At 47.4% G+C, this 279,730-nt stretch overlaps 13 protein-coding genes and 1 long non-coding RNA gene across 26 annotated transcripts in view; 6 read left to right on the forward strand and 8 right to left on the reverse strand.

Moving 5' to 3' along the window:
* Positions 1-1,926: 1,926 nt before the first annotated feature.
* Positions 1,927-3,377, reverse strand: ISCA2 (iron-sulfur cluster assembly 2). Of its 2 annotated transcripts, none has more exons than XM_030452548.1 (4): positions 3,244-3,377; positions 2,894-3,062; positions 2,654-2,784; positions 1,927-2,469 (listed from the first exon to the last, which is right to left on the reverse strand). In XM_030452548.1, the coding sequence occupies exons 1-4, from the start codon at positions 3,300-3,302 to the stop codon at positions 2,295-2,297; spliced, it is 534 nt and encodes a 177-aa protein (XP_030308408.1). In that variant the 5' UTR covers positions 3,303-3,377; the 3' UTR covers positions 1,927-2,294. The 2 variants fall into 2 exon arrangements, with proteins under 2 accessions (XP_030308408.1, XP_030308409.1); XM_030452549.1 differs by having other exon boundaries at positions 2,654-2,769; positions 3,244-3,368.
* Positions 3,378-7,695: 4,318 nt separating this feature from the next.
* NPC2 (NPC intracellular cholesterol transporter 2) lies at positions 7,696-9,194 on the forward strand. Its single transcript, XM_008505211.2, has 4 exons — positions 7,696-7,853; positions 7,937-8,044; positions 8,265-8,437; positions 9,058-9,194. The coding sequence occupies exons 1-4, from the start codon at positions 7,769-7,771 to the stop codon at positions 9,142-9,144; spliced, it is 453 nt and encodes a 150-aa protein (XP_008503433.2). The 5' UTR covers positions 7,696-7,768; the 3' UTR covers positions 9,145-9,194.
* A 1,223-nt stretch (positions 9,195-10,417) lies between these two features.
* On the reverse strand, positions 10,418-82,871 carry LTBP2 (latent transforming growth factor beta binding protein 2). 2 transcript variants are annotated; one of them, XM_030451587.1, is made up of 35 exons: positions 82,344-82,871; positions 75,060-75,130; positions 69,216-69,459; positions 49,670-49,851; positions 48,200-48,370; positions 46,392-46,592; positions 45,756-46,024; positions 44,124-44,226; positions 35,349-35,423; positions 31,400-31,522; positions 30,741-30,905; positions 29,695-29,925; positions 29,100-29,122; positions 27,856-27,895; positions 27,354-27,446; positions 26,136-26,261; positions 25,825-25,953; positions 25,323-25,442; positions 24,290-24,409; positions 23,973-24,095; positions 23,666-23,791; positions 21,092-21,214; positions 20,665-20,790; positions 20,446-20,568; positions 20,088-20,219; positions 18,836-18,961; positions 17,903-18,046; positions 17,437-17,628; positions 17,234-17,314; positions 16,500-16,628; positions 16,145-16,285; positions 15,745-15,912; positions 14,950-15,225; positions 14,573-14,722; positions 10,418-11,317 (listed from the first exon to the last, which is right to left on the reverse strand). In XM_030451587.1, exons 1-35 carry the CDS (start codon positions 82,787-82,789, stop codon positions 11,151-11,153), a joined length of 5,259 nt encoding a protein of 1,752 aa, XP_030307447.1. In that variant the 5' UTR covers positions 82,790-82,871; the 3' UTR covers positions 10,418-11,150. The 2 variants fall into 2 exon arrangements, with proteins under 2 accessions (XP_030307447.1, XP_030307446.1); XM_030451586.1 differs by having other exon boundaries at positions 27,354-27,449.
* Positions 82,663-87,681, forward strand: LOC115598420. The gene is made up of 3 exons (XR_003987632.1): positions 82,663-82,754; positions 86,806-87,405; positions 87,511-87,681. It is a non-coding gene; the product is annotated as an uncharacterized LOC115598420 (long non-coding RNA).
* Positions 87,682-104,811: 17,130 nt separating this feature from the next.
* On the reverse strand, positions 104,812-130,058 carry AREL1 (apoptosis resistant E3 ubiquitin protein ligase 1). 7 transcript variants are annotated; one of them, XM_030451590.1, is made up of 20 exons: positions 129,936-130,058; positions 125,439-125,698; positions 124,258-124,317; positions 123,399-123,625; positions 121,531-121,768; positions 120,401-120,570; positions 120,142-120,322; positions 119,188-119,435; positions 116,048-116,125; positions 114,978-115,119; positions 114,451-114,572; positions 112,634-112,709; positions 112,150-112,259; positions 111,513-111,692; positions 111,237-111,362; positions 109,707-109,836; positions 109,562-109,620; positions 109,282-109,371; positions 108,133-108,308; positions 104,812-107,966 (listed from the first exon to the last, which is right to left on the reverse strand). In XM_030451590.1, the coding sequence occupies exons 3-20, from the start codon at positions 124,271-124,273 to the stop codon at positions 107,864-107,866; spliced, it is 2,472 nt and encodes an 823-aa protein (XP_030307450.1). In that variant the 5' UTR covers positions 124,274-124,317; positions 125,439-125,698; positions 129,936-130,058; the 3' UTR covers positions 104,812-107,863. The 7 variants fall into 7 exon arrangements, with proteins under 7 accessions (XP_030307450.1, XP_030307452.1, XP_030307451.1 ...); XM_030451592.1 differs by lacking the exon at positions 129,936-130,058 and adding an exon at positions 129,640-129,693; XM_030451591.1 differs by lacking the exon at positions 129,936-130,058 and adding an exon at positions 129,102-129,181.
* Positions 130,059-130,064: 6 nt separating this feature from the next.
* Positions 130,065-138,794, forward strand: FCF1 (FCF1 rRNA-processing protein). The gene is made up of 8 exons (XM_030451597.1): positions 130,065-130,121; positions 130,202-130,269; positions 131,205-131,276; positions 131,550-131,698; positions 132,126-132,198; positions 133,068-133,155; positions 133,570-133,664; positions 134,877-138,794. Exons 1-8 carry the CDS (start codon positions 130,119-130,121, stop codon positions 134,923-134,925), a joined length of 597 nt encoding a protein of 198 aa, XP_030307457.1. The 5' UTR covers positions 130,065-130,118; the 3' UTR covers positions 134,926-138,794.
* A 965-nt stretch (positions 138,795-139,759) lies between these two features.
* YLPM1 (YLP motif containing 1) lies at positions 139,760-178,906 on the forward strand. The gene is made up of 21 exons (XM_030451886.1): positions 139,760-140,791; positions 144,097-144,336; positions 145,758-145,952; positions 147,322-148,037; positions 152,625-154,988; positions 156,879-156,984; positions 158,830-159,307; positions 160,447-160,539; positions 160,947-161,121; positions 161,270-161,415; positions 162,839-163,026; positions 163,655-163,717; positions 164,005-164,124; positions 164,411-164,587; positions 164,804-164,887; positions 165,153-165,236; positions 166,697-166,783; positions 169,775-169,826; positions 174,931-175,061; positions 177,960-178,139; positions 178,501-178,906. Exons 1-20 carry the CDS (start codon positions 139,769-139,771, stop codon positions 178,104-178,106), a joined length of 6,669 nt encoding a protein of 2,222 aa, XP_030307746.1. The 5' UTR covers positions 139,760-139,768; the 3' UTR covers positions 178,107-178,139; positions 178,501-178,906.
* Positions 178,907-196,863: 17,957 nt separating this feature from the next.
* On the reverse strand, positions 196,864-202,591 carry PROX2 (prospero homeobox 2). Its single transcript, XM_030451887.1, has 5 exons — positions 202,280-202,591; positions 198,556-200,169; positions 197,891-197,998; positions 197,267-197,461; positions 196,864-197,157 (listed from the first exon to the last, which is right to left on the reverse strand). Exons 2-5 carry the CDS (start codon positions 200,104-200,106, stop codon positions 196,972-196,974), a joined length of 2,040 nt encoding a protein of 679 aa, XP_030307747.1. The 5' UTR covers positions 200,107-200,169; positions 202,280-202,591; the 3' UTR covers positions 196,864-196,971.
* A 1,665-nt stretch (positions 202,592-204,256) lies between these two features.
* On the forward strand, positions 204,257-221,901 carry DLST (dihydrolipoamide S-succinyltransferase). Its single transcript, XM_008505209.2, has 15 exons — positions 204,257-204,387; positions 209,002-209,035; positions 210,314-210,362; positions 211,413-211,468; positions 211,821-211,895; positions 212,276-212,331; positions 213,024-213,135; positions 213,594-213,752; positions 214,051-214,136; positions 214,831-214,928; positions 216,786-216,916; positions 217,485-217,558; positions 218,419-218,502; positions 219,042-219,209; positions 219,692-221,901. The coding sequence occupies exons 1-15, from the start codon at positions 204,319-204,321 to the stop codon at positions 219,824-219,826; spliced, it is 1,386 nt and encodes a 461-aa protein (XP_008503431.1). The 5' UTR covers positions 204,257-204,318; the 3' UTR covers positions 219,827-221,901.
* Positions 221,902-222,995: 1,094 nt separating this feature from the next.
* On the reverse strand, positions 222,996-230,127 carry RPS6KL1 (ribosomal protein S6 kinase like 1). The gene is made up of 10 exons (XM_030452487.1): positions 229,890-230,127; positions 229,463-229,587; positions 228,543-228,635; positions 227,810-227,857; positions 226,939-227,071; positions 225,282-226,211; positions 224,393-224,482; positions 224,173-224,255; positions 223,789-223,884; positions 222,996-223,686 (listed from the first exon to the last, which is right to left on the reverse strand). The coding sequence occupies exons 1-10, from the start codon at positions 230,125-230,127 to the stop codon at positions 223,576-223,578; spliced, it is 1,947 nt and encodes a 648-aa protein (XP_030308347.1). The 3' UTR covers positions 222,996-223,575.
* Positions 230,128-232,284: 2,157 nt separating this feature from the next.
* Positions 232,285-240,734, reverse strand: PGF (placental growth factor). Of its 2 annotated transcripts, none has more exons than XM_030452692.1 (7): positions 240,626-240,734; positions 240,415-240,454; positions 239,533-239,729; positions 238,058-238,134; positions 236,321-236,350; positions 236,168-236,230; positions 232,285-235,223 (listed from the first exon to the last, which is right to left on the reverse strand). In XM_030452692.1, the coding sequence occupies exons 1-7, from the start codon at positions 240,689-240,691 to the stop codon at positions 235,205-235,207; spliced, it is 492 nt and encodes a 163-aa protein (XP_030308552.1). In that variant the 5' UTR covers positions 240,692-240,734; the 3' UTR covers positions 232,285-235,204. The 2 variants fall into 2 exon arrangements, with proteins under 2 accessions (XP_030308552.1, XP_030308551.1); XM_030452691.1 differs by having other exon boundaries at positions 232,285-235,405.
* Positions 240,735-250,558: 9,824 nt separating this feature from the next.
* EIF2B2 (eukaryotic translation initiation factor 2B subunit beta) lies at positions 250,559-256,521 on the forward strand. The gene is made up of 8 exons (XM_030451633.1): positions 250,559-250,769; positions 251,109-251,229; positions 251,760-251,908; positions 252,555-252,718; positions 252,995-253,090; positions 253,947-254,084; positions 254,735-254,801; positions 256,044-256,521. The coding sequence occupies exons 1-8, from the start codon at positions 250,607-250,609 to the stop codon at positions 256,199-256,201; spliced, it is 1,056 nt and encodes a 351-aa protein (XP_030307493.1). The 5' UTR covers positions 250,559-250,606; the 3' UTR covers positions 256,202-256,521.
* On the reverse strand, positions 253,438-278,626 carry MLH3 (mutL homolog 3). Of its 4 annotated transcripts, none has more exons than XR_003987633.1 (14): positions 278,554-278,626; positions 274,273-277,640; positions 270,194-270,292; positions 269,436-269,506; positions 268,333-268,437; positions 266,262-266,334; positions 265,560-265,631; positions 264,428-264,536; positions 261,491-261,650; positions 260,299-260,322; positions 260,023-260,104; positions 258,574-258,725; positions 257,640-257,943; positions 253,438-253,522 (listed from the first exon to the last, which is right to left on the reverse strand). XR_003987633.1 is itself a non-coding variant. In XM_030451631.1 (13 exons), exons 2-13 carry the CDS (start codon positions 277,565-277,567, stop codon positions 257,872-257,874), a joined length of 4,314 nt encoding a protein of 1,437 aa, XP_030307491.1. In that variant the 5' UTR covers positions 277,568-277,640; positions 278,554-278,626; the 3' UTR covers positions 257,544-257,871. The 4 variants fall into 4 exon arrangements, 1 of the variants encoding a protein (XP_030307491.1); XR_003987634.1 differs by having other exon boundaries at positions 253,444-253,522; positions 257,657-257,943; XM_030451631.1 differs by lacking the exon at positions 253,438-253,522 and having other exon boundaries at positions 257,544-257,943.
* A 265-nt stretch (positions 278,627-278,891) lies between these two features.
* ACYP1 (acylphosphatase 1) overlaps positions 278,892-279,730 on the reverse strand; it is a 972-nt gene continuing 133 nt past the window's right edge. Inside the window, exons 1-2 of the mRNA XM_008505207.2 lie at positions 279,693-279,730; positions 278,892-279,546 (exon numbers count right to left, since the gene is read on the reverse strand). The exon at positions 279,693-279,730 is cut by the window's right edge and continues 133 nt beyond it. Coding sequence (XP_008503429.1) covers positions 279,331-279,546; positions 279,693-279,730 — 254 coding nt within the window. The 3' untranslated portion in view covers positions 278,892-279,330. The remainder of the gene's footprint in view (positions 279,547-279,692) is intronic.

The raw sequence follows: 279,730 nt of genomic DNA on the forward strand, positions 1-279,730 counted from the left end.
AGCCCTTTGCACCCACTCCTTCGTTAGAGCTGGAAGGCGAGTAGCTTTGGTCAGCAGGTTATAGCCACCCCCAGCAACCAGGACAAGGAGGCCAAGAGCAATGTGCTGTACAGCTGGAATCTCTCTAGCTTAAATCAGTTTTTCTGATCTAGAGACCACACTGCTGCAAAACCAGATTAACTCAGCTCCAGTCTCCTTCCGTAACAGGCAGCTGCAAAGAAACTTTTGCTCTTGCCTAGGTCCTGCACCGAGCAGATTCGTACTCACCCTAGAGCAAAATCGAAATAGCCTGTAGACATCCAGAACAGCGACTCTCAAGGAGTAAGGGGTCCACCTAGTGCAGCCAGGCAGTACTGCCAGGGCCGCAAGCAGGAGAGGGATGAACACCTGGTTAACTGCTGGTTTGCTACCTCCACAGCACTACTGCTGCATTTCTATTTCCCATAAAAGATCCCAAGAGAATTGACCAAGGTCAGACTGTGTGAAATGGATCAAGAACGGATCTGTACTTGCTGGCTGAGAACCCAATTCCTTCCATCAACTTTCCCAGTTATCCCAGCCAAGAGAAAATGAATTTATCTGATGTCTTCCACTTATAGAAACTTAACTTTTCAAAAGCAGTTCTGGCAGATATCACATTCAAGAACTGTGAGCACGAATGTAGGGCCAAAATATCATGCAGGGTTTTAGGTAAGTCTTAATCAAAGCCTGTTAACCTCTCTTACAAAATGGGACTGTGCTACATCCAGCTCCCTCTGACAGCAACATAACTAGGTAGGACAGAACTGCAAGAAAAGGAAATTTTCTAATTTCTTATTTTCTAAGTTTCTAAATCTTCTAAACCAGAAGAGCTGCTGTTCCAAATCACATCCATATCCCCCATGTCACAAAGAGCAGATTGCCTGGGAGCTCCTGTAACAGGTACAGATGAATCTCGAACTATCTAGCTATCAACTCTGAGCACTAGAAATCAACAGGCAAGCAGATCTGTATGTTTGTGCTGCTAGTTAGATTGAAAAGGCATGCTGGAAGCTTAACAGCAAAAATGCTCGTCGCAGAAAATCTTAAAAAGCTCATGGTTTGCTATAAGCTGCTTCCTTGTGACCAAAGCCATACAGTCCTGCCACACTCACGTGAAAGACTCAAAGTCTTAGACAACTTGATTATGATCAGACAAAACACAAGACAGAGAACAAAAATAGCTTCCCCATTCCTCTTTTCACTCAGAAGCAGGCGAGTAACTTTGATTTAAGGACATCTAGTGGTGGATTTAAAAAAACAGAGAAAACGAGTACTCAAAAGGATCTTCTAGATTTCCCATGATTACAGAAAGGAAAGGGGCTATCTTAATTTTCTCATCAAACCAAGTTAAACAGAGATAAAACAGTGAACTAAGTTACATAAAAGATTTTCAGACAACTATGTCAACAGGACTGGACGATCTTTAAGTATTACTGCAGATCCTCCTCTGCCTATGTCACTTGAAACTCCCTGCTGGCAAGGGAAGGCAGCAGACTCGCTGTGAACCACAAGGGTTTGTATGACCTAGAATTCCTAGTCAGGTTTAACAACAACTTAAAATAGCATTGGGGATGGAGGGCTGTGTATGCCATTTTCAGATATACATAAACTTCCATTTTTTTTAATAAAATAAGTTATTAATTCTTCCTACCTCAATCTTTTACATTCACTTACTTTGAGCAGGTGAAAACTGTCATCCCAGGGACTGACAGAAAAAACACTGTAGGTTCCTGGGACTGAGAAGCCTGCTGGGTAAGAGAAGGGTGAACTGTCTACAAAAGCCCATTCCAAGCTGGGGAGCTGTATGAGACTCTCAGTCCTTTTCAGCTGGAAGACATCAGATAAGCAACGGTAGCCTGAAAGAACCCAGATTCTACCCATGTAGGAATGCATGAGGAATACCAATCAATCTCAAACACTATTTATAAGAGCTTTCAATAAACACACACACACATATATACAGCTATCTCTCAGCAGCTAAGTGGTTCCATATTTAGGACAGGGTAGGCAAGTCAGCACCACCTGGCTGGTGGTTGACAAGGTGCTGAAGATGTTCCTGTGTGTGCCCATGGCTACTTTGTGTTTCCAAAGGGAAGTCCCACAGGTACTGAAGATAGGCACTGCACAGACGCACATACACCTGGAGTCATGTGAAATAGCTGTGTTAAAAGGTAAGGGAGATGAGAGGGAGCAGCTGGGCAAGGAACAAGCAAAATCCCTCTGGAGACTGCAGGAAAGTGTCTGCTGAGAGTGTTCATCCATGGGAAGTCCAGTCAGAATTTGACAGAGAAGGAAGTTCCACATGAGCAACCCTTCTCTGCCTGGGGGTTGCTCACCACCTGGAAGGAGCTGCGAATCAGCTCCTGGCTGAAGTCCACCATGGACCCTTTCACGAAGGCCAGGCTGTCCACATCCACGACCACACGGGCACCATCTTGTTCAAACACCCTGCAAAAAACCAGCATGTTTAACCATTAAATGTGCTGCAGACCCAACACAGAAGCAAAGCCTGAGCACTTCCTTATCTCACAGGCTTCTTTCTTTCAAGATACTATCACATCATGCACACCGTTCATGTTACCTCTGCAAAGAATAGGCATACCCTACCACCACGACACTCTTTTGTCCTTACCTGTCATCAGGATTGATAACTGTGTCCAAGGAAAATTTGTACTGGAATCCAGAACAGCCACCTCCTTCCACCTGCAGCCTGAGAAACTCTGAGCCTTCTGTGATCTCCAGCAGCCTCTGCAAAGAAGAGGCCTGCTGAACAAAATGGTAAAAGCTCAACACCCTCTCTACATGCCCAGGGCAGGCCAGGCAGTTTGGAATCCCTCCCAGGAGTACCCCAGCTGCTTCCCAGGGTCCCTACCTTCACGCAGCTCCCGCTGAGGTAGACCTGTCCCTCGCCGGGGTCGCTCTCCGTCTGGCCCGGCTGGGAGGAGGACGATGCCCACCGCAGCGGGCAGCGAGCCGCAGAGGCAGGACCCGATGGGGGACTCGGCAGCGCTCTTCTTCGGCACAGCGGAGCGGGACACCAGCTGCCGCAGGGAGAGGAGAGGTAAGAGGGAGCCTCAGACGGGATCCGTCGAGGGCAGCAGGCCCACGCGCCCTCCCCCGCGGCTGCCACCCTCTGCCGCAGAGCGGCGACACGCAGGGACACTTTGCCACCCCCCCGACGGGCCAAGGGGCCGAAACGGGCCCGCCGCCGTCGCGCGGTACCTGGTCCGTCCTGCCAGCGCCAGCCTCCACCCGCGCCTCAGCGCCCCCGGCGCCGCCATACTGTCCCCCCGCTCCTCAGCGCCCCGCACGCCACTGCCATTGGCTGTCAGCCGCGCCGCTTCCGGTGAGGGCCGCCATGACGCCCGCCGAGGCGGAAGTGCCAAATCTTCGGCGGTTGCTAGGCAACGCGCTGCCCGCCCCACCGGTCAGGGAGCGGTGGCACCTGCGCCATGCGGGCGGGCCGTGTAGTGTGTATCTGGAGCCAGCCTTCCTCCGAGGGAGTTTTGGACGAAGTTGCCGTTCGTCCCTGGGAGCGTTTGCTTCCACGAGCACCAACCCTCTCAAAGGGGAATAAGCAGCAATAAAGAGTAATAAAATAAATACCGCGGCAGTCGCCAGCGGAGAATGTTTGCCTTGGAATTAGCTGTAAGGGTTGTTTATCCTGAGCAATTACTCAGAGACCCTGAGAGGGATCGAGATGCCGTCGTGGGTGGCAGTTGGGCAAGGAATTCCTTTCAGCTGGGCTGAAGGAAATGTAGGGTTTTCCCTGATACTGGTTTTTCTGCTTTGCTCTCCTTTACCAGGCAGGGCCTCGGCACAGACGCCCATCTGGAGGCAGGATCGATTCCCTTCTGCCCCCCAGCCCCGCCTACAGCCACCCAAGCCAAGGCTTTCTCCGAGGCTCCACATCCTCTTGATGCTCCTAACATGTGACAGCAGTCTGGCCGGTTGCTCACAGAGCCAGCCACAATTAAGAGTCTATATCTCTCCTCCTCATGTTTTTCTGGGGGAGGAATCCTGTTCCTCATCCCGGGCCAGGCTTGTGGAGAGCCAGTCAGTGGGATGGTGGAGGAAAACCAGTCATCCCAGCAGTGAGTTAATGTCGGGGACCTTGGGACCCTGCGGTGGTTGGCTTTCTCACCTTTCCACTCCAAGCAAGGAAACGCTTTTGCAACCACGTGCTTTTGCTGAGCCTGTAAATAAAGACTGGTTTGAGCAGTTTACTTTTGCTTGCTCTTGTGTTAATTAATATCCTAACGAGGTTAGGATAAAGCCAGGAAAGTATCACAGGAGGGCTGGTGTAAGTGCGCACTTGCAATGGTTGATGAATCCACAGTCAGGCATACTGGGACACAATGTTTTTAAAACATGTATTGATGTGTTTCAGCAGTTATTATCAATGTGATGTCCCCAAAACAGATGAATTTGGACAAGAGAGTCAAAAATTCCTGTGAGAAAAAGCAGGGGATCACCGTACATGCTTTCCATATTGCACCAGCTCTCGTGCTCTCTGCTGCAGGGTGTCTAAGACTGATCCCACTGCATTGCCCCACGCTGTGACTGCACTCAACTGCAACACTTTCCAACACTTTCTGGACAATGAATATAGTCCTTCGTCCATTACCCTGCCCCCGAAACCCCCCTAAAAAAACCCCAAAACGCTCTTCTTTTCTGATTGCCCTCATTTTTACCTGTGTTAAGTGTCAGAAGTGTGACAGGTACCTTCAAGGCACTTCAAGATGTTGCTCAGATGTTTACTGCAGACTGAAAGAATGAGAAAAAGGCCGCTAGCCTCACTCAGACTTCATTGTCTATTTGATAATCAGCTATGCTGAGGAATGACTCAGGTTCTGGGGCAACTTTTAACAGCTACGAGAGGTGAGGTGGGTGTAACTAAGGAGAAGAGCTACTTCTTTGCACCTCTTTGTTACCACTGCCTGTTTTTTCCCTCTGTCAGCTATAGGGTAGGGTGGTGTCTTTCTTCCACCCAGAATTAGTCTCATTTTTTTTCCTTCCTAGGCTGTTATCTTGTTTGTCATCTTGTTCTTGATAGCTTGATGTAATACTTTCTTAAGTATTGGTTGTGTTTTGTTTTTCTCTTTTTATTCTGGTCTGTGATGTCTGAGTTTGGAGAGTTCCTTTAGTTCTCCTTAGGCACTCCATATTGAAGAGGTGTGTCTGTGAACTGAATTCATGAGACATTGTGCTCAGTTTTCCTTCTCAATGGGTGTCCTTAAATCATCTTGTTTCTGTTTTGGTGGAAAACAGCTTGTTTCAGCAATTCAGAAACTGATGATAATAAAACCTCTGGCATGGCCTTGAATGCAAAAGCAGCTTGTGACACATTTCAGTGTGAATTCTGATGATCTGTAGCAAAAGGAGCATGTTCTGGCTGAAAGAACAGTAAAATTTAGTTTCTGTATGTGGATTTTCCTGACAACCTGGCTTCAATATTCAGTGCCTTCAAGCACATCTGTTAACCAAGCACAAGTGTAATGCTGTTAGTGGGGTTTGGATTCACTGAGTGTAGCTAGCTCATACAATCAAGCCATACACTTCTTCCTTGTGTAACAGAGTTGGATGGATTACAGAAATGAAGAAACTGAATATCAGTCTTTCTGGGAAGAATTTATCTGTTGGCTTTCTTTACCTTTTCTTCCTGATGTTTCAGGAAGAACTTAACACAAGGTCCCTGTGATGTCAGTGACATATGAGGACTTCTGCCCACCTGTCTGTCTGCAAAATAATGGGACGAGCCTGAAGCTACATTGACTATTTCTATGGTATTTCAGTGAAATACTGCTGCTTCAAGGTGACCTGGAGGCCCACATCTTGTATCAGGTGTTGAAAGGGGCATTTGTCTAAAAACAAGGTCTGTCAGGCTGATAATGGTTATGTTGCCCTGAAGAATTTAAGCTTTATTGCAAAACTGGCATGATGGAAATGTGTGATACCAGCTAAAAACCTTGGGCAGAAGATTTCTGCTTCTTTCTTGTGTAAAGGCCTTGGCTGTAGTTTTACAAACTTAGGCTTATTAGGCTTTTTATTAATCCAGTTCTGGCTGGGGTGTGTTAATTCTGATCCTAGATTCAACGATTTTTAGTTCAAAGCCTTTGAAACGTGTAGCCTTGCATGTATGTAGTTGCTGCTACTCCACAGAAGTGTCTGCAAAGCAAAGGCATGTGGAGAGCTGTTTCAGAGGGAAGCATCTTGATTTAATGCACTGTGGAATTTGCTCACAAGAATGACACTGCTTATCCTGTGAATGTGTGACATCAATTTATGGTGTTGCTCTACCCTGACCACAATTCTGTTCCCAGCAGTCAGATAGGAAGCTTTGCTTGTCATCTGTAAGACTTAAAAGATGGGGAGAAAGAAAACCTTTCTGTGGGCAGATGTTTCCACATGCAAGGAAAAGACTTTATGTGGACCCGTTATGAAGAGTGCTAGGTGGACTGAAATATATATCTTAGAGTCAGCAACGTGGGGTTTTTTTGGTTGGTTTTGGTTTGTTTTCTGCTTTATGGGGCTGCTGCAAACTGGTCTGCTTGCTTGAGGCCTCTGCAAAATGCATGCTTACTCAGGATCTTTAAAATATAATAAAACCCCCACTCTCTTTTCTGAAGGAAGGGATAATTTTTTTTTTTTTCTGAAGAGCTAAAGTACTCAGCAGACAGCTGCACAAAAGCAGGTCCAGCTCAGTCCTGCTAACACCTCTGGGGTTTCTGGTGTGGCAGCCCTTGTGGAAGGCCTGAGCCAAGTGTGGGGGTTTTGGCTCTGCGTCACTTGGCAGCACAGTCGGCAGAACCGTACTGGGACAGAGGTCTGACGGGGAGAAGCTGTGTCAGCTCTGCCGCATTCCTACCAAATCAGAGCTCATGTGCCTTCATCTACACCATGTTCCTGCTGTGACCCTGTCAAGCTTAGCACTTGCTACCATGTGAAATTGGTGAAAAGTTGCTAACTTTAGCTTGGGTCAAATGCTTACTGAAGAGACTTACACATCCTCTGATTTGTCTCAGCACCCATAGCACAAAGCTGGGAGCCTCCAGTGCTTCACCCGACTGACTTTTGAATGTATTGGAAGGCAGCAACCACAGTGGTTACTTGGGAGATGTAACTCCTAGCGCTCCGGTTATACAGCTTTCAACATATGCACCAGCACGTACACATTTAGTGATGAGTAAGGCCACGGGCCTGCCTGCCGCGCTAGCTTTTTTATTTTAATTTTTCCCCTCCCTTTCAGCAGAGGCACCGGAAGAGATGTTCCCAGCCCATGGCACCGGCTGTGCATGCCCGTGTCCTCGGGCTGGTGCCCGTTTGCACCGAAGGCACCCGCGCTGCCCGGGGAGGGGTTCTCCTGTACCAGCGCCCCTGTGTGTGTGGGTGGGAGGGATGTGTGTATGGGTGTCTGTCTGTCTGTCTGTGCGAACGCTGTGCTTTCACCGCAGACCTCCCCCCCTGCCCCTTTTCCGCTGTCCTCTCCGCCCTGTCCCGAAGGAATCCCGGCGGTACAATCCGCTGCCCTTTCCCTTCCCGCACGGCCTGATGAGGTCAGGCCCAAAGCCTGGGGGCACCAGGCAGCGCGGTGCCTCCTCAGGGCCCCCCCTGCGGAGCTCCCGGCCCTGCCCCAGGGCGGGGCCCCTCTCAGCTGACCCGGGCGGGGCCACCGCGTTCATGTGACACCACGGGGGAGCCACCGGTGGCTGTGTTGCTGTTCCGCGGCTCCTGGTTCGCTGCCGCCATGGTGCCATCCCCGCTCGTTCTGCTGCTGGTCCTGGGCGCCGCCGCCACCGCTCTGGCCGAACCCCTCCGCTTCGTCGACTGCGGTGAGTGGTTCGGGGAGGCGGGGGGAATGCGGAGCGGGGTTAGCAGGCAGAAACGGCCCGGTAAGCCCGGCTCTTCCTTGCAGGTTCCATAGACGGCAGAATCCAGGAGGTGAATGTGAGCCCCTGCCCCACGCAGCCCTGCCAGCTCGTTAAGGGGACATCCTACAGCATCAACGTCACCTTCGCCAGCAGTAAGCATCGCTTCCCCAGCTGAGGTGCCGGGGCTGGGCAGGGGGAGGTGATTGCTGCTGTCGGGCTGCGCCGAGAGTGGGAAAGGGTGGTTGGAGGGCTCTGTGTGGGACGAGGTAGTCAGAGAGGAAGAACGTTGCTTAGTTGTGTTCTCCCAGACTCTAGGCTATGTCAGGAGGGGATGTAAGATAGAAACTGCTCACGCTTCTCCATGTTCTGCAGAGATCGAGAGTCAGGGCAGCAAAGCGAGGGTGTACGGTGAGATGCTGCACGTGGACATACCATTTCCCATCCCTGAGCCTGATGGATGCAAGTCCGGGATCCAGTGCCCCATTCAGAAGGGCCATTCCTACAGCTACCTGAACAAGCTACCTGTGAAGAGCGAGTACCCCAGTGTAAGTAAGCGAGCAGTTGATCTGCTTCTCAGAGCTACTGTCCTTCCTGAGACAGTCCCATCAGCCTTTGAGGAAAGGAACACCATGTCCTGTGTTGGCGAGGAAGAGCATAGAAGACTGCTCAGCAGACTGCCTAGTGGCACTTCTGCTGTATGAACTCTGTCCCAAGTTTCCACTTTGGGACAGACCCAGCAGAGGCAGCTGCCTGGCTTTAATGGCCAAGAAGTGGCTCCACCTGCCCAAGTAGATGTGCACTCTGTACTATACTGCAGTGTAGACTGCAGAGCCTAATGCTCCTAAACCGGGGCTGCTTAGCTCCAGGGTACAGTTCAGCTGGTAGAACACTGGGTGTTTCCACTCTGCTTACTCAGAGTGGGGATCCAAGTGCAGTGTGTGGAGATATTCTGTGCCACACAGCAGAACTTTCCATCCATGTAAAATGTTCCAGGAGCCATCGTATGACTGTGCCCTGTATACTGCAGTGGGGGCAATGCCCCTGCTCAGTCCACTTTGCAGCTACCAGGACCCATTTGCTCCACACAAGTAACATCAACCCCCCACCTGTTTTTGCCGTGCAGTTTCCTGAAAATTTTCATTTTCCACTGCTCTTTCTCTTTCAGATTAAACTAGTTGTGAAGTGGGAGTTGGTGGATGACCAGGACCAGATGTTGTTCTGCTGGAAGATACCAGTTCAGATCACCAGCTGAGGAGCCCTGCTATTATTAGGGCTTAAGGAGGAGAAAAACAGGAGACAACACAGGCCAAATTCTTTTATATAATAAACATTTCTTACTGCTTCCCTCAGAGCTCTGCAGTCTCTGAGTAGCCAGTACTGCGTTCCTGCAGAGTCAGCTGTAGGCAGTGGGCTTTTACCCCATTTAGAGCCCCTGAGGTTTTCTCACAGTACTTCAGGGGGGAGCAGTATCTACTGCAGGAGTGGCTGAGCACCATCCTTCAGCCCCTGAAAATGAAGCTGTCTGGCCTCAAAAAGGAATTTCTCTGTGATGAACCTGGCTAGTGTCTGAGCTGCTACCTGATAACCCTTTAGTGCCTCTTCAGGAATGCTGGCTGCATCCACCCTCCTGTGCTTCTCCTGCTCCACTGCAACCGGGATGCCTCTGGAACCCGTGTTTGCCAACCATGGAGCTGAAGAAGAGGGAAAAGTTGTTTCGTGGATGCAAAGCCAAATGGTGTTCAAAGTCTCTGCAGGGATGATTCTTTCTCTAACTGATATTTTGCACTACTGCTAACTTGGAGCTGCTGGGAGCTCCTGAACCTCTTTTTATAACTTTCCTTTTAATAAAGTCTAGATAAAATCTGCTTGTGTTGTCTTCTGTGAGTGGAGAGGAGCAAGAAGCAAAGCAGAGTGGCTGGGCATCTTCTAATTGGGGTTGGGCTGGTCTCATTTTTTAGCTGAAGGCATGGACAGAGGTGGTATGCTGGCCTGAGCATGGGTGCACTGCTTCTGGCTTCCAAATTGTCCAGCTGGCAACGTCTGCTTGTGTTCCTGCCTTGCTGGTCCTGTGGTGTGCAAAGGCTCCCTGAGGAAATGGTGGTGCGGAATACGGTCTTGCATGCTGCAGCATTGGTAAAGACCTTTATAGTGAGGGCTTGGGCAGGAAAAGTAGCTCCTAGACCAGCCCAAGGGTACATGCCAACTGCAGAAACCTACACTCATACTTAAACTGCAGCCCCCACTTATGAACAAGGCAGGGTGTGAACAGCCAAGATTGGTCTGTTGTCTGTGGGAGCTGGAGCTGGCTCCTGTGGCTGGCACTGGGCTGGGGAGAAAAGCAAGTATTTGGCCTGTCAAGGGTCTTTGCTCTGGCTCAGGAGCAGGAGGAGGCAGGGTGCCAGTGTGAGAAGGGTGATAATTTGCTTAAGAGAGAGGGGTGGCCTTGCCAGGTTAGACCCATAGGGAGGATGTGGCTCTGGTACTGTTGGCAGAGGCAAGGCAGACACAACTCTGACCAGCCCCAGTGTCTTGAGCCACAGGGGCCCCAAAATATATGTTTTATTTAACAACATGAGAAAAGTATCCATCAGATTTGGTTAAAAAAAAAAAAAGTCACCAACAACTTTACAGATAGAAAGCTGGACCTGCCTCGTGTCACCCCACACAGCCAGCATGGGGCACTGAGGCAAAGTGCGGGACTAAAGGATTTGCCTGGGCTGGCTGCAGAGAGCTGGCCCTGGGGCCCCTCTGGCCTCTCCACTGAACCCTAAGGTTTGGCAGTGGCTTTAGAAAGCTGGAGCTGACATTCCATCAAAGCTCTGGCCTGAGGGCTTCATGAGGAGCAGGGCCAGCACCTGCAGCTTGGGTGAGGCTTGTTGCTAGGTCAGTGCAGCAGTGGTGGGGAGATGAACCCCCTTTCTCAGCTGGGCGAGGGGGAAAGGCTGGGGCTGCATGGCAGGGGAAGGCTTCCTGTGAGCCTCCATGGTGCAGGGAGCTGCGACGGGTGTTGCGGGTCAGGGCGGGCTCTGCAGCGGCAGAAGCGGGGGCTGGCAGGGTGGAGGGGGATGCAGAGGCTGGGAACTCAGCCCTGTCCTGGAGAGAGGGGTGGCGGGGAAGTTGTGCGCTTCGAAGGGGAAGGAGTGAAGAGCCTCAAAGCACCCGCAGCCCCAGGGGGCTTTTCTCCGTGCTCCCAGGGAGAGTCCCAGGTGCCACAGTTGCATGCCAGAGGGGAGCACCCTCATCCCTGCTCCCCAAGGGCTACGCTGCTGCTGGGCTCTGGGCTATCTGGGGCACGCAGTGGTGGGGCTGGGCTAGGGCTACATAGCCCGGGGAGCAGCGGCAGCGGTAGGAGCCCTCCGTGTTCTCACAGGTGCCACCCTGGCACAGGGGCTCAGGGCTGCCCACCTCCTCACACTCGTTGATGTCTGCAAGGAGAAGAACAAGGGTGAGCCAGTGCCACAGTCAGCAGTCCCAGCTAACATTTCTTTGTGCCCCTGCCACCCCCTGAGCTGTCCCCGACAGGTGCCCCATGCCCCCCCCACAGCACCTCCAGGATGCCCACCATGACCCTTACACAACCCTTGGGACATCCATATAGCCTTCTCAGTCCCCACAGGTAACATCCCCAACATTTGGCATCTTCCAGCACAGGAGGCAGCCCCTGCAGCAATGCACAGCAGATACAGGCCCCTCCATGCTCTGCAGCTGGTGGCACCCTGAGTTAGCAGCTTTCTGATAGTAAGTTGTGCTAGCATAAAATCTGGGAGAAAGGCTGCCTCCAGCCTTGGAAAATGCCCTTTCCTGATCTGACAAGGCCAAGGAAGCAGATGATGGTGGCCATGAGAGGCCAACTATCACCTCCAGGACCAGAACACAGAGGAACCTCATGCTGCATAAACAACAGCTTGTTTTATTAACCTGCAAACCATGTCAAAGGGCTCACTCGCCTGGCTTGCCTTTCGGCTAGAGTGTGTTCACAATGTCTACAGTGGCTGTGCTGCTGTGATGGGCCTGCCCCGCTAAATGAACTATCCTGGACACCCTGCCTGGGTGCCACCACCAGCTTGTGGTGGGACCACCATCTGGGCAGAGCATCCCTGTGCACCTTAGAGCCCTCTTTTTGTACCCACGGGACCTACAGAGCCCAAATCCTCACCTGCCAAGAACTATCAATGCCACTGTTACCCCCTGCAGATTGGCAGGGAGGGTGAGTGGGGAGCAGCTGATGAGTTCAGCCAGCCACCCAGGACAGAGAAAGTCCCAGCAGTGTCTGAGGGACCTGGGGAGACCTGAAGAGCTCTACCACCCTGGGGACCTCAGGCTCTCTGTAGTACAGGTGGAGGGGGCCACCTGGCAAAGAAAGGGAAGTGTGACCCCAAGAGGGAATGTGAAAGCAAAACCCGCAGTTGTAGTGGAAGAAGCACAGCAGTCACAAGAAGAAAAAGGAAGAGAGGGAAATGTTGAGAAGAGGGAGATTGAGGAACAAGGCAGCAGTTGCACACAGCCAAAGCAATGGTTGAACAAGTGCTGTGGACTTAGGCTAAACCTCAGGACCAGAACATCACCATGGGCAGGATGGGCTTGCTCAGAAGCTGAAGATGATTTAAGGCAGCACATCAAAGGAGATGAGCTCTGCAGCCTGGGAAGCAGGGGGAGGCAGCCTTGCTGGGGGGCTGTGGAGAAAGGTAAAAGGGGGGAAGAGAGCAGACTAGGCTGGTTGTGGACCACCAAATTGAGAGGTAAAGTAAAAGAAGGCTACTTTAGGGCAGAGGCACACAAAACTCAGAAGCAGTAGAGCCCCACTAGTAGTGCAGATGAAGCTCTGGGGCCTTCCCCACTCAGTTAGTAGTGGGGGCAGGAAGCCCATCCTGTGAGGGGAGGGCAAGCTAACCCCATAAGGAGGCAAGAGGGGGGAAGCACTGCAGCTGCAAGTCTTAAGACCTGTAGTCAGCAAGGTAGAAACAGGGGGATGACTAAGCACCATGCAGGAGAAGTGAAGGAGAAAAAACCAAGACAGGCTGCAGTTTAAAATGAGTGCTAGTTAAGCCAGGGCACAAAAGGCAACAAGCAAAGGCTCCATAAATGTGTTAGCAGGAAACAATGGGGAATGTCAGTCTGGTCCTTATCAGAGGAGGAAACAAAAGCCAGACAAGCTGGCTGGAACAGCTAAATTTGGGTTTGTTTCAGCCATCGTAAAAATGCTCACGGTGACCAGATAGGGTGCAGACCATGTTTGAAGTATTTAAACAAGGGTGCAAGAGCATGGGCAGGGAGAGGCCATACTGTGGTGGAGAGGTTTTACTATCAGATAGATAAAGCAGTTACATCCATATTACTAAAAGCTTGTGGCAACTCTGCACATGCTTAATGCTCCTGGAGCAACTGAAAAGCTGGCAGGTTTCTCTGAGATGAAGGAAAAAGGAGGTCTCAGAGACTCAAGGAAGGGTAAATCTGGTAAGTATCTTCAGAAACAGAGAAGGGAGAATCCAGCATTACACAGACTGCTCACCACCATGCCCTTAAGCAGACCAGGTTTGTGAGTGATTATGTCATAACCCTCCAAAGGATAGCAGGGTCATTAAATAGCTGGTGCAGATCTGTTAAAGCCTGATTACGTTAAGCCAGTCTGGTTCCCTTCACTGACCTGATAACTGGTATGTCAGATAAGAGAGAAGTGGTGGATACGATGTGCCTTGGCCATGGTGAGAATTTCAACACACTCTCACATGACATGCTCAAGTGGACTGAGAAAACACGGTCTGGATGCAACTGCAACAATTGCACAACAGGCTGCAAAGCTGCACTCCAAGATAATTAGCAATACCTGGCTGTTAGAATAAAAGACATTTAAAATGTAGCCTGAAGGGCCCTGTCCTGACCCCTACTCCATTCAATGTGTCATTAAGGTGGATGAAGGAAAAATCCCCATGAGTATGAAACATATGTGTGTGATGCCAGCAGTTGGGGTTCAGATCAAAAGCAGAGAAGTGGTTCAGAATCAACCAGAGAAAGTTCATTAGAGGCAAGTGCAAAGCACTTCAGCCAAGGAAAGGGAATCAAGAGTGCACAAATGCAAAAGGAAGAGTAACAGTTCAGGTGGTCATCCTGCCCAGCAGCATCTGGGGAGGTGGAGACCACATGTTTTGTATGAAGAAGCTGCACAGTTATATTGCCCAATAAGGGTGCTGGGAGCCAGAGTAAGTGTTGTGCCTAAAGGAAAAAGGTCTTCACCAACTCCACTGGGTGTCCAGAGTCTCTCAGCTGACTTGAGGAGCTACACTTTGAAAAGGATGGAGATATGGGGGCATAGGGATGTAAAGGAAATGGAGAGAAGTTTGAGAGACTGTGTCTCAAAGGGCAAAGAGTGAAAGGGCAGTGGTGGACATAGAGGACAGCAAGCAGGGACAGAGTAAGAGTAGCTGGTGATGTACAAGAATCTTATGCGAAGAAGGAAGTGATCAGCGGCTCCGTGCGATGGCCTGAGGTGCCCTGATGGACCTGCCATCAGTAGGTGGCCTGCCGAACCTCCAGGTCGGTTCTCCCAGCTGTGCGGAACGGAAGCAGCCGGAAGAGCGGGGACTACTCCAGCAGCTGTGCCAGGCAGCACCGCCAGAGAGCGGCAGCCTCCAAGGGATGCCGGGGCTCGGCTGTAGCACGGGGTGGCCCTGGCTGCCACTCACCCACGCAGGCCATGTGGGTCATGTCCAGCTGGAAGCCATCAAAGCAGTCACAGGTGTAACCCTCCCGGACGCGTACGCAGCGCCCGTTCTCGCAGCCATTGAGGATCCCGCACTCCTCAGCCTGCAGCCCCTCGAAGCCCTCGTAGAGGCCTGGAAGGTGGCAAGACAGTGTCAGGGGAGGGTGACCCTCAGCCCAGCCACCAAGGGGATGTCGGGCACAAGGCAAGATGGTGCTGGTGGAGCCAGGACCAACTCAGAGCAGCCAGAAGCAGACCTTACTGCAAACCTGGAGCATCCTGGCTGAAGTGGGACCCGCCAAACAGTCCCCATGGACACAGGCTGGGTGGGAAGGCACCTCTGTACCTCCCGGTACTCACCAGTTTGGCTGGGAAGGTAGCGGGGTGGGGACCACCCTGGGCCATGGTGCAGAGGGCTACCACGAAACTCGCTGTTGTGTTCCCTCCGTGGGAAACCAGCATCAGGGTTTCCATACTCAGACTCCAGGTAGTTGTAGTAGGGGCCCATATCTGGGTGGGGAAGGCCATAGTGGGGGTCTTCCAAGCCTGGTGCATACTCATACCTAGGTCTTTCTCGGAGCTCAGACCCTCTCTCACTGTCTTCACTGGCTCCATTACACAGGAAAGCAAAATCAGCTGGAAGTGGTGAGAGAAAAGGAAGGGTCAGTGCAGCCTGGCTCAAGAGAAGTAGTTCTGCTACAGCCAGAGAGTGCATCCACACTGAGCCAGCTGAGCCTGGCCTGTGTTCAATGGTCTCCAAAGCCACACCTCTGCAATTTGCTGATGCACTCCATCTTTGAGAAAAACAGCATTTGTTCAGAGCCAGTGAATCCTGGGAGTGAGAATCCCAGTTTCCAGTGTACTCCTATCCCAGTCTGCCACTGATTCACCTATCCTAAACTAAGGAGGAGCACAGGATGCACAGAGGAACTCTCTTCTCAGAGACTGGATTCATTCCAGACCAGTTTCAGGTACATCGTACCCACTGGTGCAGAAATGGGGGGGTTCACCCACTCCTTGGTCTGGCTTCGGCAATGCAGACAAGAGGAGCCCTCGCTGCAGCCATCTGTGGCCAGCTCTGCCTAGCATGAAAGGCAGCAGCCCAGACTGTCCCCACCTCTGACAGGAGATGCTCAGCCATGCCACCTTTCTCACCGGAGGACCTGTGTGGACAGAGTGCACAGTTCTGTCCCCAGGCTTCACCAAGCCGGCAGCAGCACTCAGTGTATGTGGTCTGCTCGCCATGCAGCAGGTCTTGGCAGATGTAGTCAGCGACGGTCTGCCAGCAGACATCCAGGTGGATTTCATATTCCTCCGAGGCATCTGTGGGTGCCACAAGCAAAGGATGCCATAAAAATCATCCAGAAGAGTGCCACCCCCTTGTCCTGAGACAAATTACTATGTGTCCCAGCTTCCCCGTCTGCCCTAGCTGCACACTGGCAGTGCCACTCTCAGCCTGGCACGGAGACTCCACCAGCTGGACCCTCCCAGGAGACCCAGCTGTGGGGCAGGTTGTTCAGGGTAACGGTGTGCTGTAGCAGGGGCTAGGGCTCACCTGCTCTGATGGAGAGGTTCACACATCGGTTGCCGGTGGCATCCAGCACGAGAGGGAGGCTGCAGAAGCAGTGGTAGGAGCCTTCCGTGTTCAGACACTCGCCATTGATGCAGTACACTTCGTTCTGACACTCGTCCTGGTCTGCCCAAGCACAAGGACAGAGCAATGTTTTAGGCTTGTAGATATGGGCACTGACCTTTTCCCTGACACCTCCTCTTTTGTTACCCAGGAGGATTCCAGGTTCAGCCAGAGCTGACCCTACAGCGTGGGCATCCAGGACAATTCTGGGTGCAGCAGCACAGCTGTGCCTCTGCATGTGGTGGGGCTCCCCCACTGCTTTTTGAGGCCATCTTACCAACACACTCAAGCTTGCTGGGGTCATAGAAGTAGCCTGTGCGGCAGAAGCACTTGTAACCCGGCACCGTGTTCAAACACTGTCCGTTGCGGCAGAACTCAGAACCAAATATCTCACACTCATCCATGTCTGTGAGAAGAATGGAGGGAGGGAGAGAGAATTTCAGGAAGCAGAGCCATGGAAGCAGAGTGGGTTGTGTGCTTTGCCCACAACAAGCCAGCATAGCACCTTGGTGTGGATCACCAGTAAGTTCTCAAGTGAGCCTCCCAACCCTCCCAATGGCCACATGTTTGGGAGCAGGTGGGGAAGCACCCACAGGCAGAGCAGGAGGAGGAATGATGTGGAACGGGATACTTTCACACATATGAAATTCATGTGTGTCTCTAGAAGGTCGAGAACACAACACCCTGGGGGTGAAGTGCCAAAGACTGAGCCAGCTGGCCACTGGGAGATCTATCCAGTAACTGAAGGGGTTGTGTCTTACTGGCCAACATCCCTGGTTCAAAATGGACATGGGAGGTTTGCACTGAGTCACTGCCAGCAGTGAGGTAGGACTGCCAGAATACTGGCAGATACTGGCAAATCTATGATTTCTCTGGATTAAGGAAAGCAGCAGCGTGATGTTAGATACAGAGCCTCAGGGAGACACTTCTGTGGATGCATCTCTATGCAGGGCTTTACACAAAGCCTTCTCTCTTCCCCCTGGTAGAAATGGGAGAAAATGATGCTAATACCTGTGAAAGAGACTTTTCCTGAGTGCAGATCTTCCTGGGGAATATAGCCCTTCCCAAGAGGGCATATCTCTTGGTACTCCACTGGCCAAGAGGTGGATGCCAAGGACAGATGGAAACAAAAGAAATCACATGTTAGTGCAACCAAGGTGGAGCTGGTAGGAAGAGCACTAGCCTCATCTGGTGTAGTGGGGCCATAGTCCTACCTGTGCCCTGGATGGGACAGGGGTAAGTCTCACAGTTGTCACCCCAGGCTGCCCCCACAGTGCAGCAGCATTCCTCCTTGGTGATGTTCTTGGCCAGGACACTGTCACACAGGCGAACATCGCTGATGTGGTAGTAGCACTGCTTGCGCTCTGCGCTGTCAGAGAGGTGGGCTGTGTGTACCTCGGGGCCCACTGGAAGACAGCGGAACAGGGACGGGATGGGGTCCTTGGAAACCCAACACAGCATCCCAAACCTAGGATTTTCCAGAGCACACCCATCACCAGCATTATGGCTGTCCCAGTTTCTGACTTTCAGCTTCCTTGGCTCTCCCCAGATGAAAATTTGCCCACACCTGCATAGGCTTGTGCAGCCCTGGCCACCCCTCAGCTTTCTCTCACCCCAGCCAGGACTACCTCACTCCTGCTTTAGCTGTCACTCATGCTTCTGCCCAAGCTGACTACTCACCCATGGCTGCTCGGGGCAGGCACTGCCCTGTCTGTGTGTCATACTCTTCGTGGTCACTGGGACAGAGGCAGAGGAAGGATCCCTCCACATTCTCACAGAGCGCAGTCCCGCACACAGCAACCATCAGCTCACATTCATTCACATCTGCAAAGAAAGGGCAGCAGTGGCAGCTGGAGACCTGCCTCTGTGTGGGCAGCCTGCACATGGCCTGCAGCAAGGAGCCACCCCTCAGCAGGGAGATGGAAGCTACCAGGGACCAGATGAGAGCCCTGTTCACACTGAGACTCAACAAAAGTCTGGCAAGAGCTTCCTATCCTGCTCTCAGTGGGTTCAAGGATCCTTAATCCAGTTTGCAATGAGTCACTGGATCTCAGGATCATCCAGATTTGAAGGGTCAATTGGAAGTCTCTGGTCCAGCCCACTGCTCAGAGCAGGGTGAGTTACGGGATACCACCAGGCTGCTCAGGGGTTTGTCTTGTTTGTTTTTTAAAACCTTCATGGATGGTGACTGCACAGCCATCCTGGACATCTGTTCCATCACCTGCCAGTATTCATGGTGAAAACATTTTTCTTTATATTACACCCTGACTGTTCTCTCAATGTACTCACAAAGTATCTCTCTAGCACCCTCAGTGCCTCCAGACCCCAAGCACCTCTTTTGCATCTGCACAGAGAAGGGCTCCTTGTTCACTGGGAGCCAAAAGCTTTTTCATAGACCCCTGCTCTTTGCAGGCCCAGAGATCTGAGGTGCTAAGGGAAGGGTTTTCTGCCTCCATGAGCTTCGCTGTTCATGTCTGGGATTCTCCATGCACAGAGGCAGTCCCTGTCCCTGTCCCTGCCTCAGGAGATGCAGATGTTACGCAGATGCGACACCAGCCTGGCATCTGCCGATGTCTCTCCCTCACCAAGTGGCAGTGATGGTGGGACACTCACCAACGCAGTAGTGCCCTGAGGGTGAGCTCTCATAGCCACGGTCACAGAGGCAGCGGAAGGAGCCATCTGAGTTCTCGCAGAAGCCGTGGCTCCCACACAGCGTCTCGTTGGCACACTCATCTATATCTGCAGCAGAGAGGAGAGCATGAATTGCCCCAGGCCCAATCTCTCCCAATGGATCCTCCCTGCCCAGACTGTTCTTTGGCCCCAAGCCCTGGGTATGGGGCAGGCATTCCCTTGATGTGAGGGTCTGGGCCTGGCTGACCCACTCCCTCCCCTCTCTAAGTGTGTGTGTTAAGAAAAGCTTCCTGCATCATCCAGAGCTGCAGACAGGCTATGTGGATACAGTGACAGGAGGAGGATGGGAATGGGAAGTGGATGGGAAGAGTGGGAGGTGGTTGGCAGGGACAGCTGAGGGTAGCACAGGTCCCTGCTGAAGCATAAAGAAATACAGAGCCTACAGGTTGCCCTTGGCAGGAGACAGAAGGGTGCAACTGAAGTATGTGGGGCAAGTGCAAACAGATCTAGGGTGATACTCCATTCCTCCTGACCTGGTTCTTCTCCAGCTTTCAGGGAGAAATCTTTGCCTCCCCCCAGCTAGGTGGGGTTGGACCATTACAACCAGGTCTTGTGCCTCCAGACCTGCTGGCTGCATCTTGCTCCCCTCCTACCACTGCATAGGGCAGATTTCCCTGAAGCAGGCAGAGCAGCTGTGTGTTCACAGCCCACTGGTCCCAAGGACAGAAACATTTCCACAGGAGATGCTAAGTCTGAGTCCTGGAGCAGCTCTAAGCCCAGTGGCTGGCAGCAGCTACTTCGCTGAGCTTGGGGAATCCCAAAAACTGCAGAAACCCCTTTGCTCTTTCCTGTTTGCTGGAGACTGAACTCCAAACCCAGACTCCCTAGCCTAGCACACAACAGTACCAGCAGCTTTTCCCCTCACCCAGCCCTGCCAGGCAGGTGGCTGGCACATGTAGCCACTCCAGCAAGCACAGCTTACAGGGAGCCGTGGTCCAGCACCAAGCCTGGAATGGCTGTAACCAGCCCAAGACTCCCTCCAAGCGGAAAGCAGCACAATGCAGTGTCTGTTCCAGATGCCAAGAAGTGAGAAGTCTAGACACAAGCAGGCAGCTCAGCCAAGAAAACAAACTCTCAGCATTATCTGCCTCTCCACCAGCCACACGCTTTCAGCCCCTGCACCCTTGGCAGAGATGTCCCTGGGAAGGACAAGGGGACCTGGGGGTGTACTCACCAATGCAGTCACCCACAGGGGTCCAGTGAAAGCCAGGCTGGCAGCCCATGATACAACGGTAGGAGCCCAGGCTGTTCTGGCACCGCCACGTGCCACAGATGGCATCCCCGTACTCTTTACACTCATCCACATCTGCAGGGAGGAGGACAAGGGGATGAGGATGGTCAGACAGGGACCCTGCTTCCACACTGCAACACCTTGGTCATATTCAGTTGGCCAGAGGCCCTGAGCCATTGCTAGTCTTCACAAACCACCAGCAATTTTCAGTGCTGGGAATAGAACTGCCCTCTCCTCATGCACTGTCTGCATCTATCCCCCAAATCCTAGGGAGCAGATGTCTTCAGTGATGAGCTCTTACCCACACAGTCATCAGTCTCCTGGGAGTGTTTGAACCCATTTTCACACAGACATCTGTAGGAGCCTTCTGTGTTCAGGCACTGGCCTTGTGAGCACCGAGACTCGTCTGCACATTCATCCACATCTGCAAAATCAGGTCCAAACCATCAACCTGGATCTCACACCAGGGGAGGGAACAGAGGGCAGAACCTGAGGTACTACTTGTCAACTTCCAGCTCACCTTGGCAACTGACTCCACCAGCTGAACTTGAGAAGCCAGGGGCACAAATGCAGAAGTAGGATCCTTGACTGTTGAGACACTCACCATTGGGGCTGCAGATCTTGCTGTTCAGGCACTCATTCACATCTGAAGAGGGAGTAGAGCCAGGGTCATCATACACTCAGCTCTGGGGGGCATCCTTCACCAAAGCCACAAGGATTCCCTCTCCTCAGTCTGTGATTGACAGCTCTTGCAGGGCTCCTGGCCCCTGGTTTTCTTGCCATGGAAACAGATCTTCCCTGTCCACGGTGATCCTGCATTTGGCTACAGCCTTATGGATGTGCCGTGCATAGTGGCATCACCTGCTTTGGCACTGGCATCTCCCATCCTGAGAAAGAAGGGGGTCGTATGTCCTGAATCCAGAGAGCTGCAGGGATGGGGTTTTTACCTTGGCACATGGTGCCATTGATGAGCTGGAAGCCAGGCTGGCAGTAGCACTCATAGGAGCCCAGGGTGTTCCTGCACTCTCCTCTCAGGCACTGAACAGCAGGGTCCTCACACTCATTAATATCTGCCAAGCAGAAGGGGACAGCAGTGAGGGAAGAAGCACCAGCTCTTGCCACCATTGCAGAAGATCCTCACCCACAGAAGCCACCACCCAGCTGTTGGCTGGCAAGATGGGTTTGAGCTGCTCTCCTAGACCAACCTGTCACAGTGATATGAGGGCAGAGACTCCTGTTAAGGACTGTGAAGAGTCAGCCAAGACCATTCACTCCCCTCCATCACAGGGACCAGAATAAAAAGCATCAAGTAACTGGTGCCCTATGACAGGACCAAAGGCAATGGGCACTAACTGAAACACAGGAGGTCCCATCTGAGCATCAGGAAACACTACTGTGAGGTATACTAAGCACTGGCACAGATTGCCCACAAAGGTTGTGGAGTCTCTTTCCTTCAAGATATTCAAAAGCCATCTGCCCATGGTTCTGAGCAACCAGCTCCAGATGGATCTGCTTGAGCAGGGGTGTTGGACAAGATGATCACCAGAGGTCCTTTCCAATCTCAGCCATTTGACTCTGTGAACAGAGGGATACTGCTGACCCCTGTGTCAACCCCCAGCAGAGCTGTGCACTGAGTACTACAACCAGCAACAGGCCAGCATAGAGCCACAGTTGCTGACAAACCCTCTTGTTAGACAACCATGCAAGACCAAACAGCAGGGAAGTAACCTAGCACCATCCATATTTTCTGCAGCTCTTCTTTTCTACCTTCCAGACTTGCCTATGATGTCCTCCTGCCAAGGCTGGCTGTGGGCTTACCCAGCTCCCCACAAACCCTCTCCCACTCAACCCTCCCAGGCACTGGCCAGAGCTTGCTGGCAGTCTGAGGGTTCTGCTCACAGCTGAGGAGAGAAGGGAATCTTGTCTTTGACAGAGAGCTGTGACATGCCAGCAGGCTGCCATTGCCAGCAGGTCCATAAGGTAAGGGGAAGCATTGGAGGACACTGCTAATCAGGATGGGCTGGTGTGCAGCTAGTGGAGCTAGTGAAGAAGGTCCTGCTGTACTCCTGCCAGGAGCTAAAACCCTGAGACTGACAGCTCCTCAGAGCAGGGCAAGGATCTGCTCTTTCTCTTTACACAGCAGTGAGCACATCACAGGCATAAAACAGCATTGCATCCCACCACCTCAGAGCAGGATTCACAGCCCTTCAGTCTCCAAGGGTTGCAAGCAGAAATATTTTTTAATCCTTCTGGATATGAACCATAACCTAGTTTATCACACAACTATCATGAAACCCTTATCATTTTTCAGATATGAAACTCAGATCCACAGGCAAGGCCACCAGCTGAGGCAGGGAAGAACATGCCATCCTGCCATTGGGTCAGTGTGACCCAAACAGTATCGAACCCTGATAAGGTGTCCTCCTAACACAGCTGGGGTAAAATGGCTGAGAAGAGGTTCACATGGAGTCCTGGGAAAGGGGGAGGGCAGACAGTAGGAAGCAAACCAGGGTTCTTCCATTGCATCCAAAATTTGCATGGAAAATAAGTTCATTTCACACTGGATTTCTCAGACAACTAAACTGAGGGAGAAGAAGAAAGCCTCCCTCTCCCTCCCCCACTGGAGGCCCCCGTGCAGGGAGGTCCTCTGAGAGTCACATCAAAGGCAAGATCTGTTTGCCAGCTATGTGCAGGCTGCAGAGCTCCAGAGAGAAATTTGCAGCACATGGCCAATCTTTTAAACAAATACCTTTGCCAGCTCTAGCCCTTCCCTTCTCTTCCCTCAAACAGAATTTGCATCAAGCAGCCTCAAGCCCAGGATGTCCCCTGGGCCCTAGGGGCAGCCACCAGCAAGTGAGTTTCCTTGCCTGTGCTGGGGCAGTCAGGCTGTAAGGGTGGATCTGGGTGCCCTCATGCCTGAGAAAAGCAAACAGCACAAATCCGTGCTGGTGTTAACTCTTTGCCATGCAAACCTGGCACAGCAGAGCCCTCAAACTACTCTTTCCTTTTTAAACATATCCGAGTTACATTAGGGGCTGGGGAAAAAACATGAACTCTGGCTGCCCACAGCCTCTCCACTGGCTGTGGACCCAAATTTCTCCCTGTGCTGAGGACCTACACTTGGGGCATGTGCTCCCAGGCACACAGTTCTGAACTGAACCACACAAAGCTCCTCTCTGCCCATGTTTCTAGGCCTCCTGTACTCTCCTGGTCTTTGTTAGAATCCCCCAGGGAACCATTAGTCCAGAAGTCTTATCAGTGAGCCCTTGCCCCCCATTTTCTGTGTGAGAAAGATCACCTTCTTGATGTTCTAAGTGATTTCTTAAGTGATTAAGTGATTTCTTAAGTGATTAAGTGATTTTCCCCTTCTGCTGTCTGCTGATCAGAAAGCTAATGAGCTGGAGAAGGATCCTGGGGCTAAAGAAATTCCACGAATAACCCAGCTATGGAATTTTCTCTTTTCTCATTCCCTCTAGCATTCTCCCTTCCTTCCCACTCCTCTTTCCCTGGGAAATAGATACCTTCACAGGTGCTGCCATCTCTGGACACAACATAGCCGGAGTCACAAGCCATGCATGAGTAGGAGCCCTCGGTGTTGAGGCAGAGTCCAGAGGGACAGGCAGTGTGGGCAGCACACTCATCGATGTCTGCATAAGCACACAAGGGAGAGGGAAATGAGTGGGAAGGATGTGGAGGAACAGTGACCAGGGGCAGATACGTTGAGGGAACCAGCCAACACAGTGGCCAGGACTCAGGCAGAACCAAGTGCTCAGGAAAAGCCCAGAGAAAGCTCTGGACTCGGTGTCTGGACTCACAGCTCCCCAGTACCTTGGCAGCTCTTCCCATCAGGTGCCACCTCATAGCCCCGGTAGCAGGAACAGCGGAAGGAGCCGTCCAGGTTGACACAGCGCCCGTGAGCACAGGTCCCTTCCACGAGACATTCATCCACATCTGCATGACACAGCAGAGAGAAAGACGCAATGGAAGGGTGCTCAGGGCTATCCCTGGCCACAGAAACGGTGAGGGCACTCTCCCCTGGACATGCAGGCTGGCTTCCTGCAGGAGGATCATACTGCTCCTATACAGGCTTGCAGAGAGCAGGTGAAGGCAGAGGGTGCCTCCCACAGGCAACCCATGTTCCTCACCAACACATCTTCCGTTCCTGGGCTGGTAGCCACTCTCACAGCTGACACACTTGTAGGAGCCCAGAGTATTGACACACTTCCCATGGGGGCAAGGGCTGGGATCCACACACTCGTTTATATCTGCCAAGAAACAAACTCCTTTCAGGCTCCCAGTGGTAAACAGCACAGTCTTCTCCAGGATGTCTCCTCCAGCTGGATCCTCAAAGCCACCCTCCAGGGCACAGAAATGCCCAAAAGGAGGTGAGATGAGCTTGCCAAGACTTGGGCAACACTTCTTATAGTGCCACTTATCACCCAAGGGTCCTACACCCACATCTGAGGGCTGACGTAATTCAACAGCAAAATGAACTGCCCAGGATATTGCCAAGGCCAGGAATGTGCATGGGCAGAGAAAGGGATCAGAGAGCATCTGTGCAGAGCTGTTTCATCAGGGACTTTCGAAACTATGATTAGGATGCAGATCAGGAAGTCCTTAAGGCAAGTGCTTTCTGGAGGCCACGGTGGGGGAGTAGCATTCTGTGCATGCCCTGTTTACCATACTGCCTCCTAAAATAGTCTCCCACTCTCTGTTGCAGATGAGCCACCGAGAAACTAGGATCTTTGATCAGGCACACCGTATGTTCACAAGGTCGAGTGCTCTGAAGGACCCAGGTCATGCCACGTGAGCAGGACGCCATGGGGACAGGTGGCCCGAGTCCCTGCAGCCCACACTCTCTGCAATCCACTTTCCAGCACAAGGATCTGGTGACAAGCTGGCACAAAAATGCACAGCCATCTCCTCCCTGAACAGCATGGGCTGGTCCTGGGGGATCTCCCTGGGGAGGTGGGATAGGATCTCAGGAGAACTTTTCTCTCCCAGCCCAGGAGAGTCTGTCCCTCCTGCAGGTAGAGGAGATGATAGGCAGCTCTCAGGGAGGGCACAGAGCAGAGAAACATGCAGGAGACATGGACTGGTGAGAGAAGGAGGTGTTTAGCCCTGCAGAGTGAGTTGGAGGCAGAGGGACACAGGGAAACAGGGAGTGGCAAGCTTCACCTTCACATTGTCCTCTGGGGCCCAAGGTGAAGCCTTCCTTGCATTCACAACGGTAGGAGCCAGGAGTGTTGATGCATCGCTGTCCGTGGCAGGTTGAGGGCTGCTCACATTCATTGCGATCTGACAACACACACGGAGACAGTCCTGAAGTCTTCCCGCTCCAGTGTATGAAAGGCAGAGTGCAGGAGAGGAGCTGTTCCACCAGCAGCAGGTTTTTCCCAGAGGACCTGTTGCAGGACTCTCCTCCATTGCCCATCTGTCCTTGCACCCCCTTGCCACGCAAGTCATCAGAGTCCTGCACAGATCCCTGCAGGCAAAGTCCTGCCCCTGAGTGAGCAGGAGAGGGTGATTCCCACAGAAATCCCCTCCCATGGACAGGCCTGGGGGGAGGGAGGCTGTGCAAGTGTGCAGGTGTGTGTGCATGTGCATGGCAGAGTGAGTGTGGGAGACCGGGGAGCAGCTGGGCAGGTGGCAGCCCCTGTGCCAGGTGGACACCACTTACCCTGACAGCTCTGCTTGCCCCCCGAGACAGACAGGGTGTATCCAGAGTAGCAGAGGCACGAATAGGAGCCCACGTTGTTGATGCAGCGACCTTTTCCAGCACAAGGATCTTTCAGGCACTCGTCTTCATCTGTGCCAAGGCAAGGAAGGAAGACAGGCAGTCACCACAGCAGCTGCATGGCAGCCTTCTGACAGCCCCGTGCTGCAGTGGGTGGCCAGGGGCTTAGCAGAGCTGCCAGAAAACCTTCCTGCAGGAAAGTGAAGGACGGACTGTCCACTGAGGCCTGGCAGGCAGAAAAGGAGTCAGCCTACCAATGCAGTGGAGGTGGCTGGGGTCCAATGTGTAGCCCGGGTGGCACAAGCAGCTGTATCCCTCTGGGGTGAGCACACAAGCGCCGGCTCCACAGGAGAAGGGTGAAGAAGCACAGCCACTGACCTCTGGAAGGAGAAAGCACAGAGTTGGGGCAGCAGTCGATGATCTGCCTTGTGTCCCCAGCATCACACCCAGTATGTTGTTTTTTTCTTTATTGGGGAGAGATAGAGCAGGCTCAGCTTGCTCCTCTGTGTCTTCGATAATCCAGTGCCTGTAGGGCTGCAGGGACAGGGTATTAGACCCTGCCACCTTCTCTGGCTTGAGCCCAGATGAGATGCCCCAGTCCCTTGCAATGCTCATCTGTGCCCTGGCCTCACAAAAGGGCAGCAAAGTAGTCAACCAGCCCCCCCCACTGCCCTGCAGAGAGGGATTCAGGAGGCAGTGGAGTGCTGCATGCCCCTCAGCACTGAGCTGGCAGGGGTGGGGTGGAGCAGCTCAACCCCAAACAAAAGGCTATTGAGGACGAGACATTCCTCAACAAGGTGCCTCTGCCAGGCCTGGTCCCCAAGGTGCTCCAGCCCCCAGAGAAGGGCAGGAACTGTGCTTCCAGACACTTGAGCAATCCTGGAACAACAGCGTCCTTGTTTCTGTCACAGTAAACAAGCCTCCCCGGGAGCCACATGCCTCCCCTGTGCTCCCACTGCCCCATGACTCAGCTCACACCACAGAGGGAATGGGGCCAAAGCCACCAGAGCTGAGGCATGATCCCTCTCACCCAGCAGCCACCACTGCACAGTGCAACTGAGCTGCAGCTGGGGGAGGATCTGGGGAGCCACACACTCTGCTCCCCATTTGGGATTGCTCTCGTGCCTCCCCACAGCCAGCTGGCTTTCCCTGGCTGGCAGCAGCCATGGCTGGGCTGTGACAACACCCCACGTGGTAGGGCAGGGTCTTTTCTTTGGGAAGTCAAGTGGGGCATGTGGGAAGACAAGCAGGCTGGGCAAAGGAAAGTCATTGGGCAGAACTTAGGGCATAATTTCCCCATAGAACCAAGCAGAGAGAGGAAGGAAATCCCCAAGAGAGGTGGAATCACAGAATCGTCACAGTTAGAAAGGACCTCCTAAGATCACTGAGTTCAACAGTCAACCCAGAAAAAACACCATGCACACTACAGCATGTCCTGAAGTGCCACATCTACATGGTTTTTTGATACACACCTGAGCCCTGTGCTGGCATCTGTGTTGGAACAGCAGCATCCCAGATGGTGGTGGGGCCAGGCTGGGGAGGACCAAGCCAGGACTCCTCTTTCTCTGCTGAGGAAGAAGAGAGGTGAGGTGCAGCCCCCAATCCCAGGCAGAGGTGCAGACCCAAGATTTACCAGTGCTTGGTGTCCCCACACTCCCTGAAGCAAGAGAGCACACTGGGAAGGTGCTGCAGGGTGGCTGTAGAGACCTCACCATCTTGTTCTTTAATACAGCCTCTTTCATTTGGCTGCACAGCCACCACCTCCCTGCACCCCTAGAACCCCACACCATCACTGCAGTGTGGCATGGGTCCCTCGTGCTGCCCTGCAGCCAGTCCAGCTGGGATCCCATCCTGCCCAGCACTGGGGGCTGCCCTGCAGAGGACACAGCTTCCAGACACCCTGCTCTCCTCCCTCCTTGCTGCCCCATCCTTTTCCCTGGAGCCACCCTGACCTCCCGCCAGCCGGGTGCTCACCTCTGTGGATGGCGAGCTCCATGCTGGCATCAGAAGCACCCTGAGGGACAGAAACATAGGACTGCCTCTATCCATGTGCATACCGCTGGGATGAAGAACCCCTGAGACTCTTTCCCACCCATCTCCTGGCTCCTATTGCTCTCTGAGAGACTGTGCTGGCAGGACAGGCTGACATAGCTGGGTGCAACTGGCAGGGCATCTCTGACCTGAGCAAAACACAGCTCCTGGCCATGCCCAGGGGGATACCTGCAGGGCCACCATGCCAGCATGCCCTGAGCTGAGACCCAGGGCACTGCCCTGGGGAAGGTGTCTGGCAAGGTGGCCTGCAGAGTGCTTGGGCACAGTAAATACTGCCCCTGTCACTGCCAACCCTAGAGGGCTGATGACAGCCACTGCTTCGACCTGCCTCAGAGAGCTGCCTACCAGAAGGGTGCTCGGTGCTGAGCACTCTTTTTCAGCATCCCCTCTGGGTAAACCCATAGTTGTCAAGGGAGAAGTCAGAGCATAACCTGGATCATTGCTCTGAGGAACTTCCCACAATGGATGAAGAAAATAGGCAGCTGATCAACACAAGTCCCAGCCTAGCTCTGCCTCAAATTTTGAAACTTAGGTTTTCAGTTTTTCCCGATCTTGTGATTTCTCTCATGTCCTTGGGCAAGCCACTTCATGTCTATGAGCCAGTGACAATGGCAGTGCTGTCCTCTCTCTATGTGGGGCTGCAAGTATGTTTAGAAGGCTGGGCTGCTATAGCAAGGGGGGGGCACAGAGATGAACAGGAGAGATACGGCTCAACTTCTTGCTGACAGCAGGGATCAAGAGAGGCACATTTTCCAAGTGCAATTCATAAAAAAGAGAGAGTCTCCTGCTGCCTGCCCAGCCCTGCAGCCACGCCAGGCTGACAGCAGCCCGGGCTCCTACTGCAGCGCCAGCAAACGCCAGCTGGAGTCCACGCTGACCATGAACTAGTGCAGCAGAGCTCCAAGCTCCTGTTGGTTTGAGCTAATGGCTGCTTAGCAAGGGCTGACCAGGCATGTGGCACCATGCCTTCAGCCACTGCAACTCAGCCAGGATGGGAGGGTTTGCAGTTCACAGGCTGTTCCCTTCGGAAGCAGCTACTTGCTCTTCTGAGTGCTCTCTCTGATCACATTTCACATGTCCCTGTCACCTATTTGTACGACATCTCCCTTCCTACCCATCAAGCTACCATGGATGAACCCAGATGTAGCAAGGTAAACCTTACTCACCTGCACAGCAGAAGAAACTTCACCTGTAAAGTGAAACAGTGCATGGTGAGTAGAGACAAGGCAGGCAAGCACCCTCCTCAAATCCTGGCTGTCCTAACTTCACCCCACCTGTAAGATACTGCCCCTCAGTCTCTCACATTCCTCTGCAAGAGCTTGTTCCCAAAGCCAACACACCTTGACTCCGTTCCTGGTGCTGCGCAGACCCTAGGAGCTTCCGCTCCAGGAGGTGCTGGCAGAAGCAGTCACTCATACTTTACTCCATCTGAGCTGGACAAAAGCCCAAGGGACTGAAGTGTCAGGACTGCCACACAGACCTGAGATGCTGGTGAAGGCAGCCTAGCCAGCCAGCACCAGCTGCAAAGATGTGGTTGCAGAAGCCTGAAACACTCAATCTCCTCTCCAAAGACTTGAAGACACAGTGTCTCATGCCCCAGGAACACTAGTAGGGCTGAAGAACACCTTGCATGTTCATACAGATGTAGAAAGTCCTTATTAGCTAGGAGTCAATCCATGGGGGCATGACAGGACCTGATAATTTGCCCACCCTTGCCAGGAGCCCAGATGGAGCAACTTTAAGCATTAGACACAACACTACCCCCTCCTGCTGAAGTGCCAGGGTGGGAGAAAGCCTCCAGGATGCTCCCACGCTGGCTGCCCTGCAGTTGCTGTCTCCTTGCTGCCCAGTCCAATGTCCAGTTGCTGCTTTCCCTTTGCTCTTCCAAGTTGAAGGGCAACTCTTCAGCCTCTGCCTTCCTCATTGACAGGCGGATATCAGAACTGGAGTAGGTATAGCCATGTCCTGCTGGGCAAATTTCCTTAAAGGCTTCTGTGGAGGAAAATCAAATCAAAGCTTTAGAGGGCAGAGGTTGGAAGGTAGAGACAGATGCAGGGATCAGTGGGCTTACCACACAAAGATTTGGTGATAGCACAGTGGAAGGAAGCAGTGAAGTTGGACAGGCATATATGTGAATGCAGGGATCAGTTTCTGCCATCCTATAATTTCCTGGAGATTTCTAAGGGTTAAATCCTTATAGAAACACATCTAGGCTGCAGTGGATGGATGCTCTGAGCAGAAGGAACCTGCTCACAGGGCAGGATGGTTTTCTAGCAGGCACTGGCCAGTACTCCCAGACACTGAAAACTAAATTCCTCCCCTGGGGTTTGGAATTCTAGAAAGAGATCATGCCACAGGAAGGTCCAAGTTGAACAAGGAAGCAGATAAAAGAGAATCCCTTGTATCTTGGCACTGAGTGTTTCACTCAAGATGCTCTGCACAAACCACCTCAAGATTCTTCCGAGCCCTGAGGATTTTGGTGCTTTCACCTCCACTTTATCCCATGCTGAGATATGCTAAACATCCTCATGTGGCTTTCACCCCATCAGAAGATGCATGAGAGACAAAAGGGCTGTCAAGCAAAGCCATGACTGTGCTCTTCCTCTGGTACAGAGTGGTTCCCCATCAGGGATTTCTCTGTCTTCCAGTGTTATCCAGATCTACTCCCTGGGCTGCTGTACCCATTCCTCAGGCCAGCATTTGCATCACTCAGCTCTGGGTCTTCCAGTTGTCTGCATGGTGGCAAGTTCAGGCACCCCATGCTCCAATCCAACCAGAGCAGGCAAAGCCAAAGAGGCACGTCTCACCTGAGCCAGGCATGGGGCACTCCTCACAGTTCTTCCCCCAGCCCTTGCCAACACGGCTGCAGCAGCAGATCTGCTGGGTGATGTGGTGGGAGAGGGGGAAGGAGCACACACCCCCGGCTGCCGAGCGGTAACACAGCCCCTGCTCCATTGACACTGCTTTGTCCGCTGAAACACAACGGCAGGGTCAGGGTTGGAGGGCAAGCTCCACACTCACCGAGGAGAGAAATTAGGACACTTAGCCTCTCCTCCTTTGAGCTTTTTTTTGTCCGCACTTCCCAGCCTGTCCCAGGACTTGCCCCACCCCAGAGCCCCTCCCAGTCATCGAGCCATCCCCCCAGCAATGTCAGTCTCAAGCGAATCCAAGTCCTGTGGGAGCTTTCTCAGCCTGGGAGGCCACATCTTCCACTGCTGCACTGCAGGGACATCCCCTCTGGGCTCTGCAGTGAACAGCAGCAGGGGTCATGGGATGCCATTGGAGAAGAATGGTGGATGAAGGGGCTTGAGGCATGGTGTTACATCTTGCACAAGTGCAGGACAGAACAGCAGGCACTCTGCAGCACTTGCAAGAGGCACGAAGCATGCATGCTCCAGTCTCCACTCAGCTACAGGGTCCTGCTCAGGCCCCTTTCCCAGACTGAAGGGCTCCCTGGAGCACTTACAGATGCAATGGCTACGGGATGGGTCCAGCATGGTTCCAGGCTTGCAGGTGCAGCGGAAGCTCCCACGGGTGTTCATACACTTGGCATCCTTGCACAGGCCCTGCATCAAGCACTCATTGATATCTGTGGAGAGGAGAAGGCCTGGTGAGATGTGGAGAAGTTGAGGGTGAACTGAGTCCCCTACCCAGTGTCTCCTATTCAGGTGCCACAGACAGAGGGGTCTCAGCTGGGCTGATGTATGAGTCAGCCTCTGCACGAAGCAGCATGGTGGGGAACCTCGCAGTGACAGCAGTCCTACATCTGCAATGCAGAGCTTGCTTACTGCAGCTGCAGGGATGGCTCATGCTCTGCTTTGCCTTCCTCATGGAAAACAGATGTGGCCCCTCTGGTGAGCCACCCTCGCAGGGGCACTCTTACGGCCATCATGGTCATTGTTTGCAAGTCTGGAGTGGCAAGTCCTGTCCTCTCACTCAGCCCCTGGCCCTGTTTATATGGACCTGTCATCCATAGAGGATTCCCGTTGAAATACCCAACGCCAGAATGCATGGAGGGCATCCCCATACATGTAGCCAGAAGGAGGAACAGTGGGCCAGGCTCTGGGTTGCTGATGTAGAGTCTTCTGGGAACTGGCTGAGCAAGCAGGAAGATGCCAAGCTCAAGATCTACCTCAAGCTCTGCCTCTGTCTCTGACTCAGCACACAACATCTGAGGAAGGGAGCTGGGCTTACCCAGGGAAACATCATTGGTCTCATCTCATCTGCAGCATCTGCCTTTCCTACAGCACCATGCAGGAATGCATGAGCTAAGCCAGAGAAGGCAGGGACTGGCAACAGGTTCATAAGAGGGAGAAGAGGGCAGCTTTCATGGTGGTTGATAGAGCTTTATCAATCCTCATGGACTGATATAGCTTTATATCTTCAGTAAGGAGATCAGCACCATAAAAGCAAGTGTACTGATGAAATGTGCTGTGTCAAGAGGCACAAGGAGTGTAGAAAGAGCTGGATGGGAGAACAGAGCAGCAGGAGTAGAATAAACCGCAGCACCAGCCCAGGACAAATCCTAGGAATATATGCTACAGGTTAAGAGGTGGGAGCAGGCAGTGAGAGGGACCTGAGTGCACTTCCTGCTCACAGGACATCTGTGAGCTGCCAAGACCAAGAAATAATGCCAACATGATGCTAGGCAGAATCATGCAAAACACTTTGCAAAGACACGGGGCAGTCCTATTGCTGGTGTAAAAGGCCCTGGTAAGACCTCAGCTGCCTGAGAGCACCCATTGGTGCTCTAGAGACTGTATCAAGGTGGAATGGGCACAGAAGCAGACCATTGGGACACTGAGAAGAATGGAGACACTGGAAGAGTCTGACTGAGAACATCCAGGCTCAGGAACAGCTTTGCCAACACTTTTAATCCTTGGAGCTGAAGCATCACTGCTTGGTGGAAGTGGAGCTATTGTACAGACAGCGATGGCAGTTGGAGTTCAGACTCACTGACCTGAGAGGTCCGCCACAGCCTTGACCTCTTAAACTCCTCTATTCACACCCCTGTTTGTCCCATACATGGTTGAGACACACAGGAGCTGTCCTGGAAGTACCAATGCTACCAGGATGTGCAACAGGCCAGGGAGGAGCAGGGTTTGGCTGAGTAATGTAATGGTTTCCTGCTCTGTAGCAACACAGGACAGAGCTCATGAGAAAAATCAGCAGCCAGACCCCAAATCTACTGGGAACCCCACCCAGAGGAGAGGCTTGAGTTCTACAGAGGAGCCTGGGGGTCATCCCTGTCATTCCCCAGCACGGTCAGAGTGCTCCATCACTTCAACACACCAACTGGGTCACATAAGCAAAGGGATTGAAGGGATTAGAGTAATGAGAGCACAAAACAAACAAGCACCAAGGGCTGGGCTTTATGAGCTTAATATAAACCATGGCCATGTCCTGGCCTCAGTCCAGCCCCCTCAATTCCACTGTCTGCAGAGAACCCACCTGCAGTGGAAATCCCTGCAGGGAACAGAAGCAGGCAGGCACGCTTGGGCCATGCGCTCTTACCCCCTGCAGCATCACAGGGACCCAGCTGGCCTACAGGAGGCTTCAGGGACCAGAAACCATGATCTATAAGCTGTGTCAGCTGCTTCCTCCTGCCCCGCACAAGCCTGCCAGTCCTCCTCAGAAACAGCCATGCTAGGCCAGGCAGCCTGTGGTGGAAAGGTGCAGGTTGGTTTACAGTGGTGCAAGGTGAGCAGAAAGGACCTGAGTCAGCAATGGACATCATGGATATAGGACACCAAGGTGCTGGTGTAGTGACCAGGCACCAAGGTGCCTGTGCAGTGACCCCTGTGCATGCAGGCCTCCCTGACACTGGCTGTAGGCTCCCCAGCCTGCAGCATCTGAGACAGTCTTTGCCTTCTCTCCAGCAACCACATTATCCCTTCCAGTGCCAGTAGTACTTGACTAGGCTTGCCAAGTGCTCTTAACTTGGAGTCACTGCAGCCCTGTTCCAATGGGAAGAGGGAAAAAAAGGAAAGGAAAGGAGATCATGCAGACGTAAGCGAGACTCCTGCAGTCACTCATCTGTGCTTCAATGAAAGCCTGAGAAGCTAGAGCTCAGCATCTTCCCAGTTCAGCTCCACTGCAACCAATGACCTCAGGAACCATTTGCTGCTGTCCAAATCCTTGGGTTCTGTTCTACCAATCCTGGCAACAGAAGGGCCCATGTAGTCTCTCACAGACTATCAGCCAAATTGCTCACTCTGGACCCTAAGAGAGGTGCTCGGATACGTCCCACTGTAACAGCAGAGATAGGACAAGTACCTCAAGGCAGCAGTCTGTCTTCAGAACAGTACTTCTCCAGCCCAGGTTATGAAGGAGCATGCAGAGGTAAAAAACACTGGTTCACATGCAAAACATCTTCCTAGCCAACTCCACACACTGCAATATCCCTCATTTACTCAGAGCACTATGCCTCTGCCTGCCCCAGAGGGGACACAAACCCAGAGAACACACTGCAGGTGTCTGCTTGCTGACATGAGCCCCTCAGGCCCTCCAACTCCTATTGAATGTCTTGGGGTAGCTCCTTATGCCCCAGCACTGGCTGTGGATGAATAAGGGATGAGATCTGACCACCAAAGGGAACATAGTCTGTTGCCTTGCTGAAAGTTGTCTCTCAGGAAAATGTGGGGAGGTTGATTCATTAATTAAATTAGCATGGTGGAAAGTCCCAGTTAAGAGATGAGTCATTGGATCACTAGCTCTAGCACGGGCAGTACCAAGGCTCCCTGCTGCAGCTTTGGGATGACACCCCTCAGCTTTCATGAATCATGAAAAGTGAACCATAAAATTCCCCTTCTGTCAGAGCACAGGAAAACACCAGCCCTGAGAGCCAAGAGGTGCCAAATAAACATGAACTGGAAAGAAAAGCAGAGCAATGGTTCTTCCGTAATAGAAAGCTGATGGACCATGGGAGTGAGAAATGGATAGACCCCAGCATCATGGGGCTGGCAGGGCAGACTGGAGCATGTGCAAGTAACAGGCTCGGAATAGAAGGACTCACTTTTATGGCACTCTTCCACCCAAAAATGAACAACTGAACAAGAACCTTCCCAAATGTTTTCAGGCAACAGAACTTCTGTTGCTTCAGATGACAGGACAAGTGTTTTTACAATCACATGGAGCAGAGCACAACAGAGGCCCTTACTGAATCAGTAGGAGTTATTAAGTGAGTTTTCTTGTGCTGGCCCAACTATTTGCTGAATATGCTTATTAGCTGAGTCATGTAGTCCACTGTTACCTGTTTTTTTCATGCTTGATGAAAGAACGGGGATTTTTATGTCACGTTCTTTGTAGATCTTTATCAGGGAGTTAGAAAATCCCATTTTACTTGCACAGATAATTATAGCTCTGTCAGTAGATATGGAAAGGAGAGAGAGAGAGATGAGAATAAGCATCCTTACCTTGGCAGTGGCTCCGGTTCAGCCTCTTGTATCCTTGGGGACACTCCACCTGCCCATTCTTAATCACAGGGTGTGCTGGAAAGAAAGCAGACAGTGTCGGATGATGGCAGTGGAGCCAGTCACCAGCATCCTACCTCCTGTTTGCCCTTCTTGTGAAGGGGTCCCTGAGTCTGCCTCGGGTAGGCCTTTGAGGAGTCCCAAGGCAGAGGCAAAGGTGGGAACAGACATTTCCCAAGTGGTGTCTTCTGAGGCTTGGCAGGTGCTGCCTATGCTTCATGTCTATCACTGTGTCACCTTGGCTCCCTCCTCCCAGACCAGGATAGCCAGGTGGCACATGACAAGGGGGATCAGGGTGAAAGGAATGATCTCAGGTCCTTCACAAGATGGTGAAATAACAGCCCAGGGTCTGTTTGTTACATTTCCCCCCACTTTTACTGCCTGTGATTGCCTGCCCTGATCACTCTCATCAAAGAAAACTTCAAATTGCTGCTTAAAATATTTTTGTGGGTTTCAGAAAGGGCTATAGCCAGTACAATTAAAATCTTTCCAAATTTTTAAAAGTCAAGTTAAATGTGGCCCATTAATTCCAAGGAAGTTATACTTAGGCACTTTATTTTGGACCAAGGGAAAGGGAATCCAGGAGGTGATGGGTTGGGAACTGAGTAAGCATGGGGTGGGGTAGGAAGAAGAGTGCTTTGTCTAAGAATGGGATTTTCCTAGGGTGGAGTTTCTTTCTAATTTTCTAGACGGCACACTTGGAAACAAGGGTTGGACTTGATGATCTCTGAGGTCCCTTCCAACCCAGCCTGTTCTATGATTCTATGATTCTAAGAAGTGCATGTAATATCTAAGTGACTGTCCAGCCATATCCTCACCACCCAAATTCCTTCTGCCTGGCACCCAAATTCCTTTTGCCTCATACCCTCTGTGGAAAGCCCTCCATGGCAAAAGCCACACAGAGGATCTACCAGATTCTTAACTCATGGCACCTTTACAGAACCAGGGACAAACTGAGACTCTTCTTGTGACAGAAGGTCATCAGAAGGAGCCTGCAATGGGTTAATAACACAAACAAAGTGCTGGAGGCAGAGAGCAGGTGTGTTCCCATAACTCTTTGTCCCACGACACCTTGAGCCTATAATGCAGTTTGAAGCTATTCTAGGACACTTCTTGAAAGGCAAAAGCAAGAGACTTCCTAGGATAAAGGAGCTTGGAAATAAAAGATAGGAGCACAAGCCCTCCACCAGCCTGTACCAGGAAGGAGAACAGAAAGCCTGTTTTCCTCAGGTATATTAAATGAAACCACAGGCTTTCCCATGCGCAGAGATCCTCAGTGTCTGGATGAATGACTAAGACAAGAAAATTGTTCACACACTTCAGCAGTTCAGTAATGAACTGTAAGCAGGAGGTGCTTCCAAATACCTGGATGTTAGGGGTGAGGGGGTTGCTGGTGATACTGGCAATCACTGGGTACATTTCCAGTTGAGGAAAAACAACCTCTGGCTCATGGGCTTCAGACCCAGCACCCCAGTGGGATTCCAAGTCCTCCCACACCACAGCCTGTGGGCTTGGGGCTGCCGACAAGCATTAACTGTGCTTGGAAGCATCTGTCAGCCTCAGCACAATGTGATAACAGATGCTTAAATGAAGCAGCATCCTTACATGGGAGCCCTCCAAAGGGGAGCCAAGCATGCTGAAGATCAAACAGTGATGACATGTGTCAGGGCTCTGCTCCCTCTCTGAAAAGCCTTTGCTGAGAAGCAGATCCTGCAGCATCCCTCTGCCAGATGCTGCTGGGGAGAGGGCAAGGCAGAAAATATCAGTAATGGGGGTGAGTGTGCAGGTCTTGTGCCACCTCAGCACTCATGACTCCAGTCTGCAGAAAACCTGTGGCTCATGGATGCACCAAATCATGCATGAGGCTGCAGACAAATGTCTTAATTTTGCAAAGAAACTTGTGTTCTCTGGAAAGTATAACTGTAATGTAATTTGACCAGACTTCTCTGTACCAAGTGGAACCAAGACAGCTTCTGAAATACAGGATGGAGGCTGCTCTCTTTCTGCCAGGACCTGGCCACAAGGGAAGACAGCACGTGGCTGCAGGAGGATGTAAGCTATTAACTCTCAGCTTTGTACTTGGTTACTCGAGCAGAGGACCATTTCCTTTTTTGAGCTCTGATGTTACCCAACTACAGCGATGATGGCCAAAACCCCCTGAAAAGAAACAGTTGAGGCCTGAGTTTCCTGCAAATGGAATTAGCATCCACCCCTATCCTATGCAGCTGGCAGTAGTTGGAGGCCATTCTTCTTTAACCCAGGAAAAGGTAACACCTGGAAAAGAGCTGATAAGATGATTGGAGAGGGCAGAAATCTGTCAGCACCCACAACCAGAGGAGCTCTGGGTTCCTTTGTCTCTCTATTTACACTCTCTTTAGAAAGGTGCGATCCCAGAGCCTAAGTCTGGGGACAGAGCAGCTGACCTGCATCTATCAGGCAGAGGGATTTCAGGCTTGCTGAGAGTGTGATTTCAGAACCTCATATCCCAGGCACTTCAGGCTGGCAGGCACTGCCCTGAAGCAATGGTCACACCAGGACTCCCCCTTAATTCTCCTCATCTGCTCCTTCCAGCTCTGCTTCATTCCAGTGCCCAGCAGGCATTGGGCATCTCTAGTCAGAAATCAGGCAGAGGGGTTTTTCATCCTGGCATGATGATCTTTAAGCAGCCAGGCATGCTTCAGAAATTGTCCATCACTTCCCACTAGAAGAGGCTTTACCCAGGGTCCCTGGGTCTCCAAATGCTGCCTGAAGATGGGATGAAAAAGATCAGGCTGATGCTGAAATGGAAACAAACCACTTCTCAGGCCCCCCACAAGAGCCTCAATGAGGCAAGGTTTATAGAGTGACATAATACATTGCTTAGGCCAGCCAATGTCACTCTGTTAAAAGGCCAAGATGGTGGCCTGTGGTCAGATGAAAAGTGAGGAAATGCTTGGCTGCTGAAAGCTAGCCCGTTTCTTTCAACTCTTCCCATTTATCACACAAATGGCATTATCTCTCTGAGAAACCTTGCCTTGGTGAACTCCTTTGCTATATTCAGGACTCATAGACATTTCTGGAGACACTCGACTGTCTCCACAGAAGAACTCCAGGCCCAGTTGAACCCTGGGAATCTCCCCATGCCTGCAGTGGGCACAGAGCCTGCAGTTGTGAGGGTGGCTGTGGTGCCTCTGCTTGCTTTGGGATTTCCAACATGTGCGATGTAAAAGGGTACAAAGTGCATGGTCTTGTGGCATCTAGAGTGACGAGGGTGGTGGACTCAGTCAAATCTCAGCTGAGTTTACTGTGAAGCAGAGGTCAGCCTCCACTGCAAGGAGGACCTCAGCTGCTGGACTTGCTGACAGAAGAGCAGAACAGCTTGGACCCCAGAGCAGCCTTCAGAGAGAAAGCATATTGAAGATGTCAGACCAAAAGTAGGCCTGGCTGTGGCTGTATTCCCAGCCAGAAGGGAGAAGAAAAAAAGGACATAAATCTTTCAGTCCAGATCTGTCATGACCACACCTCCACACCTCTCCTCCAGGTGGTCTGTGATAGGCAAGCTCCTGCAAGACTTTCTCCAGTGCCACAACGAAGGCTGTGGTAGCAGGGGCGAGGTGTATGCCCTGTGCAGTGACTCCTGAACTCCTTGCCACTGTCTGCAGGCTCCCCAACCTGCAGCATCTGAGACAATTTTTGCTTCCTATCTAGCAAGCACATTATCCCTTCTGGTGCCAGTAGTACTTGACTGGTTTTGCCAGGCACTCTTAATTTGGAGTCACTTAACAGGGAGATGTTGCAGACATAAGCCTTTTTTTCCTCTGCTGGAAGGCACCAGAGATAACCTTTTCTGTTCATACTTGTGCTGATGTGTGATACTAAACTAACCCTTCTGCTCTACTCATGGCCAATGAAAATCTTTAAAGGTCAAAAGATGCTTGAAGGACAAATAGGGTCTGGTCATCGCTGTTGATTTTTTAGGTCATTTCAACAGAGAGAACCTCATTCTGCTCCCACAGTGGCTTCCAGCTGGGAGAAGATACTTGTGTACCTAAAAACCCCCCACTTTCGCAACTGCTGTGTGTTAAGGCCATGATGCTGCACATGAATGATGGACAAAAGAAGCACTCTGATGAACAAGGCAGTCCTGAAAATGCTGAACATCCCCAGCTATTGCTCTCTATGGTACTGCCACAGTCTTGCAGAGCTTTCAGCTTCCTTCCTCAGCTCCAGCCTTTCTTTACTGCCTCAGACATTCCCTGTGGCACACGGTGGCAGTAGCAGAACCAGACCCTTCTGTAGCCCCCTTCCCATATTTCAATGTTTTTTCCCCTGTATCCGCCAAGATGTGATAACAACAAGAGCAGAGCAGGGTGTTGATTTTCAAGGGGCTTCCTGTGGCTGTTTCAATGCCTGCAGGCACACTGCAGAGGAACATGCAGCTTGCAGAGCCACTCACTTGGTTTCTGATGATGAGGGCTCAATGGGTGAGCTGCCACCCCTCTCACAGTGGGAGGTCTGTTTGGGGAGTGCTGCGGATGCCAAACCAGACATTACAAGATCCAACTTTCCAGTGAAATTCAGACTTTTCTCGAGGACAGAAAACTTGAAAAAACATGGGGAGTGGGAATAAAAACAAAACAATAGCCTTCAAAGACTTGTTTCTTAATGCAGTTAAAATCCATAGGCAAGAGGAGAGAAAGCAGCCCAGGAAGATCTGCAGTAAGCACAACTGGCATGCAGGCCAGCAGACGTTCAGGCTGACTGCAGCCTGAAATAAGGGACAGTAAGCAGTGAAAAACCAGGGCCTGGAAAACATAGGATTACTGCTGCATTCAGAAAGACCCCCAAAACCCTACAGAAAGGAGAGGGTGTCCATCATGAGCACGGAGTTCTTTTGTAGTACTGCTGGTTGATGAGCTGTGTGATCTCAAGGAAGGGAGGAGGTGGGAGAGGAGGACTGTGACCCTCCCTGGGCAGATTGCCTCACCTTGCTTTCAGAAAAACCCTCCACTACCAGTTTCCTTTATCCATACATGCCTGAGGAGGGCCAAGACTTCAGGGAAAACTGTGTCCAAATCCACACTCTCTCTGGGGTCTGAGTCAACCTGCAGCTTGGGTCTCGTTCCTTTTAGTTTCAATGGACCATCTGACCTTGTTCCAGAGTGTTCTCGACAGACCGCCGTATACCCCAGAACACTGTATGATCTGGCAGGTAAGCAAGAGTAACTCTGCCCAACGGTGTACCTGCTACTAGCTCCACATTCTGAGTATGCCACAAGACAGGACATTGTTTCTGTGCAGCTTCCTCAACTGCACTGCTCAAATACCCATATGGTCCCTGGACTTCCTCCCGGACACGTCCAAGTGTCAGCTGCTTTCTCAGCCTATGACTTCCTTTTCCTTCTATCAGGTTTTGAGTTTTACCTTTCAGCTTCCGTATCTTCCTACCTCACTGTTCTAACCTTTGCATGTGTGCTACAGCACCTCCTCTGAGTACTAAAGACCCAGGAGAGTCATTGGATGTCTCCATCTGTTTCATCCTAACTTGCATAACAGCACATTTAATCCATCCATTTCCAGCAGGAGCTAAAGGACTGCAGCTTCACAACAGCATGCAGGTGTCCTTCCATTCTCCAGAACCCTGCCTTAGGCTCATCTATTTCTGTCATGGTTGGGTGATAGCCTTTGCCCCAACAACTCACAGAGCAAGATATCAGCTCTCTCCTTTCTTGCAGGGCTGTCTCTGACATATCCTGGGCATGACATCTTCAATCCTCTCTTACGTGAGTGACAACTGGCTCTCAGTGACTTCTACTACAACCTGCTTGAATACCCATCTCTGCACCCACTTCTCTGAAGGGCCTAACAATAGACACATAGACACACCCCCACTCCCACCAGCAAACCAGACAGCCAAAAGCCTGAGCAGGATCTAAGAAAGCCTCGGAGACTAATGTAACACAGAATCCTGGGCAGTTCAACTCTCCCTCTACCTTAATTCTAAACTCGGCTTTTAACACAGTCTCCTTAGGATGCAGACAAAGCATCCAGGTACCTTGGCTTTTCTAATGCTGAGCAAAACACAAAAAAATAGTGGGAATTGGACATGGCAGGTTTGCTCAGACAGATGCCTGCCTCTGATTCTTCTTCTTCTCTGATGTCATTCTGCACACAAACATGCACCAAACATGAAAGCTGCAGTTGACAGAGACATCCGGACATATCCAGACTCTACTAACAATCAGTGTCTCGGGCAGACAGTCAATCCAAACAAGTTCTCCATTTGTCTAGCTCTTGCCTGGCTGCACTTCTGTACATTTGTAAGTGTTTACACTGAACTAGCTTCTGCCATTTCTGTCTAGTTGCTGGAATGAAATTCCCAGTGCTGTCAAGTCTGCTCTGGTGCATGCCTCCCTGGGATACATGAGCACAAGGAGAAGTTCTCTTGGAAGGCCACAGTGCCAAGAAGAAAGCTGGAAACATCCACTGGACATGTTATCCCTGTGCACGAGACACTGGGTCACTGAACTGCAGCCCAGTGACTTTGAGTGAGCAAAACACAGGCCAGGAAGACTAGGAGAAGGGATGTGAGGCTGGGATGTAGTCTACAGGCAGGAATGATGCAGAGTGATGCCTTCACACTGGATAGACATGGACCTGGGAGTCCTGACAAGAGGCCAGGGCAATGAGAGGTCACAGTGCTCAGTGGTTCCATTAGAGCAATGAGATCTTGGAGAAAGGACTCTGTCCCTAGCTCTCATCTGGGGTGAGATTTTTTGTCTGCAAATACAGTATGCCAGAGAAAAGCATGCCAGCTGCTTGGGCTTCTCATTTCACAACAGCCAGGTTCTCTTGGGCTGCCTTCACCAAGTATCAGCCTTACAGCTTCTCTCTTGCACTGTGAAGTCTCCTGCATGTGTGGCTGGTTACAGAGCAGTTAATCAGAGGTAGCCAAAGATAGGAGATACTTGACCAGCAGGAAAAATGTTTCAGATGCTGTTGGGATGCAGGGCATATAGGGAGCTCTGGAAGTGGGACCTGACGTAAGCTAGGAGGCATTTCTTAAGCACATTTGCTCTACCAGCTGGCTGACTGCAAGGACCCCATGGAGGAATTTCATGCTTGTTTTCATGTCTTGGAAGCCTGTGATTAGACACATAGTTTGAAGCCTGAAAATATAAGTTCAGCAGAGCAATCACTGCTGCAGCTTTGGCCACTGAGTGATACCTAGCATCCTGGCATAGAAAAGGAGAAAGGAGGTTCAGAGATTTTGCAGCCAAAAGAAGCCCAACTAAAGTGTTAAGCAGCTCCCCCGCTTCCTAATGAGGGGATCATGACAGACAGGGTGAGTAACAGGGAGACTGCTGTGAAGTGGAGAGGAGAAATCCGTGACAGGGAATGTGAAGGTTGGGGATGAAGAGGAGGGGGCTGAGGCCAATGCAGAGCATTTCATAATTTGTGCTGAACCTGGAGAGCCTGTGGTCACCTTCATACTGCATGTGCCCAAGAATCCCTTAGGGTTGGCACATGGATATGGGCAGGCAAGCAGCAGTGTGGCCCAGGGCCACAGCAGAGTCGTGCACAGCAGGAAGATGACTGAAATCAGAGTTCCCTAGATCTGTGCTGGGTTCCAGGATGCTGACAACCTCGTCTGTGATTGCAAGGAATTTGGCTCCAGCTGGCCCTATTTCTGGCTAAGGAGGAACCAAATCACAGGAGGACAATGAGAAGCAAAGAGCTCTTGAGAGAAAGCATGTGAGCGAGTGGGACTGCCTCTGGGCAGAGCTAGAAGGAAACACCATCACACTTCCTTGCACAAAACCTGCTGCCTTGGTCACCTCTGCTCTCCTCAAAGTTCAGACTCTCCTGGACCATGGGGTCTGTTTATGTTAGTCCTTAACCCCTGTGACGGCATGAGAATGAGGAGCCAGGCAGTGACGGAAGGGGGCAGGCAGGGAGGAGGGATGAGCAGCTCCCTTCCTGTGTTGCATGGGAAGTGTGCACCTTGCCCAGCTATGGACCTGGTCAGCAGGGGCTGACCAGGGGCTGCCTCCCTCCAGCCAGGAGCCTTTCAGCACAGCCTCTCCACTGCAACACAAGAGGGGGGGCTGCAGCACCATGGACCATGCCTGTCACGGAGCACCCCTAGTGAAAGAGCTGAGGAATCCCCATCTCCTGCTGGATCAGCTCATCCAGCTCCCAAGCATAGCAGAAACAGGGCTGGACGCCCATGCCCCTGGAACAGACCTCAGAGTGCTCCTGCCAATTGTTTGATGTAGTGTTATTTCCAGAGTCCCTGCCAAGCCCGTGTCAGGCCCAGAGCAAGCCCGTAACTCTATAGGGCCGAGTCTGCAGACTCCTTTACCGCTCTAGGACTGCACCTCCTAAAACCACTGCTGCTCTTTTCCTGTTTCTCCCTCTGAGTGGGGCTGGCCTGGTGGGAACCACTGGATTCACCAGAATTTCACAGGGGCAATCTGGGGAGAAAGTGCTGAGCCTGGTGCCAGCACCCAAACCAGAGCACTCCTTGGGGCAGCAGTGCAGCAGCCATGAACCCATGTGCCATCTTGTACATCCTGCCTGTCCACATGGACCTTGGGCAATGGAGAGCTACATGGCAGGAGACCTATGGCTCTGCTCCATGCCTTCTTGGCTGTGCAGGGCAGACCAACCATTTTTGCTTGCCAAGGGTGTGGGCCATACTTTACACTATCCCTGGCAGCTGCAGCACTCACTCACCTGGCCGAGGGGGACAGGCCAAGCACTGGTCCACACCCCAGAAGAGCCCCACGCTGCCACAGCAGTCCTCGAGCTTGGTCAGCCCTGGCAGTGGGTTGGTGCACTGTGGAAAGAAAACCAGATGATCAGACTTCCAAGGGACAGAGGGGACATGTGCCCATCCAGTGTGGCTGCTGGCATTGTGGTGGCAGAGCTGGCACAGGGGATGAGTTTGGGGTCTGAGACTGGCACAGCCCTCCTGACACAGGTTCCCACGAGACACAGAGGGACCAGGGTTGCAGTATAACACAGTAAATAGTCATGCAGACAGAAATACATGAGACTCCCTCAACTGCACCCCTTGGAGGGGAAAGGGACGGAGCAGGATGTGACTCAGAGATGGTATCACCAGGCAAAGCCCTCAGATCAGCCCTGTGTCTGGCTGATTAGCCAGTGCAGTGGGTGCACCACCGCAGCCCAGCAGGGAACTTATGGTCAGGCACTTTCCTCTGCTTAATGAGTCTCTCTTTCCTGCCTTGCTCGCCTCCCCAGCAAGGCCCTCTGGATTACAGGCTTCCCCATTAGAGCAGAGTCGCTGTGGCCCACAGGCCAGAGATGGCCCCAGTCCAGGCGCACGTGGCCGCCTGCCCAGTGCTCACATACCGATCCGCTCGGCTGCGGCTCAGCTTGGAGAGGCCAGCGCTCCCTGACGGGCTCCTCGCACTCCCCCGGGCACAGCATCACCCCAGCTGAGCAAGGTATGAGAACAGCAGGGGTGCCCCCAGCCATTCTGAATGTCTCCTGCAACCTCTCAGGGCATCAACAAGCATCTATGTACATCAGCATTGGCTCCTAGGTGCAGAGAGCTCACAGAGAAGTGAGGCTCTTCCAGCCCAAGGGGCTGATCTAATTTATTTTTGCACTACAGAATGGCTGAGAATGCATCCCAGGAAGAGCTTGGATGGGAGCAACTGAAAGAGGTGATGGGAAGTGGGAGCAGCCCCCCATAAACGCTTGGGGAGCAGTGGGGAGGGGGTTGGTCTTGCTGAGTGCAAGCTGCGCCAGGGCAGCTCACAGGTGTTCCTTTGGGTGCCAAAAATCTCTGATGCTTTTCCAGTGATGCAAGAGGAACATATGGGGAAAGACATAATAAGAAATTATGATGACTGCAGGACAGGGGTGAGAAAGCCCCTCACGTGCATTTGCTTCCCAAGCCCCAACCAAGCTGCCCAGGAAGGCATCGTTCCATGGAAATCAGACTTTCATTTATCGTCTGAGAGGGAAAGGAATTTTCCTATGTTTTATATGTTTCCTACAATAATCACAGAGTGTGGATGTAAATGTTGCTATAAATAGGGCACCCTTTTAAAACGAGACTGTAAAAACCATCAAGTCTGGGCTATGCTGCTCCAGGGCACAGCTCGGTCACAGCAAGGCAGTGAGGTCTTCACACTGGGCCAAAACAAGGGATTTTCTTCCCAAGTACTGACACTTTGCTGCCCATGCCCATGGCACCTGGATGAAGACCACAATGATGCTGAAGAGCTTGCAGTGAAAGGCCACCCCCTGTCCCATAAGCCAACACACCCACACCCTAAAACAAGAAACATATCTATACACACCCCCTCCAAAACTCGATGGGTAATCACTTACCTGCCCATGGAGAGCCTCTCGAAAGCACTTCCCCAGCAGCCCTGGAGCTCTCTGCTGCTGCTGGCCACTCCCTGTGATAATGGTATTGCCATTTCCATGGGGATAGGTGTACCAGGGTATGGCAGCCAGCTCAGGCACCAGGACCGCCTCCACACTGTTCTCCTCTGACACCTCTGTGTCACCCCGCACCCTGGCCACCTGGTGAATCTGCACAGTGGCTTCTGGAGGGTGGTTGATGTGGACGTTCACCAGGGAAGGGTTTAAGGAAGCTGGAAAATGAGTTTATACCACAGTTGTGACAATCTGGCAACAGTTTGGCACCTGAAGAGCACCTTGTCATCAACAAAGTCTCAAGGGAGGAGAGGTAGACTGACTCCACCAGGAAATCTAGAGGAAGATTGTATCTAAGAGAAAATACTTTGGACCCAAACCAGGGCAAGCCTACCAAAAACGTTCCCTGGCAATCTGGCCCCTTTAAAACCTAGCAAAACTTTCCTAACAACCTGGCCTGAAAAGGCAAAAATAAGTAGGTAGTTGCCTCCTCAGGCCTGTTAATGAAAATTGGAGGAGTACCCAGCTAGGAGCACTCAGAAGCAAAGGGGAAATGTGGGGTCTAGAGTCCCCAGCCATGCTCACCCAGCTGGTTGGACAAGGGCAGGGTGTAGGTGGACTGCTTCATGGAGCTGCCAGCCAGGGTCTTTGGGGCTCTCCCTCCTTGCTTCTTTTCCAGAGAGGGAGCTGTCAGGTGGCAAAACTTTCCTGTGGAGTTGGAGGGGCACCAGCACTCATCCCGGCCCACACAGCGCCCTCCATTCAGACAGGGGATCTGGCAGAAGTCTGGAAGGCAAAGAGAGGTCTGCTTAGCAGAGAAACTGAGCCACTGCCTCTAGAAAGGAGTGGCTGGGGGAGGCCAGGCAGATGGATTTGGGCCAGCACTAGCCCCATGCTGCTCTAGGAGCAAACCCAGCACTGGGCTGGGGTTAGGACTTGCAGCCTGGAGGCAGGCCGGGGTGCCTCCTGTGCAGCACAATCCAGTGGGTAGCAGGGCCAGAAGCTGGGGTCCTCCCTGGCTTGGAGTCTCTCTCAGGGTTGTAGTCATGGGCTGAAGATAATGAGCCCTCCCTTGGGCCTTGTGGCATGGCCAGCCTGGGGCACCCATGCCCTGTGGAGCAACTGCCCAAAGCCAAGGTGGTGTTGCTGGCACAGCAGGATCTCACAGTGGGACAGGAACTACAGCAGCTACAGGCAGCCAAGTCAGCACAATTCTTTCTGTTCTGCATCGCCCCCTCCCCACTTGGCAGGTTTTTTACTCCCAGCCCAGAAGGGAGCTCAGTAGGGATGGGAGAGGCAGAAGGAGAGAACAGGCAAAGAGCCACGTCCTCAGAGCCTGTCTCCTAGCCAGCCCTGGACCTGCCAGCAGCTCAAGTGGGAGAAGCTTGGAGTGGGACAAAAGAATAGGGAGCAATTTGTCTGCACAGGCTTGGAAAAAGCACCCACAGATGAAACCAAAGGCATGTCTTTCTGGCCTGATCAGATGCTTGGAGCAAGACAGTGTCCCTCAGTGTGAGTGACACTTGTGCAAGGCAAAAGGTTTCCTGACCGACCATCCTGAATCATCCCAGCATGAGATACTGCTGCTTCACACCCCGGGATGGCTTGTTAGGTTCATCCCAGGAAATGAGCTCCCACCTCACTCCAAGTCCATTTGCTCAACCCCAGCAACCAGTTTTGGGGGGAAGAGACAGATCTTTGGATTGGGATCTACGCAAAAATTCCTACGAACCCTGTATCAGCTGGTGTACACAACAGCCAGATTTAGCTCTCTCTGTCTTAGAAGAACTTGAGAGGCTTTCTGAGCACAAGTCCCCCTAGATCCTGTGGGTGTTCCCACCAACTGTCTCAAAGAGGATGTGCTCAACCCACAGCTGGATATCCCAGTGAACTGACAAGCAATCCCAGCAGCTCTGAAAGGCGAGCAGAGGTTTCAGCAGCCCTGTTTATGGGAACAGCTTGCAACCTGCAGCCAGCTCTCCTGGCTGCCACATGAGTGAAAGGAGAGAACAGGAGGAAATTAGGTGATGAAAGTCAGCCCCAAGACTGGATGCCAACAAAAGCAGTGAGCTGGCTCTGAGAAGGAGGGGGTGGTGACGTTTGGCTGCGGGCCTGACTCAAATACACACGTCCCCCCATACCTGAAGTGGTATGGAAACAGAAGTTGCTTGCCCAGGAAAGAGAGCAATGAAGTAAGTCTGTCTTCCAGCTTCAGAGACAGAGAAGGAGTAAGCCCCAAAGACCCAAGGAGACATCTTCCAAGGCACTGGAAGGGGCCATATCCTCCCGTCCCTATAGCAGCCCAAGCCCTCAGTCTGTAGAAGCAGGAAAGGCAGAAGGAGGAGAGTGGGGGAACAAGGAAGAAGATGGGCTGGGGGCCTCAGCATGCTCACAGATGCGGAAGCCGGACTTGGGATCATGGTCGTGCCCCCCCTGGCTATAGAGAGTGGTGGTGTCTCCTTTCTCGCAGCTGTTGTAGCAGCGTCCACTCCGACATGTCTGCTTGCAGATGGTGGGTGTGAAGACAATTTTTATCTTCTTAATCTTCTCTGTCAGGTTGGCCCCTGTGAAAGAAAAGGACAGTGGTAGGTGGGAACAGCATCTCCAGGCCAGGATGCTGGTAATATGAATCTCAAGCTATAAAACATTCCCAGAGGAAGGAGGGGTCTGGTTTTCTCTCTGGAACAGTGTCTCTCCATGCCACTCACTCCAGTCTGTCCTCTGCTCCAGCATCAGTAAGGCTTTATCAACACATGAAAAATGGCCAGCAGCATGCTCTGCTTGCCCAGTTGTAGTGGAATAACTCCGTGTGAAGGAACATACACACACTAGCTCCAGCATAGAGTGGTTTTCTGCTTTAGACAAGATTCCTTCTCAAGCCATGTCAGCAGCCTGGAGACCAGCTGCCCTTAAAATACTGGAAAGCTTTCCAGATGAACAGTCACACTGATACCCACTGAAAGGATCATCAGGGCTTGAGAAAACCCTCTATGCATCCCCTGACCTCCAGCTGTTACCTACAGTCCTCTCCTAGTCCCTCACCATCCTCACATTAGATACAGAGGAAACGGCTCTCAGCTCTTGGGGGCTTGGGGAAAATGGACAACAGGCAGAACTACTGTGTAACCATGAACCAGTTGGCTAAACAGCATAGCCCTTCATCCCTGCCCAGCAAGACAATTATTTCTGTAGGGCTCTTCTTGGTGTGCTTAACCTCAGGCTTTCACCACTTCAATCCCTACTTTCAGATTACAGCTTCAGTCAGACTCCTGGTCCTATTCATAAGGGCTGAGATGCCCCATGGTGGCATCTCCTTGAGGAAGCATGTCTTCAGGGGGAGCCAAGTTGCAGAAGACAATTTGCATCTGTCCTAACTGGAGAGCTGCTGAGGCTCTGCCTCAGTAACCACACATCCCAGCAGCCTGGCCTGATCCCTGCTAATGTCAGAAGGCACCAAGGGGGCAGCCAAAGTGAAGAACTAGATGGTGGTTACACAATCTGACCTTGAGGACTTCTCAGACTGAGAAAGAAGTTGGAAGACACCATTCCTACAGACTGAGGCAATCTCTCTCCAGATCAGCAGTGCTGGGTTGATGTTCAACACTTCTGGGAAGCATCTTTCACATCCACCTGGCTCCTTTCCCTTGATGTCAGAGCTTTGCTACCCTGATCTGCCCTCTGTTGACAGAGTCTCTTTCTTCACCAAGCCCAGCAATGCCCATGCTGACCTTCCCTTTCTATTCTGCCAAGTGTCACAGTCCTGGGAGTCCTGTGTTTCTTTGGGATCCCAAATCATACCATTGCCCTTCCCCAGGACACTCCAAAAAGAAGCCTCAAAAGAGTGACAGTCCTGGAGGCCTTACCCCTTGCAGATGAGGTGTGCTCCTGGGAAACCGCATGTAGCCCAGAACTGCTCTGTTCATGTCCATTCCCATTGGGAAGAGCATTAGAGGTGAGCTGTCCATTGCTGGCCGGGTAGCGTCGGACAGTCCGTGATGGCCCTGTCTGCTGGGGGGAGACAGGAGAGCCGATCCTGCTCTGAGTCCTGTGGAAGAGAAAAAATGAACTAATGTACTCCTCATGAGTAACTGGGCTGACCCCCAGTGGCTGTTCACCAGGGTGCCCTGCAGCAACTTTCCCTGCCAAGCTGCCTGACCCACCACCTGGACACAGAGCTCTGCCTACCTGAGCAAGGTCCCCCTCCTCATCTGCTTTCAGTCATCATGATGACACCATTTCACAAGGACCCCACTCCCTGAGCCTGGCAGGGCATAGTGGTCACCAAGATACCATCCCTGTACTGCCAGGTCAGGCTTCCCCATCACATGGCTGCCTTTCCATCCCTCTACCTTCTCATCATGCTCAAGGGCTGCTCCTTGCCCAACCACATCCTTTCACCAGTGAACACAGGCAGCTCCAAATTAGTTCATTCTTATGGTAGGAACTTCCTCGGGACCTGCCTTCCTGGCCCCAAATGAGCACTTAAGAAAACAGTGAGGCAGTTAGAAGAGAAACTAGGCCAAGGAAACAAACAAAATGTGACAGACAAACAAAGAGAAAATGACCAAGAACTCACTCCTGTAAGTGCACTTACAACTTTCTCCAATAACTGAATATGGCTTTTGGTGTTTTCTAGGAACTTAGCGTGGAGAAGCCATCTAGCTCACAAGGTCATTTTTCTTATACTCTGTGATAAAGCCATGTAGCCCACTAGGCAGAGCTCTTTGCATTCAATTGACAGAACAGCTCATCTTGCTGTACTGCACTTGCTCCCATTCCTTTTTAGTGACTGGTAGCATTAAGCCTCCAAGAGGGTGCTCTGTGCTTACCAGCAAATGTCTCCCTCACTCTTCCCTGCACCACCTGCAAGGAAAAAGGCCAAAATAGGTTGTCTGCCCATATCCCTTTTCAGTTTCTTTGAATGTCCAAGACTTGGATTTCTCTGCAACTGAATTTAAGTATCGACAGGTCTTCTGCATACACCATCCAACACCTCCATCTCTGCCCGAATGGCTGGGGCAGACTAGCTCTGTGCCACATAAGTGGCATCCCATTTCGTGGTTGTCACCATTTTCGCTGTCACAGTCAGCACATACAAGGTGTTTCTAAACCCAACAGGACTGGGTGATCCAACAAGAGCTGTCTGATAGCACTGACATTCCTGGTAAGATTTAGGGAGATGGAAAGGGAGCTAATGCTGGTGTTCAAGTAGGTCAAGTGCAATTGTCCTGGTTAAACCTGTTAAATCGTGACAGCAGTACACAAGGTAACTGCCAAACAGCAAGCCCAAAATCAGCCCTGAACAACAGAATGGAAAAGAGGACAAACAGATCAATTAATTGGGAGCTAAAGGGAAGTAATATAGAAGTGAAGTCAAGTCAGTGATGTCTACAAAGAACTGCTCTTGTCAAAGGATTACACTTTCATAATTGACTCAATGATGCACACAGACTGAGAGCCTGAGCTATTCTGATAAAAAAAATAAACAAGGCAGTACAATATCAATCAGGCACATGTGAAATGAATAACAAACTGGCTGTGTGACAGAATACAAGAAGCAGTTGTCACTGGGGAGGGAATTAGATGGGTTCCAGGGTGATCGGTACAAGGCCTGGCACAATTAAAGGATTTCATCTGGAAATAAATATTTTTATTTCGAAATATACATATAATCGACAATGATAATGTGTGCTGCTGACAAAAAAAAAAATCGCAATGTGGTGTATTGTGATGAGAACAGAGCAATCACACTGAGCAGTCTGGATCACTGTGGAGGGCAAATCCTTCCAAGCAACATGGGATTTTAATAGAGCCAAATGCAGAATTACACTTTTAGAAAGAAGGAATGCAAGCAGCAGCTGCAGATAGAAGGAGACTACCTTGGAAACCAGCAATTCTGAAAAGACTCTGGGGGTAATGACAAGCAATTAAATATGAACTGTCAGTTCAATGTCCTCACATCAGGGCAGTGCAACACTGCAGGACCAGGGAGATATTTTTGCCTCCCCACACATCCTCACTACAGTAGGGAGTATGTATGCTAAAATATCACATCTAGTTGTGATGTAAAATCTGTCTCCTCTTCTAAGGGATGTTGAAAAACTGGATACAATAGAAGAAAAAACATGACACAAGTAATTTGAGGATTGGTGAAAATGCCTTTCTGTAAGAAACCCGAAGTATTCAACCTCTTCAGTTTAGCAAAAAGATGAAGAGGTACTCTGATTACAGGGCACAGGTTTCTCCACAGGAACAAAACACCAGGTGTAAAGAGCCTTGTAATCTAACCATGAAAGACAAACAATGAAACATCTGCAAACTGAAGCCAAATAATTCCCTACTAGAAATTAGGCCCACAAGCAGCAGTATAGCTGGTTTTCTTTTGCCTAAAACATACCAGTAGTGGATTCCCCGACACCATCACTTCAGGAAAGTGTGCTCTTGGGAGACAAGTATCACTGGAACAGTGCTCATACAATTAAATAAAGATCACAGAATCACAGAATCATCCAGGTTAGAAAAGACCTATGAGACCATCAAGTCCAACCCTTGACCCACTACCACTGTGGCTACCAGACCATGGCACTGAGTGTCACATCAGTCTCTTCTTAAAAACCTCCAGGGACAGAGAATCCACCACCTCCCTGGGCAGCCCATTCCAATGTCTGATCACCCTCTCTGTAAAGAATTTTTTCCTAATATCCAACCTAAACCTCCCCTGGCAGTCTATGCCCTCTTGTCTTACTAGCAGCTATTTGGGAGAAGAGACCGATCCCCCCCTGGCTCCAACCTCCTTTCAGGGAGGTTGTAGAGAGTGATGAGGTCTTCCCTGAGCCTCCTCTTCTCCAGACCGAACAACACCAGTTCCCTCAGCCCTTCCTCACAGGAATTGTGGTGGATCCCTTGACAGCCTCGTTGCCCTTCTCTGGACCCGCTCCAGCACCTCAGTCTCCTTCCTGAACTGAGGGGCCCAGAACTGGACACAGGACTCAAGGTGTGGCCTCACCAGCTCTGAGTACAGGGGCAGAACCCCTTCCTTGGACCTGCTGTCCACGCTGTTCCGGATACAGGCCAGGATGCCATTGGCCTTCTTGGCCACCTGGGCACACTGCTGGCTCATGTTCAGCTTCCTGTCAATCCAGACTCCCAGGTCCCTTTCTGCCTGGCTGCTCTCAGCCACTCTGTGCCCAGCCTGGAGCTCCCCATGGGGTTGTTGTGGCCAAAGTGCAGGACCCAGCACTTGGCCGTGTTGAACCTCATCCCATTGGAATCAGCCCAACTCTCCAGTCTGTCCAGGTCCCTCTGCAGAGCCCTCCTGCCTTCCAGCTGATCCACACTCCCCCCTAACTTAGTGTCTTCTGTGAATAACTAATTGTGGACTCAATCCCCTCACATAAATCATCAATGAAGACACTGAACAGAACCGGGCCCAGCATTGATCCCTAAGGGACACCACTGGTAACCAGCCACCAGTTGGATCAGCACCGTTCAGCACCACTCTCTGGGGGCCTTCAGCAGTTCCTAACCCATGGTGAGTCGTCTGTGATGTCCTGGAGGCAATTTTAGATTACCTATTGATTGGTTTTGGCCTTGAGCTGTAGGAATCCAAGAATGGACCATTTTATCCCAAAAACAGAAGTCCCCTCTGGATTCTCATTACCTCTACATTTTCTAATGCAGGAAAAACTTAAAAATGCATGCCTGAGCTGCTGCGAGAAAGCATGGACTGGAGTCCTGAGAAGAAGCAGTAAAGGTAATGCCTGCTTCTGAGGCTCTGCAGGCTGAAGGTTCACATGCTGTCTGGAGTGGAGTATGGCTACAGATCATCCAGGGATGGAGACAGAGCAAGTGGGATTGGTCAAAGAACACTGGTAGGTAACAAAATTATTACCTGATAAAAATATTTGTTGCCTTCTTAAAATCAAGATCTAAACTGAGAGGACAGCAAACAGTGCTTCTTTTTCAATAATCAGCATAGCTAACCAGAATAATTGCAAAAAAAGTGAATTTTCTTTCAATCCTATCCTCAGTCCTATCTTTCAGTCCTATCCTCAGGCATATTTGTTTTCTTACCTCTGATGAAAGATCCCAAGCAAAGTCCTATTAGTGAACGTGGCTGGAGTTCCAGGGTCTTTTACTGCATAGATGGAAGCACCCCATTGAAAAGAGGTGAGAGTTCCTCAGCCCAACAATTCTAATGTTGATCACTTGAGGGCAACTTAAGCCCTGAGTTTTGTAGAGTCACTGGGTGAAGGTGACTGGTGACATAAGACAGGGAAATATCACCTCTTGTGCTTGAAAATACTCACACTTTATCTATCCTTCAGGAAAGGAGCATGCTATGTGGAAGCAGTAGGGCTTGGCTGGCCACTATCCACTGCCTAACTGAAGAAATTCCACCCTTTGGCTTTACAGACAACTCCTGACATTCCCAGAATCATCTGATTTTGAAAAAACAAAACAAAACAACAAAAAACCCTCCAACATACAAAGGGCTTTAAATAAAATCATAATTAGCATTTCAGTTACTAAGAAAAGTGGATAACATGAGCTTACTGCAAGGGGCAGTGCCAATTTCACAAAGGAAAAATGAAGCAGGAACATTACTCCATGGCTTGCAACATGTGAGAAAAAGCCATCCTACTGGGATCATGCTGGCAAAGCATTCTGTGTGTGTCATAGCACAGGGAGGCAGATTTGCTTTATATTAATTTGTTTATTTGGTTCTATTCTAGGCAGATGAGCTCTGGGATTTGTAGACTGAGTTGAGTAACATCATCCTACCATTGGCCACAGAAATCAATGCCAAAGGGCGTATTTCCATCTCAGCCTGTCAGTCCCAGTCCATCCCCAAGTCGTGCCAGGTGGCTGGCTCATGGTTAGGGAAATATAATGAAGCTTCTCCCTTCCAAACCTTCAGTCAGCCTACACCGGGCAAACAGGGGATGGCTTGCTTGAAGAGTCTCAAGGAATGGACCTGAGCCCACCACGAGTACAGACCTGGCCAGAAGGCACTAGCAACCCCTAACCATCTGGTGAATCTTAATATCTATGGCTGGAGCTTGTCCACTTGCCAGGGGTCTGCATTGCCAAAAGTTCTCTCTCTGGAATGGCTGTCCTAAGGGTAAGAGCAAGAGCAGAAAACTGATGGGGCAGCTTTAGATTAGCACAGTAGGCAGCTTTTGCTGCTACTTTCCACGTCTCTATCTACTTAGGGAAGAGGCTTTGAAGAGGCAGAGGAGGTGGACACCACAAGGGCTGCCTCAAGCCCCATGGATGCCTCAAGTCCCAGGGCTTCACATTCATTCAGTCTCACAGCCTCCTTCTGTGGGGTATTACACACTTCCACTCTTCCAGCCAGGCACATGGCCAGCACAAATCTCTGCAAAGAGGCAATGGTCTCTTCCCTTATAGGTAGCTGCCTGCTAAGCAGCTCATTTCTCTGGTCTTCATCCATCAGAGCTGCTGACAGCTTTCTCAGTGTCAGTCACAGCCTGTGGGGCTGAAACAGCATGCAGACTCCCACAGAGCACCCACCACTGTGGTGTCCAGCTAAGAGCAGCAGTGGCCCAGCTGAAACACAGGTCAAGGAGGGAAAGTAGAAGGAGCAGTGTTCTCTTTCCAGGAGCAAAGATATGTGTGCTCCTGATCATCTCTACCAGGCTGACATCTGAAAAGTCACTGGATGAAAGACCTCAGTCACCAGCATATGAAAGTTGCACTCCTATAGGTATTAGATGCTTATCACAATTAAGAGATTTGGGATGGGAAAGAGCTATGCAGACAGTGACCTACACCTACAACAGTTCAAAACTGCCCAACAAGTACTTGTAGCTGCCTTCCTCTGAGGTGTGGGTCAAGGACCTGGACTGTCTACAAACCCCCTGAGGATATACACCAGAAGTCAGGAGAACCAAAGGAGACCCAGTCCCTTACATTCTAGAGCTACACATCCTTGCAGGATCCAAATGACACCTGTAGGACATCCAGCAATGCAGCTGCATACCAACCACTGCACCTTTGGCTGGGTATAAATGCTCTATATTAAACAGCTTTTGTTATGGCTTACACTCTGCTCTATATTTACTTTAGACACAGAAGGCTGGAGAAGGTACAAAAATGTTGTATACCCTGGTTGTAGTGGCTCTCTTTGCCAGTCCCAATGAACCTGTAAGGTGCCTATTCTCAGTCCAGAGGAGGTGAGTGGTATCTCTCACACTGCTGAGGTCAGTGAGAAGAAGACTGAGCTGGCAGGTTCCCAGGAACCCCACAGATGAACATGAGGACTGATGTCTTCTGAATCAATCACAGTTGTTTTTTTAATCCTGCAATTTCAAGACTAGATACAAAAAGTCACAATAACCAAGTCTTAATCACAAGGACCGTGGGGTCAAAAAAACAAGACTGTTTTCCTAACTCACTGTATAAAAGCATTTCTCTGATCTTTGATCACTTTTGCTGATCATGGTTCTCTGGATGAGCACACACCACAGGGAATCCGGGGGGTTCTCTTAGTGACGCAAGGCCAGGCATCTTTCTTGGGGCTGGAGGCAAAGGTGGCAAACTCTTCAAAGCACTTCCCTCTCCTCAGCAGCAACACCTCAGTCTTTCCTGGATTTAACTTCTATCGGCCACTCTTCATCCAGCTGTTGACTTTGGCCAGACTGTGAGTGAGCTAGGAAATGGTGTTTTTTGTGTTTGCGTAAAGCAAGTGTGGAGCCAAGTGCCACAGGAGTATTACTGGTTTCTCATTCAGTCTGCCTCACCCTTTCTCTGGCCAAAGCCTGACTGGCCATAGCAGGGTGGATGGCCCAAGGCACTGTGGAGTGAATCCTGGACAGTTCAGTCAGCAGGGAAGGGGTGCTAAGCCCAGACAATCCAAGGGCTGGCCAGATGAGAATTGGAAAGTCACTCCTTCAGCTGGAAACAAATCTGCACCCTGCTGAGGAGCAGGGGTAGATGTTAGAGACCATAGAGACCTAAAGAGCAATTCCCAGGAGGGCGATAACAGAGTGGGATGGCACTGGTCAAAACAAAACTAAAGATAAGAAACCCTCAGAGAACCAACCATCTTCCCGGAGTCCAGGAACCTCTATCCCAGGGTCTGAACTCAACAAGCTCCATCTCTCCAATGACAACCAGCCTGTTGGCTGGGATGTGGCTGCTGCCTCCAGCCCCTCCTTGGGCAACATGCTGCCAGAGGGGCTGGGACCATGGAGGGGACACAATGCAGCACTGGTAAGTCCACCCCAGCTCCTCCAGCCTGCAGCCTGCGTGTGGCTCCAAGGCAATAAGACTCAGCCAGGACGGGGGCTGAGTCATGCTCAGCCCCTGATAACCTGCCAGGACAACAGGCAGCTTCTCCCCTGGTCTTTAACCACCGAACAATATACTTGGTGTCTGTCTTGTCTGCCTGCCCATCCCTTTGGCTAGATGCCCTCCCTGCTTGGGGCCACAGGGACCAAAACCAGTGATTCACTTCCCCCTTTGTAATGCTCAGCAGTTGCTGATTTTCCACTAAAGCATCAGAGAAGAATGGGCAGCTTCAACACCAGTGTCTGTGTCTACAGGGGGAGAGAGAAACAGCCAGCCTTGGAAAGCAGCAAATTGACCACAGACCAGAAACTTCCCTTTTCTTGGACTCCAAACAGGTTCCTCAGCAGGCAGACGGGATTCACAGCTCAGGCTCTGGGCCCTGGAGCACAGGGGAGGCATTGCTTAGGAAGCACTCAAGTTTATTATCAATCAGCTCACAAACATGTTGACAAGGAAGACAGCTCTGTTAGGACTTGGGGAAGAAGAGGAAAACCACACCATACAAGGCACCTGACTTCAAGCCTATCCACACTATGTTCATAAATCCTGGCTAAGTTTACTATCCCCATGAGTAGCAGAGATAGCTTTGAAACCTGCCTGCTTCAATCTTTCCACTGTCCCTCCTGTGGCTGCCTTCAACCCTGCTACCCCCTGTGCAAGTGAGGGAGACACCAAAGCCCAAAGCCCCTTGTTCCCCAGGGTTTGGCAGAAGGGAAGCTCTCCTGACCAGGAGAAGCAGCCACCAGCAGCAGAGACCTTCCCAGCTGAGCCAAGCAGAACCATTGTACTATGAAGGTCACAGGAATAATCATCAGGTGCCTCCATGCCCATTTTCACAGTCACCTGCAGCAAGATCTCATGCCAGATGACACACCAGACATAAGCACCTAGGTCTTCACAGGGACATCACTGAGACATTAACCCTATTGCTTACCACAACGGATTTCAGCTGTCACAGGTTCACCTGTCACCTCGTAGTGCCAAAAACACAGCTCACACACAGTCAGGTCATCAGGCAAACAGGAAGGGAGTCATCCAAATCTTTCCTCCCCTGCAAGACCTCAAGAGCTCATGTGAGCAAAGATACCACCATCAACACCCTTTGCCTTGGGCACAAAGCACACTGCCAAAGTGGGGCTGCACATGCAGGCACAAGGGTCAGGCTCCCTACCCCACACGTGCACTCAATGCCACTGGCACATACCCAGGAGTTACAGTAGTCCAGCACCCAGATGCCACCACTGTCCCTCACCACAGCTAGCAAGAGGCTGTCACAGAGTCCACACAGCTCCTGTTTTGGAATCTCTCCTGTGCCATCTTGCAGTGGAAATTCCAGATCCCTTCTCTACTTGACATATGTGCCAGGGGCTGGCTGAGATTTCTCTGGCTCTCTCTTTGTACCAGAGCCACAGCAAAGGCACCAGGAGTCTGCCCCATGCCACCAAGCTCAGTCCTTCCACCACCACCACCCTGGCATATCCCTTCCTCTGTCCCTAAAAGCTGTGCCAGTGCTGTAGGGCCACCCTACCTGGCTCCCAACTCACCATGTAGTGCATGAGAACAAAGAAGGAGAAGGAGATGGGCTGTGAATGCTGTGTTTATTTTCATCTGCTCAGCAGTTCCCATACACTGTGTAAGTGAACCTCTTTGAGCACATAGTCAGCAAATAGGTTCTCTTTAACCAGTTTCTGGGGGTCTAATTTGCTCCTTAGCCAAAGGAGCTGCCCACACATCTCTGCACAACTCTCTGCTGACATTAAATGCCCTTCCCTTGCCACATGTGCCGCCTGCCACTCTGTGACTGCTCTTCTTTGCTCTGGTGTATTAGGGAGTGAGCAACTGACTCCCTGGAAGCAGTCCAGCTTGCGAACAACCCAAGCATGGGAACAGCACCTGCCTGGCCCAGTGAGGCTGTAGAAACACACCCTGTGCTGTCACTAGGAGCAGCAGATCATGCTCCTGGTTGGATCCATCAGACCTTGGTATTGACCCATAAAGTGGCTAGAACCATCATTTCCAAATGCCAAGCATGATGAAGAGTTGTTTGCAATCTACATGTCTCCAGAGCTGAAGTGTGGGTCACTGCCTCCCAGAAAAATAAAAATGCAGCCATCAATCACTCTGAGCTTCAAGTGGAGCCAGCAGAGGAACCAGACCAGGCTACTTGATTACCAATGCCTCAGCTGTGCCAAACCTTGCACACTTGCCATGTGAGGTACCACCTCTCTGGCAGAGCCACCCAGCCTGGCCTTGGTGTGTGGTAGAGGCAGGCAAGATGGGTAGCTGTGCAGCTCTCCTCTCCCCAGCTCAGCTGCATGCTCCTTCAGGCTACAGGAGTGACAAATGCAGGGGCTGGTGTTCAGCAGCACAATCAACAGGCATGGCACTGCTGCCAGTCACACAGCTGCTCTCATACCTTAGTGAGAAGAGACCCATCCACAAGTGTCCTAACAGCTGCCATCACATGAAGATCTCCATCAGTGCCACAATATTACTGCAGGTATCATCTCATGGCCACAGCTTTTGCATAGCTACAAAACCAGGTGTAAGACACTGGCACAGCTGGAGAGCTGGGTTGTCCACAGTGCTACATGACCATACCCTAGAGGGTTCAGCCATGACCATCAGTCATGGCAATGCCTCCACTGCCCCTCTCCTTCTACCTGTGCCCCTCAGTACAGTGAGCAGCAGGGTCCTGCCTGGTAGCAAAAGGACCTGTAATTAGGGGAGAGGCATGCAAGAGATGACTACAACCTATCAACCTGCCTTATACCCACAAGCACACCAAGATCTCTAGCCCAAAGTGCCTTCTGTTTCTCTCTGGTCCAACAGCTATGAGCTGAGGACCCAGCCCGTTTAATGAAAACTGCTGCAGACACAGTTTTTGACAGAGAAAAGCTCATCACCATACATTGGGAGGTCACCTGTCTCCCTGTCTATAGCAGGGAGAAAACAAGCACTCTTGAGTTTCATTTCCATCTTGTTGACTAGCAACACTTATCCCCTTGACAGGGCTGCCAACTTCAAAGCCTGAAAAAACACTTTAGCCTATTCATCCTTCCACCCACACACACCCCAGGGAGTGGGGTGAGCCAGATTGCTGCCCCCTGCTTTTCACAGGACAAGGAAAGGGCAGGCAAAGCCTCCCTTATCCCAGGCCTGTGAGTGGGCTGGAGAGCTCATGGCTGTACACACACACAGAGGGCACAAGAGCAACAGGGTTGAGAGGAGATGTGTGTAGCCCTCTGATCTGGAAAAGTGGAGGCTTTTCATCTACAGCAGGGGTGCTGGGAAGTCTCCCACTTATCCTGGGAACACTTTAGATCTAAGACATATTTTTATCTAAAATAATGGTTGAACACCTGGCATGATGCCTGGCCTTTGGATCCTCTAGCTCAATGTAGTAAGCTCTCCTGACAACTCTCCATTGCCTGCCACACATAGGATTTCCTCACCTTCAGCACTCCAGCCATGAGAGCTCTGTTGGAATACTTCTGCTGCCCATTCTTGAAGTCTCAGTCCTGTCAAGGATCAGGAAAAGAGCCTCCTGGCTGTTTCATTCTGTACTGTTCTGCACTGGCTCCCTCCCTTCAATTGCTCAGCAGCTAGAAGAGTAGAGCCTGGCTGGAGATCAGGAGTGCTCCTGGCCACAGGAACCATGTGCTTCCAGGGGAGCCATGGCCACACATCTGCTCTCACACCTCTCCTATATGGTCTTCAATATCTGCACCAAGGACCAGCAGGTTTCATGGCATCCCTGGCAGGAAGAGCTCCAGAGCAGGCAGAAAGATGCCCACCTTGGCAGCACTTGGACTCAAGATCTTCAGCAGAACAGCTCCAAAGTGATGGAGAAGGTAGAGCTCCAGTGTTGTTATCACCCTGCCATTACATCCCTGAAAGAGTTTGGCACTTCACAGACGTAGAAAGCCTTGTAGCTGAAAAACTAGCACAGCTGCCCTGCCAAGGCTACAGGGAACCTAACACACCCTGTGTGCCCTCTCCAGATAGCCTCAGCCTCTAAATATGTTCCCCATCCTCCATGACCAGTATTTGGCTCAGTTTTGCAGATGTGAGTCTATTAACTATTCCCTTCAGTTTCCTCCCTCCACCCCTCCCTCCTTTTGTAGTTCCCAAAATGTCTTCCAATTTGTCAAGATCTTTTCTGTCAATAAGGAATACATTGACTAAGTGTGGGACCCCAGCGTGCATAGGAAAAAAGTTCATGTACATTCTACATGTTGTAGAATGCTCTCGAATGTTCCCGAAAGGTAGGGGGTGTAACCCCTTTGCTGTGCCCAACCCCATGTTTGAGGGGCCAATTAGATCGGCCCATAATTCTGTGCTACCTGCACCAGGGATTTGCTGTGCTACAGGTAAACACACTGGGTGTCCAATAAAATGTTCTGTTGATGTGTGGTGGCAGGGGTGTGGTCACAGAAACACTATATAAGTAAAAGCTACTGCGCAATAAAGTTGAAGCTTATTTACCAACCATATTGGTTGCTTTAGTTTTCCCTCACCATTTTCCAACACCTACAGACTTTGGTTCCAGTCTTAAGCACCTTGGACCTCTAGTACATGGCCACACTGCATTACTCTCTACTGCCTGATTTGTTGTTCAGTCCTGCTCTGCAAAATCTCAGCCTCTTCTTCTTCCAGATTTCTTCCTTCCATGGAGGATTTTTTTTCTTCACCTGTAACAAATCCTATTTTTTTTGCCTGAATCTCTTCTTTGTTCCTGCCTATGTGTTTAGTTTCTGCATGTCCCTGTAAAGAGCTTCCAAACAAAGAGAAAAAAAATGGGTTGGAGTAGAAAACTAGGTACCAATCCCATCCAGCACCAGGCACACAGGGCAGCACTTCTCAGGATGCTACTGAAGGAAGGAGAATTAACAAATGCTATATGGAGACCTCTATAAAGATCATGGAATGGGTTGGGTTGGAAGGGACCTTGAAGATCACCTAGTTCCAATCTCCCTGCTACAGGCAGGTACACATTCTGCTAGACCAGGTTGCTCAAAGTTACATCCAATATTTCAACTCCATTTCAACTGTTCCTTGCACCAAATCCACTCCAATTCATCCTTTGCCAGCACTTGGTGATTTATGGAAAACACTAAAACCCAAAGAGAACAGCTTTGATTTTGCTTATGTACCAGCTTAAACCAAATAAGGCAGCAGACGATCAGGTATGAGAAACTGCAGAGTAATCCATATGCACAAGGGAGCTGAAAGCAAGCTGGACGACAATCTTAATTCAGGCATTAAGGAAAAAATTGCCAGTGTTTTATCATGGTGCCTTAGCATTCAGTTCTAACATCTTTTTTTTCCATACAACTGCTATATAAACTATATTGTCATAAATATCCCAAATGATATATGTGTGGTATATAAAATAGGCTATAAACTGGATTTTCTCTACTACCTCACCTACCACATGTATAATGCATTTGCCCTGCACCCCGCTCTCCCACTCTCCTTAGTCTCAGACTAAGCTGACAGTAGCAGCATTCTCCTGTCAGTAAGAAGGATAAGTACATTTGAGCATTTTCTCCCAAAGCCTAGAGGCTGAATTAAGATATAGGAAGGGCTCCCAAGGATGTGCAGAATAACTACGCCTAATGTAAAGGCCATATTTGGAGTAAAAAAGGAGCCTGAGAAGCCAGCTATCCTCCTGCTGCTCTGAAGCATATGCAACCCCCTAGAAAGTAAATACATAAAACACATAAGCCAGAATGGTGCTGACAGCTTTAAAACACTAGAAAGTTGAGCAACTGCATCTAGTGCCAGGCTAGAGAAGGTATATCATGCAATTTAAAAATAGAAGTATTTTTATATTAGAAAAATGACATTCACGCTCCTCTTAGGTAGCCTGAGTTTTTCCTTTAGGCTTCCCAGCCAGCTTGCCAAGGGCTTTCAACTATGTCAAAGCAGGAGAAAGGCTGAGATCTGGAGCTTATGGAGATCTCATAGCCCTGAGTGGAATCTCTTTTCACATATTCTCACATGGACTGGCGCTGGCTTTTAAATTTCCACTTTTTAACAAGGTCTCAGGTATCTACTAAAGTGAGCTCTGGATCAAGGAATGTAAATGCTTGGCTGCCTTGTGAAAACTATATTGCAAATGGAAGCACCTTAGAAAGATGCCATTAGGGATGATCTGTACTGGGAAAATATGCACAAACACATTGCAGTGGTGGAAGGCAAGGCTGGCACCAGTGTTTTACCCCAGGAATTCAAAGTCACATGCTATAGATCTCCTGGGCTGGTTCCATCACAAGCAAAGTAGGAAACCTGCCACAGCCCATACCATGGGAATGCACTTAGAGAGAGGGGCTTCTCAGCCAGGGTCAGCTTTTGTTTTCCATGTTATTTGGGTAGTAATAAATTGTAACCCTCGTAAAAGTAAAGTGAGTGATAGTCATAAGTGAGCAGAAGATCAAGAGGTGTGTGGCTTGTGCAGACCTAGCACCACATATATAGTGGATAAACAATCCCGGACATTCAGTAGCAACCCAAGTTAAGGCAGTAAGAAAGCTCCCCTCTTCTCATAAATGTGAATAGTTCAAAGCTAGCAAGACAGGAGGCTCCATATCCTGCTTTAACAATTCAGACAAACCTGTTTCTGTTTGCAGCATCTTTAAAAAGCAAGTTTTCTTGCAAGGAACTATTATTTTATCTGCTAGCCCTCAGTTACATCAAGTTAATCAAGCTGATTTTGCCAAGCCACAGTTCTCAATATCATGTTTTGAGCAGACACCCCAGGGTGGAGAGCTTTACATCCACCCATGGGCTCCACTCTCCTTTGCATGCTAGACTGCCACCAGAACAGGAGCTGGTTTCAGCCAGTTTTCAAAAGGAGAGAAGTATACTTTCTCCATCCAGCAACCTCTGCCACATAGTCAAGATCCTGCCTTCTTCTTGCTCCCTGCTGTTCTCATCCTTTGCTTCTAGGAGAGAGAACAGAGATTTTGGAAGAGCCTTCCTGCTGGCATCAGGATCCCAGTGTCCTCAGATGAGGACCACTTGCCACAACTCCTCAAGGGCTGCATATAGCTCTTCCTCTCATCAGGAAGGGAGGAGATGTCTCCTTCAGGGTGCTGGAGAGGAGGCTCTGAGATCAGGAGTCAGTAGGGCAGGCATGTTGCAACCCAGCCTTCTTCCTTTTCCATCCTGAAAACACCAGACAACTCCCAGCAACTGTCCTGCCTAAACAGAGCTCTCTCAGAGGAAGCTCCCTGCCCCTAAGAGCTTAGCTGCATTAAGCTGTCTGCACACTGTCCCAGCACCTTATACCACAGCTATGTCCTTTTCCAGTGCCTGGGATGCTGGGAAATGCTTTGCAGGTCATAGTCATGTCTTCTTTTCTGTGAAGAGGTAGGATGCCTTGGTTCCCAAGAACCCCACCCAGAACACATCCCACCTGGGCAGCTTGGTTCCCTTGTGTAGATGCTGATTACTGATTTATGCCCTGCAGGAGCGAGCTTCTTGGGTGGCAGGGGCAGAACCCTCCTCACACACTGCCTGGCATTAGAGGCAGCCATCCATCCATCTGCAGGATGAGGGGCAGGGGCGCAAACCCTTCCCACTCCCTGCTAAATAAACAGCAATTCTGCTGATACTCCAGCTGTAGGAATAACAAAGCTGTTTCCATTTAGCTCAGCTTCGGGGCTGAGGTGCAGCTCCACCCGCACAATCATCAGTCAGGGCTTTGCATCTGTGGGCAGAAATTCAGGCTGAGACCAGGAAGAGGGAGGATTTACAGCCAGTCCATGCTGGGAGGGCCCCTAACGCCCCCAGGATTTTCCTCTCCAGAGCACTCCCTGTTCCAAGCGGCACAGCGTTGGGGCCTCACAGCTTCTTCAGCGAGTAACAAGTCCCCACAGGTTCCCTCAGGTGCCCGGCTCTAAACCTCCCCTGAGCCACGGCCTGCTGAAGGGACCCAGGAAGTGGTAATTATTGCTCAGCCTGGATTTGAAGGGATGAAAGCCTGAGCACCACCAGTTCTGTTATCAGCAAAGTAAACACAGATTTGCCCTTCTACCCATGCCTTCCCCTGGGCAAGTGGTCCCTTGGATAGGGCTGGGTATGTCTTCTTTTTTAGTTCCAGAAAGAAGCGGGAACATGTACCATACAGGCAAGCCAAGGATGCCCTCCAAGCACAGGCACCAACAGCTACATGCAACATGGCAGCACTGACACCTGTGCTCAGCACAATGCTCAGCTGATGTCCACGTCCCATCTTCCCAGGACTGCCAGCATGCCCAGAAATGGATCTACAAGAGCTACACTGGGAATACCCACAGATTAATTTGCTAACCTTCACATCTACGAGGTGTAAATACAAACCAATCAGTACAACCAGTTTGTATGTCTGGTACAACCCTGTTGGTCAAGAAGCTGCTACTTCTCACCAAGGCTGAGGGCAGAAGGCTGACAGAAACTTATCTCCTGCTGTCAGAGTCATGCTTCCTAGGCTCTCCTAGCAGGGAAACTGCAGAAGGTATTACTGCTTCTGCTTCCAGACATGAACCCTGGACAGCCTCAACACATCTGTCAGAAGCAGGACCATGAGAACAGGCAGCTGCCTCATCATGCTTTTCATCAAGGGCTTATAGGTTCCTGCAGACTCCTTCCTACCTGCCACAGTAAGGTGGCAGCCATAATAAGCAGCAAGTCCAATTAGCTGAAGATAAGAAATCATCTTAAAAAGCTCCACTACTCAGGCAGCTGGGGAATCTTTTGGCAGTTCCTAAATAACCTAGGTGGCTGCTCTCCTTTCTTTCTCTGAAGATTCACTTCAGAGCACACGCAAATAAAAACAAACCCCACTACTGTTTAGCCAGCAGGTCTCTGGGGAGGATTCATGGGTTTTGCTGTGTGCTTGTACTGAATCTAACACAGCAATGTTCTAGTACATGACTTCAGAGCTTCTAATTACTACCTCCATACAAACAAACACAAATAAAGCCAATATGCATACAAATAAACTAAAGGGGAAAGCAAATTCACTCATATGAGGATTGATTTCCTAAGTTGGCACAGTAAGATGAAGCTTATTCGCCTACAAATTCCCACTCTTACGCAACTCCTCCTTACTGGCAATGCAAATGTGTAGAGGGGGGTTGGGGACTGTTTTGTCCTGGATCTCAAAGTCTTCTTAAAACCACTGGCCTAGAACCACCAGTGCTTTCTGTCCACTGAGAAACCCAAGAGCTTCTCTTACTTTTTCCTTATCAACAAATCAGACAAGTGAGCCAGCTGCTGTGAGAGCATCGTGGGCTTACTAGAAAAGGTCAGTGTCCCATCAACATAACCCATCCTTACCCAGGAGTCCAGAAAGCCCAGACAGTTCTTCTCACACTTGACAATGAACTCAGATCCAGTGAAGGTGACTCCAATTTTGCAGTGTCTAAGAATGAATCTTCCTACTTGCAAATATGAACACGATCTACCTAGTTCTGTGTAGGCAAATATGCTTCTTGATTTTGTTTCTACAGACCAATTGTATGGAAAAAGCCTGATGCAGAAGCACAGATATTACTTAAGTGGTATCACTAGATGATGTTTTAATTTAAGAAGCAGTCTTCAAGTTCAGACAGGTCTGAGAGCATGGTTTCATAAGACAAATGGCCAAACTAATAAGTGGCTTCCATCAAAAGGGGAGTCTACCCCTTTCCTGCCCCTGCAACATTAGCCTTGCAATTCTGTCCAGTCCTTCTGATCCTCATGCAATCTTTCAGTAAGTCAATTTAGCGCACAGAAAATTATGCTTAGTTTTGCTGTGTTAGTTTTCTGTTGAGCCAGTTTATCCAGGAGCCAGATGAGTACCAACGCCAGCGTAAGGGGAGCAGTGGGAGGGCACAGCCAGGTGCAACAACTGCAGGAGAAAGACTTTGGCTGCTGAAACTCATTCTTACAGGCTCCACAGCTACCCCAGAAGTTGCCAGGCTGAAGGGGACACTCAGAAATACTTGTGAAACAAACCATCTGAAAGCAGCATGACTTTCAGGTCATACCAGTTGTCTACCATGGTAGATGTGTCCCATGGACAAAACTCAAGCAGTCAAATTGTATGGGGAAACACCCAGGGGCTGAAGTGAGCTGTTTCAATGCAGACCAACACCAGGGTGCAGACAGCCCCACACCTGCCTGTACAGCACTGCTAAGCATTGCTGGGGAAGGAAAAAAAGGCACAGTGCAGGATAACTTCAGAAGGCAGTGAGTGGTGGTCGTGTCCTGGGGTCCTACCCTGCTGTGAGGTCCTACCTGCTGACACTGCAAAGGACGAATGTCAAATACTCCTGCTGAATCTTGTGGGATAAGGCAATGTCCTATGGCCTCCATGGAGAGGGAAGGAGGAAAAGCACAGCATGGTCCTTAATGGAGTCCTATTTCCTTGGGACAGTGCCAGAGGATTTAAGGTACGGCAGGCAGCTGGGCATTCAGCAATCCCAGCTCAGTGCTCACTAGGCGCTGTATCTGACTGTCTGGACAGGAATGCTTTGCCAGTGCCTGCACAGCCCCTTGTCCTCTGTGTAGAGCCTGAGGTCATGTTCCTTACTTGGAAAGCCTTCAACAGGTGCTGATCTCCAAGGGCATTGCTCTCCCTCCCCTCCAGTTCTCAGGCAGAGAGTGGTGGCACAGAGGGGTAGGAGGAGGTCATGGCTGGGGGGAAACCTGTCAGCAATGACCAGGATTGCAGGCACATGTGAGAGCTGCGTGCTTGCTTGGGCACTGAGCCTCCCTCGGAGCAGTGATGACAGGGGCCTGGCCGCCTCTCCCTGCCAGCATTACCTCTGCCTTGCCTGAATTTGTTTCCTACCGGATTGTCTTTCATTTGGGCACCGAGATATGCCAGCTTCAGTGAACTACTTTGTGTCAGTCAATTCCTTGTCAGTCATTTGAACCCCTCCAAAACTGTAGATGGGTGAGAGTAAGCCTCTAGAAATACCTCCAGCCCATGCATTGCCTCTGTTTCAGAAAAGACAGGAAGGCAAGAGCTACTTTAAGTGCAACAGACACTTTAAAAACCACCTGCAGAAATACAGAAAAACAAAGGCCAACCTGTCCTCTCCTTTAGCAGCTTGATGAGACACTCACAGAGAAAGTCAAAACAGCTCAAAGAAGAAAAAGAGAAACTGAAGTTACCTGTAATTTGCTGTAAAGTCTTCTTGATGTTGAGTGAGATATTACAAATTCTCTGCTGTAGTGGCTACAGATAAACCCAATCTTTCTGGCCCAGAAACAGGGTGAGTAGCATCAAGAACAGGGGCCACTAGTGCTGGTATAGCCTAATACACTGCTCCTCTGTCCATGGACTCTTACAGAAAAGCAGAGTTGATTTTTTAAAAATACAAATGTGTGGGTTGTTGTACAGCAAGCATGCACCATCCCCATTAAGCTGCCAGCACTGCAGAGGTGCTTGCCAGGGAGAAGTGCTTTTCCCACCTTTACTTCCTCCTTCAAGAGAAAAGCCTCAGCTCCAGAGGGACTTCACAAAACACAAAGTGTGGAGGAGCTTCAGCTCAGGTACAAGAGCACCTCAGCACTGACCTGACGTGGATGGGCTGAAGGTGTAAGCTCTTCCTCACCTAAAAGGAACAATTAATTCCACAGCTGTCAGTCCTCAATCGAAGCACAACATGCTCCTCAGAGAGTCTCTCCTGCATGGACCTCAGTGAGTTCCAACAACTGCATCTTTGCTTTCATACTCAATACAAAGGTGCCTGCCTTTGCCTACACCACAGCAAAGTGATAGAGAAATATGGAACAAAGGGCTCAAGAACGGCTCGTGTCTGCCAGGAGACATCCCCAAGTATCATCACTTTGCTCGTTCTAGCATTTAACAGCAAACCTCACCAGTGTACCCTCCTGTGGATACAAGTATCATCACTTTGCTCGTTCTAGCATTTAACAGCAAACCTCACCAGTGTACCCTCCTGTGTAGTATCCACATATTGCTCTCCAGCAGCCTCCACCTGGAGCTGAGCTGCCTGATCTCTCAGAGCAGAGGCTCTGGCCTGAGGAAGAACAGCATTAGCTTCCTGTGGGTTTCAGCAAGCACCCTACTGAAAACAGAGTTTGACTTACACAGCAGGTCCGTGCCGTGGGACAGGTGCCTGAGCCCCTGGCAGGAAGGTGTCCTGCCCTGCCATGCTGGTCCTCCTCCGGAGGGAGCTTGTGGGAGGCCGGAAGGCAGCAGCGGCACCGGGCGGGTGATACTCCTGCTCAGGAACAACTTCTTCACACCGGGAGCCCTGGAAGCCCGAGCGACAGGTACAGACCTGGGGACGGCTGCAGGAGCCCTTGTTCTGACACGGTGGGTCACAGACAGCTGGGGAGACACAGAAAGATGGTTAGCAGACACAAGGCTTCTGGCAGGGTGGGTGCTCAGCCCCATGGTGATGGCAGCCCTGGCTGGGGCAGCACGACCAGGGTGGTCCCATCTCTTCTCTGGAGTTGGCCTTCAAAGCCTCAATGTTACTACTACCACAGGTCCCTAACACGAAGTTACTATTATCAGAGACTTGTTTCTGTTGCCATTTCTCTCCTTTCATGTCTGCAAAGCTTTTCTCCAGCAATACTCACTTCATAAAGCTTGAACATGAGCAGCATGGTCTGCAGACAGCATACACCCTCCAGTACTGCCCATAGCTCTCTGAGCAGGAGTAGGACCTCAGTCCCAGAGCAAGGGGAAGCAATGACTGCCACATGAGAAGACAAACAAACACAGACTATTGCAGCTTCTTGAAAGTAGTAGGCATGGTACTTTTCTCATTTAGTCTGTTTGGGGGTCTGATTTTCATGGTCCCTCTGTCTGTCCCCTCCAGAGCTTTCCAGCTCTCCCTCCACAGCTGATTTTGGAGTCTCTGAGCTCAAATTCCTCCACAGCTATGGGGACTTACAGCTCATTAACTTTATGCCCAAATCACCCTCTGAGCCTGTGTGTGTTCCTAATTACAGCACATCAGCTTCAGTTTGCACCCTGGGACGAAAAGTGCTATTAATTATACGCTGGACCCTAACACTTCCCAAGTCAACAGATGCTAAACTGGGTTTATGGTCCAGCCAACAAGAGCCAGGAAACCACAGCTCATTCTGGTAGAACCAGGCTCGTTGTTCTGAGCAAGAGTAATTGAAAAGGCACTGGAAAACTGTGTCTTCCCTCAAGGAAAGACCAGCTGGATGAAGGGTAATGAAATATTGCTGGACAACAAGGTGGACATCAGCCTACAGCTGCATGGAAACACTGTGGATGGGCTGAAACATGCAGCCACTGCTTCTGCTGAGGGCCCCTGAAACATACAGAGAGGTCTAGCCCGGTGTGTCATTGCCACGTTAGCCCATTGTTGCCAAGTGAAGAAAGTCCTTGTACAGGCTCTGAGGTCATTTCACATCAGTATAGCCCCTAAAACCCTTCCCTCAAACCCAAAACTGGAGTGCTATCAGCTTTTCCTAGCTAGATCAGGGTTACGTTGGCTGGAATGTTTCATCTGACCTTTATTACCATGTCAACACTCAGGAGAAGAGGGAGATCTCATAGAAAGGGACAACCCATGTCACATGGGGCTGTACAGAGGTTTTGATGAAGCCCCAGTAAAATAAATCAGTCACCACTGTAGATCTGAAACAGAGACAGGGTCCTTGTTAGACTTGAATTAACCGTCTCTGGGAAGTCTGGCACTCCAATAGTTGATGTAATTTATAATATAAAACTCAGCTGTGATTTAAATAGGCCAATCCCTACTGTTATCTCCTAATAAATGCCTGTTTTAACAAATGCCACCAGACCAGGAAGCCTGCCATTGAAAACAACCACTTCACGTGCTGAAATACTGCAGAGCAGCGACTCTGGGACCTGAGATCACGGTGGTTCTCACAACCTCTCCCACTAACAATGTTCATAATCACGTTAGACTGTGCCCTTCAGCAGGAAAGCAGTGATAAGCAACCAGGCACTCTAAAAAGCCCCTAAGGCAGATACAGAGAAGGGGAAGAAGGGAAGGGGATTAGTCTTCTGGTCCTTTCATGCAGGATGCGTGCAGGGTGGGGAGCTGCCCTAGCTGAAATATTACAGTTCTAGGATTAATCCCCTTCTCAGGGAAGTCTTTGCAGACTTGGGAAGAACTTGAAAGAGCTTTAAAAAAGTCACTCAGCTTTAACGAGTCACGCAGTCCAGCTATGCAATGTAGGGAGAGTGGATTGTTAAGCAGATGTACTGCCAATGCCAAGAGCGTGAAGTAACAAATCAGGCCCCCAAAACCATAACATGGACAGAAGGAACACGATGGTTTTAAAACATATAAATTTGGAATATTTCTTTTTGCTTTCTGGTTTCTGAGCACAGGGATTACTGTGAGATGCCTCTCCCCAACTCTGGGGGCTACAAACATTTGAGATGACAGCCTCATTTTTTCTCACTGTAGTCTCATGTAATGTCCTGTTACAGGAGCTGGGTTTTTTAGGGAAAGCAAAGAGAATAATCTCAAAGCTCCTCATAAACTATGAGATCACTAGTAGCAATGCAAGAGCATCTAGCAGTGCTCTCGCAGATCAAGTCTGGTGCAGTCTGGTGTTCAGTGCTGAGATCAGTCCTCCCTGCAAGGTCACACACTGCAGTGACAACTGTGGAGTGACTCTGAGCACCCACCTGGGCCAGGCAGGCATGACTGTCAAGAGGGGAAGGTCACCAAGTCCAACCTCCCATCACTCTGCAGGCACACCCAATCAGGACTGAGCAATGACATTACAAGATGACATCCAATTACCGTGTTCCTTCTGCTCTGCATATGCTCTAGGTCTAGGAGAGTGGTGTAGATCTGCACTATAAGCAGCTCCTGCTCAGTCCCATTTAAATGTGGTGGAAGTTGTCCAAGCATCTTGGCATCCACAGGAAAATTGGAGAAAATGCTAGAGCACTTGTACCACTGGCGTGATTTCATCCACTTTATCATGGAGAAGTTTGTTATTGATGCAGAGAAATACACAATCACAGTTTTAACTTAGCTCTGAGTGTGTTAGCAAAGCCAGAAGGGATGGACAATTAAACAGAAGTGAAAGACTTGTGAAGGCTGACAGGCAGGAAGATCAACAGCAATGCAGGAATAACAAAGAGAGGAAACAACTTCAACGAAAAACAGTCTGGGCTCAAAAACCCAACAGTCACCGTACAGAAGAGAGACAAAAGGAAAGAGCATGTCAATATCATCTCCATTTTGCAGATGGAAAAGCCCCATCTGCTAATGCAACTGTCTGAAGAAAACGTGAGACCACAGCAGAGCCAGCAACCTATCCTGGAATCCCTGTACCTTCATCCAGTATCTTAACCACAAGACCACCTGTACAGGATTAGAAAGTGCATAACTTAGTTATTCCCAAATACTGATTAAAAGTGTTTAAGTTTTAAAATATCCATGTCAGCCAGCCTAGCGCAGGTTGCTATCTTGGGAAGCAGCAGAGAACCACAGTAAATAATGCTTGTGAAAGTGGGGGTTGATGAATGAACACTGTGAGGCTGGGCAAGAGGATACCTCTGCTCTGAAGGAGAGGGGAAAGATGATGAGCTAACAGGCAGCAGCTAAATTATCAACAAGTGCATAATGTAGCCCATGAAGCCCCTGAAATATCTGCAGTGCAAGGGGGGTTCTGGCTAGCTTGCGTGTATGGCTTTCTTCTCCACTAAATCCAGGACATAAAGCCCTGAGTCTCACCACAGCATTAAATTAGGCAGGAGGTTGGATGAACTCCTTGGGCTCATATTGAGACGTCGTTCATCCTCCCTAATGTTTCCCTCCTGCCTGAAGGCCTCTGGAGTCCACAGGATGCCCTGTATACAGTTCTGTGTGGTAATCTGGCAGCACATGGGTAGAAACCAAGACCATTGCAAGAGGGTGGTATCTTCCTCCTAAACTCCCTTAGCTCATTTCCATGTTCCTAGGAAACATTAATATCCTGATTAATCTCCTTTTCATCTTCCTAGTCATTGATTCTCTGAAAACTCCAAGTCCTCACTGCATTTTCGTGCCTGAAGATGGAACAAGCCAAAAGTCTAGAGAAACCTGCCCCTGGCTTGTGCTCAGTCATATGCAGAGATGCTGCAAGAGGCAAGTCCCTGGAAAAGGATGAGTGGAGAAAGAATAAATCACCATGCTTGGTAGATGATGGGGAGTAGAGGAGGCAACAAGTTCACTCTCCTGCATAAGGGCTAAGATAAATCAAAACTAAGGTCCTGCCCAAGACCTGAATGCCAACTTCTTCCCTGCTTCACATGCTAAGAGGTTCCCTCTGGCTGCATCTCCATCCTGCTAACTTCCCTGATATGCCTTTTTTCGAAGACTATGAGATCAGACATTAAACAGTATTACAGTGCAGAAACTAAATGGGACAGACTGTCCAGCTCGCCTTGGCAGCCTTAGAAACAGCCAAATGTCCCCAGCGACTTGAACTCCATCAGAAAAGCCCAGCAAGGGAGGTAGCTGGGAACAAAGCTATGTTTACACATCATCGGTCTCCACCTAAGACCTGCCTGAGATTTACTATCCCCGGTTGGGGGGACACCGTCAGGCTCAATCCTGTTTACAGTGTCCTTTTAATGAATCCCTGGGAACAAGGGTCCAGCACCTGAGCAATCGCTAGACAGCCTGTGTGGCTGCAAGCCCAGATCTACTGCTCCTACAAAAATCCCTAATGAGAGAAAGATGCAGCCATCTCTGGCCCCGCGCTGTGTTTACAGACGCTGTCTGGCAGCACAGCAAGCTCTCTACCGTTTGGCTTCTGTCGGGGGGGGGGGATGGGGGGGAAGGAGAGGGAGAAAGAAGGGAGGTGAGTCAGCCCTTGGCCCCTTGCTCCCGAACAGCGATCACTAATGCAATTATCCCAGGGCGGCCGAAGCGCTGTGAGATCCCGTGGCAAACAAAGCTGAGCCTCTTCCCCTGCTAAACATCTGGGCAGCTGCTGCCACTGGAGTGACAGCAGATGCTCTCGGCTATTCCGGGCAAGGCGTCCCCATGCAGAAAGCCTGCCTGGTTCCTGCGTGCTCTCTACCCTGCGGGCTGCCCGGGTGCTGCAGGCAGCCCCTCACCTCCCCGGGAGCAGGCAGGTGCATGGAGCAGGAAAACAGGCCACTGGGAAGCCCCACTGGTGGGCTGGGTGCTGTAACCTCCTTGTTCTGGGACAGGGATTGTGGCAGGAGCTGGGCTGTGGCTGCAGAGTTATTGGGATGGAGATGACAGTACAGCTGCCTCTGGTATGCCTCACAATGGTGCCTGCCCAAACCTCTTCCCTTCAGTACTGTCATGGGCCCCAAAATTATCTGAGCCCCCGAGGCTATGGCAGGGCCATTCTGGGGAGCAAAGCAGGCAGAAGGGCCCTGGCCAGGCAAGCAGCACCCTGCAGCCCCTATGATTTTACATATCCCCCCATGCTGTACCATGTGCCAGCCCCACCCGTCCCAGCCACTGTGCCAACTCCATTAATTGCTCTCCTTAATAGCACGCAGATAATCTGCAGCTGTGATTTCCCCCTCAGCATTCAGCAACACTGGCCCATATAAGCACAGCCCCACTCAGCCAGTTCTCACTTGCTGGGACTTTCACAGACCTGCTTTTTGCTCCAAGCAGGACAATGAGAGTCCCAGGCTCAAAACTCAGCCACAAATGTGCTATTGCAATTGGGGCTGACCTGCCCCAACAAGACCCTGCTCAGGATGGACACTAATAACAACAATTAATCCACAATTATTCAGCATGCTCAGACTCTGCCAGCAGGCAGGGAGAGCTGACCCAAAGCCAGGTGCTGCTGGGCCCCTCCTGGGACCCCACGGTCCAACTCCTGCCCTGGCACAGTGCAGAGGATGTGTCGGGGCTCACAGCAATATTCAAGCACTTTTTCAGGGTGCATCATGAGACCCACACCAGCTTCAGATGTCATACTCACGTTTGATGCAGCGGTTTGTGCCAGGAGCTGTGGTCCATCCTGGGCAACACTGTCTGCCGCAGACATTTGGCCTAAGCAGAGAAACAAAGCAGCGCGGTTAGGGAAAGGGAAGCTGAGGTCTCTCTGCAGCCAGCACCTCTGAGTCACCCGTAAAATTATTTCCTGCAGCATCTGATATTTCCTTCCAGATGGACCAGCAGCTGAGATCAAAACCAATGGGACAAGGGCTGAGTTGTTTAAGTGCTTGGAAAAGAAACCCCCAAGGACTATGTGAATGCTGCAGTGTGAGCGATCCCTCAGGGAATATCTCCCTTTTGAACTGGCATTGGACTGGGTTCCTGGCATAGCGCTCAGAGGAACCATTTTCCTCCTGAGAGCAATTGGAGACCAGTGGCCTGCAATCATTAAAGATCTCATGGCACTTCGTGGTATCGGGGTGTAAATCAGGCCTGATTCCAGCTTTGGTCATAGTGTCTCGCCTCCGCAAGTGTCCTGAGCTGCTTTGGCTGAAGACAACACTTCATTCTCCACCCAACTGCTGCCGCCTGTTGCTGTGTTGCTCAGCCCCACCCCGGGGGGGCTGCATGCCAGCAGCCGCACAGCCCACTCCCTGGCTCGCTCTCCCTTCGCCAGCACCCCAGTCCTGCATTTGTTGCCTGCCTCTGGCGCAGCAGCTGTGAGGCCTGGGGACTCTCCAGTGCTATGAATTTTGTGCCCACTTGACACCCATGGTGCTAGACTAACTCCAGGATGCTCACATTGTTTCCATGGTGATTGATTTCAGCACTTTGCTGCAACAACTATTTTACTGACTTTTCATAAATAACATCCCCCCTCCACCTCTCCCTTATGATGTGCTAGGTAGGGTGGGAGAGTAAAGTCATCAAAAGATAAAAATTTAGAAATAGGCAGCCTGAAAGCTCTGGGAAGCCTCTAGAAGTGAAGTGGAGAGCATGGTTTATTTCTAACACTGGACAAGGCAGTTGGAGCTGCTGACAGCATATACAGGAACCATGGAAACATGCACATTTGTCTTCTAGATGGACTTTTATATGAACACAGCAGGATCAGAAGATGACTGTGCTCTGATCCAGCATCCTCATGACTCCGGCATCCACATAGCATGAGAGTCCAGAGGTGCCAGAGCTCAAGCTGCAGGGCTCACACTTCAGGAAAGCCAAAGACGGTGGGTAACAAGCATGCCAAGGATTGTTCTGGTGTTCATGAATGAAGCTGCCTGTAGAGATACAATCACTTCATGTGGGAAGGGGAAGTGGTCTGGGAAGCCACATCATTTGTAAAGAATTAGCCAGCCCTTCAGGATCAACATTTTATTAACCTGGGTATGTTTTTACAGGGAGAAAGCACTTAAATTCCCTTGGTGTGACTTCCTGCAAACAGAAAAAGGCAGAGTAATTCTTGCATGCACTCTCATCTGGTCTGGCTGGGCTAGAGCAGTGATTTTCAGACAGAAACAGTTAACCCAAAGAGATCTATGGGTTTCTTCTTTAAGACATCCCCAGAAAGTATCCAAGGAAAGCATCCTTTACTTACTGTATAAGAGCCCATGAAAGGCCTTACACTTTTTAAAGAGGTCCAGGTCAGTAAAGAGAGAAAACTGGAGAGAGCTGGGGCAGTTCTCCATGTAATTAAGGTCTGCTGAGAGACTTCACTGAGAGATAAGCAGAAGCATCTTTGCTTAAGACAGTCACAGCTCCCTTACTTCCTTTGGCATGGCTGAAATGCACCTTGCAAATCCTATTCAGATGGTCTGCAGAAAGAACAAAGCCCTTGCCCTTTCTCACCTCAAGTTGATGATATAATTAATAATTTTCTTGTAGGCAAAATAACTACCGGAGAAGCTGCTTTAGTCTTGAATCACACAACTAGATCTTCAAATGATTAAGTCCAAGTTTTATCTACATCTCTCACATGCATGCTGGAGAGAGCATGCTGCTAACTGCTCTCAACACAACAGTGACCCAGAGATTGTAGGAAGAAAACTATGAGACTAAAAAAGACAGGGGTCCAAGCCTGAGCTGACAAGATCACTCCTGAAGGTAGAAAAGCAGTGTTGGATTCACCACAAACCTCTCATTGACAGAGTCACCCCATGTCACTGCCTGCCTCAGTTGAAGGGAGATGCCAGCACCAGGGCGATGTTTCTCTAGAGAGGACAGTCCACCATGTGCAGAGCAGAGCAACCTGGCAGGAATGCCCTCAGAGGCAGAGAGAGTGTCTGGGCAGGAATGTCCCTTCTTTCCAGAACCTCCTGGATGAGAGGATGGGTAGAGATGGAGGCAGAAAGGACCTCCAGGACTAGAAGTGAACTCCTGAGAGGACCAACATGTACGTAGTACTGAAGAGTAGAGAAGGACAACATCTATTTCCAGATGAAAGTCTAGTGAGCAGGACCTCACATAGCATGAAGCATCAGGTGAACAGAGGCATCAGCAGTAGGAAAATGGCTGCAGGGGCTCTGCTGCATGGGACTCAGTCCTGACCACATCTGGTTTCTACTTAAAGACATTAGTTGATGTTTGCATGGCTTGGACCACCAGGTGGTTTTTCACTGTCTTGAAAGAATTCACAATTAATCTGGGAGGTTTAAGGAGCACGGCATGTTCACAGCCTGGAGGGACAGTGCTCGAGAGAGTAGTGGTCCCCAGCTGCACTTGTCCTGCTGCACGTGCCAGCACCAACATTTTGGACAAAGACACAGCTCAGGCAGTAGCCACCTGCAGGGCATGTCCAGTCCTAGGCCTCTCCATCCAGCACTGTTTCTGGAGAGCAAAAGAAGTGTCAGGGTCCCTACAACTCTGGTGTCACCATCCTGGGATGGCTGCTGGGGAGCTACCTGTACACACTGAGCAGCCCTGATCACCCTCCAACACACAGGGGAGGGGGGCTTCCAAGGCAGCAGGCAGAGCTGCTTGGCAAGGGGATCTGTGGGGTGCCATGATGCACCAAGCCCCTGGCAGACCTAAAAATGATGCGAGACAAAGTCACACTCATAACTTTAAAGGCACTCAACTACTACACAAGGATGAGCACACAGGCTGCCTCCTGCTTACCCACCCCTTGAAACTGGGAGCATGGCAGCAGGGAGAGGGGAGGAAGATTCTCACTCTCATCCTGGGCAGCCTGGGGTGCAGAGACCAGACAATGGGTAGGCACACAGAGGGGTCAGCAACTCTCTCCCTGACACCCCTCAAAGAGCTGAAGCCAGTGATGTGAAGCTTCCATACATCCAGAAGTACTGTTCATGGCTCTGACTAGATGCAGTGGCACAACCTGCAACTTATGCAAAGGAGTTGCACAATACAGCCCATCTTTCATCACCTGCCTTGATGCAGCAGCCAGAGGCCACCATCACTATCAGGCCTCCACTGTGCAAAATGGTACCCAGGACAGTACATGCCTGTAAAATCTTGCAGTGTTACATAAAAGCTGAGCCAAGCAACTCTAACAAGCACGAGGGGGAAGGAAAACAAGAAAACAGTAGTAAGATCATGGCTTCACATAGTTTCAGCATGTGCACAGTCTCAGCAATGACCGCATACTGATTCTGAAGCATTCAGTAGAACCATTTTTTTCATAATTTCTGTTAACAGCAATCTATGCATCATCTTTCAACTTCATGCAACACTCCATGCTGCCAGATATTCTGACTCCATTCAGGTCACTCACAGCATCCTCGCAGAAGGCCAGGGGGACCATTAGATCATCAGGTCTGTCTTTCTGTTGCAGAACAGAACAGGACAGTGAACTTCATCCAACTGCATATGAAACATTTGGAGTCAGACCCAATGAACAACATTAGCAAAAGGCTGCTGGCATCAATGAGCTGCTGAAAATCCTCTGCAAAGTCCACACCAGCGTTAACTGCCTCCACTCCTCAGCAGTCCTATACCAAGACTGCAGCAGGCACCCATAAAGTGTAACGCCTGGGTAAAGCAGGACTATATGGTCACAGATAATGTCTACAGCAGCAATTAAGCAAGAACTGGGGTACAGAATACACCACAAAGTGTGGGACTCCTGTACTGTTAACCAGGAAGCCTCTCATATCCCTGAAAATTGTTCAAGCAGGTACCCACCTTCCTCTGATTTTGTGTACATCACTTGAGGATCATCACTAGGATTTGACTTCCAAGGCACAGGGCAGAGGAATGGGGGGGGGGGCTACATCACAAGGGACACAAATTAGGGATGCATCTGGCAAACGAGTACAGCCATGGCTGATATGTGTCAGGGCTTGAGATCTCCCTACACCATAACAGTGAGGAGGAAAATTAATGGACCAGAAGCTGCACTGATGAACCTACAAACACTTTAAACATCAGACTGAACACTCTGGACTGGAAAGTCACCTCCTGAATGGCACTGGGTAGAATTAGTTCATCTGCAGCAGCAGGGACTGGTGTGTATCTGCAAACCAGTCAAGAGGGATGGGGAAACAGACAGGTTAAGCAGAGTAGAGCAAAGCAGAGATGCTTTTGGGGGCTGGATTGTTTTCCTCACTCAGCATTAGGAGCTAGTGATTTTCTGTGATATTTTCTGTGGTGTCAAAATTCACCTCACAGTGAGCCACCAGGAGAAAACACTAAAACCCAGCCCTTGTGATTGGACACACTCATGGATGGGTCTGGGAAAGTCTCACCTGCAACGAGGTCTGAAGTAAGCAGGGTGGCAGATACATACAAATAGTCCACAAGAAAAAAACCAAAACAAACTCAATTTTGGGTATGCTGCTATCAAACAAAGTGAGGAAATAATTCTCCAGAGAAGGATGCAGCACTAATAAATGGGTTTTTCAACTGCAGGATGGTGTGAGGCCCCTGAAGCTACTAGCAGAGAATCAGGAAAGGCAATCCATGCAGGACTTGAGACTTTAAGCCAAAGTAATGGTATAAAAAAATAGCACCAGAGTTTAACACAGCCTGTAAAGCTACCTGAGTAAAGGAAAATGAAGGCTGTCATACTAGAGAGTAGTAGGAGTTCAGTGTAAATAGAAGAACAGAAAATATCCCCCCTGGCAAAAAAATTAAACATAATGAAATGAAGTTTTTTAGGGGCCCCAAGTTTCCTGGATGGAAACATGTCCAGTGCAGCGAGGGACGTAAGAAGATGGATGAGGTGGAAGGATGGAGTCTCACCGAATGGCTGGAGGCAGCAGCAGCTAGCTTTCCATCAGGAGTAATGCCATGTGGTTACTCATGGACAATTATTTCAGCTAGGCTTTCTCATAAGCTCCAAAGAGAGTAGGTCATAGAGAAGTTTTAAAAGTGCTGATTTGGACTCCAGAAGAGATGGAAAGCTACTGTCAACAAGCCCTTATATGCATGTTGTAGAGTTCCAAGTTCTTGGGGATCAGAGCAATCCCCATACCTTCCAGGGCAGAGCAGAGGCAGAGAGCACAGCATAGCTTGCACGGGGAGCACAGCACCAACGCACAGCTCTTCCTTCCTCTAAGATTGGAGGCAGCAGCAATCTCTGATACTCCTGGAAGACAATTCTGGCTGATAAGAGTTCAACTGAGCCTAAATGCTGGACAAACCATCCCTATTTAACATCCTTGATTAAGCAATGAAAGAAAGCTACTGTCAAAGAGGTTCAACATATAGCATGAATCTTGGGGCTGCCTACCCACTCCTGACAGTGGCGCAGCCCAGCTGTTGGTACCAGAGGCAGCTGCAGTCTGAAAACCTGGTGGAGACTATCCAGCATAATCACTGAAAAGAAATGGGCTACATCTCAGATGACTCAAATCCAACTGAACTGCTACATGATCCCAAAGCAAAGAAAACACTCCAGCTCTGGAAAGGCTAAAATCCTCCTGAGTCCAAAAAAGCCCAAACCTGACTAAGCAGGACTGGATCTTCCCAAGGCTCTCCCTCCAGGCAGCTGACAAAGAAAGGCTAGTAGACTGGGTAAGCCAAAATCTGCTCAAGACCTACCTGCCGCTGACTAGCCACTAGTGATAAATACTTTGCCATATCAAACATAATGGGAGGGACAAGTTTGGGTTTACTGCTTCTGCATATTTTTTTAAGAAGCTATACAGAAGGGACCTCTATATTTTCAGAATGTGCAGGGAGGCAGGTAAGGAAGAAAGAAATATCAGGGATTAAGCTGCCTTTTGTATTCCAGTGGGGTCCCACATAATGATTGCAGGAAAAGCTTCTGCACATGTCACAGGGTAGTAAACCCAGAGCCTGCCCTCTGTGTCCCCCAGGCGTGGAGAGCAGACACACGCATCCACACAGGTCAAACCGCCTGCGGGACACCTTCGGTAGCCCTTTTCCAGCTGGCTCGTCATGGGGGGCAGCAGCTACGGGGCAGCAGAGGGGAAAGTGCACTGCAGGGGGCCCAGGGCTGAAGGGCACATCAGCGCTGCGCCAGACGTCCCGCTCGCAGGCTCTCCTCGCAGCGGAGCAGCTGCCTTGCCATATGATCTCCCCTCCACCTCCGCAGGGCTGTAGCCAGAGACTGAAGCTGGAAGCAGCTCTGCCAGGCAAGTCATAGGAAGCCTCCCCCGGCTGAGCCAACTGAAGCCATGGGAAGCTGCCGCGCAGAGTGCTTACAAGGGGCCCATTATGGGAGGAAGGAGCCAAGAGGCCAGGTACCTGCAGCAAATGCGGCAGCGGCCAGATTCCATCCTGCAGAGCCAAGCAAGCCCCTCCAGCCTCTCCCAGCACCCACATACCATCGCCACACTGCCTCTCCCCCTTTGGCAGCCGCCCCAGGCTTTCCGGGAGGGCCACAGACAGTCCCGGAGAGCAGCAGACTAACATCCTCCCCACACAACACAGCTGTCTGACCTGCCAGAGCCCTGACGTGTCAGCAGGAGGACATCACATCCAGCACACTCCTCATCCAGACATCCCCATACGGGAGGCAACTGGCAACACGGCATTAACGCAGCATCCCGCCCGCCTCACCCTTACACACACACGTGCGTGCATACGGATGCACACACCCGCGCCCAGGGATGGCGAGAAGAAGAGCAGCTCCTATGGGACAGACGCGGGGAGCAAGAGGGAGCACGGAGCGGGCTCCTGGTGCCAGAGCCACCACAGGGATAGCAACAGCTCCGGCCCCGCACATCACCCCAGTGACCACCCCGGGCACAGGCAGGGGAGTGTACGGCGAGGGACGGGGCAGCACCCGGGAGATGCCCTGGGATACAGCGTGAGGCTCAGGACAGGACCCGGACCCTTAGACGAGGCTCACGTTACGGACCCCCAACAAGCTCCCCCCGCCTCCGGTCGCAGCACTTACCCCACCATCCTGCCTCTGCCGCTTGGCTCCTTCGTCCGGGGCACCACCCGGGCTTTCGGCGCGCTGCCCTGACGCTGGCGGGAGGGGTCCGGCCTGTTCCCTTGCCCCGGGCCGGGGCCGGGACCGAGCCCGGCATCGTCCGCCTGGCCCCGGGCCGCGGGCAGCTCGCCGTCCGGACGCTGCCTCCGGCCGTCGCCGCCGCTCGGGCCTCCCGCGGCAGCCACGTGGAGGGCGGCGGGGAGGGGCCGCGCCGGCGGGGGGGCCCTGGGCACCGGGGACAGGCCGTGCGCCGTGCCCCCCGCCCCCAGGGCAGCTCCCCGGCCCCGCGGTCGCGCCGCACCCCCGGTTCCCGGCTCCAGCCTGACGGCGGAGTCCGGCCGGCAGCGGGCGAAGCCCAGAAGGACGGCAAAGGTGAGCGGGAGGAGGGTGGCGGCGGCGCCCCGCATGGTACCGTCCGGTGGCAGGGGCAGCGCGCGGCGCGGAGCGCTCAGCACCCGGCGGGCATCCTGCGGCGGGCGCGGGGCAGCAGGGACCGCCGGCTCTCCGCCCTCCGCTCACCGTCCCATCCCGCCCCGGGGCTCCACCGGGACCTGTCGCCCAGCAGGGTCGGGGGCGCAGGCAGCGGGGCTGAGGCAGGGGCGCGGGCTCCCGAGCGGCTCCCGCAGGAGGAGGAAGGCAGTGGGTCCCGTTCACCGGGCGGCCTGCGAGCTCGCGCGCTCCGCAAGGCAGCTCCGAGCACCTTCGCGCCTGCCTCTGGCACTGGCAGCGCCTGGAGGGGATGGAGGGTTTTATTTTTGGAAACCTCCCCCTTTTGTGTCTTTTTGATGCTGACATCCCCCCTCTCCAGAGGACACGGCTCTGCCCCCCTCCTTAGGAGAGGAGAAATTCCAGCAACACCCACTTTGGCAAGGGGAAACAAACTACAACAGAGAAGCCTTAACCCCTGCCTGGCCGGGGAGACCCGACTGTTGCCGGCCCGCAGCCCCCGGAGTCCTCCCGCCGCCCAGCCCGCGGCGAGCTGCCGACTCCTGCCGCGGCTGGAAGCGTTCGGAGAAGGTGGAGCAACCCGAGTGCGGGGTGCACGGAGCAGGAGACACGGATACCGGACTAATACACCGCTGCTTCCCCCAGCAACGGGGGACTTCTGGGGCTGCATCGGCGGCACCACCTCTCTTGCTGGTCTTGATCGTACCTCCCAGGAGAAAGGCATGGCAATAAGAAAAGCCCTTTTTGCCATCCCACCCTAGGTACAGAGCTCTCAAATCACCTCAAACCCAACTCAGAGCTTTACAGTCTTACCTGTATAGGTCCGTGTTAGAAAAGGACCCATCCAAAAGCTTTCAGCTAAGAGAGATCTTTCAGGAGACATATTCCAACAGCCTAGAGTAGATGTCCATCCCTCTCCTCATCTGTCTCTTTGAGGGCACCTGAAGGTCGAGGGGTGACTTGAAATGATTTATTTATATGCACTGAGAAAGATTGAGGGAAGAGTAGAGGGAGGCAGAAAAGGAGTGGAAAACCCCTTTCAGCCACACAAATCAGCTTGGCTTTGTGCTCTGCCATATCTCTGCTGCTCTCTGCTGCCCTTGACCATCTCGGGCAGAGAAGTCCTTCCTGAAGTATGCAGGCTCACTCACAGTTCGGCAGCATGGTATATTTGGGCTTTTTCTGGCCCATAGCAGCATCCATGAGCTTGGTGGATGGCTAAAGACCTGTCACCGCATCTCCGTGCACAAGGAGGCATAGAGGGGTATAGCAGGTGCTCACAGAAAGGTGCTCACTGGCAGTGAGTCCAGTAACACCTACCAACCCGTTTTTGACACACCAAGCTCATTCAGACAAGTGCACCTCACCTGACATCACAGCCCTGAGCACAGCAGCTGTTCAGCAGGAGACAAGGAACTCTGCGTGTGCACAGTGATTCTTTGGGTGTACGCTCACATCTTCCAGCAGCCTACGGGGCTCCCTCAGCCAGCTGCTGCAGCTCAGCCGCAGGGTTCAAACGGCAAATTGTCATATCAGCCTGTGAACTTACTTAATTTCTTTTGTCCCTTTGATGCGTGAAGTAGTTGCAGCATAGAGTACTGGCTCTTCTCCTGTGGCTGCACCTCCTCCAGCCCTTTAGAGCACCCTATCCCATTGCTACTTCTCTCCCTCTAGCCTCTCCCGCTCTAGGTTACATCTCCCTTGGCCCTTACTGAACCATCTGCTTCCCAAAAGCTTTGTGGCAGAGACATCCAGCTGTCCCAGTGCGTTCTCTCTCCTCCAGCAGTTGTGCTCCTAAAACCTGTCCTGTTTGAAATCAGTGGCTCCAGCTCCCTTCTTCCCACTGTCCCTTGACTTCTAGGCCCACTTGGGCCACAGCCATCTTCTCCTTGAGATGGGAACACTGCTGCCCGTCTTTTGAGGTATGGAGGAGCTGGGAAAGGAGTGGAAGAACAGCAAAAGAATCCCCTGAAAGTACTCTGGGTCTAGATCTGAGCAGGAACCCAGGCATCTGCTACTGCCAGGGTCCTGGAAGTGAGAGAGAGAGGAGGTAACTTGGCAGGTCAGCAAGTGTGAGAAGATTCATGGGGCTGAATGGGTTTGGGCTTCGACTTTGCTGCTGACATCTGGTTTGCGGGGCAGTGGTGTCAAAGGAAATACAGCATGTGCTTTGGCACTTCCTGGGATGCTATCAGCTTGCCTGCCTGACTGCTCTTCCAAAGCAGAGCCATGGTTTGGGCAGGAGCTTTTGTGTCTCTGGATGCCGTGAACAGTGCCCGATAACAGCCGTTGCTCACTTCTTTGTTCTGAGGAAGAGGAATGTCCTTTCCATCCTCACCTAATTAGTTTCTTATGCAGCAGTGGAAAGAATGCTTGTGCCTAAACCTGACACGAGAAAATTATCAATGCCATAAACAAAGCCATAAACAAAGCATCTGAGAGCCTGGGCAGTGCTCAAAGTTAGAACAGGAAACCCCAGAGCAGGCTTGCTCAGGCTGCAAGTGGATTCCTCCTCCCTGGAGGTGCTGTATCATACCAGGGAAAAAGGAGGCTTGCAGCATCCACAGGGGACCATGGGCACCTCCATGGGCCATTTCATTTGGGGCCTGATGGTGGTAGGGTTGCAGGAGCCTGTGTCTCCCTAACAGAGCTGTGGAATGAGATGTGCAAACCCCATGAAGCCATCAATGGCTCTCCAGTAGCCCTCACTGCAGTCCCTGGCTGCAGGGACTTGGTCCAGCTGAGGGAGTTGACAGTCCTTCTCACATCAGCATCACTCTGTGTATACAGTATCCCCCCCACCCAGAGCTGGACATCGAGCTCCTTCAAGCCTCACACAAATGCTGGCTTTTGCAGGGATGTGCCAGTGACATTTGATCCCACCCACCTAAGTGCTGTGGCAGAGCAGGGGCCAGCCGAGGGCAGTGAGCCCTGGCCCTACTACCCTGAAGCTGCTCAGCATAGGCTCAGGCGTCTGGAAAGAGAAGTGATTTTACCCCGGTGCAGGTAGGTGATGCACAGGTGCTCAGGCATGGGCTTGATGCCTCCTGTCCCTGTGGCTCATTTCATATTTGGCCATCTCCAAAACCAAATCCATCAGAAAGGGTAAGCACAGGGTGCAGGAGGAATCATAGCATGGGCTGGGATTCCACATGTGTCTCAGTGGGGGCTCAGCAGGCAAACATGAAATACCTCATTTCTCAGGAACTCACACAGGCAGAGCACAGAGAGATCAAACCCATGCCTGGGAAGAGATGAGAAGCAGAGAGAAGATGGGGCAGAAAGCTGGGAAGTGGGGTTCAATAGCCCAACCCCCATCAGCTGGGAGCACAGGGTGCCCATGAGGGGCTGAGCTGCAGTGGGCAGCTCAAAGTGCTCTTTGTTGCCTTCACTTCCACTGAATTCACTGCATGAGCTTTTAGGCAGCAGAGACAGCCCCAGAGAAGAGGCTGGAGGCAGGCACACTTGAAGCATCTCTCCAATACCACACTTTCCTGGTCCAGGGCACCAAAATGAACAAGGCAGACCTGGGAGACATCACAGAATGGAAAGGACTCCTTGAACTCGCAGAGGAGAGAAACAAGGGTGGAGTGTGCTGATGGCATGGCCCTTCTCTGCTACCAGCACTGTGGCAGAAGAGGAGGGGTGCTTGGGCAGCTGAGGATCAAAGTCTCAGGGCCAGAGACCAAGAGGTGAATATGGGCTGTGCCTTTAAGAGATGACTACAAGTCACATCTCCCTGAGCCCTCTCAAAGGATATAGAGAAGGGGCTATTCAGGACTGTCCTTATGGAGGTCCTCCTGTACCAGGGCCCCTTGCACTGTCTTTTCCTTACCTATTGGGTCCATACCACCTCTGCATGACCCCCTCAGGAGGGTAGCACCTGGGAACCATGCTTCCAGGGCCAGTTGGTCCCCAGATGTGTCTCCTGGCACCATATCCCTGAGATTAATTAGGTCCTTTTCTTCCTCTTCAGAAGGCTTCATAATCCACATGTGCTTCTTCCTCTGCTGTGAGCAGAACCCTAACACACTGCAGATGGGACACATTCCATGGATTCAGGATCTTAGAGCTTCCATAGAGGAAGAAGGAGCACTCCCCCCACCATGAGGCTGAAGGGCAGGGAAAGGATGGCCAGCCACCCCTGCCTTAAGAGTCAGGGTGCAGACCCAGCATCTCAGAAGCACAAGTCCCAGATTTGAGCCATCTCACACTATGGAGCACATGGTAGTCCTGGGAAGCTGGATGGAGGAACAACTTTGAGGCAACAGTGCAGAGAGACCTCCAGAGACCTTTCAAATCAGAGAGGTAGGAAAAGCAGCATCTGAGTTTATGAACTCAGTCGGCTAATCCTCTATGGACACTTGCCTTTGCTATGTGATACAGACTGCTTGGCACACTCATGCTTACAGCACCCAGAAGGAGATGTTTCCACTGGACAGACGAGCCACTCCAATCAGGCACACACCCTGCCTTACCAGCCACCTCCACCCACTCTTGGTGTGTCTGCCAGAGCCTTGGGATACATCCTGGCTTCTCCCTATGAGGAGGAGGCCAACAGGCAGCCAAGCACTGTGTAAGTGGTGGTTTGCTGTCAAAAAACAAAAAAAAAAACTGTCCAGCAGCTTGTAGCTGAAAGCCAAGCTTTACTGGTATTATTATTCCTTCTCCTTTCATTTAGCCAGGACCATCTCTGAGGTGAAGGAGGGAGGCACAGACCAGCCAAGTGGGTGTCCCACAGCTGCATGATGTGTTACCAGGGGCTGAGACCACATGCTGGAAATGAGGTTACAAGAGGAGACAAAAACATGTTGCTAGGAAGAAGAAACCTGTACAGCAGGACCAGATGACAGAACCCAGGGGAGAGGAGTGCAGACTGAGGCAGAGAGGAGGTTGCTGTGGGCTACTGCTCCAGAAGGACTCTGATGGGACTGGCTGCAGACCACAGCTGGTTCTTTATTTATCCATCACAATATTTTAAACTCTTTCAGCAACTCTTCAGAAAAAACAAAAACCAAAACCAAACACCAACACCTCAGTTAGATTGTGACTTATGCAAGAGCTACTGCAGTTCAGCAGAACCTGTCCATTTATAATTAATGAAGTCCTGTTTGCATTGATCCAACTTGCAATCTCCTCTGTCCCCAGAAGGCTGGGTCTGGCCTCTCTGCTTCTTCATTACCTGTGATTAGAACTGGTGCTGGATTAGCACGTGGTAGGGAGAGGGACCTGGAAACCAGGGAAATCTGAGCGTCTCCCAGGAACACTGAGGCTGCCCTGACCCATTCCATCATGCATTCCCTGCAGAGCAAGCCTGCTAAGGACATCAACCTTATGGGGTGGCTTCAATCACAGCACTCATTAGTCATCTGTCTTCACCAAGGGGGGAAAGGAAATAAGGAAGTAGAACCTCTGGCCTTTTTTAAGGGCTCAGACCCATGAAGAGGGAATGCTCCCACAAGAAGAGTGTGGAACGGGCCTTGATGGTGTGAATTTCTCTAACCTTCCCTTCTCTTTTTCACTGGGGTCTTAATGCCAGGAGGCTTTTCCTGAGGTGGCCATTGAAAATCAGCTTGTCAAAGTCTTGAAGGGAGCATCCTGTGAGGATGCACAGGGAATGCAGACATCTATCCTCCATGGAAAGTCTCACTTCCTGATGTCTGGTACAGCTTCACAGGCAGTGCATCCCAAGGAGCCCACAACCTAGAGAAAAAGTTGATGACCCAACAGCAAGGGCAGAAGAAACCAGGTAATCCCCAAACTGTGCTGAAGATGCTCTTCAGGGAAATTCCTCCTACACTGAACTTCTCTCAAAAGCACCACATTTTCTTTTGTATTAGTTTAAACAATAAAAAGACCAGAAAAAACCAACCTGAATCAAACTTTGAATTCTACTGAGTGTTTGGGGTTAATGTAAAGTCCTTCAGCACATCAGCTTTGCACAGGAAAGTGATAATGGCCACATAGATCCTGAAATGGGAATGATAGCTTAGGCTGACATCATATCTATATTTTAGTTTGGTTACTCTACCATCCTCAAATTGCAGGCCCACTCCCCATCACAGGATTTTAGGTGCTTTCCTACCAACTCGGGTGCTGGAATGGCTGTGTCAGCAGTGATCTCAGACCATTACAATGCAGTGATTTCAAGCTGATGTTTAATAGCTTATTAATAAGTGAATCTTAGGAAACTGCAAAAAGTGGTAATTATTAGGTGGCTTTTGTTAAAGCTAAAGTAGTCAGTCTTCAAGCAATAGACTAGTTCATTGACACTTTACAATCCCACTGGGTAACTATTGGGATTAGGCTGAGTACCCAATTTCCCAGCTATGACTTCACAGGCTGGGAATCCAGCTCTCTGGTGACATCACAGCTCCAGAAGTCTCCCTTACCAGTTGCCATGCTGACTCTGCTGTCACCCACTCTACACATAGGTGTGGCACATAGCCTTAAGAAAGGGCCCAGACTCTTATAGAAAGTAAGAATAACAAGGAATAAATGCATGGTAACTGCAGAAAAAGATGAGCAAAGCCCCTTTCTATGCCACACCATACCAGGTCATCTTCTGAGAAGAGCAAGGAGCTTGGAATGGGGAAGCATACATTTCCCACTCAGGCTGGGGCCATGTCAGGAACAGAACTAAAATCTATGTAACAGAATTACACTTGTGATTTCCTGCCTTTCCCAGAACAGGGTTTGGAGCTCAGGGCAGAACAATGCAAGGCTGGCCTCTCTGCCAATGGTTATCTCTGCTTTTGAGCAGAGCTCTGGCATGCACTTTCAGACCATGCCTCTGCCTTCTGTCCCTCTTGTTTTCCCTCTCAGCATAGCTGAGCAGGCAAGGCAGTCTAACACACAGCTCAAGTATGCAGCAGTGCCAGCAGCCCAGTGGCCACCTCTGCTCCCTTGAGGCTGGAGAGCCTCCATGGCATGGGGGGCAGCTGAGAAGGCAGCTGGCACTATGGAGGTGGGAGAGACCCTTCCTCCCTACCTCAGCCTGGCCCTGTGCATCCCTAAGCCAAGGGAAACAGGACATGGAGGGGGGCCTGGTCTACAGGCAGCTCTTGCTGCAGCTAAGCAGGGGGAAGGGAGGCAGACAGGATTACAGAGCAGGAAAGGTACTTGTACAGGCAAGGTGCACAGTCTGAGAGCAGATGAAAATGTAGCCACAGCACCAGCCTTCCTTAAGTCCCCCACAAAGGACAACGAAGGCTCCTGGCTGGGCACAGAACATGGCCAGGGCCACTTTAGGGGCAGGAGAAAATTCTGTCTGTGGGGCCCCTTCTCAATGTCACTTTTGTTTCTTATTCCATGAAAGCATGGGACTCATACAGCCCTTGGTTTTCCACCACTGCCTTGAGTTACCCTTGCCTTGAGTTACCCCTGCATTGAGTTACCCCTGCCTTCCTGCCCACTTTTGGCTGCCCCATGGCACATGCTGACTGCCTTACTGCTCTTAGTCTGGCTCTGCTGCCCCACAGCCTTGGGCATCTCAGAACGGCTCTGGAGGGTATGAACACCAGTGAGAAAGACTTTAAGCTACACAAATCACCCAGCCGTACCAAATTAAATCCCATGGGAGAGCAAACTGGGGTGTTTGGGGAGTAGCCCATCAGCCTGAGTCTCACCTCTGAGGCTTTAGGCCCTATGTATAGCTAAGATGGTGTGGTACCGGCATCTTGTGCCCGGCCTCATCCCCACTACCCACAGGCTTCCTGCCAGCCTGCAGCCAGCGCTCTGCCCCCTCAACAGCGGCGGGAGAGCTGGTGCCCTCTCCAGCAGCCCACTGCTGCCACCTGTCCTCTCACTGGGACCGCACTTCGCCCCAGCGCAGCTTTCAGCAGCCCGATCCGGGCCCAGCACCAGGACACCTTCCCAAGCCCAGGCGCAGTGCCCGTTTTTCGGGTCAAAGACACGCATGAAGTTTGGCCCAAGGAAGCAGCTGCCCCGTTGCAGTTCCCTGGCCATGCCGGTGGGGAACTGCTGGGACCTGTAGTGCCTCCCAGCCCTCAGAGCTGCTGAGGAGGTCAAGGCAAACCACAGAAAACACCACAGCACCACAGAGGCTGGTGGCCGGCTCTAGCCCTGTGCCCCCTCACCGGGACATATCCAACCAAGGCTAATGCACCCCATGGTTGTCCATACAACCAGGGCAGCCTCTCCTGAGATAGTTCTTGTGCTTCAGAGCAGAGGCTGGGGACAGAAGGATATTCTGGCACGCTCCTTTCTTCCCTCACAGTCTGACTTCAGGTTGCTGTGGACTGCAGCTGACCTACATCTCTCTGCCTCACCTGTCCCTGCCCTGGTATCCATATCCTATATGGCACCAGCCCCTTGGCCCCTGCTCAGCTCAAGCCTCCAGCTGGCTTTGGGGCCACTGCTAGAAACATTATAGCACACCTGTTCTTCAGATGAGGGTTTACAGCCAAGGCTAGCACATCTGGATTGTAAAATAGACATTTGGAAGTTTATCAGCATGTTTCCAAACAGTCTGAGTACGGCAGAGACTGTCTCAATGCTTTAGTGGAGGAAGCAGCTGAGCTGGAAGAATGGTTCAGTGCCCTTCTCACGCCCCGTGTAGCTGGGCTGAGCCCCCCATACACACCCACACCCTAGAAACTGAACTGCCTCTTCCTGACACTAGTGGTGCAGGAAGCAGTGTCAGCAAGGCTCTACGAGGGAAACAGGGAAGTGAAATCCAGTGCCCTTCCCACCCCAGAACCTGCTGACACAGCTGCACTGAGCCCAAGCTGCAGCCAAACATCTCTCAGAAACACTGCCTGCTGAGAAAACTGGTTGCGAATCTGCATCATAGGAGCTCTTGGAGTGGTGGTGGGGGAGAGAACTGACTCCATCAGCTCAGTCCTGTGCAAAGCTCAGCCACCAACAACCTCCAGGACTTTTACTCTCAGCAAAGTCTCAATCAGCATCAGAATCAAGGTGCCACTAAAGGGCTTGTCAGCACCAAGCAGATCTAAAGGAGGAAGGTGGCCTGCTGCCCTGAGTTTCATAGGCAGAGCCCCTCTCATCATACAGGTTTCTCAGATGTGCAGCTCTCACACCTGTGCTAACAACAGACCTCCTACACAACCGTTCAGTAACATATTCTGATTTTGGTCTCTTCTCAGCCATCCCTTGCCAACAGAAACACAGCTGATACTTTGAGGTGTGAGTGACACAGAGACAAGAGACACAGAAGACCTGTTAAGCTGATGGAGAAGAGGCAGCTCTGTCCTCGGTGGTCAGGAGAGCTTTGGTAACATGCTGGTGGTTGCTTCCCACAAGATCTTCAGAGGGCCTAGGTTTAAGTTCACAGCAGCTCTTTAACAATTGCTGATAGTAAAGGAAAGTGATGCTAGAAACAGATGTACTGTCCAAAATTGTTCCTCCCATCATTCTCATCCCTCAGTAGCCTGGCTGGCTACTGCCTGGCTGGCAGGATCTCCTCATCTCCTTCCATTTTGCTGGTCCACCTGCAGGTGAAGACAACATTCATGTCCTGCAGTACTGACTGCTATGCCATGCTCTCGGCTCTGTTGAAGGAGAAATCATTCTTCTAAGCCACAGGCTAACCACTGTACAAATATCTACAGAAACTGGCAAAGGTGCCTCAAAGGACACAATCCTTTCATGCTGGATCAGTCTCTTCACTTCTCAGCAACACATGAGGCTATAAATAAACATAAACCTATTTTACAGCCCTTTGGAGGCTTGGACATACCTGGATTCTTTCATCAGCTCCACCTGAGCAAATATCTTCTTTCTCTAACCCATGTGCTCTCAGTAACCTTGAACTATCTCTTCAGAGGCACTAATTCAAAGTGGTTCCAAGCTCAGAGCACTTTGATGGAGGAGGCAGAGAAGGGATGAGGGTTTGAAGGTCCAGGGTAACACCACATCTTCAGACACTGAACCTGCAGTAATGGAAATTCAAATGCATTTCTAGAGCTCTTTGCACCTGGCCAGATTGTTCATCCTTATAAATCTGTTTAAAAAGCTTTGTGCTGGGGCTGCAGAGCTCCCAAAGAATCCTGTAAATAAGAGCAACCTGACTTAGGTGAAAATGCATGGATGAGAACCAGAGTAGAGACCTGATGACTTTTAAAGAGAGCCCATGACAATAGGGCTGAGTCTCTGCTCAAGTGCTGATGCTAGGATGAGAGTTTTTTGGCTCTGATACAAGCTTCTTCTGTGATCTCAGATGAACCATCTAGCTTCTGCCCTCAGGTACAAAGTGGAAAAGAGACCACCCCACACACCCACTCTGTGTTTGCCCATATCCTTGCTGGGCCCCCTGGCACTGGAATGAGTCACATTACATAGAACAAAGGGGATACTGTAGGAGAAAACATCTGAATTAATATGAGAATTGTACCCACGCCACTGCTTTGGGAAAACAAGAATGTTTAGCTGCACCTACCACTGCGTGTGTGTAATATTGTCTGCAGTCCATGCTAGGGCCAAGTTTGCTACTGGATGCTTCTTCCATTTGACCTGGAGAACCTGCAAAGATGCTAGGAGCAATTCAGGGTGAGAGGCACTGCAAGACAGGACAGGGGAGAACAGGTTGGGAAATAAGGAAAGGGTATTCAAAACATCATTTGGATCTAACCAAGCAAATTGCCCTCTTGCCTCTGAATGTGCCAGTGGGCCCATCTGCACAGACTATCCCAGATGGCGTATTTTTACTGACAGAAGAGGCAACTTTGCTTTGCATTTCTCAGTAAATTGAGCTGGTAACCTCTAAGCTTCCAGGTCACTGGGTCTGCTGTCTCCTCCTCCCCCCTGGAGCATAAATCTCACCCCCACCCCAGGCCATGCCTCCCTGAGGCAGGCAGGTCATGCTCATGACAGCCAGTGCTTTGTTCAGCATTTGAGCCAACACTTCCTCCCAAGAGAGACCATAACTCCACAGGGGCAAAGGTCAAGTGTGCTCTTCCCAAAGCTGAGAATTTGCCTTGTCCACTTAATCCAGGCATAGTTCTCATAGTCAGCACAGACCTTCTCCTGAGGATGGGAACACAGCCTTCATAAGCAGAGGAAGGAGACTGCCAGGGGCACAGGCTGGTACAAGGGGAGAAATGGAACATCTACCCTTCACCACAGGCCTTTAGGAGCAGCAAGGAGGCAGCTAGAAAAACCTACTGATACTTCATTGCTTGTCTGTGAAATAAGCCTGCCACTTACCCCATGAGTTCAGGCCTAGTGGCTGTTGGTGCAAAATTTCCATGTTGTTTTACAGCCCTCTAGGGAGGACTGGGACCAAGCCAGCTCCACCACCCCAGTGCCCAAAGGTAGCAGCTCAGATGGCTTCCAACAGTGCTCAGCTGTGCCGAGAAGTACTCCTGCTCTGTGGGGCTCAGCCACAGCCCTCCAAGGACTTTGCTTCGTCCAGCCTGAGCAAAGAAGTGGAGAATAGCCCCATCACTCTGTTTTTGCAGTGGAGATGAGGAGGAAACTGACTCCTACTGTCCTTAACTCAGCCAGCTATAAGCCTTCCAGCCATGGCCAAGCAAGCCAGGGTCCTGGCAGTGGAAAGCATCCCCTGGTGCTCTCCCACACAATCACAGACTGGTTGAGGTGGTATGAAACCTCTGGAGATGGTTCTGCCCAGCCTCATGCTGAGGCCAGGATGCTCAGGGCCATGTCCAGTTGGGTTTTTGAACCTCTTTGAGTCTGGAGACTCCACAGTCTCCCTGGGCAGCCAGCATCGCTGATCCTCACTGATCTTCAGTTCACTCTGATTTTACCTCTCACACAGGTGGCCATCAGCCACCTTTGCTGCAGTGGGTTTGGTCACCACCAAATGATCTGGGGAAGCTGCTCTTCAGGACATGACACCCATGGACAAATACAATGCTCTTAGCTGTACCTCCTGGCTCCAGTCCCCAAAGGACTCCTTCAACCCTCAAGTTAGAAGGCCATGTTCAAGAGGATAAGCCCAGAGCAAAAGTGGGGTGTCCCAGTCACTTGCATTGACCACACAAACATGGAGACAGCAGATCTGACCCCTGCCATTTCCCTCCATTTCTTGCTTTATGTTCAAGGCAACCAGAGGGAAGAGATGAACAGACACATTATTTGGCAGGAAGACTTTCTTCTTTCAGAGTTGACTGCCTCTGAGGTTGAGGAGGATTAACCCCTACTGCTCCTTCTGAAACACCAGACTCCCTCATGGCCATCCCCACTGCTAATCCCACAGTCAGTGTGGATCCATAAGGACACCAGGACCCACAAGCTTTTTTTTCAGATCTATGCCATTTTACCTCCTGGTGCTTTTCTGGTTCTCATTATCTCTGCAGAGCTGATGACACTTCTGATGACATTTCATCTCCACGGAGGCTTTTTCTGGCAATTTAAGCCTGATTTATTCAACACAGTCAATCATCCATGCTTACCTCTGGCTTGTTAACACCCTGTCTGGCCAAGAACCCTTCCCCTCCTGCCGGTAGAATCCAAACCAGGCTGAACCTCTGAACCCACCTGATGGAGTTAGAGCCTTGGCAGTTTTCTCCTCCTATCCCTTTCCCCTCATTCATTGCTGGTTATTAATCACAGCAGCCTCTTTTTTGGGGGGAAGACCTACCTCCACAGACCCAGACCCACCCCTGAGAAGATCCCAGTGGCAGGTACTGAACAAAGGCAAACTAATTAGCAGTTGTCAGGTAACACCACCAAAAAACCTTAGCCTGGTGATTAGTCCCAGCTGCTCAGAGGGCATGGCCAACTCCAGGTCCCTCCCCAGCCCAGTGGGATGTTTCTGGGTGGGAGAAAGCAGTCTCTTCCCCAGCCTAGTGCCTTCTGCCTTTGTATTTCAGTTCAGAAACACAATTTGGGATCTAGACAGCTCTTAACACTTATCTCTGCCTGTCCCCAGACGCAAATCCACATCCAAAGTACAGCTACAACACATGTAGATCTGTTTGCAACACCTCACTGGAGGAATTAGAGTGACAATGATACTGTACTTAGGGCAAGATGACAACTGCTTCCATCTTGCCAAACAAGAGCGAGGCCAAGGCTGGTCCAGCCTCCTAAATGGTGCTAGAGCTTCAGGCTGGGCTTGGTACCAAACATTACAGTGGAGCCCCTCTACATGGCCCCTATATATCTTTGCTTTTGCAGGCCTGGTGACCTTTCCAAGCTTCTCTCCACCACCTTATTTCTTTTCAGGCTGTTTCTTGCTCATTGTCCACACTGCCTGTCCAAACTATTTTGCAGGAGGAAGGGTCATCTCTCATGAGCCGTCTGCATTGTACCTATGGCAAGGTAGGATGAACTGCCTCTGCAAGGCAAAACTTCCACCTCTGTGTTGTACTTCGGTGCATCTATCTTGCTTGTGTTATAGGAAGGGTCTGTCTTCTGTTCCGGCTAGGTGAGGAAGGGTGACAGCTCTATAACCTGGGTACCTCACGCATTCCCTCCAAGATCTTCGCAGCCTTTGCATTCAGCCAGGCCTGCCAGAGAGGAGGATTCAAGGAGGGCAGCTGGACAGGAGCCCTGTGAGGCAGCCAGGCCTCCACGTACCAGCCACAGAATTCACAAATGAAGCTGCTAACAAATGAGGTGAAGGAAAAGTCTGGAACAGGGATCAAGTCTGGTCGTGGCTTGAGCCCTGACTCCAGAGCAGCTGGTGCAGCCTGGCAGGCAATACACGACTCAGCTGTCCCAAACACCCTTGCTGAGCTGAAAACTTCCTCCACTGTGGGGCAAGAGTGCTGTTCCACCTCCTTGAACTCCTGCAGTCTGGTAAAAAAGGGCAGGGAAAGGGCTCTTTTCCCCCTTTCCAAAGCAGATTTTATGCATCCAGGGTGCAGGGGGAGTAGAGTCAAGAGAGTAGTTGCCCACAGAGTGGTTTTCAGTGATTCACCACAACAGAACACCCTCAAACTTACGGGCCCCCAGGCCCCAACAACACAACCTCAAGAGCAAAAGTGTTCCTCAGCTCTCACTGTGCTGTGAGCTCCCCTCCTAACACAGGTGCCCCTTCCTTCTCTGCCTTCTGAGCTAGGGCAGGCACTCTTCCAACTGGATGCCATCCAGAGCCTCCACTGAGATCCAGAGAAGGGTACAGGAGGTGCCATAAGGGGTGGGAGAAGGAACACGTAAGACAAGGCTCAGAGGTTAGGTCACAGTGCAAAAACTCAGTACCTGTGGGTGTTGGGGTGAGAGGTACCATGGGGTCAGACCTTTTTATTGCTACAGCTTTAGAGATTTCCCTCTTTCCATCTGCCTTCCCACCATCTGCTGAGGCGGCTGCATGGGAGAGAAGGTTTGCAAGGGTCAGTCTTGGGCCAAAGCAGATGGAAAGGACCTGCTGTGAGCATTATACTACAGATGAGCCAGACAGCTGCAACATACCCCTCAGCCCCACCGACAGCTCACTGGATCATCCAGCACAGGGACAGTACCAGGGCTGAAGGAGCTATCTCACAACTGCACACACCGCCCAGGAGGCCGGCTTGCAATGATGAAGAGTCTGCAGCTGAACAAAGAAGTGAATTAAAAAGCTGGTTTAGTCCTTCATTGGAGGCCTGAACAAACAGATGCTGCCAGGAGCTGGTCTCTCCGCCTCCTGGAGACTGTCCTTCTGGTCAGGGACATTTTTCACAGTGCTCCCCAAGGAGAGCCAGCAGCACCTTTGTGTGCTACACAACCTTCTCCTCTGCCTGCACCTTTGAACCTGCTCCAGAATTCTCAGCTCTGCAGGCCTCCAAACTTGGCTTGCTTCAGGCCTAATTAACTCCCTAGTTCATTTATAGTCTTTTGTCACTAAACCAAGTAATTGGTGCAGAGGTGGCAGATCCTTGTGTGTGCTCAAAGGGACCTGACTGCATCCTTTGGTCTGCTGGGGAAGCCCTCTCCTGCTCACCAAGGGGACCTGCAGCCCCTCTCTGCAGCCAGACACTTCAGGATCATCTACAGAGAGCACACTACCTCCCTATTTCCAATAAGGTCCTCCAGTACCTTTGAGGCCATTAGAAGACACAGGAGTCTTCTCAGGGTAAAACACCTTTGAATTCAAGCAAGGAAGTTTGCCTGGACTATGGACTGCACCCTAACCCCATCTCCCTCACAATGTGGTTTCTCCTCACTCCCTTTTGCTTGTATGCATGCACATGTGCAGGCTTAGAAGCCTCCAGCTCGGTGGGCAGGTGCAGAACCCAGGCCTGGCAGTGATGCTGCCCCTCTAGTTTCTCCCCACATTGCTACTCACTCAGGTTTGCAAACAGACGGATGGATTTAAGAAGAAAGTGACCCCGCTGCTCTTTTAGCCACCACCCCCACCATGTTCTTTTTAACCCCTGGCACCACAAGGATAGAAAGTGGCAGGGCCCTCTCACAGGGGGATATCTGGACAGGATTATCCCAGGGTTTCTGGACCAAACAAGCAGCTCCTCAGCCTCTGGAAACCCCCCTTGCCTTTGTTCTTCAGCCTTCTAGGCTTGGGGGAAGGGATCCCAAAGAACATGTTTGTACTGCTGTTCTTAATAGGGTGTTGTGTAACAGAGAGGGAAGTGACTGCACAGGGGACCCCAGCTGAGAACAGAGACTTTAATCCTGCTGCCCAGGGAAAACTTGGACAAAATACCTACATCTGTTCTGTTGCATTAGGCTCATGGCTCAGAGGCTGACAGCTGACCCTGGCTGCTCATGATGCCAAGGTACAGCCCCTGCCAAACAGTGCCAGGGTAAATTACCATGACTGATTAGAAAGGCAAAAGGCAGCCAGAGAAAACTGAGGAGGGAGTTCTGCCAGTGCAGGTTTCAGAAGAAGTGAGAAGGCCAAGCCAGAGCACATCAAGGGGTTTTGTCTTCTCCATTGCCACACTGGCCAACAGAGCAGAGAAGGAGCAACAGTGGAAGAGAACAGGGCAGGGGATGAGAGGGATGAGAGAGGCAGAGAAGAAACCACAGCTGCATCCAGCTCTCTCCACAGGGCTCACCAAGTATGGGCTTCAGAAGATAACCCTCTTCTGCCTCGCTGAACTTGTTCTAGGCTGAGGCTATGGAGTAAAAAAGTTGCTCTATGGGGTTCATGGTGCAAGATGTTGGACTTGCAGAGCAGTGCACACTCACCCTGCTGTGAGTCTGTCAGCTCTAGAACATGTAAGAACACAGGTGTGGGGCTCCTTGACCCAGCACAACAGAACTCCCTGCCAGGCTCAGGCTCTATCATTCTGCATACACCCAACAGCTCTTAAAAAAGTATAAATGAAATAAGCTATTCAGGGAACAGAACACTACCACAGAAATTTGGCAAATAGCAGATACCTAGATGCTCTGTAAATATGCCAGACTTATCAGCATCTTTGGAGGGCCTCTACACTGATACACCCACTGGTAGGTGCTACACAGGGACCACAGGGCAAGCAGGAGAGCCCCTTATCTGTGCAGGCTTTCTCACAGGAACAGCAAGATGCTGAGGGTGGCCCTCCCGTAGACAGGAGAGGGTTTCTGGAAAGCCATTAATACCCAGTTCTGAGAGGGATCTGCCTGTTCCTTATTCAAGTATTACATTGGCTCAATCCTAATTACTATGACATCTATGACAGGATTAAAGCAGATTCTGACTTCCTCTTCCTGCCTAGAGCCACCAGCTGCCAAACACTCCTCCAGGTCAGCATCCTGCATAAGAGAGTAGCTAGCTTCAAGAGAAGCAGAAAGAAAGATCCTTTCTAACTCCTGTCCATCAGAGGCAGGCATTGGCCCTGAAGCAGGAAGGTTTGTTTGCTTTAAATCTTATTTAACCACAGATGTTTTCACTACCCACATCCATGTCACAGTCTTTTATCCGCCCTTAGGAGGACAGGGAGCAAACCCCTTGCTTTCCTTAATCCATCCGTGGAGCAGACAGCTTTGATTAGCCACGTGCTTGTTGCCTTTCAATCCCTGCTGGCTGTCATTTTGACCTTGTCTGACAAGGCAAAGCGAGCAGGATGACCTATGTGTTTTCTCAGCACCCTTCAGCTTTCTGTAAACTTCTACTTCAACACCACAACTGCAATCGGATACCAGTTCCTCTATCCAACTCCACAGGCTACCTTTTCACACAATCCTAAACCTCCAGCACTGAACTGAGTGCTTGAGGAGCAGGGACCCTGCTTAGAAATGCAGCCAGAAAGTTGCCTTCTGATCTGTGAGCATTTCTGCTCTAGAGTCTAAAGACACCTCTTGGGTTCACTACCAACAGTCTTGTGACTCTTTACCACCTACCTTCCTTCTTTCTTCTGTTGTTACTCTTTGACCTGGTGTCTTTGCCTCTGTGCACTCCTGGGGAGCAGACCCATCAAGGTCAGAGCAGCAGCCCTGAGCTGGCTCGGCAGCACCAAGTATATCACATCTCACTAATGTGTTAGGTATGCAGCCCCTCTGAAACCCTGCCCCTGCACTTAAATCACAGCTCAGCCCCGTTAAAGGAGGAGGAACCAGAGGGGTTGAGGTACAGAAGAGCCACCTCCCAGAAGACATTACTAGTCCACCTTCCAAAGCCACTTCCAACAGGCTACTGACATCACTGACTGCAGAGTGGTAGGTTAGCTGGGCCAAGCCAGCTCTACTGAAAACCAACCTGATGCACAGTGTCCAAGGCAGGCACTGCCTGTGCAGGGACCACTTCAGGACAATTGCCTCCTGGGGGTTATAATAGAGTCCTGCTTCCCTTTAGTTCCTGGAGCTGCTGCACTGCTCCAGTCACCTACTGCAACCTATCCAAGCAAATATCAACTTCCACTCCCTCAGACTCTCTGGGAGGGTTAGCGGTGCCTGCAGTTAATGAAGAGTCTACTTCATTATAATGAGCCCTGAAAAGAGAACATCATCTCTCTCTGTGCATCAGCTCAATTCTGCCTTCCTGATCCATGCATTAAAATTCTCTCTCCCCTTGCAAACCGGTAACTAATTTGTGTCTTAGACCCTGATGGAATACAGCTAATCTGGTCAGTGTTACTGCTGTTGTTTATTAAGCATATTATTCTTACTAACCTATTTGTCCTGAGTCTCTTGAGAGAGTGCTGCAGATTAATCATATATATGTAAATCCATCTTCCTTTTATACATTTTAGATGTACTGTTGGAAAACAAACGGGGAAGGGGGAGCAAGGACCTGTGGAGAACCAGGGGATGCCTCCTAGGTGCTGACTTCTCACATGCTCCAGTTTGGGAATTAGAAGCACAGCAAAAGAGTCCACCAGCCAACTCGTTTGCTAGATTAAGAGGTCTGCTGAATAAAAAGAAAAAAAACCAAAATACAACAAACAAACCAGACAACAGTAACCCAAACTGCAGGGTTTCAAAAGTTGAACGTTAGCTCAAGTTGACTATCGGTCCCCCTCTGGTGGCCAAGCAGCCGCAGCTCCCTTCTGTCGTCACAGCAGAGCTCCCACATTGCTGCTACCTGGCCCTGCATCCAGACACCTGGAGCATCCCCGAGCCCGGGGCAGCAAGGCTCTGCTCGAGCACGGCTTCAGAACACTGACCTGGGTCAGGGTGCGTGGCAGATCTGGACACCAGGACAGATGTCATTAATATCGTTTAAAAAGTCAAAAAAATAAAACACCACAAGAGCCAGCATCTGCCCAGTCCCTCAAACTTGATGTTAGGGCTATCTACAACTAGATGCTTGGTTTTTAATAGCAACACTGCAGCACTAGGATCTTGAAATGGGACCACCATTGTGCAAAGAGCTATACAACAACTGGAAACAGAGACTGCCTGCTTTTTGGGATGTGGAATGAGGTGGAGAGAAAGGACAGAACATGAACAGGAAGAGAACCAGGAGAAGGAAACAAGACAGTACAGGTCAGTGTAAGAGACAGCAATTACTGAGATGGTCTCAGGATGTGAGGACACAGCACAAAGTCAACAGCCCACTGTCTTACCAGAAGACACCAAGGTGATATTTTATTAATATAATTTTTATAGTTCCAACTGTGACTACAATCATACTGCATGTGGTTCCCAATATAAAAAGGCCCAGGAGAGGGATGGCTGTGAACTGCTGCTGACTGCTCTGGTCACAAAGAGAAGGGGCTGCCAGTTTTCTCTGAGTAGGGGCTGGAGTCTGTTCCACAGCATCAATAGGGGCCTCTGCAATCTGAGCTGGCCTCTACACAACAAACCACTTTTTCAGACAAACCTGAAAACACTGGGGTGAGTTTCATCATCCTTCAAGAGCATTTCAGAGAATTGTATTTCTTTGTATATCTTTACTTGGTGCCATAAGCAGCACTATATCATCTCAAGGCAACCTCACACTTCAGCTATTGAAACACAAGAGATCTCCAAGCAGCTGCTCCTTCTGGTACAAGATGAGATTTCATAAAAAACTCAGAAACTGCATGAGTTTACAGGCCTTCAGAATTACATTAGTATAAATCCCTAATTTAAAGGGGTGGGTACAGGCCAACACCCTTCCCACAGCTTATCAGAGAATTGCCTGAAGATGGAGAGAATTTGGTTTTGGCCACTTCAGAGTTACTCCCCAAAAAACTACCCAAACTCACTCTGGCCTTCACATGCCTCCAAGAAAACTCTGTAAAAGTCTTAGGCCAGTTTCAGTTTCTCTGTCTCTCATATGGTGCAAGAATTTAATTTCCTTCATCTGTAGTCATTGCAGCTTTATACCAAGCCTGAGGAGCTTGGCTCTTGGTCTCACTCCCCACTTCCAACCCCCCACAAAATTTCCCATGCCTCAACATACTAAGCAGTGTGCCATCCCTGCAGCAGGGTAGCCAGAAAAGACATGGGGAATTTTGGGTCTGCTTCAACTACAGCTGCTTTGGTTTAGTGCAAAAAAAGTTATAGCAAATTATGTCAAAAAATGAACACACTCAGTAACAGCTCCATCCTACAATCAAGTTTCATGCTCTAAAGAGATTAGGAATTCTCACACATTCAATTAAAAAAACAACCAATCAACCAAAAATCTCAAACCCAAAGAAAGAATTTAAGTGGAAGATTCTAAGATCTCAGATTCTGAACCTTACAGCTGATGCTGAGACAGGCTAAGGTTCTTGTGAATTTTTTTTCTTTCAAATTGTTCAAATTCTTTCTGCTGTCATGTGCCAGGTCATTCAGACACAGGATGGTAGCAGAATGGCCAAAATCATATAAAAAATAGTAATTCATTAGTGGAACCAGGAGTTACAGTCTGGTTCAACTGACAAACTCACCTATACCACTATGAAAGAAAGAAGAAATCTACTTCAAGCATAATTTCCCCATTTAGTCATTTTAGTCATATCTGAAGAAATTCCTTCTCCGTATTTCTACAGTTGAGACAAGCAGAAAGCTGGACAAAGAACTGAATGGACAGAAGTCCAGTTTCCCAAGCAGCACATGTGATGTCAAGTGGCCATGTATGGAATCAAGTACTCTAAGATATAAGGCAACTCCTTGCTATTGCTGGAGACACAAGCTGAGACATGTAGGATTCCAGCATGAAGTGCATAGGCATGATTTCTCTCCCAGCCCCAAGTCCATGCCAGATGCCAGGATAAATGAAGACTGTGGAGTCAGCAACAGGTCACTGTCAGCATTCTCTCTCCAAAATAAGAAACTGGTGATCAGAACAGACAAGGTGGGCAGCCAGATAATATCATCCATCCAGCAAAGGGAAGCAAAAACTTTATAATCTGCTTCATGCTGAAGTAATCCAGCATGCTAAGATCTCCTTCACACCTAAACAGATGGAGTTTCTGAAACTTAGCTCCCTTCTCACAGGTAACACTGGTCATGGCTTGTAAAGACATGTCCACATGGTTTGCTGTGTATTATTTTGTTTATGCCAGGTTTGCAGTCACCCACCTTTCGGTGCCCTCACCTCAACTCCAGCAGCTCTAGACTCATAACCTCTGCAGGGGACACAGGATTCAGTTTCCAGATTCTTCAAAATGCTCACCACTGCTTTATTAACCTCTGTCTTCTTAAAGTCCAGCATAACACAACTTAGTTCCCACAAGGAGTTTCTAAACAATGCATGGCCCAGCACAATGCAACAGAGGAAATCCAAGACACACATGCACTGCTCACTCCCTTCTTATCTGGTGCTCATGGCTGGAAAGCCAGATTCAAGGTCAGATCCTGGTTTCACAACATGTGAGAACATCTGCATGGTTAAGAGTGGAATGCATGCAGCCAGCCAATGCTATGCTAGCTGAAGGTGGGCTAAATGTACAGCCCAGGAAACAGTGTTTTCATCCTTCTACAGGCAGCAATGCTAATGAACAAAGAATCATGTTGCAGAATCTTACCAAGTATTAAAGTTATTATTTCAATCCTGAGACTACAAAAAAAAAAAAAAAAAAAAAAAAAAAAGTCAAAGGAAAACCAGTGATAAATAGATTTCCATCAGAGCTGGGAACACCTCAAGCTAAGATAATCACAGAAATTGGATATTGCCCCTGAAGGCAACAAGCTGTCAGCTTACTAATTATTCCACTGCTTGTTAGCAGACCCTTGCAGGTACATTGTTTCCACCCTACAATCTTAGAAGTACCTTGTACAACTTAAAAAAAGATGCAAAGGACTCAAATGGTCCCTCTTCTCCTGGCTTCATCTAACCCTCCCAACAGTACAGTGAAGCACAAGCAGTACAAATACACTCAAAGTGTCAGGTAAACTCAATACATCTCAATACACATTGAGATGAAAAAACTAATTGCACCAACTGCATTATTAATTTACATTAAGTCCTTAAGATACTTCCTGGCATTACCAACTGCTTCACCCCATTTTACATCCTACTGCAGAGAGGCACCACAGCAGCCTGCAAGCCCCACCCCAGAATTATGCCTCATCCCTGAAGCTCATGGGTGCAGACATCCCGAAAGGTTTCAGGTAGAAAACCATCCTCTCTCTTCCCTGTAGCAGACCTCATCGAGAGAGCTGAAGACCTGGAGAGGCCCCTCACCCATGGACAGCACTAACCAGTTTGATTCCCACTGTACAGGCCCAAAACAACGCTGAGAAGGCAGCATTTTTAAAATATTTTATTTATTATACAAACTATTTACAAAATCAGCTACCACATCCACAGGCTTCCAAATTTTGGCTGAACTGTGCCAGAAATTCACCAGAGGGAACTAGGATTTGACCTGTATCATCCACAGCTCTTGGTTTCTAAAGGCATGCAACATGGCCCATGGGTGCCGGCTGAAACCAGGCCCTCTGCAGCTAAAAGCAGCTTCAAGAAGCACGGAACCTGTCTGAGATGACACCAGGATCCTGAAGATTTCTACAGAAGGGCCTCTGTTAAGAGGAAATAAATAAAGGGTAAAAAGAAAAGTAACTAGCTTCTGCCAGAAGTAACATACAGTGTAGGTGACCAAAGCACATCCCCATTGCCAGTGGTAAGGGCAGCATAAAAAGTGACTGCATTGGGGAAGTGTATAAAGCTAGAGAAAAGTTTAGAAACATTGTGATGGATCTCTGGAATACAGAACCACCTAGGAGCCTGCAGAAGCAACAGAGATGGTTTTAGTTGACTAAGAGCACCCATCACAATTCTGACTGCACTTGTGTTAAGAAGGAAGTCCTTGGCATCTGCAGGACTGCTGGGAAGCATGGGGTGCTGGCTGCAATGCAATGACAACTGTTTAGGAGCTTTTTCCAGCATAGAATGACTGCCCAATGTCCAGCTACTTTTTCCTCAGAATAAAAAAGTCTAGCTCAAGAGAAGGGAGAAGATTCCTGAGGAAGATGTCACTAGCAGAATTGACCCATAGCTACAAACCTGGAAACATCCTCACCAGGTGAAACTGCAAGACAAGGCTGCAATTTGGGAACAGCACCAAGCTACACCTCCTGACAAACAGGAGTTAAGCCAAGCACCACCAGCTCCTCTTTGGGTCTCTAGAGAAAGCAGCAAAGTTGTGGCATGGAGAATACAGCAGCTGTAACTTTACTGACCAAGGAAGCCATTAGCCATGTAAATAAAATGGTACCAGACTCTCCACCCAAAGGAAGTTGGTCTTCACCTTGCAAATGGAGCCTTCACTTAAAAAGGGAGAACAGCCATTACTGAATTGATCTGTCTGGCAACTCTCAAGCTGGCAGCCTCCCAGCACCTTGGTGCCAGGAAAGCAGTGAATTCACAAGGCAAAGAAATCCCCCTGAGTAGTCTCAAGGCTCAGCTGGCTGCTTTTTGGCACCAAAATGGCTTATATTTTTCTGTATAGAAGTAACACATTCAGTCCAAGAATGGCTAAGATGCTGCCTTAAAAACATTTTCTAGGTGTAGAATGTTTCCCCCAAACTCCCAGCCAATTCAACTAAGCTACACTGGAAAAGTACACAGTTATCTTAAAATATCCATACTGTGCAGAAGTCTGCCCAGATCATCCTGAGGACAGCAGAAAGGGGCTGAAGATGATGTGACATTTTATCTAATATGTTCTAAAATTAGCTCAGGGGTACCAGTCTAAGACTCCATCCTGGAAGAAATCCAGCTAAAGCTTACATTGCATGTAGTAGCAGTGCAGGTTTCTCAGACTCCTGCATGCCTCTAACTCCTGACCTGAACTGAGGGACTGTTGTGAGCTTAAAGATCTTGAATTTTTCTTCACTGAAGAAGTAATCAATATTCCCAAATTCCACTGCCCTTCACTTCCCTAGGAAGGGCTGACTGCTCTGCCAGCAACAACGCACCCCAATTGTAAGCTTACTTCTCATGCTGGTCTGCCCACTCATCACAAGCCAGACAATGGTTAGTGCAGGCTGTCAAGTGAAGTTGAGTGAACTTCACTTAAGTTTGAAGTTCTAGTTAATATTTTGTGCTGGAAAGCCAGCAGCACTGAATGGAAAAGGAGGAAAGGAGAGCTGAAGAAAGAAGCTAAAAAGATTGCAAGGACAGAAAGCCAGCTGCTCTCCAGGCACCCCAGCACCCCTTTGGAAACTCCACCTGAAATGCAGCAGAGAAAGAGAAGCCTCAGGCTGCTGCATGATAGAGGTAGAAGCCAAGACCCTGTGGAATGCCAAGCTGGAGACACCATGTTCTGCTCAGTATCATCAACCCAACAACAAACACAAGCCCAATGCACACTGTAGCTGCTCACTGGCCTGTCACTGTTACTGCATTACATACCCTGAAGGTGAATGTGATAGGCATTGGTGCTCAGCATTGAGGGATCACACTCATGCCCATGCTTTTCTCTCCTGAGGAAGCGAAAAGAAGGTAAGGGTGTGGGACAGCTTCCTGTGCAACATCAACTGTCAGAAACACTAATTGGAAGAGAAACTCCTCTTCCAGTTCACTTGCAGAGGCTCATTACCAGCCTCTGATGGAGAAGGATACTTCTGTTGCTGGACCCTGATGGAGGTAGTACAGGATCACTGTCAGGGCCAGCACTTGTGCTCCAGTGAGACTGTTCTCCCCTTTGGGTTACTCCCTCAAAGGATATTGCCCATTTTTGCAGAGGATACTGCACAGGCAACAGCAGCATCCAGAGCAAGATGAAGAAGGAGAACCAAAAACCCTTCTGGGTCAGGTGTTAAAAAGACAGACAATCCTATACTCCTCATGAGTCACGGAGTTAGAGGAGCTTTTGGGGAGCATCATTGGAGGATTTGAGCCAAGACATGAAAAGTTACACCAAGGCTTGCCATGAACCAGGCTTCCAGCAGAGCTCCATGCTGGTCTTCCCTTTTCTTCCCAGAGAGCTACAATAAAGGCAGCTCAGCGGATCCCCTGCACCTCATTGTAACTTCTGCTTATGAACTTCTTTTTCTCACAGAAGGGTGGGTGTACAGGGTGCAGGGAAATCAAGTGCAGTATCTCAATGAATGCATCACAGTCCTTTTGTTGTTTCATACTGAACCAGAGGGAGAATGAGGGAAAGGGAAAAGATGAGCTCTTTATGACGTATCTGGGATACAGAAAGGCCACGTGACATCTTCTGATTGACAAATTCCTTTACATGGAGTTTGCTCTATCTCCATTGCCTATCTGAAGGGAAGGAGAATAAGCAGAAGACTGAACCTGGGTTATGCCAACGAAGAGCCAGGAAGTTAAGTGGTCTCCTGGAAAGGGGAAATCACAGCATGCCAAAGCCCTCACAACCCTCGCTGATAGCTAGTTGCAGCATCTTGTGCACTTCTTCATAGGAGTCATAAGTAGGGAGGCACAGCTGGTTAAAACTGTAAAACAACAGAAAAATTCAATTTAAGACTAGGTCTGAGAGAGGACCATCACCATCAGCAACTTGTGGATGGGTTGACATGAGTATCACACCCATTACATGTTACAGCTGGTGTCATTCCCAAAAGCACAATGCAGAAAGTCCTACCATCCCAGGATACTTGCCAAGTGTGGGCTGTTGGCAAAGTACTGTGAGTTGGAGCTGCAATAATCTGGAAAGATGGACAGAGTGCAGCAAATCCTCCTGGGGGCAGCTGGGAGGAACCAGTTGTGAACTGCAAGAGCCTGGCCAGCTCTTCCTGGGTGAAACTGGAGACCACGGTCCAAAACCACCTCATGACCTGTTCAGAACAGGAAAGGTAAATCCAGGTCAGTTAAGCAAATCAAGTGAGCATATAAGCAAGTTGCAAGAACACCAGTCAACTGCCCTCAAAAAAAGTACTCTATGAATCCATTAACAGTCAGAAGTTTTTTCTTTTTCAGGGGTAACACAGAGATAAGTATTACATAGATTCTTCTTATCAGTTAAGAGATATCCCATGCTATTACCTCCCACCAGTCCTTTTCCTCAAAGCAGAAAGGCTTCTGCTCTCCCCAGAGATTTTATTTTTAGAAATGCCTCCACAGACAATGAAGTATGGTTACAATGCAGAAGCTCATTAGCTTCTTGCTCTATACTAATATTTTGATTTTTCATATCCTCTGGTAGGAAGGTGGAACCATCCCAGTGTTTAATGCCACAAGCTTGTACTCCCAATTTCTTTATTTCGTGTGTTTCAGCAGCTTCCATTATTTTTCAAAATGAAGTTGATACCATTCCCAATGGGAAAGACAGGAAGGAATAGGAACAATTACAGGGTACAGATTTAGGCTACTACATTGGTAGTCTTTACCACAGCATTGAATTCCAAACACTTCACATGGGCTGCAATCATTATCTTCAAGCATCTTTTAGTGATAAATATATCACAATGAACATCTTTGGTAGCAATAATTCCCAATTCCTCCTTATTTCCTGCTGAGTTGCTCTTAATTAGTGTTTTGTTGGATCTTCTTAAAAATATCACTGCTGATGATTTTTACCTGCTGGTAACTGATAAAGCATCATTTCTAGTCAGCCATACCGAAGACTCTCTCTAGGGGGAAACATTATTTCATAATGTGTGCATCCTATTCCTGACCCTCAAATCTTTCAGTTTTTCCTTCTGGAAGCCAAATTTCCAACCAAGAAATCTGTTCCCAGTTTAAGTTATCTTCTGCTGTAGTTGAGATAACTGGTTTCAGCAAGGAGGAGGGAGAAACCCTTCCAATTACCTTCTCACGGAAGTGCCAAGATCCTCCTACCACTACAGCATGTGCCTTGAAGTCACAGACACTGATATCTCCAGTACCACACATAAGCAACTGAAAGGCAAGAGACTCCAGTCAGAAAATCAGGAGCCAAGGAAACAAGCCAACAGCTACTGTGCAAACTAAAAACATTTTAAAGTTTAGAGAAGAAACATTTTGGCTTTTATCCAGATCCAGAAAGCACTTCACTTGCCAAGCAGGAGAGGAAGTTAAGGGCAGAGGTGCTTATGGAGGCAGTGCATACCTCAAGCTCATTCTCATCAAAAATAGCCAGAAGGTTCTCAGGAACAAGCTCATTAAGACCTGGAAGAAAAAAAGAGAGAAGAGCAGCAAGTGCTGTCTCCTGGGACATAAAGGCAGCATGGAGCACTGAGCAGATAGCAAGTTACCTTTCAGGAAGTGATCCACCTCCTCTCTAACCTGACTGGCCAGCCTGTACTGTGCAAGCAGATTCAGATACAAGATTTTGTTCTCATTGGTCACTGGTACTTGAGACCCTCCTGTCACCAGTTCCACCACCTGAGAACAGAAGAACACTTGATATGACTGTGATGAGCAGCATTCCCCAAACCTGAACTCTCACACAGAATAAACTCAGGCAAGCAGCTATTGCCCAGAGTAAGCTCAGTTTTCTGAGGCACAGAACAGAGTTACAGAATCACAGAATGGTAGGGTCTGGAAGGGACCTGTGGAGATCACCTAGTCCAATCCCACTGCTGAAGTAGGTTCACTTAGAGCAGGTTGCACAGAATTGCATCCAGGTGGGTTTTGGATATCACTAGAGAAGGATACTTCAAAACCTGTTCCACTGCCCTTTCATCCTCAAAATGAAGAAGTTTTTCATCATGCTAAATGAGGCTTCCTGTGTTATAGGTTGTGCTCGTTGCCACTTGTCCAGTCACTGGGCACCACTAAGAAGAGCCTGGCCACATCCTCCTGATATCCACCCTTCAGATATTTGTAAGCATTAATAAGATCCCCTCTCAGTGTTCTCCCAGCTAAACAAACCCAGGTCTCTCAGCCTTTCCTTGTAAGAGGAATGTTTCAGCCCCCTAATCATCTCTGTAAGCCCTTTGTTGGACTCTCTCCAGTAGTTGTCTTTCTTGAACTGGAGAACCCAGAACTGGACACAGTACTCCAGATGTAGCCTAACTAGGGCAGAGTAGAGGGGAAGGATAACCTCCCTTGACCTGATGGCCATGCTCTTCCTAATGCACCCAGAGTGCCATTGGCCTTCTTGGCCACAAGGTCACATTGCTGGCTCATGGTTAACTTGTCTGCAGGACTTCCAGGTCCTTGTCTGCAGAGCTGCTTTCTACCAGGTCAATTCCTAACCTGTACTGGTCCATGGGGTTATTCCTCCACAGGTGCAGGACCCTACACTTTCCTTTGTTGAACTTCATGAGGTTCCTCTCTGCCCAGTGCTCCAGCCTGTCCAGGTCCCACTGAATGGCAGCACAGCCTTCTGGTGTGTCAGCCACTCCTCTCAGTTTGGTATCCTCAGCAAGTCTGCTGAGCATACACCCGTTGCTTCACTCACATCATTGATGAATTTGTTGAACAGGACAGGAACCCAGTATTGACTCCTGAGGTGCACCATTAGCTACAGGCTTCCAACTGGACTCCAAACCACTGATCACAACCCTTTCAGCTCTGCCATCCAGAAAGTTCTCAATCCACTTCAATGTCCACTCATCTTACCTACACATCCTAGGCTTCCCTGTGAGGATGCTATGGGATACCGTGCCAAAAGCCTTGACAAGTCAATGTAGAAAACATCCACAGCTCTCCCTTCATCTACTCGGGTACAGTCACGCCATCACAGAAAGCTATCAAATCAGTCAAGCATGAGTTCTCAGCCTCCTCTTCTACAGGCAGAAGGGGTTAAAATGTCACACCTTCAGGAACTTCTCCCTCACCTTCTCCAGCTGTCCAGTTTTGCTATACTTCTCTTCAGCAAAGACCAGATCCATCTCGCTCACATCATTGTTCAGTATGAAACAAACTTTGGATTTATAGAATTCTGGGTCATCCGTTTCAAAATACTGTGTGAAAAAAAAAGAAGTCAGGGACATGGAAGGAAGAAAAAAGAAAACACACATGGTTAACAAGGACTCTGGGTCTGCTTCTACAGTCCCAATGTTCAACCTCACCACAAACCAATATAAACTTCAGATAAGACTGGGAAGGTTTACCTTGTAATGCATACGAAGTCCTATTATCTGAGCCAGGAAGGATCGAGTGAAACGAGCTCGAACCAGCTGTTTGTAAGCACCTCCCAGAGATGATTCATAAAGACACTTTCCCACGAGGCGGCCTGCAAATTCATACAGTTTGAGTCGTAAATATGTGGGACGGCCTGGATTTGGATGCACCTGAAAAGAGGAAGCAAAATGAAATATCCAAGTACCAGATGAGAGTAGCACAAATAGCAAGTCGAGTCACTGCATGTCTCAGGCTGTCCCAAGAGCTTTAGGACAATATCCTCAAAGCCAAGCAATAGCACTAAAATGCTAATCTCTCTCTGTATGAGAGCAGAAATGGATTCTGAAACATTCAAACTGGATAAAACCTCTAGACACTCTGATGCCACCTCCTCTTGCCCAGATACCCAGCCTTCCCTCTGACTGTCTACCCTCTGTTGATCCAGCCAGTTTTTTAACACTTCAGTGGGCTAAGAACATTAAGTAAAACCTTGAGAAAAGCACTGGAAGGGACTGTGAAGGCAAACTAAAGAATGGCTAGGGATGCACATCACCTTATGAATTTAGCAGCAGCCTTATTTAACCAGCAGCATGTCAAAGCACACAATTCTGTGCATTCAGGACTCACCAAGGCCTGGTTGGTATCACTGAAGCGGGTGAAGAGTTGACTGGTGGTATCAAATAATGCCTTACAAATGAGCTCAAACCATTCTCTGCGTGGACCTCCCCAGTCCAGAGCTACAAGATAGAACAAGCTTGGTCATCCACGGGTCATCAGTTCAAGAGAGTTTCATGCACACTGCTCAGTATTACCTAACATGAGAGCTCAATACACTGAACAGCTCCATAGCAAAAAAGCAGTGGACAGGGACTACATATCTCTAGGTTCTGCTCCCAAATCTAGTCCTAATAATTTTTATTTGGGCCAAACAGAATACAAAACAGAATAGCATGAGCAGATTAATTTCCTAACATCTATGAGAAAGTGAAATGGCCGGAAAGCCACAAAAGAAAGCCACCTACTGCAAGAAACCAGAATTTCAGACTAAAACTACTCCACCATAATTCCTTTCATTTTCTCTTCAATTATATTAATTCACAGGATAACTCACCTTCTTCATCCTGAAAAATCACTTCAAAGTTTTTGCTCCAGTCAGAAACAGAAAAATTTCGTGTTGCTTTAAAAGACTGAAAAAAAAAAAAAAAAAAGAAAGAAAATAGCAGCACCCATTACTGCTTGGTACCCCATAAACAATATGCAATCCTGCACATGTGGATGGGCAATTTAAGCAACACAAAAGCCAAGATACAGTCTAGTACTCTAAAATATAAAACTGAGAATTAGGAACTCCTAAGGTCTAATTCTTTTTTATCCAAAGTCATAGAAGTCAATTCCTTATTTTCTATTATAAGACACATTATCCACATAAATACAGCTCATCTTAAAACCAGTGTGAGGTCTTAGTACAGCATAGATGTATCCCTCTGAAGGCTGCAGTACAGTATTGTTTCAAGTATTAAAACGCCTGTGGGAAGGAGAAATTTCTGTAAAGTACTGTCAGCCCACGAGTTAGATTTTAAAAAGGAACATTCCAGAAAGCAAATAAGAAATTATGCTTGATGGGTTCGCTGAGTTCATACCTAAAGAAAGTCACGATGTAAAAAAGTAACAAAAGTAACAACACATTTCAAGTGCCTAGAACTTCTGTATCCCAATTCTGAATTCCAATTAAAGAATATTAAAAAAAGCTACACAGCAGTCCTCAGTCATATGATAGCATTTGCTTAGCTTCAAATAGGTTAGAGCACCACACTGGTCACAACTTCTGAGCTGAACACATTGGTCACGTTTATTGTGCCTGTCAACATCAGACACTAAAACTTAGATTTATTATTATGGCACCCAATTTATTATGTCTTACTAGGCTGTAACACCAGTGGTCATGATAGAACAGGAACTTCCAAAATAGCAGAAAAAACAGTCATGTAAATACTGGTTAGAAGTAAAGTCATTTTGTGTAGCAAGCTATTAACTGAAACAAAATCTCATAAACACTGCAAGCTCATATGTGTGGAAAATATTCCAAAATACAGATTTTCTGAGTGTAAATCAAGGAAAACGCCAGGCCTTCCTGCTTTCCCCAGAAATGTTCTTTTCCAGCTTTACAACATTACTGTTGTGAGACATATGTGGAAAAAACAAATCAGGGTAACTATCTGCCCTGAGTTCACAGTACTTAGAATGTCAGCTAAGAACTGTATTATAGTCTTAAATTCTATTTCAGAAACACAGCAGCACAGGTCACAGTCAGTGAAGACTTAATGCAAGGACTCTACAGAAGATTTTATCATCACACTGAACTGCTACAGAAGCCTGTCAATGGAAAAGTTTCATGCACACAGCTCAGCAAGACCTGACTTGACAGCTTATCTCACTGAATAGCTCTGCACCAGAATAATAGTATATAAAGACTAAGGAGCTTCTAGGTTCTGTTTCCAGAATCTGGTCCAGGTAGACAGTCTCTCTCTGGGCCTCAGGTTCCAATGTAAAGTCAGGATAAAATAGCACCAGAAGATTTCCTGCTCTAACAGACTATGAATGCATTTATCCTAGACATCTCTCAGATTTTTATTTAATCTGAGTTCCTTAAAAATTTTTCAGAGGTAAAGTTTCCCAATTACTTACGAAATTTATCTGATCCTACTGTCTGTAGAGAAGGAACACAACATCCCACACAATACCAAACCTCAACACAGAAGAGCTACCTTGAGATTATGACTCTTTTTCCCATCTCAAGCTTTAAAAGAAGACTAGTAATTTTTAACACAGTTGCCCTACAACATCCAAGTTCAGATCCCTTTAGGCACAGAGCAGAAGAAAAATGGTGGAGGAAGCACTGGGCTTAAGCAAAGTGACCTGCACACTCACCGACTCCAGCAGACAGTGGCGGCTGACCTTCAGAGTGACCTTTGAATGAGGTCTTTTCATATGCACCTGACGCAGCTCCCGCTGAAAGAAGTTCACTTTGTCCTGGAAGGTCTCTGAGCCCCCTGAGAACAGTGACAGTTTCAGTCAGGTTTGAGCTGTCAACAGCTCCAACATCCAGAAAGCATTCCTAAAGCTAACTGCACGGGTCAGCTTTGCAGCCCAAGGATGAGTTTATCACGGCAAACTTTGGAAACAGAACTCTAAAGTCAGTTTGCAGTTTCTCTTGCTGAAATTCAGATACTCAGAGGTGCACTTTCAAAGAGCCTTTGAGAAAAGCCAGACTGAAAAGGAACAGCTGACATGATGAAACAGATTAACTGGAAGATCCAACAAAAACAGAACATGAGACTAGGAATCAGAATCCTCAACAGAGGTCATTCAGTGCTGACAACCTTCATTCCCAAGGGAAACTAGCAGACTCCAGTGCTAACTGCCTGACTACAGTACCCACCTCACCACCCCTTTACCTATGTTTTTATGCAGAGAGCGAATGAAAGTGGCTGCCAAGATGTTCCTCTCCTTGCAGCTGAGCTCCACAGGGGGTTGGATCCCATCATCTACCACCAGAGTCAGTAATTTATGCACAGGGTCAGGACCAAGGTATGAAAACTAGCAGCAAAAAGATGCAAGAAAGGGTAAACCACCATGCAGAAGGCACAGCACATTCAGTAGAAAGAGTAACACCACTTGCATTCTCAGACTTTCTCTGCTCACCCATGCAGAGGCAGTTAACAGGAACACTATTTCAAGCATCCAGACTCGCTAGGAGGCTACTAGCTAGGAGGCTAATATATAATAATACAGATAAATGCCAGCTACACACCATTCTCCACATAAGTGAACCTACAGGTTCTAGCCCTTGCAGGTCAACTGGAAAGGCAAGGAATTAATGGCCAACTGAAAAACAGCAACTTTCAGTATACACAATTAGACAGAAGATTGAGATGCTCAGGGTGTAACTTGTTTACCAAACACAGCTGCTCACATCTGAGCCAGTTACCTGGAGTCCCACTTCAATTTAATGGAGAGTAGTAAACTCCAGGGTGCATATCACTGCATCCTTGGTTTACAATCCAGAGCTTGCAACAGGCCAGATGAATCCAGCTGGAAATCACCAGCCCTTCTCCAATAACCAGGAAAAGGAAGCCTGTGGATACGGGTGCCCACAGGCAAGAGAGCCCAGGGGCTAGCCTAGGCTAGGGGCTTACATGGACACAATTACAGTATTTTACAGTAAATTTACAGTATTTTAGCACGGTTATGATGAAAAAAAAAGCAAGACATGCAAAAGAAGTCAGGATCTTTGTCTAAGATTTGGACAAAATGCTGGAAGGAGTGATACAACTGGCTGCTGTTCATCAATATCAGCAGAATTTAGACACTGAGAGGGAATTCTGAAGTCTGAATTTTACACAACAAAATGTTGCTTTGTGGGTGGCAGCCCTTCTTCTCTCTAAGAGCAAAATCAGACTCATTCACAGGAAGCAGAAGCTAACAATGTGAAGGTGCAGTGACAGCTACACAGAATGAGGCTCACCTTAGTGCCGGGACACACTCTAAAGGTGAAAAGGCGCCATGGAATGATCTTCAGGTAGAATTCTTTCACGGAGAATTGCTGAGTAACCACAAGGAAAAGAAAATTTTAGTGGCAAGGCACAAGACAGATCCAAAAGGCCAGACTTACCTTCAACCCCAGGGACACTTTTCTGCAGCATTTGGTGACATCTTCATCTGGTAAAACGCATAAAAATCTTAAAAGCTGTACAGGACTGTAAGCAGCTTATCGGTAAGGCTTTGCTGCATGCATTTAAGAGGCATGTGGGATACCAGCATGACACAGGTTACAGCAGTAAGCTGTTGTGTTCAGTACAGCTTCACCAGTCTAACTGGCAGGTAATGTTCAGCTCACTTGAGAGACTGAAATGAAAACAAGATTGTAAACCAAAAGGTTTTGGAAAGTCAAACTGCCTAACACAACTATTGCCACTACTCCCTAATCTTCACAACTACTTCAAAGAACTTTTAAAAAGCAGTTGCAATTGCCAAATCCAGGAGATTTGCAGAAATTTCTTATTTGCATATTTCTGCCAGCTGTGGAACATTCTGGAGAGCAAGTTAAGATGAAATTTTAGTATCCTCAGACAAAATGCAATACCATTTCCTGCACAAGCCTGTTCTAGCTACAATGACTGGAAAAAACGACAAGCAGCATTTCTCCAGAAACAAAGCAAATATGGACAGCAATTCCCTAAAGAAATAACATGCTAGTAAATTATCTACTATATAGGGCAGATGCTCTAGGTATACAGAGAGAGATGCAGGGGTACAACTACACAAGCAGCAGAACTGTATTAATAACTTTGGCACCTAAAGGGATCCTGTAACAGTATCCACCTCTGGTGATCTTTTCCAGGCAATGCAACATCTAAGAGTACAAAAGTCCAGAATGATGCACTCATTCTCAAAGTCAGAACCTAGATCTATGTGCAGCAGAGATTTAACTTCTCTAACAACACCCTCCCATCCTACAACTGTTTCACAGACCATTTTCTTTCTTTGTCAGGAAAACAATTTCTTGATAAGTCTTTGCTATTTATCACTGAATTTTTCAGAATGCATTTGGATCAGTAGATTAAATCACAGAATTATGGAAGAGACCATGTTAGAAGGGACCTCAAAGATGACTTGGTCCAACCTTTGCTGGCAAAAGCACTGTCTAGACAAGATAGCCCAGCATGCTGACCAGCTGAATCTTAGAAGTGTCCTATGCTGGGGAACCCACCACTTCCCTGGGGTGATTATTCCAATGGCTGATTACTCTCACTGTGAAAAATTTCCCTCTTGTGTACAAATGGAATCTTCCCAGAATAAGTTTGTACCCATCACCCTGTACCTTTTCCATGTGACTCCTTGTAAAAAGAGTCTCCCCATCTTCTTTGTAGCCACCCTATAAATTATGGAATATGGTGATGTGTCCCTAAGTCTTCTTTTCTCCAGGCAAAAGAAACCAAACTCTCCCAGCCTTTCCTCATACGGCAGGCTTCCCAGTCCTTTGATAACCTTCATATGTCCTCTATGGACATTCTCCAGCCTGTCCACATCTTTTTTGTAGTGTGGACCTGAAGGGAACACAATATTCCAGATGTGGCCTGACAAGTGCTGAGTAGAGCAGGACAATGACTTCTTTATCTCTGCTGGTGATGCCCTTGTTGATGCAGCCCAGCACATGGATGGCTTTCTTTGCTGCAGCAGCACGCTGCTCACTCATATTGAGCTTGTTGTTCACCAGGACCCACGGGTCCCTTTCCACAGAGCTTCTCCCAAGCTGGGAAATTCCTAGCCTGTGTGTCCCTGAATTACGTTTTACAATTCTTTGTTGAACTTTATAAGGGTCTTGTAAGCCCACTCTTCCAGTTTTTCCAAGTCTTCCTGCAGGGTGGCTCTCCCTTCCCAGATGTCCACTTCCCCACTCAGTCTGGTATAATTGGCAAACTTCATCAGGGTACACTTGATGCCATCATCCAGATCACTTAATAAAGAAAACAAACAGCACTGGGCCCAATATTAATCCCTGGGGGATCCTGCTTGTGACAGGAGCAAAAAGGAGATATTTACTGCTGCCTTCTGGGTGCCACCTGACAGCCAGTTCCCCACCCATTGCACAGACCTCTTCTTTAGACTGTAATGCATCAGCTTCTCCAGGAGGAGGCTGTGGGGAGCCACATCAAATGCCTCGGAGAAATCCAGGTAGACAATGTCCACCCCTTGTCCCACATCAAAAGAGCTTTGTCATAGACAGTGATCAGGTTTCTCAAGCACAATTTGCCCTTGGTGAATCTGTGCTGGCTTTTCACAATCACATGCTTCCTATGACTTCTGATAGCCGCCAGGAGGTTTCATACCATGACTTTCCCAGAGACTGCAGTAGGACTGACAGGTCTATAATTTCCTGGATCCTCCATTAAGCCCTTCTTGTAGACAGGGGTCACATCAGGCTTCTGCAGTATCTCCTGATCTCCATGACTCCTCAAAGATTACAGAGAGCAGCCTTGCAATGATGTCAGCCAACTGTCTTAACACCCTCGGGTGGATAGTGTCAAAGTGGATTAAAATTTATTAGTAGATTTAGTGGAATTTTCTTTCTAGTTTCTATAAATGGAATAACGACTAGGAATTTCTGTAAACATACTCTTATTATATAGGAATTCTCAGTTTCTCTTGACTTGCTTGAATTCTGTTTCCTTTGCTCATATATTTACCCTTTGTCCTCTGATCATTTTTTCCCTTTTCCCTGAAACATTCAAGAAACAGGACAAAGATAAAATCTGAGAAGTGTTTTCCTCTGAGTTATGATTACAGGTATTGGAAACTAAGAAAGGGAACTGTAGGTCTGACCTGATCAGAGCAAAGCAAAGGCAAGGAGATTACATATTGAATAAACAGTGAGAAAATTCCCAGTAGACTTTGGATCAGACATAGAAAAGCATATGGAGTCCTAAAGCTTCAAGAAGCATTTTAACATTATTCTCCATCATGAGCTCCTAGCCTTAGGCAAACCTTTTGTAACCAAATCTGAGACACCTAAATCTGGAGCTAAAGATTTAGGACACAAGAAAACTCTTCAATTACAGTGTACTTTAAACATGCACTCATGAGTGGTAATTTTGTGATATCTACCTTAGGTGACACATAGCAGTACACTTTTTTAGGTTTCTTCACTTTCTCAGGGGTTTGGTTGTCGGAAGGAAAATCTTCCTCTTCATCCTCAGTTGCAGTAGAAGGACGGCGCTGGGAGGAGCTCAGATGCGTAGGTGGAAGCTGCCACTGAGTGTTGGTGTAACTAGGAGCATCATAAAGGTAGGCTTCAAAGTAAATACTGACACCTGAGGTGGACACATTGCGTTCTACAATGTTCTTTTCATTCTCTGAGGGAAACAGATACAAAAGAACTGTGTAAACCTTAACAGAGACCAGAACCCAAAAGTAAACACTCCGCAAACCATCACCAAACTAGTTACTATCATTTTAAAGAAAAGGCTACACACCCAAAAGAAAACTTGGTCAAGCGAAACTCTGATAAAGAGAACCGAGGAGAGGGACAAAAAGATTTCAGGACAGCAGTTTGTCCATTCTGACTTCAGACAGTGACTGGTTCAAGAAAGAAAGTAAAAAGGCATACAGAATCTGCCTCAGAGCACCAGCCTGAAGGCATAGCCACATAACGGACACATTGCAGACTGGCTCAATCCTGAAGAAACCAGGAATTCTAAAATAGTAAAAAAGCACACAGGTTACATGCAGTGTTCTTCATCCATATACATTAAAACAGAATACATGACTGGCTCACTTATGGCAATAACAATTGCCTGATTTCAGAGGTAGACTTCCTGAGACAGGTGAAAAAACACATTTTCTTTTATCTGCTGGTGGAACAGAGAGTATCAGCCTTCAGAGATCCTCCATGTTAGCGGCAAATTCATCTACCTTAGCATTTTTTAATCAATGGGCATTTTTAGAGCAATTAAGCAAGGCTAGCCCACAGGGAAGCCACATTTAGCTCTGCTACACAAGTGTGCAAAGCATCTTGTAAGAGGAAATCTGGAGAGTATATATGAGTAGCACTTGACTCACCACTTAGAACAATGATGTCAAAATCACCATTGCTTATGGGCTGGTTCTGGTAGGAGATGCAAGCATGGAAACACCCCCGAGAGTGCAAGGTGAGTCGAAAGAAGACTTCGCAAGTCTGCCGATTGGACACCACAGACTTTTCAAACACAACGTCAGAGTTCTCTTCTTCTTGGGGACCCAGCTAAACAGAAAATTAATTAATAAAGAAGGATCTTTAGCTCACCTGAAGTCAAACAGCAAGTGGTGAGGTTGCACTCACCTCATGAATGGAGAGGCTGTAATTGTGCTCATCTATCAGGGATACAGAATTGCTGGTAGGATTGTCATACTCGTCCCTGGGAACTATCTGCAGAGTGTGCTGCTGCCCACAGGTCAGCACCAGAGTGGAGAAATGGCAGACAATTTTGGTTTTGGAAGGAACCACCATCCCTGAAGCAGACAACAACAATTTAGAGTCAAACAGACTACAATCTAAATGTTATGTTATAAAGTTATAACGTTACAAAGAGCAAAGGAAAAGCAACTAGGGGCACAATACACTTGAAAACTGGTCACATGGAAACATAATCTATGTCTCTACATTCAAAAATCAAAGTATTTGAGCAGTGAATGGCATGGTGCACAGGGTTTGCCTTGGGTCAGAAACTTAATACTGGCAAAGCAAACCCAGTTGCCAACACACTAAAGAAAGCTTTTCCATCATTCTAACCTCCAGCCCAAGAAGTTGATCCACCTACATGTTCAAAGCACAAGTCAGCCGACAGCCAAGGAAACCTACATTAGCCTGGAAGGTATCTGAGTTAAATCTGAGCTTCCTCTTTCTGAAAGGGTAACTTAGCAAGCTCTCTATCTATACACAGTACAGTGGAATAGGGGTACTTTCAGTGAACATGTACATGATATATAAAAGAAGCTGACCGAGGTAAAAAATCGAAAGTAGAAGGAAAAAACCAAAACGGACGAAAAGGAAATGTTTTTCAAAAAGCATTTAGTCAAAGGTATCAGCTGCTCCAGGAGCTTAAAGGAACAGAGTAGGGTACCTGAAAGAGGCAAATCATGATAGCACTTAAAAAAAAGGCACTGCCTTACTACTATGTGGATCTTAAAAGTTACTACAAAACAGAGAACATGACAACAGTGGTTAGGGAGTTTAAGCAACACTAATGACTTATGATTTTATAAGGCAGTTTCTATTTTGCTATATACTGGTGGTCACAAGCAAGTTTTAGTCAAGTGTCTGTTGCTGGGACCTACACATGGCAAGAGGAAAATGGTGAAGGGTAACCCTTTCCCTGTCACCTGCCTATTTTAGCTGGAAACATATTTACCTAGCTGCCTCTAATACCATCAAATCTACTTCAAATCAGCAGAGGGCCACTTTGACCTTACCTGGCTGGAACACCTTGTAGTAGGGGCTGTAGGCCACATTCAAGCCATCGAGTTTTACAGTGATTTCATATCTCCCAGCCCTGCGCACAGTGAAGGCCACTTTCACCACATTGGAACTAGGCTCCTGAAGAACTTCCTGGGTTACAGGAATATCAATTGCTAGCTCCACATGGCAGATGTGAACTCGCAGCCCCACAGGCCGGTGAGCAGGGAAGGGTTGCCCATTTTTACAGAATAACTGCATGGGAAATGGAAAAGTCCGAGTCAGCAAAAATATGCAGTGCATAGAAGAAGAGAAAGCAAATTGCTTTAGGGAAACAAGGGCAAGAACCCCAGCTCAGAAAAGTAAAAAAATTAACAGCCATCTCTGTCACACAGGATGTGCTCTCCCAAGCGAACAAGGCACAAGTGGGCATTGAACTGCCTCATTCTCTTCTGTGCTGGGGTTCAAATGACTGCCCTGGAAAGAACATGCCTCTAGGCATTTCTTCTGTGCACTGTTAGTGCAGTATCAGAGCAGAAACCAAGACAATCCACTACTGAAAGGCAAAAAGGCAAAGCCACATCCTTTCAGAGAAACAAGATCCTGTCCATTTGTACAGCTAGGCTCTTGAAAGGCTCTCATCAGTGTGTAATAGAAAACAGTATGCAGAAGATGCTGACCTAAGGAGCTGACAAGAAGCCTCAGCATGAAAGCAACAGCTTAGATAAAATCACAGGCAGCTCAATCACAAAAGTGATCTACTGAACAATGTCATAAGATAACAGCCTGTACTTCCCTACAAGTAAAAAATTACACTTCAAAACCCTATGTGCATGGCTCTTCAAAAGCCAGCAGCTTGTGGGCCAGATTCTACCTGCCCCCTGCAATCAGCCTGCAGTCAGCAAAAGGTAACTAATATCTCCTGTTTCTAAATAAGGGAGGGTGCAGGGCCTGAAGTGGTATGGATCTTGACTGTCAGTGAGAGAAACCAGTAAATGCAAAAGCTGCTCTTTATGAATAAAAGGCTAAGCAGATGGGAGACAAACATGAAGTGAAGAGCATGCTGCAGGAGCTGCCATGAGCAACAGTAAGTTGAAGGGAATAAATTTAAACATCAGGAACAAAACAAGTCCCTTTTCCCTCAGCTCTTTTTAATGCCTGTCCTGGAGTTAGAACTCCTCATTCACCCTAAAGAAGAAGGGTTTTCCTCACCTTCCTAAGAGAGATGGGCACGGCAACCTTGTTAAACATTTCTTCTTATTTTGACACCCTTCTGGCTGGGGAAGGTGGGCACATGAGCCCAACAAAACTTGTTCCAACTTTCTCCATGTACCTCCAAACTCTGTGTTCAGGCTCCTCACCCACCTTGTTTGTATACCTGTCCCATTCCCCTAGACTTGGCCTTTGGGATTGAAAGGAAACAAGAGTCCTTGGCAGGCTTTTTCAGGTCAAAAAGAATAACACTGGGTTTTCAAGGAAATGGGAGCAGCCATGAAGCTTTACGGTTTTTGGGTTGGTAAAATGCCCACTCCCACACTCCTAACTTCAGCTGCACAAGAAAAATATAGCAGGAAGTTTGCTAAAGGCTGGGATCAGCCCACTCTGTCCCCAGTAAAGGAAGCAGTAAATAGGACAAGCCTGGTCTCCTCCAGTGCTTCAGGGGATTCTAAAGAGAGGGAGGTAAGATTTTAAGGAGGGCAAACCTCAAATATGCACTTACAGAATTCTGCAACAGTCACAAGGGGCAGAAGATAAAAATGGATAGCTTTCCTAATCCTAAATTACATTCAGCTAGACCCCAATAAAAAACATTTGAAGACCCCATCCCTTATATCAGACCTCTGTTCCTGCCCAGAAAGCTGCATGAAAACAAATATTCCCTTACATGCACTCGGAAGGCCATGCTATGGCCCACCTCATAGGGGTCCTTCCAATCCCAGGTGATTTTGCAGGACCGGGGATCCAGGTAGTTGCCTCGCACGTAGTCATAAATAGTTCGGTCCCCTCGGCGTTCCCGGTCCTCATGCTGAAGGAAGCTGACTATGCGTGCGGCAAGCTCAAAGAGGAACTTAATGGTGAAGAAGAAAGCTACCACAGATACTGTGATCCCACCTGCAGCAAGAAGAGAACAGAGGGTGGTTGCAGCAGCATGGCTGAGTCAGGCACCAAAATCCCTTCTGCATCAGCCCAAGATGCTTTTTATTACTGAAATGGTACACAACTGCAAATTAGGAGTTTAAGGCAGAAGCCGGTGTGTGAACATTCATGGTTAGTGTTATGCTACAGGTAAGGTTAGAGAAGAAAAAGTCCCTTAAAACTCTGCAAGCAGAGGAAATTAGTAGAAGTGGTACAGAGTCTCAGGTATGGCTAGTAGACATCCCAACAGAAGCATGGAATTCCCTTGGAATTGCAAATCAGAACTACAGAGATTCCTTTAAGGGAAACAGTCATATAAACACACAACTACTGCACATCACATAAGACTGGATTAAGAAGCATCATGGAAGCAACAACCCTGCACTAGTTCCTGGAGGAAACAGTAAGGGAATGGCTTAGGTCAATGGAATAGGAACAAGAAGAGTGGAGAGGCAAGTCTGCCAGGTGGAGGGCACAGTGCAGGGTGACAGCAACTTCATGTTTGTTAAGTAAACTCTGAACTAACATGAAAGCAGAGGCTTTCAATACACCTTTCTAAGGCCTATAGAGAAGTCAACAAATGCAGCGGTAGCCTTTCCTTCACTTACCAATAATGTAAAACATCAGGTCCCTTCGGTGAGACACACAGCCGAGGATCACAGCTGCATCTAGAACACAAAATAGGCCAAGTCCAGTCCAATACTCTTCCTCACAAACACTGGCCTAAATTTAATTTAATTCCTCAAATACCTGTCAGTCTTCTATCTTGCTCTCCAAGGACATCTCTAAAGTGTTATTACATAAGACTGTGAAATTATTCAAACAGCATAGCATGCTACAGGGAATCGTTCTCCCTCTATCACAGATTCCCATTCAGATTTAGGAATCTATAAGGACAACATATTATCCTCAGGATCCAGTGAGAACAGGCTCTGAGTACTGCAAGGAGCTACTTCCTGCAAGATCACCAACTTCAACAGAAGTGGCTGAAAGCCACTCACTCAAACTCTCACACCTACTTCCTTCTCCAAGTCACACAGTTAACTTTTAGTCTTCCATGAAAGTACATCACAGAACCACCACTGAAATGAACAGAAGCTGACCCTCAACAAGCAACCTTCAAAGAAAAAGCTATGAAATAGAAGGGCTGTGGACAAGACCATTCTAGGGCAGAGATGAATCCATTTCTTTGCCCTGTAACTCTACTACAGAAAGTATAAATTCCACTGGAAAACAGTCCATCTGTATTTTCCCACTCACACGAAGTGGAGCTTCTCTGCTGAAATTCTCTCTGATCAACATACAAGCTAAAACCTTAGTTCTGGACACTGTTAAGATTACAGGAATTTTTAGAGACACCGATCTAGAATGAAGTTCTCACTGAGGGGACTGCTAAACAAACATGTAGTAGAAAGACCACACCCATAATAACAAGATGCTGTTTGGTTGCTAAGGCACAGCTGACAGATGGAACAAGAGCAGCAGCAAGGAATACGTGTGACAATTAGACAAACAATTTGGCATACACTAATGCATACAATATAGCTCGCCATGTCACCATTCAGTTAGTGAGAAGCTACACTGTGCATTCAGGCTGCTTTTTCTTTTTTTAAGCAAACAAAAGAGGAGTTATTCATCAGTCATCTCCACAGCAGCAGCAATGGACATCAGCATGCAGAAAGCGTAAATGAGGTATTTCCCCCAAACAACAGCCATGAATTTCCAGCCCAGCAGATCCCCTTTGCTGGCCTCTACAGATATTACATCCCTCCAGTCAAAGAGCACATACCTTTAAACAAGTGCCCATGTTCTAAAAGCCAAAAGGGAGGTATCCATTCTTCAGCATTCTTCACCTTTGTGCCCAACACTGGGGCAAATGTCAGCAAGAATAGTTCATAGAGAAGATTATCATAGAAGGAGAAACTCTTGCAACTTGCATAACAGAATCACTGCTGAAAGGCGAGGACCTGAGCACAGCAATTTCTTTCTTTTGTGGAAAAGGGTTGTCCTGCAATGCTGCTCCCCGTAGCCTGTTCTTTGCTAGCTTCCCTGGAAAAGAAAAAAAGGAGAGAGAAAAGTTAGTTCTTCTCCATCTAGCAAGTGGAAACACTCAAAAGGTGTAAGATTCACCATATCACCATGTCAGATCCATAGGAGAGGTGCTACAAAGGCGTCGCTGTCAATCAGGTGCTAGGCTGCACCATATCCTCAACTTCCACCTGTCACAAACTTTTCATTGTGTGACCCTCTTAAATGACCAAGTTCAAGATAGAACCAAACACATCCTGCCTCCATCACTTTCATCAGGCTCATGGAATTCATGGAGCAGCTAAGAACCTGCATGCTAGTCATAAGAAGTGCTACGGACCAGCTACCACTTCAAACCTTCACACTCCACAAAATATCACATAGTATTTTCAAACCTATTTTGCCCAGATCTAGAGGGCCATTTATAGTAAAGCCTGAAAATAAAAAATATAAATAAATCTTTGAAAGTATCTTGACCCCAAATCAAACTAGGAAAATATTTTTGCTGCTCTTTTAGGTATTCAGGAAACTGGTATCTTCATAAGGTATTTAAATTTCAGCAGTACTATCCACTAAATTAGTGTTTCCTGTCAGGACTGAGAGTTAAAAATTTAAAAACTAAAAGCAAGGATGGAGGATGCAGCCCACAAAATCCAGGACATATGCCAAAAGAAAAGCCACAGAGCCTACACAGTCAGTATCTACTCATTCAGAACACAGATTATATAAAGAAGTGAAAATGAAATGAACAAGCCCAGGCTCACCACAGCAGCTGTCTGAAAGACAGACACCTTTTTCTGGGGATGTATGTGATGTGCTCCTCCTGCCTATCATACCAATGCTTCAGATGCCAATTCTGCCTTATTGCCCTTTCATCTGACTTCCTCTTTGGATGTCTCTTATTTCCAATCATCCCAATAACCATACAGATCTGGCTGCCTTTGCTAAGCTTTCTAAGGAATATGAAAACCAACAGATAAGCTCTCTGCACTGCAGAAGCAGCCAGACTCTTACTGTCTCTTCCTCCTTCACATCTCCAGGAAAATCCCACTCACTCAGCTATTTTCTTCTTTCCTTTGCTTGAGCAACCAGTGTTGCAGTCCCCAGGGCATAAGTTATCATACCTCTCCTAGATGAAGCTTCAGGTTTCTAACCTCATATCCCTGTGTATTAACAATCACAGACGTAGCAATTTCTTATTTCTTTCACAGTCCATACCCTAGATGTGCTGTAAATGCCTGCTTTAAACTCTGATCAGCTTGGCCTGGTTATGGAAGGGTTATGGCTCCTCCTCACACAGCTGAAAAATTTCAGAGAAACTTAGCAATGCTTGGGATTTGGGAGATCTCCCTCCAGCCTCTCACAGAACCAGTCTCTTCATGGCTCTGAAAAAACATCAACACCAAACTAGCTCTGTGGGTTCATCTACCAAATTCTATTCTTTTCTATTTTCTATTCCTGCCTCTGCCTTTAACTCTTTCCCTTCTGTAATGCATACCACAAGTTTACACAGCCTCCCTCTTGAAAACACAGAAAGACCCATAGCTTCAATTGCAAGGGTTTTTAAGTCAAATGAAGCCCAAATCTATTGATCTGAGTTGCAGAACCTCAGAGGTGAGCTTGCTGGACACAGGGAACTGGTTAACTCCCTCAATCAGCACAGCTTCTTCTCATTTTGTTATCCCTACATAAAACAGTAAACAAGACACCAAGTCAGATGGTGACCAGAGATGAAGTGGCTGTCATACATCAACTTCCCTCTAGCATACACACTGCCAGTAGCTTCAAGAATGCTCTTGCAGCTGGCATGCATTGTTGCAAGTAGCTAGTATCCAAGATATATTGCAACTCACTTTCCAGAATGAAGATCCAAATTACAATAGTTACTGTGCTAAGAACTGCCAGCTAACAATCTGGGAAATTAATTCTGAAAATCAGCAATATAAGCTGCCATCGTAGCTAAGCTGGAAAAAAAAAATGCTGCCTACAGGTCTTGGTGATCCTGATCCAAGGACAAAGCAAGCAATTTTCTCCTGCCATCTGAAGGGAAAACAGGGATTTTGAAAGCTTCACCTTGGTTTGACTGAAAGACAAGCAATGGCATAACTGGGATAGACAGCATGGACTCATAAAACAAATTATATTAGTGCCATTCCTTCCCTCAGGTCAGCAAAGAAAGGGAGGGCAGTACTGGGAATACTATATCACTGCTGCTATGAAGCCAGAGGAAGACAGTGCAAAGGTCCAGAAGGAAGCACAGATAGCTTCACTTACAAAAGAAACTATAACACAGTAAGGGCACATTTACATGACCACAGCTACAAAGCCAGGTGGGAGCATATGATACAGAATTGATTTACTTAAATCTGTTGCGCTTCTTGGGGTTTGTTTTGGTGCAATAATAAATTTAGCTTCCTCTGTACCTTGACGAGTTTCAAAATTAAGAAGAAGGATGGGTTTAAAACCTTCCTACAGGTTGATGCTACCTTATCCAACCAAGACAAGAGAACACTTCATCTCTCTGCAGTACGTTCTCTCACTCCACATGCATAATTGTCTACCAGCCAATGGCACGTGCATCTTATGGAATGCACAAGGTGACAATTCTCATTTGAGTGAAAAGGCAGAGTGTTTCTTTCTCACACTAAGTAAAGCATGCACAAACCAGAAAAAAGGAATGCCCATGGGAACCTAACTTTAAAATTCACTCATGGAAGACTGAAGAGTCAGCGCAAAAGGCACTGAGCAGACTCCAGGATTGGCTGTCAAGGACAAAAGCCACATCAATTGCCAGTGTCTCTACAAAACAGTCATTCTCTCATAAGTACTGGAGTCTGACACAGGCATTTACACGGAAACCAAATAAAATAGCAGCAACAGGAAGAAAAATATGGAAGATATCTGCCAACTGCCTAAGTCTAAAGACTTTTTATTGCAGCTGAAGCACTCCCAGAGCTGTCAGCTCCTGTCACAGTAAGCCAGACACATGAAAATTTTAAGACCAGTCCCATCTTGACACCAGATCTGCTTCCCAAGCCAGAAAAAATATTCAGCCATTTGTCACCCCCTTCCTCCTTATTTCCTTCACCCAAACCACTCAAGAGTCATTTAAGCAGCATCAGGAGAGCTCCACCAACTGTGTTCCCTCACCCAACAATTAAGCCTGGTACAATCACCCAAATGGAAAGCTCAGCCGTTGCTTCCCTGACAAATCAAGCTGTCCTTTCAACTCAATTTTATTCCTCATTGCCAGAGCCCCAGTCACTGAGGCCAATGCATCAGGAAAAAAAATCCTGAGTACCTGCTGCTTTTTCTGCCCAGCACGATAAATAAAAGTTGTATTTGGAAAATAACAACAGCTAAAAGTGCTCACCAATCCCAGAAGCTTGTATGAGAAAGCTAACAATGAGGAGGCTTCTCTCACCTGGCACAGGGCACTAGAAACCAAGTGCCATGGGCTACTGCCAGAACTTGGGAGAAATGTTTCCTTACCTGTGCAGAAAAAGATAAATTGTGTCTGACTACACCATCATGGCTGCAGAAAAGTCAATCTGAAAGAACACGCTCGTTTCCTAGGATTTCAGCTCACATCTGCCGGTGAGATCTACAGCTAACAACTCATTGCTTTCATGACGAAGCTCAGGAGCTGGAGCGCAGCAACGCCAGTGTCACAGCAGCTCCCCCGAACACCCCAACACAGCGAGCTTCAGCCCCCCACAGACTCGCAGCTCCGACCAGCACTGGAAGAAGGGGCGAAGGGCGGTCCCGGTACCGTGGTTCCCCCTCCAGCTCGCACCGGCTTTGGCCGAGCAGCGCCAGCAAACCCCGCGGCCCTTCCACAAGGGCCGCCCGCCCGGCCTATCCGCCCGGCCGTGATACCGACACAGCGGCTGCGCTGGGGAAAAGGCACGGATACACCCAGAGAGAAAGCGGGACGAGCACCGCCAGCCGCTCCCGCTCACCGGGAGCGCCGGCTCCGCCCGCCCCTTCCGCGGCCCTCCCGAGGGCGGGGAGGGACTCCAGGAGACCCCGGCCGAAGCCGCGGCGGGGCGCCCCCCAGCAGAAGCACCCCGGGCCGGCAGCCGGGCCGCCCGCGCTGCTCCCGCTGTCACCCGTGGCCGGACCGAAGCACCGACCCCGTGGGGCCGCCCGAGTGCTGCGGAGCGACCGGGTTGCAGCTCCCTCACCCCGGGACCACCCCGCCCCGCCCGCCCTGCCCTTCTCCCTTGGCCGGGGAGGGGGCGGGCAGCGCCGTTACCGGGGGTTCCGGCGGTGGCCGCGGCGACGGGTCCCTTCCTGCGCGCGACCAGCGCGGGCTCCCGCGGCCCTATGCTACCGGCCGGAAGTGACGCCACTCCCGGGCCTTCCCAGAGGGGCGGGGCGGGGAGGTACCGGCACCGGAAGCGACGGCGGGGGCGGCAGCAGCGGCAGCAGCGGCAGCATGGTGAGGCGGGACAGGGGGTTGAGCCGGGTCGGGTTGAGGTCTCTGCAGCTCATGATGGGTGCATGTCCGTGTCCTTGCAGGGGAAACAGAAGAAGGCGCGGAAGTACGCGGTCATGAAGCGCATGATCAGCCTCCGGGACCAGCGCATGTGAGTGTGGCCGCCGCTGTGGCAGCGCGGGGCTGCTCGGGTCCGTGTCCCGCTAGGGAGGGGCGGGAGGCGAACCCGGCCCAGGCCTTTCGGCCGCCTTCCCCCATGAGGTCTATGTCATGTCCTGTGACCCGACCCTGACGACAAGCAAAGGATATTTGGACTGGACCCCCTTGCTTTCCAGTCTCCTTCTCAGAGAGCAGCCTAGGTGCGGATGGATCCAGTCCTCCCTCAGGCCTGTTTTCCCTTGGGGGTAACAAATGATGGCCCCCTTAAACCATCCGAATACCCCTTAACCAGATTAAGGCAAAAACGTCACAAAAGGTCTGTTTCTCTACAACTGAAATAGCAAATTTATTGGTCTAACAGTTAAAGGTTGTTTTGGAGCAATTCCTAGGGGAAATCACCCACAAATATGAACGTATGTATGTGAGTATATATATTTGTGTATGTATATGTATATATATATGTAAAGCAGAAACAGTTATAGAAAGGTGTGTGAGGAAGGGGGGTGTAGGAAAAGAGAGAGAAAGAGAGGAAATCACCAGTCCTGGATCCAAGAGTTGACCCAGCCAAAGGGAGAGGGTTGATGTTGATGAGACTCCCAAAATCCCCCAATGCATCCCTTCGTTTTTTAGACCCGTCTCCTTTATGACTGGGCAGTTAGAATGGACTTCAGTCCCTTCTGTCCCCCAGTTGTTTTCCTCCTCAGTCTTTATCATCATGATGTGCAAGACTTAGGCCATATGCAGTTGCTTATCACCATCTTCTTCATCTCCAGCAATCCCTTTGCAAAATGCTAATGAGGATTTGCAAATGTGGATTGGTGCCACTCCCTGCTCCCATTCCTACTGGAGTGCTAAGTGGGTGTAGTGGGGGGAATCACAAGGGTTCCCCCAGCCAGTCCTTTACCGGGTGCCTGTGTTTCCCTGCAGTAATGAGAAGGAGCGGGCAAAGGCGCGCGTGAAGAAGAAGGAGGACCCGAGTGCCATCAAGGAGCGGGAGGTGTAAGTGCTGCTGCCACTGCTTGAGGACAGGGGGATGGAGGGTGGGCTGGATGGCCTCTCTCAGTGTTAGTGAGCACAGCTGCCCAAATAGGAAATGTTGCCCCCCAAGCCAAGGGGATGGGCTTGCAAGGCTTTGGGAGGGTGGCCTGACAGGTCATTCTCCCACACCACCTTGTGTTGTTTCTACTCATTACCCTTCTTCTATGCAAGTTGTAGGATTGGATATTTTGTTAATTACAATTAACTGATTTGAATTCTTTGTCTTCCTGGCAGCCCCCAGCATCCCTCTTGTTTGTTCTTCCAGTATAATACCCAACTGGGCCCCCCTTATCACATCCTGGTTGACACTAACTTCATTAACTTCTCCATCAAGGCCAAGCTGGACCTCGTGCAGTCAATGATGGACTGTCTCTATGCCAAATGTGAGTGTCTGCATCACTCACAGCTTCTTCTGGACTGTATAGTGCCACAGCATGTTTGTGAAGGGCTTTATCATCCTTGTACCACCAGCTGATGTTAAGAAAAAACTTGAAAAAAGGATATGTGCTATAATATCAAGCTCACTGTTAGTGGCTGTGGTCACGTTGGAACTGTCTTTGGTTTCAAACAGCAGTCTTAAATGCTAATGTTGACAATTGCAAAGTGTTAATAATTTAAAAATCTAAAAATACATTGCATGGTCAAACTTGGCAGCTCTACATTCTGTCAGTTTTCATACTTGTAAGTTTAAAAATGTAAGTAATATGTAGAGTTCCCTAATAGTTAACTGTTCTGGAGCATGTGGTCAAGACTGTAGGGATCTGTAAAGAAATACTGTTTGGTTTTAATATAGGCTTTTTTTGCATGTAGGTATTCCATGTATCACAGATTGTGTAATGGGTGAAATTGAGAAGTTAGGACAGAAGTACCGTGTGGCATTAAGGTAGGTGCAGGGTTTCTGAAACTTAATATTTTAATATAAAGAAATGAAAAGTTTTACATGAAGGTGCTCGTACACTAGACAGTAGTTAGGTTGTTGCAGAGTCCCAAACTTGGTTTTGTTTCTCTGGCTTTATGAGCTCAGTACAATGGCTCAAGTTTTAGATTATTTTTTTAAAAATTAAATGCTAAGTAGGAGTGCACAGTATTGGTCTGTAAATCTCTTTCCCCCTAAGACTTTCAAAATAACACTTCCTTCTGTTTCTCAAAATAGTGTGGCTTTTTTTACATTATAGAAATTGCTAAAATTTCTAAAAGTCATACAGAATCTCATGTTATTCCTATAGGAATATCTAGCACCTACTGGTAACCTAGACCCTGGTTATTGTGTGATCTGTACAGGTCCACTTCTGTGTACTTGAAGAGTTGTAGCTCTCCAGATGTACTAGTCATATATTGATCTTTACTTTTTATTTTGGCCTGTTGTATTGTAGAGTATCTGAGTGCATCCCCTAGGCAGCTTTGATGTTCCTCTTCAGAGGGGAGGTGAAGTGCTCTATATGCATGGTACAAAAGATCAGAGACCAGAAGTTCTAGTTCTTCCCACAGGTCATTTGTTTCAAATGACTTTGTTAGGCAAGAGCTTAACATGGTGGGGATCTTGAATCCAATGAACAAGAACCCTTAACTTAAAATTATTACCCAGACAGATTGCATGACTTTTTTGCACCTCATTTCAGTTGATGGTTGTGTACTATTTGCTCCATTCCTTCAGCCCTTGTGTGCTGCATGTCACAGACAGGAGGAACCCCATTCCTCTGTTCTGTGTTAGTGCACACTCTGGGCTGAGTTCTGCCTTATCTGTCCCCACAGAATTGCCAAGGACCCTCGGTTTGAACGTTTGCCATGTATGCACAAAGGAACCTATGCAGATGACTGCTTGATACAGAGAGTCACTCAGGTATCTCTGTTTCTGAAATATTCTGTGCTAAAATATACTAAAAATTCCTGAGCCCTCCAAGTTACTGATGGTTAAAATTTTCCACAAAGTAACTGTTAATTCTCACTACACATTGTGAGCATTTACATTTTCAGTCCTAGGACAACTTTATTTGAAGTTGAAATCTTCCTTGAGCATTTTTGTTGTGTAGGACAGCATCAAGGAACACTTGGGATGTAAAAGCTGTCATCTGGGAAGGCTGGGCAGACTTTAGATGTTTCTATCAGTTCCATCCAAGTAATGCCTCACTAGGGACTCGTATGCCTCTTGTATTAAATGAGCCAACTAAACAGAAGCTTTTACTCAGCTTTATCTTCTTTATGTGGGTTCATTGGTGTTGAATCTTTTTTTTTCTTTTTTTTTCCTTTTTTACAGCACAAGTGTTACATTGTGGCCACAGTGGATAAAGAGCTCAAGAGGAGAATACGAAAAATCCCAGGAGTGCCTATAATGTATATTTCCAGGCACAGGTAAGGGACCTCTGAGAGGAAGGAACACTGCCTAGCAGAATCTTTGTTTGTTGCAGACTCTGTCACTGTGTACTTCTCTCCTGATGGTTTATAGTGCAGTGTCCAGTAAAAGGCCTGGTGTTTGCACAAGAGAAGTACAGCTGCTGCTGGGAAGAGACTGGTGGCAGACCCACTTTTATTGCTGTCCACATGTTCACTTGCTTTTACCTAGAATACTAATTTCCTTGAGGCCAGTGTTTCAATAGGTCTCTTGTTTACCAGCAGCAGCAAGGGTATCTGGCAAATGCATTCTACAGGTTAATAAGGAAAAGACCCATGTTTCTTTCATGGGCTATTTGGTAGCTTTGTGTACTCTCATCTAGGAGACTGAATTTGCTTCTTAGATAAAAATAGACCCACCTCAGAAGTATGCCAGTGCAGAAGTTTCAATGTAATATATTTTTCCAGTATCTGCAAGTACTGGCTCACTTTATTTTTTTTTTTATATACCAGAGATCCTACTATAAAAACATTTGCTTAAAACAGTTTCCTATTGCTTCCAAAGCACTTGTAAAGCCTAGGCAAAGAAAACTTTACTCACCTTTACCTTTCACATATCCAATGTTTTAATATTTCTTCATCGTGGTAAAGAAAGAGAGAAGTCAAGATGTGAAGAGAAAAGGACCAGTCTTCAGACAGGATGGGAGAGATACTAGAAAGGAGGTAGTTTTGCTAGCAGTGGAGGCAGTGAGTCTAGTAATACACTGACAGGGCAGTATGTCAGAAATTAGGAGTTTGATTGTTACAAACATGTAAAGTCTTAATTGATCTAGAAATAGAATATGTCTCAGAACATTTTTTCTCTCAAAAAATCTTTGCCCCTTATTCTCTGTGGCCATGAACTGTAAGTTGAATGGCCAAAGTTTTATTGTCCATGGTGGTCTGCTTTTAAATCTTACAGTCAGATTTTACAAAACCACTGGTTTTTTCCTTCTCTGGAGATGTTAAGGTTTTGAGATACCCAATTTCTGGATTTGAGGTGAAGGACAACAGCAACCTTATGAAGGCTTTTCACTTTCAAAAGTAATGTATTTCTTCCTGGGGATCCAAGTGGCAGATAGAAATGCACCAAAGCTTCTTGCTGTTCAGTTTGCCTGTAAGCCTGTTGCTGCATGGGGAGGGGAGCAATGTGTAGCAGGTCATCTTCATGGGTTTTCCCTCTTTCTTTCTCAGATACAATATTGAGAGGATGCCTGATGATTATGGAGCTCCTCGGTTCTAACCTGTCCAGCCATCGATGCCAGGACTCTGAGCCAGGATAAGGATCCTTCTGGTTCCAACACCCCTGCTTTCATTTTTGGTGGGTGTCTGTTTGTAGGACTGTGGGTGACATTGGGCTGACTTCGTAGTCTTGATCTTCTAAGAAAAAGCTACTTCCAGGAGTCTGCTTTTATTCATCTTTACTCTGACTTGGCCTGATTACCACAGCTGGGAAAAGCATATGGGAAAGAGAGGGGTGCAGTGACTAGAATAGTCTTAACTCCTTGAGATCATTGGAAAAAGTTATTTCAGCTTTCTGAATTAAATATTGGTGATGCAACTCTGGCTGAGAATGAAACCACTGAAATTTTACAAGTTTCTTATTGCTGTACCTGCAGCAGGACAAATATTCCTCTGGGAAACTCCTCCACAGCTGTCCCACAGAACCTGCATTCTGGAGAAGAGCCTTCAAATCTGCAGGAGTTGGCATCCTTTTCCTGGGCCAGTGATTTGGAAGATTTTTAATTCAGAACTGGTGGGCTTCTAGTCAACTGTACAATGAATGGATTTGGCTTGGTATCCTGTTGAGATTCCTATGTTTGTACTGGGTTAGCTGGCAGCATGGTCCTTTGGCTTGTATGCAGAGTGATGGAAGGGAAGAGCTGAGTCAGGATGGACCTCTCCCTCTTGTTTGCTTGGCATCTGTGCACCTCAAAGCCTCACCCCCTTCCTTTAGGTGTCATGGAAGAGGAAGAAGATATGAGGCTTGGATAAGAAGGTGTCAGACTGTGGAAGGTCTTGATTTAACCTGGGAGCAGAGTAGGTGGAAGGAATTGGAGTTATGGCTGTGGATCTTTGTGAGTCTGTCACGGAGAGCAGCAGCATTTGCTGCAAGGAAGGAAGTGATCAGAGGAGTGAGGGGAAAGAGATGGTTAAGCCAAATGGAGAAGTGCCATGGAAAAAATGTTTCAATGCTGTAATTTAGCATTCTTGTATCTTCTCCATTATGCTTTCATTTTAGCAGTATAATTTGCTCTTCTGATCTCTGCTTCGCAGCGATGTGAACTGTTTTAAGACTGAGAGACTACAGAGAATATGAGGGTCACCAGGTGCCAACATGCTGTAGTGTGCTTCCTGGCCAAAATGCTGGAGCTAGGGTATAGTAAAGGGGAGGAATGAAAATTTATATTCTTGGTATAATTAAGAACATTTCCAAACTTTAGAAGAGCGTTTATCCTGTGGTGCCTTACAGTGGTCCAGGCTGCAGAAATTGGCTGAGCTCTCATATGTATATGAGATATACAGCAGAGATAATACCTCTCCTCTGCTAATCATTTCCTGTCCTTGGGAGATGCCTTGACATGCTGATAACTTTCTTGCTAGCATTGTGCCTCTACAGAGTCTGCAGGAAACTTTGGGAACACATCAGTCTTACCCCTTGCACTATCTCTGCTTGGTGCAGAGTATCTCATCTACTAAACTCATCCCTGAAATAGCAGCATACTGACACCTTGCAAATACAACCCTTTCCGAGCTATCTTAATTAAAGTTAATCTTCTCCCAGCCAGGAATAGGGTAGCAAACAACTCTGAGATTTTACACTTGATATATAATTATGCATTTCAAAAATAATATCCTTAGTTTTCTTCTGTCAATCCAAGTCATGTTTCTTTAAGCTAAAAGTATTGTCATCAACACTTGAAGACTATGTTTAGTCAAATGAGGACAGAGAAGTAGTTGTAGGATTAGATCTGTGTAACTTGTTCTTCAGAATAATTCTAGTTTTGAAAAAGTTCAAGTGCAGAGTCAACGAGAATTGTTCCTGTAACTGCACTTGAATTAACTTAAACTGAAGGGGACTGGGGAAGAAATGAATGGGTGCTCATAGTAATATTTGATAGAAGCCTTTCTGGTGCTGGAGAAGAGGTCAAAGACACAGCAACATGATGAATTTGTGAATGTTTGCCTGCCAGCAGAATGCCTATTGGAGGGACTTAATGAAAATGTTAGTGTCTAGCATCAACAGTGGGTAGGAATCAAAACAAATGTGCCCATTTACCAAAGTCTTTTGCTCCTTAAATTAATATTCCATGTAATCTGCCTTGGTTGTTTTAGTAATAGGCCTAAGGCAATTCCTAAAGAACTGTTAAGAGTATTGGAGGATGAAGTGCAGTAATAAAATATTGGCAGTGATTGAACCCATCAGGAAATTTTCATAAATTGAGTATAACTGGAAAGACAGAAAAATTTATTAGCTCAAAGGGCCTGGTCAGAAGAGAAACACAAGGTAGGAAAGGACCACCTGAGTTACTGAGTTCTTCTCCTGCAGTCCCTAGGGACGTGTGCACCAGACCTTTAGTTCACAGAGAGGCATTTACTCCATGCATACCATGACATCCCAACCTCAGATCCAACTTACAGTATGTCAGAGGAGGAAAGATTATCTGTTTAACAGGAAAGAGTTCAGTAAGTGAGAATGCTTTCATGTTCCTATGAATGCAGAACTCCACCAGTCCAAGCCAGACGAGAAATTCCTTCTTGACCTGACTCTGGCAGTAGGTTTAAACCTGCACATGAGTTAGATATCAAACAGATGCCTGCAATGTTTCTCAGTAACTCCAGGGAATCCAGCCTCTCCCCTAACATCCTGTCTCTTGCTGTAGCCAGTTTCCATATCCTCAGAAGACAGATAAAACAATCAAAAACCACAAAAAGAAAGTCTGAAGTTATGTAAAGAAAGGGACAAAATTCCTTCCTCATTCTGGGGGCCACCAGAAGGCCCAGGATTGTTGCATGTTATCTCCAGACAATGGGAAAATATGTAAGCTGCTGATCCAAGACGTGACAGTTGTAAATTGAGTGGTAACTGGAATGTGGTCAAATAGCAATTAGAAGCAGGAAAAGCACAAACTATTTGAAAAAGGAACTAAACCCAGCAGGGTGACATACATTAATGTTACAGTCTGTAAAAGAGTAAGAGAGCATAATGTGGGCTTGGTTGCTTTAGGATAAGGTATCCTTGGGTAAAGCCAATGTGCCTTGGCTGGCAGGAGACAACTCTGCTGCTGCCCAAATTTGAGTATTGACAAAGGCATCTGTCAAGTTATTTGGAAGTTATTTGGAAGTTGCACTTTGGCCTCTGTTACATAGCCTGGAAAACAAATGCTACTGAAAATGGCTAAGCACATATCCTTCTTCATAAGAGAACAGATGTCTTCACAGTGTTGAGTAGCAGCAACAGACAGCAAGAATGCTAGGAGAGACTTGCTGGGAGGAAGTACATGAGTAAACTGATCTCAGGAGAACTTGCTTTGAGTGAATCGACTGGGAGGATAAATGAAAGGATGTTTGCAATAGGAATTCCCTAGTTTGAAAGGACAGACTTTCAAAGTAAACTGGCTCAAAGACTTCGGAAATATGTTAATTATGTGTATGATGCAAAGGAGGTAGGGGGCTAGAAGTGCAGATGTTATCTGGAAGTCATATTCATAGTAATAGGATCTTACAGAGTGTCACCATAGACAGAAAGGAGCAGTAATCACCTTTTGATGAAAAGAAAGTATATTAAAGTTTAGAAAAGATAGTTCTGTGTGTATTAAATTAAGGTAGCTTTCTTAAAGATCTGTGCCTTGTAAACAGGGTTCACAGTCTGCTTGAAGCTTTTCTTGTGGATTCATGGCTTATCACTTCTATGGATTCCCTGAGGTTTAACAGCAAATAAAAAAGTCCAACTGATTGAACATCAGGATAAGTATGCAGGTTTGCTCTATTTGGGGAGAAGAGCAGGCACCACACAGTTCCAATGCCCAGCCACCACAATTCATAAGCACGAGCCCTGATGTCTTTTCTCTGCAATGGGAGTTCAGCACCTTGGATAAATCTTTGCTAACTGGCTACGGAATGCGTTTGTGTTTTTAACTCTTCCTTCAGTGTGGTGAGAGAGAAGCACAAGGAAAAAAATCTGCTTCTCGGTGCAGATGCTTTTGTAACAGATGAGGTAAGTTCACCCATCTGCCACTCTACTCCCTGGTTTTGCTTCTAAAGTTTGTCACCAGCGTGTTCACTGAACCCGAAACAGAATTGTTCACATCACTTCCAGGCGATGGATCACCGGGCCCGGCCCCTGTCCCCAGGCAGAGGTCACGGCTGCCACTCAGGAGGCTGCAGGGCCCCTGCCCCAGCCCTGGCTCAGCTGGGTTTGTGCGCACACTCCTATCACCCTCCAGTTGTCACAGCTCGGTGGCTCTGCCATCGCTCCTCGGGTCACCGGCACCGCGCTCGCAGTAGCCCCGGGGGGCTGAAGCGGCTCGGTGACACTGCCGCGGGACGGGGCTGCTGCGGGCGGTGACAGTGGCACAGCTCCTGACTGGAGCGGAGGGCAGAGGGGGGAACATGGCCGCCGCACCGGGGTAACCGAGGTCACCGGCGTCGCCACCCCGGTAGCACCCGAACCTTCGGGGGGCCGCCGGGGCCGAGCCAGCCCTGCAGGGGTGCTTGCGGGCCCGCAGCAGAACCCGGCACCACCCGCTTGCTCGTCGCCCCCTAAACAAAATGGAGCACCAAGCCCTCCGCCTCCCCCTCCGGGACCGCTTCGGCTCCCCGGCACTGTCCGTCTGTCCCTGTCCGTCTGTCCCCGTCCCCGCCCCTCCCTGCGCTCAGATGCCGGGGAGCGGCCCTTTTCCAGCAGTGATGGCGGCTGCCCGCTAAGCGGCGCCAAGGCCGAGCGCCGTTCGACGCTCTGGCGCCCCGCTGGCGCTCTACTGCCCCTCGGGGCGACGCACCTCCCCGCGCAGGCGCGCTGGGCCGCACACGCCGCCGCCGCGGCCTGTGGAAGCGCCGCGCTCCGGTTCCGCCGCGGCCCCGCCATGTACCCGGCCTGGGGCTTGTACGGGGCGGCGGGGCACTACCCGCCGCCGCCCACCTCCATCCCGCCGCCGCCGCTGCCCATCCCTCCCCCCAGCGTGCCGCCTCCGGCCGTCCCGCCGATGCCGATGCCCAGCTACCCGCCGCCGGGCCCCGCGCCTCCCGCCGCCCCGCCGCCGCCGCCCTCCGGGACCTCAGGGTTCCTGAGCCTGCAGGAGCAGCATCTGGCGCAGCTGCAGCAGCTTCAGCAGATGCACCAGAAGCAGCTGCAGTCCGTGCTGCTGGGGCCGCCGCCTCCGCCGGGGCCGCCCCCGCCGGGGCTGCCGCCGCCGCCGCTGCCCGGCTCCTTCACCGACTGGCAGCAGCCGCCGCCGCCCGTGCCGCCGCCCGTCCGCAGCTACCAGAAGCAGTTCGCCCACCGCGAGCCGCCGCCGACCCGCAAGCCCCCTGCCTCCTCCCGGGAGCGCGACGGCCAGGAGCCTCCGGGCGGCCATGGCGATTGGGGCGAGCCGGTGCCCTCCTCGCCCGTGCCCATGGACATGGAGCTGTCCTCGCCGCCGCAGTCCCCGCAGCCCGCCGCCCAGGCCTACCTGCCCCCCGCCCAGGCCTACCTGCCGCCTCCCCAGGCGGAGCCGTACCTGCCCCCCACCCAGCCGCCCCCGGCCCAGTCCCCGCCGCTCCAACCCTACCTGTCCCGGGCGCAGCCTCCCCCCTCCTTCTCCGAGCCCCCGCCCTCCTACCTGGAGCCCCCGCCGACCTCCGCCTCCCAGCCGTACCTGCCGCCCCCTGCCCAGGGCTACCTGCCGCATCCCCAGCCCTACCTGCTCCCCTCCCAGGCCTCCCCTTCCCAGCCAGCTCAGCCCAGCCTGGCCCCCTCCATCCCTCCCCCGTCCAAGCCATCGCAGGCTCATTTCCCCCAGCCCTCCTTGCCCCTGCCCGCCGCTGCCCAGCCGGAGGCCGCGCAGGCTGCTGCCAAGGAGACCGGTGGCACCGAGCAGCCGGACCCCTCCACCATGACTCCCCAGGTAAGGCAGTGCCGCCTCCGCGCTCGCCCCTGCGGCTCCGGCAGTCGCCAAAGGTAGGGGTGGCGATTAACCGCTGGCAGGTACCAGATGTTGCAGAGGTCTCCCAGTAAATAAACACGCTGTATTTTGCATAGTACTTAAAGGGTCTGGATGCAAATCTTGGAAGTCCGGGTCTGTAAATGCTTCTTTATATGGTGGTGGCTCTTGGTATGTAACAGTCATTTTCCAAGAGCAGATGAGTTTTTCAGGGAAAAGTCCAACTCCTGGCTGAATTTCATTTAGGAAGGGGGCTTGTTGGGCTCTGAAGAATTGTTTTCCAAAATACAGCATGTAGGCCACCTGCGATGAACCTCTGTTGACTTCTTCTGTCATGTTGTGAGGAGTAACTGTTGGTTTGCTTCTTGCACATGGCAGGTTGAGTGCTGCTTCAGTGATTTCTTCATCTAGTTTTCTCATAGAGTTCTATTTCAGTTGTCTGCTTGGTGTAGAACTGTGTCTGTTCTAAACTTACCACACATAGTAAAAGATGAAAAAATACTTCGGTCATAGTACATTGTTGCTATTTACTTCAACTTACATGTTTTGTGCTATGTGCGATTGATCTTCTAGTATAAAATTGTAGAGGGCATTGGAGGGAAATGTTCTGAAATACTTTTGAGACAAAAAATATTCTTAATGTTAATGCTGTATGCTTTTTTTGTGTACTTCGTGACCAAAATGTCTGCAAAACATTCACACACTTTACTTCCTAAATGTGAGCAGTTGCAGTGAACTTGATGTGACTGTGCATATGCATTAAGTTAGGGACAGTTAAGGTTAGGGGTGCACAAAGATACAAGTGTTAGGGTCCTCACCTAGGCATACAGACCAGTCAGATTCACTGGGGCTTTTGCATGGGTTTAGATTAAGTTTGTCAACGTCCAGCTGCAAGAACAAAGATGAAGTGCATGCTTTAAACTGGCTATGTTTAAGCTTAAAAGACACCTACTTTTGGCAAACTGGTCTGTTTTGAAAATAAGTTAGCAAAAATCTCGTTGCACATATTGAAGTCACTGACACTTTAACTTTGTCAATCATTGAGATGCCTTCCTAAATTATATCCATTAAAGTTTCATACCAATACCTGATAGACTGGAAAATGTATAATTTTAAAATTTGTACCATATAACTAATCACTGCCTAGCAAATTGGTACTTTCAGTTCATGGATTCAGTTTTACAAAGGTTTCAGGCAGCACTAGTTTACAGTGACCAACAATGCAACTCATTAAATTTAACCAATTAAATTTGTCATTAAATGTAATAAAACCAAAACCGCAAAATCAGGTGTACAAAGTGATGCTAATTTGGTATTGAGGCTGCTTGCTGACTTCTTAAATTACTGAACTTAAAATCAAACAGTAAACTGTAATTCTGCTCTCTTACATAGCCTGAAATTTCAGTAATGTTATTTAGTTGTTCTCACCTCAAGCACTTTCTCTTTTGCAGAAGAGTTGCAAATATTTCATGAGTGTGGTACACACAAAGAAGCAGAATACTGCTGAAGTTTATATTATCTGTTTTACAAGTGTTTATACAAGCAACTTCTGTCTTGGGTAGTTCATTGAGTCTCATGCAGATTTCAGTATTAATTCAAAAGGAATGTGGTACTTCGCTGGTTATAAAATATTTGTAACAGATGGATACAATTTTGGCTATCGTAGGTTGTAAAATGAGGCAAGATTTGGAGCAGCAAGTCCTTACACATTAGGAACAGGGAAGGCGAATCATAGTGATGCTTTCTTGCTAATGATCTTAAAGGCCAAGTAAAGAAATACTCTAATTTGTTGTTTAAAAAATCCTATTAAGCCTTTGTTTAAACTGGTAATTGAAAACAATTCTTTCTGTTCTCTTCCCACAGTAACAGTAGCTGCAGCCAACTAGATCGATGTGTTTCTCTTTACATAGAAAATATTATGCAATTTGTTATGAGTTGGTGTTTTATTATCTCCCTTTCCTGTTGAAAAATAAGGTACCTCTCTTTGCCTTGACAATATTGTGAGTTTAGCATAGTTTCTTTCATGGCTGTACAGCTTGATTAAATTGCTGGATTCGTATGTTTCTCTACAATCAGATAATTGCATCTTTTGTCAAGTCCTGTTAATATACCTATAGTGTTTCATTAATACTCCTATGCAGAGCAGTCACAGATTCTCAGAGGCAGAGTTGACACCAGAGCACAAGAATCATTGCATTTGGACACACCAAAAGTACACTGTTGTATCATTGTCTTTGACTAAGAGACTAATTTAGAAACGAAGTGTACAGCTATACGTCCCTAAAATATAGGAGCTCCCTTAGTGACTATTTGTGTCTTTATTTTTAAAATTTGTAGCATTTTCTACTGTGAGCTTATGGAGCTGTGTCTTGAATCCACAATATTTTAGTCTTTGCAGTGGTCTCTGGCAGGGACTATTGTGGCACAGTCATGTCAGGTGAAGAGCTGCCTCCCACATGTTTTAAATCTGTGTCCTTCTAGTCTGATTTTAGCCTTGTTATTTCTGATGTTGAAGAGATACAGAACTGCCTGTTCCTGTTCTGGTTTCTTTAAGATACATTACTATATAAGTGTTGAGATACTTATCTTTAGTCTTTTGTTCCTTGTGTTGGTGACAGCTTACAGTGCTTTGAAGCTACTGTCATCTGTCAGGAGAACCTTTATTCTAGCATGAATTATTTAAAACTGAAAGCTCAATCACTTCATAAGTGAATAGTTTTGTGGGTGGCACCATATCTGTTTCCCTCTTCAACTGTTGAATGAATCAGAATTAATGAGAATTCAAATGGTAAATATTCCTCTCTGTATGCTGATTCTGATTATTCTTTTTCCTTTCCTCTTCACCTTTTTTTGTACATTTCCTCCTTTTTCTTTTTACTGCTCTTTTACACATACTTGCCCTCCATTTTCTCTTCATTTTACGTTTTAGTCTCATAGTAAGTATCTATAGTTGTTAGGAGCAATAAGCACTGCAAATAGTCAGTATGGTACTTATCACATGTCTAGTGGCTTATTATCGATCATAATGCTTTTCATTATTCTCTTCAGTTGTAAGCTCTTTGAGGTAGGAAATAAATTCTGCTGCAGGTACTATGCCTAACATAGTGGTTTCAGAATTTTGGTTTGATCTTCTGACATCGATTGCCATACTGTTGATGATGAACTGAGTGTTCCTTCAAAACAGATGTGAAAACTTGAAGAGAGTCTAATGACTATCAGGAATTTATTTTCCTGTGAAAGGTGTCTTAGAAAATTTCTGTCTATTGTAGGAACAGCAGCAATACTGGTACCAGCAGCACCTGCTTAGCCTGCAGCAAAGGGCAAAAGCCCATGCTCAAGGACAGCAGCAAATGAAAGGTCCAGTAGTTAAGGAAGGATCTGATCAGAGAGCAAAGTCTGAAGAAGGGAAAATGAATGCTTCAGCTCAGCAATCTGAACCTCCTTCACTTAATGAGACCCTGCCTCCAGCTTCCAAAGAAGAGTCTTCTCTTACATCCACTGAAACTCAGGTAGGCTTTGTAAAGTAATACCTTTTCATTTGTTGCAGTAGATGGGACAAAGAAACAGAAAAATAATACCAGCAGATTCTCATGTATGTTGTGTAACGATAACTAAATGTGGTAAAGCACTCTTAAAATCTACTCTGCTCTCGTGAGATCCTACTTGAAGTACTGTGTCCAGTTCTTGAGCCTGCAACACAGGAAGGACATGGAGCTCTTGGAGTGAGTCCAAACAAGTGCCATGAAGATGATCAGAGGGCTGATGCACCTCTTCTGTGAAGACAGGCTGAGAGAGTTGGAGTTGCTCAGCCTGGAGAAGAGAAGACTCCAAGGAGACTTTAGAGCACCTTCCAGTGCCTGAAGGGGACCTACAGGAAAGCTGGGGAGGAACTTTTATAAGGGCTTGTAGCGATAGGATGAGGGAATGATTTCAAGCTGAAAGAGGATATGTTTAGTTTAGATATTAGGAAGAAATTCTTGACTACAAGGGTGGTGAGACACTGGCATAGGTTGCCCACAGAGGTTGTGAATGGCTCATCCCTGGAAGTGTTCAAGGCCAGGTTGGATGGAGCTTTGAGCAACCTGGTCTACTGGGAGGTGTCCCTGCCCATACAGAGGGCTTGGAACTGAATGATCTTTAACTGAATGATCTCTGAAAACATTTGCTGCACCAATTAAAAAAATGTAAGTACACTCCTTGTAAATAGACTTATATAGTAAGGCACATATGCATCAAGTAAGTCTCACTCACAGCTTCCTTAACTTTATCATCTTTGTCTGTGAAAAGCACTTTGTGATACGTAAGTGCAAAATCAGCTAGTTAGTAGGTGAGGAATGCTACCTTTAAGATGCTGTTTCTTAATTCCTTTCTGGCGGTTTGTCAGTTCTCCTCTCTGTGTGTTATAGTTTGTCTGAAAGCCAAGAACTTTGCACAGAATGTTTTTGTCAGCATACTTAATAACAGTTACTGCATAATGGTTGGAGGTCATGATTGATGTTTGAACAGATTACTGCAGGGTAGTAGATTACCCTACAGCATGTGCTTCACTTTAATTTACAGTGTGTGGGTTCTTACCAAGTGGCAAAAATAAGGCACTTATAGTTAGTTTACCTCATGAAAATGGACTGTTGTTTCATTATATTTGCTGTGCACAACAGATAATGAATCTGCATTAACCTCTTCCATGTAGGTAGTTTCTTTATGTATGAATACCCTAATAGCGATCAGCCTGACCTTTAGATCAGACTATTGACATTAAGAATAAATTAAATAAAAATCAGCTTCCCAGAAGCCATGGGGGCCACAACATTGAAATAGAATGACAGAATAACAAACAGTGAGAAAGTTCTTGTAAACTGTGTAGTGACCAAGCGTGTCCTCCTGGCAGAAGGAGCTTTCCTTTATTTATAGTATTTGCCTTTTTCCCTAGCTCAATATTGAACCTCCTGATGACCCTGAGGAAGATTTGAGATTACAGCAATTGCAAGAGGCAGCAGCTCAGTGGCAGCAGCATCCCCATCACCGAGTTGGATTTCAGTATCAGAGAATAATGCAGAAGCATGCCCAGCTGCAGCAGATAGTGCAGCAGTATCAACAGATCATGCAACAGCCTCCGCATTTACAGGTGAAATGCTAAGGAGATGGAGTGTGATATACTTCCTGGGTGACCTAGCAGTCATGTTCTGCTGAAAAATAAGTAGTTGGATAATTTGTCCTGGTTGGCTTATTTGTTTGGCTACTTTCTGTGCTTGAGCAGAAGTCTATATCCCCTTTCCCGACTATCACTCAACTTCACAATGAAAAAAGAATGCTGGGTGCTGGTGAAGCTTTAGCAGGATGAGAAATACAAGGCTTTTAGACTTGTAAGGTTTTCAGACATACCTGGGTGATACAGGAGCAAAGCTGAACATAATATTGAATTTTCTCAGCTTTCACTGTTTGACTGCTGGAGAAACAGTTCAAAAGAAAAGTCAGATAAACAAATGATTGCATGAAGCAATTTGGTAGCTGTTTCTTTTGGGGGTTGTTTTTTAGATTTTTTTACAACTTTGCGTAGCACAAAAATAAATATGTATGATAAAGTAAGCATATACCAAAATAAAAATACACAAAGTAATTTTAAAAATCACTGTCTTGCATTATTTTTCACTCAGTGAAATAAAATACAAAGTCTTAATAACAAGTCTGTATAATTGTATCAGTGTTGCAGCTTTTAATCTTTTAAGTAGAAGTTGATTACTGTATTTGGGAGTTGAATCAGCTTTTTGTGGGTTGTTGGAGTTTGTGCAGTAAGAATTTATTTGTAGCTTGGGCTGTCTGCTTGTTTAAAAATAGTCTATGAAGTGTGCACACTAGAAATACCAGATGAGATCAAGCCATGATGTTGGGACCTGTATCAATACATAATGAAAGACAGTGCCTTCCTCAAAGAAGCCTCATTGTGCTAATAAGAGTATCTGGCAAAGTCTTGGAGAAAAAAAATTGATTGAAAAACAACTCTGGGGAGGTTAATAGCAAAACCTGTAATCTTGATGAATACACACATATTGTATGTATTGAAAGCATGAAGACTGATTTGGGGTTTAGCCATTGTTAGCATCCAGTAATAATGCACATCGGAGCAATTTGACTGTAGCTTTCTTCATCCATCCTGTTTAAAAAAATAAAAGCCTTTTATATAGTAAAAGTAATAGTAATAGTAATATAGTAATAGTAATTTATATTTATTTTATAAATATTTACATTTATGTAATTTATATATCTTTATATACAATTTTATATTTGTTATTTCTATATAGTAATCTACTTTAGTCATAAAATTTGTAAATTGTCACAATAATGTTAGATATTGCAGCTGGTTGCTTTTGTTTCAGTGTAGATCTTCCTTAAGTTTCTGCCCGAGTCAGAAATTTTGATATTGCAAGTGATACTGAAATTCATGGCTCTGAAAATAACTGAGATGGTATTTTGAAGCTATTCTTGTCTTGTTGCAGACAATGTCTGTGGATATGCAGCTGCAACATTATGAGGCACAGCAAAAACAGTTCCAGCAGCTTCATAAAGATTGGGAGCGATCAATGAACCAACAGTGGCGGCATCAGCTTCAAACCTACCCTCACAAAGACCAGCTTCAAGAGTATGAGAAGCAGTGGAAAGCATGGGATGAACAGATGAAGGTCACTCAGTCCCATTTGCAGGAGAAAGTGAGCTCGCTCCAAAACCTGAAGAATCAGTATCCTGCAAATGTTTCGCTGCCACCTCCGTTTGTTCCGTATTCTCAGGCCACTCAAGGTGGCATTCCTATCCTGCCTCCAACGTTACCTTCAACACCACCGCTGGTCCCTCCGCCTCTCTCTTCTGTTTCTCAGCTATCTAATTCCTCTGTCCCTTCAGGATCCAGTTCTCAAAGCAGCCAATCTACTGAGACACCAAGGCCAGCTCTACTTCCCACCCCTGGTACCTATGCATCAAAAATAGGTAGTTCAGCTGGGTATTCACCTTATCATTCTCAAGTAAGTTCATCCTTTGGCTCTTCAGACCATCTTAATAAACAAACTGCTTCATCTGAGCAAGGATGTGGGGAACTGAAAGCTACTTCTGCAGTGTCTTCCACACATGCACCTACCATGCAGGATAAACCAGTGAGGTCAGGAGGATTGCTTCCAGATCCTCCTAGATCAGCACGTTTTGAAGGCCCCAGAGGTCCTAGGTAAGGGTGTTTTTGTTAATTTGTACACTTTTTCCATGCTACTAGGCTCAGTGATATATTAAGAAATGAAATAGATATCTTATATGAGCTCAGGAACCGTGCTCTGTATTTGTCTTACTAAAGCAAGGACAGATAGAGACCATTCACCTGGGCATGACTGAGAGTAGAATGGGTTTTTTTGCGTGTAAAACTCTTGAGCACACTGCACCTTTTTCGTTCCCAGAGGCATAATATCCCTTTTGTAAGAATAGGAAAGCTGTTGGAAATATAGCATATGTGTTTGTTGTCCTTAGTTTGGAGAGTATAAATCACACTTGAAAGTGTGATCTTATATTAAAAGTGTTGTAAATTCCAGCATTTTGTCTGTGGTACCTGGGACACAGTTTAGGAAAATCTAAAGCAGGACTGTCAAAGGATTGTTTTTTTAAGTTGCTGCTATATGTGGCAGCACTTAATGGTAGGCATTCTGAAAGGGATTCAGGAAAGTATTAAGATATATACTCAGCTGAATATAGTAACGTTTATGACTGGCAATTTAGGTACTATTTATTTTTAAAAAACAATTATAAATACTTTTTTGTTTGTAATCTGAGATTTTGAAATTTTAAAGCTGTTCACCACTACTCTAACTTTTAGTGAGAGAGAGTTATGCTACTATGATTGTCCTGTTCTGTGCACTTTTCACAATGGCTGATAAGAGAGGTAGTGCTTATCTTAAGTACAAATCAATGGTTTTCTGTGCATGTAGCATTATTTAGGACTCAAAGGATTACAACCAAAAAGAGAAGGAAAGAAATGAAGACTTGAGCCTTAGGATCCTAGCATTAGAATTCTTTGCTGCTTTTGCATGACATTGTGATAGTCTTAGTTTTGATGGTTGCTACGTTTATCTTTTGGTAAGATGTGGTTTTGTTCAAATTTAAATATTTTGTCAAGTGGATGCCTTAATGTAAAGCTACTCTAAAACTCATTGTTACTTGTCTTTTACGTATTTTTATACTTGCTCTATGGTTTAATCCAAGATCTTGGTTTTTGGATGTTGTTCTTTTATACTTGAGGTGATACAAGTTTGCAAAAAACCAACATCTGTCTGGTCATTATTTCAAGGCACGTTGATGTGATACCTACTGAATGAGAGACTGTGCTGTTAATTTTTTCTGCCTTACATACTCTGCTACACTTCACAATCACATCTTCATGTTTATTTCCCTTCTCTTTGCTTCCAAAGCTATCATGAATAACAATTCATTAATTGCTAGCTATGTAAATGAATTTTTTATAACTGAGTAATTTTCTTCCTCCGGATGGTTTTTATAGTGGTTTTGGTCTTGGGGATTTGCTTGATGTATAGTTCTGAGCAGACTGCTATCATTATTTGTTAGTGCACGTCTTTTAGTTGTGTTGGTAAAGAGCTTAGTGATGCGTGATGTTAGGCTTTGGATAATCAAAAAATATTTAGAATGCACGTACAGGAGCTCTGAATTTGAGCATACTTAGAGCATTTAATTAACACTTTACCCTTTGTGTATTCCTGTGTTGGGATTGCATGACCATTCTAGGGTTTTACCAAAGCTTTCCCAAAAATATGTTTACTGTTTCTTCTCAATATAGCTAGTAGTAGTTATAGTTAGTAGAAAAGAGTCCTAATAATTTGTTAGCTAAACTTGGGATACAAAAGCCTTGTGTGTTATCTGCTGCCATCACTGCTAAAACGTCCCAGGTAATGACTAGGCATACAAAAAGACAAACATCTCCTTCACTCTTTTCTACAATTAGCTTTTCTCAAGAAATTCTAAAGAATGGGCTTAAGCTTATTTTCAGAATTCTGGAGATGAAGTATACCTAACAGTGTCCAGCCTTCTAGCTATTTCTTCCATGTAAAAAGCTGATATTCAAACATAAATTATATTGCCACCATGCTTTTATATTGTTCTTTTTTCTCTTCTTGTTCATCTTGATCTGTCCCCCTCCAAAGAAGGCTGTTTACTGTGTTAACTTATCAGGTTTATTAAAATTCTTTGAGGTTGTTTAAATGATTGTTTGGTAGATTGTTCACTGAAACAGTAGATTCTGCAGCAAGTCAACCATTATTGGTAACTAGACAATAAAGAATTAATATCCATAGAATTATAGAATAGCTTGTGTGAGAAGGAACATTTAAAGGTCATCTAGTCCAGTCACACCTGTGATAAGCAGGGACATTTTCAACTAGATCAGGTTGATCAGAGCCTTTTCCCACCTGACCTGGACTGTTCCCAGGGATTGGGCATTTACCACCTCTTTGTGCAGCCTGTTCCAGTGTTTCACCACCCTCATTACATGTAGTCTAAATCTGCTCTCTTTTAGTTTAAATTGCAACAGACCTTAGTAAAAGCTCTGTCCCCATCTTTCTTAAAGGCCCCCTTTAAGTACTGAAAGGCTGCAATAGTGTGTCTCTGGAGCCCTCTCTTCTTCAGGCTGAACAATCTGAACTCTCTCAGCCTTTTCTCATTGAAGAGGTACTTCATTGCTCTGGTCGTTTTTGTGGCCTTCCTCTAGACTCATTCCAACAAGACCATGGTTTTCCTGTGCTGAGGACTTCAGAGCTAGATGCCATACTCTAGATGGGGTGTCATTAGTGGAGTAGAGGGGCAGAATCACCTCCCTTGACTTGCTGGTTATACTTCCTCTGATGCAGCAGTTGACTTTCTCTGTTGTGAGTGCACGTTGATGGTTCATGTCCAGCTTTCATCTACCAGTACCCTCAAATTCTTCTCAGCTACTCTCACTCCCTTTATCCCCCAGTCTGTATCGATACTGACACAGGTACAGGACCTTGCACTTGGCCTTGTTGAACCTCATGAAGTTCACATGGGCATACTTCTCAAGCTTGTCCAGGTCCCTGTGGATGGCTTCCCATCCCTCAGGTGTGTGAACTGCATCACTCAGCTTGGTGTCATCTGCACACTTGAAGGTGCACTCAATTCCACTGTCTGTGTCTTTGATGTCAATATTAAACAGTGCTGGTCCCAGTACAGAACCCTGAGGAAAAGCATTTGTCACTGATCTCCATCTGAACATTGAGCCATTGACCCACTACCCTCTGGATGTGACCATCCGATTCCTCATCCCTCAAGCAGTCCATCCATCAAATCTGTATCTCCAATTTAAAGAGAGGGATGTTACTGGGCACCTTGTTAAAGGCCTTACAGAAATCCAGATAGATGACACCTGTAGCTTTTCCCTTATCCATCACAGAAGGCCACTAGGTTGGTCAGGTAAGTCTTGCCCTGGGTGAAGCCCTGCTGGCAGTCTGGAATCACCTCCATGTGCTTCAGCGTAGCTTCTAGGAGGCTCTGTTCCAAGACCTTCCCATGCACAGAGGTGAGGCTGACAGGTTGGTAGTTTCCAGGGCCCTCCTTTATACCCTTTTTTAAAAATGAGTGAAATATTTCTCTTTTCCCTGTCACGGGGGTTTCCACCTGACTGTAATGACTTTTCAAATATAATTGAGAGTAGATTGGCCACTACATCAGCCTATTCCCTCAGGACTCTGGGATGCATCTCATTAGGAGGAACTTAGCTTCCCCATTCCCTACCTAACTCCATCCACTCGAGAGATTTGGGAAGAGAGGTTGCTAGTGAAGACTGAAACAAAAATGTTGAGTACCTCAGCTTTCTCCTCATCCTTTGTTACCAGTTTGCCAGTCATCTTCATCAGGGAGGCAGACTTTCTTTCACCTTCATTTTCTGGATGACATACCCTTCTTATTACTCTTTGCATCCCTTGCCAAGCTAAGCTTCAGCTATGCTTTGGCCTTCCTGACCCCATCCAGAGAGGCAACTGTGAATCTCAAACATCCAAGCAACTTGACTTCGGACATGAATTCTCTGTTTTGTGTGAAATGAATGACTAGTTCTCATCTATTGTGTAAATGAGCATTTGAGCATATTCTTAAAGGGTGTTTTTTTTACTGTATCAGCCTTACTAGATATGATTGATAGAATTAGTTTTAATCAGTTTGCCTGACCTATTGCCTCATATTCAAGCAATAGAAGTTGTAGGTGTTCTCAAAAGGAATTTAGTGAGCAATGCAATAAGAATTTAATTTAATATGCTCTAAAATTTGTTTTAGTCATGTTATCTTGCATGGAACTGGGCAATGTCACAGTTTGCACTTCTTGGAAGGTTCCGCATTGAAAGATTTTTCTAGGTGACATTCATCTGTTAAGGAGACTTATTGTAAACTGCCAAAACAGGAGTTCAAGAGTTGTTAATTGCGATGAACTTCCATTAAGCATTGGTTAAAAGGTTTTTTCAATTGATTTTATCAGCTTTCTTTGTCAGTCAGGTTTTAGTCTTGAGATAATTAAGCCAAATTTCCTTTTAGGGCTACATAATCTACAAGTGGCTTAAACTGGTTCTCAGTGGACAATATTGAGTTGGAGAACATGTTCCTTCTGTGCTGCTTCAGTAGGGGCTGATCCTCAGGCACACTAGGATTCAGCAGTTAGAACTGACTTTGAGGGACATGGGGGTGAAATTCTTTTAGAGAATTTTAATTTGACATGTTCATTTTAATAAAATTACCAATATGTCATTTATAGATTTGATGGACCTCGAGGAAGAGGATATGACAAATTTGAAGGCTCAAGACAGAGAGGGCCTCGTTTTGACTCCCAGCGCTCAGAAGGATACAGATCACGTTTTGACCGACAGAATACAGATGGACAGTCTTCAAGTAGATGGGGGACTATCCCACGAGGACCTGCAGCACAATTTTATACTTCAACAAATGCATCACACGGACATGGTTCCCGACCTGGTGGTCCACGGTGGAGGGGGCCCAGGCCTCATCTGGGACAGCAACAGCAGCAGCAGTCACAGACAGACTTACTGGCAGAAAACAAAGAACCTTTTACAGATGTAGCTGGCAATCAACAGACTGTAAGCAGAACACAATCTGCTTCTGATGCACAAAGTGCAGGTCCTGTCGAGCCAAATGAGGACCTGACAAACGCTCAACAGGAAACACCCAAACCTGAAGTCAAAGAAACTAGTTCAGACCCTCCTAAAAAGTGGACATGGAGTTCACATGATCCTAACCAGCAAGTAGAAGAGTCCAAAGCACCTACGCCACCTATTCAGAACCAGAATTCAACATCCCTTTCTAGTAACCCTGTAGCTTTGCAGTCAGGTGTTGGAAGAACAGGGGGTGCAGTAACCCCTGTAACAGGAAATCAGGATCTGGATTCACCAGATGGTCAGCTGATTGCCTCTGATAGCACCCAGGGCCTATCTGGACCAGAAAGCAGAGGGAAGGGGCCATTTATACACGAAGATAGAGGCAAGGGACCAGTAAGCAGAGGAAGGGGCCAGGGCAGACTGAATGATGGCCGTGGCAGAGGGCAGGGGGATGGCCGTGGCTGGGGAATGGGCCGTGGCAGGGGAATGGGAAGGATGGATGGTGGCCGAGGGATGGGAAGGATGGAAGGTGGCTGGGGAATGGGCAGGATGGATGATGGCCATGGCCGGGGAATGGGCAGAATGGATGAGGGCCGTGGCAGAGGGTATGTATACAGAGGCAGGGGGCAGGCTAGGCAGGCATCCATCCGTGGCAGGGGGATGTTCAGGAGAGCAGACAGCAGGGAGAGGATGCCGGATAGGCGATCAGGCAGCAGGGAGAGGATGCCAGATGGAAGGTCTGGCAGCCGAGAGCGGGGAATGGGTGGACGACCTGATAGCCATGAGAGGGCATTCTCTGGCCGAGACAGAGAGCTGGCTGGGCGGACAGGCAGTCGGGACAGGGGACGGGCCAGTAGTCGGGAGAGAGGCCCAGTCAGGCGGGCAGGTAGCCGGGAGAGGGAACCCATGAGGCGGGCAGGTAGCCGGGAGAGGGTCCCTGTCAGGCGGGCGGGTAGCCGGGAGAGGGGCCCCATGAGGCGGGCGGGTAGCCGGGAGAGGGGTCCAGTCAGGCGGGCAGGTAGCCGGGAGAGGGCTCCCATTCGGAGGGCAGGTAGCCGGGAAAGGGAAGCAGGAAGATCTGAAACAGGCAATGTAGATAAACCCATTCACCTAGGAGATGACCCTGATAAATTGCCTCCATACCATCGAGATGAGACACTTAGGGGTTCTTGGGGTCAGGAAGATGATAGAATGCAGGAGGAATTTCCTTTCAATAGTCAAGATGACCCTTCTTTGGAGCATGAGCAATTGGATGACTGGGAAAGAGAGCGATACTGGAGAGATCACAACTCTGATTATCAGGATGATTCTGTAGATGTGTATGACAGAGATGACAGATTGCAATCTCACCATTCATTGCCCCCACTATCTCCCCTACCTCCACTACCTCCTTTATCATCTGATCATGACAGGCGAGATTCATGGTGGGATGACTGGAAAAGGCCAAGAGAGAGAGAGATAGAGAGAGATCTAGATAGGACTGGAAGATCCTCAGATGTTTATGATCAAGATGTAGACAGAGAGTGGGATAGAGACTGGGATGTCAGACCTATGGATGATAGAGAAATGGGGAATCGTGACCTCGATATCCCTCCTCTACCACCATTGCCACCTCTTCCACCTCTGGACAGATACCGTGAGGATAGGTGGAGGGAGGATAGGAACAGAGATCATTATGACAGAGACCTCCGGGACAGGGGTGAACTGAGGATTCGAGAGTATCCAGAGAGATACGACACATGGCAGGAGAAGCCAGACTACATGCCTGAAAGAACTGACTGGGAGAGGGAACGGTTGTCAGAGAGGTGGTATCCCGATGATGGAGACAGAATGCGGTCTTTTGATGATCATTCAGATTCATCCCTTCCTCCACCTTCACATTCCTCTGATATGCTGGGAGCAGATTCAAATCTGGACTCTGACCAGTCCTTGGGAGGAGTGATGGTCCTTAGCCAAAGACAACATGAGATAATTTTGAAGGCTGCCCAAGAGCTCAAAATGCTTCGGTGAGTTACCTGGTTCTCACTTAGGGTGAGAATCCCATTCCATGGAGATGCTGCTCCTTTCCTAACTGATTCCTTGATTTATGCAGTAATTGTTTCGTTTCCACAGCGTGTTAGTAGGAGCTCATCTGGAACAAGTTATTTGAAGTACTTCCATCACACCTTTTGTGGGTGGGCTTTTTTTCATAAATAGATGGTTATTCTTTTCCCCATGAATCTGACATTCCCTCTTTGTTACTTTCTGAGAAGAGATCTGTCCACATCAGCTAGTCAGTCTTTTTTTGCCCTCGAATGAGCTTGTTGCTAATTGCTTTTTAATACTTGACCTATCAAGATATGCGTTAATGTGGTTCTTAATTCACACAATAGGACCTATTTAAGTTTTAGATACTGCTTTCTTTTTAATTAAAGCATACGTGTTTTTTTTCTTTTTACTATGCTCCCATATTTGAAATCCAGTGTTGTCAGTGAATAGTTTTATTGATCTTAGTTCTGAGGATCAGCCTAACAGCAGTGGAACAATTGTGTTTCCTTTCTCATCACCTTAGTTTACCAGGCACATGTTTTGCTGTTTAATGTGGCTAGCTGCATGTTAGTGGACTTAATCTAGGGACCGTAGTTTGGGAGTCACTGCCCACAATTCAAACACAGAATCTAAAACATTTTATTTAGGAAAGTAGATACATATATGTTTTTCTAAGCCAGTAAAAAGGGAGACATATAAATACCTCACTACCAATACTGATTTTTTTAACTTAATACAATTTCTTAAAATTTTTTTAATACATCTGAAAAATAAGTTACACTGATACTTCTCTTCAGGTTCTTATAAGCAGCTAACCTCAGTCTGAACAGCAAGAACAACTTTAAGGAGTATGCTTATTGTAATTTTTTAATTTTTTTTTTTTTTTTTTGAGCCAGGAGATATACCACTAGTGTGGTGCATAACTGCTTTTATTTCCAAAGGTAAAGCCTCTATCTGGCTTTGCTTTTGTTGTGCATAAGACAGCATACTCTGCGTTGTATGATGTATTTGTCATCTGGTGTATTTTCCTAAGCCAGGTGTAAAGGAGACAAAGTGCTAGTAATTGCTCAGTTTATGCTTTGTACTAATGCAGTGCTTCGGGTCCCTTTCTGTGAGCCAAGTTCCCCTTGCACAGGAGTTGCTGGTCAGGATGGCCTGTGTTGTGCCTCATACAGAGGAATAACATTTTTAGTTGTTCTTTGGGCACTACTTTAATACACACAATTAGTATGAACAAGAGTTATTAGTGATACAAAAACAGATTAAAAGAGGCAGACAACGTCTGAAGGGAAATTGTATTGAATAGACCGAACTTTGTAGTCTAGTGCTTGTTATTCACTACCAATCCTGGTTTGTGCTCCACAGACTAGGTAGCATTTTGATACATAAAATAAGAAAACAGAAGCTACCCTCACTACTTTGTTTCTAGATTGGAGTCTCTGTTGAGCTTTTTGTTGGCCTCAGTCCTACTAGAGTGCTATGCAGAGCAAGTCACTGAGAGGACTTAGGCCCACATCTCTGGACTTCTGTTTTGCAGAAGGTGTTGTCGGAAACAAAAATCTACCTTTGATCTTTACTGCCAAAGTGAAGTCGTTCTAGCCAACCACAAAAGCATAACTGCATATTGTACAGAATAGCTGTAATCAAAAAAGGAGTCAGCTAATATGTTGAATACCTCCATGGTTGAGTGAATGTGGAACAGGGATTTCTGAATCATAGCACTGGCTATGTAAATCCTGCTGTGTCCTTTTCTTTTTTGGACTTGGCCCTTAATGCTAGTGTTATGTGGTTTTGACTGTGAGTACTGATTTCTTTAATTTTTCATTTAGGCGACAGTCTGATAACACTTTCTTGTGATTCATGTGCAGAGAGCAAAAAGAACAGCTACAGAAGTTGAAAGAGTTTAAACCTGACATTTCCACACAAGACTCTCCTAGATCACAGAACACAAGCACAAGGCCAGGTGCCTTTCAGGTAAATTCATCTTGCACTTACTTAATAAGATGCTGGTAGCAATTACTTTTCATGTGTATGTCAGATTAGTTCTGCACTCTGATGGTTAAACTTCTCTGTGGAATGCCTTCCCAGCACACCTTACCACTTTGTCAATCTTATGTTGAGGCAAAGCAATGTTACAGTTTCTTTAGATTTTCCAGAGCCTTTTTTACTCCTTTTTGTGTTTTGAGTGTGACCCACTGGAAATAGTAGAGCACAAGGCTCAACAGCCTAGACTGCTGTGGGATGATGTGTGAGAAATGGTGAGTTCTTCCAAAATAGGAGCATAAGGTTCATGAAAAGATCCTCCTGTTTGCTGCCTAACTGGTTCTGATCCTGTCTTTAATTCTGATCATACTCTGCTTTTTGTACTTTTAAGAGCTCGCTCCTCTTTGAAGAGCTTCAAGAGAGAAATTTGAGGATTGGTCCATCAAAAAACTGAGATGTTTCAACAAACAGTGGGCATTTGCTGTCTGTTTTCTGTCTTCATTAGGAATTCTCTTTGCCCTCTGGAATATCATCAAGTGCATGGAAGTTCACATTTGTGTACTTCTGTGACCTTCATGTTGGTTTGTGTTGTGAGTTATGTCTCTGCTGCTTATTATCCTGGTTGGTTCTGCTTCTCAGATGCTTATATTTCTTTTTTTCATAATTCATACCCAGTCAGGAATCAACTGAACTTGGTCGTGCTAACTCAGGTTTATAAATCCTTCCCAGACAGAAGAAAGAAAGAATTTTTGTTAAATATGTGTTGGAGGAGATACCTGGATTAATGTACTGTCTTTATTCTTCATCATATCTTAGCCCCCGAGTTACTGGGGTCTAATTGCAGATCAATTTAGCCATGCTGACCTCTGGGTCTGACATCTAGCCAGACCTAGTTTTGTTTGCCCTTCCCTCCAGAGAATTGTTATGCAGTGAATGAGGCACTCCCAAGTTTTCTTTTTGGCTGGCTGAAGTAGTTGATCTTGTTACAATGTCTATAAATTAAAACAGTGGGACAGATTTTTTTATCTAGGGCTGCAGATATGTTTGTGCCTTTAGGAAATGACTTTACTCAACTGTGATACTTTGTATCTCGGACTGCTTAACCCCAGCTCCTCAGTGGTATTCAAGTTGTTGTCTTTCCTGGGATTCCTGCCTTCAGACTTCTGCTGTGTTTTGAACTGTTTTAAATACCTTTGTATCTACAGCCATTCTGCTGATAAGGCTGCTTGTAATTTGGCATCTGCTGTGATGCTGAAAAGATTATTGTGAAACAGCACATGGAGGGCCATGGGAATGAAAGGGGGTTAATGAAGAAGTTCTATTCTGTTGATTTTTCCCACTGAGCAAGACATCCCCATTTCTTATGTTGATCTGATGTTGATTTCATTAAGGGGTTCCCAGGTAATTTTGCTCTTTGGGGATTTTTCCATTGACTTCCATAAAGAAGCTGGCCTTTCCAATCCTTTTGTGCTTCACCAAGCTGACCTACTTTCAGACTTTTTCAGCCTCCTCACAGACACCAGAATTCTTTGCAGACAGCAGGAGTCTTTGGGCATAAAAGCATAGACACTTTTGAACTGAGATAGGCCTACTGGAGCTAAAATTGGTAAGGTTATTTTGAAAGAAAAAAATAAACACTATTTAAGCCCTCACATAGTGAGGAAACACCAAAATAATTCAGATCTCCATTTCTTGAAATATTATCCTCCTGCCTTAATGGAGGTACCAGAAAATGCTTATGACTGATTACCAGTTGGCATTGTGCTTACTGACTTAAAGAGGATGAGAGAGAAGGTTAGTTTACAGATCTACATTAAAAGTGCTTTCTGCATCTAGGTCTCTTCTCAGCTATCTTCAGAGGCACCAGTAGAAGCACAAGCTATTAAACCTTCTCCTGCTGTTATTATAAAGCCTCCCGTGTTGTTCAGACAGCCCACCCCTGTGACAAGACCAAGTGCCCCACTGACAAGGCCTGCTACACCTATGACAAGGCCACATGCTCCAGTTTCTACTGCAACTACAACCCCAAGTCATGGTCAGTCTTTAAAACCATCACCTTCTGCTGTGGAACAGGAACGCTGGGATGAGGATTCCTTCCACGGTCTCTGGGACACAAATGATAAAGGAGTAAATATGGAGTACGAGTTGTGTAAACAGGAGTCAATGATGCCTCCACCCATCTCCTCGCCTGTGAAAGTACCTGCTGTTCACACCTCTGTCCCGTCAGCTGTACCAGTGTCCCTTCCTCCAGTTATTCCACCAGTTCCTAAAGCACCTGTAATTCAGCAAACTGTGGATTATGGCCACGGGCGAGGTGGGTATTACAGTGTATTTATTTGATCTGTAACTGTGAGCTGATTAGTCCTGCTAGCTGTTTTCTAAAGGAGTGTGCCCCACAAAGCATTCTGTAGGAGTTCTGCAGTTGACCTGCAGGCTGGGTAAATTGGGATCTGTTGATAAGTAGCATAGTTTTAAGGAGTCTGTAACCTCCAACCTTGAGTTTAATGTTTCCTTCAATGCTGTGGTAATGATCTATTTCATGAGAACTAAATGGTGTAGCCACATTTGCTTCTAATAGCACCAACTGATGTGGTCACATCAATGTGTTTTATTTAGGTGGATATCGATACTTTCCCTTAATTCCTTTTTAGCTGAGTATAGAAATAAAGCTACTAAAAAGTACGTTGTATTGTTACAGCTCTTAAGTAAGATTTTTTTTAAAGCAGAATGTACTTGGTGTGTGCATTATTTATATACTGTTTAATGGTACACCCAAAACAGGGAGGAATACAGAGTTTTAGTTTTGAAGGGCATGTGCCCTAAACACAGGAATTTAACACATAAACAGTGGAAGGCTCTGATTGCTAGTAGGGAGTTTCTTAAAGCTAAAATTCAATGCTATTTTTTTCACAGAGTTGATTTCCTTCATTCTTAGTTTTTAACAGGAGTTAAATAATGTCAAACAAGTTCTTTATTTGTGCATTGTTTTTTAAAGAGTGTTTTTCTCTCTCTAAGGTGCCATAACATGAACTGAAGCCATATTGATTACATTAAGTAGATTTTTACAGATAGCTATTATAAAAGTTGTCACTGTAAGGAATGTAAGTTGGGCATGTTAGTTAATATTCTTGACAGTTCAGTAGTTCAATGACTGACTTAAACTTTCAGAGAATTTTAATGTTTATAATCTTCTGTTCTACCTGAGCTCATCTGAAAAAGCAGAAGTCCCGTTTTTAAGATAGTGGTACACATACTTACACACAAAAATGCCTTTCAAACTTTCAAAACCATGGCATGAATTTATACAAAGCTCTTTTTCTACTAAAATGAATTTTGCTAAGTTAATCCAGTCACTTTTAATGCCATTGAACTGATTGCTTTTCATGACAGAGGAAAGGAAATGGGAGAAGGGTATTTTAAGACCTTGATTATTTTTTTATTATTTTTAACCAGATATTACTACCAGTAAAGTGGAACAGATTCCATACGGGGAGAGGGTAACCCTGCGTCCGGAACCTTTACCAGAGAGGCAAACATTTCAAAAAGGTAGGGAGCACTTGGCTAGCTCTCATACAGCTAGTTTGTGCTTAAGAAAAGTTGTAAGGCACTAAAAGTGTATTTCAAACTAAATCCTGTTTAAGATAAAACCACTTGATTTTATTCAGAGGGATATAAGGATAAGAGTCCATATTGTCAAGAGGAGTAATGTAGACAATAACCTAGACACTTAAAAATTCAGTTTTGTAGCTTCATTAGGATTTTATGGTATGGTTATCCATTATAGTTTGGAAAAGAGATTTGGTGGCTGATTACATTTATCCTATCCCTCACATCGTGTATTTCTATATACTTTTTTTGCGCTCTTGTTTGTTGCTTTTCCTTCAAAAATAGTAATTAAAAAAAAAACAAAGTATGTTTTAGTAGTTTGGGTTTCCATGGGTTTCTCCTTTCAGACCATCCTGGTCGTTACAACAGAGAAAGAGATCGTGAGCCTTATTTTGACCGTCAAGGTAATTCCAACACAGATCATCGGGATTTCAAAAGAGAACGGGAATTGCACAGAGACCGTGGTTCTGTGGAGTATGAAAGAGAGAGATTTGAGAAAGAGCGGCATTCCAGAGATGATAGGTATGTGATTTTAGAACACTATTGAAATCAGTAAAATTCAGGCTGTTTTGGGGAAAAGACTGTCCATTTTGCTTGCGAGATACATGTTAATTTCTCTTTGGAATCCATAGGAAAGATTGTAGAAATACGCAAAATACTCTTTTGGCAGGGTTCTTCCTACTACACCTTCAAGGACTCAGTCTTACCGTGACAAGAAAGACCATCCCAACTCCAGGAGGGGTGGTTTTGATAGGCCACCATATGAACGGAAGACAGATCGTCCAGCATATGAACATGGGCCTTCCATGTTTGGAGGTACAGTTTCTAAATCTTGAAGCCATGATAGAATATTGTGAAAAACATGAATTCTCAGAGAAGAAGGTTTACTGGGAGAAGATTGATTGATTTGCAGTGTTTCTTTTTTCAGAATTTATAATTCAGGAAAAATTATTTGGGTGATGTAATGTCGTTTGGTTTCTCAGAGGTGAAGTGATCAAGAATGCAACAATTATATGCTCTGCTAAAAAATGTCTCTTGTTGCAAAAGATTCAAGATTACTGGCTACATGTCAGGGCCCAGAGAGTTGTAGTCAACTTAGTTAAATGCAGTTGGTGATTGATCACCAGTGATGTTCCCCAGGTCTCAGTTTTGAGGCCAGTTCTGTTCAATATCTTCATTAATGATCTAGATGAGGAGATTTAGGGCTTTCTTAGTTAGTTTGCAGATGACACCAAATTGGGTGGGAGCGTTGATCTGCTTGAGTATAGGAAGACTGTGCAAAGGAACCTGGACAGGCTGGACCAGTGGGCCAAGGTAAATAAAATGAGGCTTAACAAGGCCAAGTGCCGGGTCCTGCACTTTGGTCACAACAACCCCATGCAAGCCCTACAGGCTTGGGGAGGAGTGGCTGGAAAGCTGGCGGGCAGAAAAGGATCTGGGGGTGTTGGTTGATACCGAGCTGAATATGAGCCAGCAGTGTGCCCAAGTGGCTAAGGCCAGCAGCATCCTGGCTTGTATCAGGAATAGTGTGGCCAGCAGGACTAGGGAAGTGATTGTGCTCCTGTACTTGGCACTGGTGAGGCCACAGCTCAAGTACTGTGTTCAGTTCTGGGCCCCTCACTACAAGAAAGACACTGAGCTGCTGGAGTGAGTTCAGAGAAGGGCAACCAAGCTGGTGAAGGGTCTGGAATACAAGCCCTTTAAAAAGAGACAGAGAGAACTGGGAGTGTTTAGTTTGGAGAAAAGGAGGCTGAGAGCAGACCTTAGCACTGTCTACAACTACCTGAAAGGAGGTTTTACAGAGGTGAGTGCTGGCCTCTTCTCTCAAGTGAACTAGGACTAGAGGAAATGGCCTAAAGTTGCACAAGGGAGGTTTAGACTAGATTTGAGGAAGTTTCTTTACTGAGAGAGTAGTTAGGCATTGGAATGCTCATAGGCTGCTCAGGGAGGTGGTAGAGTCTTCATCCCTGGAGGCCTTAAAAAACTGTAGATGAGACACTTTGGGACATGCTTCAATGGGTCATACAGATAACGATATATATAAATATTTTTTGGTTGGGAGGGATTCTAACAGTTGGACACAGTGATCTTAGAGGTCTTTTCCAACTGTGATGATTCTGTGATTAGAAACTTGAATTATTATGGGGACAAATCTGTTAATTTATCCTAAAATAATGGTCTGTTTAAATCAACTCATCTGAGTATGAACATCTTAATTTTTTTATTTTACTGAACTAAGACAATTCTTCTGTCCAAACACTGGAATTTGAAGGTGATCGTAGAAATTTCCCTGAGGAAAGGATTCCTATTTCTGCCCCATCAATACCCCGTCAGCCACCACCTGCTCCACGTGTGGAAAGGAAGCCAGAATCTAAAAATGTAGATGATATTTTGAAGCCACCAGGACGGGATAGCAGGCCAGAGAGGGTGAGTATGCATTCTAAAAGCAGCAATCAGCTTCTTCAAGATCTGTATTCAGATAAAATGCTTATGAGTGCAATGTGTTGGGAACAGGCCTACGTTTGAGGAAATTCTCTTGATCCCTTTACAAATATCTAGAGTGTTGTAGCATAGCTGTTGTGAGTCCAGAAGATTTAAACTTCATGGGAATGCTGAGATGAAATTCCTATTAGTGGGTAATGTGAATGTACTTTAGAGTCTTCTGAGACATTCCCTTGGGTTTTTGATGTATCAGAGGAAAGACTTGGCTTTACACAGAGTTAGAGATTTGGCAGTGTACCATACAAAATAAGAAACAAGATTCAGGCTTTAAACCCTTTAGACAAGTTTCACTCAGCCAGTTTTACCTGAACCAGATCTACAGCATCTCATGTAGTATGAACTGCTGAGATGGTTAACATCATGTCCATCTTACTCCGTGGAACTGCTACCATTCCTCACAGTCTAGATTGGAAAATACAGGCAGTGAGGCTTTTTTCAATGATACGCAATTGTGCAAGCCCAGAGCATATAGTCTTCCAGAAGAAATTCTTGCAAAAGAGATTCTCTTAAATGTAGTCCAATGTCTTACCTTCTTACCTGATCTTTGTTTCAGATTGTAATCATAATGAGAGGGTTGCCTGGCAGTGGAAAGACACATGTAGCAAAACTCATCAGGGTATGTAAACAACTGCTCACCATGTAGTGCTGCTTGTCTTCTGCCTGCACTTCCTCTGCTGTTTCCTTTCTGTTTGTCTAGAATTTCACCATGTTATTTCATGTTCCATGTCTTCATATAGCATGTGACTCCCCTCCACTCTTAGCAAGAATAGGTAGTACTGTTTTTTTCTTGTTCTGAATATAAAGCAGGAAACTGCTGTTTGCAAAAAATGTTTTGGAGATCCTCTGTAGTGGAATGGAAATTTTAAAGCAAGAATATGTGTTTTCTTTGTCATTTCCTCTCAGGATAAGGAAGTAGAGTGTGGAGGGCCTGCACCAAGAGTGCTTAGCCTGGATGACTATTTTATCACTGAAGTGGAAAAAGAAGAGAGAGACCCAGATACAGGAAAAAAAGTGAAAAAGAAGGTACTTTTAATTTAGTTCTGTATCTTGACAAAGGAATGAGGCATTCTGGAACAACACAGCAGCAAACAGAATTTGAGTCTGTAGCTTTGGAATAGTGCAGAGGTCTGTGGGCTGGTTTTTAAAACAAGTCAATATAACTTAAGGGCAGAATGGGATAATTCTCAAAAGTTGACCTAGAAGATGTTTTTCTCATACCAATGTACTTTGTGGTCATGACACTCAGCAGTTGAATTATTAGAAATGGAATAAGTGTCTTCTTTCTTTAATACTTTTGTCCTTTATAAAGGTGATGGAGTATGAATATGAAGCTGATATGGAAGAGACCTATCGGACGAGCATGTTTAAAACTTTTAAAAAGACATTGGATGATGGCTTTTTCCCCTTTATTATCCTTGATGCTATCAATGATAAAGTGCGACATTTTGAACAGTTTTGGAGTGCTGCAAAAACAAAAGGTTTTGAGGTAATTGAGCCTAAAAACATTTGAACTTGCTAACATCCATATACTGGTATTTCTAAATTTTTGAATGCAAAGTCCATCCAACATACAGGAAAATGCTGTGGTCTGCAGTTATAAATTTACCTTTCTTAGAATATGCAGCTAGAGAGTGTATCACCAGGTAGAAAAAGCGCTCTAAAAATCTATTTACAGTGTCTAATATTTTCTTTCTCTTTCTAGGTGTACTTAGCTGAAATGAGTGCAGATAACCAGACGTGTTCCAAGAGGAATATTCATGGACGCAAACTAAAGGACATAAGCAGGGTAACTGTATACATCTAGAGTTATGGGATTAATGGAAGTTTTCATTGTACTTTCAGGCTTGCTATTGTTGGTAAACAGTTGACCTCCTTTAGACTACATGATGCTTACACTTTTCCTCTAAGAAGAGTTAGTAGTTATTTCATGAGATTGAGTAAAATTACTTTTCTTAAGTACAGATGTATCTTATTTGTTATTGGAAATCCTGTTTTCCATGGAATCTGTTACATTTTTTAGAGAGAGGTATTTTTTGCTTGTTTTTATTTAGATGTCTGAGCACTGGGAGGCAGCACCACGTCACATGATGCGCCTGGACATTCGTTCTCTGTTGCAGGATGCTGCTATCGAAGAGGTGAGAAGCTGTGCTTGCTAAAATTACAAATTATGTACATGTGACTATAATGAAAATACAAAGCAGAGGACAAGTTAATTACACTTGCCGCTGTAGAAAGCCAGAATTGCTGTCAGACAAGTGTGTTCCATTATTCTTACCATCTACCCAAACATGAAGGTACTTGTTACTTTCTATCACCTTTCTGGGTGATAGAAATCAGACACATTTTTGAATGAGAGTTGAAGCCACTTCGCTCTTTAGTAGCTGTTGAGTTAAAATTACAGAGGATCTTTGCTCTCTCAGGTGAAACTCAGCATTTTTTCAGGTTACTCAATTAGTTAAATCATCATTTGAGGGGAGGAGTTTGAATAAGTAAATAAACAAATTCAAATTCCTCTTGGTCCTTGCTTTGAGAAGTTCAGACCTGTTACAGAAAATGAGTTAACATAAAAAACATGCAGAAGATTGTAGAATAGCAGAATATTGTAGTAGCTGTAGAACTATGCTGTTTTTAATCCATTTGCAGTTCACTGTGACCTGCATCTTTGGTGTGGCAGCTTTCTGTATTGCTGCATTCTTCTTTGGCACATGTTTCAGGCACTCTAGGAAGAAGTTACTATGCTAATCATACTGTTGTTACTAGTCTGCCATAGCTGCATGTTGTTATCAGAACAGGTCTTGCCATGGACATAGAAACTGGAGAACTGTTGAAGTATAAAGAGTGTATACTTTTTACTGACTGTCATGAGATCAACAGGTTATTTTTGAATCTCCAAATTCTTTGTAATGGAAATTAATAATCTTGAAGAGAACAACAGAAGTCTTAGCTCTTAAGTAAACTCTCAAAGGCAGATATATGGGATTTACTCTCTGTGTATCAAGGTTTTGCTAATGATATGAAGAATGTATGTACTTAGAGTTTTAGGTATTCCACATATACACATGAATCCCCATTAGAGTTGTGGGCCCCAGGAAGTATTCGGTTAGATCAGTGGAGTTACACATCTCTTAAAGCATCTGTTTTCTTTGTTATGTTAATGCCTGGTTATAATTCTTCACTTTGATACTTAAATTTATGAAAGTTAAAGTGATGATAGGTTCTGTGCAGAGAGCACCATCCAAGTGATGTGTAAATGGCAAGTCTGAGATCTTGTTTTGAGATTTCCAGTTTTCAAATTTGATTGTGTGAGAAGCAAGAGAAGCATCCTACTGGTACAGGTACTGGTAACTCTAAGAATGCATGTGAAGGCAGAGAATGAACAATTGCTACTTTCACACTCAATTTGTCTCTGTAGTTAGAAGGGGACCTGTGTTTGAGTGAAGCAAAAGTGGAGCCACTATTCATCTATTTTAGATTATCATGCTTTCCAAGACAAAGTCTTTTTTTCCTCTTCTATTTGAACTTGTTCTGCTGTGCTGAAAGGGTAATACTTGAAAGTCAAGCAGTGATTTCTAAGTGTGCTTGTGCTTTGAAACAGGTGGAGATGGAGGATTTTGATGCAAATATTGAAGACCAGAAAGAAGAAGCCAAGAAGGATACAGCAGAGGAAGAAGAGAGTGAACTGGTAGGAGACACATCAGCCATTTCTAATAAAATGTTTGTTAATGTGTCTGAGGGAGACTCTCAGTCTTATAAATGCCAACCCATTGCCATTCTTAGCAATGCAGTTCTAGTGCACACACTTTTAGTAATTTTTTCCTTAAACATTGCTGGGAGAACTGTATTGTTAAACTATATAATTCCTAATAATTATTTTTGAGAATCTGTGAGGATATACCACAAACAGGATTATCGATGGAGCATGGCAACATGCTTCTTACAGACATCTATAAATGTCTGTAGCACTGTAGCACTGTCTTCTAGATTATCTAAGAATTAGATAAGTAGAGGGTTGGGAAGAATGGGCAAAGATTAATTTAGCTTACTTCCTTTCACACGTCTAAAGACCTCAACTGTCACAGTATATGACAACAGTTATGAAGAAGAATGCTTTCTCTCCCAGGGATCACTGACTTTGTCAGTAGGTATTGCCAAGATGAGGGATTAGGTATCTTGAATAAATGAAGGTTAGAGAATTGCCCTGAGGGCTGGCATTTTTAGGTATGTATTTAAAAAGCTGTGAAAGGCTTCCTAATGTAACTTCTTCATATGTGTTGGAGCTGCAGCTGGTCAGTGCTTGATGAGATGAATGTGTCAAACCCTGGTTCCCACAACCAAGCAGTTAAACTACAATAAACAGGAAGTAATTGAGAACATCCAAAGACAAAAAAAGTCCTTTTTTCTTGATGGAAATTTACTTTTTCTCAGGAATGGCAGTTTAGAAAGCAGTTGAAATACAGAATAATTAAAAGAAAAAGCTTAGGAAGGGTGAATTTTAATAAACATCTCTTTTTTTGCAACATGACTCATTTATTCTCTTTACAAAATTATTCTATGGCACAGAGTATTAGACTGTATAAGGTGTGGCTAGAACATTTCAAAGATGCATCCATGTTAACAAGAATATGGCTGCCAGTCTCGTTTCTTGGAAATGAGCTATATCTAGAAGGGAAAGTTGTCAATAGGTTTTGAGACATCTGTGCATAAATGTGTGTGTGTGTATGTGTGCGTTTATGGGCTCTGGGGAGTGTCCTAATGTACAGTGCATATAACAATAGAATTTTATGAGGTGAGAAAGCTTGGTGGTGAAAACTATGCATATTATTAATAACTAAAAGTAATATACATAGAAGAGCGTTTTTTACTCAGATTCACCAAGAGGTGAAAAATAGCAAAGAATTATCTGCTGTATGTAATCTCCAGTCACATGGCTAATCTCAGAGAGGCGTATGTCAGACAGGAAGATGAAACAGTGATGCTGTATGTGGTCTCAGTTGCCTTTTTGAGAGCAGTTGGTAAGGATTCTTCAATTAATTTTACTGCATTTAATCCTGTGGGAAAAGAGAGGTCTGACGCTCCTGCTGTCTGGCAGATGTCCTTCAAATATCCTACTGTCTTCTATCCAAGGGTGAAGTCTGAATCTTTTCTTATCCTATCTGGTGATCTGGATATTGTACAGATTCAGCATGCAACAGGCCATTTCACACCATCAAAGTCACTCTTTTGTTGCTCTTATCAGGTCCTATAGGGTTGTTTGTAGCAGTCAGACAATTCTTGCTTTTCTATGCTTGATGGTATGAGTTACTGATGCATTTAACTTAGTGTTCTCAACAGTGTATCACACATTACTTTGTTCAATGCAGGTTTCCAGCTGTGGTGTAAGCTTTCTGAGCAAATTCTGTGTGCAACTTGGTTTGACAGTATAAATATATATGAAGTTTATTTGTTACAAGGAAATATTGCAGCACTGTCTCAGATTATATTTATTACGGACTTGGTTAAAACCAATAAGTTATAGAGATCTGACAACTTCAGTTCATTGATACATGCTTGGCAGGAAAGTCTCTCAAGGATTTTGGAGGAGCAATGCTGACCATAATCAAAAGTAGTGTAGCTCTTGCATAGTACATACTGATTTAGTAACCCTTAGCATTAATAAATACAGGTATAAGTTTACCTCTGTGAAGGCAACCTATAAACAGAGCAGGAAAGAAGTTAGTGTAATAAATCTGATATGTGGATTGTTTTCTTGTTGAAATCATATAGATATTCCCTCTCTATTAAAAATCATTCTTAAAAATAATAAAATTCTCACACGGGTTCCATTTCACTGCATTGAGCTTTTTTGTGTCATTGCAGAGAAGCATAAGAAGTTTCATTCCAAATCTGAATAGTTGAACTGAGTTATAAGGGGTTGATAATTAAGGATTTACCTGTCCAAGAGCATGAAATTAAAGATAGCGAGAATATAGGTAAAATAAAAACCTTTTTTTTCCAAATTTAGTATCATTATGCTGGTTAAAGGTCTTTACATGTAAAACGTATGATGACATTGTTTGTAGAAAAAAGTATTTTTAAAGAATCATTGACCTAAGAGGGTTATTTTTCAATGAAAAATAATAGTTAAATTTTAGTGATTCAGCAGATACTCTCATTTAAACTAAAAGAAGAATTTTGTTTAGTTGTGGACTAACAGGATGTGTGGAGATGCTAGAATTTTGTGTGTCCCTTTGAAAGGATTATTAAGTGAAGCTTGTGTATAGGAAATCTGGGAATATATTCGTAAAAGTTTGACTATGGTAAATTTTTCATTTGTACTTGTAAAGCTCTGAATATTCTTCATGCCTGATAAGCTGTGTTGCAATAACTTTGCCAACTGGGAAAAATAATATAGTAACTGTGCAAGCAGCACCATTGCTGTCTGACTTATGGAGCTCTGTGTTTGCAGAGGGCAGCAATCTTGTGATTTGCAAGGGCTGCTAAAATCACTGAATGGGAAGTGGATGCAGAAGTTCTGAATATACTGAGTAATTTGTTTCCTTCATCTGATAACAAGAATTGTGCCTTAAAAAAAGAAATACCTTAAGCTCCCGTTATAATGCTGTTTCCAGTTCAAAAGTGATATGCATGTGTGTCTCTCTCTAATCCTCCGAGCTTCTTTCTGTGTATGATTTAGGGTTACATTCCGAAAAGCAAATGGGAGATGGACACTTCTGAGGCAAAGCTAGGTGGGTATTTATTTTTTCCTGTTTCTTATAGTTGATATCCCATGATGTTTGCAAAATCTGAATTTTCATTTTTACTGTGACTCCTTACCAAAGACGAATAAATGTATTGGTCTCATATATGTGTCTGAAACTGCAAAAGCATCTACGTAGAAGAGGAATTGGTCTTCTGCCAGAGGCAAGGGGGTTATGACTTTCTAACCATCACTGTTTTATATACTCATTAACTGTTTTTCCATCTGTGGAGAAGTACTTCATCTTAAAATTTAAAAAAAGTATTTCTAGTCTTTACTCATCTCTTCTGTATTATCAAAAGCAAAGAGTCAACTTACATCGCATTGTATTCTTGTTCATACTGCATACCTTTTTTCAAGCCTAAATGTCGTCAGTAACTTCTTTCTTTCTTGGAGACATGCCAGGTAGCTAACTGTATTGAAGATGTGTCTGGCTCTTCAAAATTGGCATGTGACAAAGTAGTGCCATGCTTTGAATGATTAGGCCTTTGTGTATCTTTTCGACAGTTCAGGTATTGAAAAGTTGAAGTTCATTTTGTTTCTCAGTTCCTGGAGAGTACCAAAGTTCTTCTTAGTAGGATGCAAAATGGGCTTTCCAGGAGTACAAGGGCACTATTTTTGCTGCGGTTTTTTTACTGATTAGTGCTGCTGGTTGGGGTAGACATAAGTGCTAATATTAGGAGTCTGTCCAAGTCTTTCAGGCTGAAATGCATGCAGCATTGCTATGGTGGAAGGTGTACACGTGGAAAGGGGCTTCTAGTCATTACAATTGGTTTGTGTTTGGTTTTTTATTACTGAGCAGTAATGGTTCTAAGTAAAGATTTGATCAATGCAGTCTGCATAAAACTGCTATTTTTCTGTTGTGTATGAAAAGTAACAAATGTCTATATGATATGCAGCATGTCTTAACATTCTGAGGTTTTCATCTGCATGTGTGGTACAGCCTTGTGTATCATTATTTTACAATAACAAAAATCACAGTTGCACCATAGAAGTAGCGTTAGAAGTTCTGGCTTACATAAAGCAGCCTTTTATCTTCTGCTGCTCATTGCTTAGCTGCACCATCTCTTCTACTGCTCTCTCTTTTGAGTCACTTAAATATTTGCATAATATTTTGACATTGTGGCACCTGCAATACAACTGGAGGAGCTTTGTACTCAATGATTGTGGCATATCAAGCAGCTATGCAGTTAGAGTGAATTCAAGATTGCTCTGAATTTTTGTTGTAAGAGTTGATTGTTTTAATATCTTAAGATTATTTCTTAAGTTTATAGGTTTTTCCCCTATTACGTATGAAATCATAGTACTGAAAAACTGCATTGTTGAAGATTACTCTCATACATTGTGTTGTATGCTAAATAATATGGAATTCTGAGTGGAAGGAACAGATGTATTGTGCTGCATATGGTGAGCCTTAAGTCATACTGTGCGTTTTGCAACAGGAGTCCAAAGTGTGTTCTAAAAATATTTATTTGGAGTTTCTAGCAATGTGGAGACTGCATGTGACTGCAGCAGAAATTTTCAGATATCTTTCCAATTTTTTCTCTCATGATTAAATAATACTAACAAAGAGGAAAAAAAAGAGGCGTTGTGTTTCTTTCTATATGAAAACTCCATAATATAAAAGGCAGTATTTTTCTGTGGTTTCCACTTAAATGTAGAATGGGGAGTAAGCAACAGAGTAATTTTTATGCTAAAGTAAGTCACTTGCAAGGCTGTTGCAATAATTGTTTAGCAATAAAACTCCACTTACAAACTGGATGTTAGCATGCTGCAAGGCACAAATAGATGTGCTGAGAAGGACTATTTATTAAATCTGTATTCACAACTTTACTTTCATAGATGCCCTCTAGATGCATTTTTATAAATATATAGGACTATAGTTTAAAAGTAAATTTTGATAGAACACACATGTTAAAAAGCCAGACATTCCTATGTAATGAATAATTTCTTTGAAAAATTACTCTGGAAGCGGTGACAAATTTTAGCTCAGGGTATGCATTGTAAGCACTTGCAGACTGTTAGTAAAAATTCTTACATTTAATTCTCAGTAAGACTTTGTTGTAGATGACCAATTGAATTTATTCTGCTGAAAGGCATGTAGACTGTGGTATGCATTTGTTACTCCAAAACTGAGTTATTTTGTGGGTGCTGGCCTGCCAATTAGGTTTACTGTGTTACTCCCAGAGAGCACACATTTGCAGAAGTGATGTAAGTGAAGGATGCTTTTTTGTTTTTTCTCTGAGTAGCTGTTATTACAGTAAAGCACAATAAGATCTTACTGATTGTAATAAGCCTCGGAACAGGTCTGCAAATTTGGGATTCTTTAGCTGCAATGCTGACATGTGATGATCACCATAAGGTACTCCCCAGAACTCTTACTTTAGTTCAGATTTACTTTGGCAGGAGTGATGCATTCCTCTGAGTATGTGTGTATATCACTTCCGTATGTGTTGTGAGTGCACAGCCACATTTTTGTTGTAAGTCTAATCACTGGTCTGTCTCTGTACACAGTGCACAAGGGTTCTTGCATTTAAATCTACAGAAATGGACTTACATTTTAAAAATCTGACTATATTCTAAGTACTTAGCACAATACAGTTTCAAAGTACCCTTTAGTGGTGAGTTCTACAAACTTTGAGGAAAGGAGAAATGAGCTCTGGCATAGCTGAAGTTTTTGATACTACTGTAAAATACGTTCTAGAATGCAAATAACATTTTACTTACAATTTTGTGGGTTTTGTATAAGAAGGGCACAAATTTCATTGATAAATTAATTCAGCTTTAAAAGGAGCAAATTTAAGTCAGTGTCTTTCAGATGTTTTGTCATTATAATTCTGAAGGTGAGTTTTTCAGTTCTCTGGGTTTTCTGAAATGCTGCTGCTGCTTTGTGTTTTTTTAATAATTGAAATAATAAAATGATGTTTGATAGTTTAACATGAAAAATCATCTACCATAAATATTCACAAGCACCACTGTTACAAAATGACACTTTGTCTCATTTTCAGAAAAGACTATTCTGAAATAATGCTTTGAGGTAGGCTTTTGACATTTCTATAGTGTGTCTACTGCATGGCACTCATGCCTTGAACCACGATAGCATGGATGGAAACAGATCCCACTGGAAAGGCAATCCAACGTCAAACATGGAAGGAGATACTTTAAAATTAATTCTGTGTAGCAGTAACAAAAAGAGACAGAGGGAAACCTCATACTCTGAACACCTCCTGAGCTCCTTTACTGATGTTTGAGTTACCTGTTCCTTGGTGATGTTTTCAGTCGGTTTCTGTACAGCAGGGAGTGGGAGACTGAACTCTTTCTTCTGTGTTGGTAATGAGATGAGTTTGCACCGTAGCATGTTGGCTTCCAACAGGAATATGTCCATGTACAGATACTTCAGTTCATGTTCCTCATTGCTCCTCAATGCATCTGCTCCTCTCCTTTTCAATGTGATTTTTTTCTGGAAACCCTTATGCTATGGACGATATGTGCTGATTGATCTGAGAGTAATACTAAGGAATAGTGCAAGTTCATTTTGTGCTGGAATAACAACAGAATGTTGTATAAATTAATTTTATCTTCTAGAGGGAGTGCCATCTTTCTGTGTAGACTGAGCTTCAAATTTAGCAGATTTAACTTAGGTAAAAAGAACCACCTTAACTGAATCATGTAACAAGATATCATGCAGCAGATACAAATGATCCACTCAGTTTTCATTAATGTTGTTGGTTTTTTAATAAGGCAGAGGGAGATTAAAATGTTTTCTCAAAAGAAATTGTGTTTCTGTTCTGGGAAACAGTTTAAAAATGGAGTCTTTAAAAATGTTAGAGCTGTATGAGGGAGAAATTATTTCATTAGTTTGACATTTAAATTATACTAGCACCTATCTTAAATCATCATCGCCTCATTATCTCTGTTGTTGCACTTTTTTCTCCCATATCAATTAAAAAAAATCTCATCTCTGAAGTGAGCTACTTTAAATACATAGCTTTGCACATCCTCTTCTGCTATCCAGAAAATACACTGCCTTGTATCTGGTTTATTTCTGAAGCCTTTTGTGGGTGAATTTAATTCCAGCAGTGACCTTCTGAAACAATGTTACTGGCATCACTGGAAATGGTTTACAGAATATAACTGCCAAGCTTAGTATTCTTTCTGCATATACTTAATTGTTGGTTTATAAAATGGTAGCATACATAAACAAAAGTATTAGAATTTCCTTTGCACTGTAAAGCTGTTTCTCATTTTCATGCTTTGATGTTCATAATCTTACAATAAATACTTCATCTCCTTTCCAAAAGCAGTTTGCCACATAATTTCAAGAAGGTACTGTTTTTTTCTTGAAAATAAGTGTCCAAAGAGGAACAAAATTTTAGTGGAATAATTTCTCTTCATGCCTTATCAGTTCAATAAGAAAAAGAAGAAAATGTTAACTGTTGAACAAACGTACTGCTCAAATATTTGTGACTGACCTCTTATACTCTGAAACGAAAGATTCTGAGATTATTTTTCCAGTCCTGGAGGATTTTTAAAGTATGTTTTCCTTGTGGGGAAATAAGAAAGGGGAGAGGGGATATTAGGGTTTCCAAGGAGCTTTTTGTTTAGCAGAAACAGTATCTCAAAACCTTGTCTTTGATGCTTTGAATTGTATCATTATCACTTGTTCCCTGATACTGCATGTATGCCATGTTTGACACCATATTAAACCCCAAATTTGGGGAAAATGCTGCAGCTTTAGTATTGTATTCAAATACAAAACAGGTGGATCTGTGATTCCTAGCTATTGTTGGCTATACTGTAGGCGCAAAGTCAGCTTTATATAGTATGAACATTCAGAAGAGCAAGCTTTTCTCCCTCATAACAAGACTGAGTGTTGTTGCCACACAGTTAATATGAAAGATCAATAAAACTTGGAAATGGTGTTGAGTCTTCTTTAGTTTATTTCAACTCTCATCATTCTACCTGTGAAGACAAGCTGGATGTACAAGTTCTGCTGCTCATTCATTTGAAAAATTTTCCACTCGTCTAGTTTGTGTGAATAATCAAAAAAAAAAAAATCATCTTTAACTCTGAGGCTCTGTGTTTGTTCTCAGACAAGCTGGATGGTCTGCGGACTGGCGCTAAAAGGAAACGTGACTGGGAAGCAATTGCCAGCAGAATGGAAGATTATCTGCAGCTTCCAGATGATTATGATACACGTGCTTCTGAACCTGGAAAGAAAAGGGTAATAAGTTTTCAAATGATTTACTGTCTGTATATGATCATGTAACAGTCTCTGTGAAAAAGAGTGTGTGTTGAGTCAATCAGTGTCTGTGAATATGGCAATTTCAGTAACTCACTTTTCATTTTGTTGTTGCATTAGATTCTGTGAGATTATGTTCTTGAGAATATGGTTTTCCAGGGGTAAACAGAATGAAGTGAGGACTTGTTAAAGATTAACCATTCATGGCATGGTGTTTGCATAATGTTTGATATTAAGAGTAGAATTATGTCCCGTTTCTTACTGGGGGAGATGATGCTCTTTGTTCAGAGCAACCCAGGGAGTCCTTTCCTCTGTATGTTCTGTGATGGGATAGTGTGGTATACAGTGCAGATTCCAAGACCAGGTGGTGGTTTTATTAAACTATTTTTTTTTGTTAGGTTTTGTAGTAACTAGGCAGAAAACCAGGATGCTCTTCATATGTTCATACATTCAAAAAGATTCAGATGAGGAAAGTATCAGCTCTATAGGTTTTGTATCACTTATGTCTTTTTGATGTTACCTCCTGCATAAACCTTGCATAAAGCCTGGGAGATGATGTACAAGAAGTTGGCTTCAATCACATTATAAGTAATATATAGTTCAGTTCTGAAAACAAAATGCCATATCTTCAAATACCATTGTGAAAAACAATGAAAAAGAAAACATGAGGAGATGAAAGGTAAAAGGAAGAGAATTTTTTTTTCTCCAAAGTATACAAGCTTTTGCTACTGAAAGTTATTTGTGTTTGGGCTTAATTTTTTTCTGTAACATCAAATAGAAAACATGAGTAGTATTGGACAGCATGCATGAGAGAAATTAAGATACTAAGGCACTGAAAATGAAAGTGATTGCTTATCAATAGGGGTGTCTGAGGAAAGCCAGGTGGAAGAATGTGGAACAAGGAGGCACTGGCAGAAAGGTTTTAAGGTCATGTCCCCAAGTAGCAAATAAGTCTGAATAAGACTAATAGTTAGGATGTCAAGGAAGAGCTACTTCACTTACTGTTTTTTCTTGTCCTGCAATGGTGTAGTCTAGCTGAGTTTCTGGACTGTAGCCCTTTCATCATCACCTTCTTCACTGCTGCCTCCTCCGTCATCATCACCTCCCTGTTGCATTCCTCCCTACTGGTGTCTGGGTTTGTGGGTGAGGAAATTACTGTATACATTTTAATAGAAGTGCAAGTCACCTGCATGACCATGAAAGCCACAGAAATAGCTGCAGCTGTAAAGAGGAGAGATAACAAATGCATGAAGAAGTTATGTAGTATAAAGAAATAGTGCAAATATTTAAATAGAATCATAGAGTTGTTCTGCCTGGAAAAGACCTTTAAGATCATCAAGTCCAACTGTTAACCTAGCACACTGCCAAAAACACCACTAAACCATGTCCCTAAGCACTACATCCATGTGTCTTTTAAATATCTCCAGGAATAGTGACTCAGCCACTTCCCTGAGCAGCCTATTCCTGTGTCTGACAACCTGTTCAGTGAAGAAATATTTCATAATACTCAATCTAAACCTACCCTGGCTCAAGCCCATTTCCTCTTGTTCTATCACTTGTTACTTGAGAGAAGAGTCTGATTCCCACCCCACTATGGCCTGCTCTCAGGTAGTTGTAGAGAGCAAGAAGGTCTCCCCTCAGCCTCCTTTTCTCCAGACTAACCAACCCTAGTTCTTGTAAGACTTGTCCTCTAGACCCTTCACTAGCTATGTCACTCTTTTCTGGACATGCTCCACCACCTCAATGTCTTTCTTGTAGGGAGGGGCCCAAAACTGAATACAGTACTTGAGGTGTGGTCTTACCAGTGCTGAGTACAGGGGGACAATCACTTCCCTAGTCCTGCTGGCCAACTATTTCTATTGGGGAAATAGTCCCACCACTGAGCCCTGGGGAGCTCCACTTGTGACAAGATGCCAACTGGATTTAACTCCATTAACTCTTTAGTCTCAGCCATCCAGATGATTTTTCACCCAGCAAGGTGTATGCCTGTTTAAGCCATGAGCTCTGGTCATCAAAGGCTTTACTAAAGTCTAGATAGACAACGTCCACAGCATTTCGCTCATTCATTAAGTGGGTCATCTTGTCATAGAAGGAGATAGAGTTATAAATCTGCCTTTCATAAACCCATTCTGACTAGGCCTGATTGTCCAGTTGTCCTGCATATGCTGCATAATGGCAAACAAGATGATCTGCTTTGTAACCTTATCTGGCACCAAGGTCATACTGACAGGCCTGTGGGTCTCCAGATCCTCCTTCTGCCCTTCTTCTGAGTTGGTGTCACATTTGCTAATCTCCAGTCAACTGGGACCTCTCCAGTTAGCCAGGACTGCTGATAGATGATGAGAAGTGGATTGCTGAGCACTTCCACCAGCTCCCTCAGTAGACATCTTCTGTGTACTCAGTGTACTACAGAAGTTAGGGAAGAAAACTGTTTCTCAGGCAGTCATTCATTGCTGAGTTGCTTTTAAACACTGTCTTTCTATAGCTTCACAGTCATCTTCTAAATGTTTCCACTGTGCAATTGAAAGGTTGTACAGAAAATGAAGACACTGAGTCTTTGATAATTCTTCCCACAAAAAGCATTGCTTCAAACAGAGAAATAATTGTAGTAATTACACTTCAGCTCTCAGAATTATAGCATTGAAATAGAAACAGATAATCATCTGTACCTTTCTCTATGGAACATATGGAATGTTACATCAAAAATAATATAAATGATGTAGTTTCCCTCTTTACCCTTTTGAAAACAAATTAATACTTACCTGTTTAAATGAAAATCAGTACAAATTAGAATTATTGTTCTTCTGTCTGCAATGGAAAGCCTACACGTGTCTCAGGATTTCATAAGAGTGTGTCCTACTGATAGCCTGTTCTCCATAGGTGCGGTGGGCAGATCTAGAAGAAAAAAAAGATGCAGACAGGAAAAGGGCCATTGGTTTTGTTGTTGGACAAACAGACTGGGAGAAGATAACAGATGAAAGTGGTCATCTTGCTGAGAGAGCCCTTAACCGCACCAAGTATATATGAAAAAATGGTTAAACGGAATTTTGTGCCTTTAAGGTAAGTATTCAGTCTTCCCGTATGTTTCTAGCTTTGATATGTTTCAAGGTTTTTAAGAGTTGAGGTTGCAGTTGTGGTCATTGTTAGAGTTCTCTCAGAAAGGACTGTTTGTTTTGGAGCCTTGTTTAATTGATGTCAGCTGTGCCCACATCAGTATGCACTCTTCTGTATCTAAAAATAACAGAAGGATTTTCAGCTATCTTAACTCCAAACATTATTGACATGAACATTGCTTTTGTTAAAAGACTAGTTTAGCTGTGTGCCTAGTCCTGTCTAGTTCAGATTTTGCTTATTATATCTTAATTCTGACCACATTAATTGCCATTTTACTTGGTTTAACAAACTTTTCCTTCCTTTACAGGCCATTTATTCTGAGAAGAAGTGAACCAAGGTGTCATGGGCATCTTGCATGGGTCATGTCACTCACACCTTCACAGTTTTTCTTTTGTTACTTTAGTTTCAGAAGTTTTCATGCGATATTGGCAGATAACCGGTGCCCTCAAAAACCCAATGAATCCCACTGCTCCGAAGTGAGAGACCATTTACTTTTTAATATTTTTTTCTTGGGGGGGGAGGGGGGTGGGAGAGGGCAGTAGTTTTAGCTGCTGTTTGTGGGATAAAGTGGAAGGATTAGACAAACGTTATCTCCACTGTTACTGTCACAGAATGTTTATCACCTTTGCTTTGTGGCTGTTCTCGTTTTATACTGTATGTACCTTGTAGCTTATTGTATTAGGATGCAGAACAATAAATTTCACTATAAACTCAATGTTCTTGGTCGACCATATAGCATGATTTTTGTTTGACTTTTTCAATGAGGTCTGTGTTCACGTGTTTACACATGTGAACATGTGTTCAAAACTGTCCTTACCTGGAAGAGATGCTGTGCTCATATTCTGGAATATGTCCCGTCTTCTAGCTTTATCACCTTCTCATTTTCTCCTAGATATCTCCCTTAAGGCCCTAGGTTTTGCTGAAGAGCAGGAATGATTGGGGTTTTTTGGATCCTAGTTTCTCAATTATGGTAAATTCCCATTACTACATGAGTATAAATTCTGTTGGTTGGTTTTGAAATACTCAGCATAGTAATGCATGAAAAACATTTCTTTAATTCTGAGTTTGAAAACACGTAGTACAGATTTCTCTGAAGGGCAGCCTAAAAAATTCTTTTTGGTCTTATTAAATCTTTTAATCAACACTAATCCCTATCTCAAGAGTATTTCATTCCATTTGTAGTCTATTGTCTCACAGAGAAGCATTGCTAAAAGAAGGAACAGACCAGAAGTTATAACACTTCTATTTCTTTAAGAAATGTGTTTAGCTTGCTAAAGAAGATAAATTAATTGGGGTCCACACTATTAAAAATGGCACAAATTCTTCATAGAAGCTGGTGTGTCACTTCTGCACAGTGTCAAGTTTGCTGATGAAAACTTTCTTTTGTCCTCTCAGGATCTGAACCAAATGCCCTGTGTTAACAATGTTGTAACCAGGGAAAGTGTATAAATCTGAAAATAATTGCTGTTTTACTGGTGAATTTTATTTTTTTTCTCCTGATCTATCTAAGCAGAGAAAGTAAAATCCTGAGTTTCCTTCTCTGTTTTTTTTTGTTGCTTTGCTGGGTGATTAAATTGCGATTTGTGTCTAGGTTGGTAAATACACTTGTTCTGGTGTGGTGGTAGTTGGTGCTGTTAAAGCAGAACTGTGGTGCTAATAGATGGGTTTGTTTGCCACTGTAATGGTTTGGTTTATTGGATGTTTCTCAGCCTTGTCTGTGGTGCATGATTGAAAATTCTTTGGTAAATGAGAGTAAATGAGAATTTGTCATGCCCTGACTGTTTCATGCAAGAAATTCAAGCTCCTTGAATGCACCATTTTAAAAGGAAATAAATACGCATTTTTCTGTGTACATATACTCTTACGTCACAAATATACATTTTTTTTAAATGTTGCTAAGCGCTCTGAATTCTGACTGAGAATTGTTGACAAAGGGAAACTAATACTTAACAGGAAATCAGTTTGTGGAAATGAATTGTGTGGAAATCAGTCAAGCTTTGCTTCAGAGAAGTTACTCTCTCAGGTATGTATAAAATGGTTTTCAGTCTGTCCTCAGCTATCCATAACAAAACTGAGGTTCTTATGGCATGCCATTGTTATTAGTTGTTGGTGTTTCTTGACTTTTAAGAACTGATGATGGTTTCGTCTGTATTTTTGGTTATATACATGAACCAGATCCTTTTGTAACATTTTGTTTTCCAAGCTAAATAATATTACTGAAGCATGCAAATAGATAGTGTGTGACAGAACTGATCACATGGTTTACTATTTTATAACAATTTTGAAAATTATTTTAGCAGATAACATTCAGAAGGGTCACATTATTTATTCTGTGGTTCATATACAATTAGAGAGATGAGTGAAGAGTAGGCATGAAGTTATGTTTTACTCTGATGAAAACAGAGAAAATGTATCAATCTTTTTTTAAAGGCAAAATTTCCATTGTGAGAACATAACCATTGCAGCCTGTTAGATCAGAGTAGGCTGAAGGGCTTAGGTTTTTTTGTTGTTGTTTTTCTTGTTCCCTGCAATTCAGACCTTTGCAATTTCTGTAGTAGAGAAATATCCTGCTATAATCTTTGTCATTTGTTTCACTTAAGTTGAATGTTTAGCAGGTCAGTCTTCATCTGCTTGATGGGTGTGGCTCTCAAAGAAAATAAACTTACACCAGAGCTATAACCTGTAACAGATTCTTCATGTCCTAGTCCTTCAGTGAATTAGGAAATCGAATAAAAAGAAAAAAATTGTCACTGCTGCTGACAAAACTGAGAATAGCTAGGTAGGCCCATGCTTGCCTCAGAGTCAGAGATTGGTTATAAGTGGGTTTTGCCTTTGTCTGGAAAATCCTTTACTACAGAACCCAGTAAGTTTTGATCCTGACTTAGTTCTTACTGATTATCTGTTTGCTGATACTGGCAGTAGAATCATAGCACTGGACAGAAAGAATACCCACTTTCATTGACGGCTGAATAGAAAATAGGCATCCGGCTGCGTATGGATAATGATCCATCTCACATTTTAAAATGCAACTCTGAAAAAATCATCAGCTGCTGCAACCTCTTGAGTGAAGTTGACTGTTAAGACAGTATTTTCTGTGAATTCCAGTTTCTTATGGCACTTCAGTTATTCTCAAGACCATCTGCTTTTTAAAGAATATTACAACTACCTGTCTCCTGATAGAACTACATGTGCTTTTTGCAATGGAGCATGTGCTGCTAAAGATGTGCTGCTGCTATGTGAATAGCATTAGGTTGTCATGTTGTTGTTGTTTACTCAGCATGATGATCTGACTGTAGTATGAAAGAGTGAAAATATAGCATAGAATGTTGTATCAGTTATGGAAATGTCACGGTTTTCTTGTTCTTAAATGTTGCCATCAACATAAATAAACAACTTACCTTGTATTATTAGGTCCCAGTTTTTGGAAGGGATTAATTGGTGCTGGTACAAGTTAGAGTTTAATTTTTCACCCATCAGGATGGGCTTGGTATTTCTGGGACTTTGATCAATCATCTTTGCAAACTCGGTCCATTAACTATGTTTATTGCCTCTCTGTTGGTAAACAAGATACATTGCTTTTACTGTCTGTCTGTAAAGCATTGTTTTAACTATTTCTGAAGCCTTTTAATCTCTGGACAACCATTTACATATCACAGAGATTCTGAGTAGGATTTCAGTAGAGGCTTTTATAAATGGATTGAATTGAAAAAGTAGACTTGTAATATTACACCGAAACAAATCTATTAACCTATTCCAAAAAAATCCCATCTAATCCAGTTGGATAGCTAAAAATTAAGAAGCATTATTTGCAAGTCACATTAGAAAGTATGCTTCCTGCAGAAGAAGAGTCCATCATTAGCAAGATATTTTTATGAGAGAGAAGAAAATCACCTCACAAGCCAAAATCAGGTTTTCCTAGTTTGAGATTTCTACATCATTGGAACACTCTGAGAATCCTTTTAAAAGGAATGAAGTAATTTAGCCTGTGGGACAGCTTGTTGCCATCTAAACAAATCTGTTGTTACCAGAAGAAATAGTATTCTTTGTCCATTTATTTAATGCAGCTGTCATGGTGAACTGTTTCATGCCCTTTGGGCATAATTTCCCTTAGCAGATTGTGTCCTTTTATTACTAATATTGCTGCCACAAAATTTTGGAAACCCACATGTTATTGGACAGACTTCAGGACTTGAAGAAAGCATGGTTGATCTGGGTTGGAGGCAAATGTACTTCTTGCTGTGAAGTTCCTAATGTGTCTGCCAGCCTGCAGCTAGCTAACTGAATTGGCTTAACTAAACCCAGGAACTCTCTTGGAGTATGGTAGCTCAGGATATGTGGATTGGTTAAGGAGAGCAGTGCTGAGAGTTTCCTTTGCCTGTGGAATATTCATACGCTCTGCATCCTCAGGAAGCCAAGTACTGCTGGGTACAAGGTTCCTTTTTATTACGCCCTCTTTGTATCTTGGGTATCCCAGATACTTCTGGGAAATGAGATCTCAATACTGAACTTGAGGTCTGGTGATAATTTGGGATCAAAGTGCAGCAGGACAGCCTGCATACTAAGAGATAATGTATTTGAGGAGCCAAGGTGGCCATCTCAGTTGAGAGCAGCACATTTGCAGCATGAACTAAAAGTAGGTAAAAGGAAATTCGAGTTCTTAAAATGCGGTGGTGTAAGACTGATTATACTTAGTTTTCTTATTGAACTAGAACTGAGATGAGAGAGAACAGAAATTTCTTAGAATTTAAAATATGAATGGCACAGTTCTCTTTATTTTGAGTCTCTAGGGCAATCATCTTCATTCTCTCATAAAAACTTGAATCAAAGTTGTTTTTTTCTGCTCATCAGTTCCTACAGGTCCCAGTCAGAATGCTTCAACCAACTAAAGAAACACCAAATAACTCCTGATTTCTGCTCAAGGTTAATCACTTCATAGTGAAATTGCTTTATTTCTGCTCAAGGTTAATCACTTCATAGTGAAATTGCTTTGTTTCATTCTCTACCAATGGAGTGTTCCAGCAATTGCAATGTCTTTCAACTATTCCCAAATTTGCATGGTGTACTGGATCTGCAGCCTGAAGCCTTAAATCTTCCACATGCATTTATGTTGGAAAATTGGTAATGACAATATTTCATTCAGGTGGCTTATCACTTTCTAGCTGATTGATACTGTTTGGAAGCAGAATGTTCTATTTTATTTATAGTTTTGCTTAAACCAGGTAAGCATGAGTACTGTTACCAAACAAAAAATACAAGTTACTGGAATTAGAGAGCCAACTGGAATTTGAGATGTTTTGAAGTTGCTTATGTTTTTCATTCTGTGTTAGGTTTCTAGACAGGAGGCTCTTGTCTCTTTGACTTGGAGGATTTAAGATATGAATATGCAAAACCTTAAAGCTGCCTGGGTGGAAATGGCACAGTTCCATTTTTTTTCCTAATGTTTTTCTGACTTGTGGAGCTGTCAGATGGAATCTCTTTGTGAGTGGAGACCTTTCCCTAGGGCTTGTGCTCTGAAGTGTCAGTCATTCAAACATTTCTCCATACTGCTTTCCTTGTTTGTATATACAGGAACAAAGTTTGGTTTTTTAACTGGTCATAGATACCTATGCATGAATGGATGTTCAGCTTTATACAAGAAATATCTGATGCTTTTTATTGGGACGGCATCTGGACAGTTGTCTGTGAGCAATATATTCATGTGTGAAGTTGCTGTACCTGAACGGTTGGTACTCTCAAGGGAATACATGAAGCTCTGCAAGATTGTTGTCACTTTTCCAGTTCCTGTGATGTTACTGTCTTTGAAGTTGTCACTTCACCAGTTCCTGTGATGTTGCTTGCTTTGGAGAGAAAATGTAATTGCAGTGCTCCTTGCAAAAAAGAAAAACCTGAGAAGTGTTTGAAACAGTGAACCTGTTTCACTTCTCAAACCTGAGAAATGAACCTCCTTGCCACCTAAACAGAGAAAAAACAAAACAACCGGAATTCAGTTAATTTTACTGTAATCTTGAGCTAGAATCTGCCTTCTGTGACTAGAAAGTGCTAGCAGCTCCACTGAGGTGTCTGTTTTAGCAACTGCCTGCATATATATTTGTGAAGAAAAATCTTAAATTAATCCCTACCATTTTTTGTCTGCAGGTCAAATGCATAGTTGAGCAAGCTGAAGCAATTCATCTTGAAAAAGCCTCTTAAAGGGGGATTTGAAAGTACATTCTAATTCTCTTTAAGACCACAAGCCATTAACAGATTGCATGTAAACTGTCATCCCCCCAAAAAAGAAATAAAAACATTATTCTACTAAAAAACCTAAGATTTCTTCTGTTTAAATCTTGTAGGACATTACTTTTCTTCTCTGGAGGTTAGCACAGAAAGGGAACAGAGCTGCAGTTCTTCCCTTCTTCGGAGTGTAAATAGCCTTAGAATGGAAAAAAAAAGTCACTATTTGTTTTAACAGGTAGGTAATGAAGATAATGGCTTTACTTGACAGTACCCTGTATGTAGATGACAAGGTATTTTAAGCAGCATATTAAAATCATCTTTTTATTCTGTTTTGGTAAGTCAGATAGTAATAAATGTTATAATACTGTGGCTGTTCTAGGTAGTAGCCTTTGTACATGTAGTTTATGGTTTTAGAGAATACTGTATTACTGTTTGATACACAGAGAACAGAGCTTTACCAAAAAACACACGCACTCTTTCAGCTTACTCATCTGGGAATGCTCAGAATTCTTATGTAAGCAATGAGTCTTTACTGTGATTCTATGAGGTGTTTGTTTTTCTGTTTCCTTTGAATCAAAGTGGCCAAATTCCTTTCTTTGAAGAATCTATGGACAAAATAACTTGTCTGGTAGCAGATCTCATTGCACTTTTCAATTAGGGTCACACAGAAAACAAGATTTTTATAAGGTAATAAGGTAATATGGTAATAACAACCAGATGGTACTAAAGCTTTGATTTCATGTTAGGATTAAATTGGAGGGAAAAAAAATTAAAATTAATTCTTTCCACTGTAATTAAATTTTTGTGGTTTGATATTGCTAAATACGATTTTAAATCATTAACTTCAACTTTGTTAAAGACTCACCACTTTTCTATGGAAAAAATTTCAGTTGATTAACATTGTACTTTAGTATGGAGTATTACTTGGATTCCACAGTCAAGATTTTGTTCTGCATTGAACCTATGTTCTGCCTAAACATGAAACAAGATCTTTCTTCTGCCAGTCTGTTTGTAATCATGATTAAAAAATTGACAACTGCTGACATCTAATGGAAAATGGAATTTAACTTGCTAGTAACTGCTTCTGGATTGCAGTCTTTAAATATATTGTAGCTACAAGAATTCTTCTGAAGGCTTCCAAGGTTTCTTGTTGAATCTTTTGCTGTTTTCCTCTTGGACTGAAGAAAAACAAGAATAAATATTGAAACCAAAGCACTAAAAATACTTTTGATAAAAGGATTCACTAACTTCACTTTGGCAGCAAAGTCTCAGAACTTCAGCTCAGTCAGAAATGCTGCTGAGATCTCTCACAAAAGAAACATACTTGAAGCTCTAATGTGAATAGTGCAAACAGGTTCCCATTTGATGGGACATTTGGTGACTTCATTTGTGGTAGGTACTTTGTAGTTAAGGAGGAATGTAAATACCCTTTCCCAAGGAGTTTACAATCTACTTATTCCTTCACTAGGAATGCAATGATTTGTATCTCCTTTCCCTTCTCCCAGCAGGCTGAAGGGATGTCTGTAAAGTAAACTTGGGTATCAACTTCCTCATTTTAACTTAAAAGTCTGTCTTCCACAGCCTCATTGCAGTATGTATGTTTCAAGTGTAGCTTGATAAGAATATTCTGGTAACCTTTAGGCAATTTATCTATAACTCTGTTGGAAACACTAACATGGTGAGTATGCTGCATTGCTAGTGATACGCTAGCAGTGCATGTCTGTGTGTCCTGCTTGAAGAGCAGGACAAAATTCTAACTAAAAAGCTCTATTTACCTCAGTAAAACCAGAGGTGACTGTTTGGCTTTGCGTCATTCTGGGGAACTAATAAAACCCATGATCTTTGGTAGTAAATGCTTCTCCATCACCTCCTTTCTCAGTTGTGCTCAGTACTGGCTTCCTGAAGACTGTCTCAGTCCTGAGGATTTCCATCCTTCTCTTGTTTCTGAGCTGGACTGACAATGCGTTACACTGAAGAAATAGACTACCTAGAATCTGACAGGCATGATTTATGTTTTGCTAAATGCAAAAATGTTGACCATATTATGTTGCCACTTTCCACTCTGATAGTTTATTGAATTCTGCATGTAAATCATAGTCTTGAATTTCCTTTGCAAAGCCACAGTTTTTCAGAGAATTTTTCTCTCAAAGAATGTTCTCCACTACATACCCTGATGCAGCAGCCTTCAGCACAGTCAGAGTTGCAGAGATGAGTTCCTCAACAGTGTCTGTTACAGCTGAGCAAATTCATAGAGATTCTTTGTCAAGGAGTATTGCAGAATTTCTCTCTTCATTCAGACATTTCTTCTCAGCACTTGACCTTTTTGGTGCCAAGTTCTCTGAACAGAAAATATGGGTGCTGTGTTCTTGTTCATGAACAGTTTTTTACCATTCCTAGTGAAACTGAACTTCAGAAATACAAGTTACTTCTAAATCTGTGCACCTGATGCGAGATCCAGCGATGGTGATGAGGTGCCTGCATTTCTGCAGAAGTGTAATTTATGTATGTCTTTCTGGATGTGTTTTATTCACAGACGGATTGATCTCAAGTGTCATTGCCTTGGAAAATACTCTTTCTGCAGCAGTTCTGTAACAGTCTCTTATTTAGATGAATGGTTTTGTTTGAGACTTCGGTATATATTGCTTTTCCAGTTTAGGAGATTTTCCTTTCCAAGATAAAGATTTATAGCTTATGTCTTGTAGTATGCATAGATTTTCCTTTTCTGGACTATTATGCTATTTCCTCTTATTTTAATTTGTCCTTGGCTACACGCATCAGGATGAGGGAAATCTATTTTCAACAGTGGAAGCTACTTGCTAGCCTCAATGTACAAGAGAGATAAATAATGTCTGTCTCACTTTGTGATAATTAACCTAACTGGGCATCTTTTTGCTGTGTTTTCCAGCACAGATCATAAACAAATATGTAATGCATCTCATATGTATATTAAAACTTAAACGTGTGATGCTGAAATCAGTTTCCTTTACATTCAGTTCTCTAGCTGGATTAGCCCAGCAGGGATTTAAGACCTGTACCCTGTAGGCCTCCAGAGCCTTCTGCACTGCTGTTTATCAAGCTTCAGTCTTTGCTGTGATTATTTTTTCCTCTCTGCTTTTGTCAAGTTGTATAGACCTGGTAAGTATAGTATAGTTGAATGTACAGCTGGAGTCTATCCATTGTAGATACATTGCTAACTTTCTGCAGTATGTAGGTTGTTTGCTTTCTTTTTTTTTTTTACTTTAAATATTACTGGTTTTGTTGTTCTCTACCTTTGATACACCAGCTGTGGAGAAGGAAGACCTCTGGAGATAATGCCACTAAAGTTCCATTGAGCTTAATGTCATTAATGTTATTAAAATATTTTCTAAACATACACCTTCCCTGGGAAAGAGGATATAGATTAGCAGCAAAATCAAGACCAGGCAGTGTTCTAGAGAATTTTGGAAAGTGTAAAAGAAATACGTTGCATAAAAGTAAGAATTGGAATTCAACATTGTGTCAGATTCCTTTTCTTTGTTGACTTTCTGTGATAAAAGGTTTTGAAAACAGAATGTTGGTTTTGCTGACCTCTGGCAGAAGAATGCTCAGTTGCAGTTAGGCACCAGTTTTTGACTTGAAGTGTTATTAACTGGGATTTTTCTGTTTGGTTGGGGTTTTGTTTGGGGTTTTTGGTTTTTTTTTTTTTTTTTTTTTTTTTTTTTTTTTTTGGTTTTTTTTTGTTGGGTTTTTTGTTTTTTTTTTGTTTTTTGTTTTTTTTGTTTTTTTGTTTTTTTTTGTTGGTTTTTTTTTTCCTGATGTCTTTGTCACAGAGTTTGGTTTATTTTAAGAGGGGTTTTGCCTTTGGAAGCAGCAGTCTACCTTCAGCAGCATCACTGACGTGTTGCCCTTGAACCCTCTGCACACAGGGATCCCATCCTGCACCCGAGATGCGTCTGAGCCAAGCTCTGAACAGTAAATGTGAAGCAGATAAGCCCTGTTACCAGAGAGGGAATGGCACAAAGATGCACATCTTCAGTGATGCTTCTCAGAAATCACCTTATAACTTCTCATAGACTCATTAACTTAATTCGTATGTAGGGGTTTACCCTCAAGAGTCAGTCCTCTTCCATTTTCAATGGTCTGGGAGACTGCTACATCTTAATGTGAGATGGTAGATGAATCACATGTAATTTTCAGCTCTCCATGGTGTGGATTCATGTGCTGGGGTACGCTGAATGTCCAAAGCTATGCTACGATCATGTGTATCAATAATGTACCTGTGTACTAAATCTTAACAGTGTAGAACAGAGTTGTTATGGCAGGAGATTTTCCCAATACTACAGTTTTGTTAAACATCTTATGGGGAAAATAGACATTGGAGAGGTGTCTGAATAAAACCTTCCTCTGTGTTAATCTCAGTGCTCATTTGTACCAGGATCTAGGGCTAATGTGTGTAGGTCTTTCATATGTAGGGCCTGATATTTTTGTAACAGCAAATTTACATGTTCATTCAGTTGCTTTTATGGATTTCTGTTTTACACCTATATGATGTCAGACATACTTCTATAATACTTGCATTTATCTGTCCTCTCTGCCTTCCTGCCCCCTAGCTCTCTTAATTGTCACTATGTATGTTTGAGAATCCTTTCTCAGTCTGAGCCTCCAGTGTGTGTTTTGGGCACAGGGCTCTTAACTATTGTTATTTCCAGTGCAAAAAGCCACCTGACGTTTGGACATACATGGCCATTCAATAATGTACTGAATAAGGACACATGAACTTGCATCAGGCAGCTTATAGGAGAAGCTTTGTGAGATGTTGAACTGAGTTTTGCAAAGTGCTGAACTAGCAAGATCCTTGTATCACTGGAACACATTGCAGGGAGGATACAAGGGACAGTAAATTTTTCCGAAAAGATTTTTGAGATGTTATATGCTGCTTTCAGGTGATGTCAGTGCTATGCTTCCAAGGAACACCTTCCACACTGGTTCCAGCATCGTTTGCAAAGAGGAACTGCTGTGGAAAGGGTTGCTACGGCCACTGTTTGCCAAAGAACAACTGTGGAAAGAAGAGTTGGATGGTTCTGAGGCTGATGGTTGGCTGTGGTTGACAGAACAATCCACAGAATAGTATTAAGAGAGGTAAGATCTGCTGATAATTGACAGCCTGCTGACTGACTGAGGCCTTCATATTTGTTACTTTTGTTAAGAAAGAGATCTTGAGGGTTAAGTAGTTGGGGTATTCCCAACATGTATGTTTGCCTGTGGTTCATCACACAGCCAAAAGCTCAACTTGCTTTTTCATGACAAATAAATTTGGAGGCAAATGGTCACATAGGAGGTGTGGTGATCTGAGGAAATCAGTACCATGAGGAAATGGCAGTCTTCACTCTGAGTGTATTGCTGCAGACTGTAGGCTGTTAGCTGGGAATTGGATGGTTGCTGGTGTTCTGAGTGTGTGAAGGAAAGAAATACACAGCACAATTTTATGGGAAAAAAAGCTTGTAGCAACTCAGAAGAAAGAGGATTTTGTAGTTTTGTTTCAGCCATTCAGAAGTTCATGTGGCAACAGTTCTGCACCAAACATACCCTGTGTCAGTGCAGTCTTCCCTAAAACAGCTGCTGAACACACACTGGCTCAAAGATAATTCCTTCCAGCATGAGGTGGCCCCTACTAAAAATCTGAAATGCAGTCATCTTTGAGTAAGCCCAGGATCTGCAAAGGTTTTGTTTCCCTGGTGGGTGTGACTGTTCAAATGCCAAAAGCATTGCCACCATCATCCTGATTACATTGCATGTATGCAAAATGCTTACACAAGCAGATCCTAAAGTATATCGTTAATGGACATATCTCCAGTTAAGTGCTAACAGGATGGGTCAGTATAGTATTGCCTCTCCTTCACTTTTCAATAAATAATAAAAGCTCCATGAATTTCTTGAAATGGGAAATTGGGAAGCCAAGTCCCTGTGCTATGAACACAGAGACCTTCACTTACTGGACCATTACTGAGATGGAGTTTCCAGCCTCCAGATGCTGCCAGTTCCTGAAGAGAGATGTGTCTGGTCTTTTGGATAACATTGCTCACTACAAGTTGTTAGAAATGAAGGTAAGATGGCTTAGGAGCTCAGAGATTAGAAATAGCTGCAGAATAAATGGTCTGTTCAAAGTCATGGCTTTATGAAGAAAAACGGCGAAGGGCTTTACCTGAGCTCTGACAAGAGTGATGATTTTGGTGCTGCACAGGGGTTATTTGAAGTCCGCTGCCAAGTAGGAAGCTCCTGGTCCTCTGTGCTCACTTGGAAATGCCATAGGCATGGCCTTCCACAGAAGAAACAAACTGAAAAATCCCTGGGCCAGCAGCTTTCAGAGCTGAGAAGATACAACTTTGCTGCTGCTTGTCTTAATGGTCACAGCTGCAGCCCGGGACATTTCTAACCATGAATAAGATGGTATTCTGCTTTGTGTAAGGATTGCTCAAGAGAGGAAAGCACTGTGGCTTTTAAAAATGCCACTTCTACAGCATTATCTTTTTGTAACCATAGCTGATGTTCCTAGAGTGTTTTATTTTAAAAGAGCCTTTGTAATTGTTTTTATTTTAATACAGGTTGTGCTGCCAGTCACGGGGACTGGGTAGATACAGAGATGCATAGAGCTGGCCTCACTTGATCCATGGTGTTTTCAAAAGTTGTCCTTATTTCTACTGTTTCTTACTTACAGACTTGGGAATTAGAAATGGGAAACAATTACTTAAGCTGTTGAATATTCTGTGCTCGCTTGCTGAGAAACAAATGAGGTTTTTATATTGAGATGTATAGGTATGTATATACACATGTTGTCAGGTATTTCGCTTAGTACTTTAAAATAATACTAAGCGTTTTTTTATAATTTCTGTTTTCTGTGTAAAGCTATGGATGACATACATGCTTTGGGAAATCCAGTAAAATATTTTTCTTGAAGTTTCAAGTTTTCTTCCTCTATCTTGTGTTTTTCGTATATATATGAGCTTTTCAGCTCACCACCTGCTTTTAGCTGCCTGTTTTCCAAGATTGTGATAAAATGATTGATCCTGTCAGGTACAGGCTGGCACTTCAAAGAATGATCCTCATTAATCTAGTAGAACAACTAGTGAGAAAACAATAAAAGCCTAAGCAATAGGCTTAGCAGCAGGAGGGAAGTTGCCACATTTGGCTCATGCCAGTTGGACTTAATTCTGTGTCATTGAGTTGCTTAGTAGATAATGAGAAATAGCCACAGAAAGTGTCTATATTACCTGTTTATTGGAATAGCAAAGTCAGGAACCATGTTTGACCCTAATACACAAAATGAAAATTATCCTCTCAACTTTTAATCAGAAACCTAGTGCTGAAAAACAAATTACTAAATTTGGGAAGCCAATAGAAATGCTGCAGAGGTTGATGGTAGCTATGTTTGCTTATTTTAAATATGCTGAAAGTCACCTCAAAAGGAGAAAATGGGACATCAAATTTTAAGGTTTTGCAATGTTTACATGTAAAAAAAAAAAAAAAAAGTTGATCATGATATGGGACTTAATCATGTGGGACTTTATCTGCCACTCACAGTTAGCTGAGGAGTTAGGATATAAATATGGACTGTATTCTCACACATGCAGAGTGTTGATCTATATCTACTTTTCCTTGAGATTCATGGCACATCTCTTACTGGCTTTCCTTAAGGAACTAGATCAGGCCCGCTTTTAAAGATGGATTTAGGCATGAACACAAGTACTTGTTCTCTGGAAGGCTGCCTCCTGTCTTCTCTGTCTTCTCCTAGTCCTTCTGCCACCCCTCCAAGATGAGCACTACCCCAGCCAGCTTGCTCATTGTCGTCTATGGTGGAGGTGAGTCTGCACTCAGAGGCTGACTGTCTTCTCGCTCCTTTGTGCACCCTTGCTCCAAGTAAACAGCTCCCTCAGGAGCCCCTGGGCCACAGGATGGCCTCCCTGTCCCAGTGCCCACCTGTGCTGCCTTGTCTGGGCAGAGCTGCCTGTGAAACATCTCCCTCCTCTACCTCATCTCTGCACCCAAGCTTTAGTGCTTGCACCTGAGCTGCTGCAGAAAGGCTGGGAAGACAGGGCACTCCAGAAGGGAGAGGGTACCCCTCTCTCCATGTCTCCATTGTCACCATCTCGTCAAAATGGGGCTTTGCATTTCATAAGTCCAGGAAGAACATCCCAACTGGCTGCTGTCACAGCTCCAGCCCCCAGTTTCCATCCCCTGATCCATGGCTCACACTAATGGGATATTTTATGGTGTGTGGAAAGAAACATCTTTTTCTACTAGCTGAAGACATATCCATCTGTCCTGAGGGACCCCACAGGGTAGTTTATCCTTGAGGCTGACCTCCACAGTCCCTCCATACATTGCTTCACCTTACCCTGGAGTAGTGCTGGGTCTGTAGCACAGGGCATCTCTATGCATCAGAGGCAGAGGGTGGATATGTCATGTCTTCTTGAGATGAAAAGTGATCTCTGGTTTCTCAAATGTGGTATTAGTAGGGTGGCCTGGATTAATCCAGCCTTCCAGTGTATCTAATATGACAGTAAATGTTGCTGAGATTGGCTCATCAGGGATGATTACCTGTAAAGAGCTGTCCTGATGCCAAATAGACATCCAAAATGTGTAATTGAAGGAAGGTTCCTTCCAATAACATCTGCTAACAACCTCTAGGGCTGGTTCTGTCACTGCAGACAGGTCTGAGTCACTAGCAGGAGTAAAGAAAAAACAGAAATGTTTTATTCTGTGTCAGAGTTTCCCCCTGAGCTATAATAACACTTAGGATGAACACTTACTAGGAACTTCCTCAAGCTCTAATTAGCTGTACATAAGTAATAAGGGTTATTATGGTAGCTAACAACATGGATGAGTACTTGAAGGCTCCCGGGGCCTCACCAGCTGAGTCGATGTGGTCACATCTCCCTCTTTTGGCTGCTGCAGGACTCCAACAGCCTGGAGGCAGAGAAGGCAATTTGTAGTGCTCAGCAGGCTTTGCTGTGGTTTAGCTGTGCAGAGTGGGTACATTGCCGTGGATGAGTTATGAATGTGGTTAGAAATGGAAAAGAATAACCCCAAGTTGCTCCCAGAGGAGACAGGTATGGGTGGCTGTGACCTTTTTTTGCAAATACCACAAGAATTTGGATAGAGGAAGGGAAAGGATTTTTTTTTTTTTTTTAGATTGAACTGAGTCAGCAGTGGGTGAGTGTACTATCCCATTACTTCCTCGGATAATTAGTGAGAAATGGTAAAGCAAGAGCCCACCCAAGCAGGAGGGTTGTGACTGTAGCCACTGTGTGGGCAGTGGTCCTCCATTCTCCCACCAGCACTCCAAGCCGACAAACTGACAAACTTTGTCAGTGGAAATCCCCCTGGGACAGGCACCTATTAGTCTTTTGAAACTAGCTGCTGTATCTTGGGCACTGCTAGAGTGTAGATGAAATCATCACACACCACACCCTGCATGGCACAATTAGGAAAATCCTCTAAAGAATTCACAACTTATTTCCCTTAGGCTTCAGGTTCTTATTGCCCCTAGAGTAGCCTCAGCCCTCCCCATGTCCCAGCAGATGTGCTGCATTCTCTGTATCAGTACTTCTATGACCCAGACAGAGCAAAGGCAGCACAAGTTGTCCCTTCCTTCTCTGCCAGCTGGTTGCTGCTGCTGCTGCTTTTAAAGGCTCTCACAGGAGCACAGGGCTCTGATTCAGCTCACCCTACTTCAGCATTGCCTCGGTGCCTGCCTCCGTGGCTCTCCCCTGGCTCCAGGCACATGAGCACTCACAAGAGAAGCAGATGCACCTTGGACTCTCCAGACAGAACCTCTGCTTGTTGAAGGAGCATGGGGTGATCAAAAGTTAGGTAGATCCTTCCTCTGCATTACTGACACCTCTGTGTGCTCTCTGTCACATGTGGCTGAAGGTGGACAAAGGTTGTAAAGCTACCGGGGTAACTGGTAGCTGGTTTTTGTAGCTGGTTTGGGTTTTTTTTTTCCTTTTGTTGTTGGATGGAAAGATCTACCTGGGCAGACTTTACCCTATGGATACAAGCAGCAAGGCTTATCACAGGCAAAGGACAACTGATGTGGAGTGCTGTTTGTTGTGGTGAAGTAGGTCCATAATTTCACAAAAGCCAGTGTAAAACACAGCTCTCTATTTTTTTTTTTTTTTTGCTTCCCTGCAAAAGCAGGTAAGCACTGCAGCAGGAATACTGCTCCAAATACTGAAACAATCCTGTTCATCATCTGCATTAATGATGGAGTGGTGGAGTCTGCCTCCTTGGAGATATTCAGAAGCTGTCTGGTCATGATCCTGGGCAACTAAGCTCCTGGTGGCCTAGTTTTAGCAAGGACCTCCAGAGGTGCCTGCCAACCTCAGCTACTCTGTGATTTGGGGCATTGCCTTGTCCTCAGATCCCCAGACTGCTACTTTACTGACACCCACAAACTTGCACCTTAGCAGAGGAAGCAAGAAACTCCTCACCAAGGGTCTGTCTGTTAAAGGGCTTTGTTGCAGCAGGATGTTGTCAGCAAACTTACATCCTCTAATTATTTAGATATAACCAAAAGAATTTCCTAACCCCTTCCAGGCCATCATTTCCTTTTCCAGCAGCATTGGTTTTGCCTACTCAGTGCATTGCTTCAGCTCTGCAGTGGTTACAGCCAGCAGGAACAGCACTGTTCTATCCTTTGTGGTACCACCAGCAGCACTTCTCAGATGCTGTACATTTGAGTTTGGCACCTGTAAACTTTGGGATTAATCTCCCTGTGATCCTCCTGTTGGCTGCTGCTCCTCCTTTGAGTTGCAGTTTATGGCTGACTGAGCAGAGGCACTGGAGTGATGGCATGGGCTTCAGTGAGGAGAGTGGTTAGTGGGGGCTGCTCAGCCCTGCAGGGATGCTGACAGGAGGAATAAGCCCTTTTGTCACGATGTTATTCTTTTCCCAACAAAAGGCAACAAATTCCCAGGGTAACACATTACATCAGACATTATCTAGGTGGTCTCAAGGAGTGTAAAGGGTTAACTTAAACTATGTCTTTATTTAAAAACATACTGGGTAAATTTGGTGTTGGGGTTGTAAAACATACCTCAAGAACTGAACATACAAACGCAAGCAGGCAATCTGGTTAGCTGCACTCACAATGGTGAGAACTACTGCAAAACTGCTATTATTTCAGCCACGCCACCCCACCCTGCCCTTTGGTTATCACACACTTCCTTACCCCTGCAGACACACTGCCTGCAGATCGCCCTGTGCACTCTGCTGCTGGATGGAGCTGTGAATTTCCTCTTCTGTGTTGCTTTAATACCCAGCTGGCACCTGACACACATCCAACATCATCTTGACCTCTTCTCAATCCCCTTCTCTCCGAGTGTTTTGCACAGGGCTGTCATTGCTCACCCACGGTTAGACACTGCTGCCCTCACAGAGCCTTCCTCCTGTGTCTTTCCCAGGACTTTGCTCGTCTTCACAGCATTTCCTTACCCACCACCATCTGTGATGGGACATGAGAGCCCTTAACATAAAATGCTTCACCATGCTTTGTCAGGTGGGAAAGTGGCCACTGACTCCTGGTCACGGGGAAAATAAATCTCCTTGGATTTGCAAACCTCAGGGCCAGCTTCTCACCAGTGGGGATAGCTTTTGTTAAACCCCACAGGGACTGACACATCCCAAATAATGTGCTCCTCTTTTGCCATGGACAGGTAGGCTCCTGGCACTATGTCTGGGGCAGTTTTGCTAGAAGCAGTGGCATGGTGTAAGGGGATGTGGGTGGGCCTTTGACATGGCACTTTCCCCCTAGGTAATGGGCTGATGGGTGCTGGTTGTGGGGCCAGCTGCATACCCGGCTCTCCTCCAGCACTGCAGGTGGCACTGCTTCCCTGGGTACTCCAGGGAAGCTCCCACCAGCTCATATGCTCACCTGCTTGGCCCTGGCACGCAGCTGCACAGGGGGAACTCTTGCCAAACAGCACAGGGGGAGGGGGAGGTTAGGTGTGGTGTTTGTGCTGGCTGTAACCAACACTGTTTTTACATCTCCCAGAGAGGGTCAACCATCCTCATGGGGTGCTAAAAATGCTGGAATTCACCAGATGTTTTCTTTGGACACTGGTGTGTTGTATCTGGACAGAAATTGAGGCGTGCTGCTGGACCAGACACATCCACCAGTCTGCTGTGCCAAGAAAACTTTGCCCGCTGCTAGGACCTCTGTATGCTTTATAAACAGAAAGGCTCTTTGCCCTGACCTGTGACCCTCTGGAAAAGAGAAGGAAGGTGGCTCACCCAGAGTCACAGGGAGAGCTGGGGCAGGGTAATTTCCCAGGCTCCCACCTGATGACTTCACCTCCATTCTTCTCTTTTGTGGGTCTCCAACAGGACCCCACCAGCTTTGAGCAAGGGAATAAAACACACAGCATGAAATTCCAGCACCTGAGCAAGCTGTACACCTCACTCAAGGAGCTGTTTGACAAGACAGAGAGAAAACAGCCAGAATAATGGATGCTGTACAGAGCGCCCAGGATGTGCTGAGCACATGGTGGCTGCACACAGCACCTGGGGCTGCTTTCACGGACACTCAGCTGCGGAGCAGTTCCTGTGAACAGCCTGCGGTTTTAAAACCTTCTGGGATGTCACTGTCCAGTTTGGAAATTATTTTGTAAATGGGTTTCTTCCAGGAGGGGTCGGCGTCCTTGCCTGCCCTGACGGCACAGAAGAACTCCCGCAGCGTCAGGCTGGCCACCTCCAGGAACCGCCCCGGCACCTGCGGCGAGATGGGCGTCACCCACAGCACCGCCGGGTCCCTGTCTCCCCCTCACCCTGGCAAACCCCACCAGACACAGCCACCCCTGCCTCTGCCTCCCCCTTTTTACCTCGAAGTCGTTTCCCTTGTTGTAGTGCATGTTGAGGGCACGGAAGAGCTCCGAGTCCCGGGAGACCCGAAGGGCACCGGCATCTGCCACACCCTCCAGCAGGGCCTGCCGGGCAAACTTCTCCACCTGGATGTAGTAAAACTCGCGGAAGTTGCTGAACCATTTGATGAGCTGGGAGGTGATGCAGCGGCTGAACTGCCGGAGGAGAGCCAGAGGACAGCTTAGAGCCTCCTGCCCCAGGGGCCCCCGCAAGCCCAGCCCCAAGGCCAGCCCAGCCCCAGGGGTGGAAAAGCACACGCTAGGACAGTGACATCGGGGTGGCCGTGGTGCCTCCTCCCGCTGAGACTCGGGTCCCAGCAGCCCAGCGTGGGGAGGCACGTTTGTGGTGTGCTTGAATCCCAACTCTGATTGCACAGTGAAGAGCTGGCAGCCCAGGTCTGCTGTGGCCCTGAGCACCCGCTCCAGGGCAGCCCATGCTGAGGCACGAGCTGTCCCCCAGCTCCTGCCAGCGGGGCAGGGTGGACACCAGACCATTGCCTTCCCCACAGCTCCCCAGCCATGCGGGCTGACTGCCCTCCCCCTGGGAGCCCTGCCTGGCATCTGAACCAGGTCCTGGCCTCTTACCTGCACGTCGAGGAAGTAGGTTTTCAGCAGAGTGGAGCTGGGGTAGCGGGTAAAGAAAAACATCAGCTTGGCCTTCTTCAGGTGACTGGGGGTCAGCGCCTCCTGGATCTGCCTCGGGGTCAAGGAAAGCCCGCACGTAGCAGCCTGATGGGCTCAGCACATCCCCAAGTGCTGACCCTGGCATGCACATGCCTGGTGCCTGTGAGCACACCTCCCCCTGTGCTGGCAGCAGGGTGCAGGGGGTTTGTCCCCAGTTGAGCAGCCACTTTTCCCTTTAGCATCCCCAGGGAAGCTGCCGCTCCCTATGGCGCTTCCCAGGCTGATGGGAACAGGGATATCCATGAGACACCTGCTCCTGGCATAGGATGCTGGGACCGCCAGGATGGCAAAAGAGCAGGCTTGGGAGCTCCTGATGTCTATCCCCAGCTATGTTACAGCATCTTCACAACCCTGAGGAACATCAGTGCCCCTCCATGGTTCAAGATCACTTTTCTGCTCACCCATTTTTAGTGCCCTGTGGAGCAGGGAGGACCCTGGCTCTGGGGAGAACAGCAAAGGCTGTGCCAAGCTGGGGCTCCAGAGGACAAGGGGAGCATGTCCAAGCCCAGGGACCTCTCTACCTCCAGCTGAATCCAGAGACCTCCCCAGCTGTCCCGAAAGGATATATGGGTGGAGGCAAAGGGCACACCATCCATGGCAGCCCGCAGTTCCCCACAGCCATCCCTGCCAGCTGGCAGTGGTGCCAGGCTCTCCACATCAGCAGGGCTCAGGGGCAGGGGATGTTGCTGCTGCTGTCTCACAACCGATGACCTCAGTTTGACAGTTCCCCAGTGCAAGTTGAGGGGCTCCAGAGGACCTCTATCTGGAACAGAGGGGGTCCCACCAGAGCCACTGCCCCAGGGGCCGTGCTGGTTGCAGCCCAGTAGCTGGCTCAGCAGCTGGCTGTCCTGGATGGGAGCACTTGAGCCCAGTCGATAACCCAGTACCTGAGAAGGTTTTCTGACCCCCTTTGAATTAAAGGAGCTAGCATGAGAACCTGGGCTCTTCCCTGAAGCTCCTGACAGGACTGCAGCCTGGGGTGAGCCCAGTGAATTAATGGGTGATGGTTTAGCCAGTGTTTTCTTGCATTTCCCAGTAGCAATATACTCTCTCCTGGCACACTGCCCAAGCACGGGGAGGCTGTGGTGCTGCTGCAGTAGGTGGCTCGCTGCCTTTGGCCACACAGTCTTCAGGACAGAATCCACCACCTGGGATGTCACCCCAGCCAGTTCATGCTTCAGTGCCTGTGAGAGGACCCTTGCAGCTGAGGCCAAGCCATCTGCACTGCCTCTGTCCTCTTCCTCCTCCTGCCCATGCACCCCTGGGATGCTCCTCCAAGGAGGCACTTTACATGGGTCATCAGTGGCAGAGGCACTGTCCTTGTCCAGTCTGTCTCCAGACTTTCCAGGCAGTGGATGTGCTATCTCAACACCTTCCTGGGTTTTGGCAGTGTCCCCAGAGTCACAGACCTGGAAGAATTTCTCCTGAAGCCTCCTCAGCTGCTGCTCTAAAAAGCAGAGCTGCTCCTTCAGCTGCTGGCAGCCCTCAGCATGGAGGCTGCCCCCCTTGGGAACCACTCGCCTGGCTGCCCCCATGCCATGCTTGAACACCTTTGGCTTCCTCTTGCTTTCCCAGGGCAGCTTGCTATCCCTTTCCCTCTTATGCCCAAAAGCTGCCTCCAGGCTGGTGCCAAATGCTGAAGGGGCTGATGGGAGGGTCATGCCTTGGATGATGCTCTCCACCCTGGCCCGCTTGGCTCGTAGGTGATGGTCAGAGAGCTGGTCCTGTAGGTTTTGATCAGAGAGCTGGTCCCTGTCACCAGCACAGGGCATGGAAGCTGGGATGTGGGTCCTAGGGAAAGCCAGGGCTTGTGCTCTTTCTGCAAGAGATGCACCACACTCATAGTCCTGAGGCAGGGCCGCTGCCTGGGAGGAAGGGAAAAGGATGCAAGGATCTAGGTGCTTGCCAACCACAGGGTGGCTGAGGAGCTGTGATACCAAGGATGTGCTGGGGGAAGGGAGGAGAGAGCTTGTCTGGAAACAGGGTTCAGGCTTCAGCCCCTGGCTATGTCCTGAGGTGGCACAGTCTTTGTCGTGCTGAGAGGCAGTGCAGCCATCCATCACCCCTTCCTCCTGCCTGGACAGTGGAGAGCTGACCCTCAGCTGGTTTGGGATCATTGCCAGTGACAGACTGGCAGGCTTCCCAGGTGTCTAAAGTTTCAGCCTGCTAGAGTTTTGAAGCTGGAAAAAGAGGAAAAAATGTCAGAGATTTTCCTCCCAGATTCTCAGGACATCCCTGTTCCAGGACCTTTCCCTGTTCCTGGGCACTGCCAAACCTGTGAGCAGGCTTTCAGGTGCCTCGTGACAGCAGCAATGCTCTGGACACAACTGTAACCTACCAGCCAGGTGTTTGTGCTGCCTGGAGTTCATTTCACTCAGTTTGAGCCCTGTATGGACCTGGCAGAATGGACTTCACACATTGCCACTGCACCTGTGCCAGAAGCCTTCAAGGAAACTCACCTCTGGGCTCCCAGATTTGGCTACAAGGGTGCTGAGCACCACCGCCACACCCCCCTGGGCAAAGGTGATTTTTGGGTGTTCCCAGGCACTGGCAGGGGAGAGGAATGGCATCTACATTCCTGGCAATGGTATTCACGGCATGTAGCAGCTGGGCCAGGTCATGGCTCCTGCCCACCTCTGCCAGCACCCACCACCACAGCCCCGAGGACACGGTGATGGGTAGCAGTGCTGGGGGGCCACGGAGGCTGCTGGGAAGGGGCACAGTGAAGGTGAAAGTGTGATGTGACCTCCTGTGAGCAGGACACACTGGGATGATCAGGCTAACGCAGCACGGTGCTCCTAAGCACTTATCAAAACACAGAATAAAAGGAATGGGGATGGGGATTAACACAGAAGAGAAAACATACTGAGCCAGCATCCCCTGGCTTAAAATTGTTATGCTGACTCCAGGCAGGGACCCACCCCCTCCGCTGCTGGCTCAGAGAGCTTTGCAAAAGAACTTGCAAAACCTCATATCCTGGGCAATTATGGAGTAACCATCCCTCCAGAATGCACTAGTTAGCAGCATCTTTGCACCCCTGAAGTGGGACGGTTTATGTCTTTTCCAGGCACTTTTCAAGTGTCTGAGATTCTTTTGCTTTACTTGGAAATGTCTGATCATTTTCAACACTGTCAACAGTGTCTTGACCATATGACTGTCTGCCCCACAGCAAGTTCCCCAGGCTAATAAGCATGGTAGAAGGTGGGATTCTATTCACTGGCTTTTAGCGGGTGACCCTTTTTCAAACAGTCTTTTATTCTAGGCAGGCATTTACCACTTGTTGCTTTCCCATGTTGAATTCCCACCTTTCCCAACCATTAGAATTTCATGTTTCCAACAGACTGTCATGAGGGACATTCAAACTGCTTGCTTTACCAGCAGCCAGCATGAGGTTGGGGAGATGGCAGCTTTCAGCATCACCTCCTGCCCTTGTATGACCAGTTTCACCATTACATGCTTCGTAGCCTGCCAGCTACTTCCAACAAAGCCATAGAGCAGATGTCATGCAGTTAGACTTCCTCCACCCCTAAGCCTTTCTGCACAGCATGGGTGCAAGACAGCTGGTCCTGCAGCCTTGCTTTTGGATGTGTCAGTCTGTTACAGGAACAACCTTACTCTGGCACTCAGTCACAATTTCTTACCCCTCTATGATCAACACCAAGGTCAGAAAGGACACCAGTCTCATTTGCTGAAGTTTCCTAGCCCCAGAAACCCAGGGCAACGTGCCCCTCATGAGCAGATAAATTTGGTGCTGACAGGAAATACTCCCCTTGCCTAAGGCTTCCAGCACCACTACATTTCTGCCAGAGATTTGGAGAGTGGAAGCAGAGCCTGCAGCCCCAGGCCATGGCAGCCCACCGTGGGTGGCCTCTACTCCCCACTGAAGCCTCTGCAGTGCCACAGAACCAGGAGGTCCTGCCGCAACCAAACTGCTCCTACTGATGCAGCCTGTTCCTCATCGAGTTAGCAGATTCATACCCTTTTTACCAGCCTCCATCAGTGCCACCTTCCGAAACACTAAAAAGAAGCAGAGGCTCCTCTTACCTGAAGAAAACATCCAAGGAATGAAAAAAAGATGCTCAGAAGAGAAGGTGTGTCCTCTCCAAAATGGGAGCCACCTGAGAAGGGCTTCCCAGGTACTCCTCAGGGGGAGAGCCATGCAGGGAAGAGTCTGCTGCCTCTCCAGCCCTGCAAATACCCTCCCAGAGCCTTCCCCAGCCACTTTTCATCCCTCTGTTTTCAGCAAGCAGTCCCCGACCTGAGCAGCTAGCACCTCTCTGCCCCACTCACCTTTGCTCCAGGGGCGCAGGAGCTCCCTGAGGGCAGGCAGCGGGGATCAGAGGCCAGGGATGCTGCAGAGACAGCGCCGGAGTGTCCTCCCGCTGCGCTCAGGTCCTCTAAAGAGGGAGTGGGGAAGCCAGAGGCAGCCAACCGGCTGGGAACGACTTCTGAATATGCAGATGGACGACCGGGTGGTCAGGTCCAGTGCCGGGGTCCAGCCACCTTCCCTGCCGCTCAGCCACCTCCCAGGCTCTTGGCCCCCGGGATCAGGCAGGCAAGGCTGCTGCTGAGCTGGTGGCTGCCCAGGTGGGCAGAGGGACAGATGGGCAAATTCCCCCCTGCAATTTGGAACTCCATCCAGGATCCAGGACGGTGAACTGTTGGTGAGGTGATGTATGTACACAGAGCTAGAGGTGAGCGGTGCCACAGGAAAGGAAGGAGCTGGTCCAGAGCTCCAGGTGCCGCCTGACTTCCACAGAAAGCACGCAGGCATTTCCAACATGATGGGAACCTGGAGGCATTTTGACTGGCCTGGAGGTCTGTGGTTTGGACACGGCCAGGAAACGGAACAAAAACAACGGAACAACAGGAAAAGCAGCAACACTGAGTCCCTTGCTTACCAGGGGGTGTTTCAGAGAGACTGCAGCAGCCAACAGAGCCCACACTGCCCTCAGCTGAGCATGCCCCGACTCCAGCACAGGATAAACCTGCCTGCCCCGGGGGCACACAGTTGTGGGACACTTGGTGCAGGAGCTGGCCAGGTGGATGGAGAAAGCCTATCCACACATACCACTCCTGCAGCTTTGTCTGCTTTGCCCCCACATGCTGACTGAACATGATGATGTTTGGTGTGTCCACTGGATAGGCAGGAGGCTATGGTTAAAAGCAGTTGACATCAGGTGGTCTTTTTCAAGGTTATTAGGCCCTGAAAGACAGATCATGGAGAAATCCCTGGCAAAGAGCCTCCCTGGCTCAGTTGCTTCTTATTAAAGCAGTTGGCACATCCTCAAAACCTCAGAAACTGGCCCCTCTTGATTTTTATTCAACTTTTTTTCTTTGAAAGTGATCCCAAGTATATTCATTGTGAGTGTATATTAGATTATTTTGAAGATTGCAGTTTACCATTGATGTATTATTTAAGCAATAGTTAAATGAAGGACATGCGCATAACCTAGACCTGACTCCTCAAGAGACGTCTGGCTGCCAGACAGCCTTTTATGACTAACCCAAGCTAATTCTGATTCTGAAATTGGGTTCCTTAGGTTTTCTCCACCAGTACTTCCCCACCTAGGAACAGTCAGAAAACAGAAGCTGGCTGGGGGATTCTCTTTTTCAATGTACAGACAACATGTGAGGAATTGGGCTTATTTGTGGACTCATCTGCCTGTTTGCCGTGGTGACACGACCTCTGCTGAGCAACATCTCCCTGGCTGATGCTTCTGGCAATACCATCCTACATGAACCCAACTGCATGGTTTGTCAAGGCAAGCAGAAACACCACTGGTCCCGCTGTCCTGCAGCAAACCAGCATTGGGTCAGTATCAATACAGCACCTAGGTGAATACATTTATGTACCAGGAACTGGAGGTAAGAGGAATCATATGTAAAGTACCTCACCTCATGCCAAGACACCGTGTCCACTTCTGCTGGGCACACGGACAGGCAGGGTCAGTGACACGGGTAATGGTAACGGGGCGCGAGGCACAACCAAAGGGTTTCCCTTCCTCCTGTCCCTGCACAGGGCCGTGGCATCACGGCAAACACGGCTCCACAGACAGCTCCTGAGGTATCATGGCCTACCCCGGCCCTGACCCACAGTCCCATCCCCATCCTGCCCCTGTCCCGCTGCTCTGTCCTCACCCCACGGGTCCTCGACCCTCATCCCCAGCCTGTCCGACCCTCCCCCCGCCCAGCGATGGTGCCGCCCCACTGGCCCCGCTCCCCCCGCTCCGCAGAGGTTGGTCCGGCCCTGGGCGCTTCCGGCTCCCGCCGGGCCTGCTTCCGGTGTCCGCCCTCCGGCTCCTCCCGCCGCCGCCGCTGCCGCCGCGATGCTGCTGCTGTGGCGGTCCCGCTGCCTGGGTCGGGCGCTGGGCCGCTCGCTGCGCGCCCTCCGGCAGGTACTGCCCGCCGCGGGCACCGGCCGCCAGAAGGGCGAGGGGAGGGGGTCGGCTGGGCGGACGGGCGGGGACGGAGACGGAGCCGCCGCCAAGGGCACCGGGACGCGTCCCCCTCCTGCCCCCCCGCCGCTGCGCGAAGCACCGCCGCCACGGGGGGTGTGGGGGGCGGCGAGGGCGGCCCCTTCCCGGGCTCGGTGCTGTCGGTGTGTGTGCCGCTGTTCCCGCACCGCCCCGCCCGGGCCGGGCCCGTCGCCCCCTCGGGAAAGGTGGTGGCTCTCGGCAGCTGCTCGCCCGCGGCACCGGGCAGGGGAGAGCTGATGGAAACCGCCGCGCTCGGGTTCCGCCCGTCGCTGGGCCGCAGCGTCTTGGGCGGGGGACTTGGGGTCGGCAGCCGCCACTGGCTTCGCGTCCCCGCCAGCGGCAGAGACTCTCCCGGCTGGGTGGGCCTGGAGCAGAAGCGGCGTCTGCACCGGCGTGTGCGCGGCCCGGTGTCCGCTGGCCGGTGGTTAATGCCCGTGCTCAGCCGCTGGAACCGTGCGGAGGGCAGTCACCTGTGCTGGGGGTGACTCCTGCAGCCAGAGCCGGCTGCTTCAATCAGCACCGGGGCTGCTCTGGCCAGCTGGTGTCAGTCGCTCGCTGTCGTCTGGCCACATCTTCTGTAAACAGCAGACATGGCTAGCTTTAGGTACATACGGATATATATATATGTATATGTATATGCATGCCTGCAGGAGGAAAAAGATCCCTTTCAAATGACCAACTGAAACATTAGAGCATGACATTTGATTTTAGCTGTCACGGGAATGTAGGCAAGCAAGTGTTGACAGCTAATTGTAACATGGAATGTTTAACGATGTTTTGCTTCCCCAAAGGGCTGTTGTATGCTAAATGCTTCTCTCTGGGTGCTGCAAGTGGATTTGCATTTATAAATATACATATATATATATACATATATATAAATGGCACTACAATGTATAACTAATTATATAGTTATGTTTTGCTATATGTAGATGCAAATTGATTATACCACAGTTTAATATAAGCTAATTTAAGTCGTATTTTAACAAGCTTTGTCTAGTCTCAGTGGTGCTGTGTAATTATACAGAACAGGGGACCAAGCCAGATGGAGTATTCAAACCTTTTACACTACTAGTCAGCAACTCAGGCGGTTGTAGCTGAGTACTAGGAAGGAGAGAGAATTCTAGTTGCCCTCTTAGATGCACTTGAAAAGTTGAGAAGTGAAGATGGTGGTAGCAGTTGGATTTCCATTTGAGTACAGATATGGGAAGTTTTGGTGGAGTGACTTCTTGGAGAGACAGGAAAAGGCCAGAACTTGCCAAACTTCTGCTGGGAGAAGTATCAATAGAGATGTACAAAATTAAGAAGTGTAGGGTTTAATGAGTGAGCAGTGGAATTGACATGAAACAGCATGGGTAGGGAAGGGTTGGCTGGATTTTGGTGAACGTGTATAAGAGAAAAATGTCCTGAATGCATATATCAAGTAGAAAGCATTAATGTGCATCAGTAACCTGCATCTGAGCATGTAAGACTCAGGGGGGAAGGGAGGGCAGCTATTGAAGGATGACCTGAAAAAGTCCTGGGAAGAACTAGTCTGAAAAAGGATGATCAGGAGTTACATTCAGTACTTTGAGAAGCAAGTCCTTTTATCTGTCTGTGGAAGAGTTTGTAAAGAACTTTTTCTTCCCTGTTTGATCCTTCCTGCATGCTTGGAGGAGTTCTCAGCCTGTTGTCATCTTAGTAACAGTATCCTTTACCACTCAGCATTGTTATCTCCATCCCATCTTTGTATCTGCCTTGCCCTGCTATATATAATTGTGTTAAAATCCGTGAAAGATGTGCAGTGGGGTTTTCTTTGTGTGGCAGTGGTTTGCTCTCATCCAAGGCAGCAGCTCCTTTGCTTTGAAGAAGCTGGGGCTGGAGAACCAACTGGTGCTTTGCCTGTCATCAGAGTTGCCCAGCACTGGGCCTCTGTTTTGCCCTTGTTGAAATTAACTGTACCTTCCTTTTCAGTCAGTGACCTCACCTGAACTGGTTCCTCTTCCCACTGTGGGAGAAGAAATCTGTAGATTTGCAGGCTGTCACTTTAGCTGGTGTATTCTGTAATTTATTTCACTTGTGTAGTGACCTACTGGAAGGTGAAGGTTCCTTGGAAGGTGTGGCCTTGGATGCTGTATGCCTGGGTCACTTTGACTTAATAACAGTTGGAAAAACAGTTCTGAGAAGTCATGTGAAACGTGGGGGGAAAAGCAGTGGCTTGCTACATGAGTCACTAGCTAATTAGACAACCAAGATTTGTTTCTTCAAGTGAAGACTGTCTCTTTAAAGTCTCCCAAAATGCTAATGCCACCTAGCAAAACCTAAATGCTTCTGTTTTCACTGCAAACTCAAAAATCAGGCAGAGAGCAGATTTCGAGAGGTGATACCAAAACAGGTGTGATCTTAGTGATTCCTTTGGGGAAAAAGGGAACAGCAAATAGCCCTGTCAGGCATCAGTCCCAGCTGCACATGCATCTCCCAGGCACTCTGGTTAAGGGATGGACACAAGAGTGAGTCTTGGTGTCTTCATTAGTGGCTTCTTCCTTGTATTAGAGCTTTTTCCCTTATTTCTTAGCCTAAAAGACAGAGGATAGAGCGATACCAGTTTTTTCCTTAATTTTGCAGCAGTTTTGGAACATAGACTTGGCACCTCTCATGGAAGAGAGCTGCAGATGTGTTTTCTCACAAATACTTAATTTAGGACAGGCCTTCTAATATTTTTTTTTAAGCTTACAGTAAACTGGTTCTAAGCAAATAAAATTGCCTCAGTCTGGAGCTGTACAAGTCTGTAGTCCTTAACAAGTTATGCCAGGGATGCTATAAATACCTTTACCACTTTATAAAGCACACAGGAAAACATTACTGGGCATAGGGGAGCTGAGATTGACTGATTGATTGATTTTTATTTGTAATTGACTTTGTATTTTCTGTGACACTTAAGAAAGTGGGAAGAATTTGATCAGTACAGGAACTAGGATATATGTTGAGGATCGTGGTGCTTTACATGCTTGACCAAGTGGAGTTAACTTGAGGTCTGTCTTATTGATCCCAGCTTAAGACTAGGTCTACACAAACCAGAGTTAGTAGGGGGCCAGTGCCACACCAAGATTAAGCATTATAGCATTCACGATGACTCTGCAAAGTCTGTGTGGTGCTTCCTGGTTTCCCTTCCCCAGGCTCCAGCAGGCCCTGAGGAAGCTGGTTTTGTAGGACTATTGGTCCAGGATGGTTGGGTCCCTGCAGTGAGCCAGCAGGCAGGCTGGCTGCACAGTGTTGTGCTGGAGCTGTTGAGCTCAGGCTGATGTATCAGAAAGTCATCCTGGCTTCCCAAGCCCTCTGCTCAGCTCATCATAACCCTGTTGAACTGTCTGTTGATCATCGAGTTGGCTGTGTGCTAATATCTGAGAAGCCAAATTCAGCAGTAAGTTTGGGTAATTAAACCTCCAAGGGGCTGTTTCCAGACCTGTTAGTAGTTTTGAAGTTAAAGTGTTCACTGAATATATTTCAGTATGCTCTAGCACTCAGTCCTGTAGACAGCATGGTAAGCTTAAGTAGCTCTATGCTTCTTCATGTCTATGTTGTCTTATCACATGCAGCTCCAGAAACTGTTTTTATGCTTCAGATCAGCTATATCCCATCCTGCTTGCTCTGGTGAAGCTGAAGTCAGGGCTTATATGCAAACTTCCCTTCAGACATTGAAGATGTCAATGAATGAAATCTAATTTTTACCTCTTACCTTAGCTGCTGGATAAGGGTGCTTTAAGTTGCTGAGTAGCTGCAGTTCCAAACCATCAACTGCATTTGAGTCATGGTTACTGTGATACTTTCCTATAACTTTTTAATTAAAGAGTTTTTAGGTTCTCCAGATCCTCTGGTTTGATGCTAGACAAGTGTGTAAGAGCAGTAGGGAAAGTAACTGGAATATCTTGAAATGTGTTTTACTTTTGAGCAATGTTTTGCTGAGGTAGGCGTGCAGTCAATGATTACATCGGTAAGAAGTGAAATGTCACCTGAAGGTGGAATTCCTGGCTTGCTGAGAGTAGTAGAAAATCTACCCTCAAGTGAAGTTCTGGCCTTGTGAAATTCAAAGGCTCCATAGCCTTAAAAAAACAAAACAAAACCAAACAAAATAACCCCAGGTGCTGCATTGGTGTCTGTAGGAGTAAACATCATGGGATATTTTTTCCTCATATCCGGTAGCTATCCTTGACCCTTTTGTTTGCAACAAATTGTAGAGAATTGAGTCCTTAGAAATCTAAGAGGAAAAGAGGAAAATGTACATGAGGTTAAAATGACTGAAGCCACAGCTGAAAAACAAGTGCGTCAAGCTTAACATCACTCCACAGGAAAGCATCCTGGAAGGAGAGAAAGCAAAGAGAAGAGCGTAGATGTTCTTACCATCTCCTGCTCTTGCACACTATGGGAAAGTTGCATGCCTGCAGTCTGGAGCATGGGGATGGTGGGTCCTGTCTCTGATCCAGGCTGCCTGGAAAAACCAGTCCTTCTAGGATGGGTCTGTCTTTTTGCAGTACTGATAGTTCCTCTTCTCTCTGACAGGGCAACTGTACTCTGGCAAGATGCACTCTGTCTGGTGAGTCCTACATTTCTTGTTTGTTTTGAACTACCTAGACAGAACAGAGCTGGTGATGAAAGTTGGTGATAGGTTTGATTTGGGGTTATTTCTGTCAATGGTGTAATGAAGAAACTGTTGATGAAATTAGCTGTGTTTCCATGTGTGTGCCACCCTTGCTTAATGTTCGTGCTGCCCAATCCATTTGGCTCTGGTGAAGATTTCACAGCAGCAGCACTGTGCATTTCAAGCACTGCAGTGCTTGAAACACATACTGTTGCAGAGACTAGCTCCTTAATAAACTCCTTTGAAAATGATGAGTATATGTTAAGTGGCATGTCAAATCTAGTATGCCTGTGAACTCCTCTTCAGTGCTTAAACTGGATTTTGCCACAGCTTTGCTTTTTCTACCTGTACTGTGTTTATATTGCATTACATCACTCGCCTCTGATTCCTCTTGGAGAAACCAGGTAAATCTGCTTACCTTTTCTGGTTTCTGAAGTTCCAGTGTCAGCTGTTTATAGTAGAGGATGGTGTCAAAACTGCATAATGTTGTTGAAAAAAATTAAGTGAGGAAGTGGTTCTTCCTTCTGACATTGTGTAATCAAGATAATTACATTCTCCAGTTGCTGTGCTGACTCTTTAAGATCAGTCTGGAAAACTGCCCAGTGCCCTGAGAGAGACAAAGGACAGGAGTTCAGCTTGTAATAAAAATTGCAGTGTCAGGACATGTGAGTGGTATGGGAAGGGTATGGCTGGGTATGTAAAACTGAGAAGCTTTGCAAGCACCCCTTTGCTGTCAGTTTTGGAAAAGAGATGTTCCTGGGCCAGAGGGTGGACAGACAGAAGAGATGATGGTGGCTTCTTGCTGCTCTGCCCTGCACCCTGTATTCATTCTGTTTTTCATCTTTACCTGTCCATGCAACTGGGAGGCTTCATGAGTGTGTCTCTTATGATGTCCTGCTCTTATGAAGAACTCGGCAACAGCTGATGTTTTAGCAGTTCTGGAAGTGTCCCTTGTAGCTGTTTTCTGGTTTTGTTCTGACTGGAGCAGATGCTACTTTGTTTGCTCTTTCCAAAGTTATCCATATGAGCTTCTAGGCCAACATGTAATTGTTCTTTCTCATCTTCAAAATCTAAATGAAGACAAGACCACCATTCCTGGCAAGCTTTGGGCACGTTTGCTGGCACTGAGGTGCCTCCATATGGCTGTGTACCCAGTCAGTGAGTTCCCCTGGGCTCTTTTACCTGACATGAACACTTGATGGCTGGATAACATTCCTGTGTTCTCCTTCACAGGTGTGGCAGGGAGCCGGGGACTGGCTTACACCAACAACAGGAAGCTTGTGTAAGTATCCTCAGGACAGCTGTGATGTGTAGAGGCTGAGGCTGTTCTAGGCCAAATAAAATTTGAAGATTGGGAGGCCAAATATGATTGGCTGTCATAAATCCCTGTGCACACTGTAGGAGCACAGAGGTAGCCCTAACAAAATCCAGGTTTTGAAGGTCGGGAATTGTGGCATGCTTGAAGAAAATAAGCTTCACCTGGAATAAGATACACAGGTGGGAAGTGGACAGGAATTAAGGAGATGGGTGATAAATGGATCTCTGCCCTTTGATTATCTGACTAGAAGTCTTGTTTGCTCCATGGTGGCCTTCTGGTAGCATTTCTTTCAGAAGAAGTGGGCTGGTTTGTGGTGCTCTTGTTCATTTGGCTAGGTTTGTATTTCTGAGGTGATCTTGTAAAAATGTATTTGGGGAAATAAGCTTCAGAGCATATCCATAAAAGCCTGAAATGCTGTTCTACTGCCCAAAGTATCCTTTGTTGTTTGGGGGACATGCTAAACCATGTTTCCTTTGGAATGCTTGGGATTGCCAGCTACTTGAGAAGTGATATGGCGGAGAGAAATAGTTGTTTCTTTAATGTGTTGCCACAGGCAATTTATGGTGCTTTCTCTTTTCTTGTAGCAATTTAGCAATTTCTGTAGAGATGACAGTCCTGATCTGCAGGTAAAAAATGCTTAATGCACTAGTCTTGGGCATACCATGGACTGGCTAGGTCAGCCTTTTATCAGTAATTAAACCACAGAGGTTCTGTTTGGTGCTCTCCCTAAATTAAAATTCTATAATTGTCAGTTCTTACCGATTTTCTGAGAATACTGGTGATGGTAAGCTGTGATGTTTCCTGTCTTCTTAGTGGGATTGTTGCAGCTTGAGCCGTAAGTAGGAGTCCCTTGAAACAAATACATCAAAACAACCAATCAGCCTTTTGGATCAGTTAAGCAAGTGTAAATCTGTACTGCAGCCTGATGCCAGCAGCCTCCAGAAAAATGTGTTTCTGTGTTCATATGTTTCTCTGTCTCTGTCTCTCTCTCTCTCTCTCTCTCTCTCTCTGCAGAGTAAATAGCTCCAGTGTCTTCACTGTCCGTTACTTCAGAACCACTGCAGTACATAGTAAGTAAAGTCAGGAGTCAGCGTGATGGCTCTTGTGCTACTTATTGTTGTCCTGACAATAGGTAAAACTACCTCTTAATCCTAGGTCTAGGGCCACTGCTGTCCCAACTTGTTGGATGGCTGAAGGTTTATTGTCCCAAGGCCTAAAGATTTTGTCTGATTTTCCTGTCACAATGTGACTTTCAGATGGATGGGAATTTCTTTGTGTTTAAATATTCATCAGTGTTGAAACAAGAAGGCCAGCATTTAATGTCTGTTGACCCATCCCTCTGATAGAGTCCTGATGATGAGAAGGTAACAGTGCCGTAAGTTCTGAGCTCTGAATGTTCCCGTGTCTCTGTCTTTCTCACAGGGGATGACGTGGTTACAGTGAACACACCAGCCTTTGCAGAGTCAGTCACAGAAGGAGATGTCAGGTGGGAGAAAGGTAAGACATTGCCTCTTCCTTGAAACTCTAGCAGCACTGCTGGTTCACTGAACAGCTCAGGGGAGGGATTGTAATTGATTGGCTGACAAACTGCTCTGTGCCTTTCAGTCTATGACAAATGAGGCAACTAATTGCAGTTCTTCTGAGGGGTAGGGACTGCAGTTACTGCCTTGGCAGCTCTGTCATGGGTGATATTGGGTGAAGGATAGCGCTTAAACTGGAATCAGACTCTGGCTGTGCATTAGACTGTTTGAGATAGACTTTTCTTTAGAGAACTGGGGTAAGAAAATTCTGGGTTAGTGGGGGAGACTGCTGTGGGTTAAGAGGGGAGGGCGGAGCACACCTCCCTCCTTACAGTGGTCTTCATATCTATCATTCAGCTGTTGGAGACACAGTGGCAGAAGATGAAGTGGTGTGTGAGATTGAAACAGACAAGGTAGGAGTTTTCTGGACCAAAACTTTTTCTAGTTCTGTAGCAGGTACTCCATATGGCTCTTCTCCTGCTGAGAGCTCCTAGAGCCTGCAGAGAACATACCTGTGTCACTTGCTTCCTTCATGGAAATAAGCTTTTCTTATCTAGCATGAAAGCTGATTGTGCCTTAAGTGAGAATTCTTTGATAATTCTTCCTCCCTGGTACAAATGTTTATCAATGGTTTGTTGGAGCTGCAGTTGCACTCCTCCTTCCAGTTTTGGTGCTCTAAGCTTTGAAACCTGTCTGTGTTTAAAAAAGAAGAAGAAATCTGCAGAGACATGGAGTGTCTTGTTTTAAATTTAGCCTTTAAGTTTACTCACTGCTTAAACAACTCTTAAGCTTAGAAATTCTTGCTATAACTCCCTGCCAAGTTCTGCTTCCTTTGTTGCTGTCAGGAAGATGCTGGCAGCAGGTCAATTCTTGATTGTGCCCTGGAGCAGGAAGATCAGGTTATATGGTACACTGCCAGCATCTTCTGAAACTTTTAAGTATTGGCACAAAATCTTGGTGAAGAGTGTGAAAACTGGTGCAAATGGTGTGAGACAGAGCCACTGTCTGTGCCAAATTACAATGTGTATCTGTGCATCTTGACATCTCTTGGGCACTTACTCTCCATTCCTGTCTGAGGAAATTTCACCAGTTTTCCTTTTAACAGACATCAGTGCAAGTTCCAGCCCCAGCAGCTGGTGTGATTGAAGCCCTTCTGGTACCCGATGGTGGCAAAGTGGAAGGGGGGACACCTCTGTTCAAACTCAGGAAAACTGGAGGTAAGTCAGTCATGTGTAACTTGCACAGGCCTTTCTGTTTCCACCAGTCTTTTCTTGAAGATAGAAACAAGGTATTTAGAAGGAACCCGAGAGAGGCTAAACATTTCCTCCATCTGCCTCTGTAGCCAAAAGAAAATACTCCTGTTATCCATTAGAAAACAGTTTTAGTCCTTCTGAAGGGGTAACTTTCCTTTTGATCCCTCTAGAGGAGACTGCAGCTCAAAGCTAAAATTAGTTGAGAATTTCCCTGACATAACTCCCTTCTCCACCGTCTTTAGCACTGAGTCTCCTGCACAGTGAGTAAACACCTTCACAATGGGATTCTCTTGCAGCAGGTCCTGTCATTTCAGTTGTGCCAAGAACATAAAAGCATGATTCCAGAGGTTTTATTTTTATAAGGGTCACTGACAATGGAAGCTGTGGTTGCCCTTACCACATGGTTCTTCCTCTTATTTCAGCTGCTCCTGCCAAGGCCAAACCAGCAGCAGCCCCTCCTCCTCCTCCTGCAGCCCCTGAACCTGTAGCTGCGGCTGCTCCTCCCCCTCCAGCAGCACCAATTCCCACTACTATGCCACCAGTGCCACCTGTGTCAACTCAGCCCATTGACAGCAAACCAGGTGAGGCAACTTTTTTTTTGGTCCCTTTTTTTGTGTTCTAACTTCAACCATCTTTTCCTGGAGGAGAGTGTGTAAAGCAAAAGACAGCAAACAGGCTGGTGTGTATGGCAAAGGTCTCCCTGAATTATTGCTCTGCATGCTCCAAATTGGAAAGCTCGTCTGTGCCTGGAACTTGCACAGCCCAAGTCAAGGCTGCTGCTGTGTTACATGAGCAAGGGGCTCAAATCGGCTTCCTGCCTCAGGGCCTCATGATCAAGCTCTGACTTCCCTTTTTGACTGATGTGTTCTTTACCCTCAGTGTCTGCAGTGAAGCCGGCTGCAGCCCCAGCAGCAGCCCCTCCTGGGGAGGCAGTGCCCAGCAAAGGTGCCAGATCAGAGCATAGGGTAAGCTTGGGGGATAGGGGGGCCTTACCAGCACTTCTGTTGCTGGGTTACAGTCTGTTCTGGCTTAAGGATTGAGCTTTCTGGATGTGTCCGTATCTACCTGTTTACATCCAGCTCACTGGGGCTGTGGCAGACGGGAAAGTTCTCTACATGAGGGCACTGCTTAGCGATGGGGTGGAGGAGGAGCCTGGTCTGATCTGACACAGGTCTTTTCTAGGCAAAAGTCTTATCTTGAGCTCTGCTGACTGAACACAAGGCTCAGTGTGATCTGCTTGGTCTGTCTACAAGCCTTCAGCAAAGCACTGAGGCCGCTGCAGCTGTCTTGTGCATTCTTAAGAGAATATGGTTGAGCAACCTGCTTTCTGAGCAGTCTTGCTCTTCGCATAGTAGCCTCATTCTGGAAACCTATGTGTGCTTGGAGGTCCTGAGGAATACACAGGTCAGAAGTAGTTGTACCGTAGTGGGTTTCAGCACTGCTTTTCAAGTGTATTGAGCTGGGCTGCTCCATGGTGAAATCAATTCCTCATCCTCTCATGCTCCTCAGGGAGATTTGGAGTGAAAACTTGGTCTCCACCTAGGCATCTATTACTAGTGTCACCAGCTAGCAAAAAGAAAGGACCTTTTGAATTTCTTGTGAGTTTTGCCCCTTAAATGAACTTGAGGCGGCTTCTGCTTATATCTTTTTAATTTTCAGGTGAAAATGAATAGGATGCGTCAGCGCATTGCTCAGCGACTGAAAGAGGCTCAGAATACTTGTGCCATGCTGACCACTTTCAATGAGATTGATATGAGGTGAGAAGACCTCTTTTTCTCTTTATGGGTAGAAATAAAGGCAAGCAGTCATCTTTACTTAGCAGCCAAAGCCTTGCTGATTCTCTTTGGAGAGACTGACAGCGTGTCTTTTGGGACCTCTTTCTTAGGTATGTACCATCATCTGCACTGCTGCATCAGGGCTGTGTTGGTGTTGCAGTATGAGAGATGAATAGCTTCCTAATGGTGTTCCTTGGGAGTCCTCTGCTGCTTGTCACAGGGGCAGTCTGGTTCCTCATCTGTGTGGTTCTTGGTTGAGAAGTGGTAGATGTTGAGCAGAAGACCCAGGAGTGACCTAGTGTCACTTGTACAGTGGCTATTAGAAGATAATAAGATGTAGCATCTGCATTCTGCCACCCCACCCAGGTTACTGCTTTTGGAGAGGAGCATGTTTAGCTTCCAGTGAGATGCACATAGGCCTTTCAGGTGAGCATCACATAGCTCTGAGGCCCTTGCTGTTGGACTGTGCAGCTGTCCATAGAGGGACTAACATCCTTCTCCATCCCCTTGGGGCAGGTGGGGGTCTTCTGACTCAAGTGCTTACACAGACTGAATGCACTAATGGCTTTAAAGGGTGGTCAGCTTATGTTACATTGCATTAAGGGGAAATTGTGCCCAAATCAAATTGCCTTGTGAAATCCTATTCTGCTCCTTAAGACAAAACATGTAAATATTTGGGTCTCCAAATGATAAGGTTGGCAAAATAGTCTTGATTGGAGGGGAAGTGCTGCAGCTTTATCTCCTCTCAGAGGCTCACTGAGGTGTCACTTTACGCTGGGCTTGGGCTCTCATTGCATCTGGTAATCTGGTTTGGATTGATTGCTGTGAGCTTGACTCGTGAGGGCTGTGCTGGGGCCTCCTGCTTCCCGACCCGCCGGGGGTCAGTGTCTGAGAGGAGGAAGCCATAATGAGCCAGTTCCATAGCAAACCTTGTCCTCATTGCTGCAGTCCTTGTGTCTTGGGAGGCACTAATGTCTTTGGGCAGTAATCCTAGCCCTAAACAAGGTTAGGCGCAGGAAAACAAACACTCTAAACCATGTAGACCCCTGCCCCTTGCTGAAACTGTCCCTTCAAAGAACAGAGGTCTCTGCAGGGGGAAGGGGTGGACCGCGCAATTCCACTGTATCTGGTATTCGCTTGGAATAGACAGAATTTATAGCTGTAGGTTGGTTGAATTTTTGTAAATGGCCTCACTTCTGATAAATATAAGCAGTGGGGAAATATGACTTCCCTGGCTGAGGGAAGTAGGTGAGCTGGCACCCACTGCCATAGCACTTCAGAAGATTTCTTTCATAGTCACTCAACTCCCAAAGCCAAAGAGTTTGGTATGGATGCATGGTCATGCGGGCTGGTGCTGGACTTTCACAATGACTGAAGCCCTTTGCCCTGATTACCATGTGCATCTTTTCTGCTCTTGGCATTTCCTGGTTTTTCACTTCTGGGTCCTTGTCCAGCCACACCTGGAGTTGCTGTCTGTGGTACCGCACTGGTATCAGCAGGGGCGTCTCCAGAGAATCTGTAGCAACATCAGACCTCACTGAGAAGCATGCGATGCCCCACTTTGCTTTCTTATCTGGCAGTGTGGGCCATGCAGGTTAACCCTGTCCCACTGAGTTAGTGGTCCAGGACTAGTTCCTGTTAGGTCCTTTGGCAGGGTCATTAGAGCCACCCTCAGCCCGTTCTACCTGTGACATTTGAAGGATTTTTCAGCACATGTAGGAGATTCAAGTTGGTGGTGCAGGTTTGCAGTCTTAGAGCTGACACTGAAATCTGTTTTGGACTGAAGGAATAGTGTTTTCTTGGGCTCTGTGCTAACTAGTGTTACTGTGTGTTTTGCAGCAACATCCGGGAGATGAGAGCTGTACACAAGGATCCCTTCCTAAAGAAGCACAACCTGAAACTAGGCTTCATGTCAGCTTTTGTGAAAGCTGCAGCTTTTGCTCTGCAGGACCAGCCTGTTGTGAATGCAGGTGAGTGGTGACTCTTGCTGGTGAGGTCTACATCTCCACACTGAATGTGGCAGAGTGGGGCAAAGCAGGTGGCCAAGTGCATGATGGGGGCTAGTAGCTTGGGGAAGCAAGTCAGATATGGGGATAGAGTCCTGTATGCTGCAAGAGATTTTGCTAATGCTACTTAGGTAGGCAGAGGAGAGCTTGCAAAGAGGGACTCTGTTAGGAAGGGGTTGCCATGAGTGGGGCTGGGGCCATGCATACCCAGTCTGCAGAGGGGAGAACCTGCTGATTGGTGTAGAGACAGCTGCTTTAGGTGTGATGCAGTTCCTGTGGGGGTGGCAGAGGTCGTTGCTCAAACTGAGATGAGAATAACCAAGGAGATGTCTGAGAGGACTGACATATCTGGACTGTGTTTCCTTGCTGTCTATCATGATGCTTCTCCCATAGGTGCAGTGAGTGCTAATTCTTTTCTGAAGTCACATTTAAGCTAGAGATGAGCAAGTTGTTACAATTTTATAGCTACTTCTGGCCCCTTGAGCCCTTGATATTGAGCACTGCATGTGTGACAGCTTTTTTCTCCTTCTAGTGATCGATGACACGACCAAAGAGATTGTGTACAGGGACTATGTGGACATCAGTGTTGCTGTAGCAACTCCCCGGGTAGGTACCTTGGATGCTTTGGCCATACTGTCTGTAGCCTTGGGTCTAGGATGATAATATCTTTTGAGCTAACTCTGCTTTCAGCTCCTCTGTAGCAGAAACTTACTGATGAGACATCTGATACGCCCTGGATTGCTGTGATGGGTTTGGGGAGAAGATGGATGACCAAGAATATTCTGCTTCTGTACTAGGAGATGTAGTAACAAGATCAATAAAGACCTCAGTGGCTAATGAGTAGGACCAAGCTAGGCAAGCACTTTTTTTTTCCAGTGGACCTGTGAAGGTACAGCATAGACAGTAAAGGCTTTGCATATCCTGTCCTCTGGCTAACCCTGCTGTGCTGTCCCACTGTTTCTCTAAATCACATTGCTGCTTCAAGGAGATACTCCTGTCAAGGGAAAGTATGAGTTGGAGACACAGATGTTGAAAATTAGTTGGTTTTATTGTAAGGCAGAGGTTTGGTCAGGACTGAAGTGCTGTCAATGCTCCCAAAGTCTAGGGGAGGTCCAGCACAAAGGGACTCAGCTCTTCTCACCTTCAAAGAGGTGATGGCTCAACTCTGCCCAGTGCCTCACCTGCTTTTATGGATGTGGAGCTGGATCCAGACCAGCTTGGTTGATTTTAAATAATGGGCTTACAAAGACAAGTAAGTTGTCTCATTTATGGTGCCAGCCCTTGGTGGATGTCGTGCCAGGTTTCCCGGCAGGCTGCCAGGGTGGGAGGCAGCTCTGCCAACTGCGTACTGTGGGCTGAGGAGGAGGCAGGAGCTCTGCTGGGCTGAGGCCAGGCGCCAGCCTGATAACAGTTATCTGTGTGTCACTGCAGTGAATCTGCTGATCATGCACTTTGCTTCTCCCTAGGGTCTTGTGGTCCCTGTTGTTAGGAATGTAGAAAACATGAACTTCGCTGACATAGAGCGTGCTATCTACGAACTGGGGGAGAAGGTAAGGAAAGCTGGAGGTTTTCCTGAAAATGTTTGGAAGGAATGGGAAGTATTGGGGGCGCTTGCTAGGCACAAATTGGTTTAGTCCCTCTGCATCATCATCTCTGACCTCTAACACACTGAGCTGGGGAGTGATCCAGTTACAGCTGTAGCCATGTCTGCCTTACAGGAAAGGCCTATCTACTTGATGCCCTTCCAGAAGACACCAAACTATGCATAGTGACACAGTGTGTCTTTAGAGACACCTTTGTCTTTAGAGGCCAAGGCTGCGCTGCCCTGGAGTAGAAGTCCTGGTGCCTGTCTCCTGAAAAAGCCAGGGTTAGAAGGAAAGGCAAGAGAATCCTTCCCTAAAGACCACAAATGTTCAGATCTAAAGGCATTTGCATTTGCAAGTTAATTCATGCTGGTTTTAAGCTAAACAGATCAATAAGTGAAGCTCTTGCCATCAGCATTTATTCCTGGAGAGGCTGAACATCCAAGCCTTTGTCCTTTGCCCTCTGTGATCTCTGTGACTTTCTAAGACCTTTCTTTTTTGTCTAGGCTCGGAAAAATGAACTGGCCATTGAAGACATGGATGGCGGCACTTTCACAATCAGCAATGGAGGGGTTTTTGGGTCACTCTTTGGGACACCTATCATTAACCCACCCCAGTCTGCCATCTTAGGAATGCATGCCATCTTCGACAGGCCTGTGGCTGTGGGAGGCAAGGTAGGTGGAGCTGCACAGGAGGTTTTAGTGAACAGAAGGGAGGGGTCGATGGGATGAGGACCATAACTCCATATGGTTTTTGGAGGGGGCTCATGTCAACTTCTGAAAGCCTTTACTGTGGAGGAGGAGCAGAGGCTATAGGGTGTAGGGCAGTTTTGCGAGCACTGACACTTGCCTGAGGTGTGCAGAGTGCCTTGTCCACTCCATGCAGGGGAGAGAAGATAATCTGCTTAGGTGTGGGGAGGAGGGGGAGAATGCAGCCTTTGTGATAGAAAACAGCTCCAGAACGGGACCTAGTCTTGTGTGGTGTGGACCCAGCCTGGTTGAGTGAGTATGGGTGGGTAATCATGCCTGGCAGGACATATCCAGGAGGGCCTGGAGCTGTCATAGGAAAAAGCCAGGTTTTCCCTGAGTTCACAGGAGGGCATCATGCAGGCAGCAGGGCTGAGCTCACTAATGCCTATCTTGTTCCTCCCCCTCAGATCGAGGTGCGGCCCATGATGTATGTGGCGCTGACGTACGATCACCGGCTGATTGACGGCAGAGAGGCGGTGACTTTCCTGCGAAAAATCAAGGCAGCGGTGGAGGATCCCCGCGTGCTGCTGCTCGACCTGTAGAGCAGCCATACCCCCACACAAACCACCCAGGACAGGGCTGCAGCACCAGCAGGGGCGATGCAGGGCATTCAGGAACTGGCAGGGGTCATTCTGGTCTCCCTCCCTCCGCTGTGATTGGAGCTGTCCCAGAGGAAATTGTGGGGATAGCTCCTACCTCCTTTCCTGTTCTGTTTAACAAAGGTTCAGTTTCTCACTAGGATTGCTATGCAGTGGGCCAACCACTGAACAGCACTGCCTTTCCATAGCCATCTATATGGCATCCTCTCCCTCACAGCACCAAATTCGCACCTCTAGCTTGTCCTGTACCACTGGAAACTGCTTGCTGCTGCTGTGCTAGGGTTCCCTTCCCTGCTGCTCCAAGCAGGGTTCAGCTTTACTTCCTAGCACTGAGGTTCCTGGCAGGGAGAGGAGAGGAAAGGCTACTGTTCTCTCCATGTTTTGCTTGAAAATATTTCACACTCATCTGCCTTGCAAGGGCACTCTGGGTTTTGATCAGAGCAGGGCTTGAGGTAGGTGTCATACCTCTGGCAGTGCCCTAGTTACACTCCCTCCACAGACAGGAATGCAGTGGTGGCAGCTCCCTTGCTTTCCCTTGGTGGTCGTTTGTCTCTCTCCAGCCTGGTCACTGTGGTGGGATTGTTCATGTCCAGGTGGGCAGAGCCCATGACATCTGTGGAGGTAGCACAGTTCCTGGGGGGACAAGCTTTTCACCATTACATGCCTGACATGGGGTTAAGAACCAGCCCCCGGCAGCTGTCCTTGAATCACAGCTCACTGGTGGTTGATCCAACTGCTGGCTTCCTGCGTGTGAGAGCTTGGCCTGCTACCAGCAAAGAGACAGCTGGGGAGGGCCAGGCCTTTAAGTGTAATGTATATCCCAGCCCAAGGCTGCTGGTTTTGGGGGGAGGGGGGCAGTCCTTAATAAGATAGCGCACACATGTATTGGGGAGTGAGGGGGTTGCTAGTGCCTGCAGAGTCTATTACTCTTACCCTCTACACAGAACTTGTAACTAAAATATTTAACACAGCGGATTTTAAATGAAATAAAACTGGGCAACGACTGCGAGGTGGGGTGTGTTTGAGGGGGGTGAGCAACAGCTCCTGGGAGAGGACTGGCAGCAGCAGCATCCCAAATTTAGCATAAGAAGCTATTACCTGATGGTGAGGGAAAAAGCATGGGATCTGTGCCTGTCCCTGGTGGTACTAAGTGGAGGCTGCTCTGACTGTGAGTTCTACTACCCTCAGACCCTCTTTGGCTTAGGATTGGCTCTTCCCAGCAGAGATTAAGTGTTCAGGGCTGGAAATAGTAATTTTTATGGTCTAGCAACAGAACTGTTACAGATGGAAAGGAAATCCCAGTAAATGGCATGATGGCCAAGAGGGAGAACTGGGAACTGTACTTTGTACTCAAAGTACATGTGTAGAGCTGATTTGTCTTTTCCCCTGACAAAACGAGTGTTATAAATCATGGAAGTGAGAAAAAGGTTGTTCAGGGTTGTGCAAGGAGAAAGGAGGCAAGGTCAAAGAAGAACTGGAAAACAAAAGTCTGTGGTGCTGCAAGTGTCTCCCCAAGGAGCATTGTCTGTTGGGACAGTATTAAACAGTTCCCGGATCAAGCAGGGTTTTTCCAGCTCTGACATCAACTTCAGAGAAGGTTTGCCCTTCCTGACTCCAAGTGAGGAAGGCAGCCCCTTTTAACAGAAAACGGTTGCACTCACAGCTGGCATGCTGACCAAAGAAAGAGCAGTTCCTGGTACTAGTTCCTATGGTTTCCTGGCAGCTATGGTAAAACTAGTGCTTGGAATTGGCTTTCCTCTGGCTGTCTATGACTGAGCTAGAGGGTTAGGAGAAGAGGAAAAGCCCCTTTTGCAGTAAAGGAAGGGTGAAGAGTCTTAACTGCTTTTGCACAAATATATTGAACGAAAGAGAACGTTCTGACTCAAAAATGCTGCTAGCACCCAGTCCCCTGTGCTGGTTTAGGGTACAGTGAAAGCACCTTGACTTTGTACAGGAGCCTGGGGAAGGGAAATGCCTGTATTCTCTCTGGAGCTGCAATAAATGAGGCCTTTGAACTACCCCAGGAGTGAATGTACAGTCAAGCTCTTTAAAATTATGCAGCCTACTAAAATCCTTTGTTGAATCTGCCCTATTGGGGCTTGCTGTAGAGGGCCATGTAGATGGAAGCTGCTGTGCTGACCCAGGCCTGGGTCAGTCAGTCCTGGTGAACCTCTCCTCACTCAGGAATAGGAGGCTGGTGGCCAAGAGGGAAACCTGCTGCTGGGAGTGATGGTCAGCCAGTGCAGGCTTCTCTAAAGAGGAAAAGCTCCAGGCTTAGCTACTCCTGGCATCTGCCTGTTCTGATATTAGTGGTTGCCTCCCTGGTCAGTCCTCTTCTGCACAGCCCTAGAGGTGTCCCCAGCTTTTGCTGGGGCAGGAGATGAGTTTCTCCCAGGCTCTGCTTCCCTCTGGTGGACAAGCACTCCTGCTGCTGTCTGAGAGCCAGGCTGAGTCAGCCAGGGCAGTGGCAAGCAGGAGCAGAAAGCAGCTAGCCACAGAAAAGCATCACTGGTGCCTGTTATTCTTTACTGGCGGGTGAGCAATGGGAGGGAGTGCTGGGAGAGTAGGGCCAAAATGGCACTGCAGCCATTGCCAACTCATCCTTCAGCCTTTAGCTTTGACTTGCACAAATAAGCACAGCAGCTTCTGCCTCAGATGTTGGCAGCCACCTTCTGTTCATGCTTTGTCCTCCATCCTGGTTTGTATTAACTCACCGTCCTTCCAGCAGTGCTGATTTCTGGTGTTCCTCCTTTTAACCCCTCAGTGTTTGCCCAGGAACAAAGGCAGCAGAAAGAAGCACACAGGCACAGGAGGCTGGAGCCAGATGGGGTGACGACAACAGTCAAGGCTGGGTGAAAACAGCACACTGCATTTTCTCATCCCTCAGCTGCAGACAGATGGCTGTGTGGATCCAAGAGTTGGTGAGGCAGTCAGGGGCACAAGGGGAGCTGGAGAGGCACTCGGTGCCATCTGGGCTTTGACTGCATGGTGCTGCCAGCTAGTTGGTGACACCAACCCAGGCCTCCCATGCAGGCTGGAAACAGATTTGGGGCCCTTCATCTCTCAGCCCAGGCCTCCCTGGTCCAGCTTGGAAACAAAAAGACACTTCTGGAAGCAATAATGAGTGGTTTATTTTTTTCAGAGCAACAAGGGGAGAAGAACTGAGGGCTCCCTCACATCTTGCCCCTGCAGCAGACATTACTCACACACACACACACACACATATGCAGCCAAAGGATGGGCACAGATCCCAGGCTGAGGCATCAGCCAGCAAGGTCCAGAGGAGATTCACTTGGAAGCCACACAAAAAATGCCAGTGTGTTGGGGGGTGTCACTGGTAGCAGCAGAGATAAAAACCATAGGGAGGGAGTCCTAGGGTGTGGTGTTGAGAAAGGGATACTGGAGAAGGGGTGTGTGGCCTCTCCCCAAGGTGGGCACCTGAGCTCCCTTTCCAATTGTAGAGGACCTAGAGGAGAAGGCAGCCCAGACCACAGCCTCCTCACAGAAATGGCAACATGAGAAGAGACAAAACAGATACAACTGCAAAAACCCCATGTACCCCACCCCTGGGAAACCCTTGTAGGCAATTCCCCCCACCCTGCCAGCAGATAGAGCTGCCAGTGCCACCTTGGGGTCACGAGTGTCAGAGACGCTGGCTCTGTGCCCAGCTCCCTGTGGGAAGAACAGCCTGCCTAGCCCACCAGCTTGTTCCATGGGACGGTGCTAAAGAAAGCGTGGGACTTCAGCTTCGCCATACCACCTCCTCCAAAGCCCAGACGCTGCTTTGGGTTGCACTGTAGGAGCTGCAGAGAAAGGGGGTGGGACAGCAGGATGAGGAGATGGGGAAAAGCTACCCAGGCTGGACTCTATACCCATCCTCCCTCCCATCCACCCAAGCCCCTCACCTCAGTGAGCAGTGATGCAGCAGCCATGCTGAGCCCCTCTGGTAGATGCAACTGGGTGTGAGGTTGAATCCCTGAAGGATGGTTTTGGGATAGTGGCTGTAGGAGGAAGAGGTTGATGGTGAGCAGAGGGCACTGAGAAGGAGCATCCTGCTATGTCTTTATTGCCACACAATCCCAGCTCTACGCAGCAGGATTTAAAATCCAGGAGCCTGAACACCCAGAGACCATGCAAAGGCACTGGGAATCACACGCCTGAAGTAACCTGGCATGGTACTGAGGTGTCAGCAGGACAAGGCACCTTTCCAGCCCTGCATGGCAGGGAGCTCTCATGCTATGGTGTCACCTCCTCCTCCCCTCTCCTTGCACAGCTCCCCTGCCTCTTACCACTCCTGTCAGCAACTCGTACAAGAGAGCGCCAAAGCTCCAGCAGTCAGATGCTTCTGTGGGCTCTGTGATCCCCCCCACTTCTGCAGAAAGATCCAGAGAGCCATTAGAGTTGGAGGCAGGGAGCACCACTGCTTGTGCCATGCCAGGAGCAGAAGTCCCCTGTCCGCCAGCTGGCAGAGCTGGGCCAAGGGCAGAAGGCAGGAAATGCATCCCTTACCTGGAGCACTGTACAGCTCTTCCTGTGCCTGACTGCAGCACTGGGGCTCCACCTCTGTCCACTGGCCAAAGAAGGTGAGACGGATGTGACCTGCAGAGCAGCATCAGAGCCAAAAGCAAGCACAAAGCAAGACTTCAGTGAGAGCACAAAGCCAAACCATATTCCCACAACTGGGAACAGCCAGGGCACTGGGTCACTGCCCTGAATGTAGAGGCACTGTGCATCCCCTAGCATCCCAGCGCTTGAGCCAGATGCCCTGCAGGTCTGTGCAGCTGGTGAGACCAGTTAGATGGACTCGAAGCTTGTGGACCTCAGGGCCAGCTGTAGTGAAGAAAGCAGTGCTGCCAAAGAGAGGAAGGTTAGCATCCTCCTTGCACAGATCTCTGCATTTTTCTTTTCCTAAGATATTTGTAGCTCCCCAATTTGCCCCAGTTGTTGCCAGCTAAGCAGGGATGTGTGCTCAGCTTGCAATGACAGTGGTACCCCTGGCTTGAAGGGATGGGTAGGCTCTAAGAATATCCCAGTGAGCAGTACCTACAAGCAGGGGAAAGCTGCAGTCCCACTAACCTCAGGCACAATTCAGCTGGCCTCAGCTTCCCCATACTGTGCTCTCCCAGGCAGCCAGGCCCCCTGTGGGAGCAGGGGCAATGCATTCCTGTGGCTGCAGCCCTGACTCTCCCACTGCAGAGCCATCTCCTGTAATAACAGCTTGGAAATCCTAACTGAGACAGCACTTTCAGGTTCAGAAACATCCAAACCTCCCCAGACTCTCACCCTCCCCCAAAGCAAACTCAAGGGAGTCCATGTCCCTGGAAACGGGGCAAACAGCAATCATCTCCCAGGCAGGAGGCCAAACCTCTTCAGGCCAGGAGCCTGGGGCACTACCTACCAGCCGCATCAAGCAGCAGGTTCCTGGGGTTGAGGTCCCGGCACAGTACACCCTGTTGGTGAAGTCCCTCTAAGGCCAGGAGGATTTCTGCTGCCCACACCTGCACCTGCTCCTCCTTCAGAGCCCACGCTCTCTGGCCATGCCCACGGGAAACCAGAGACTGGCACTGTCCTGAGAGACGCTGCTCCCTGGGCTGGCCACAGCTCAGGCTTGGCCCCCATGAGGGCTCCTGCACCGTCAGGTCAGGCCCGTGGAGCTTGACAGAGCTGGATGGGGCAGCTCCTGCACGTAGCTGCCTCTGACCCGAGAAGGACAGGAGACGCTGAGCACAGGAGACATCAGACACTTGCTGAGATGGTGTCTCCCCTCCCCCTGGCTGCCCTCCTTTCACAGCCTTCAGAACAAGGCCGGGTGTCTGGAGAAGCTTTTCACCGGCACACAGTGCAGGGTCTTGCCGGGAGGCTGCTCTCTCCGACACACAGTCCATGCTGCTGGTTAGAGTGTCCCAGGGGTAGATGACCAGGCCCTGGTTGGTAAGGTGGCCAAGGCCTTTGGCTGATGCTGCTGGAACATGGTTCAAGACACCAGACACAGCCTGCGTCATGCTTAAATCCTGCTCTCCAGGTGCAGCCCTCGGGCCACCAGCAGGAGCCAGGTGAAGATGGCAGTGGTTCCCCACACCAGGGTCCTTGGGGCCAGGGGACTGGTCCCGATGAGGCAAGGCATCGGTGCTTCCCAACGCTCGATGGGCCACAGAGCCTGAGAGGCCGCTGCCTGTCTGAGCAGAGAAGATGGAGACTTGGCTGCTGCCCTGGGAGCTTCCCACACCGTCCACTCTGCCACCATCCCTCAGGGCTTGAAGGGTATTCGAACTGGAAGAGCCCTGCTGGACACAGTACTTGGAGCGGAGGTGGGACCACAGTGTCTCCCCTGGAAAGCAGAGAAAAGAACAAGTGATGGGGTAGAAAGCATGCATCCCTGATTCCCCCAGTGTGGACACAGCTCATTCCAGCACAGGGGAAGGCTCCCAGGCTGGTGACACGACTGAGAATTGTTAATCTACCCAGCAAAGCTCAAGTCCATACAGAATACCCCCCAGACCTACAAGCGCATCATGCTCACCATGACCTACCGCAGGACTTGGCACCAAAAAAAATGTTTATTTAAGGTCTTATGAAAAGATAGTTTTGTTTTGTGATACCACATCCAGGCGAACTACCTCACATGGTTCTCCTTTCCCATCACTTTCACATTATGGACAAACAGTGCTAGTAAAATGAAAAGGTGTTTCTTTTCAAGGCACTGGATTATATGAACCTCTTCACCTCAAGGCATGACCATGGGACACAGTAGTCTTTAAGGCTAGTTTTCACAAAGCACACACAATCTCTTTCTCCTTGTAGGTCTCCACAGGCCCATTTCTAGGTTACTTCCCCAGTCAGTTCTTGCCAAAGCTCCAGAATCCCTGAGCAGTTTCTTCCACAGTCACCAAGCCCTGGTACCTATCACCCTTCTATGAAGACAGCTTGCAATATCACTATTTTAAAAAAAAGGACCCAAGCCAGCAGAAGAAACATATTTGAGACTTTAAAGAAAGGGAGGCTGAGGATAAGAGCTGGATGCTCCACAGATGGGAGGCAATGCTATCCCTACTCACCCTGCACGTGCTCCAGGTGAAGGAAGATAGAATCCTCACTCACATAGTAGTACAGCAGCTTGACCATGAAGGGGACCCCATGAGGGATGATGGTCTGTCGCTCACGGGTCTCAACATGGGATTTGGGGAGGCTCTGAGGAGGCACAGGTAGGTGGATGTTACAGCACAGTAGAGACTTGGACTCCCTGCAACCTAGCACCTGGCAGGGCAGGAGGCCTGCCAGAAGGTAGCGTGTCATCTGCTAAGCCCCATGGCTGCCTCCCCGCATCACCTGCAGTGGAGCTCCACGTCAGCCCCCAGCTGTGACATGGCAGGGCTCTGCAAAACTCAGCCAAGGCTCAGTGCTCCCCACCTGCACTATGGGACCCACAGGACTGATGAGGATACACTGCTGGTCCAGAGCAGTGGTCTTGTCCCACAATGGCACCTGCTTCCTTCAGAGGGAAACCCACCATCCTGGCCCTCTCGCCTCTCCCCTCTGAACTTATGCTTCCCCCTGTCATCCCAGAGTATCCTTGTTCCATTATTAAAGTTCAGTTATATTTTTAGTGCCAAGGGCACTGGAAAATGCCCTCGGACCTGTACTGACCTCACCCACCACCCGTTTCAGGGGTTGACTCAGATAAACATGAACATACAGCTTGGCTTGCAGCATTACAAGGCAGAGGAAGGGATGACCAAGGAGAACCTCTTCCCTTCTGATCACAGAAGATGGCTGAAGCAGTCAAGAGGCTTTCTGAACAATTAACTTCCTCTAACACTTCTATGATCTGCTATTTTTTTGCCCCCTCACCTGCCCCAGTCATCTGTTTGGACAAGGAGGCTCTGTCACAACAGGGAGGAGCAGACAAATGAAACTGAAAATGCTCACCTTAAGTATAAAGGTCCCACCAGTGGCTGGATCCTGGACGATCTGCACCTGGGAGCAGTATACACACCACTGGTCAGAAGCAGTGGCTGCTCCCATCCCAAGACACAGCCTATAGCAATGACCCATGGCCTCAACACTGCAAAAGCAAACTCCCACCCAACTCGGGAGGCCTGGTGGCCAGACCCCTATTCTTGGAAAACAAAACACAGTTTATTAGCAATGACTAGGGAGCAGAGAGATAATTAAAGAGGTGGCTCCCACACATTTTTGCTTCCTTCACAACAAAAGGTTTTGCACTGCTCCTTCTAGGCTTTGTGGAGTGGGGTGGGTGGGGCATGGTGGGGTGGGGCGAGGTGAGGTGGGATGGGGTGGGGTAGGCTGGGCTGTCCACCTGGGCCTTGGCAGTACAGGAAGACCACACTGGTCCTGAAAAACTGAGATGTGTGAATGACAGAGGAGAGCAATGTACTAGTGTGTATGGAGGCTGTAAGCAAGCTCCATGCCAAGATCATGAACTAGAGATTAGTTGATTAATCTGTATAGCTTGTCTTCAGATGAAATCTAGATTACCCATAGGAGTCTGCCATCATGGCATCAAGTATGATTCCATGCATGGGAAAGAACCAGATGCATCAATCTCCCTGTAAATATCTGGGGAGATCTTTTAAGCAAAAGGAACAGGGATGACTAAACCCTACAGGGTCTTGCATTCAGTTCCAGGTTGAGTCATTACCTTATCAATCACTCCCACAACCTTACACCGTCTCAGGTTCTCCAGTGCTGAGCTCAGCGTCCTGATGGGCCGGAAGCGCAGGCTGCTGTAACCCTGCGAGGCAGTGAAGGAGACGATGAGGGACTTAGAGATGCTACTGTCCATGGAAGTGAGTGGAACAAGTCCCCTGCAGCAATACTGCCAGGCTGGTAAGCATCCAGAGATGATGGTCCAGCCACTGTGGTTGATTCCTAACATCAGCTAGACCATTTTCTTGGTCAGCTCCTGGATTTCTGAAGTTTTCAGGGAAAACTTGCATCTGAAGCAGAAGTAAAATCATTCCAAAATTTATATCTGGACCTGGACTACCTCAGCACTAAGACGATGTGCACAGAAGGCGACTGTCATCCTTCTCCCCTTCCTCTCACCAGGCCCAGACCCTGCCTTGCCCCACTCACCTCTCCCTTCACTAAACACCACCTTCCCATAGCACAGCAAGCCACAGCAAGGCAAGTCTTCGGTTTCAATCCAAATGGGAACAATGACAGGGAAAATGACATTTTTAACATCTGACAAGGTGATTCTCTCTGATGGATTCAGTCCCACCAAAAGTGGTCATGTTCATTCTGATGGCCACAAGTTAAATTATACACACCTTGACGGAAGGGGGTTGCAGCCCTGGAGGAGCCTGAAACAAGCCAGGCCCACCTCAGCTCCTTGCTGTGGGCCAGGCAAAGGGCTGACAGCTCCCTTGCAGCCACCAGCATTGCTGGGACACTGAACCTGATGTGCCTGCCAGTTTTCCTATGCCACCTTACATGACATCTGGCAGATGCAGTTGATGATGCTCAGAAGGGCTGCTTTCTGCACGTTTCCTGACTTCTCCCAGTGACAAGGATCTACTGCCATACCCCCTGTGCCACGCCACAACAATCCCTCACCGTGCCGGTGGGGTTGCCATCCCCCACAGCCCGCTGGAGGTGGCAGTTGAAGATTTCCTCCGCACGCCTCAGGTACTGTGTGATCTTCCTCTTCACAGCCTCCCGGCGCTCTTTGTTGGGGTCAACTGCAGGAGGAGCGGGGGGTGGGTGTGAGGGGCATGCTGTGCTCCCTTCAGGGGTGCCTCGGCCTCCTCCCTGGCTTCCCTGGAGGGATGCCCTGGTCCCCCAGCTGTGCTCCCCAGAGGGATGCTCCAGCCTCCTGGCTCTGATCCCCAGAAGGATGCTCTGAACCCCTTCGCTAGTTTTCCCGCAGGGACGCCCCGTGCTTCCCCGGCCGTTCTCCACAGAGGGATGCCCCAGTTGGACCCCGGCCGCCCTCCCGCAGGGATGTCCCAGCCCCCCCGCCCGCCGCTGCGGCCCGGCGCACCCTGCACGCCGCGGAGCAGCACGTCCACGCCGTTCTGGTAGTGATTGAAGGCCTCCTCGTAGTCCTCGCTGACGTCCCGCTCCAGCGCCAGCCGCAGCTGCCGCGCCGCCTCCACCAGGTAGTCCCGCCGCCCGCCGCCCTCGGGACCCGCCGGCGGGACGCGGCCCCGCAGCTGGCCCAGGTAGACGCGGGCCTGCGCCAGCGCCCGGGAGCAGGGCTCGGCCTCCGCCCGGCTCATGGCCCCGCACTGCCGCCCTGCGCCGCGGCGGGGGAGGCAGCGGGCAGGTGCGGTGAAGCGCACCGCTGTCCCCGGCCCTTGGCCCGGCCGGTGACCCGCATCCCCGCTCCCCCGGGCACCCACCTGGCCGCGCTGCCGGCAGCACCCCCGGTGGGGCGGGGCTGGCGGGGCGGCGGTGATTGGCGGCGGATGACATCATCCCCCCCTCCCCTCTCCTCCCGCCTCACCGGGGGTCCCGGCAGGGGTCCCGCCCTAAGGCGGGGTCTTCATCTCTCCAGTACCGTGCCGTGAGCGACAGGGCTCTGGTCGCTCTATTATCGCCGTTGGCCACAAGTAATTGCCCGTAATTAATAAAGCTCCCGGTCATTAAGTAATGCCTTCGCTAACGTATTTCCTTCTCCTGTAGCACGTAACTAGCTGTGCCTAACATACCCTTCGCCTCTACCCACCCCTCAGGGGGTGCCTCCCTCCCGAGCCAGGCAGGGAGCAGGGGCCGGGCCGGTGACCTGCGCTTCCAGCGGCGGGCACTGGCGGCTCTCCCTGCTTTGCCCCTCGCAGGCGGGTGTCGTGTCGCCCCAGCCCTGGCTCTCGGCTGGTGGTCCTTCTAGCAGCTCCTGCACGCTCCTTGGAGTTTACCAGATTATTTCAAATATACAGAGGGAACGTCAGCGCAAGTGCGTGAAGGTGCAGCGAAATGACAGCATAGTCCAGATCCCAGCTGGTGGCTAACAAATGCTTTGTACTGGAAAAATGCCGATTTTTGGCTTAACCTGGAAGGACACGTTCCTGGCCCGGATTATTCTTGGGCCTTACTGCAGGGCCTGCTGAAGCACCACAGTTATTAGAGGAGATGTGCTGAATCAGGAGCACTCAACCAGCTGTGGCTCAGGCCAGTTGGTTTACTGTATCTGTGGGATGGTTGGTCTAGGTACAAATGGCTTTTTTTCCAGAGGGGTGGCAGGTGAGAAAAGCTGGACTGGAACCCCAGCAATACCCTAAGAAAGACTGTGCTAAAATTGGTTGGGAGGAGGGAGGCACCTCCATCTTTGTCCATCCCTTGCCACCCTATACACGTGTCCCATTTCAACAGGAAAGTTGTAAGACAACTGCTGCCCAAACATCATCTGTATGCTTTGGTTCCTTCTCAAAACACTTTCAGGTTCCTTTTTGCCACCAATCTCTGCTGAAAAGAAACCATTTTTTCTGCCCAGCCTGTTAATTCTCCCCATCCTCTAGAGCCTTTCTATTCCCATCAGAGGCCCAGGGGCTCCTCCCTCAGGAGCAAAGTCTGAGCAGGCAAAGAGTGAAGTGGGGCTGGGGGTGAGAGCAAGGACCCTACCAGCACAATTCACCTGCCTGGCTTCACCAGATCTACGGGGGCCTGGAGAGGACAGAGGAGACAGGTAAACTACAAAACCCAGTGTAAGAGATCTTTAGAGGGGTTTGGGTGTCGGGATGATGGTGATAGAGATATCTGTGTGAGGAGTCACAGGAAGGGGAGAAAAACTGGTGAGTTCACTGCCAAACATGTCCTTTAGCCCAGGCAGAGATAAATCAGCTGAAACACAAAGGCACATCAGGACTATATTTAAAGCTTTTTATTGTTTCACACAGTTAAAACTGTGTCCCCTCTTGATGGGAAGGGAGGAGCTGGGAGATGGTGGTTTGACCTCTTTTTGGGAGCACACAGTGGAGCTTTGCAGAGCTTAGCAGGGCCAAGTTTGGGCAATGCTGGGGTTATACAGACCCAAGTCACACTGTGGGGCCACCAAGGCAGAGGGGACACCAGGCAGTGAAGAAGAGAGTGAACCAAAGGCATCAGCAAGGAGAAGCTTCCCAAGGACTGTCCTGCTAGGAAGAACCTTTGAAGGGGAGAAGATGTGTACCAACTCTGAAGCACAGTGGCCCTTACCTGTGAAATTCCAGTGTCCTGTGTCATTGCTTTCTGGAGGATGTTATATTTGGGACATTATTTTTAGAGTAACCTGCTGAAGACCTTGTGACCCTTGTCGGGAAGTGGGAACTTCCAAAGCAAGACCAGCACCAACAAATAACAGGAAGGGGAGTAGAGAGCTGCCCTTTTTCTCACAGCCTAAAATAGGTGCATGTGAGCTGGCAAAAACTTAAAACATTCTGAGATGGCAAACAGTGCTGGTTGTAACAAGCAGAAAAATTTGTGAGAATTCAAGATCTTGTAAGTCACAAGTGAGAGCTTAGGACTCAGTGCATCTTTATTTGCATGCAGGGTATCAGCAACGCTTTGATGTCAGGGCTTGATAAGCTACAGTTATACATCACTGGGCTGATCACATTGCCTTTTCACATACTTCCCCATAAAACATGATGTTTTGTTCCTAGTGCAGCCTGAAGACCAGCTTATGTTTTGTCTCCACTTGTAACTTCTCCATATAGCTGCAGCCCTGGCTCCTAAAGCCCTTATTAAACAAACCTTTGCTCTATAAGGCTAGGAGACACAGGGAGCCCCAGGATGCTGATAACCCAGTGGCATGTTGCTCCTGTAAGCCAGCTGCTGGTCTACAAGGAGTACACCAGCAGAGGAGGGATGGGGGATTAGGGAGCACTGCAGCTGGAGGATGTTTGCTGCCTGATCACCAAAGGGTTTTCCTGCTTGCTCCTGGCTTTAGGGCTGTGGTCTGTCCTGATTCCTTTACCCAGGGACCAGACCCCTCCTGCAGAGCCTGAGGGGGGTAGGGGACTGTAGATGTAGTTAACCATCTCAGAATGCTCTGGGCACATGTGTGCTGTGTCCAGAGAAGTAGCAGAATGCCTCCCAGGCACCCACATCCTCGCCATTCACCCTGACACCCCAAGCCACAGAAGGCCACACACACACAACACCCACTGGGTGTTGAAAGGGGAGGAGTTACACAGACCAGCCACATAGCACAGGTGCCCAGCCTCACTGGCTCTGGGCAGAGCTCCATGAAAACTCTGTGTCGAGAAGCAGCCAAAGAGGTGACACCAGGAACTATCAGGAAAAGCTGCTGACCAACAGGGTTTTTTAATTTTTTTTAATCACCACTCTTGACAAACTTATTTTTATGAATTAGTGTCCTTGGGTTTATGTAACTTCCTTCTTAAAGGTTTAATACTACTGCACTGAAACTTTCACTGCTAAAAAATAATGAAGAAACCATCGTGCACTTCCTTTAAGTGCTGCACACAGTTCTCTTCAGCCTCCAAGCACAACCAGCCAGGCCAAAACAGCCAGGCACTGGGAGAGGCTGCACAGACCAGGGCAGGCCATCAGATCTTAGGTGCCACGTGGCCCATGCAGGCCCTGGATACTGTGGGGAGGGGAGCAGTGAGTCCCCCTCATCCATGAGGCAGCCACTGTTGAAGCAGAGCTCACACAAGATGTACTCCAGGACATCGTGGATGCCAGAAATGGAGTCCACAGGGGATCCTGCAGTTGCACAGGTGCAACTCACATACACCACATCACACCATATGGTGGAAGCATGGAGGGTCACATTGCCTCATCACCCCTCACCAGCTTTCCCTGTCAAGGTACCATTGCCACAGGACCTGCCCTGTACCCTTGTCCTTGTGCAGGCCAGGCACAAGGCAGCACCAGCGTTAGAGCTCCAAGTGAGTCTGCCTCATCTATGTGATGCCATGCCAGATACAGGGAGGAGCTGCCTCAGACCCCAGCACTTGCTATGTTAGTCTCCACTCTTCAGTGCCAGCTAAACCGTGCATCATCTCAGTTGATGGTAACATTGAACCCTCTGCACATCTTGCCCTCCAGTCTTTTGCTTGAAGCTTTCCAGAATAACCCTTGATTTTGTTTTAACTCCATGCTAGGGATGCCCCACAGGCATATTGGTGCCCAACTCACCCTTAGGGTTTCCAGCTGTGTGCACTGCTCCAGGGTATGCCTTGCACAGAGCAACATAGGGTGTACTTGGCAGCCAGCCCAAGCTCCACTGCAGCAGGGAAGGGAAAGGGGAGAGGGACAGCCCCAGGGGCACAGTTTAAGGTGTGCAGAGACAAGGGCTGGGGCTGCCCCCTGGACCTGGGCACAGACCTGGCTGAGGGGATAGCAGAAAACAGCAGCACCCACAGCCACCTCGATGAGGGCCACCAGCTCCCTGCACACCCCACAATGTTCTCAGTGAGTGACAGGGGGACCAAGCCTGCCTAGCCCCATGCCAGGTGAATGAGCCTTGGTTGCATATTTCTTGGGTTGGGGTGTTTCTTCTGCTGCTATGACCTTGCATCAGTCCAGCCAGGGAGAAAGAAACCCACAGAACAATGAGCCAGACACATGGACTGAAGTGAGAACAGGACAGAGATGGTGAATAGAGAGAGGCGCCAGCCCCACACCATGGGGTGGAGGAGAAGGGCAGCTCCCCCAGGGGTCTCCCAGTACTCATCTGAGCTACTGCACACAGGTAGCCCCCGGCCTGGTGAGCAGCTCAATCCTGACCACCTGGTCGCTCATCTCCACCATCACAGCAAGGGCAGACCCTTGAGTGCTGCAGAAGTTGGTGCTGGGGACAAGCCCTGGGCCACCAGAGGATTGCCCTCCCGCAGCCTAAGTGGGTGGAGAAGAGCCCTCCCTACAGCTGCTGGAAAGCAGACAGGAGTGCTCACACTGACTGCTCCTGCATCTGACCACCAGGTTTTATTGAGCAGGGCAAGGCTGGGATGTAGCTGTTAGTGAGAGAGGAGACCTGGCAACCCCGATTCCCTTCCCTTCCCGACCGAGAGGGCTTTCCAGGCAAGTTCCCTGGCACCCTCCTAGGCTGCCTCGTGCCAAGGCTGGGATGGATGCAGCCCTGCAGCCTTGCCCTTCCCAGGTTTCCTTCCTCCCCAGCTGCAGGGCTCTGGCAGGACAGAGCAGTTTTGCGGCTGCAGCCCTCCAAGCTGTCTCCGCTCACCCCCCACATCACTTTGTCCCCCAGCCAGCACGTCCACCAGCTCTACTCTTCATTGCTGCCAGGATGCCCTTGAACGCCAACCACACTGCTTGAGCTCCTTATCTTCAGCCCCAGGCCTGATCATTGGTCCTTTTGTCCTGCTGCCGATGATAGACTGCGTGAGAGAGTCCTCATTTCCAGGCTGTGTTCCTGCCAGGGCCAAGCAAGAGTGCAGTCAGCTCTTCCCTGTCAGAATCCCACTTCCCACCGTTGCTTGGAGTGTCCCAGCTCCAGAAGTTTCCCATGCCTGGGGGAAAAGCAGCCATCTCCAACGCAGGCAGCAGGACCAAGGCCAGGGGCAGAGCGGAGGCTACCTGCGTGGTGTCCCACATCTGCAAAGACAGCACAGCTGGAGAAGACTGCTTCCAGGATGGAAGTGAGAGGGAGCACCAGGATTTCCAGGCTTACCCGCTCTGCACTGGGTCCCTTACTCCCTGTGCCTGGTCTCTCTGGCACCAAACCATGGGGTAGGGATCTGGAAGCAGTCTCTTTATAGGGTGGGAGTGAGACCAATGGGGCTGTTGGTGCTGGCTGAGCCCCAAGCAGCAACCTTCAACTGAGAAAATACAGTGGGACAGTGTCTCCACAGGCACCATAACCCAAAAGTGTCTGCAGTAAAAGGCCAGCCTGCACTCTTAAAGCAAGTGGTTTGAGACAGTCAGCTAAATCTAAGGACGAAAAGCTTAGAGTAACCCAAACAAGAACTAGCCAAGGACTGCAGGAAGGACACAGCTGGCAGCAAGATGAGGCTGAAACTGTCAATTCATGGATCCAGGAAACCCAGTGTGGTCTGAGATGGCCATAGAGCTACACACCATTGAGGTACCTAGCTCATCCATCCCCTCCTTGGGTGGGACTGGCCAGCTGTGAGCAGCCGAGTCTGAAGACTACCAAGCACCTACTGAGCCTTCAGAAAATGCCCGTTTCCCCACAGCTGCTCACTGTCTCCTTTGTCCTGCTTTCTCCTGTGTCTGCTCTGCACAAACCCCTCACTGCCCACAGCACCAGTAAAGACCTAAAGGCTTAATGAAGCTGCTCACCCCAAAGGAATGAGCCCAAGAAGACACCACCAATACCTGTCCCAGCTCACTTACAGGTCACAGTCTTTACGTCTCTTCTTGTCTTGTCTTCTCTTACCTCGGCCCTTGGACCTTCTCCTTCAAAAGGAAAGTACCACAAGACAGGCTGATGAGTGGGAGATGAGACCCACAACCCCAGCTGGTAACACTGCTCCTGATGTTACTTACCTTCCCAGCCCCATTAGGTCCTGCCGGGGCCTGCAGGGTGAGAAAAAGACAGAGTGAAATGGTTACTCAGGCAATGCTGTATGTTGAGCTGCTGGAGATGGTTTATTGAGACGCCTCAGTGTGCAGGACAATCTACCTATTATCATTCATGCTTAAAGCAGGCCCTATATGACTTCCCACCATGTTATCAGCTCCTCAGCCAGAAGCTGATTGCAGTTGGCAGAGAGAGCAAAGGCGCAGAGGATGGTCAGCTTTGGTGACTCTTCCTGGTGATAGGACATTTTGCCCATGAGGCCAGGAAGCATAGTTTCAGTTTCAGTTGCTCTCAGTGACAGCTTTCATAGGTCAGCTGGCTAAACAAGATGCAATGTTCAGAGTAACATAAGCAATTTGCTGCAAAGTCTCAGCAATGGTTCCCAGACAACAGTCACAACATACTTGGCTTAAGAATCCCCTATACGGGCCAAGGCCAGGACATCCACCATGCCTGCACTAAACTTCAAAGTGGAGCAATGCAAATGTGTGGGAAGAGACTTCAGAAAAGTCAAAGGATGTTGCAGAAGCAAGAAATTTACACAAATTCAAAGACAGCCTGCACAAATACTCATAGGAGATCCCCTGGGAATTACCCCATGTAGAAAAATCACAACAGGCTCAGGAAATTCCCTGCATGGAAAATAGCTGGAAGCAGAGGGGAGGAAGTAGCACGTGCTTCTTCCCACTCCCTCTTCTGCATCCATTGACAGATGCTCCAGAAATGGGCCTTGGATCTGCTCCAGTACAGCCACGCTTACAGCTGCAGGGGAATACCAGCCTGGGGATCCTTAGCCTATTCTTCCAGGCAAGGATCAAATCTAACAGCTGCCCAACATAATATTCAGTCCCCAGTTTTTACAATACTAAATCATCCTGGGATCATGGTGGAGAGAAAATGCCAGGACCCCTGTGCAGGCAGTGCTGGAGAGGCTTTGTGCCAGGGACCAGCTGCAGACAGCGCTGAATCTGCTCCCACAGCACAGCAGCCCCTGAGCAGAGGCCCTGTCCTGCCCGAGCTCTCACCACTTCTGGGACACAGTGATCATTCCAAGAGGTTAACTGGAGCTACACATTTAGCCCAGCACAGCACTGCACATCCATGCCAGGTTAGCACTACATGTTTTAAGCTTTAATTAATCACCTTGGATGTAAACCCCTGCTCCTTAGCCCTGGATGGGGCAGCCCCCCTTAAATGGAGGCCCAACTCCCTTCAGGTTTCTCTTTGGGTCACAATCAGGTATGCTAAGCCATGGAGCCCCTGCTGAGCCACCACCTTGGGCATGCTGCCCGACAGAAGCACCTACCTCAGTGCTACCAGCCTTGCTCTGCTACCCACAGGCAGCTCCTCTGGCTGGAGGGGCACATGCCTGGCATGCCAAGGCAGTCACAGTGATAGGGCACACAGACATCTCTGCTCACAGAGCTGGGGTGCCACAGCATCTCCATCCCTGCAGGCAACATGTGGTTCCTGGCCTGGCTGCACAAGGCTACACAACCCCCCCTTGGCCACCCCCAGACGCTGTGCAGCCTGCAGCTGAGCAAGGGCCATGAGCACAGGCAAACCCCAGCACAGAGACAGTGGGGGTATCCCAACACAGCAGGGTGCCCCCAGGGTAGCCTTGTCCCACATGCAGGCTGAGCTGGAGGAGCTCCTCTTGCTGGATGGACACAGGAGTGAAAAATGAGCCCAGGGGTCCCTACCTGCACTCACACTGCTTGTGCTCGGTGAACACCATCTCCACGTAGGGCGCTTCCCCATTTGGCTTTATCTTCAGGAGCTGGAAGAGGAGCAAAGGTTACTTCCCAGCTGGCAACAGGAGGGGGCTGGAAGGGCTCCTGCGGCACTGCCTCGTCACCCCAGCCTCTCGGGCAGACGCGTGTCTAACCTGTTCCTCGGGACCTCCACCACCAGAGACTCCACCTCTGCACGCAAGCAGCATCAGCCAGACCCGGCTGCCCCAGCAGCTCAAGAGGCTCTGCTTGTGCTTCCCCACATCTACAGGGCTGTCATTTAAGTCCTGTGGCCTCAGGATTCCTCAAGGTTAGAGGAGATTTTTCTGTCTCTGCCTTTGTGCAGAGCTTTCATATATTTGAACACTTTGCCCATCAGCCTTCTCTGATGGAAATATATGCCTAGTCATGTTTTCCCAACCATTCCTGCTGATGCCTCCTCCTGGTCCCCTTTGCCACAGCACTGAGCTCGGAGCAGGTATCATGGTGCCTTCCCCGGCTCAGGGGTGCAGGATTTGCTCTCTCACCTGTCAGTTGACAGCCTAGTCAGGAGTTTGGGTTAAATATGCAGGGGCTTCAAAGGGTATGTTCATCATTGATGTGATCCACACTAGCCCCTGCAGACATGCTTGACATGGCTACCCCACATACAGCAGTGGGATCTCTTCCATGGAAGAAGACCTGTGGTTGAGTCATTGCCTCTCATTCATGTCAGGCTCCAGCTCCACCTCAGCCAGGATTTTTGGAGACTGCTTTCCAACATGCTTTCATCCCCCAAGGGACCAAAATCCCTGGTGACTTATTCCAGGCATTCTCTAGTCCATCACCCATGGCAAAGCCACAGAGGGCTGATCTCAGGCAGCACAGCCCAAGGGTGACAGCGCTCTCCAGGACACAGGGAGGAGCCAACCAGCAGCTTGTTTGCAGCCTGGGATCTTCCACTCCACTTTGCACAGCTCCCACAGTAGGCACTAGAAATGTGTCTGGCACAGCCCTTTTATGTACCCGATGCCCCCAGCACACATCCACTCTCAGCACCACCGCAGGCATCTCCTGACACACGAGAGCCTGACTTCTCCCTGGGATGCAACGGCAGCATCTGCTTTGCCCCAGTAGGCAGTCACAGGCAACTGGGACACTCTCCGCCCCAGCACAGGATAGGGAAGGTTTGGAAAGGACAGCAGTCAGGAAGATAAGACAATGCAGTTATGAGAGGGCCGAAAAGCAGGGAGCAAGGCTAGGAACACCAGGAATGTCACCTGGCCTCAGGGACAAGCCCAAAGAGCTGGCAGATGGACCCTGCTGGTTTGGCATGCACTTGAGAAGTTGTAAGCCCCCTCCCATTATCCATGCTGCTATGGTGTCCGGAGGACAAACTGACCCTCCCGCCACTTGGCAAGGAGCCTACGCCCTCCCCGGCGCAGCCACAGTCCCGCAGTGCTTACCTGCATGGTGACCGTGCTTGTCTCCACAGGGACGCAGCGGAGACCCTCATCCCCACAGCAGCCCCCACACCTCTGCAGGGAGACGCAGGAGGGTCTGAAAATGTACTCCACCTCGTTTGGGAACTCGGTAATGACGTCCACTAGCTGCTCAAGAGGCCGGCAGAAACTACGATTCCAGATCTCCCGAAAGCTCACGACTGCAAGAGACCGGGGGGCTCTAAGGCAGCGCCCCGGAGAGACTGAGCCCATCCCGCCCACTGCTGGGGCAGGTGCAGCAGTCGCGGCCGGGTCCTGCATCCACCAAAGGGACACAGGCATGCGGAGGAGCCCCTTAAGCCGGCATTAAGCCCACCAGCACACTGGTGCGGGGCTCTCACAGCCACCACACCTACCCTGACGGGCTTGCTCTCCACCTGCCCGCCAACTCCGTCTCCTCCTTTTAGGGTTCGCCTCCCCATCCCCGCCGCTTCAAGGCTCCCCCAGTTCCCCCTTCCCTCCCTCGGCAGAAGCTCAGCCTCGCAGCACAGGGAACAACCGTGCCCTCGGGTTTCTCAGCGGGGAGCACAGAGGGGGAGCCGAAGCGGACTGTTCCTGCCCGGGCCTCCCCATCTAGCACCGGAGGAGCGGTAAGCCCGAGGCAAGGCTGCGCTCCACTCCGGCCCACGGCGGTGCCGGTGCCACAAGGGCCGGGGGTGGGCTGGGGGGCACAGGCTGCTCCGAACCCCGGCACAGATTCCTGCTGCCCCTCGGACATCGCCGCGGGGCTCCAGATTGATAATGGCCCCAGGGAGTACGGAGCTCCCCCCGGCCCGGAGAGCAGCCCTCCCAGGGCTGCCGCCCCTTCCCCGCCGGGGCACCGGGGGCCACCCGCTGCCAACTCACCGGGCGGCTCCGTGCTGGCGGTCCCCCACGCCTCCGAGGCCTGCAGGAGGGAAAAGCGAGCGCTGGAGGGGGCGGCACCGGGGGACCCACCACCGTCCCCCCATCCAGCGCTGAAAGGAACTGCCCCGGCGGCCACCGCCGCCCCAGGCAACGGCACCAGAGGGGCTGGGTTGCCCCCGCCCCGACCCCTCTCCCGCCCTCCTGCTCTCACCGGGGCGGGCGGTGCCCCCAGCACCCCGGCCACCAGCAGCCGTAGGAAGGCACCGAGCAGCCTCATCGCCGTTCCCGCCGCACCAGCACCGACTCAGCTCGCCGCCGCCGCCTCCAGCATGCCGCCTCGCCGCCGGGCCACCGGCCCCGCCGTGCCGCCTCCGCCGCCGCCGGGCCATGGGAGCGCGTCCCACTCCACAGTCCTATTTCACCGCCACCGCCCCGCCCCCGCCCGCCCCGGCCCCGCCGCGGGGCGGGAGCAGGTGCCCGGCCCCGGGGGCTGCGGGAGCAGCTGGTGGCCCCCGGGTTCGGCGGAGCCCCCGGCTTTCAGGCTTCCGGCACCGGCCATTCCCTCAGGGGGCTTCCCCGAGGCTTATACGGACCCGTTCGTACCCACAGTATCCCAGAGGGGCGGGAAGTGCTGGGGCTTGTGTCGGGGCTCCTGGGCTCGCTGCGTTCCTCCGGTTCTTGCCCATCTCTCCTAGGGTCAGTATGTGCTGCCCCGTGTCCGTCCGGCCGCCCCTTTCCCATCTGTCCACTCCCTCCCCTCGCTGTTGCTCTGTCCACACCCAGGCACTCCATGACCATCTACCCGCCCCATTCCCCCCAGGTTGCGCCGTGTCTGCCCAACAAGCTCCCTCTGTCGAACCTCTGGCAGGGGGTCTCCAGCCCACTCAGCCCCAGGAACAGCATCCCGATCCTGTCTGCCATGGGTGGTCCCTCCCGCCTAGGAGGGAAGGGGGCACAGTTGGTCCCTGGAGCAAGTTTGGGGCCAAACCAAGCTGCCAGCTGCCAAGGGTAAACCCAAAGGAGCTTTGTGGCCTTTTCTGGTCTATTTTTAAGCCCCGGAGCCAGGGAACCTGGAGCTAAGAGAGGTGAGCAGGAAAAAGATCCCAGCGGGCAACCCATTCCCCCGTGGGCCACAGCTCCCACAGCTCCCAGGGGAATAGCGGGCTCTGTGTCCCTGCCAGGATTCACGTTTCTGTCCTCCTGGGAGGGCAGAGAGACTGCTCCAGGGCTTCCCTGCCCACTTTTGTGTGAGGTCTGAATCTGCGGTGTGAGGACGCCATTGGCTTGTCCCCACCCGTCGGAGTCTGTCCCCAGGGGATGCAGGACACAGCAGCCGCCTTTCCCCAGCCCCGCTGGGCCGTGCAGGTGGCAGGGACTCAGGCGCCAGCAGGAGCTGGGCTCTGACTGGAGCTCCAGGGTACCGCCGAGCATGTGAGAAAGCTGCTGGAGCAGGGCCTGGCAAATTAGTAGGGAGATGCTGCAGAGATAAGCACACTGAAATCCCAGCCCCGCCAGGGCAGGCGGGTGTGCTGCAGTTCATCACTCAGCTGCACAGCATGGGGGTGCTGGGGGCTGCCGGGAGGCCTTTTGGTGCCTGTTCATGTTTTGGCCCCTGCCTGGGCAGGAAGGAGCAGGTAACGTCCCCATTGCGATGGCTGGAGCATGCCTGTGCTCTCCCTCCGCCAACCACCGACTGTACTGGCCAAGGAGACACCCGCACCTCCCCATGGACAGTTTTGAGATGGGGGGTGAAGGGGGCGTTTCCACCCAGCCGAGAGCCCAGACCAGAGGCTGCTCGGAGCAGCAGATGCTGCCAACTTGCTGGACAGACAGAATCCTGTTATTTTGAGGACCGTGACCACATGGGGCCTCATGCCTGTCCTTGCAGGAAGGTCCCTCGGGTCCACCTCTCCAGACACAAGGCCAGCCTCTGGCGCTAGAGCAAAGGGCTCTCCCCCAGGAGCCGTTTGGCTGGGGAGACCAGCCCTTAATTGCCGAGTGCAATCCTGTTCCTGGTCTGAAGCTATTTCCTCAGAGGCCTTGGGCAGAGTTTACATTCCTGGGATGCGCATCCCCTTTCTAGGCTGCACAGAGCAGAGAAATAATATTTGGACACTGGTAACCTGTGACCAGAAACATCCTCCTGCAAATGCGATAAACATTCAGCTGGCTGGGGCCACAGCTTCTCACTTTCCCTTCTGCCATGCTCCTTCTCCAGAGGCCGAGCCTACCCATCCCCAGCTGCAGGACAGGGCTGGAGGTCGATGCTATAAATGCACGTCCCTTGTGCTGCCTGCCACTGGTCTCTGGGGAGCACAGCTACGCACTTGGGGAACCAGGGACAGCAGAGGCTCAAGGGACCAGCCACACAGATAAGACAAAGAAAGACATTTCTTTAAAGAGCTGCTCTCCCTGAGAGAAACCTCACCCTACTCACCACAGGCAAACTCCCTTTAAGTCCCCTTTTCCATAAAACAGACCCATTTAGGCATCAAAATCCTCTCACAGGTTATCTTCTCCCTTGCCAAATATCACCTTCAGCATCTCAGATGAAAAGAGCCAAACAAAAACTTATTCCTGCATGATACTTAAGCAAACTGTAGCCAGAACCTCCTGTGTGAGCCCTGGAACCCCTGGAGAACACCTCTGAAATACTCAGGCTGTTATTTTTGTGCTATTTAGGTCATCTGAATCAGTCTGATCAGGGTTTGGAGGCTTCCACTGAGGGAAGTGCAAAGTCCCCCCCGTGCTCCAGCACCTGGCACACTCACCCTCTTGGGCTGTGGCTGCTGCTTGTGCCCAGCAGGCAAGTGTCCTCAGCAGCTACTTATGTCCTGAACTGTGATAGGACACCCATGGTCAAAGTTACATGAAGACATAAGGTACTGGGCTCCTCATTCCTGTCCTTCATCACAGAGAGCCCATGTTTCACCCTTGGTGTTTCATTCATGGCTTTCTCTGGTCCTGTGATCTGGCTCTTAGGCTCTCCTAAGCTCCCTCACCAGTGAGCACAGGGGACTTGGTTCATAGATGATGCTGAGATAAAGCAGCTCATCCTTCTGCAGGTTGTCTCTCTAAAAAAAGCAGAGGCCTGGAGGGTGGCAGTTTGGAGCTGCATGCACTTGTATGTGAGAGTGGGAAAGATGAGCAAGGTCTGGCAAGGGCTTCCCCAGCAGCATCCTCTCTGTATGAGGAAGCTCAGGCATCTCCGACAGAAGACTGCTGCTGATTTCTTCTGGGAAACACAGGGCTCTCCACTACCCTTGCAGGCAAGCAGGGCTTCACCAGTGACCCTTGGATGGTCAGCATTGCTCCTCAAGGAAACAGCCTGCAATCAGCCTGTCTGGTCATCTGCACCCTGAAGGGCTCCCCAGAACCATTCGACAGCAGCTCCGACTTCGGGGATGCCGGTGGCAGCACATCCCTTGCTCCTGGCAGCTGATTGTTGTGCGGTCAGTGGCTGCTCCCAGCCCAGGTGCACGAGGGGATGTGTTTGCTGAGGGGGAGGCTGACAATAGGGGGAAATGGGCCGGGCTGTGCACCCCAATGGTGGTGGCTCATGGCCCCGGCTGCTGCTGCCCGTGGCAGGCGGAAGCGTCCGGCCTTAGTCAGCCCCAGCCGCACGTGGCAGGAACTCCACTGTTTGTTTTGGTTGCTCAGGGGGGGAGTTCAACCTCCCCAGGGACCTGTGACCAAAATCACAGGCACCTGACGGCCCAACTCCATGCCTGGGCAGAGCAGGGTCTGTCCCCTCTGAGTCACAGGCACTGGGGCTGGCCAAGGTCAGACACGAGTTTCAGAGGGGCCTGGGATGGGCACCAGAGCTGCCCAACCCAGCAGCAAACCTAGGTGAGAGGAAGCCATGGCAGGCCTGACTGCAGCTCCTGGGCATGGCCCAAAGCCCCCATGGGGTCAGAGAAAATGCCACCAAAGATGAGGTCCCTGGGACAACCAGACCCAAGCCCTGAGAAGTTGCGTCCCTCAGCCAGCCAGTGCTCCAGCGTGCCAGCAGCGGATGGGAGGCTGTCATCAGGGAGGTGAGGGAGAGCACAGACTGAGACACACATTGCCAGGCACAGTGCCTGGCAGCTGCACAGCCTCGGGGAGAAGGGACTGGCTGGGCCGCGGGTGTTTTCAGGAGAGCACAGCCCTGGAACAAGGAGAGGCACCGGGGAGCCCAACCACAGCCCCAAACAGACGTGGGTGCCTACAGGTAAGCGTTGTGTCAGCAGCCTCTGCGGCACACAGTCATGGCACCTACAGCAGCCCCTTGGACGTGAGGTGCTAAGACTCTGGATCAGGAAGTGGAGATGCTGCTCCCATGGCATAGCTTGCCTTGTTCTGCCCAAGGTCTTCTTCTGAAGCCCTGTTTGGAAGCAGAGCCCCTAGATCCCAGAAAGCATGCACAAACTCCTCTCTGGCAGCTGTGCTGTGCTTGGAAAAGCCCAACCAGGCTGTGACCAGGACAGACTGGTGCAGCAGCGTATGTGTGACCCTCCACCACCAGCAGAGATGGAGCATCTCAGGTCCACATGGGACAGGAGGGATGAGGTATGGCAGCCCCAAAAGAAAAGGGCCCTCCCAGCAGGAGTTAAGCAGCTCCTCCCCCCAGGAAAGAGACAGAGATTACTGCTCCACTGGAGAACGAAGCACATCTAGCATGTTTTATCTCCCCTGGGAAAAGGGCAGGGAGCACTGAAGGGAAAGGAGAGACGCCCAGGCACAGATTACCCAGTGTTCTGCTGCTGCCCCCCACCTCCCAGCTCGCCCATCCCGGTCAGCCGCTGGGCAGGGGCTGCCAGGCATTTTTCTCCCCTGCCAAACTCGAACCCGATCCACACCCAGCCCAGAACTTCTGGCCCCTTATCATGTGGATGCAGTTCTCCTGCTTTTAGCTGTCATAATATTGACACAAAGCAAAATAATAAGTGACGGCAAGACTCTGCCTGACTCTGGAAGGCAAACAGGCGAGGAGCCGGGGAGCAGCAGGTTCGCAGGCTCCACTATTGTGTGGGTCAGAGCAGCAGCTTGGGCTGCTCCCCAGCTCTGCTCCCCAACATCAAACCTGCTGATAAGGGGGGATGTGGGATGCGGGCAGAGGGGGTATGCATGCTCTGTAGCACACTCCCCATCGAGGAGCGAACGTGTGCATCAGCAGGGCTTCATCTCAGAGGCTTTCCCAGAACGTGGGTGGAGGAGTGGCTCATCTCTCCCTTTCCCTGAAACCTGGCAGCTGCTGAATAGCTGCCATCACCCGCAGCAGACAATGAGGAAAGCGAGCCTGGGGCCAGCTGCATCGCAGGAACTGCGGGGAGCTGGCCGGTGACCAGGAAGCAGCCCAGACTGCTGGTGTCACAGACCCCTCGGTGACCACAAAGCAGCCGAACCACGCTTTGTCTCCCCCCAAGGGCTTGGCTTCCTGCAGCCATGCCAGGTTTGCCTGGGGCTTCTCTGAAGCCAGCCTGGAAGGAGAGGCCCCAAGCTTCACCTACCCCAGCCCATCCAGCCCGCTGTGTGCCCTCCAAGCCATAGCCAACACCTGTATAGTGCCACTGAGGTACCTGAGCCACTCATGCCTTTGGTGGCACTGGGCAAAACCAATGCCTTCCCCAGGTACGGAGGCCCATCACCATCAGTGATGCCAGGGGTGGGACTTTCTGCCCAGCCCCGCACCGGGCTCCCTCGTCCCTTCCCGGGGCTTGTTATCCTATATGACATGCAGCAACTTCCCACACTTCCCTTGCTTCTTCCTGACCAGCCTGGCCTTTGAACCAGCTGCCTGCCGGCATCCCAAGTGGAGACCTGTGGAATCACTGCAGATGAACAACCTGATGAGTGAGGCTCCGCGTCCAGGGGAGGCATTTGGACCCCAGCCTCCCATGGCTCTACCAGGCGCCAGGAAGGGGGAGGGGCAGTCCAGCCTGGGCTGCTTCCACCAAGAGTCCTAGAAAAACCCTCCTGCTTCCCAGTCTCAAGCTTTATTTTTAAGGCTCAAGAAAAAAGGGGGGTGTGTGCAAATGGTGAACTTGCTGGCAGGAGAGTCAGTCCTTGGGCCAGATTCAGAACCGCCTACTCGTTTCCCGTAGGGATCGCAGACTCCATTGGCACCACAAGGGTCTGGCTATGGGCTCAGCCTGCCCGCGGGTGCTGCCTTGACTTGAGGATGAGCCAGCAGCCATTTACCAGGTGCGTGTACACATGGGCTGCAGAGCAAGGAGCTGCATCAAATCCTTTGCTAACTTGAGGCACTGAATCCATCCTGTTACTCCCCAAAGCAAGCCCTGACTGTTTCCCCTTGGCTGCCTAGGTGGTTATATCAGCTATGCTTTCCTGAGGATGACCACCTTAAGGGACAGTCCCTAGCAGCGTCATCAGAAAAGACCAGTAGAACATGTGCCCTGGTACCCGGAATATCAGCAGTGAATTTCAAGCATGTTTTAAGTGCCGATGACTCAGGCAGTGCGTGCATGCACCTCCAGACCCACAGAGATGAGCTTTCCAGCTACTCACATACCTGCTTTTTATCACCCGCTGTTTGTTTGGGTTTTTTTGTCTCTTTTCCTTGGAAGCTCAAGTTTTAAACATGCATTTCAGCACTTGGGTCAGCCCACCATTTCTATTGCCTTCATTTACTAAGTGACCTACTTTCTCTCCTGTAGCACACAGAGAATATTAGTTTGGGGTTCCTCAGCCCTACAGCAGATTCAATCCTGCCTCCTTGCAGCTCTGCGTCCGCATCTGTGGCTGCGAGAGCTTTGGGCTTGAGTCATCCCCTCTGATTTTGTCTTGGTCTTTGAGCATGAAGTTCACAAAGACCGATCATGTCACACCAAAGATACTTTTGCTGCAGCCCATGGTCCTTACACCATACTTCACATTCCCACCCCTCCATGCACTGTGCCATTCTTAACTCGGTCACTCATGCTCCACAAGTGTCCTCAGCACTCAGCAATGACCCTACACTGCTCCTTGACGTGTCACCTATCCAGTCTGTGCAGTCCATGCTCTGCTGACAGCCTGAGCCATTGCTCCTGATGGGCCCTTGTTCTGCTGACTCTTGCCTGCTGGCTCCTTCCCTTTGCCTGCACTGAGCTTGAGCAGCTCACTCTGCTTACCCGGGTGCTGCACACGAGTCCAATTACTAGAGTTCAGCAAACTCTGATTCCCCTCCCTGGCACTTCATCCAGCCCACTTATCCGCTGAGAGTTTCTAATCCAAACAGCCTCCCAGCACACAATGTTCCAGTCCAGCCTCTGTCCTGCCATATCCTCCCTCACACAAGCACTTGGGAGAAGACATTCAGCCCCCAGGGATGCAGAAATCACTGGGTGGAGGGGAAGCAGTGTCTCCAGCAGCCATCCGTGACAGCATGTAGCAGGATGCCATCCTGGGCAGGCTGGCAGTTCTCCGAGATGATCCAGATTTTCAGTTCCTCTGCAGGCCCAGAGAACACACTGCCATGCTCAGCTGGCCAGCTCATCCCCGGCTCAGCTTTATTGCCCACAGCACCAGCACCATCTGCAGTCATGTCTCTTCCTTGCTCACACACCAGCTGGGAAGCTGCAGTGGCCAGCTCTGCCCCAGGGGACCTGGATATACCCGGGAAAGAGGAGGGTGTGCTGTGCAGGAGGGGGGGGAGGGAAGGGGGATTCCACTCCATAATGCCCAGCAGCTGTGGACCACCAGTTGAGTGCCCTTCCAGCTGCCCAGGGGTGCACAAATGCACTCCCACCACACTGCCCCTGCCACAGTGGCCAGCACAGTCTGCAAAGCAGCGAGATTTTAGGAGAGTACACCAGGACATCAACACCTATCTTTCCAGATGTCTTCCCTGCTTGCCCCACACTCCCTGCACTGCCCTCACTGCCACACCTTGTTCTCACCCCCTCCTTTTATGTCCTCCTGGGCACTCCTTGTCTAACTCATTGGGTCCTGGCAGCAGCTGCTGGCTAATGACAACCAAATGTCTCATAGCCATGGTCCTTCTGACCAGCCAGAGCCCAGGGTTTGTCTGGCTCAGATCAGCAACACAGATCTAACAGCTCCTGAAATTCCCCTTTGAAGGCTTTCATTCACGAAAGACACAGCAGTGCAGCACACCGTGTGTAGGACTCTGCCCCTCAGGAGACAATTAACTGCCTGCCAGCTTTGGCTGTCTGTGGCGGCAGTGCCTGGAGATAGTGCCATAGGGAACAGGACAGGAACAGCATGAGCAGAGAAAAACCTCTGCAGTCTGGCAAGGCACTGAGAAGAAACTGCCCCTCAACAGTTCCTGGGACCAGAGCAGGGAATGTAAACAACCCAGCATCCACAAGGAGGTCATAACCTCAGAGTCTGGTTTCCTTTCCTCTTCTCCCTCCTGCCTAATCTCCAAGAGCTGCTCTGTTTACTAGTGAGGTAAGTAAACAAACAAAGGAATGCTCCAAAGCAGTGATTTTTAATTTTTTGTTTTGGCCAATCTGCTGCATGCCCTGCTTCCAGGATCCCTGCACGCCACAGCAGCTGGCACACAGCAAGGCAGAGCCAGAGCCAGAGCCAGCAGCAGAGGGGGGCACAGCTGATGGGCATGGGCTGCCCTCCCCTGCCCTGCCGGCAACACAGCTGAGCAGAGAGGCAAAAGTGGGAACTGTGTTACCCTGCAGAAACACAGGGCTGGGGGAGCCTCAGTCCAGGGAGCCTCCATTTTATGCAAGATGGAAGAAAACAGCCCCCCCCTGAAGCTGGGGAGAAGGGGGTGAGAAGGCAGCAGGGAATGCAGATGTGCCTGATCAGCACAGCATAGCCCAGTACAGATGAGCCAACAGCAGGCAAACCTTGTTACCCTCGACTGACTCTCTCCGGGGGCAAAGCAAAAGACAAGCTCATCAAGAAGGGAAACTCTGGCTTCGAGCCAGGGCAGCAGCACCCCTCAAACACAGCCAGGCAAACCCAGAGGCATGGCCTTTCAGCAAGAGTTCAAGGGATGCTGTGAGCTTCCTTCCCCAGGCCAGCAGGCACTCTGGCTTCTGGGCATGCAGGTGCACCTGGGTAAGCAGCAGGAGGAGGAAGGCAGGGAAGGACCCTCTACCCAGTGCTGGGTGACAGATCACCCGCAATACATCCTCAAGACCCAACACACCAACTACTGGTATCCTCCTGGGGATCAAGCAGTCCCTGGGTAGCAGCAGGCTGTAGGATGAGTCCTAAAAAGATCCAGCGAGTGTAGGAAAGATGTGATGAGCACTCAAGGTCTTATAGGCTCCTGCAGGAAGCAGCCACTGAAAGCTTCCAGCATAAACCAGTTTGCTTTGATTTCCTAATCTGAAACAACAGGACACAGACCAGAGCCACAGAGTAAAGCAGCACTGCAATGAGAATTACACTGTGGCTCCTGCTGCTCCCTGGATACAGAGCTCCAGGAACTGGACACAAAGGAGCTACATTCCTGCCTTATCCAGGGCCGGTTCTGGCTCTGCCAGCAAGAACAATTGGACTGCCAGGAACTGCGCCTTTCCCACCCCATTTGCTTTGGCTCTCTCCATCTAGAACACCACACGGTCCAAAGTAAATCCCTGCCCACGGGCTCTCCCCGCTGCTCTGCACAGGCCCAGCTCCCCCCGTCCTGCCCCGCAGCACAGACGCAGGGTTCCTCTGCCCAGGCCCTTCCCGACGCCGTCCACAGCTTTTCCCTCTCAGAGGCCTCAACGGCGGCGTGCGGGCCAGGCGCATCCCTGTGCGGCGGCAGCCTCGCTGCTCCACCCGTGACGGCCCGGAGGGACCGGCTAGCACGCACCCCCGAGCCGTGCCGGAGAGGGCCACGCCAGGCCCGCCGCCCATCGCATGGGCTCCTCCCGCACCTCCGTACCGCCGCCAGACCTCGCCCCCAGCACCGAGCCCTGCAGCGAGGCCCGACCCGCCGGGCCGCCGCCTCACCGCGACTCGACGCTACCCGACCCGACCCTCCGGTCCCGGCCCGCCTCCAGCGCCCCACCGGGCCCCGCGCGGGGTCAGGGGTCACCGCCCGTCTCCCGGGTGACGGGAAAGCCCCGCCAGCCCCTGCCGGCCGCAGGGCACCCGCCGGACGCGCTTCTCATTGGCTGCGCCGCCAGCGGGGGTGGGAGCACTCTGGCAGCCTCCGCCAACGAGACAGCGGTAGGGCGGAAGCGGAAGCGGCGGGTGCAGGTTACCGCGGCCGGGTCGCAGCGCTGCAGACATGCCGGGTGCTACCGAGCTCGGCTCGGAGCTGTCGGAGCAGATCGAGGCGTTCGTGACGCGGCTGCGGGGCGGCGGGGAGCGGCCGCGCTCCGAGGACACGGCGCGGCAAACGCTTTCGCTGTTGCGGAAGATCATCGCGCACGGGCGATGGAGCCGGGCGGGTGAGGGCCGGGCGCTGGCGGGCAGACCCGGTGCGGTGGCGGCCGGGCACGCGCAGCGCTTCTCCCGGGCGCCGGAGAGCCAGAGGGCGGGGGAGCCGCGGTGCCACGGGGCTCGGCGCTCCGGAGGCGGGCGTCAGTCGCGGAGGGAGCGGCACGGGCGGGCGGGCGGGCCCGGGGCGGTTCCTTAGTGCTGCGGCCTGAGTGGGCTTGTGCTGCCAGCTCTGGGCTTTCTGCCGGCCACGAGTGCCTGGTGCCGGGGCCCCTGGCTGTGGGGCTGGTGTGGGGTGGGTGCTCTGGTCCACTCCGGGCAGGGATAACCAGGCTCCTGCTTTCTTTCAGGGGAGCTCATGGATCTGATCCGGAGAGAGGGACAGAGGATGACGGCAGCGCAGCCGTCTGAGACAACCGTGGGCAACATGGTGCGGCGAGTGCTGAAGGTGATTCGGGAAGAGTACGGCAGGTGGGGCGCCCCTCTCTCCCTCCCCGTGCTCCTCCTAGGAGCTCCTGACTGCTCTCCCACACTGTGTGTCTTGCTGCTTCTCTGTGACCCTTCCAGTCTCTATCAGCCCATTCCCACCTCTCCCATGGCGGAATTCACTAAGTTTAACACCCGATGAAACCTGTCATTTTCAGTGTAGCTGAAGATATTTTTCTCTGGTGAAACTCTGCTTGGTGTGTGCATGAGAGCAGTCTGTGCCCTGACCTCAGGCTGTTCTCTCTGTGTGTTCCCAGAAGGGTCCATCTGCCTGGAGCAGCTGCCTTGCATCTGCTGCTCGCTCAGTGTTTGCACATGACTTAGGAGGGTGCTTGCTGACAGACCTCTGGGTATGTCTGCCAGAGACAGCTTGGGAAGCTCTTTGGCATGGCTTGGTGTGACTCCTGCCTGTGGTTTTCCTTCCTCTCTGGTCACACCCAGGTGTGCTGCACTGTATCAGCCTGGCCATACCGCTGTGCTCTGTCCCGAGGCTGAAGGGCTGCTTCTCTCCACAGGCTTCATGGACGCAGTGAGGAAAGTGATCAGCAAGAATCCCTGCATAAACTCCTGACTTCCGGAGGACTGAGCGAGGATTTCAGCACCCCTTATCCTCCCCTCAGAGCTAACGTTATTGAAGCTATTAATGAGCTGCTAATAGAGCTAGGTATGGATGGGTATGAACTGGCCCATGAGTGGAGCTTCTTACAGGATGGGACTGATGCTTCCCCTTCCTTTTAATTGGAAAGAAAACAACAAGGATCAGGGAGGCTTAATCTGAAGGGACTAAGGACAGCTGCTCCCAGTACTTGGTTTAATTCCTCTTTGCCTTATAGGGAGATGGGTTGAACATTGTGGAGGGAATGGTACAGGGGGTATTGGCCTTCTGGGTAGTCTTGAGTCCTCTGAAGAAGAGTATCAAAAATATGCCAATCCCTATGCATGTGTATCCTGATCCTTGTCATAAAGTCCATTTTTCTTTTTTTGCAATTGGGTACAGATCAAGCTCCCAGCTCTCCTGAGGCCCAGGTTGCCTCACCTCTTCTTTCCTTGTGGTTCTAGTGGTACTGAAGTGTAAAATCACTGAATTTCTGTTACTAGTTGCTTTGTGGGCATGTGGTTACCTGTGAGTAGCTAGGGAGCATGGGGCATTTGAGGGCCATCTTGGTCCCTCTGCACTAGTAAAATGAATGGGGAGAAAAACTGCTTCAGCTCTACCAGTGCTTGTAGGATTGCTTTAGTAAAAAATGCTCTTGTTGCAGCCCTGACAGCACAAGGGTTGCTTTTCTAACCACAGCTTCCTTATGTTGCAGAGGGCACCACAGATAACATTGCTATGCAGGCACTGGAGCACATCCACTCCAATGAGGTGATCATGACCATCGGCTATTCACGCACTGTTGAAGCCTTCCTGAAGGAGGCCGCCCGCAAGCGGAAGTTCCAGGTGATCGTGGCAGAGTGCGCGCCCTTCTGCCAGGTAAGGCCTGGGCTGGCTGCTCGTGGTGCTGCGCTGCCCTGCATGCACCTGGACTCTCATCTCTGGAGGCAAGAAGAACACTGTGGAAGTTTCTCTGCAGTGGGGAGATTGAAGACAGCTCCTTATCCTACTCTGGGCCCTTCCATCAGAGGGCTGTATTTCTGTTCTGTTGCATGGTGTTTCTGTGGTTCAAACAAGAATTGAGGGCTAGTATCTCTACAACTGCAGTGCAGGAGCTGTGTCCTAGGGGACCGATTGTATTCTTTCTCTTTTCAGGGTCATGAAATGGCTGTCCGACTGTCTAAAGAGAACATTGAAACTACTGTCATGAGTGATGCAGCCATTTTTGCCGTCATGTCTCGAGTCAACAAGGTAAGGAGGGTTCTGCTGGAGAGGGTGTTCCTGGCAGGTTTGGAGCTTAGGCCTCACAAACCAGCTGCAGGTCTCAGCAGCAAAGGATGTGTTTCTTCACTGAAGACTCAAATTGTAATAGTCCTTACTTACAGCTGGGGTAGAAATAGAATGTTGGACCCCAGGTCACTACAATGACTGCATAGAGATAGGTTTTTCTCCCTTAGTGGCTTAAAGACAAAACACTTATAAGAAACCAAGACAGCAAGGCCTTAGAAGATTAAGTTCACATTTTAAAAAGAAAAAGGTGTTCTTTAAGTTTAAAAATTCAGTGTTTCCAAAGGGGAGGAAATCCCCTTGTGTGGAACATAAGATGGGTGGTGAAGGGAATCACAAAGGTGTGTCTTTCTGAACAGACTTGTTCTGTTCTTTTACAGACATTCGGACCTGAAACTAGAACAAAAATAAATTACTTGTAACATAATAAAATTTGGTCACACCACTTATTATCTATGTATTTTTAAGCTGTTTTACATTATTCATTTTTCCCACTTTACAACAAGGGAGTTGTTGCAGCCAGCAGTCAGATTACTTGTACAAAGCTTACATTGCAGGTTTCTGCTCAGTGTTCCCTGCAGTAGAACATTCATTTGTTTTTTGAAGATCTCTGCTGGCCTCACCATGCTGGAGATGTGTTCCTGTTAGAGAGGAATGTCTCAGTGCAAAGCCAGTGCCAGATGAAACAGATCAGGCATCCAATTGCACTGTCTGGCTGGCTGTTCTGACAGGCTCCTCATCCAGCAGGGTCCAAGCCAGGAAGCATGCCATCCCCTGTTTGACATGGAACTTCCTATCTAATGCTGATTTGCCTTTTAAGGTCATCATTGGTACAAAGACAATCCTGGCCAATGGCGCCCTGATTGCTGTGAGTGGGACTCACACTCTGGCATTGGCAGCTAAACACCACTCCACTCCCCTCATTGTCTGTGCCCCCATGTTCAAGCTGTCACCACAGGTAAGTGCAGCAGCGCTTTAGGACTGTGCCTGCTTTACAGAGATGGGGGTCATTTTATTAAGGTTGTGGAAGCTTAGGGTAGAGACCACCTGTCCCATGCAAGGTTGGTAAATGAGCCATCTCCCTCATCTAGCACAGTTACTTCAGCTTCTCACCCAACTCTGGCACACCTCCTTGGAGCTCCCTTCTCTGTCACACATGCTGAGTAAGCAGTGCATTTAGTGTAAGGATGCAGACCACTAGAGACTGACATCAACATAGTTACTTTTCTCCGACTGCAGTGGATCGCAATTTATATCTGTAGTGTCAAAAGACCCACTGCACTGACAGAGGAGGTAGATGGGAGATGCTCTGGATTGCTTCTTCAGTATAGTCAGATGAAGTTGTAGACTGAGGAGGTCCCTTCTCTGCTCCCTTTCCCTAGGATTTACAGAAGGGCAGCCAGGTCACAGAAGGTTGCAAAAACTCTGAGGAAGAACCTTTCACCTGTATATGTTACAGAGGTTCTAGGCACAAGCATTATTAAACAGAAGTAGTGGCACCTGGCAAGTTTGCCCCTGCTTTAGTTCCTTCCAGCACGCAGGACCTGTTTTCAGCAGGATAATGAGGCAGTTTCTTTTCCTGACTTTCCTGTACTTTTTCTCATTCAGTTCCTTAATGAAGAAGATTCATTCCACAAGTTTGTGTCACCACAGGAAGTGCTGCCATTCACAGAAGGTACTGGTTCTTTATACAAACTGGTCAGACTGGTTCAAACTATAATTCTTACTTTTTTTTAAATATCTCAAGTAAAATTTAAGTATAAGACTGTCTGTAACTCAAGACAGAAACTTTTCCTATTGTCTTAAGCAGGAAAAAGTGCTGGGAACCATCCTATTTTATACAGAACTTTCTATTACAGATAGTATAGAAAAAGGATTTCCTTTGAAGACTATCTTTGCACTTTTCCTTCTGCTCTGAGATAGTGTTTTATTATAGGATCGTGCTAGGCAGTTTTCTGTGGGATGAAGAAGATGCACCAAAGGCAGCTTCCATTCCTTCCTGCAACTTAGGGTAACTTTGTTACATGATCCACTTGTTGAAACCTGGTATCTGCAGTGGGCTTGCCCCACAAGAACTATCTTTAGGACGGTGTCAGCTCTCAAGCCCATTTACAGATAGTAAAGTCTCTTTCAAAGACACATTTCTATGTGACAAACTTTTGAAATTAAGATCCAGGTTTGGCACAGAGTTTTGGTTTTGGTCTTCTGAGCTTTTTTTGAAATAACTTTGGCAGCATCAGGATTTTTGCATTCTAATTACATACTGGGAGTTTTTCTGGCAATTAATAAATCTAAACTAGAGGAAATTTGGGGTTACTGCCAGTAAAAACTACCAGAAGAGTGTGCTACCACTCATCCAAGATTTCTGTATACCTGTAATTCATAGAATCATAGAATATGATGAGTTGGAAGGGACCAAATCCAACTCCTGTCCCTGTGTAGGGCATGCCCAGGATCACACTGTGTGCCTGAGAGCATCATCCAAATGCTTCTTGAAGTCAGGCAGGCTTGGTGCCGTGACCACTTCCTTGGGGAGCTTGTTCCACTGCTGAACTGCCCTCTGGGTGAAAAACCTTTTCCTGATATCCAACTTAAACCTCCCCTGATTCAGCTTCCTACCATTTCCCTGAGCCCTGCCTTTGGTCACAGGAGCGAAGAAATTAGTGCCAGTCCTCCCTTATGAAGAAGCCATAGACTGCAATGAGGTCACTCCTCAGCATCCTTTTCTTCAAACTGAACAATCCAAGTGACCTCAGCTGCTCAATTCAACATCAGTGAGGAAGCTGGATATCCCAGTACTGACTTTCAGATGGCATGTACATACCCAGTTTGTTCAGGGGCTCAGGAAGATGTGCAGAAGGCTGCATTTAGTTTAACCGAGTTGCTTTGTTTAATCTTGCTGTTTTTCACTTAACAGGGGAAATCCTGGCAAAGATCAACATTCACTGCCCAGTGTTTGACTACGTCCCTCCAGAGCTCATTACTCTCTTCATTTCCAACATTGGGGGTAACGCGCCTTCCTACATCTACCGCCTGATGAGCGAGCTCTACCATCCAGATGACTATGAGCTCTAACACCAGGAAGCACAGCACCTTCCAGACTTTTCCCATCTTTATCTTTGGAAAGATACAACACCTGATTAAAGTGCACAGTGTGAAGATGGGTCGCTGTGGGGAATCTGCTCAGCACAGTGTCTTTCCTACCCCAAAGCAACAGAAGGCAGAGCTCTTGTAAACGTATTGATCCCTGTGCTGTGTTACAAGCCATATGGATTTGCTCACCCACTTCGATTTTGGAACAGCAAGGCATGTCTGTAACTCTCTGGGGCATCTAAGCTGTTGTTTCAAAGTGTGCTGCAATAAAGTCTGTTTACAGTGACCTCACTGTTAAGCACGTTTGCCATATGCAGTTAATTTCTTACTTTAATTAGTAGGAATTTTACTGGTGTAGGAAGATGCCTGTACCTATGATGCAGTAGCAGGCTCTAAGATGTACTTTCACATATAGATATGATGGAAAGCTGTTGGCAATTGTCTTCAAAAGGGATTTTTTTTTTTGTAGAATTTTCAGACAAGTTTTGGTGAGTTACTGAACTACAAAACAGCTTTTTGTACAATCCTGGAATGGAAATTCCATTCTTGATGAGAGGCAGACCTTTGGAAGCTAGCTTGTTCACCTTCCTTTCAGAAGGCAGAGCTCAAACTCCTACTTTACTTATTGTAACTTGAGGTTCTTTGCTGCACTAGTTGAGTGAGTGTGGTTATTCTTTTTGGACATCTGGTGTCATTCAGAAAGTTCTTGATTTTTGTGAAGGGCAGGATGGGACATCTTAAGAATCTCAGGCTCTTGCAGGTCAGTCAGATCTCTTTTTCTTAGTCCCTCTTATCAGTGTATGGCATTACCCCACACATCAATTAAGGCATCAAATGAAAGTAGTTTCCATTCCTTATTTTGCTTTTGATTCAGCATCTATCTGATTCAATTTTAAGTTAGATGTCTGTGATTAAATAAAGATGCCATCTTCAACTGTTGTGAAATAAACTCTGCTCCTACCTTAGACTAAGACACAAAATAGAACTGGAACCTGTAAAAAAGTGTGGCTATTGTAAAAGATGCCATGGGCTATTTAGTTATTTCTTTGAGGGTAGATTTCTGTACCCTGAGAATGTGAGAATGTGGGCCTATGCTATGATTTAGAAATCTCACTCAAGAATTCAAACTGCAGGGAGGTGGAAAAAACACCATTCAGTGCCTAGTTAAATAAAAAGAATGTTTTTGATCCTAAGTTGGCCTATACAGACTGTGAAGCTGATCCTCATTCCAACCAAAGCCATACAGCCAAGAGTTTAATATTAATTTTATTAATAAATAACTTCCCATTTTTAAAGCACTATAAAATACAGTAATTAAATGTCCTTTTTTTTTCCCCAGAGAAATAGCACTTTAGTAACTGTGAGTGGCTGCAGCTTCCTGCCTCCCATAGTCAAGGACTGACATAAGGTGCAGGCTTACCAGTGTAATTACTTAACTTTGAAAATGCTCCTCCAGGCTACAAGGGTCGGCAGGTGGGCTCCTCTCTCCATGTTGTCCTGGCTGTTCTCTGTTTATTAGGTCAGTACTCAGGGCAGAACTGCAGGTACTGCATTGGCTCAGAAACTTGGCTCCACACAGGGTATTGTCTAAGAGGGGCACCTGCATCATACCAACACATGTAGTGGCTGCAGCTTTCAGTCTTCACTTTTCATCAGGGCTTTTTTTTTCCAAATAGGTGCCATGCTCGTACCATCTTCCGCAGCCTGGCCAAATTAGGTTTAGGCTGAAAGGAAAGTTAAGGAGGACTAAATGGTAAGTAAGTAAATTAATTTCCCTGCCTCCATCCTCTTTAATATAGAAATTCCCATGTTTTTTAATATCTAATTCAAAGTCCCACCTGACTTTCAACAGAATTCAATTTCATAATCTAATAGAGTAGAGTAATAGCAAAAAGGAAGAAGTCATTTACTTTTTATTATTATTTAAATGTTGCTATTTCTTTGCCTTTTCCCCCCATTTTATAGCACCTTAAAACTTTGGGAAAGTAGGCATTTGTTTAATTAGCATCTTTGCCACTAGTAGAATATTAGAATTTACATGTTATTTAAGTTTTTTTCTTAAAAACTGCAAACACTCTAAATACGTACTTCACTTGAAGGTCTAGTGGACCTTATGAAAGTCAATGGGACCATTTAAATGAAATATGCTAAAATCCTTGCTAATGTGCTTGCAGGACAGAGGTTCAATATTTGGAAGTTTTATTGGTAACAGCTATGTAAATATTCAAGAAAGATACAGGCAGTACTGACAGTTTCAAACTGGTCTATTCTAGTTTTGCCACACAAATACATGACACATGTCTGGTAATCCAGAGTGTGGATTATCAGATATATATCTGTGCCCCACACAGTACCTGCTTTTCCTCCTGTAGATGGTCTATGTCTGCAAGAGGCATCATGGAAGGTCTTCCATGAGCACACTGGAAGGGCAGCTGGCAAGATGACAAAGCTTCAATAAGCCTGGAGCTCTCCTCCAAATTCAAATGCTCGTTAAACTTAATAGCTCCTGAAAATAAAAAAAAGGTACACATTCACATTCTTGCACATGCTGCCAAAGAGGATTCAAACCACACAGCACTTTTCCTCCACAACTATTTTTCACAAAAACAGGGTGGATCCCAAAGATGAGCTGGGAGGCTGCAAAGGCAGCCCAAAGGCTGCAGTATGACAGACAGGGGCTAAGGCTTGCAGCTTAGATCCTGCTGCGTAAGGATCAGCTTTCCATGGGCTAAACTTTCACCCAACCCAAGTCTGATGGATAGTAAGATTATGAGCATTTTTATTTTTAAGAAGATGATGTGAGAGTCAAATGGGCTGGTTTTTTTTCAAATGAAAAAAAACCAAACCTGTGTGTGTGGCAGCTGAAGACACAACCAGTTCACAAATCAAAAGTATTAAACCAAGATGGCAGCTAATACGTTCCATCATCTGTCAGTTCCATGTGTCTTCCACTGACAAGCTCAGTTCCAAGAGCAAATCCCAGCCTTGCCATTAAGTCCTTTCTCACAAGTCAGCACTTAATGACATCCAGAGGAAATCTAATCAGAACATTAAGGAGTCATTTCTGAGGTGTTTGTAATCTTTAGCCTTCACAGATACATGAGACCATCTGCAGTCTGCCTTTCAGCTGTCAAATGTTTTTAGTTATTTAAAAAATATATATTATTGGTCACTGGTAGAATGCAGTGACAGTGAAAACAGACATTTTTTGTTCATGTTTATCCTTTCAGCATAATCTTGCTAATACTGTATAGGGCACAGGTACTGCCACAAGAGTCTACACCTGTACGGTCTGCTCATTTCCAGGGGTTGGAAAGCCATAATCCTTTAGATGATGTAAATTCCTACTGCACTCCTTCCAAAAATGCTTGAAGGGTCACAGGTATACTTAAATTAGCACTTTTGCTACTTACATGAACGCTTTTTGGGTCAACCTTCTGTCTTATTTCCTGCCTGCTTTCTAGCAGATTCCAAGACCTGCCCTTGCCCCTTCACAGAGCTATTACTTGAATGGTTTAGAGCTTACAAAGATACGTGCACCTCAGAACAGTATTCTGTGTTTCATGAGAGGGACGGGAAGTACATTAGGCCCATACATGAACAAATCAGTGCAGTATTGCCTGTCCCTCATAGTGCTGTCCATGAAAATAACATTATCTCCTCATCCCTACTAAATAGGTCTGTAATCCTGGAATTCCTGCAAGCACATTCTACAGCCACTGTTCCTCGGCTGTAGAAACAGAAAGAAAGAAATAAAAAAAATTTTAAAAAGAAATAATGGAAGAAAAGTACAGTTTCCCTACCATGACAGGCCTGGGATGCTAACACTTTCAGAAATGTCAGAGGCAGTGTCCCTCGTGCTCCTCCTCCTGTGGTCTGCACTAGCTAAAAGTAATAAGGGAACATCATCTTACTTTCCATTTAACATGACAAAAGGAAGAACTGCAACACAAAGGAAATTAAAAATGAGGAAAAGCTAGTGGATACCTAGACCACCTCATTTGAGGCTTAACATACACCATTTGGTTCATGCAGGAAGCTCTGCATTATTACAGTCAAATTTAGAAGCAGCAACTCACCTCAACTTGTTCTTGAATAAGCTCCTGGAAAGAAAAAGGTGATATCATCAGTTGCTATTCCCCCTTTCATAACCTGCTTTTTCCACATCTGTGTATAATTTGCTGTGTAACTGCCAGACCCAGGAAGAATGATGCCATTGCTAGTACACTGACCACAGTATGAAAGATCTAAGTGTAAGTCCTGACCTCTCACAAGTACCTTATCAGACTTCCAACTAATCACTTGCTTTCTCTCTGCATCAGTTTTCTATCTGTAGAATGGGTATAAGCGAAATCTTATGCCTCAGAGTGCAATGAACTTGAGTTATCTATGAACAGCTGCCCTTTATTCTTAGGATAATAGTGCATGTGGATTTAATTTCTGATGTCTAAAATGCCATGAATTCATAATCAACCATGAGTAGGTGCTACATGCCCTAATAAAAAGAACATCAGAACAGATCTGCCAAAACACTCACAAGATCTTGAGGTGTCAGCTAAGAATGACTGCTCATGAGGCACAAACCTGATCCCCTCTCCTGACAATTTTTGTGCTCTTGGCTCCCAGATTACACCAGGAGAGTGCTTTTTGAGTTCTTCCTGATTTTAGTAAGGTTGGAAAAGAAAATTTAATCAGATGATTCATCATCTCTGTTTCTTCTTTTCATATCAAAAGAGATGTATGTATGTCAAGACTGGACTGGTCCACAATGGCTCAGCTAGTGGCTGATACTCCAGAAACAAGGAGTTCTTGAAGCAATTTTGAATGTGGAGAATTGTTTACAGTGGAAATTGTAAGTAATCAGGTCAGCAATTTCTTCCTCAAGCTGCAGAACATCTGGAACTGCAGCTTTCAGAAAGCTGCATTGATTATGTAGATATTTCATGAAAAAACCTTTAAATGCTAACAAATAATATTTCTATATCAGCAGTATTAATTATTTTAGTGTTCATTCTCACATTCATAAGCGTGTTGAAACATCTGCACTAGATACTGTTTTTCTTAACTTCTCCAGTAGTCCAAGTCTGAAACAGTCTTCTATCGTTTCTGTTTATAGTTCAAGGATTCCAGTTTAGTTCCAGTGGGACTGTTTAGCTACTAAAAGGGCTGGCTCCCATATTTGCCAAAGGACTTAATTGTCTCCCTCATACCCTAGGCAGTTAACACAGAACAAGATCCAGTACCACAGTTTCACCCATATCCACAGCTGACCTCCACTATGCTTTTAGTGACAGGCTGTCTTTTCCGTCGTAATTCGTTGGCTTCTCTTTCTATAAAACAGAGTGGCACTTTCCTCACTAGAATCAAGGAGCTGTTGGTCTCAGGAAATGATAATTCAAGACCCAAGTCCTCCAATTTCTTGTAGCAGCATCTGAGGAAAAAAAATTACCAGAAATAAGACATCAACCAGAGTAGCTATGTCTCCACAGCACATGTAAACATTTCTGTGTTCCCTATATATGCTTCTTTCTGCAACAATTTACGACCTCAAAATTCATACATCATTAGATTCTGAGTAATTTTGCCCTTTCCATCTACATTCAGCCATGGTTTTTAACTCCAATCAACTGTGCATAATTTATGTTCCAAAGCCACAAGACCTGAGTTCCTGTACTATGACAGAAACTTCATGTCTAAATTTATAAATCTATCCAAAGATGCATGAGGTGTCTGGTTCAACACACAAACACTCCAAATATTGAAATTCCCCAGTATAAAGACTCCTTTAAGTGTAAACTAAAAATCTGCTATTTCAATTGACACATAATAGCAAACTTATGATGGAAAAAAATACTGTACAGAATTTATGCTGGTTTAATGAACTTTATATCCCATTAAGCAAAGAGAATTCAGGAAAGAGCAACATCTTGTTAATCTGACATACATCACCCTGTGGATGGAAAAATACACACAAAAATGGGACTTTGCAGCCTGGTGAGAACTTGTCTTCAGAATGAAAGCAACTGTAACAACATAGAGTTTATTAACTCAGGGAATAGTCACTAAAAAAGGTCAATTTTAGAAAAGAGATTCTTTGAACAAAAAAGAAGCTAATCTAAACTTACTCAAATTAGTCATGAGAATAACACAATTCTTGGCCCCCATATGGACATAGCATGACTTGTGTAATTCTACCCCAAAAAAAGAAGACACGTGTAGTCTTCAGCTAAAGCAGAGAATGACAGAAATGCCCATTCTGATGAAATGACAGAATCCAAGCAGCTTTTTTTGGTTTTTTTGTTTTGTTTTTTTCCTTTTTTTTCTTTTCTTTTTTTTTTTTTTTTAAGAGAGAAAAAATGAGGAAGTCCAAGAAAGTAAACAGAACAACGCATTACTACAATGCTTAGTAGATAAATAACAGAATCAGGTGAACCAGAGGTTCAGCTGAACTATTAAATAGTCAGCAGAACTGAAGAGAAAGGTCTTTTAGGGAAGTTAATTTATTTCATTACATCAAACTTTACCACAAAACACAGTTATATTCCACCAGCAACAGTTACAACAGAATTTAGATTTTTGCAAAGTACGTTTAATTCATAACTTTTTTGTATAATCTCACAGGATGATTGTAAAAAGATGAACTGTCAATAAGTACTGATAAATAAAAAGCAACATAATAAAAGCCCCAGTAAGCCAGCACCAGTCAACTTCTTGCATCATTTATCTCAAGTGATAACTGAAAACCACAACTGACATCCCACCATGCTGATTTTCACACCTGTCCTTCAAAGAAAATTTTGCATCTTTATCTTACTTTACTGCTTTTTGTTGCACGTTTGTGATAGAGCTGACAAAGAAAAGCAGCTCTCAGAATTTAAAAAGTCCTTGGCGCTGTCTCGTAAAAGTGGTTAGAAATGCAAATGCAAAAACTTGTCTTGGATAGAGAAGTAACATTTGGCATGATTTAGAGACCATAATAAAAAGATACTCTGGCATCAGCTGGTTAGTGTTCAACATGCTGTGAGTCCTGATCTGTATCTCATAATTGTTACTAATGATGTAGAAAAGAAGGGGCGTGGTTAAGCAGGCAAATCTGTAGAAAACACTGATTTTTTTTTTTTTGGTTAGTTGATACTGAAGACAATGTTGAACTCAATCAGAACTTAAAATAAGGAGAAAAATGATAAATGAAATCAGTAGGCAAATATTATTGAACTATGAAGACTAGTGGTTACACCCTCACATTTTTCCCTAGGGCAGGTGGAATATAGCAGTGTGTTATACTTTCTTTGGAATTCCTGGTATTAGCCATCCTCCCGCAAAAGTGTAACCAAATGGATACAGCAGTGATACTGTTGTGATTGGAATACACCCAGAAAGGGCTTTACACCAAACAAGTGTATCCCTGTAATAGGCAATAACAAGGAGTGGTTTAAAATCTGTAGTTTGCCACAGGCATCACAAAAAAGATCAGTTTGAGCATAATGAGGTAGCCCTGTGAATGGTACAACGGAATTTCACCTGAAAATGAAGAGCAATGCAGACAATAAAAAAAACCAAAAATGCATGTAGCAGGTGACAGGCAGAGATTTTGGGGGAAAAAAGTTTGATTAGTATCCTATATTTCTGCAAAAGTCTAAAATCTGTATCCAAACTCTTGCAGTACAAAAGTTAAATATCTTAATAGCAGCTAGGCCATCATTCTGAAACATTTGGGAAACAGGGCTCATCAGTTACTCTTGGCAGGCACCTAGAATTAAAGAATGCATTTTTAGAAGTATTCACAATACAAACTTTCCATACTCATCCTGCTCTTTGCACACAGTTCCAGTTAAATCACCAACTAGATTGACACTACAGGTACTGCACTCCAGTGTGCTCTCCAAGTCCTGAGCCCCAGACAGGAGGATCTGTGGATGGCTGCTTTGGCACACTCCAGGCCAACACATGGAGGTTTTCTTTCCCAGAGAAACCAGAGGACATTGCAGATGCACAAAGATGGCACACCACAGTGTCTTGTCTTGAGATATTGTAACTACATGTCTGAGAAGCACACTTATTTTTTCTCAACACATATACAGCCAACTGGTCTTGTCTCAGGAAAGAACAACAGCTTCTTTCCTGAGCTCCATGGCAACCTAGCAATATATAAAGATCTTGGTCAACACAGCCAACCCCAGAAGTTCAGATCTATAGGCCAGTACTAACCGTAGAAATCTTCTTTGTTCTTCTGTAACTTCAATCTCCAAAGGTGGAGAGATGGAGGAGGACAGCAATTTCTTCTTGCCACGTGCTGCAGCTTCCTTCTCATAGGAATCTGTGAATGAATCGTTCAGAAATATTCTCTCTCAGAATATTTACGCAGGCATTACCCTTAATGACCCCATGGTTTGGCATGTAATCCCCTGTGTGGATTAAAAAGTGACCACAGAATGCCTTCTCCTGAAACTTGTGGGGGATTGAGAATGTCACAAACCAGACATCTAGTCTCTGGGGAAGGGCTGGTTAATGACACTTTGTTTTTTCCCACCAGTTCCAAAAAAGAGTCACTCTAAATAGAGAAAAAAAAAAAAAAAGAAAAGACATATTTAGTTCAAAACACAGAGAGCAATTTTTCCACTGAAAAGTCTGATATAAATGGCATTAAAATACTATTCATTAAGCATTTCTCTCCACAGTCTTCTTTTTTTTTCAGTACCTGACCAAAAGGAGCGGAGTTCCTGGAACCCTCTCTGCAGGAACTTCACAGTATTTACAGATGAAAGAGGAGGTCAATGATTTTTAAGTACTTGAAGGATAGTTATTGTGTTTTTTAACACTGAAACCAATGGTTAATGAGCTTACAGAGAAGACCATTATCCCTTTGCAAACAGATTGTGGAAAATTTAGGCTTTAAGCACAGTATTCAGCTAAAAAGGAACCAAATGAACTGTGCCCTTTACTCTGCACCCCGTGTCTTGTTCTTCACAGCATAACCACATAATCTTATTGATGTTGTTCTATTTCCTCTTCATTGTTTTTCCTATCAGTCTTCCTGCTCTTTTATTACGTGAAGACTATTTTAGCTTCATAGCTCTGTGGGTAGGGAGTAAATCTGCTATTTTTGGAAACACTGTAACAATTTTCAGATGCCAATACTGTGACTGCTACAGATACTGAATGTCTGCACCCTCCTACCGATCAGGATAAAGGTGACAAGTTAACGTCCTGTTGATCCCATATATCCCGGATTTATCCTTATGATAAGTTAGTTGGTAAGCTTTCCCTTTCAGACAGCTCATTTGTACTTTTCTGTGCACTGTCTGTCTGTCTGTCTGTCTAGGACCATCTGAATCCTTACCTGCAATAAGCTGCTCCAAGCGGATCCGCTCATGAGCTGCATGCTGGTCCACCAAAATCAAGAGGTTTCCATCTAAAATGTACCACAAGAGATAAGAAACAGGCAAATTTGTACCAGAGAGCTGCACAGTTATGGTCATGCACAGAATGACCATATTTAGAGGCCATATTTAGAAGATAAGAATCAGCCAGTTTTACAGAAGTAACATGAGGAGTAGGCTGTGCTGGCAGAATGTAATTTAGAACAGAACAGAAATTAGTTATCAGAATTGACATTTAAATGAAGGTAATTAGATTGAGTCAGAAAATAGTGTCTATTGACATCTTCATCTAGCTTCAGAAAGTGAACTGAGGTCACTATTTTGTTTAATACAGTCTTAAAAAATGTTATAAAACCTACTGGTTTTGAATGCCTTTTTTGTACAGCTTCAGCAAGTTTCAGCAATGAGTATGTCCAGACATCATGAACAGAGTCTGAAAGTTGTCAGTAATTTGAGTACAATCTATTTTTATAACAGGCAGTAAGAACATTCAACAACATCCAAAATAAAGAAGATCCAGAAAATTTCAAGTGAAGACTAACATTTTCCTCCACTTACAGTATCATCCCAAGGCAAGAAGAGAATACAAACAGGACAGTGTTCCCTCTGCAGTCTAGCTGCCCTGGACAGCCACCTCAGCTTCTGTTAATAACACCTCTTACCTGCCTTTTTATCCATTTCATTCCTGGTGTTGATTACACAAGCGATAAATTTATTGTCCACTTGCTGAAGAACCTGTAAGATACTCAGAAAAATCATTACTCAGTAGAAAAATTATTTTTAAAACAAACTAAAGAAGACAATCAAAATAGTTCAAGCAGTGAAACAAATAGCTAGTAGAATCACCAAGGGAGTGGAAACCACATTTTTTCTAATCCCAAAGGCTTTAAGAATTTGGCCTAGCAAAACTGAGACCGAGATGGTATATAATTACTCTTTATAAATACAGCTGGGGGCTAAATACGGAAAAGGCAGCAATTATTTAAGTTAAAAGACAATACTGGCAGAAGGTCAAATGACCATAGATTGGTCTTGAAACAGTTTAGTCTGGAACTAAGTTGCAAAATATCCCAGAAAATAATTCTGGATCATTTTTTTCGAAGAAAATCTTAAGAGTAAAAGCTCTAATTGTTATAAGGTCGAGCTGGAAATTTAGAGATTGGATTAAATACTACTGTAGAAACCTCCTTGAGTTGGGAATTAAAGCTGTGTACAGTGAGTTGGAGTGTTTGATTTGCTGGTAACAGCAAAAGAGAATGTAAACAACCCTTTTTAACCTGCTTGGTGTTTAAGGACTTGTGCCGATCATCTGTAGGAGCAAGGAAGCATTTTTTTTCCCCTCATTTTCTGATGTAGAATTTGACTGTTACTTGATTCCACCTTCTCCTCAAGGATCAAACAGAGCTAGAAGTAATACTAAGCAGGGATGAACAATGGCCTCAGTATGTCATAGTTAGGCTTAATTTAACAGATGTGGTGGTATGAAGAAATTTCTCCCCAACTCACATAGGAAGAGCTCACTCCAAATTTCTGCCTCACAACATTTGCATCGTTCACCTCCTAGGTAAAAACTAGTAGGTAGCCCTATTTCTTTGAAGGGGTGCATGACATTAATGATTCTTTTTATTCTTTTTTTCTGGCATGATGCAACATTTTTTGGATTTGATCTTTTCTACAGAGATTCTCAAAATTGCCAGAGTACTGAAGGTGGTATTTAGTTTCTTCAGAGAGGGGAAGTGGCAATTTCTTCTAGGTTTACCTTCTTGAAAACATACAAAGGAAGACATTATGCGGAAGTTAATTACAGGACCACTTTTAAAGAACAATTCTTATCATGAGGAGTGAATAGAGAAATGGTACCTTCCATTTTCCAGCTCTTCTGCCTTTTTGAAACATAATCTGTTTACTGCAATAAGTTTATTTACTCCCGTTATTCTTGCACACAATGTAAGTAAGGGAATAATTTGGATCCTTGTCCACCCTGGAGATCAACAGTATCATTCACCACACAGTCAGAGCCTGCAATCTCAAAGTCAGCAACATGACTGCAGGAGAACGATGTTAACTGGGCCTGTAAGCCTTTTGTCACTTGGATGAAAGAGCAGGAGAGAACCCACTTTGGCATTTCCGTCCAGGCAAACCATCAATGAATATAAGTTGAAACCATATGTTTACATTAGCTTTTAAGCTAACATTCAAAACTGCTGATGAAGAAGCACTAAAACAGTTAAACTTGATGCTATATGATTTAAGAAAACACTTTCCAGAGCAGATATAAACATCAAAGTGGAATTTCAAGTCTTTCCACAAAATGTGAGATTAACTTTTGAGACCACTCTATTCAAAGATTACATTTCTAAGATCAATAAAAACAGAGAATACAGGACACAGATTTCAGAGAAATATGAACTAAGCAAATGCCTACAATAAATATAAAAACTGTGCATTGAAACATAGTCTAGTTAACATTGTTTCTAAGCAAAAGTAATAGGGGCTGCCTCTTGATTTAACTATACAATCAAAGAACTTTAGAGTCACTTGCAGATAGCTGATTAACCGTGAGATGATACTGAGATCTGTCAGGACATACACGTGTCAGTATCACACAGGAACCAAGAATTCTCTTTGTGCTTGTGATAATCAGGGATCTTTTCCACCAGGCAGAAAAATGAGCAAATCCCATCAGCTGAGTGGGAAGTTTGGGGTGAAAACTAGTTATAGATCATATTTTACCTGCATTGACTGAACCATGTCTTTGGTGAAACGATAAGGATACAAGATATTGTGAATTTTCACAGCCAGATCATCGGCCTGACTGCTAGTCACATCAACAGCAATCTGTAAAAACAGAATCATTGATCAAGCAGGCTATAGAGGGTATGAGGAAAAAAAACAAACACAGACAAAATAGCCCCAACAAACCAGCTTTAAGAAAAACTGGAAGTAACTCTGTAGTTTGACATACCAAGCTTTCTACACAAAAATAGCACTAGCTAAAGACACCACCCAGCAATCTTCTTGTTTCCATGCTCATATACTTTCCCATCTGGATATTACCTGATAAGTTAAACACATTCAGCTGATTTCAAGTACCTATTACAAAACTTGAAGTTAATTATCAGCCTACGTGAACTCCCAATGGATTGCTTTACAACAGATGTTCTACTCTGAAATGAGTCAGAGTACACATCAGAGCAACAACTGAACAGAACTGTTCTTTTTCAGAAACTCACCAGCAGGTGGTTTGCTACTCCATTTCTATTGTTTGCAGGTGGAAATGGTTACATACATATGTTTACACACACACAACCTGATGATTAAAGATAATGCTACCTCATGACAACAAAGGAAGTTTTTCTAAAAGTTTCAACATTGTTTCCCTCCCACATGCTATAATCCTGCCAGGATATAAAAACAAGTGCAGTAAAATACACTAAGACCCATTACATCCCAGAGGAAAAAAATGGGTTATTTTAACCCTGTCCACAAAGAGGATAGACACTGTATTATGATTTTGCCATCCTTTAACCTTTCATTTTAGGATTACTCTCTATGTTGGTGAAAAGATAACTTACAATTATGTTTTGCCTTTGAAATTAGATAAGATAAAATAATAGCCTGATATCTGCTTCTCTGACTTAGAATAAATCCACAACAATGACTTATGCATATGAACAATCTATAAAAGCACATAACTGCCAGGCCTGTAGTCTACTATATTACTGAATAACTTACATGGAACAGTTACAATATTTGTAGTTTTGGTCCCCATGTCAGATAATAACAGAAGGATAAACTGACTGCCATTTTAGTATGAGATGTGAGATAATACTTACCTCTGGGCAAGGTATAAAAACAGGATTATCCCATTCTGAAAGCAATGACTGGAGAGACTCCCCTTCAGCATCTAGGAAAGAATGCATAGGTAATACAGGCACAACCACCATCCAGCAACAGAACATGCATTGGGTACCTCTACCATGCACAGGTATTTTTTTTTTTTCTTCATAAAAAGAGGAGAATCTAGAAATAAATAATGGAACATGAGACTGTGCTTCTCTATTGTCTGCTTTAACTTGGAAGGACAATGTGCAGCTTTCTGATTCCTAAACATGCTGCAGCACAATTCAACAGCATTACTGAAAAAGGGGCAGGGAGAGGAAGAAAAGAAAGACCCATTTAACTACCTGCTCCCTCCGGACAAAGCCACATACCAAAAAGATTATTTCATCATTTCCACTACAAAAAAAAAAAAAGTGTGGACTGAAGCTATTTTTCACATGCCAAGGTTGGAACAAGTACAAAGAAGGGAGTAGGTAATTATTCTTCAAACTACTGACATAATTCAACAAAGAACTGGGTATTTAATCCTGTAAATAAGTATCCCCTAACCTGCCTTCAGCCCTAAAATATTTTTTTCCCAGTTCTAGATTTGAGATGACTCACATAGTACCATTGTTAGCAGACCTTGAGTAATTCTGGGTTCCTGTCAGGACATCTGGGAGAATTCTTTGATTTTATAATTTTTTTTTTAATTATTATTTTTTCTTTTTTTTTAACCACAGAACACTATGTCCTGGAAAGCTGACCCTACCTCTCAGATCCTGGCTTGCCAGGGTCTTCTCCTTTCGAGGCTTCGGAAGGAAGGGTAGCACAGTCTCACTTCTAAAGGGATGACACCTGAACTGAATCCCTAAATACAATGTAAATTTACAGCTGCAGATTCAACAGCATGCAAAATTATAAAAAGCTATACAATTATTATATTCTCATAAATGAGCATGTGCTTAAACCTGTATAAAGCAGAGTAACCCACAGATTCTGCAATCTAACACTGAGAAATAACAGCACATATACAAAAACCTGAGAACTATCATACACACTTGTATCAGGAAATGTATGACCATGTCTTCTGCAAGACTGTCCTTCTTGAGAACTGGCTGCTGCTTTAGCCACGTAAGAATTATTCCTAGAATTACTGCAAGTAATTCAGAACTGTTATCCCCAAAGGAAAGAGGAGGCATGAAGTCTGGCAGATATCAATACACTATTGATTTTCTCTATTAAGGTGAGGGAAAACTGTCAACCTATACTCACCTCTATCAATACCTCATAAACTTATCAGGAACTTGTAAAACTGAAAACTACAGGTCAGTGAGACCATGGGGAATATCAGAGCAAGCCTGACAATATATTTCTACCCACCCAGAAACGATTTAATAATATTACAAACCAGCATTGTTATAAAGATTATTAAGAAAAGTGGCTCAGATTTCCAACACAGCAGTAAACATCTCGCCCTTCCTTTGGTACAATTCAGACTGCTATTCTTTGTGAAATAATAATGAATTAACAAAGTTCCTTTCTACGAAGAAATTAGGGGTGTGCATACAGGAAGAGTGGCAGAGTGATAACACCAAAGAAAACCAGCTGCATACTGATAAGCTGAGTATGAAAAGGCTCTGTGAGATCCTTGGCCAGTCCGTAGACTCCTGACTGTTGGTTCCATTCCAGTTATGACCAAGGATGGTCCTACCCTGGGCAGAGAGACTCCTTCCAAGAATTCAGACTGCCAGCCCAGCACTTGAAAGTGCTTTTCAAGCAGGGAGAATCCTTGTTCAGGATTTTTTGTAAAGCTAGGCTTTTCTAGCCCAAAAGCCAGTGAGCATTCAGAGCTGACAGAAGTATTACTAATATGATTTTTTTTGCAAGTAACACCAGAAAAGGTGAAGAGGGTAATATTGTACCTATACATGCAAACCACATACAATTATCATACTTGGGTATTCGTTTTCTGTTGCCTCAATTAGATCACTAAAATATATTGGTGTAATCTGTCAATCGTGTAAGAAAAGTAAGAAAAAATGCAAACATCACTGGCATAACAATGAAGACCAAGATGAACTGTGATGTTAACCTACTACAAATGCATAGCATTAGATTAATCAAAAAGGCATGTCAATGAAGCTTGATAAATTCTCCTGTAGCAATCAGTTTAATCAGCACAAAGATGACAGTCTAACCTGCAAAATCTAGCAATTCTATTGTCCACATGGCATGTGACTGGAAAAAAAAAAGCAAAGCAGATGGCTACTGCTGCCATGGAACAGAGGATATGGACTAGTGTAATTTCCTAAAATTTGTGTGTGAGAAGCTAGCTGTTCTTAATAAATCATGGGGTTATGAAATTCTACGTCAACACCATGGGGATGCTGACACTACTCTAAAAAGCAATAAGAAAGGCTACATAGCAAATGAAGAAATTATTCCACTCTTGGGTCTCAATAGCAATCCAAAGCAGAACTCACCAGCAAGAGATGTGAATGTGGTGTTAGGACACAATTATTTTTATTTTTATTCCTGTTCTGGTCTGGGCCAGGATAGAGCTAATTTTCTGTCTTGTAAGTTTGCTTTCAGCTAAGTCTCTCATAAGTAGCTGCACTTGCAAGTTTCTCACTCAGTGGTTGCTTCTAGGACTGATAACACACAATGTTTACAGTTACAGGTAAAGAATGGTGTGCAGAAAAAAGGAGTAACGAGGTCACAACTGCAACCCTCCTTTAGGGATAAATGATATATGACCAAATATTGACCAAGATAAATGACCAAAATTGACCAGAGTATTCTATCCAATATGCATCATACTCAGTATGAATTTGAAGGATCATGAAGGTGAAACCCTTTCCCCTTCCTTCAGCCTTTGTCTTCACCCTTCTTTGCCTGTCCCTGTTTGCTTCAGTATCCTGGGAAGATTTTATCCATTCATTTGCCTGTGGTCCTGATCCTGTTCCTGCCTCCAGCTCCCAACTGCTGCTGACTCCAGGAGTCCGGCCTGGACTTTCCCTGGGCTGCCCTGCAGCCTCAGTGGTGATGTGAGAGTTACTGGGGAAAAGGGGGAGGAACATGGTATTGTTTTCCTGTATATTTGTATATATTAAATATTTTTTCCTTTTTATCATTACTGTTTCATTAAAGGTGTGTAGCTTAGTTTCTAACCCATAAGCATCTCCCCCTTATTCTCCCTCCTTTCATTATCAAGAAGGGGGATCAATAGACAGCATCTGTCATTACATTAGTTGCTGGCCCAGCATTAAACCATGACAATTCCTGTGACTAAAGAGAATTAATATCCTGTGCTTGAAAAATGTTTGAGAAAGAACGTATTTGTTGAACTTGGAAAATCTAAGATCTATACAGTCTAGCCAGAGTTCAAACACCTTGTGAAGGTTTGGAGGCCAGACCTTCAACCTAAGAAAAGCAAACTAGCTGCAGCAGACATCTCACCAAAGAATAACACCACTGCCAGAGCCAAAAAGAGGAGTGGCACCATTGATATGATGGAGAGTAACAGCAGTGATAAGGCTAAGAGCAATGCAAAAAAGAGCAAAGTAGAAAGATGCAACACAATACACATCTTCAAAGACAACAGGCTATAAATAGTCTAAAACCAAAAAGGTATGGGACATGTCCTCGTAATAAATGTGAATGCACTATCCAAACATTATGGATAGAAGGCCAAGCTCCACATCTCATGCTTTCACTGGCTACTAAAGAGCACTATGGCAACTGAAATTGGTAAGCCACAGAAATTAAAACTGATACCCAGTTGATACTGATACTTTTGTGTTTGCAAGAAATTTTTACCTAGTAAAAACAGACACGTTCTTCTCCTTGCAACAAATTTACTTTGGCAGAACACAATAGATACTAAGAATTATCAGCATCAATTATTGTACTTGAAAGGGAATAGGTTAACAACTGAAACGCCTATTGCACCACTGTTTCTACAATCAGTGATTAAGAAGGAGGTAACAGACAAAAATGGAACAAACCAGAAACTACCATCACTGATTAACCAAATATTCCTCAGGTAAACTATTCAGAAAGAAGTCCAAACTTCTTCAAACTTTGTTTTTCAAAACAAATTACACAGTAGAAAATAGGGTATATGTGAGGAATGGCTGCACCTTCACTCACAAAATGTGTCTACAAACAGTGCAAGGAACTAAGTTTGAACAAAGTATCCATATAAGGACACTATTCTGCTGAGCTGGGTCAGGAGGGCAGGGAATGCCAGTGAAGGCTCACGAAGACCACACCCCTGATAAAACAAATACAATTTAGTGTCCTGTCAGCCCTGGAAAAGCCCACCACCAACCAACTCACAATGCCATACAACATCTCCTACAAAGCTGAGTATGAAGGAACAGCCCCCCAGAAATCTGCAGAAAGAAGACTACATATTGTCAGTGAAAAAGTTAGATTTTTCTTCATTTTTCAAGAGTTGTTTTAAATTTTGTAAGCAATCAGGATAAAATGTTAAAACACTAGATTTTTCTAGTTCACTTACTTTGAAGTGTGTCCCTCACTTTATATGTGACAACTACATATAACTATGATCATAGTAAATGTCATGATGTGTAGGCAGCTGCCTGTTAATTGACAAGGTGCTGATACTAATAAACTCTTTTAATCTCTTGAATGTTAATCTGTTACTGTCTCCATAGTCTCCCACCACCTCCCTGTTTTTCATACAGCTATTACAATTAAGACAGTGGATATTTTACTATAAACTGTCAGGTGTTGTCAGCAAGATATCTGACACACCTAGCAGAACACAAACAGGTTTCCTCATCCAATTTGTAGGAAAACCTCCACCCCCCCTCTCCTTACCATTCTCTGAGACAACATTCACAGCCATGGTTGTGATATCTTGAATGCAGGCAGCTTGAAATCCTTCAGCCGGAGGAGTGTTGTAGGTGCTCAGCCCAGTTGCTTTGTTTATGTATATTGTCTTACCTGACGAAACATCAAAATCTTGCATCCAGTCAGAACCCCACAAATCATTCCTGGGATCACCTGTGCTAGTATTATCCACAGAGAATTCCAAATTACTTGGGAAGGTCATATGGGAAACCTCAGTATCTTTCAAATTTTGTTCCAAGGATTCATCCAATGTACTTATATCTTTATGGATGTTAGTAGAGTAATTTTTAGCAGGCAGTGATAAAACAGTGCTTGAAGAGACTGTGTACTCCCCTTCTATGCTGCTGAGTGGTGATGAGTTGACAGTACTTCTCATGGACTCTGGTCTCATTCCATCTGATTGTAAGCACGTACCTCCCGTCAAAATGCTGTAATCACATTCCCTCATTACTTCCACTGAAGGTTCAGTTGTCTGACAAGCACTGTACAAAAAATCATTGTTTGAAGATTCAAGATGAAAACAGTAGTCCTCTTTTCTACCTGAATCTGTTTGGACTTGTTCACCAAATTGTTCTCCTTCCTTGTGGTCACTTTTCATTCTAGACAGTTTGGATGATAAAGATCCTGGAGATCTCTGACAATTTGTATTTTTTTCACAATCCTGAGAGTAATCAGATAATGTCAAAGGACTCTGACAAAAGTCTCGTTTGTCCTGTGAAGTTTCTCCACTGCAGAATAAAGTCTCTTTCAAAGACACAAAAACTTGACTACTGCTGTTAGAATCTGTAATACTGTTATTTTCTACAGTTGGGGTTTCACAAGCACTCACACTACCATGGTTGTCATTCTCATTCTTTGAAAATTCATAATTAGCTTGTGAATTAAATACTGTGAAACCAAATTCACGCTGCTCTGACAATGGTGCTGGTAGAGTACACTTCACTTTCCCATAATATCTCCTGAACTTTTCTAATGAACCCTGCTGTGTGGACAAGCTCAGCTTCTTAGTGGGCTGATGTCTTGGCACAACTATTTGTCTTCTACTACTTTTTATAACTTTGTTGTGAGAAATACCTGAAGAAGTTGCTAGTGGCAATTCTGCAACATTTGATGTCTCACAATATCTTCTACTGGTGTCAAGAGGCATTCCTGTCCCCTTACTCACCTGATGTGACAAACTTTTGTTCCCTAACCACTTGTTACCATCAGCCATGCATGCCTCTCCCCTGTGAGCAGGTGTATGTTCCTCATTTGTATTAATGGAAATACCCTTAGAATTTAAAGACTGACTTGGAAAATTCACTTTGCGGCCAAAAAAATCTTTGGCACAGACAGGGCCAGGTCTACACTGCATGTTTAATGTTTCTCTTTTTTCATATTCATGTGGGGGTCCACTTTGCATAACATGTGTTCTGAGGCCTGTAGAGCACAATTTTAGTGGTCTCAAGCTAACAATCCCTCTTCCAGCATCATCTGTGTCGTCAGAAGTTTCCCCGTCTCCCTTCCCTGCATTACACGGTGTCAGCAATGAAGTTCCAGAGACAGTGTCAGCTCCCAGTGCTGTTTCACTGGTGTCTTCTCTCTCAGAGGGCGAATGGTTAGCATCAGTACTTAAGATATGGACCACACTCTTCTGCACTCCTTCACCTTGCTGGCTTCCCACATCTTTTATGTAATTCTCTGCACAATGCTGCAGCTCTCCACAACTGTCTACTTCTCCCGTTTCGGATCTGGCCCCCCTGCTGAAAGAGGAAAGAAGGTTTTCTGAAGGTTTCAGATGAGTATCAGATGTTTTTTGGGAACTGCTGGTGTCTTTTGGCTCCTGCTCAGGAATATTTGATATATTGAAATCAGAAGCTGTGTCACCCTTACTGGGCAGTAAAATCTCCTGTTTGTTGTTTCCACATGGATCAGGTGGTTGAGCAATCTGGTGACCTGGCATAATTTCTGTTTCCTGTTGACTTTTATTTGACTCTGTAAGATTCAAAGATTTTTTTCCAGTCACGGATATCCTTTTTACATTTTTTGATTGCAAGTTACACATTTCATAGGAATTCACAATTTCATCACATGCTTTCTTAAAACTGTTTTGGATGCTCTTCTCATCAGAGATTGAGGACTCGAGAACTGGAGCATTACACCAACAGAAGTCATTATCTTCATTAAATTCCCTTACGTCCTCACTACATGGTTCAATAAATAAATATTCTCGTTTCAAAAATGATTTCACTCCTTCCTCTATGCAAGTTTGAAGAACATCCCAGTTTTGGAACTCAATCAGAGTTTTCGCAGGTTCCAGGCACACATCGTAGTCGCTGTATGCACAGATCACATTGAGAACAAAGATACCATGCAACTCTGGGCCACAACGATGGCGACCAGGACTTGAACTAGCCTGTCTGCTCACAGGGACACTTTTTGACTTGCAAATGACACTTTCTTTTCTTAATAAAAAGTCAATTAGTTTATGTAGTCTTGTCTTTAAAACAAGCCTTCTGTTCACATACAAGAACTGCATATTCTTGTTGTAATGTCCTTCAATACTGATATAACCACTTAACTGAAATCCCCCAGACTTATGATTTATTTCTCGTAACTTCTGTGATCTGCCCAGTCCATAAATTTGACAAAACCGAGAGTACACATCTTTTGTTTTAGGGAGCTGAAGAACCATAGAACAAGAAGCATCATTCCTTAAAGAAAGTGAGACAGAAGGATGCATCAGAGAAATAGCCTCTACTTTCTGTCTCACCCTCTCAAATTCTAGTACAGGGTCCATACACTTTCTCCTCACTGGTAACTGATGGAACAGATTACACACGGTCACTGTAGTTCCACCACTTGGTCTGTTCATTTCAGCTTCACAGACTTCCAGTGCCTGCCCATTGTGAAACAGTTTCACAAATGTTTTTGCTGTCCTGCTGGTCTTAGATGACACTTCAACTACACTGGCCATGTTGGCTATGCTTGCGACAGCCTCCCCTCTAAAGCCATAGAATGTCAGGTTCTCCAGGTCTCCCACTGAGCTGCACTTGCTGGTGAAGTAGCGCTTTCCCATTGCATTCAAGTCCTCTCTCCCCATCCCAGAGCCATTGTCCACGACCTGGATCTTAAAAGCTTCTAAATCCACCCTGATAGCTATACATGTTGCTTTGGCATCAATACTGTTGAGGACAAGCTCCTCGACACACTGCCCCAGTGAGTTGATAGTCACTCCAGAACGCAGCCTGGCTCGCACATCTTCCACCAAACATTTGATCATGTCAAAATCAGATAGATGAGAAACTTGAGAAATTGCAGGGAGCTCACTCCTTCATGTTCCTTAAAACAACTCCCTGGATGGAGAGAGGGGAAAAAAAAAAAAAAAAAAAGATTAATACAAATTTAAAGCCTGAAGACACTTTCATTTATTTAATTCACCTTCATAAATATACTCTTTTCCTGGTATTGATGCTTTCTTTGTGATTTTTTTTTCTGCTCATGCTTTCACTGTGCTCCAGGGTAAATGGCCAGAATCTGCATCCATGCTCCTAACAAACACCTACACCAAACCCTACTGATGATAAGGTTGAACTCAAACGACCTGCAAGCAAAAGGCTTCTGCTTCCACTTGTATCGAACACTCATAGAAGGTATCACTAAGAATAAGGTATAGAGCTGCTTTCCTCTCGTTTTGAGCCCATTTGCCTCACATAAATTTGCCTCATTCTGGCCAAAGATTATCTGCTGCAATTAGTCCAAGAAAGGAACAAAGTGGACTTGGGAATAAGCATGTTGTACTGAGTAAGCTGTTTATGTGAAAGAGAACCCACTCCCACTATTTTCCAGTCCTGTCCTTGATGACCACTGGTTCCTTACTGGTATTCGGGAGGGGGGGAACCTCTGCACTCCTCAAACAGAGCTCCCGTGCAGCTTTGCAAGAGCTGCACGCCCTCCCTGGGGATGGGCTGCCCCGTCGTGTGACAGCTACCCCGGGGCTACCTGGCCCCAACGAAGGGCAGGAGAGGGAGCCGAGGCCCGCGCCCAGGCACGTTACCGCGGGCCGTGCCGGTGGTGCGCAGGAGCAGCGGGCCGGCACACCCCCGGTCACTGCAGAGGTCTGTGCCCGCCCCCCGTCACGGCAGGGGCCTGTGGCAGAGCCCAGGGGCAGGCTCCAGCCGGGAAAGGGCGCTGACAGGAGGCGGCCCCGCTCCCCCGCCCCCTCCCACCCTTTCAAAGGCCCCACAACGGCCGCGGCGCGAGACCAACCGTCGCAGCCTGCCGTGCCCGCACGCGGCTCCCGTGTCAGGACAAGTGCGAACGATGGGGCCGGGAAGGGAGCACACTGCGCCTGCGCTCTGTCGGGAACGGCCCCCGCGGCGGGGCATGCTGGGAACTGTAGTTCCCGGAGAAGCCGGCCGGAGGGCATCAGGGAAGAATGGCTGCGGGAAGAACACCTTTCCCCTGCCATTCCCCTCAGAGCGGCACTGGGGGCTGCTCGCAACGCCACCTGGTCCCGCGGCGGAGGCCGATATCGGCCATAGCATCAGGCTCGAAGGGCTGTAATCCACTCCACCCCTGATTGACACGTCTACTGCACACAAGAAGCAAGTGCCAAAACAATTTTATTCTAAAGAAAAAATAAAGTTCTGGAACAAAATAAATTGCTTCTGAGGCATTTAGAGCACAGTATTAACATTTTTAGCAATATTTAGTATCAGCATTGATTCTGTGATTTTCTTCATGCGAGCACAGCACAATTGATACATTTGACACTCGTACACCTGCTCAAGCCATACTCTGCATTCACGCTCAGAGATGAAAACGATGCGTTCCCAAACCAACCCCTTTAATGACAGCACAGCTCGCCCTCTACCTGCCAACGCTTTGTGAAAGGCTGAGTTAAACTAACAGTAACACAAACCAATAAATTACAAATGTAACAAAGTTTTCTAGCGTTGAATACTGGCTGACTGAACAAACAGAGAAGGAAAATGCTTCATGACGACAGCTCATGCTTTAGCATTTGCTTCTTCCTGGACAAAGCTACTTCACAATCTGGAAGTCCTTGTGCTCCAGGGCTGTGATCTTCTTCTCATTGCTGAACTCGGCTTGGCTGATGCGGGACTGGGGGCTTCCCACCTTCCTGAGCCACTCCTGCAGCTCCCGTACTCTGACAGTAGGACCCTGGATTTGCCCTTGCACGGTGCCGTGGCTGGTATTTTGGACCCAGCCAACGAGCCCCAGCTTCTTAGCCTCTGCCTGGAAAAACAACGCAGGGCAAAGTGAGACTAACCCAACCGACAGGAGAGCTAATGAAGGACACTCAGCTACAGGAACCACTGGTATAGGGATGAGGTGCACCCTAAGGGATGGGGCGCACGATCCCACCCCGCCCCGCTCCGCACCTGGGTGTACTTGCGGAAGAAAACGCCCTGCACTTTGC

The sequence above is a fragment of the Calypte anna genome, chromosome 5A (assembly GCF_003957555.1).
Source record: "Calypte anna isolate BGI_N300 chromosome 5A, bCalAnn1_v1.p, whole genome shotgun sequence".
NCBI classification, from domain to species: domain Eukaryota; kingdom Metazoa; phylum Chordata; class Aves; order Apodiformes; family Trochilidae; genus Calypte; species Calypte anna.

Coding starts and splice junctions, on each gene's coding strand:
- PROX2 (XM_030451887.1), bottom strand. CDS start 200,106: ATGATCCCAAACCAGCTGAGGGTCAGCTCTCCACTGTCCAGGCAGGAG. Junction 197,999..198,555: donor TGCCCTTTGCCTCCACCCAT/ATATCCTTTCGG, acceptor ACCCCGAGGCAG/ATCCAGGAGGCGCTGACCCC. Junction 197,158..197,266: donor ACAAGGGAAACGACTTCGAG/GTAAAAAGGGGG, acceptor ATCTCGCCGCAG/GTGCCGGGGCGGTTCCTGGA.
- PGF (XM_030452691.1), bottom strand. CDS start 240,691: ATGAGGCTGCTCGGTGCCTTCCTACGGCTGCTGGTGGCCGGGGTGCTG. Junction 236,351..238,057: donor CACAAGCAGTGTGAGTGCAG/GTAGGGACCCCT, acceptor CTCACCCTGCAG/GCCCCGGCAGGACCTAATGG. Junction 236,231..236,320: donor GACCTAATGGGGCTGGGAAG/GTAAGTAACATC, acceptor TTCCTTTTGAAG/GAGAAGGTCCAAGGGCCGAG.
- NPC2 (XM_008505211.2), top strand. CDS start 7,769: ATGGTGCCATCCCCGCTCGTTCTGCTGCTGGTCCTGGGCGCCGCCGCC. Junction 7,854..7,936: donor CCTCCGCTTCGTCGACTGCG/GTGAGTGGTTCG, acceptor TCTTCCTTGCAG/GTTCCATAGACGGCAGAATC. Junction 8,438..9,057: donor TGAAGAGCGAGTACCCCAGT/GTAAGTAAGCGA, acceptor TTTCTCTTTCAG/ATTAAACTAGTTGTGAAGTG.
- DLST (XM_008505209.2), top strand. CDS start 204,319: ATGCTGCTGCTGTGGCGGTCCCGCTGCCTGGGTCGGGCGCTGGGCCGC. Junction 210,363..211,412: donor ACCAACAACAGGAAGCTTGT/GTAAGTATCCTC, acceptor CTCTCTCTGCAG/AGTAAATAGCTCCAGTGTCT. Junction 216,917..217,484: donor CCAGCCTGTTGTGAATGCAG/GTGAGTGGTGAC, acceptor TTCTCCTTCTAG/TGATCGATGACACGACCAAA.
- YLPM1 (XM_030451886.1), top strand. CDS start 139,769: ATGTACCCGGCCTGGGGCTTGTACGGGGCGGCGGGGCACTACCCGCCG. Junction 145,953..147,321: donor AACAGCCTCCGCATTTACAG/GTGAAATGCTAA, acceptor GTCTTGTTGCAG/ACAATGTCTGTGGATATGCA. Junction 164,588..164,803: donor CAAAAACAAAAGGTTTTGAG/GTAATTGAGCCT, acceptor TTCTCTTTCTAG/GTGTACTTAGCTGAAATGAG.
- ISCA2 (XM_030452548.1), bottom strand. CDS start 3,302: ATGGCGGCGCCGGGGGCGCTGAGGCGCGGGTGGAGGCTGGCGCTGGCA. Junction 2,785..2,893: donor TCAGCGGGAGCTGCGTGAAG/GTAGGGACCCTG, acceptor TTTGTTCAGCAG/GCCTCTTCTTTGCAGAGGCT. Junction 2,470..2,653: donor GTTATCAATCCTGATGACAG/GTAAGGACAAAA, acceptor GGTTTTTTGCAG/GGTGTTTGAACAAGATGGTG.
- LTBP2 (XM_030451586.1), bottom strand. CDS start 82,789: ATGCGGGGCGCCGCCGCCACCCTCCTCCCGCTCACCTTTGCCGTCCTT. Junction 25,954..26,135: donor CAGCCACCTCCACTGCATTG/GTAGGCTGACTC, acceptor GCCTTGGCACAG/ATGAAGACGAGTGCCTGAAA. Junction 18,047..18,835: donor CTCAGGGCACTACTGCGTTG/GTGAGTGTCCCA, acceptor CTTTCTTTGCAG/ATGTGAATGAATGTGAGCTG.
- FCF1 (XM_030451597.1), top strand. Junction 130,270..131,204: donor AGCCTCCGGGACCAGCGCAT/GTGAGTGTGGCC, acceptor GTTTCCCTGCAG/TAATGAGAAGGAGCGGGCAA. Junction 133,156..133,569: donor TGATACAGAGAGTCACTCAG/GTATCTCTGTTT, acceptor CCTTTTTTACAG/CACAAGTGTTACATTGTGGC.
- MLH3 (XM_030451631.1), bottom strand. CDS start 277,567: ATGATCAAATGTTTGGTGGAAGATGTGCGAGCCAGGCTGCGTTCTGGA. Junction 269,507..270,193: donor GGCAAGCCAGGATCTGAGAG/GTAGGGTCAGCT, acceptor ATTCTTTCCTAG/ATGCTGAAGGGGAGTCTCTC. Junction 264,537..265,559: donor CTTGGAGCAGCTTATTGCAG/GTAAGGATTCAG, acceptor ATTCATTCACAG/ATTCCTATGAGAAGGAAGCT.
- EIF2B2 (XM_030451633.1), top strand. CDS start 250,607: ATGCCGGGTGCTACCGAGCTCGGCTCGGAGCTGTCGGAGCAGATCGAG. Junction 251,909..252,554: donor TGAGCTGCTAATAGAGCTAG/GTATGGATGGGT, acceptor CTTATGTTGCAG/AGGGCACCACAGATAACATT. Junction 252,719..252,994: donor AGTGCGCGCCCTTCTGCCAG/GTAAGGCCTGGG, acceptor TTCTCTTTTCAG/GGTCATGAAATGGCTGTCCG.
- RPS6KL1 (XM_030452487.1), bottom strand. CDS start 230,127: ATGAGCCGGGCGGAGGCCGAGCCCTGCTCCCGGGCGCTGGCGCAGGCC. Junction 227,858..228,542: donor TTGTGGGAGTGATTGATAAG/GTAATGACTCAA, acceptor TACTGCTCCCAG/GTGCAGATCGTCCAGGATCC. Junction 227,072..227,809: donor GTGGGACCTTTATACTTAAG/GTGAGCATTTTC, acceptor GTGCCTCCTCAG/AGCCTCCCCAAATCCCATGT.
- AREL1 (XM_030451590.1), bottom strand. Junction 112,710..114,450: donor GCCACTGTCTGCTGGAGTCG/GTGAGTGTGCAG, acceptor TTTTTTTTTCAG/TCTTTTAAAGCAACACGAAA. Junction 108,309..109,281: donor CTTGGCACTTCCGTGAGAAG/GTAATTGGAAGG, acceptor TGTTCTGAACAG/GTCATGAGGTGGTTTTGGAC.